The 288358-nt window shown below is 43.3% G+C and overlaps 4 protein-coding genes and 2 long non-coding RNA genes across 8 annotated transcripts; 4 read left to right on the forward strand and 2 right to left on the reverse strand.

Moving 5' to 3' along the window:
- The first annotated feature begins 13123 nt into the window (after positions 1–13123).
- GRHL3 (grainyhead like transcription factor 3) lies at positions 13124–80809 on the forward strand. The gene is made up of 16 exons (XM_060784253.2): positions 13124–13316; positions 39445–39631; positions 41492–41553; positions 44653–44989; positions 46378–46457; positions 47881–48034; positions 48155–48266; positions 49509–49603; positions 50890–51048; positions 52255–52333; positions 56642–56775; positions 58158–58195; positions 59356–59444; positions 60976–61061; positions 63783–63847; positions 79557–80809. The coding sequence occupies exons 1-16, from the start codon at positions 13300–13302 to the stop codon at positions 79669–79671; spliced, it is 1809 nt and encodes a 602-aa protein (XP_060640236.2). The 5' UTR covers positions 13124–13299; the 3' UTR covers positions 79672–80809.
- A 5513-nt stretch (positions 80810–86322) lies between these two features.
- Positions 86323–145573, reverse strand: STPG1 (sperm tail PG-rich repeat containing 1). Its single transcript, XM_067460581.1, has 9 exons — positions 145498–145573; positions 138841–139015; positions 136351–136454; positions 121338–121439; positions 117977–118150; positions 109658–109769; positions 107693–107864; positions 98749–98939; positions 86323–87331 (listed from the first exon to the last, which is right to left on the reverse strand). Exons 2-9 carry the CDS (start codon positions 138926–138928, stop codon positions 87255–87257), a joined length of 1020 nt encoding a protein of 339 aa, XP_067316682.1. The 5' UTR covers positions 138929–139015; positions 145498–145573; the 3' UTR covers positions 86323–87254.
- LOC137094800 (uncharacterized) lies at positions 145512–149280 on the forward strand. The gene is made up of 2 exons (XR_010908712.1): positions 145512–146199; positions 146759–149280. It is a non-coding gene; the product is annotated as an uncharacterized lncRNA (long non-coding RNA).
- A 1669-nt stretch (positions 149281–150949) lies between these two features.
- LOC132780490 (protein argonaute-4) lies at positions 150950–191108 on the reverse strand. Of its 2 annotated transcripts, none has more exons than XM_060784206.2 (18): positions 190716–191108; positions 178361–178526; positions 177786–177906; positions 176618–176799; positions 175602–175738; positions 175338–175472; positions 174662–174749; positions 169537–169684; positions 169334–169453; positions 169067–169195; positions 168164–168297; positions 166629–166813; positions 166271–166430; positions 163515–163830; positions 161230–161364; positions 159228–159329; positions 157387–157586; positions 150950–155746 (listed from the first exon to the last, which is right to left on the reverse strand). In XM_060784206.2, the coding sequence occupies exons 1-18, from the start codon at positions 190732–190734 to the stop codon at positions 155638–155640; spliced, it is 2586 nt and encodes an 861-aa protein (XP_060640189.1). In that variant the 5' UTR covers positions 190735–191108; the 3' UTR covers positions 150950–155637. The 2 variants fall into 2 exon arrangements, with proteins under 2 accessions (XP_060640189.1, XP_060640188.1); XM_060784205.2 differs by having other exon boundaries at positions 190692–191108.
- A 2200-nt stretch (positions 191109–193308) lies between these two features.
- LOC137097980 (uncharacterized) lies at positions 193309–198214 on the forward strand. Its single transcript, XR_010910526.1, has 2 exons — positions 193309–193388; positions 198072–198214. It is a non-coding gene; the product is annotated as an uncharacterized lncRNA (long non-coding RNA).
- A 7276-nt stretch (positions 198215–205490) lies between these two features.
- Positions 205491–255524, forward strand: CLSPN (claspin). Of its 2 annotated transcripts, none has more exons than XM_067460583.1 (25): positions 205491–205605; positions 212163–212292; positions 213940–214280; positions 217368–217547; positions 217937–218011; positions 218703–218775; positions 221419–221527; positions 221925–222475; positions 223974–224177; positions 226727–226911; positions 228607–228800; positions 230850–230914; positions 231485–231690; positions 232908–233068; positions 235110–235333; positions 236988–237099; positions 237553–237622; positions 240048–240202; positions 242604–242768; positions 242871–242992; positions 247512–247642; positions 250418–250511; positions 250652–250734; positions 253914–254075; positions 254444–255524. In XM_067460583.1, exons 1-25 carry the CDS (start codon positions 205570–205572, stop codon positions 254552–254554), a joined length of 3939 nt encoding a protein of 1312 aa, XP_067316684.1. In that variant the 5' UTR covers positions 205491–205569; the 3' UTR covers positions 254555–255524. The 2 variants fall into 2 exon arrangements, with proteins under 2 accessions (XP_067316684.1, XP_067316685.1); XM_067460584.1 differs by having other exon boundaries at positions 205493–205605; positions 213937–214280.
- The last annotated feature ends 32834 nt before the right edge of the window (positions 255525–288358 follow it).

The following is a 288358-nucleotide window of genomic DNA, read 5'->3' on the forward strand; positions in this document are numbered from 1 at the left end:
TGGTTAGTTGTCATAAAGCTTGAGATGGGTTTCCCAACAGAGTTACTTTTTCCAATCTTTGTCCAAATCTGTGTTTGCCATTGTTGGAGCGAGCCACCTTTGCAGGCTGAACTCACCAGTAGGTATAACTGATAGGAGTTTCCAGAAGTATGTTGATGGCTCTCTTCCCTTTTATTTGTTTGTTTGTTGACACCCATACTTCTTTGGTTCCCTGAGGCTGCCTGGGATATCTAATCCACCCTTTTTGTCTCTCTGAGCCTTTGTCATTGAGCACATGGGGAGCAAGGGTCCCTAGACAAGACTATTCCATCTTTTGGGATACTGTATAGGAGTCAATATTTCTTCCTCCTTATATTAAGAAGCTGAACCTTAAGTACAAACTGTAAGTAAAGATCATTTTCTAATTTTGACCTAACTTTGGATCTTTTGTGAAGTAGACTGTGTTGGGGAGGTGGCTGGTCTTTCTGTTCTGGCTTTTGCTTTAGCATTCCATAAGCTTTGCTATCAAGGAGATCCCCCAAATTTGAAACCCAACAGTCCTTGCTTTCCTTTGAGGCTAAGAGAGTGTGACTTCCCCAAGGTAGGTTGGTCATTACTTAAAAGAGTAATTTCCATCCCATGGTAACCCTAGAACAGTGGTTCTCAACCTTCCTAATGATGAGACCCCTTAACACAGGTCCTCATGTTGTGGTGACCCCCAACCATGACATTATTTTCGGTGCTACTTCATATGCAGGATGTATTTTCATTCACTGGACCAAATTTGCCACAAATGCTCAATATGCCCAAATTTGAATACTGGGGTTGGGGGGGGGGGGGATTGATTTTGTCTTTTGGGAGTTGTAGTTGCTGGGATTTATAGTTCACCAACAATCAAAGAGCATTCAGAACTCCACCATCGATGGAATTGAACCAAGCTTGGCACACAGAACTCCCACGACCAACAGAAAATACTGGAAGGGTTTGGTGGGCATTGACCTTGACTTCGGGAGTTGTAGTTCACCTACATCCAGAGACCACTGTGGACTCAAACTATGACAGATCCATACCAAACTTGGCATGAATATCCAATATACCCAAATGTGAACACTGGTGGACTTTGGGGACAACAGACCTTGACATTTGGAAGTAGTCGTTGCTGGGATTTATGGTTCACCTACAATCAAAGAGCATTCTGAAAGCCACCAACGATAGAATTGGGCCAAACTTCCCACATAGAACCTGCATGACCAACAGAAAATGCTGTGTTTTCTGGTGGTATTTGGTGACCCCTCTGACACCCCCTTGCGACCCTTCCAGGGCTTCCGACTCCCAGGTTGAGAAACACTGTCCTAAAGTGTGTTATTGTAGGTTTTTCAGGTCGTAGGGACATATTCTAGAAGCATTCTCTCCTGATGTTTTGCCTGCATCTGTAACAGGCATCCTCAGAGATTGTGACCTCACAACCTCTGAGGATGCCTGCCACAGATGCAGGTGTAAAGTCAGGAGAGAATGCTTCTAGAACATGGTCATACATCCTAAAAAACCTACAACAACCCTGTGATTCTGGCCATGAAAGCCTTCGACAAAACACTGCCCTAAAGTAACTCCATCTTGGGTTTTTTATTTTTTGCAAGATTTGCCATTGCCTTCCTCTGAGGCCGAGAGAGTGTGACTTGCACATGGTGCCCTAAGTGGGTTTGGTCATAGGTCAGAAATGGCTTGAAGGCACACAACAAGGAGTTGTTTATGACGACGGTGACCCCAAACCAACCCTAATACAGGGTTTTCTTGGCATGTTTTGGCCAGAGGTTGCTTTCCATTGGCTTCCTCTGAAGCCCCTCTAAACAAATCTTGCAAGGAAAACCCTTTGATAGGTTTGCCTTAGGGTCAAAAAAGGTCCGATGTGACTTCTCGTTGTGTGCCTTCAGATGATTTCTGTCCTACAGTGAAATCCATTGGGGAAACCACACTTCCTCAGCTACAGAAGAAGGCCATGGTCAATAGCTTCCTGAACAAATCTTGCCAAGAAAACCCTATGACACACTTACTTTAGGGCCATGATAGGATGGAAACAAACCATTCAAGTCACCTCTGACCTACGGCAAAACAGACCGAATGACCTTGGGGAAGCCATACTCTTTCAGTCGCAGAGGAAGGCCAATGGGATTTTAGCCTGCATCAATAGGAGCATAGTGTCTAGATCTAGGGAAGTAATGCTACCCCTCTATTCTGCTTTGGTTAGACCACACCTGGAATATTGTGTCCAATTCTGGGCACCACAATTCAAGAGAGATATTGACAAGCTGGAATGTGTCCAGAGGAAAGCGACTAAAATGATAAAAGGTCTGGAGAACAAGCCCTATGAGGAGCGGCTTAAGGAGCTGGGCATGTTTAGCCTGAAGAAGAGAAGGCTGAGAGGGGATATGATAGCCATGTATAAATATGTGAGAGGAAGCCACAGAGAGGAGGGAGCAAGCTTGTTTTCTGCTTCCTTGGAGACTAGGACGCGGAACAATGGCTTCAAACTACAAGAGAGGAGATTCCATCTGAACATGAGGAAGAACTTCCTGACTGTGAGAGCCATTCAGCAGTGGAACTCTCTGCCCCGGAGTGTGGTGGAGGCTTCTTCTTTGGAAGCTTTTAAACAGAGGCTGGATGGCCATCTGTCAGGGGTGATTTGAATGCAATATTCCTGCTTCTTGGCAGGGGGTTGGACTGGATGGCCCATGAGGTCTCTTCCAACTCTTTGATTCTATGATTCTATGATTCTAAGGCAGTAGCAAACCCATTCAGGACAAATCTTGCCAAGAAAACCCTGTAAGGGTCATGGTAGGAGGCAAATGAATCCTTCAAGTCATGTCCAACCTATGGCAAAACATCACTGGGCAACCTTGGAGTAGTCACACTCTCTCAGCCTCAGAGGAAGGCAATGGTGAACACCTTCTGGATATCTCTTGCCAAGCAAAGATTGCAACAGAGTTACTTTATGGCCACCATAGGATGGAAACTAATCCTTCAAGCCATTTCTGAGCGACGAAGGAATGCATTGGGGGGAACCTTAGGCCACACTCTCTCAGCCTCAGAAGAAGGCTGTGACAGAGTTACTTTAGGCCATACTCCCTCAGCCATAGAGGAAGGCAATAGCAAACCCATTTGGGACGATTCTCATCAAGAGAACCTTGTGACGCACTTTCTTTAGGATCATGATAGGAGGAAAACGAATCCTTCAAGTCATGTCCCACCTATGGCAAAACACCACTGGGAGACCTTGGAGTAGTCACAGTCTCAGCCTCTGAGAATGGTAATGGTGAGCACCTTCTGGATATCTCTTGCCAAGAAAAGGTTGCAACTGAGGTGACCTTGGAGGAGTCACACTCTCTCAGCCTCAGTGGAAGGCAATGGTGTGTACCCTCTGGATATTTCTTGCCAAGAAAAGGTTGCAACAGAAGTGACCTTGTGGGAGTCATACTCTCTCGGCCTCAAAGGAAGGCAATGTGAGCACCCTCTGGATATCTCTTGTCAAGAAAAGGTTGTAATAGAGGTGACCTTTGGGGAGTCACACTCTCTCAGCCTCAGAGGAACGCAATGGTGAGCACCTTCTTGATATCTCTTGCCAAGAAAAGGTTGTCACAGAGGTGACCTTGGGGGAGTCACACTTTCTCAGCTTCAGAGGAAGGGAATGACAAGCTCCCTCTGGGGCTAAATTGCCTCTCCAAAATTAGGGTGCACATTACATTCGTGCCATACAATAGTCATAGTGCTGAGCCAAATCAAAAGGGAAAGGTGCTTCAAGAGCAGTTGGAGCTCCTGTCATCTCTCTTTTAATGGCCATGGCTCAATGCTATGCCATCCTAGGATTTGTAGTTTGATGAGGCATCCGCTTTCTTTGGCAGAGAAGGTTCAAGACCTTGACAAACCAAAGACACTACAGTCCCAGAGTGCTACAGCATTGAACCAAGACAATTAAAGTGGATTCATTCTACAGCAGAGATACACCCAAATTATTCTTTTCCTCGCTGGAAGCTTTGATGCTCTAAATTGCGAAGAGTGCACTTTTTGCCTCTGCGCATTGCATTCAGGTTATGAAAATTGAGGTGCGCATTAGATTCGATGGCGCATTAAACTCAAGTCAATACGGTACCGTGCTAAGGGTTGGCAAAGGGTTGGCTCTGTTGGTTAAAGCTCCTTGTGGAGGGAGGAGGTGAGTTGAAGCCGAAGAAAGCCCAGGAGGAAGAGGAGGAGGAGGCACCTTCCCTGCCTTCTGCTGGGCTTCGTGTCCTGACATGTCTCCCCTCCGATCCCCGGCTGGCATCCCTGCCCACGGCCCAGTGACTCACGGCCCTGCCCTCCTCGGCTTTGCCTGCTCTCGTTCGGGGCGATGTGTGGGTGACACAGAAACTCTCCAGGAGGCTGGGAAGTGCTGGAAGACTCCCTGAGTTTTGTTTCAGTTGCATCAATCTGACTCCACAATCGCAGCCTTTGCCAAGACAGGGCCTCGCTGCTCCGAAGGGGAACCCACACAAGGCGAAGGGGGACCCACCTTCGGAGAGCAGGGCTTGCGATGGGAGCGACGAAGATGCAATCGCGCCAGTCATCACGAAAAGAGTTGTAAACAAAATAAGGTTGGACAACATGCAAAATAATAGGACCGTCAAAATATGGGTCTTTATGGGATTTATAGACAGGCAGTTCCCGAGTTATAAACATTTGCTTTGACTCATTGTTAAGAGGAGCCCCAGTGGTGCAGTGGGCTAAACCATTGTGCTGCTGAACTTGATCAATGGTTCAAATCCGGAAAGCACGGGGAGCTCCCACTGTTAGCCCCAGCTTCCACCCAGCTAGCAGTTCAAAAACAGGTAAATATGAGTAGATCAATAGGTACCGCTTCAGCAGGTGCTCCATGCAGTCATGCTGGCCACATGACCTTGGAGGCGTCTATGGACAACAGAGATGAGCACCAACCCCCAGAGCCTGACATGACTAGACTTAATGTCAAGGGAAAATCTTTAACTTTACCTTTACATAGTTAAGAACGAGGGTGAGACAATAGGAATAAAGCTCTCTATGGTTCTGGCCCAGCTTACTTGTCCGAACGCATCTGCCTCTATGTCCCACCTCATAACTTAAGATCATCCGGGGAGGCTCTGCTCTCGATCCCACCATTATCACAAATGCGGCTGTGGCCGAGGACGAGAGACAGGGCCTTCTCGGCTGTGGCCCCCCGCTTGTGGAATGCACTTCCAAATGAAATACGATTGACCCCATCCCTCCTGGCATTCAAGAAGAAATTGAAATCGTGGTTCTGGGACCAGGCTTTCGGACAATAAACATAAAGCAGCACTTTGATTGGGAATCGATTGGCAAGGTGATATATTTGAGGATACGGTTTTACTGTTCAATTGATGGTTTACGTACTGTTTTTAATTAATGGCTTATGTATTTTATGTATTTTAATGGTTGAATGGTTTTTGTACGTAACGGTTACTGTATTTCATTGTTTACATGTAACGGCATCGAATTGCTGCCAATGTAAGCCGTCCTGAGTCCCCCTTCGGGGGTAGAGAAGAGACAGGATAGAAATACCGTAAATAATAAATAAATAAATACTCCTTGGAAGTGAAATCCACTCCTGGAAAAGTTATTATCAAGGGGGACAGGGTGTCTAATAAAGCTCTATCACAAATCCTTCTTTCCACCATTTTTCAAAGTCCAGTCATTACAGGGACGGAAAGTGAGGTGAGATCTTCTGAACAGGGTCACAGTCAGCAAAGGAAACATCACAGGGTGTTAAACCTTCCCTCTGCTATCCAAAGCTTCTATCTATCTATCTATCTATCTATCTATCTATCTATCTATCTATCTATCTATCTATCTATCTGAAGTTACACTTAAAAATGTACTTAATAACAAACCTACAGAACTTCTCTTGTTTATAAGTCTGGGACTGTATGTACAGTATATCCACAATTATCCATATCACTGGAAATACTTTCTCTCTAAGTGTTTTCATAGTCGGCCATTGAAACGTTACAGTATTCGGAGGCATTTCACTTAAATTATTATTATTATCCATGGTTTCTTTTATCTATATCCAATAGATTAGTGTTTCTCGACCTTCCTAATGCCATGACCCCTTAATACAGTTCTTCATGTTGTGCTGACCCCCAAACATAAAATTATTTTCGTTGCTACTTCATAACTGCAATTTTTGCTACTGTTATGAATCGTAATGTAAATATCTTATATGAAGAATGTATTTTCATTCAATGGACCACATTGGCACAAATACCAATATGCCCAAATTTGAATACTGGGAGGGAGGGGGGTTGGGGCGATTGATTTTCTCATTTGGGAATTGTTGACCTATAAATCCCTAAACGACTCCGGCCCAGTTTACCTGTCCGAACGGATTCTCCCCTATGAACCATCAAGGTTGTTAAGATCTTCTGGAGGGGCCCTGCTCTCGGTCCCACCATCCTCGCAAGTGCGTCTGGTGGGGACGAGGACAGGGCCTTCTCAGTGGTGGCCCCTCGGCTCTGGAACTCTCTCCCACTGGAGATTAGAACTGCTCCTTCTCTCCTGACTTTTAGAAAATTGGTGAAAACCTGGCTCTGGAGTTTAGCATTTAGCATTTAGCATGAGTGAGTCAAGAACTTCTGACCACACGGACGGATGGTAATGAATTGTGATTTCTTTTTGGACGAGTTGGCTTTATGTAACTATAAGATTGCTTTTAATGTATTTTATGTATTAGTGTGTTATATGATGTGATGTTTTTAAACTACTGTTTATGAATCTTGTTGTAAACTGGCCTGAGTCCCTCTCTGGAGGTCAAGAAGACCGGTATATAAAAGTTCTAAATAAACAAACAAACAAATAAATAAATTGTAGCTGCTGGGATTTATAGTTTACCTACTAAAAGCATTCCGAACCCCACCAATGATGGAATTGAACCCATCTTGGCACACAGAACTCCCATGACCAACAGAAAATACTGGAAGGGTTTGGTGGATACTGACCTTGAGTTTGGGAGTTGTAGTTCACCTACATCCAGAGAACAGTGTGGACTCAAACAATGATGGATCTGTACAAAACTTGGCACGAATACTCAATATGCCCAAATGTGAACACTGGTGGAGTTTGAGGAAAATAGACCTTGACGTTTGGGAGTTGTAGTTGCTGGGATTTGTAGTGCACCTACAAATTTTCAACGGTAAGCAAACAGTATTTTGGCGCCCCCCCCCCCCAAACTAATCACTGATATATATATTCTGTTCGTCGTGGGAGTTCTGTGTGCCATATCTGGTTCAATTCCATCATTGGTGGAGTTCAGAATGCTCTTTGATTGTAGGTGAACTATACATCCCAGTAACTACAACTCGCATATGTCAAGGTCTGTTTTCCCCCAAGAGTGCCTCAAGAGCGCCCCTGGGCAAAATCAACTATACTGCAAATGCTTATTTTGCGTAATGGGTTGAGCCACCCCTGCCTCCAGGTGTTTTGGACTTCAACTCCTACAATTCCTAACAGCCTCAAGCCCCTTTCTTTTCCTTTTCTTCTTAAGCGGCTGAGGGGGGGAAGGAAAGGGCCTGAGACTGTTAGGAATTGTGGGACTTGGTCCAAAACACCTGGAGGGCCCAAGTTTGCCCATGCTTGGTGTAGATGCACCCTTCGAATCGGATGAGGCTCTCTTGCTATTCTTCCCAATGCCAAACCCAATCTTTTGGGTTCGATTACTCAACCTGGATAAGCCACTAAAACTGCAAGCCTGAGCTCACTTATTTGGACATAAATCCCAATGAACTTTGGTGGGATTTACTGCCCCTGAGTCAATATGTTTGGGGATTGCGCTGCCCAGATTGCAGCCTTCTTTTATGAGTCTTTAAAATCAAACATTTGAACTATTTAAACTATTTTCACCCAGCCTTAGCACCGAGCCTTTAAGCCCAGCGACAGGACTGGAAGAGAGCCACAAAGTAAGACACACACGGCGGCCGAGAAGCCAAACACTGGGCAAGGACAAGGCACCGATTCAGGGAGGTGCAACTACATTGTATAATGAATGCAGTTTGATACTGCTTGGACTACCATGGTTCAATGCCTTGGATCCTGGGAGTTGTAGCACTCTTGGGCAGAGAAGCCAAAGGCCTTGCAAAACGACAACTCCCGGGATCTCATGGCATGGAGCCCTGCCAATTAAAGCGGTGTCAAACTGCCCGTTCATTCATTCTGCCTTCTAGATGCACCCAAAGTGATTGCAGCCACTCCTTTGAGATGTTAATATGACCCACCTTTTAATGGGAGGCATTGGAAGGCACCTTCGGGCTGAGTCACTCTAATGGCCCACATTGCAAAACCGCATTATCATACAGTTACCTGATTTGGCATTCAAATCACCAGCTGATCCTCAGTTCTGCATATATTATACTTTTCAATTGTCACGATGAATCAGGGACAATCGCGATTAATTCTCTTATCACACTTTTTCAGCTGCTTATAAAACGCCCCAGTTTCCCTCTCCTCCCACTTTCCCTCTTTTGGCTACAAAAAGTTGTCTGCATCCCATTAACTCATCAGGACAAAAGGAAAAACCCCATTGATCCTCTGCCATCCCACTTCTCAGCTGACTTTACAATGTCCTGGTTTCTCTCTGCTCCTCCCACCCTTCTTTTCTGCTCTGCTTGCTTCAATTGAGTTCAAGGGCACATCAACACTGTAGAATAGATGCAGTCTGATGCCACTTTAACTGCCAAGGCTCAAGGTTATGCAGTCTTGGGATCTGTAGTCAGAGGCGGCCCTAGGTAATTTTCAATGGTAAGCAAACAGTATTTTGGCGACCCCCCCCCCCCAAACCAATCATTGATATATATTTTCTGTTTGTCTTGGGAGTTCTGTGTGCCATATTTGGTTCAATTCCATCATTGGTGGAGTTCAGAATGCTCTTTGATTGTAGGTGAACTATATATCCCAGTAACTACAACTCACATATGTCAAGGTCTATTTTCCCCCAAGAGCGCCTCCAGAGCGCCCCTGGGCAAAATCAACTATACTGCAAATGTTTACTTTGCGTAATGGTTGAGCCGCCCCTGTCTGTAGTTCAGTGAGGCATCAAAAGTCTTTCGGCAGAGAAAGCTAATGGCCCTGTAGAACTACAACTTCCCATAGAACTACAGCTCCCAGGACTGCATATCCTTGAGCCAGGGCAGTTCAAGTGGGGCCAAACTGCGTTCATTCTGCAGCATAGATGCACACTAGGACAACACACAGACGTGAAAAGCTTCCCATCTTAAAATTACCAGAATCAACATTTGACACAAGAGATCTTACCAGAAGACAACTAGGTGCAACTTTTTTTATGGGGACATCCACATGAACAAACAAAAATATGAATATCAAGTTATTACACGATGTTTTCAGCAGCAAGCAGTCCCGTAGCCAGGATTTTGTTTCGGGGGGGGGGGGGGGGGATGAGTTTGGTTCGGGGGGGGCGGGCGGGCTGAGTCTGAGTGAAAGAGGGTCTACCATAGCAAACCTTTTGTATCGTTGCTCCAATACCCCCATGCATATGGGATATATTGAGCATGGTGATCAGATCATGATATGAATAAACATAACAGTTTAAATAATGTACCAGTAAGGCCTTCTCACGGACCACCATGAGAATTTTGGGGGGGCGGGCTGAAGCCCCCCAAGCCTCCACCCCCCCCCCCCCCCGGCTACATGCCTGGCAGCAAGAATGCTTTATGTGCAAAAATGGTACGTACAATCACAAAGGGCAGTTGAACCCACCGATCTGTTATCTTGCCCTGAATTTGCCCATGGCTCACTCTATCTATCTACATATCTATTTATCTGTCCATGGCTCACTCTATCTATCTACATATCTATTTATCTGTCACCTATCTGATGATGGTGATAATAATAGCCATAATAGTAATAATAGTAGTAGCAGTAGTAGGAAAAAAAACCTGAGTACAATCACAAATGGCAGCTGAATCCAGAAAGCTGTTGTCTTGCTCTGAATTTCCCATGGCTCTATCTATAATAGCAACAACAACAACAACAACCTGCGTACAATCACAAAGGGCAGTTGAATCCAGAGAGCTCTTGTCTTCCTCTGAATTTTCCCATGGATCTGTCTATCTATCTATCTATCTATCTATCTATCTATCTATCTATCTATCTATCTATCTTAATAATAATAATAATAATAATAATAATAATAATAATAATAATAATTGTCAAAGGCTTTCATGACCGGAATCACTGGGTTGTTGTAGGTTTTCTTGGGCTATATGGCCATGTTCTAGAGGCATTCTCTCCTGACGTTTCACCTGCATCTATGGCAAGCATCCTGAGAGGTAGTGAGGCCTCTTCGGATGTTTGCCATAGATGTAGGCGAAATGTCAGGAGAGAATGCCTCTAGAACATGGCCATATAGCCCGAAAATACCTACAACAACCCAATAATAATAATAATAATAATAATAATAATAATAATAATAATAATCTGTAGTTGCAAGATGCCACCCTATTTGGATCTGCACACATTATTCGGATACATCACACAGTCCTAGACACTTGGGAAGTATCCGAGGTGTGATCAAATACAAAAGCCAGCATGGTGATTATGTTCGCTGGGTACTAATCTTGTTAGGTATAATATGATGATGGTGATGATGATGATGATGATGACGACGACGACGATGACTGTACAACCCTTTTGGGGACTGTACAACCAAAAGTGGCAGTTGAATCCAGAGATCTGTTGTCTTTCCCTGAATTTCCCATGGCTCTGTCTATAATAGTAACAATAATAACAGCAACAACAACAACAACCTGGGTAAAACCACAAAGGACAGTTGAATCCAAAGAGCTGTTGTCTTGCCCTGAATTTCCCATGGCTCTATCTATAATAGTAACAAACAGTAACAACCTGGGTACAACCACAAAGGACAGCTGAATCCAGACAGCTGCTGTCTTGCCCTGAATTTGTGCATGGACTCAATTTCATCCATCTATACAGATGATATCCTAAATGAGGCAATGAAATACCAAAAAATACCAGACTCCTGGAATGAAGCAGAAATCACAGTAATGCATAAGGAAGGAACACTGGACACGGACATTAAGAATTATAGACCGATCTCTTTGTTAAATACGGATTATAAAATATTTGAAAACATTATGGCCACAAGACTAAAAGAGTTTTTAAAGGACTGGATTGGAGAGGAACAAACGGGGTTCCTCCCGAATAAACATATGAAAGAAAATATTCGCACGGTTTTGGATCTTCTGGAATATTATGAGATTAACCACCAAAAAGAATTTGCCATCTTATCAGTTGATGCTGAGAAAGCGTTTGATAATCTGAATTGGGATTTTTTCAAGACATTAATACAAGAATTGGATATGGGAGAAAAATTCAACAATGCAGTAAATGCAATCTATAACCAGCAAAAGGCCAAAGTTAAGATAAATGGCCACATGACACAAGAATTTGATATTTCGAAGGGCACGAGACAAGGGTGTCCCCTATCCCCATTGATATTCATAATGGCTGTGGAGGTCTTGATGAAAAAAAATAGAGAAGATGGAAATATTAAAGGAGCTAAAATTGGGAAATTTGAATATAAAATCAGAGCATTCGCAGATGATCTGTTAGGAATAATTGAAGACCCAGATAAAAACTTACAGAATTGGTTTACCAAAATAGAAGAATTTGGAAAAGTGGCCGGATTCAAGATGAATATGAAAAAAATGAAATTACTATTTTAAAATGTAGAGAAAGAAAAACAAGAGAGGATTCAAAAACAATTTGGGGTAGAAAGTGTAAAGAAAATAAAATATTTAGGAATCTGGCTTTCAGCGAGAAATGCTCAGCTTTTAAAAAAATAATTATGAAATGATATGGAAGAAGATTTCAAAAAGACCTTCAAAAATGGAACCATCTCAATTTATCCCTACTAGGACGAATATCTTTAATTAAAATGAATTTCAAAATATCCCTGTAATAAGAAATCAAATCTTTTTATTATTATTATAATTTTTATTGTGTACATTTTCTTGTTACATAGACAAAGATCAATGAGACCATACAGCTATCCCAAAGCTCCGTGAAACGTGAAACACAGAAAAGAAGAAAGAGAAAGGACAAAACACAGAGATAGATAAAATCAAACGGATAAACAAACTAACAAATAACACGTATCCCCCCCCCCACCAACACCCCCCTTCCCCGTGCTGCGACTTCCCATCATCTTCAAAGAGTTCAGTATTGTAGTTGGTGACATCTATCGTTCTGTAGTTACCGGCGTTGCTTTGATATTTGGGATTCCTTCAAATGCTGGATATGTCTATCATAAGTGTCATCTTCTTTTTGGCTGTTATAAAGTCTTTGAAACCCTCCCAATTTGTCGTCTTTGACGAGTTGTTCAGGCATTGTGATAAACTGTCCATCTGTATTATATCAAATATTTTTAGGATCCAATCCTCAATTGTTGGAGTGTCTCTTTGTTTCCATATTTTAGCTATAGTTATCCTAGCAGCTGTACTTACTAGAAAAAATATCCTATCTTGATTCACAGTAAATTTTGGATAGGAAATGCCCAGAAGATACATTTCAGGTGATGATGGAAAGTTGATTTTTAGGATTTTTTGTGTTGCTAAACGTATTTCTCTCCAATATTTCTTAATTTTTTTACAAGTCCACCATTGGTGGAAGTATGTCCCTGTCTCATTTTGACATTTCCAGCATTTGTTTGAAAAGGATCTGTTAAATTTGGAGATTTTTTCTGGGTAGTAGTGCCATAAGAAATCAAATCTTGTTCCAAAAATGGGCAACTTGTTTTCTGATGCATCTTCCAATGAGGCAGGTGCCCCGAAAAGTCCTGCAAAGAAGCACGGAAATCTTCCCTTCACAAGGCCACCCTTTATTTCCTCCTCCTCTCCTTCCACCCTGAAGGAATTTTCCTTTGCGTCTCCTTCTACCTGCTTGGAAATGCCTGGATCCCGTTGGCTTTTTGGGGGGTTTGCAAAGGGTTAAGGGCTGCACCTGCTGGAGTGTACCTGTCTCCTGGCACCTGTCCCTTTCAGCCAATCAGAAGCCAGAGCTGGAGATTAACTACCTGTCAGAAGAAATGCCTGCACAACATAAACCTCTAACCTGATTCCAGCCTCTTCACTTTACAGGTGATGTCTCTCTTTGGAAGGCACTAGGCGAGGTTCGGGAAGCCCAGTCTCGGAAGATACAGCTCTATCGAGATCTATATTTATTTATTTTTTTCCTGGCAAAGCACTGGAAGATCTTTGGAGGAACATGTCGAACGAGATTGAGTAAGTGGATGGCTTTTTAAAGAATTACTTCCCAAAGTATGTAAAGGATTTGGTGGAAAGTTTTGGATTCCGTTGTGAAATGATCAAAGGATCATACCGTGCTTTTTCATTGTGGTTTGGCCAATCTTTGTAATCATAGCAGAAAGCTTTTACGGTGCGTATCGCCTTTAATACTTTATTATTTTGCACTAAGTAAACCCGTGGTGATTCTGGGGGAGATCCAGGAAGCTTTTGGCAACATTTTCACTGATTAAAAAACAATCCCTTTTCTCCTTTCACTCGGAAGCCAATTGCTTTAATTTGAGCAGGATCATAAATTGAGAATGACAGCAGTTGAAAATGATGTTAGTTTCCATTCTCTGGAAGAGAATGGAACAGTTCTTATGTGATTCTTGTGGGTTTTTTCGGGCTATAGGGCCATGTTCTAGAGGCATTTCTCCTGACGTTTCGCCTGCATCTATGGCAAGCATCCTCAGAGGTAGTGAGGTCTGTTGGAATTAGGACAATGGGTTTATATATCTGTGGAATGGCTGGGGTGGGGCAAAGAGCTCTTCTCTGCTGGAGCTAGAAATAGTTGGAAATAGTTGGAAATAGTTGAAATGAAGGACTCTGGGTCTGGGAATATCATACAGTTGCTTTGGAGGACCTAGAAAATGCCTAGAAAGGACATATTTTGCGGGACGTGGATAAAGGAAACTGTGGATATCGATTCCACAGATTCGGGGGTTGCACTATAAATACCCTTTGAAGGTCGATTGCATTGAAAGTGTGCTGTGTTTGGGAAACTCCCTCTGGTTTTATTTCCCAAAATATTGTGAAAGAGGTTGACTCGAAGAGTTTAAACATTTTGCTGCCGCAGAACATCTTCCATGCATCTCTTTTGCAAAATATCTAAAGCAGGGTTTCTCAACCTTCCTAATGCCGCGACCCCTTAATCCAGTTCTTCATGTTGTGGTGACCCTCAACTATAAAATAATTTTGTTGCTACTTCATAACTGTAATTTTGCTACTGTTATGAATAGTAATGTAAATATCTGATATGCAGAATGTATTTTCATTCACTGGACCAAATTTGGCACAAATACCCAATATGTCCAAATTTGAATACTGGTGGGATTGGGGGGGATTGATTTTGTCATTTGGGAGTTGTAGTTGCTGGGATTTATAGTTCACGTACAATCTAAGAGCACTCTAAGCTCCACCAATGATGAAATTGAACCAAACTTGGCACACAGAACTCCCATGACTCGAAGGATTTGGTGGTCATTGACCTTGGGTTTGGGAGTTGCAGTTCACCTACATCCAGAGAGCACTGTGGACTTAAATAATGATGGATCTGGACCAAACTTGGCACTAATACTCAATATTCCCAAATGTGAACACTGGTAGAGTTTGGGGAAAATAGACCTTGGCATTTGGGAGTTGTAGTTGCTGGGATTTGTAGTTCACCTACAATCGAAGAGCATCCTGAACCCCAACAATGATAAAATTGGGCCAAACTTCCCACACAGATCCTCGATGACCAACAGAAAATACTGTGTTTATTTATGGTCTTTGTCGACCCCTTTGATACCCCCTTGTGACCCCCCCCCCCAGGGGTCTGGACCACCAGGGTCTTATTTTAATAAATGACATTGATTATGGATTGTGATTTGGAGCAGAGTGTGTCCTTGCTTAGAAATAAACCCTATGGGTGTCAATGAGATGTCACTGAGAGGTCTGCATAGGAATAGGCACAGGATTTCATCCTTGCATTTTGGTGTTGGGACTCCTATATGGTCCTACTTTAATATATGGCATTTTATGGATTGTGAATTGAAGCAGAGAAAGCAACCCCATGGATGTCAATGGGATTTAGCACAGTTTTCGTCCTTCCATTCTGGAGTAGGAAACACAACTTTAAAAGGCATGTAGTTTCGGGGGAAGAAACACGCATCAGTTGTGACATGTGTGTTTGTTGGCACGGGTTCGGGTTCTGTTTTATCATGCAGAATATGGAAGTCTTCCAAAAGGGAGGTCCAACCTCTTAGTTGTGTTGACTCAGGGAATAATAGCATCATTCGAAGGCAAAGGGGTGAAGTGACTCACCCCAAAACACTTCCTCAGCAGAACTTCAGTTCAGGGGCATAAACATATTCTTCGTCCACAAACCACTTCCAGTGAAGCGTGTCCATCTGAAAAGATGTTTGTTGTCGTTGCGATGTGCCTTCGGGTTGACCCCAATGTGCGGTAATAGAGATTTACTCAAGAGCGTTTGCCATGGCTTTACGTCGAGGTTGCCAGCGTGTGACGCAGCCCCCATCCTCACTGCCATATAATCCAGTTTCTGAATCCAGATTAATCGCATTGAACTGGACTGTATGGCAGTGTAGACTGATATCATCTAGTTCATAGCAGATAATCTGGATTCAAAAACTGGATTATATAGCAGTATAGATCCAGCCCCAGTGGAGTTAACTCAGTGAGTTTCCATGGCTTAGTGGGGAGTTGAACTCGGGTCTCATAGGCCAACATTCAAGCCACTAAACCAGGGGTCCTCAAAGTTTTTAAACAGAGGGCCAGAACACAGTCCCTCAAACTGTTGGAGGGCTGGATTATAATTTGAAAAAAAAAGTATGAATGAATTCCTATGCATACTGCACATATCTTATTTATAGTGCAAAAACCACTTTAAAACAATTCAATAATTAAAATGAAGAACAATTTTTACAAATATGAACTTATTAGTATTTCAATGGGAAGTGTGGGCCTGCTTTTGGCTGATGAGATAGGATTGTTGTGTGCTTTCAAGTAATTTCAGACTTAGGTTGACCCTGAGCAAGGGCCAGGTAAATGACCTTGGAGGGCCGTATCCAGCCCTCGGGCCTTAGTTTGAGGACCCCTGCACTAAACCATGCTGGCATTGGGTTGCTGTGAATTTTCCGGGCTGTAGGTCCATGTTCCAGAAGCATTCTCTCCCAACGTTTTGCCCACACATCCTCAGAGCTTGTGAGGTCTATTGGAAACTAGGCAAGTGCCTCACAACCTCTGAGGATGCCTGCCATAGATGTGGTCAAAATCATAGAATCATAGAATCAAAGAGTTGGAAGAGACCTCATTGGCCATCCAGTCCAACCCCCTGCCAAGAAGCAGGAATATTGCATTCAAATCACCCCTGACAGATGGCCATCTATCTGTCAGGAGAGAATGCTTCTGGAACATATAGTCATAGAGTCCAGAAAACTCACAGCAACCCAGTGATTCCGGCCATGAAAGTCTTCGACAACATATGTTGTTGTTGTGGTGGATTTCTGTTTTGATGGTGAATTCCTGCCTTATATGTATATACATGTATTCAATATCAGGTTATTGCGGACCTGAATGGTCCAACGGCAGAAGAATGTGTGTCTCTTTCCCTTCTAAATGTTGGTAACCTTCCTGATTCCTTAGTGCTTCCAAGGCTTCTAGAATTATAGGAGGAAAAGATGGAGAGTCTTGTCAAGTCTGAAAACAATGCAACTACGGACCTTATCACATTGGGATATTAGTATACATCCTGTATATTTTTAGGACTGGGTGCATCCTCTGTTGAGACAGGATGCATACCCACCTCATCACACCTGTATCCTGTGATTCTTATGTTTAGAAAATACTACACTTTGAGTCATCAAACCACAGAAGGCTGGCTTCTCCCAATCCATTCAAATGCCTCTGTACATCTCTCTATCTCTCAGATATAGATATATAATATTGCACTGATGTAGCCTGGAAGTCTTAAGTTCCCGTTCTCGTGAGATTTTGCTGTTGGACTGCATTCTCATTTTCCAATCACATATCGAAACAGCAGCTCAGCAACATATACAACCATACTTAATAAAAAACCGCAATTACAATCCTCTTTCTGCAACAGATTACTGATGGAATGGGGCAAACATCATGGGATAGGACCCATCTGGAATTGTGTTCAAAGAGTCTTAGAAATTGAGCATATCTCAATGTGATGAGGTCCTACTATCCCCATTTACACTAGGGTTGAGAAAGTCCTTGTTCGTTGTGTGCCTTCCAGTCGTGTCTGACCTATGGAGACCTCAAGGTGACCCTATCATGGAGTCGCCTTTCTCTCTGAGGCTGAGAGAGTGTGACTTGCCCACGGATGAATGAGTGGGGCTTCGACTCTCCAGAGCCATAATCTGAGACTCACTATCCTTCCCATCAAGTGGAATTCCTGATTCATTGTGATAAAAAAGGGGTGTCTGGACACCCCAGCTTTGCATAAGCCACCGTTGAATCTGACAGAGAAAAGCTCCGCCTGTCGCACGCAATATCTTAAATATGCAAGCCAAGGCTTTGCTGGGCTGGATGGCATGCAAGCCATTTATGCAAATCCTGATTGATTACTGATCAGAAATGCTTCGGGTGAAACATTCAGGGATTTTTCGAGTGCGCAATTCGAACCCGTTTGCCTTGCAAATTGCAAAGGATACCTACAGTTACCGCCAGAGGGAGAGAGACAATGGCAAAGGCATGCTCTCCCTTTGAGCCACCCTCTTTGCCCTGTTGCATATTTAGACTCACAGCTCACTTCTAAATGCAAACACTGAAAAACCCAAAAATAGGCAGCACAGATGACTTTAAAGTAAATGATTTTTGTGTGTGTCAGGACCGACTTGAGAAACTACAAGATGCTTCTGTCTGTCTGCAAGGACGTTGCCCAGAGGACCCCTGGATGTTTTGATGTTTTACCATCCTTGTGGGCAGGGGCGGCTCAACCCATTACGCAAAGTAAGCATTTGCAGTATAGTTGATTTTGCCCAGGGGTGCTCTTGAGGCGCTCTTGACAATATGTGAGTTGTAGTTGACTGGGATGTATAGTTCACCTACAATCAAAGAGCATTCTGAACTCCACCAATGATGGAATTGAACCAAATATGGCACACAGAACTCCCACGACAAACAGAAAATATATTTCAGTGATTAGTTTGGGGGGGGGGGGGGTCGCCAAAATACTGTTCGCTTACTGTTGAAAATTACCTAGGGCCGCCTCTGCTTGTGGGAGGCTTCTCTCATGTCCCCCATGGGGAGCTGGAGCTGACAGAGAGAACTCATCCGTGCTCTCCCTGGATTCAAATTTCTGACCTGCCGACACAAGGGTTTAACCCACTGCACCACCAGGGGCTCCAATAATGATGATGATGATGATGCCCAGGGGACCCCTGGCTGTTTTGATTTTTTTACCATCCTTGTGGGAGGCTTCTCTCATGTCCCCACATGGGGAGCTGGAGCTGAGAGAGAGAACTCATCCGCGCCCTCCCTGGATTCAAATCTCTGACCTGTCAGTCATCAGTCCTGCCAACATGAGGGTTTAGCCCACTGCGCCACCATGGGCTCCAATAATAATGATAATAATAATAATAATGATAATAATAATAATAATGATGATAATAATAATAATAATAATAATAATAATAATAATAATAATGCCCAGGGGGCCCTTGCTGTTTTGAAGTTTTACCATCCTTGTGGGAGGCTTCTTTTATGTCCCCACATGAGGAGCTGGGGCTGACAGAGGGAGCTCATCCATGCTCTCCCTGGATTCGAACCTCTGACCTGTTGGTCTCCAGTTCTGCTGGCACAAGGGTTTAACCCATTGCACCACTGAGGGATCCTAAAGTAAAAGGTGAAGGCATTAGAACCATTAAAAGAGTTTATGTGCCTTGGCTCGGTCATTACTCTGGGTGGAGGCTGAAGTCAAGGAATCTGAAGCAAAGGGATGCATCCGAACTATAGAATGAATGCAGTTCGACACACTTTAATTGCTGCGGCTACATGCTATGGAGTTCTGGGACTCGTAGTTCCCATGATGTACTAGCCATATTTGGCAGAGATGGTTGAAAACCCTGTACAACTACAACTCCCAGAATCCCACAGCATGGAGCCAAAGCGGGAAAAGCAACATCAAACTGCATTAATTCAACAGCGTAGATTAAGCATGGGCAAACTTCAGCCCTCCAGGTGCTTTGGACTTCAACTCCCACCATTCCTAACCACTTAACCACTTAAGCAGCTGAGGGAGAAAAGGAAAGGGCCTGAGGCTGTTAGGAATGGTGGGAGTTGAAATCCAAAACACCTGGAGGGCCGAAGTTTGCCCATGCCTGCTCTAGACTTTTGGTGGCCAGCTATTCCTACCAGCCTTGCTCCTGTACCTTTAAAAGCAACCCATGAGAGCAATTGAGCTTTTTCTTGGATTGTGATGAAGTCATGGGAATGTTTTTGCTCATTTAGTGTTTTTGGATCCAGCTGCTGCTCCTTATGGCATAGGATTGGGGCCAAGATCCAAGTTGGCAGCCCGCTTTCAGGAGCTGAGATCTAGATCTTCCTCTATGTTCTGTTTTTTAAAAAGCCGGGTGACTTTTTCTCCCTGCGAAATGAGAAATAGGGATGCCTCTTCCTGTGAAGAACGAAAGTTGTAATTCTCATAATGACAACTTAAATTTGTATGCAGCCTTTCTTTCTTTTTTTTTACCTATGCAGTCTTGGCGCTCTTACAAGGGCACTGGGAGCCTCCACCTTGTTTGAGCAGCAAGTAGCAGATGGTGGCTTCTGTGCCAATGGGATGGTGAATCCGCTCCTGATTTTAGTCCAAACTATCCATTGGGTAAGCAAAGTGCTGAAGATTCCTGCCTTCAGATACAGCAGGTATGGGCCAACTTGGACCCTCCAGGAGTTTTGGACTTCAACTCCCACAGTTCCTAGCAGCCACTGTTAGGAATTGTGGGAGTTGAAGTCCAAAACTCCTGGAGGGCCCAAGTTTGCCCATGTCTGAGATACAGTAACTCTACTCAAGTATGGATGAAAAATGGGAGCAGATCCAGCACTGTTTTGGGTTTTGGATTTAGAATATAGCAAATCCTCTTTCTGTAATAGAAATGTCCTTGCACAAGTCACACTCTCTCGACCTTTGTTGTTGTATGATCACGGATTTCTCAGCAAAATTTGTTTGGAGATACTTTTGCTTTTCTCCATTGACCAATTTCCATGTCGTTGTGTGCTTTCAAGCCATTTCTGACTTATTGGGAGCCTTGGAAAACAATGACTCTCATGATTCCATATCATTGAGCCACAACTGTTAAAGTGGTGTGAAAATTGCATTAATTTGGACACGTAGATGCACCCCGGAGCCTCTGGTGGTACAGTGGATTAAAGCATTGAGCTGTTGAACTTGCTGATTGAAAGCTCAGTGATTCGAATCCGGGGAGCTGGGTGAGCTCCCGCTGTTAGCCCCAGCTCTTGCCAACCTAGCAGTTCAAAAACATGCAAAAGTAAGTAGAACAATAGGTACCACTTTTGCGGGAAGGTAACTGTGCTCCATGCAGTCATGCTGGCCACATGACCTTGGAGGTGCCTATGGACAACACTGGCTCTTTGACTTAGAAATGGAGATGAGCACCATTTCCCAGAGTCAGCTACATGTAATGTGAAGGGGAAACCTTTACCTTTACTTTAAAACAAACTTGTTACTGTTTTAATTCGTAAGATTTGTCTGAAAGGGTTTTTGCCATTGCTTTCTTCCAAGGCTGAGAGAGTGTGACTTGTCCAACAAGTTGATTCATGGTCTCCAGGGCCATAATCTAACTTTCTCAGCAATAGAGAAATGCAATCGTCACAAACCTTCTCTGAAGAACTGGGTTGCTGTGAGTTTTCCGGGTTGTATGGCCACATTCTAGAAGCATTCTCTCCTGATGTTTCACCCACATTTATGTCAGACATCCTCAGAGGTTGTGAGGTCTGTTGGAAATGAGGCAAGTGAGGTGTATCAATATCTGAAATGTCCAAGGTGGGAGAAAGAACTCATCTGTTTGAGGCAAATGTTGCTATTTGCCATAGGTAAGAGCTCTTTCTCCCACCCTGGTCATTCCACAGATATATTAACCTCAGTTGCCTAGTTTCCAACAGACGTCACAACCTCTGAGGATGCCTGACATAGATGTGGGTGAAACGTCAGGAGAGAATGCTTCTGAGACATAGCCAAACAGTCCGGAAAACCCACAGCAACCCAGTGATTTCTGCCATGAAAACCTTTGACAACACATCTTCCCTGAAGAAACTTGACCAAGAAAGCCTTCAGAGAAAGTTACCAAAATTTAGGAAAACCGACAAAATTCCCTTTAGGGCTTTCTCTTTGGTCTGGCTTTCTTCCTCACTGCCTTGAGGTCTCCAAATAAACAAATCCAGGCCCATATTGCTTTCTGGGATGGCCAGTTTTGACCATAGGACACAAAGGGAGAACTGCCCTGAGATTTTCCATAAATCCCGGAGGAAACATCTGTAAGGATGAAGGATGCTCTGGCAACATTACGCATGATTTGCCTTCAAGGGAAAAGGAAGAGCTGTCTAACGTATGATCCGAAGGCAGCATGATTCAATAACCTGTGCCAGAATTGACTTTGCTCAATGGATACAACAGGAAAAACCCGAGTTTCAGCAAATGCCGAATGATTGACTTATCATAGCGTCAGTACAATATGATCCCCATATCTGCGGGGAATGTATTTCTAGACTTTGCATGGATAGGCGGAACCATGGATAACACTGAACCCTATTGAAAGGAAGGGCAAGAAAAGTCAAATAAATTGGTCCTAATTTATTTATTACTAGCTGTCCCCTGCCACGCATTGCTGTGGCCCAGTCTGGTGATCGGGAAATAAAGTGATGAGAAAGTGTTGGTTTCTAATATATGTAATTTCTTTATGCTTGTGGGTAAACAGTATTTCTTGCTGTTTCTTTGTCAGTGTTGGATGTGGAGACTGTCTGGTTTGCCTACTTTGGAACATGCAACATATAATTGTCCTTCTTTAGGGGTCCCTTTCAAATCTATGATACTATATCTCTCTGTATGTGAATCATATATATCTATGGCTGGATGGGTCTTTGTTAGGAGTGCTTTGATTACATTTTCTTGCCCTGGTGAAGGGAGTTGGACTGGATGGCCTTAAGTATGGGGGTTCTGTGTGGGAAGTTTGCCCTAGTTCTGTTGTTGGTGGGGTTCAGCATGCTCTTTGATTGTAGGTGAACTATAAATCCCAGTAACTACAACTCCCAAATGTCAAGATCTATTTCCCCCCAAACTCCATCTGTATTCATATTTGGACATATGGAAAAATCATGCCAAGTTTGGTCCAGATCCATCATTGTTTGAGTCCACAGTGATCTCTGGATGTAGCTGAACTACGACTCCAAAACCAAAGGACACTGCCCACCAAACCCTTCCAGTATTTTCTGTTGGTCATGGGAGTTCTGTGTGCCAAGTTTGGTTCAATTCCATCGCTGGTGGGGTTCATAATGCTCTTTGATTGTAGGTGAACTGTAAATCCCAGCAACTACAACTCCCTAATGACAAAATCAATTTTTTGAGCGAAGGACATACATTGAGTTGTTAGGTGTCTTGTGTCCAAATTTGGTGTCAATTTGTCCAGTGGTTTTTGAGTTCTGTTAATCCCACAAACGAACATTACATTTTTATTTATATATAGATGGCAGAGGCCTTTTTATCAAAAATACATTTGGGTTGCTTTAAGTCTTTCAGGCTGTACGGCCATGTTCCAGAAGCATTCTCTCCTGACATTTCGCCTGCATCTATGGCAGGCATCCTCAGAGGTTGTGAGGTCAGGAGACAATGCATCTGGAACGTGGCCATACAACTCGAAAGACTTACAGCAACCCAGTGATTCTGGCCATGAATAACAATACAAAAATACATTTCTTATATTAATTCATTTATAGGTAAAGGTAAAGGTAGTCCCCTGACCTTAAGTCCAGTCATGTCTGACTCTGGGGTGTGGTGCTCATCTCCATTTCTAAGCCGAAGAGCCAGCGTTGTCCGTAGACACCTCCAAGGTCATGTGGCCGGCATGACTGCATGGAGCGCTGTTACCTTCCCGCCGGAGCAGTACCTATTGATCTACTCACATTTGCATGTTTTCGAACTGCTAGGTTGGCAGAAGCTAGGGCTGACAGCGGAAGCTCACGCCGCTCCCTGGAATCGAGCCTGCCAGCTTTCGATCAACAAGCTCAGCAGCTCAGTGCTTTAACCCACTGCGCCACCGGGGGCTCAGAATAAATGAATATAAATGAATGAATAATATGAATATAAAATAAATAATATGAATATATAATAAATAAAAATAATAAAAATAATAAATATAATAAATAATAAATATAAATAATATGAATATATAATAAAATGAATATAAATGAATGAATATAAATGAATATAAATATAATATAAATTCATTTATATTATATCCCAATTTCCTTTCTTAAATGAGATTTATTGACAGACAGAAGTTTACATTGCATAATGTAGGCAAACAAGTGAAGAATCTGGGTTGGCCTGAACAGCAAATCAAGGCAGAGACTCCATTTAATGTTCTTCATCCGCAGGAGAAAAACAGGGAAACCAGTGCCGTCTCTTTTGCAGGTCCCTAAAATAGAGACTTTGAAAACTTTTTATTTTTGTGGCGGGCAGTGATGTCTGTCCCCGAAAGAGTTAACGTCAGAGCTGCTCCCTGCTGTGGTTTTGTGGTCGAAACCATGATTGCCAGGAGCAAATTTTTGTCATGCAGCAAGGCGTGCTATTAAAAACGTTTGAGTTATGCTTTTGGTGAATGAAAAGGTTAAAGCCCTTTTATTAACGCACACAAGGGTTTGTCCTGCCGACAGAAAGCTCTTGTTAGTCCTCCCTTCTCCCTCCTCTCCCCACACACCTCTTTTTCTCTTTCTGTACGAAAAGAAAGCGATGCGCTGTTGTAATAGTTTGCAAAAGGACCTTTGCACAAAAAAAAGCATAGGTGCAGGCCTTACATTTTTTCCTCCCTTTTAAAAAGATTCTGGGTTTAACTAGATTAAAGGATAGTGTTGTTTAGAGCAGGGGTCCTCACACTTTTTAAACAGAGGGCCAGATCACAATCCCTCAAACTGTTGGAGGGCCGGATTATAATTTGAAAAAAACTGAATTAATTCCTTAATTCTTATTTGCACATATCTTATTTGTAGTGCAAAAAAAAAAAAGCAATAAAATAATTAAAATTAAGAACAATTTTAACAAATATAAACTTATTAGTATTTCAGTGGGAAGTATGAGCCTGCTTTTGGCTGATGAGATAGGATTGTTGTTGTTGTTGTTGATGTTGATGTTGTTGTTGTTGTTGTGTGCTTTCAGGTCATTTCAGACTTAGGTTGACCCTGAGTGAGGGCCGGATAAATAACCTTGTAGGGCCGTATCCGGCCCCCGGGCCTTAGTTTGAGGACCCCTGTTTCAGAGTATTGTTTTCCCTTAAGGTAGTGTTTCTCAACCTTCCTAATGTCACGATCCTTTAATACAATTCCTCATGTTGTGGTGACCCTCAACCATAAAATTATTTTTGTTGCTACTTCATAACTGTCATTTTGCTGCTGTTATGAATCGTAATGTAAATATTTGATTTGCAGGATGTATTTTCATTCACAAGACCAAATTTGGCACAAATACCCAATACACCCAAATTTGAATACTAGTTTGGTTGGGCCCAAGCATGTAGCGGGGGGGGGGGGGGGCTTGAGGGGCTTCAGCCCCCCGAAATTCTCATAGTGGTCCACGAGAAGGCCTTACTGGTACAGGATTTCAACGGTTATGTTTATTCATATCATGATCTGATAACCATGTTCAATATATCCCATATGCATGGGGGTATTGGGGTAATGATATAAAAGGTTTGCTAGGGTAGACCCTCTTTTACTCAGACTCACCCCCCCCCCCCCCCCGAATCAAAATCCTAGCTACAGTCCTGGGCCAAATGGGAGTTGTAGTTGCTGGGATTTATAGTTCACCTACAATCAAAGAGCATTCTGAACCCAACCAATGGTGAGATTGAGCCAAACTCGGCACACAGAACTCCCATGACCAACAGAAAATACTGGAAGGGTTTGGTGAGCACTGACCTTGAGTTTGGGAGTTGTAGTTCACCTACATCCAGAGAGCACTGTGGACTCAAACAGTGATCGATCTGGATCAAATTTGGTATGAATACTCAATATGCCCAAATGCAAACACCGGTGGAGTTTGGGGAAAATAGATCTTGATATTTGGGAGTTGTAGTTGCTACAATCAAAGAGCACTCTGAACCCCACCAATGATAGAATTGGGCCAACAGTGTAACTCCCATGACCAACAGAAAATACTGTATTTTCTGATGTTCTTTGGTAACCCCTCTGACACCCCCTCGTGACCCCCCAGGGGTCCCAACCCCCAGGCAGGCCCGTAGCCAGGATTTTGATGTGGGCGGGCTGAGTTTGATTCCAGGAGGGGGGGGGGGAGTCTGAATGAAAGAGTGTCTACCCTAGCAAACCTTTTGTATCGTTACCCCAATACCCCCATGCATATGGAATATATTGAGCATGGTGATCAGATCATGATATGAAAAAACATAACAGTTTAAATAATGTACCAGTAAGGCCTACTCGCGGACCACCATGAGAATTTCGGGGGGGGGGGGGCTGAAGCCCCCCAAGCCCTCCCCCCCCCCGGCTACATGCCTGCCCCCAGGTGAAGAAACTTGATCTTTAGAGACATAGTCCTAGTCCTACACTCAAACCCCATACTATCTTCGGCCGTTTTCCTTTTCGCCCATTATAGGATTCTATCAAAATGTTGCAGCCCTCATCCAGTTTTGACCCAAGTCTCAGCATGCTCGCTTCTTCCATTCTTACGTATTTATTTCATGTCTGTATTAGCTTTCTCCCAAAGCAGCTCACAAAACAAAATGGCTAAAACAATTCATCATTGTAAAGCATTGGGGCAGAATGGGGTTGGAGTGGATGGCCTTTGTGGTCCCTTCCAACTCAAGAAGGCAGTTGAAACAATAATTGAAAGATAAGCAAAAGGAAGTATCCAAGCATTCCTTTACTCTCTGTAAACATCCATGATGTCCATCGATATCCTTATTTCTTATTGCAATTCTATTGTGAATAATATATTTTGAAGCTGTGGATGGTGGAATCCGTGGATATGGAGGGCTTGCAGTTGACTTTCTCCTGTTACTTTCCTTCATTTTTTCTTTACCTAAGGAGAGTGCATCTACTATACCTGGCATGGGCAAATTTGGGCACTCCAAGTGTATTGGACTTCAACTCCCACCATTCCTAACAGCATAGTGGCTGAGGGGGAAGAGGAAAGGGCCTGAGGCTGTTAGGAATGGTGGGAGTTGAAGTCCAAAACACCTGAAGGGCCAAAGTTTGCCCATGCCTGTATTGTAAAGGTAAAGATTTCCCCTGACATTAAGTCTAATTGTGTCCGACTCTGGTGGTGCTCATCTCCATTTCTAAGCCGAAGAGTCGGCGTTGATCTTAGACACCTCCAAGGTCATGTGACTGCATGGAGCACCTGTACTATAGTGAAGAATTCATGTGGTTTGGCCCTACTTGAACCGTTATGGTGCAATGCAATGGGATTTTAAGAGCTGTAGGAGGGTTGAATGAAAAGTAATGCCACCACCTTCGTAACTCCTCAACAAATGGCACTACTGGTATGCGACAGGTACTGGCTTGTTCAGTACACTCTCCTCTACAGTTCCATTTTAGCGGGAAGCCATAGCATTGAACGGTTGTGTTATTAAAGTGCAAAGTATGGGACCCTGCACAGATGGTCGGTCAATGCAACTTAAGCAGTCATCGAATTCTTGACAGCAGAAGGTGTCACCCCAAAGAAGATTCATCAGAGAATGGAAGCTGTTTATGGTGATTGTGTTGATGTGAATACTGTGCGTCGTTGGGCGAGAAAGTTTAAAGATGTTAAGGTGACACCTTCTGCTGTCAAGAATTCAATGACTGCGTGTTGCTTAAGTCGCATTGACCGATCGTCTGCTCAGGGTTCCATACTTCGCACTTTAACAACATAACCGTTCAATGCTAAGGCTTTCCGCCAGAATGGAACTGTAGAGGAGAGTCGACTGAACAAGCCAGTATCTGCATACCAGCACTGCCATCTGTTGAGGAGTTACTAAGCTGGAGGCATTACTTTTCATTCAACCCTCGTATTTTTACAGTGCCTTTTGCCTTCTCTGCCAAAGAAGGGTGGTGCCTCACAAACCCCATGATTCCATCGCAATGAGTTGTGACAGTTGAAGTGGTATCAAACTGCATTAACTCTATGGTGCAGATGCACCCCTTAGTCTTTTCCAAGTACAATAAAATGTATATTATACCAACCCGATACTATGAAGCACCTTGCGTGCCCCTTCAGAGCTTAATTTGGGCAACCAAAACCAGAGCTAATAAAAAAAGGCCTTTCGATGTCTTAAAAGGATCAAGGCTTCAGCGGAGACAGTTGCGTTGCCTCTGGATGTTTTCTCTCTTCTAGCGTCAGAGTCTGGGATTATTATTCCTTTTTTCCCTAAATGCTTAGAGGGCTCCCATGTCTTTTCATAGCTGCATCTAGACAGAAATTCAGCCAAAGAGGCTTGCTTATTGGGTTCAAGGATTAGTACTAAGAAAGGCAGGGGTTATTAGAAAGGACTGAAATGAACGTCTACATAGGTTTTAAAAGTCTGGCAGGAAGGCAGTATTTTGGAGTTCAATTGACCTGTTGAATTTCCAAATACCAAATACATAATAATAATAATAATAATAATAATAACAACAACAACAACAATAATTTGTTATATATTACATTATTATTGTTGTTGTTGTTGTTGTTGTTGTTGTTATTATTATTATTATTATGTGAATGTATGTATATGTGTGCTTGTATGAATATAAAAAGATAAAGGTTTCTCTTGACATTAAGTCTAGTTGAGTCCAACTCTGGAGGTTTGTGCTCATCTCCATTTCTAAACCGAAGAGCTGGTGTTGTCCGTAGATACTGCCTAGGTCATGTGGCCAGCATGACTGCATGGAACCCCATTACCGTCCCACAGAAGTGGTATCTTTTACTCTACTCACTTTTGTATGTTTTCGAACTGCTAGGTTGGCAGAAGCTGGGGCTAACAGCGGGAGCTCACCCTGTCCCGCGGATTCAAACTGCCAACCTTCCAGTCAGCAAGTTTTGCAGCCTACTTTAACCCACTTCACCACCATAGCCTCTTGTCTGAGAATATATATTGATATGTGTGTGAATATATATACATGTGTGTGTGTGTTATTACCTTGGCTTTCATCTCTAAAAGGAGAGCCAAAATTGTCTCGCAACATTTAAAACAATGCAATTTAACACCTGCTATTTCCAAATGTCGTGTGCAATACTAAGAGAAACTTTCAACAGACTTAAATCCCAACGTTTTTCAAAACCAATCAACTGTTTGTCGTCTTCAAAAAAAAAAACAAATCTTCCAAATCCAAGTGCATTTGAACGTCTGCAACATGCCCATCCATGAAATAATTTCCATGAGAATTTCCCTCTCCAAAATTTGAATCAACTGGAAGGACTGCCTTTTGTGCAGTCTTAGACAGGACTCGGGTTCTAGCCTGCAGTCGGCCCTCCATATCCACGGATTCCACTATCCACAGCTTGGAAAAAAAAATTATGTAAAGCCAACTGCATTATTATAATGGGGTGATAATGTCGACTCTACATTATTATGAGCTTCAGAAAGTAAATTAGCACAGAGTTTATGCCTTATAGGTTTATTGTTATAGTAAGGATGGGCAAAATTGTGCGCTCCAGGTGTTTTGGACTTCAACTCCCACAATTCCTAACAGCCTCAAGCCCTTTCCTTTTCCCCCTCAGCCACACAAGTTTGCCCATACCTGATGTAGATGCACCCTTAGAACTACATTTCAAATCTAATGAGACTCTCTTTCTATTCTTCCCAATGCCAAACCCAATATTTTGGGTTTGTGGCGCAGCTGGCTGAGTGTGAGCTGCATTAAGATCACTCTGACCAAAAAGGTCATGAGTTCGAAGCCAGCCTGGCTTGGAGTGGGTTTCCAACCAATTGTGTGTAGCCTGTTGTCGACCTTTGCAACCTGAGAGACAGTTGCATCTGTCAAGTAGGAAAATAAGGTACCACCTTAAAGTGTGGGGAGGCTAAATTAACTGATTTATGAGGCCATAAAGAAGACTCCAGCAAAGCATTCCAGCGGGGAAGCATGCGGGGAATGCGGAAGTGCTTCATCAGCGTCGCAGATGGACGATGAAAGCGACAGCTCCCCTGGTGGCCAGAAAAAGTTAAATAGCCTCTGTGTATGTCTGTATATGTTTGTATGTCAAAAATTGGCATTGAATGTTTGCCATATATGTGCACACTGTAATCCGCCCTGAGAAGGGCGGAATATAAAAGCTGTAAATAAATAAATAAAATAATAAATATTGGATTGCTCAACCTGGATAATTCACTAAAACTGCAAACCCAAACTCACTTATTTGGACATAAAGGGTCGCCATAGAAATGGCAGCTTTGGGCACATCATAATCTCTTATCATACTTCATTGTTGTGGGCCTTCAAATATTTTCCAAACCGTGGCAAGAGTTTTTTTTTAGATTGGTTCATCAAGGGTTTGCCATGCCCTTCCTGTGAAGCTGAAAGAGCAGGATTGCTCAAAGTCAGCACCATGGAAAACACGGTGGAGCCTCCTTCTCTGTGGTTTTTTTTAAAAGAAGAGTCTGGATGGCCATCTGTCGGGGGTGTTTTGATTGTGTGGTTCTGATTGGCAAAATGGGGTTGGACTAGATGGCCCTTGAGGTCTCTTCCAGCTCTAGTTCACATGTGTCAAACTCAAAACCTGCAATCCGAATCTGGCCCACCATGTCATTTTATGTGACTCTGCTCCAGATGCTGGACTACAACTCCTGTATTCCTCATCAATAGACATCATGACGAGAGCTGATGGCAGTTGGGATACAGGAACATCTGGAAAGCTATAGTTTGCTTTGTTGAGTCAGAAGAATGGGGTTTGAATTTAGACACAATGCCCTTTAACATTTCTCTAATTTCAGAGCCACAAAAGTGTTGTTTGGTTGCAATTCACATCATCCTCAGTCCGAAGGGTGATGAGAGTTGTCGCTTAACCTGGGGACCATAAAACTAAAGAGCACCGACCACTATGTTAAAAAAGTATATTTGGTATAGGAATCAGTGGATAGTCTACCCACTGACTGCTTGGATTCCATGGCCCTTTGAAGGTGTTGTTGTGGCACTTCTGTTCTAGTGGGTTGTGTGGCTGAGTAGGGATTTGAGCATCAGAGTGGAAACCCAGACCTTGCCAGCTCCCTTAATGCTCCGTGCTTTGTCAATTCAACAAGACTTCATAGGGCAGTGTTTCTCAACCTGGGGGTCGGGACCCCCATGGGGGTCGCGAGGGGGTGTCAGAGGGGTCGCGAGGGGGTGTCAGAGGGGTCGCCAAAGACCATAAGAAAACATAGTATTTTCTGTTGATCATGGGGGTTCTGTGTGGAAAGTTTGGTCCAATTCTATCGGTGGGGTTCAGAATCCTATTTTATTGTGGGTGAACTATACATCCCAACAATTACAACTCCCAAATGGCAAGGTCTACTTTCTCCAAACTCTACCAGTGTTCACATTTGGGCATATTGAGTATTTGTGCCAAGTTTGATCCAGATCCATCATTGCTTGAGTACACAGTGTTCTCTGGATGCAGGTGAACTACAACTCCAAAAAACTCAAGGTCAATGTCCACCAGACCTTCCCAGTATTTTCTCTTGGTCATGGGAATTCTGTGTGCCCAGTTTGATTCAGTTCCATCATTGGTGGAGTTCAGAAGGCTCTTTGATTTTAGGTGAACTATAAATCCCAGCAACTCCAGCATTAAAAAATGACAAAATCAATCACCCCGAACCTCATCAGTATTTAAATTTGGAAGTATTGAGTATTTGTGCCAAATTTGGTCCAGTGACTGAAAATACATCCTGCATATCAGATATTTAGATTACCATTCATAACAGTAGCAAAATTACAGTTGTGAAGTAGCAACGAAAATAATATTATGGTTGGGGGTCACCACAACATGAGGACCTGTACTAAGGGGTCGTGGCATTAGGAAGGTTGAGAACCACTGTCATAGGGCATAAGAGTCCTGTGTTTAGGAGCAAAGGCCTGAGCTCAGGGCCAGATGCTTTCCTGCCTCCTTTACTTCTGTGCATCTCTTTTTGGAGGCAGTCGGTCTGTTGGTTCTTGCCCGGACAGGATCAGACAGCAGAGTGGCGAAACCTGAGTCATCCCAACCTGTGTGCGCCTCCTCCTTCTCAGAGACAAGGCGCCTGGAAGGGAAGGGGAGGGAGCCCTGGCTGCGTGAGAAAAGCCAAGAAAGACAACGAAACTCCTGCCTGCCGCTTAAGGGGGAGAAGCAGGCAGCGGGGAAGGAAACCCACCACTGGAGAGCGAAACTGTGTCTGGCAGGAGTCTGGGAGAGACAGAGGCGAGGGGACCAGGCCTCCCTTGTGTGCCAAGGAGCCTCTGCAAAGCCTGGGGTGTTGGGAACATTGCCCTGCAGTTTGGCTTTGGCCTCTTCTTTCAAACTACTTTAGAGTTTTGCGTATCCAACATAAACAGGCCGCCAGAACGTTGGATAAGCGAAAATGTTGGATAATAAGGAGGGATTAAGGAAAAGCCTATTCAATGTCAAATTACGTTATGATTTAACAAATTAGGCACCAAAACATCATGTTTTACAACAAATCGACAGAAGGAGCAGTTCAATACACGGTAACAATTCAAGAGGCTGGATGGCCATCTGTCAGGGGTGATTTGAATGCAATATTCCTGCTTCTTGGCAGGGGGTTGTACTGGATGGCCCATGAGGTCTCTTCCAACTCTTTGATTCTGTGATTCTAAGAGAGATATTGACAAGCTGGAATGTGTCCAGAGGAGGGCGACTAAAATGATCAAGGGTCTGGAGAACAAGCCCTATGAGGAGCGGCTTAAGGAGCTGGGCATGTTTAGCCTGAAGAAGAGAAGGCTGAGAGGAGACATGATAGCCATGTATAAATATGTGAGAGGAAGCCACAGGGAGGAGGGAGCAAGCTTGTTTTCTGCTTCCTTGGAGACTAGGACGCGGAACAATGGCTCCAAACTACAAGAGAGGAGATTCCATCTGAACCTGAGGAAGAACTTCCTGACTGTGAGAGCCGTTCAGCAGTGGAACTCTCTGACTCGGAGTGTGGTGGAGGCTCCTTCTTTGGAAGCTTTTAAACAGGGGCTGGATGGCCATCTGTCAGGGGTGATTTGAATGCAATATTCCTGCTTCTTGGCAGGGCGTTGGACTGGATGGCCCATGAGGTCTCTTCCAACTCTTTGATTCTATGATTCTATGATTAACGTTATGTAGTAAATACTATATGTACAAATTTAGCACCAAAACATCGCAATGTATTGAAACAGCTGTGGATCCAGGCAGGAGGCAGACTGTGTTGGATAATACAGAACGTTGGATAAGTGAAGGTCGGATAAGCGAGACTCTACTGTAAAAGGACCTTCTCACATTCGTAAATACTCCATTTTAATCAGTATGCATCTCATCCTTTTTAGGCAGGTAAAGGTAAAGGTAAAGGTAAAGGTTTTCCCCTGACATTAAGTCCAGTCGTGTCCTATTCTGGAGAGTGGTGCTCATCTCCATTTCTAAGCCGAAGAGCCGCCGTTGTCCATAGACACCTCCAAGGTCATGTGGCCAGCATGACTGCACGGAGCGCTGTTACCTTCCCGCAGAAGCGGTACCTATTGATCTACTCACATTTGCCTGTTTTCGAACTGCTAGGTTGGCAGAAGCTGGGGCTAACAGCAGAAGCTAACGCCGCTTCCAAATTCGAACCTGCAACCTTTTCATCAGCAAGTTCAGCAGCCCAGCAGTCCTTTTTAGGGCTGGATGCATATTGTATTCAGTTAGGATGCCTAATGACCCCATCACATCTGGTTACAGTTTGTCCTAGAGTTACAAACATCCAACTTACAAATGACTCCTAGTTAAGAACAGGGTTGAGACAACAGGAAGTGAGAGAAGTCTATCCCTTAGAAGGGAAATTACCTCCTGGAAAACTATTATCATGGGGAAAAGGTTCTTAGCGCCAATCCTTGTTTTCACAGCAAGCCACATTTTTTGAAATCTCATTATCACAGGGACAGAAAGTGAGGGGAAATCTTCTGAACAGGGGCACAGAGAGCAAAATAAACACCACAGGGGTGTTTCCTGATGCTATCCTTGGCTGGAGTTACTCTTAAAACATGTACCTGTTCTGACTTACATACAAATTCAACTTAAGAACAAACCTGCAACTTAAGAACAAACTGATCTTGTTTGTAACTTGTACTGCAATTCTTACATTTTGAAAATGCTGCCCCATGGGAGGTTGGCTTCTCCCAATCCATTTGAAAGCCTCCCTACATCACCACTAAAATAAAATAAAATAAAACCCTAATATTGCGCAGTGATGTTGCCTGGAAGTCACGAATTCCCGTACTTGCGAGATTGTAGCTGACAGGATGCACACTGATTTTCCAGTCACACGTAAAAATGGTGCTTCAAGCAATGAAGCAAATCCAAAAGCATGAATAGATTCCCATGTGCAATGACTTTGTTTCTGCGACAGATTTCTGTGATAGGAATCATTTTCAAAGGGTCGCTGAAATGGAGTGCTTCACAGTGTGATAAGGTCTTAATATCAATCAAAATAGTTTATTGTACAGGCCCAAGGCCATGACAAAAAACACCACATGCGCACAATAGTACCCTCGGAGTAACAGGCACCAAAGATATTAGAGGGAAAGATGAAGTACTGTGGCCACATAATGAGAAAACAGGAAAGCTTGGAGAAGATAATGATGTTGGGGGAAATAGAAGGAAAAAGGAAGAGGGGCCGACCAAGGGCAAGATGGATGAATGGTATCCTTGAAGTGACTGGCTTGACTTTGAAGTTGCTGGGAGTGGCCATGGCCTCAAAGAGTCGGAAGCAACTGAACGAATAAACAACAACAATGTTGGCTGGATTCTTGCAGTGGCTGAAGATGGATGATATTTCAGTGATTTCTATCAGAAAGTAGGTTCTGCTGTGGGCAGCAGCAGGATCCCATTGCTAGCTGCCTTTTCCGGTTTTTCATGGAGTCTTGGATGAATTACTGAACATTATTAGATTTGCGTCTGCACTGTAGAATGAACGCAGTTTGATTCCACATGAATTGCAATGGCTCAATGCTATGGAATCAAGGGAGTCATTTGGTGAGGCACTAGCCGTCTTTGACAGAGAAGGATAAGGACCTTGCAAAACTACAATTCCCATAACTTCATTCCATTGAGCCTTGGCAGTTAAAGTGGTCTCAAACTGTATTAATTCTACACTATAGATCAGGGCTTCCAGGTATTTTGGACTTCAACTCCCACCATTCCTAACAGCCTCAGGCCCTTTCCTTTTCTCCCTCATCTGAGGGGGAAAAGGAAAGGGCCTGAGGCTGTTAGGATGTTAGGAATAGTGGGAGTTGAAGTCCAAAACACCTGGAAGGCCCAAATTTGCCATTGCCTATGTTATAAGGTACGGATATCGATAGCAAAATGGCAGGGTGATGGATTCTTCACAGTGTGGTATTCATTGTTTTCTATCCAATGGACCTCTGGACACTAACTAAGAAGGGTCAAATTGTAATAAAGAGCATCCGACATGCATCCGAAGAGCCCAATGTGCACCGGAGCACTTTTGATGCTGGATTCTGGGCAAAGGGTTATGTCTGGCTTGGCTTCCATAGAGCAGATGTGGAGAGCAGATGTGGAGCTGACATCACAAGGTCTCCATGTGTAACGTTATTGGGTTTTATTAACAATTGTAAGGTTGCCAGACCTTTTAAATGGCCTCGGTGTCTGTATTTTTCATAACAGCTTCATTTGCAGATGTCAGTTGTTGATGATCTTGTTTATTACCAAATTGCAGTTAGTGCCATTTCAGCAGATGTCTGCACAGCAAGGAATCACGTGAAGTTCTCTTACTTTTCCTAGTAGTTGGCAAGGCTTAGAATTTCTTAATAAACATGGGATTCCTCAACCTGTAATGAGTGGCTGAGTAAGGGTGCATCTACACCAGCATTTCTCAACCAGGGGGTCGGGAGGGGGTTGCCAAAGACCATCAGCCAACACAATATTATCTATTGGTCATGGGGGTTCTGTGTGGGAAGTTTGGCCCCATTATATCATTGGTGGGATTCAGAATGCTCTTTGATTGTAGGTGAACTATAAATCGCAGCAACTACAACTCCCAAATGTCAAGGTCTGTTTTCTTCAAACTCCACCAGTGTTTACATTTGGGCATATTGAGCATTCGTGCCAAGTTTGGTCCAGGTCTATAATTGAGTCCATAGTCCTTCTGGATGTAGGTGAACTACAACTCCAAAACTCAAAGTCAATGCCCACCAAACTTTCCAGTATTTTCTGTTGGTCATGGGAGTTTTGTGTGCCAAGTTTGGTTCAATTCCATCGTTGGTGGAGTTCAAAATGCTCTTTGATTGTAGGTGAACTATAAATTCTAGCAACTACAACTCCTAAATGACAAAATCACATCCACCAGTATTCAAATTTGGACATATTGGGTATTTGTGCCAAATTTGGTCCAATGAATAAAAATAAATCCTGCATATCAGATATTTACATTGCAATTCATAACAGAAACAAAACTACATTTATGAAGTAGTAATGAAAATAATGTTATGGTTGGGGGTCAACATAACATAAACTGTATTAAGGAGTCGCGGCATTGGGAAGGTTGAGAAACACTGATCTACACTGGAGAATGAAAGCGGTTTGAACACCACATTAATGCCCTGGCTCAATGCTTTTGGAATCCTGAGAGTTGTAGTTTGGTGGGGCACCAGCCCTCTTGAGCAGACAAAGCCAAGCTAGAGCTCTTTTCTAGATCTCTGCCAAGTAAAGGAGGAGACTTCCCTGCAATGGAAAGCTAGGCATTTATTTCAATTCTGGAAAGTAACCTCTTGGTTCCCAGGCTAGGTCTACACTGCCATCCAATCCAGTTTCTGAATCCAGATTATCTGCTTTGAACCGAATTATATGAGTCTACACTGCTTTATAATGCAGTTCAATGCAAATAATCTGGATTTAGAAACTGGATTATATGGAAATTTAGATGGGGCCTCAGACTCCATGGAGTGTTTTGAATTTTTGACCGTGACCATGTTGTTTACACATCAGAAGAAATCATAGTATCACTTGCTGAAATCTTGTTGTGATGCATAGTCCTACCTTTGCCAACAACAAACCACAAACTGAAATTATGTTTTGTCTTTAGCTTGCAAATCCACAAATTGTTTCTATCTTGGCGTGTTGTGTCTTCTGATGCATTGCTTCCATAACCGAAACTGGCAACAACAAGGAACAGAAACACCAGGGAAAAACACAGACAGGGGAAGGAGGAATCGTGATTGGTTGGGTTATCTACCATGCAATTCATGGATAACACAAATCATGGCTTATTATGCTATATGAATGCACTAGTTTGGTTAAAAGCTCTGACCAGAATAAACAGTCACCTTCACAAAACACATCTTTGGTGAAGGCTACAATTTATAATATGCAAATACATTGAAATGAAAGAGGAAGAATTAGTTTCCTTGTTGTGGAAGATACTAGTTTGTGTTGGTTTGACTTGCCTTTGCAGTCACAAACCTCAATTTGTACAATTACGATCCTCAAACCATGGTTTAGTACTAGCTATTGATTCCTATGGCCTTGTGGCAGTGAATCTGCTTTGGGTTGTAGTCTGAACTATACAAGAACTACCCAATGCTCAGTTTCTACAAATAATATCCTCAAGTCATGGCCCAGTACTAGCTGTTGGAACCTACGGTATTAGGCGGGTGTATCCACTTTGGGTTTTAGTCTAAGCCAGGGGTCCTCAAACTTTTAAAACAGAGGGCCAGGTCACAGTCCCTTAAAGTGTTGGAGGACCGGATTATAATTTGAAAAAAAGAAGAAGAATAAATTCCTATGCACACTGCACATATCTTATTTGTAGTTCAAAAAACACTTAGAAACAATACAATAAGTAAAATGAACAATTTTAACATATATAAACTTATTAGTATTTCAATGGGAAGTGTGGGCCTGCTTTTGGCTGATGAGAAAGAATTGTTGTTGTTGTTTGCTTTCAAGTCATTTCAGACTTAGGTTGACCCTGAGCGAGGGCCGGGTAAATGACCTTGGAGGGCCGTATCCGGCCCCCAGGCCATAGTTTGAGGACCCCTGGTCTAAGCTATAAAAGAACTACCTAGTGCTCACCTTGTAGACTATTTTCAAGCCACGGTCTAGTGCTCACTCCGAGTCTTACACCGAACTATAAAAGAACTACTCAAGTTTCGGTTTGTAGGCATACTAGCCTGAAGCCATGGCCTAATATTTGCTGTTGGTTCCTATGGCATTGGGCCAGTGAATCCACTTTGGGTTATAGTCTGAACTTTAAAAGAACTACCTATGTTGCTGGACCTGATTTGGGGCCAGAGTTAACTGACCAGGTCTATAAAAATTCACGGCCATTTTCCATCTCCCCCAAGATATGGAGGCCCATAATTCCCCATAGATCTCCCCAAATGCTGACTTTCTGGGGTTTTGAGAAGACCCGGCTCACAAGCCATCAGGCGAGACTTGTTAAAATCCCTGCCCTCAAGTTCATGGCTGTTATTAGCTAATAATAACAGCTGCCTTTTGATTCCGGGACGGTGGAGTCGACCGCGATCTGAGAACAAACTCTTGGCCCTGAGGCCATGGAGGAGCCGCTCCAAGACGGCACCCAGGCACCCAAGGTGGGGCCGCAAAGGGATTTCCATTTGGTTACGTCCCCTCCGGCAGCAGAGATCTCCATGTACTCTGCAACCTGCCCTCTTTCCCACCGGCTGGAAAGGAGGAAAGCTCCGGGGAGTCTCTTCCTATGTCTTTGATTTGCTCTCCTCATGGTCCTGGTGGGATGGTGGGAAGGTTTTACAATTTTGAATACATACCCCAAAGCCCTCCAAGCCAAAGAAAACTGGGAGATCTTTATACTGCGTAATAAAATATTAGGTCTCTTCTATACACACTTTGTTACTATAGGTGAGGCAATTCATGACTACCAATATTTCACATCCCTTTGCATAAACCATGCTGCCCATTTGAACATGAGAAAAGGTTTTCATTTTGCAGAGTCTAAACGAGATGCCAAAATAACCCTATATTTGGGGGTCTGAGCTCTTCAAGAAGGCAGCTATGAATATGGAAGTTATGGCTATGGTATATGGGTTGCTGTGAGCTTTCCGAGCTATATGGCCATGTTCCAGAAGCATTCTCTCCTGATGTTTCATCCATATCTGTGACAGGCATCCTCGGAGGATGTCTGCCATAGATGTGGCGAAACGTCAGGAGAGAATGCTTCTGGAACATTGCCATACAGCCCAGAAAACTCACAGCAACCCAGTGGTTCTGGCCATGAAAGGCTTCCACAACATGATATGGTATATGTTGGGGTTTGGTTCCAGGATACCCAACTCCAAGGATGCTCAAACCCAATTATGTGCAATGTTAGCGATCCTACAATAGGATTAAAAAAATAAAACAGACATTAAGGGCCAGTGAAACAGCACTGGGATTGGGAGCAAATTGGAAGCCAATGTACTTCTTGCAAGAACAGCGTTATCTGTTCTCCAAAATATCTCTCTCACGCTGGTCTAATTGCTGCCTTTTGCACGAGCTGCAAACAATTTCCAAGGGCAGCCCTACATTGAATAAATTACAGTAGTCAAACCCCAGCTACTCCATAACCAGTGGTATGTTTAACAAACACAAAGCAAGAAAGAAGCAAGGCCAGGTGTTTCAGGTGACTGGGTTCTTGCACATCTCCCACTTCTCTATCATTTCATAATATTTCTGAAGAACTTTTCCAGGGTTTTGCTCATGTTGAAGATTAGTAACTAAATGCTGAGACTGTCTCACTGTGTACTCACAAGTGGGATGCAAATGTGTGTATGCAAATACATCTCTCTGTGTGAGAGAGAAAAGAAAGAAAGAAAGAGAGAAAGAAAGAAAGAGTCATAGTTAGCAATAGAGTGGGAGCCAGAAACCAGGGGTGCCTCTCCAAGCTGAGAACGATTACTTTCTTGGATTCTCATACCCTAACCAACTTGATCTTTTTCATGTTCCCACTAGTTTCAGGTCGGTGCGCCTTCTGAAGAATGATGGGATGGGCTTCCAAAAGTTCTCCTGCATGAATGAAGATGAGGCTTGGAAAACTTACCTGGAGAACCCTCTGACAGCAGCCACCAAAGCCATGATGAGGGTCAATGGAGACGACGAAAGCGTGGCCGCCCTGAGTCTCCTCTGTGACTATTACATGGTATGGGAAGCCACTCCTGGCATCAAAAAAGCCCTGCTGTAGCTTGACATTAGTTGCCATGCTTTGATGTTCTCTTATCCCAGTTTCAATCCTCATCACACTGTCCAACCGTAAGCAGAAATGTTCGATCTGTGGTTATCGGAAATTAGCTTTATCTGATTTGGACGCAGGGTCCATATCTCCATCACAAAAGCTTTTGTATTGGGAGAGCTTGTCCTCGGATAAGGGTTGCCAAGTGGATTACAGGAAATGGCTCCTGTAAGGGTTTACAATGTGGTGCGTCAGCAGGTGTTTTGAAAATGATTGATAGATGGATGGATGGAAAGATAGATGGATAGATAAATATTTAGATAGATAGATACTATGTATCATACCCTTCAACATTTTACAGATGACATGTATGGCCAAATGCATCGCCAAGTGCACCAACATCTCAAACGTTACCAATGGGGAGAGCTAGGAAAGACTGCAGTGTTTGCTTTTGCCTGAGACAACTGGGAAGGGCCGAATGTTTCCTCTGGTTCTCCTGCCTCAGATTAAAGGCCCTTGAATTTCCCCAAACAGAGTCTTTAGATTGCTTAAAGGTTCAACAATGTTCTTTATTAAGGAAAACAAACAGGTACTTTAAAGCTTTCTTAACAGTCTATAGGCTCTTTCAATCTTGTCCACAGGGAACAGGCACTATCTTCTTAACTGTAACTAATGGGGAAATCCTTAACTTCTAATCTGGGCAGTCTGTCTTTGCCTCTGTTGGCGTGGAGCCCCTGCACCCGGTACCAACTGCATCTGGCTTCCGCGAGTGACCCTTACCAAGCAGAGCTTTGTAGACTTCCAAGGGAAAAGGAGTTCAGGTTTCAGTGATGGCTGGCTGAAGTCCCTCAGCAAAGGAGCTGTAAGGCTGTATGATCCTCGGCCAAGCTGTGGGCTGTATATCTCCCCAGCCAAGCCGTAGAAGACGAAGCTTTCTACAGGAGCTCTTGGTATTATGTCCTGCATGAAAGCTTCTCTGTGTGGACTGAACCCAAACTGGCTCCTATTCCCTCCAAAACCCAAAAAAGGGGGCAGGACCAGGGAACCTAACTATAATTGACGGGTGGCTTGCCCTATGATTGCAGCCAAAAGAAGCCACCTATCTGCAGAGTCCCGGAAACTTAGGACTACAACAAACATTCAATGCAAAGCAAACAAAATTGGAGCTCCTGGTACAGCTGTACCTGCACAGGATGACAAAGGGTTAACTGGGATTATTCCTGCCAAATTGGGACAGTTGGCGGACGTGCTGTACTGGGCCTTTAAATCAAGTTCGATTGACAATCTCTTCCAAGGCAACAAATGGGTTGCCAATAACATAACCTTTTGTAGAATTTGAGTCACCTTTCACCATCACAGCGTCCCCATGTCCTAACTTGCCTCTGGCAAGATTTACCGGAAATATTCATCTTGCAGAGAAATATTGCTTCCGCCTTTTCAGAGAACTTAAAATTCCCAAGAATTTTGGAGTAGACGGTTTTGTTTAACTAGTTTAGGTCTCTTATTGATCAAACGTCTCAAGTAGTTGCCTTCCTCAAGTAAAGAATGATTTCCCTTGAACGTGTATGCATCCACCAATAGGCAGCCACTGGTCTTAACAAAGAGACTTCCTCATAAGAATCTTTAGCAATATGTTGGCAGTGTGGTTGTGCTTATTATTCATGGAGAGAAGTTGTTTTTTCTGGCATGGGGGTGGATGGTGCAGGGATTGACATTAAAATGAAAGCGGGAACGACAACAGGATCTCTTTGAATAAATGGAGTAGTGTCCATTGGCAGCTGGAAGTCTGACACTCCGCAAAACAGTATTTCTTTCTTTCCACTTTTGCAGATTCCAAAGGAGAAACGGTATGTCCCATCCGGAAACACAGGGCGCAATGACATTGGAAAAAGGTGAGAAAACATTTTTTTGTGCCATATTTCTCAAAGCTTTGCAAAGGATCAGCTTGGGGCAGAGGAGACTAGCTGGCTTCCTTATGTGACATCTTCATTTGCAAAGGATCCTGATGTCCATGAAATAAAAGATATGCAGACTCTTCTTTCCACGTATGAGGGCTGCATTTATCTTTTCGTAACAATCATGCTTAGGGTTGCCCGCTCTTTGCCGCTTTGAGTCTCTGTTAAGAGATAAAAAGTAGCATATAAATACATATAATTATAATGAGCCAACAGTCATGCAGCAGATTAAAAAGCCAATGGGATTTTGGCCTGTATAAATAGGAGTTTAGTGTCTAGATCCAGGGAAGTCATTCTACCCCTCTATTCTGCCTTGGTCAGACCACACCTGGAATCACACTGTGTCCAATTCTGAGCACCACAATTGAAGGGAGATGTTGACAAGCTGGAGTGGTGTCCAGAGGAGGGCAACTAAAATGATCAAGGGTCTGGAGAACAAGCCCTATGAGGAGTGGCTTAAAGAGCTGGACATGTTTAGCCTGCAGAAGAGAAGGTTGAGAGGAGACATGATGAGGGCCATGCGTAAATATGTGTGGGTTAGTCATAGGGAGTAGGGAGCAAGCTTGTTTTTTCCTGCTATGGAAACTTGGACACAGAACAATGGCTTCAAACTACAGGAAAGGAGATTCCACCTGAACATTAGGAAGAACTTCCTGACTGTGAGAGCTGTTCAGCAGTGGAACTCTCTGCCCCAGAGTGTGGTGGAGGCTCCTCCTTTGGAGCCTTATAAACAGAGGCTGGATGGCCATCTGTTGGGAGTGCTTTTCCTGTTTCTTGGCAGGGGGTTGGACTAGAAGTCCCACAAGGTCTCTTCCAACTCCATGATTCTATCACCATGATCTCAGGGTTTGGCTCCAAGTCTCCAGTGTCCATGGATGATCTCCAGGTAAAAGGGTCCACATTTCTCCATGTTTGGAGCGTTCAGCTCAAGAGGAAAGGACTCTGTACAAATGTCCAGCTCAGATATTAAAGTAATATGAATGGCAACAGTTTGCAAGGCTTTGCTAATGTGTTCTTACAATTTGCAAAGTTTCTCCAGAGGATCTATAAATGTAGTTAACTCCCAAACTTCCTTTTCATCCGTATTAGTGCCAAGACTCACTGTTGGCTCTGTTTTCCATTTAACTGGATAATATGGTAGTGTAGACTCATTCATGCAGTTCAATCTGTATTATATAAGTCGACACTGACCAATCTAATGCAGTTCAAACTGCATTATATGGCAGTATAGATGGGGCCTTAGAGGGAATAGTCCTCCCATTTCACATGGCTTTTTTTAGCTTGTTTGTGTTTGGATGACAAATGGTGACGACTGTAGCCAGCAAGGACTACACAAAGTTTAATGACAACATCAGAGTCCATTGTGGCTGTGGCTGATGGGAGTTGTAGTCTAACCCATCATCGCCGAAGAGCACTAAATTGGAGAAAACAGGCATAAAGGATTACTAACATCAATTGCTCAAGCAGTCAAATTGCAGGATAATATTAGAAGCACCTCCTTTCTTCATCCCTGTTTGCAAGCAAGCAAAGGAGTCAGTCCTTTCCTGGCTTAGAAGGTGAAGCATCAAGCAGCCTTTTATGAACACACTGCAGCGAGTTAGAAATAGCTCTGTGAGGCACATAGCAGAAGAGTACACACAGTCCAGGGATTGGGACAGAACTGAAAGGTGCCGATGGGCCATTTATTTTGGGAGGGTGATCTCAATGGTCTGGAAACCAAGGAGGATGAAAGGGAGAACACGGCTTGTGCTGGAAGCAGTTGAAACAACAAGACTATGCTTATCACACCGAGTCCAAAAAGACCACACCCTGCTAGTTCTCTCTGTCCTTCATTAATACCAAAGAGGGCCTCTTTCTTTCGGGATTGCAATCCACTTGTCTCCCAAGAGAATTCTTCTTTCCAATTCTTATTATAGAAAGTGGGGTGGAGGCGGTTAAACGAGCTCAGCCGAGGCCGATCCTTGCGGAGCAGCCCGCTCCCCTTTTGGCAAGATTCGGACCTTCTTGAGCTCCTTCCTTGAGGGAGGGGGCCTCTTGAGGTCTTCGAAATGCCTAGGGCATTTGCGGTAACCTTTGCCTTCGATCCGGTCGAAGGTGGGGAGCCAAAGCTCAACCTTGCCGCTACAATGCCGGTCCTCCCTGGGAGAGCTCTCTCTCAGCGAGGCATCCCCGTCGCCATTCCCACTGGTTTCTGATTGAATTCCTTCTCCATTCAATTATAACAGAGGGAATGAAGGATTTCTATTGGGCCTTATTCTGGACTCCTCGTGTTATTATTGTACCTTTAAGTCCAGTAACCAAATGATAGCAAACTCTAACATAGAGTTTCCATGGAAATACAGTTGAGTTTCGCTTATCCAATAGAAATGGGCCAGCAGAACATTGGATAAGCAGAAATGTTGGATAATGAGGGATTAAGGAAAATTACGTTATGATTTTACAAATTAAGCACCAAAACATCATGTTTTACAAGAAATTGTCATTAAAAGCAATTCAATAGACAGTAACATTTTGTAGTAATTACTGTATTTACAAATTTAGCACCAAAATATTGCAATGTGTTGAATCAGCTGTGGCTCTGGGAGGGAGGCAGACTGTGTTGGACAATACAGAACGTTGGATGAGCCAAAGTTAGATAAGCGAGACTCTACAGTAATTGTCTTAAATTGTTGTGCCCAAAATTAGAGACGGTACTCCAGGTGAGGTCTGACCAAAGCAAAATAGAATGGGACTCTTGCTTCCCTCGATATTGACCTCATGCGCCTAGAATCACATTCACCTTTTTAGCTGCTGCATCACATTGTCAACTCATGTTCAGCTCATGATCTCCTAAGTCTCCTAGAACTAGGTTCTTGTGGGTTTTTTCGGGCTATAGAGCCATGTTCTAGAGGCATTTCTCCTGACGTTTCGCCTGCATCTATGGCAAGCATCCTCAGAGGTAGAGGTCTCCTAGAACTGTTTTCAAGTCAGGTATCACCTGTCCTATATCTCTTTATTTTGCCTTGAATTGATGTTCGCTGTTCCTCCGCTTTGCAGGCACTGCCACGTGATGGATTACGAACCCGACATTTCCTCCTTCGAAAATTCAGCTCAGCTCATGAAGCTCTTGGCGGAGAATGTCTCCGTGAGCCAGGAATACTCCGACTTGCCCAAGAAGAATGGCTTGGTGCTGGATGGTCTCCCCGCTCCCCACAAGCCCCCCGCTTTGCCCCCGGGTCCCAGCAAGATGGAAGCCAATCCGGAGAGCTACATGATCCCCTCCAGCGACGTCTACGACAACGGCTCACTCCATTCCCTCTTTGATGCCATCCATGTGGCTCCTCCGCAGCAAAGATGGCAGCCGGACAGCACCTTCAAGGAGGACCCGCAGGAGGTTAGCTTCGAGTTCAAATTTAGAGGCTCAATTTGAGAGTTTAGTCGGTTTGGACTTTCAGTGGCTCTTTTGGAAGGGTTTTGAGGTCTTTGCCCTCCATAGAACCCCAAACACTACAGTCACCCCTCCAGATCTGGAGTGTTGTCTTTTACGGATTTGATTATTTATGGATTTTATTTAAAACCTTCTCTCTAGGAATCTTTAGGTCCTCCAATGCAATTCTAGGGTCAGCTTCCATTGGAAGTTGAACATGGAGTCCGATTGGAAGACCCAGATATTCCTAGAGAAGACAAACAAACACACAATTCTTTCACTCTTACAGTGGTCTTGTGCCTCCACCTTTGCAAATGTGGAGGGCTAACTATATATCTTTTTCTTTCAAAAGTTGGTGAGAATTTCTACTTATTTATTTGATTCATAGTCAAGTTTCTTTCTCTCTGGCACAACGTCAATTACAAAACATTCTGAAAATGACATACTAGCATTAAATAAGGGAGCTACAAAAAGGATATTTAAGAATAGTGCAGTGCTTTGGGTGCTGGGCTAGGGGTGCATCTACACCAGGCATGGGCACACTTGGGGCCTCCAGGCGTTTTGGACTTCAACTCCCACAATTCCTAACAGTCTCAGGCCCTTTCCTTTTCCCCTTCAGCTGGTAGAGGGAAGGTTGAGCCATCCCTTCAGCACTGAGAGATGCAATCTTTCTCTATGACAGCGAACATGGCTTGGGAGGGTCACATGCAATTAATGCAATTGGTGCTGCTCCCATGTTCCGCCACACAAGCCACATCCTACACAGAGATGAGCAGAGCCACCACGTTTCCCTAAATGAATAGCTTTGGCAAGCCTTGGTTTCAGAGCCTGATTCTGGTGAGCTTGGTTTCCAGAATTTACTGGGATATCTCCATGATGGGCCCCCATTGAGTCATTATTTGGATACACCACCTGCAACTCAAATCCCCCACAAAACGGAGGGTGTGTTGCATAGCCCCCTATGTAATGCCATTCACGTAGGTGTCATCTATACTGCCGAATGAATGCAGCTTGACCCCACTTTAAGTGCCATGGCTCAATGCTAAAGTCCTGGGATGTGTCGTTCAGTCAGTCCTCTTTGGAAGAAAAGGCTAAAGACCTTGCCAAACTACAACAGCATTGAGCTATAGCAGTGCAAGTGCTATGAAACTGCATTGATGCTACAGTGTAGATAAGGCATGGGCAAACTTCGGCCCTCCAGGTGAGAGGGAAAAGGAAGTAGCTTGAAGCTGTCTTTCTTCAGTAGATTCTCATTTTTTGTCTTCAAATAAGTAGTACTCCCTCCCTAAGTGGACTCCCCCCTCTATTAATTCATTTATTCAATTAACACTTTTTCTGGTTTTGTGCTTTGACAGTCCCTGATCTTCAATGACATTCTAAAGACCCAGCCAGAAGTGCCTTGCTCAGAAGGTTATTCCCTCAATGATGCTAAAAGGTAACTATATATGTCTTCTGTATCACAGGCCAAGTCTTCATTGTCTCCCATCCAAGCGCTAACCAGAGCTGGCCCTGCTTAGCATCTGCAATCCAGTGGGATTTAGGATATTTAGACCTCATTCTATGTAGAAATATAATTTACTCACTTGTGGTCCATTCAAAGGGCAGCATTGTGGCAGATAAATCCTGTGGCTTCATCCTATAGTTACCTTGGATTTGCTGTTTAGTGAAGCACTAGGTCTCTCTGGATGAGGAACCAAAATGCCCTCTTTTAAACTCCGAATCCCAGGACTCCATGGATTACAAAGTAGAACCATGACACTATCCTTGCATAGTCTGAATCAAACTTGATAGGTCCCAGAGAAATACAATTGGAGCAAATGTATGCATTGCCCTCATATCTAATCGGTTATGATACTGTTAGGCAATCCCTCATAGCCCGAGGATGATGGTCCTCCAAGTATAGTGTCTTGGCGGTGGGGTCACAGGTGACTGTGGATCCCTGTTCTTGATCTACATGTTCTCCCACAGTGAGGACATCAATTTCCAAGTGGAAGGCGGTCCTGGTCAGGATTGACTTAACGCGCCTTCTTCTTGGCACATTTTGCCCTCCATTAGTGCCTCTTCAAATTCCGCAGCACTGCTGGCCACAGCTGACCTCCAGTTAGGGCTTTCAAGACCAGGGCTTCCCGGTTCTTGGTGTCTATGCCACAGTTTTTAAGGTTGGCTTTAAACCCATCTTTAAATCTCTTTTCCTGTCCACCAACATTACGTTTCCCATTCTTGTGTTCGGAATATAGTAACTGCTATGGGAGACGGTGAGCGGGCATTCAGACAATGTGGCCAGTCCAGTGGAGTTGATGACGCAGGAGCATCACTTCAATGCTGGTGGTCGTTGCTTCTTCCAGAATGCTGACATTTGTTCACCTAACTTCCCAAGAGATTTGCAGGATTTTCCCGAGGCAACGCTGCTGGAATCGTTCCAGGAGTTGAGTGTGATGTCTGTAGGCAGTCCACATTTTGCAGGCTTATAGTGGGGTTGGGAAGACAATAGCTTTATAAACAAGCACCTGGGTATCTCTATAGATGTCCCAGTCCTGAAACACTCTCTGCTTCATTCGGGAAAATGCTGCACTCGCAGAGCTCAGGCAGTGTTGTATTTCAGTGTCAATGTTGATTTTTGTGGAGAGGTGGCTGCTAAGATAGCAGAAATGGTCAACATTTTTAATGTTACACCATTAAGCTGTATTTGTGGCATTGCAGAGGGATTGGCTGGTGACTGCTGGAAGAGCACTTTGGTTTTCTCAATTAACAGTTAGATGTCCAATATCTAATCTAGATCCTTGATGATTATTTATATTCCTGAGCAAAACAGTTTTTTTTTTTAATCTGACTTCCCTGTTTTCCTTGTGTTTTTCTAGTGACTTTGAATACACGCTGGGATCTCCAAAAGCCATCCACATCAAGTCGGGGGAATCCCCCATGGCCTACCTCAATAAGGGACAGTTTTATCCAGTGACGCTGAAGACGATTGGCGATACCAAAGGTTTACATTTGTCCTCCAACAAAGTGAAGGTAAGTCAGTAAGCTTAATGGGTATTTCTTTTGGTTTTTGTTTGGGCAAATAAATTTGCAGATTAGCACAATGTTCAAGTTGATTGGAGTCTAATGTGGGCATCCCTGCTTTCTTCACAGAGTGTTGTGATGGTGGTTTTCGACAATGAAAAGATCCCCATGGAGCAGCTCAAGTTCTGGAAGCACTGGCACTCGCGGCAACCGACAGCCAAGCAGAGAGTCATCGATGTTGGTACGGAGTAGAGGCATTGCGTGGTGTCTTCTGTAGGAAGAAAAGTGAAAGCTGGCACAGCAAATTATAATAGAATATAATAATTATATATAAAATTATATAAGCATATAATAGAATCCTAAAGTTGGAGGAGACCCCCAAGGGCTATCCAATGAGACCCCATTCTGCCAAACAGGAAGATACAATCCAAGCCCTCCTAACATATGGCCACCCAGCCTCTGATTAAAGACCTCCAATGAAGGAGACTCCACCAGAGTCCTCGACAGCATTTTTCAATATCAGACAGCTCTTGCCACCAGGAAGTTCTTCCTAATGTTTCAATGGAACAAGTTTGTAACTGCAGAAATCCTGGGCTCAGAAGAAGAAACACTAATGGGAAAAATGAATTACTCTTTTTCTTGAAAGAACATGAAGTGATCTGTCTGGATTTTGACCTTAGCATCAGGGAAGGAGCAGTGCTTCTTAGAGCCATGTTAGTGGGGCAGTTCATTCACTCCAGGTTTTAACACAGATCTTCATTGAGTTTTCCACGGTGCTGAATCCTAACCTATTAATGTGTTCAGTACCTTGGACAGTCATCTAAATCCTGGCGTGAACCCGCTGCCCTGTTGACATGGGAGATGATACTTGGACCTAATCTGGAATACTTCTGTTCTGAGCACTATATTTTGAGAAATATAGAAAGAAGTTCAAGGAGGTTCAGAGAAGGAAGAGGCAGATGTTAAGAAGAGGTATGGAGAACAAAACAAATGAGGAGAGATTGGGGTCGGGAATGCTCAAGCCTGATGAAGAGAAGGTTGTAGGGTAATGGGATTGCCCTCTTCAAATGCCCCAGAAATGAGGGCCCAAGTCTCATGGATTGACGTAATAGGAGAGTAGATTTTGATGGAACAATTGAAGGAATGTCTTGATAGGAATCGCTGTTGGGCAATGAACCCAATTGCCTTGAGAGGTGATGGGTTCTCCTTCTCTGGAGATCTCCAGAAAGAGGCTGGGCTTCTCCAAAAGGATACTCTTTCTGGAGATTCTGCATTGAGCTAAGGGTTGGACTCTATAGCCCTTAAGGTCCTTTCTGACTCTAGGAGTTAAAGTGGTGCCGAACGGCATTCTCCATATAGATGCATCTTAGAAGGGATTCCCAGTTGGCTTAGTAGGGCGGGATCTTTTGAAGACAATAATACGCCCTTCATTCAAGTTGTAACTGAGTGCAAAAGAGTTAACTGAATGTTTCCTGTCTCCCAGCTGACTGCAAAGAGAATTTCAATACTGTCCAGCACATTGAGGAGGTAGCTTACAACGCCTTGTCCTTTGTCTGGAACATTGCAGAAGAAGCAAAGGTAGGTGGTGGGAAGGGAGCCATATCCATTTCTATTGCAAATCTGTATCTCTTATGCCATTCAAATTCTTACAGACTTCCCCCGAGAATGCTGGACATTGTAGTTGGCAAGGATGCTATCCAGTCTGTGAACGATCCTTAATTTCCTACAAGGAGCTACCATTCCTAAGTTCTTTAGGGGGAATGAGAAAGAATATTGATGCTTATGCATTGTTCTCAGTGTATGCTGGAGAACATTTGAGTCCAGTATCAGTTCTTCATCTATCTTCCAAATTTGTTGAAATAGCAAGAAAAATGCTTTGTCATTTTTGTACAGTTAGCTCTCTGCTTGAGTTTAGGGAAGCAGGACCCCCATGAAAATGAAAAAAAAAAATAGCATATACAAGAAACTCCTTTTTTGGTAATACCCAAGAGAAAACCTCTCAAGGAATCCCTAGGTTCTCCAGAACATATGTGTGGAGAATATGTATCAGACATTGAACATAGTATCATGCTGAAAGACCTACAAATAACTAGAGAACTTCACAAATCTCTGGGTCCTTCAGCATGGCTCTACGGTCAATGTCTGCTGGAAGTTGCCATAATATCATAATGGAGGGCCTACAAAATGCATAGAGAAGTGGCCCCTCTAGAAAGACCTCTAGAATCTGCCAGCATGATCCTTTGGTCAATGTCTGACACAGTATCATGCTGGTAGAACTACAAATGTCCAGAGAAGTATCCTTCTTAGAAGGACCTTTAGGACCTTCCAGCATGACCGTATGGACAACTGCCAAAAGTTGGCCATAGTATAATGCTAGATGACCTATAAAAGCCTAGAAAGGACATGTTCCTCCAGCAGAGCTCTACAGTCAACTTGTGCTGGACGCTGACCATAATATCATGTTCGAGGATCTACAAATGCCTAGAGAAGTATCCTCTCTCTCTAAGAAGACCTCTAGGATCTTCCAGGATGACTGTATGGTCAACTTCGACCAAAAGTTGGCCATAGAATCATGCTGAAGGACCTACAAATGCCCAGTTCCTTCTGACAAAAGGTGGCTATAGTATCATGCTGGAGGACCTACTAATGCCTAGAGAGTATGTTCTCTATGAAGACCTCTAAGTTTCTTCAGCATGACTCGATGGTCATCTTCTGCCAAAAGTTAACCATAGTATCATGATAGAGGTCCTCCTGGGCTTTTGTAAGGCCCTTCAGCATAATTCTATGGTCAACTTCTGCGAGACTTCAGTGTTGTGCAGAAGGAGAACCCACCAACAACGAGCTCCCCCATCTCTCTCCTGCAGGTCTTTGTTGGAGTGAACTGCTTGAGCACGGACTTCTCTTCCCAGAAGGGAGTCAAGGGTGTCCCTCTGAACCTTCAGGTTGATACCTATGACTTCGGCACGGGGACTAACTGCCTGGTCCATCGGGCCATCTGCCAGATCAAGATATTCTGCGATAAGGTAGAGTCACACTTTTTGGCACGGTTTCCATCCGACTAAAACCAATGGCTTGAGCCTGGGAAATGACTCTTTGAGAAGCTTTGCAAAGACTGATCTGCTGGAGGAAGAGCCGGGCCTTAATGCAGGCTAAATATGCTCAGGCTTTGATTGTGCTTTTCCTGCACGGCAGGGGTTGGACTAGATAGCCCATGTGATTTCCTCCAACTCTATTATTATGTGATTCTAGGCTGTGGGAAAAGTTCAGCTTAGAACCCAAAGGAGAGTCTCCACTCAAAGCCCCCTCGTACACTGCATATAATGAAGTTGAACTGCATTATGGGGCAATGTAGGCCTATATAATCCAGGTAAACTGCATTATATGGAAGTGCGGACGGGGCCAAAGGGACTACTAAATATACCTTTGGCCTTTAAGAGGACTTTAAGGTCAATTTTGTTTTGAACGGAACCCCTGGGAAAACAACTTTAGTCCCCTTTAATTTTATGTTTTCAAATGGGGTTAACCAGCAAACTTCGGGAATTGTGGGAACGGAAGTCCAAAACACCTGGAAGTCCGAAATTTGCCCATAGCTGTGATAAGTGCTAATAGTTCAATACTATTTTAATGTCTGAGGGTTTGCACATTTCCCACTTTTGGGGTAAGGGTGGCAAGGTAAAAATAATGATGGGAATGATGATGACACAAATATGAAATAGTTTGGTTTTTTTGTAGTTTATGCATTCAAATGTGTCTGTCTTTGCCTAAATTTAAAATTCTATTGTATGGTGCCACATCATTGTTAGCCACCTTGCAGGCCCGTAGCCAGGATTTCGATTCGGGGGGGGGGGGGGGGGGGAGGTTTTTTTCAGGGGAGGTTTCGGGGGGGGGGCTGAGTTTCAGGGGGGGGCTGAGTCTGAGTGTAAGAGGGTCTACCCTAGCAAACCTTTTGCATCATTACCCCAATACCCCCATGCATATGGGATATATCGAGTATGGTGATCAGATCATGATATGAATAAACATAACAGTTTAAATAATGCACCAATAAGGCCTTTTCGCGAACGACCCTGAGAATTTCGGGGGGGGGGGGGCTGAAGCCCCGCAAGCCCCCCCCCCCCCCCCGGCTACATGCCTGCCACCTTGAGTCCCTCTGGGGAGAAAGTCGGGATCAAAATAAAGTAGGTGGTGGGGATGATGATGGAGCTGAAGGCTTTTTCTCTCTCCTTTAGGGAGCAGAGAGGAAAATGCGGGATGACGAACGCAAACAGTTCAGGAGAAAAGGGAAGTGTCTGGATGCCAACAATAATGGTGAGTAGAAAAGATGGAAAGATATCGACAAGTTTGGGGGGAAGTGTGAAATAGGATAAGAAATGCCACAAGGAGCAAAAGGCATTGACATATCGTCCAGCTTTCCTGATTTGACAAGGACGAATTAGTTAATCGTGTGCTATTTTTCGAGCTGTTTTTCTGCATTCTTTGGCAGAGAAGGCAAAAAACCTTGTAAAACTACAACTCCCAGGACTGCATAGTAGTCATGTGCATTCAGGGTAAACCTTGATTTGTTTCGTGTCCTGGCTTTTGATGGGATTCCTGATCCGTTTCAACTGAGTCTCCCGAAATTGGGAGGTCAGATATTTGTTTTTGGTGCTGAAAGATCCGTTTTCTTTCAACCCATTATTTGGGAGGACTTCACCCATAGTCCCAAAGCGCCCAGGCCTAGGGGTGCAGGCTTTGGGCCTATGTGCCTGGTCCTTGCTTGGCACTGTGCGCTCGGCTTCAAGTTCTGTGAGGTCCGGGCGCGTAGACCCAAAGTGCTGGAGAGCGCTGAGAAAGGAGCGCTCCTTACTCAGTGCTTGGCTGCAGGTCCTGCCAGGCCCCAGTGCTTTGGACCTACACCTACATGTGCAGCAATTGATCCAAAAAAACAGGCTTGGATCCGATACCCACTCCCGCCTGACTTTCGTATTGAGTTTATTTTCGTTCCAGGAAGGGGCTTCCAGTTTTGTGCCATCCAAATGGACAGAGACAAATCTCAGACCCATGACTGCTCCATAGCCTTGAGCCGGTGCAGTTAAGGCATTGATTCTCCTGTTTAGATGTACCCTTAGAAATGGCTGTGGTCAGTTATTTTGAGCCACCAGTCAGTTTGCACCCGCTTCTTTCCATTCAAGAGCAATTGCAAGTCTGAACCAACCCAGCTCCAACCGGATCTAAAGTTCTCTTTCAAAAAGACACCTTCTTTACTCATACTTTTTTCCCCTCCTATTTATTTACCCGTCGGTTTTATATACCCTGACATATGCCCCGCAGGGTACTTACGAAACAAGTCCATATTCAAAACAGAGCAAGCGGCATGTTAAATAAAAACACCAATAAAAAAACACAGAGAAGGGGCAATGGGATGGGGAGATAAAAATAGCAGTTCAAACCAGTCTTGGGAAACTCAGTGGTACCATGAAAAGCCCAGATTTTGCCCCAGGTCTCAAAGATAGCCAGGCAAATGTGTCTAGAAGCAAGAACCAAGATCCAGCAGAGCCTCATTTAGGGTCTCCCAAAACTACAACTCCCAGGACACCATAGTGGGGTCGAACTATATTAATTCTATAGTATGGATATACTGTCGAAGAGAAAACAAACACCATATTCAGAGTGGAACTGCACTGGTCAGGATTTGTGTTAAAATGTTGGATATCTATTAGAGACATTAAGGTAATGTGTATTGTATTGTCGAAGGCTTTCATGGCTGGAATCACTGGGTTGTTGTGAGTTTTTCAGGCTGTATGGCCATGTTCCAGAAGCATTCTCTACTGACGTTTGTCCTAAAACTGCTAGGCCATTAAATGCTAATCAAAGTGGTCATTTGGAACATCCACACCTACCTCAAACAGACCAGAGTTTTTTCTCCCAGCCTGGATACGTAAACCCAATTTTCCTAGTTTCCAACAGACCTCACAACCTCTGAGGATGCCTGCCATAGATGCAGGTGAAATGTCAGGAGAGAATGCTTCTGGAACATGGCCATACAGTCTAAAATACTCATAACAACCCATGTTGTGTATAGCTGTTGTGTAGCATATGCAATATGGTAAAAGGGACGGGTAAAGAATGGTGGGAGCAGCTTGGGCATTGGCTAAGAACTTGAGTGGGAGCTGGATGATTGGTCAGTGGGAGATACGTAAGTTGGGCAGAGCTCAAAGTTGGTGTTAGTTCTAGTGGAATGAGATGAGATGATTGCATCTGCACTGTAGAATGATTGCACTTTAATGGCCATGGCTCAGTACTATGTAAACTTGGGATTTGTAGTTTGGTGAGGCAGCAATACTCTTTGGCCTGGAAGGTGATGGGCCTTGCAAAACTACAACTCCCAGGATTCCAGAGGATGCAAAACACCTCTCTGATCACGTCTATTCAACTCCCCCTAGGGTGTATTCACACTGTCCAATTAATGCAGTTTGGCACTATTTGAACTGCCATGGTTCAATAACATGGAGTTGTAACTTTATAAGGCCTTTAGCTTTGTCCGTCAATGAGTGCCTCATGAAACTACAACTCCCATAGCCTTAAGCCTTGGCTGCAAAACTGCATTACCTCTACAGTGTTGATGCATTCTTAGATTCAGCAAGATGAAGAGATGATCTTGAAGCAGAGACTGGATGGGTTGTTGTGTTTTCTGGGCTGCATGGCCATGTTCCAGAAGGATTCTCTCCTGAAGTTTCGCCTGCATCTATGGCAGACATCCATAGAGACTGGACGGCCATCTGTCGGGAGGTTTTTCATTGTGCTTTTCATGCATAGCAGAAGTAGGTTGGACTGGATGACCTTTGGGGGTCTCTATCATTCTAAGAGTTGATGTGATATGCCTGCGTCAAATAGATTTCCTAACTATTGATGCAGTCGGCCCTCTGTATCTACAGATTCCATATCCACGCATCCAACAGCTTGAAAATAAATGGGAAACAATCCAAAAAGCAAACCTTGATTTGGCCATTTTGTATAAAGGGCACCAGTTTACTCCACCATTGTATATAATGGGACTTGGGTATTAAGAGGTTTCCTGGTTCCAAACCCCAGTGGATACCGAGGGGCCCCCTGAACCCCATATTTTCTCCATTTCTAGACACATGGCAGCTTTACAATCATTAAAATTCCCAGCATAGAAGATGAGGCGCCTGAGGGCTCCCAATTATCGAAGGCGCCTAGAAGTTATTATTAATAGTAATGAGGAGAAGGAGAGGCACATGCTGTGCTTGCGGCGACTGGAAGAAGCATGGGACAGGAGGGGAGGCGGCAAGGAGGAAACGGGGAAACCTGAGGGCACATCCACACTGTAGAATTAATGCAGTTTGGCGCCACTTTGACTGCAGTGGCTCCAAAAGGCATTGTAAAGCTGCAACGTCCCATGATTCCATTGCATTGTGCCAGGACAGTTCAAGTGGTATCAAACTGCATTATGTCTACAATGTAGATATATATGCTTCTGATTTAGGAGACCTCTGGGTTGTTGTAGGTTTTTCGGGCTATATGGCAATGTTCTAGAAGCATTCTCTCCTGAAGTTTCGCCTGCATCTATGGCAAGCATCCTCAGAGGTTGTGAGGTCTCTGAGGTTGCTTGCCATATATGCAGGCAAAATGTCAGGAGAGAATGCTTCTAGAACATGGCCCTATGGTCCAAAAAACCTACAGCAACCCAGTGATTCCAGCCATGTAAGTCTTCGACAATACATCGAACCTAAAGTTGTCTAAAAACTGATTCGTAACCTTTTTGATACTAATGTTGGAGAGTGGTCCCTGGTCAAAGTGGTCCCTGGTCAATTGGTTCCTGTTCAAATGGTCCCTCATTAAAGTGGTCCCTGGTCAAAGTGGTCCTTGGTTGAAGTGGTCCCTGGTTGAAGTGGTCCCTGGTGGAAATGGTCCCTTGTCAAAGTGGTCCCTGATCAAGTGGTCCCTGGACAAAGTGGTCCCTGGTCAAAGTGGTCACTGATCAGTTGCTTCCTGTTCAAGTGGTCCCTCGTTAAAATGGTCCCTGATCAAGTGGTCCCTGGTCAAAGTGGTCCTTGGTCAAAGTGGTCCCTGATCAAATGGTCACTGATCAAGTTGTCCCTGGTCAAGTAGTCCCTGGTCAAAATGGACCCTGGACAAAGTGGTCCCTGGTCAAGTGGTCCCTGATCTAAGTGGTCCCTGATCTAAGTGGTCCCTGGTCAAAGTGGTCACTGATCAATTGCTTCCTGTTCAAGTGGTCCCTGGTTAAAGAGATCCCTGGTCAAAGTGTCCTTGGTCAAGTGGTCCCTGATCAAATGGTCCCTGGTCAAATGGTCCATGATCAAATGGTCCCTGGTCAAAGTCATCCCTGGTCAAAGTGGTCACTGGTCAATTGATTCCTGTTCAAGTGGTCCCTGGTCAAGTGGTCCCTGGCAAAGTGGTCTCTGGTCAAAAAAAGGTTGGGAACCACTGGTCTACACAGACCATAATGCAGTGTAGATCGGGCCTCAGCTGAAGTGGCAAGACATCATTGATCAACCCATGATATTAGATCAGAGCCACACTTTTGCTCAATCCATTGGCAAGAAAGCACAGTGGGGAACTTTCCCTCTAATTCATTTTTATTCTGGCTTCCAGGTCTGAAAAGCTGCTTAGTGTCGGGCTTCCGAGGCAATGAAATCACATACCTCAAGCCTCAGGCCGATTTGGAGACACAGCCCGTCTTGTTCATTCCCAACGTCCATTTCTCAAACCTCCAGAGATGTGGAACCGTAAGTCCTCTTTTACAAATGCAAATACAAGTTAAAGCAACAGATGGTGGTGTGTCTACACCAGACATGGGCAAACTTTCTAACTTGGGGGTCGCCTGCTAGCACTGCTAGGAGGATTGGCCCGGTGATGGAAGGAAGAAAGGAAAGAAAGAAGAAAAGAGAGACAGAAGGAAAAATAAAAGGATGGAATGGAAAGATGGAAGGAGAAAGAAAGAGAAAGGGAAGGAGAGACAAAAGAGGGAAGGAAGGACAGACAAAAGGGAAAGAAGAAAGAATAAAACGGTGGAAAGGAAGGATGGAAGGAAGGGAAGGAGGAAGGAAAAAGAGAAGGAAGGGATGAAGAGAAAGAAGGAAGGAATGAAGGAAAAGATAAAGGAAAGAGAGAAGAAAAGAAATACAAAAGGGAAGAATGGAAGGAAAGAAAAAGATGTAGAGAGAGAAGGAAGGGGGAAGTAAGGACGAAAGGGTGGAAGGGAAGGATGGAAGGAGAAAGAGAGAGGGGAAGGGAGGAAGGAGGAAGAAAAGAGAGAAGGAAGGACAAAAGGGTGGAAGGGAAGGAGAAAGAGGGAGGAAAGGAGGAAAGAAAGAGGGAAGAAAGAATGAAAGGATGGAATGGAAGGAAAAAGAAGGAGAGAGGAAAGGAGGGTCAAAAGAGGGAAGGAAAGACAAAAGGGAAGGAAGAAAGAATGAAACAGTGAAAGGGAAGGATGGAAGGAAGGGAAGGAGGAAGGATAAAGGAAGGAGAGAAGGAAAGAATGACAAAAGGGAAGAATGGAAGGAAGGATAAAGAGGGAGAGAGGGAAGGAAGAAGGAAAGAAGGACAAAAGGGTGGAAGGGAAGGATGGAAGGAGAAAGAGGGAAGGAAGGGTGGGAGATGAGCAGGAAGAAAAGAGAGAAGGAAGGAAGGACAAAAGGGTGGAAGGGGAGGAGAAAGAAGGAGGGAAGGAGGAAGGAAAGAGGGAAGGAAGGAATGATTGGATGGTGTGAGAGAAGAGGGCCCAAGAAAAGAGCCCAAGGGGCTGCATCCGGCCCTCGGGCCTGGGTTTGCCATACCTGATCTACACTGTACAATGAATGCAGTATGATACCACTTGAACTGCCATGACTCAATCCTATGGGATCAAAAGAGTTGTAGTTTTACAAGCTCTTTAGTTTTCCCTGCCAAAGGGTGCCTCACCATACTACATCTCCCAGGATCCCATAGCATTGAGCGACGGCAGTGAAAGAGGTATCAAACTGCATTAATTCTACAGTGTACCCCCACTTTTCATTGGTGAAATTATGAAAAGTAGTGCTAGGAACACCTTCTCCGTAAAACCCATAAGAGTCCCTTTGTTTACATCAATATAAAACCTGCCTTTTTCTGTATTGCTTTTTCACAGGCTTTACCTACGTCTGGAGCACCACATGACCCTAGCAGGTATGGAAACAAATGACATTTCTTTTCATATATTGAGATATTTCCAATATTCAGATTGCCTCCGTTGCTTCTAATCTGTAGACGTTATAGGTCTTGTGATGCTCTGATCTTTGCATGATCTGTTTTAACTATAGGAAAGCCACAGTGGGTGAATCTACACCAGGCATGGGCAAACCTTGGCCCTCTGGGTGTTTTGGACTCCAACTCCCACAATTCCTAACAGCCTCAGTCCCCTTCCTTTTCACTTAAGCCCCAGGCTGTTAGGAATTGTGGGAGTTGAAGTCCAAAACACCCAGAGAACTGAAGTATGCCCAGGCCTGATCAACACTGTTGAATTAATTCAATTTGGCACCACTTGACTGCCATGGCTCCATTGTTGTTGTTCATTTGTTCAGTCGTTTCCAACTCTTCGTGACCTCATGGACCAGCCCATGCTAGAGCTCCCTGTCGGCCGTCACCACCCCCAGCTCCTTCAAGGTCAATCTTGGCTCCATACTTTGGAATATTGGGAGCTGTAGATTAGTGAGGTCCCAGTGCTTCTATGTCCAGGACCATGTCCAACTACAACTCCCATGGATATAATAATATATACATCTTTAGTTGTCATGAATTAGGTCTCATCTCTCTCTTTGCTTTGTTGTGATTGCACTTCTGTGCCAGGGATGGAAACATTTCTCAGAACCATTTAGCATGGCAGAGAAGGACACCCTTTTCAAATTAGAAATATAAAGCATTTCTGATATCCTACTGACATCTATGACTTCCTCCTCCATAATCTTGGTTTCTAGTATGGAGAAGTACTTCGCATCTTCTAATTTACTCTTCTGAGCATGAGTACAGCATGGCGAACTCCAACCCCGTATCCACAGTCCTAGTCTTTGTGTGGATACACAGAAACACTGATAATAGCCAACCCTATTGAAATGAAAGAGCTCCGGCCCAAGGATACCCTGAGTTACACTGAAGGAGCTAGAAAACACATAGCGAGGACAATTGCGGATTCAGATGTCATACTGTATCTCATGAAACTACAAATCCCAGGAAGCCATAGGACGGAGCTGGTTAAAATGAAATCTAAGTGCCACACTGTAGAAAACTTTGTTTCTGGATAGTGGTGCTTGTAGTAGTCTCCTCTTATATTTCTGTTTTTCCCCCATCAGATTGCCTCTGAAGCGGAGCTGCTCTTCATTCACAGATGAGTTCAACCCCTTGGCTTCCAAAAAGGCAAAAAGCGAAGACCCGCAACGAGGTAGGATTTGATCCTTCCCTTCTTTCCCCGTCTTCATCGTAACCCGTTCTCACTTACCTTAAAGTCTGCAAGGTCGGTGCAGAGGAGGTTTGCCTTGGGCTTCCTCTGAGGCTGAGAGAGTGGGAACTGCCCAGCGTCTCCCAGGGGCTTTGAATGGGATTTGAACCCCAATCTTTCAGAATCCATAGGTGCCTCTACACTGTTGAATTAATATGGTTTGACACCACTTTGACTACCTTGAGCCACTGCTATGGAATCCTAGAAGTTGTAGTTTGGGGAGGAACCAACACTCCTTGGAAAACGTTGACTCTCATGATTCCATAGCATTGAGCAACAGCGGTTAAAGTGGGGTCAAAACCGAATTAATTCGGACATGTAGATGCACCGTGGAGCCCCCAGAGGTGCAGCTGGTTAAACCGCTGAACTGCTGAACTTTCTGACCAAAAGGTCAGTAGTTCTAATCCGGGGAGCGGGATGAGCTCCTGCTGTTAGTCCCAGCTTCTACCGACCAAGTAGTTTGAAAACATGTAAATGTGAGTAGATCAATAGGTACTGCTTCAGCAGGAAGTTAACGGTGCTCCATGCAGTCATGCTGGTCACATGACCTTGAAGGTGACTATGAACAACGCCGGCCCTTCAGCTTTGAAATGGAGATGAGCACCACCCCCAGAGTCGGACACAACTAGACTTAATGTCAGGAGGAAACCTTTACCTTTACTAGATGCATCCCTCGTCAAACATTGAAAACTCTATATCACACTGGGTTTTTTAGTGGTATTATTATTATTATTATTATTAATTACTATTTATTGCATTTGTATGCTGCCTTTCTCCCAGAATGAAACCAATAATAATAATAATAATAATAATAGCAGCTAGCCCCAGCAGACAAAAGTCCTTTGTCTCACTCTGGTCATTCCACAGATATATAAACCCATTTTTCCTACTTCCAACAGACCTCAGTACCTCTGAGGATGCTTGCCATAGATGCAGGCGAAATGTCAGGAGAAAAATTGCCTCCAGAACATGGCCATATAGCCCGGAAAAACCTACAACAACCCAATAATAATTGTATTTCCCGTCCCTCCTTGCGGCTCCCATTACTGTAGAATTAGTGCAATTTGACTGCACTTTAACTATGGTTGAAGACAATGGGATTGCACTATGATGATGATGTTTATAACACAACTGCCATGGCTCAATACCATGGGATCCTGGGAGTGGTAGTTTTACAAGGTCTTCCTCCTCTACGCTGTAGAATTAGTGCCGTTTCACCCTGCTTGAACTGCCATGGCTCAGTGCTACGGAGTCCTGGGAGTTATAGTTTGGCAAGTCCACCCAGCCTCTTTGGCAGAGAAGGCTAGAAGCCTTGAGAAACTACAACTCCTGGGATTCCATTCAACTGCGCCATGACAGCTGAACTGCATTACTTCTTTTGTGAGGGTTCCCCTTAACTCTCGTGCTTGGAAAAGTCCCCAGCTTAGACATCCCAGGCCCAACTTTGATATTTGCTATCTTTTGTATCTTCCAGTCCTGCTCTACGTGAGAAGGGAGTCGGAGGAGGTGTTTGATGCCCTCATGCTGAAGACGCCTGACCTCAAAGGCCTGAGGAATGCGGTAAGGTTTTCCCCGGAGTTCATTTTGGCTTCGTAAAAATTTACGGCACTGACTTGGGAGGCATCAGCAAACACTTTCAGGGCTGGGATGGGCCACTGGGAACTCTTTGGCTCTGACCCACTAGGTCTCCCACTCCACAGAGGCCATTTTACCTGATCTTGGGTGGCCCTGTACTTTCTTTCCTTCCTTCCTTCCTTCCTTCCTTCCTTCCTTCCTTCCTTCCTTCCTTCCTTCCTTCCTTCCTTCCTTCCTTCCTTCTTTCCTTCCTTCCTTCCTTCTGTCTGCCTATCTATCTCTATCTATCTATCTATCTATCTATCTATCTATCTATCTATCTATCTATCTACACACACACACATACATGAGACTCTCAGTTGACCAGAACCCAAACAACCAGAACAATAAAAACTAAAATTAAACAATTTTTAGTGCAATGCAGGTTTGTCTTGATTTGTCTATATTTTCTTTTACTGGCTGTGTTCCAATGTTAATATTAGATCAGTACAAAGTTTATGGTGTACGACGGGATATAATAATTCTCAAGCAACCGGAAACTACATTTATCCAGTATCTAGCAATCCCTATGGATGCCGATGAACCGAGAGTCCACTGTATCTGTAGATATTATCTCTCTGTGTATATCTATATTTATCTCTATCTATCAATTAATATATTGCTGAAGGCTTATCCCTCCCCAAAGCTGTTTTCAAGGAGCCCCCAGTGGCACAGTGAGTTAAAGCCTCGTGCCAGTAGGACTGCTGACTGAAAGGTCGACAGTTCGAATTCGAGGAGTGGGATGAGCTCCTGTCTGTCAGCTCCAGCTTCCCTTGTGGGGACATGAGAGAATCCCCCCACTGGACGGTAACACATCTGAGCATCCCCTGGTCAATGTCCTTGCAGACGGTCAATTCTCTCACACCAGAAGTGACTTGCAGTTTCTCAAGTTGCTCCTGACACACACAAAAAAGCTGTTTTCAAGGGGCCAGAACATGAGATTTCTATGCATTCATACTGTACAATATTCTACTTCCTCTCTCTCTTTTATGATGGACCCAAACTCCCAACAGGTCTCCAAATGTGCATGGAGAGCAATGCTTGAGTGTGCATGATCCATACTAGCAAATGTTATAGAGTCAACATTACAACAGGATTCAGGGTGCATCTACACAGGAGAGTTAGTGCAGTTTGGCACCACTTGAACTGCCGTGGCTCAATGCTATAGAACCCTGGCAGTTGTAGTTTGGTGAGGCACCAGCCCTCTTTGGCAGAGAAGGCAAAAAACTGGGTTGTTGGAGGTTTTTTCAGGCGATATGGCCATGTTCAGGGGCCCCCGGTGGCGCAGTGGGTTAAAGCACTGAGCTGTTGAGCTTGTTGACCAAAAGGTCGCAGGTTCGATTCCAGGGAACGGCGTGAGCTTCCGCTGTCAGCCCTAGCTTCTGCCAACCTAGCAGTTCGAAAACATGCAAATGTGAGTAGATCAATAGGTACCGCTCCGGCGGGTAGGTAACGGCGCTCCATGCAGTCATGCCGGCCACATGACCTTGGAGGTGTCTATGGACAATGCTGGCTCTTCGGCTTAGAAATGGAGATGAGCACCACACCCAAGAGTCAGACATGACTGGACTTAATGTCAGGGGACAACCTTTACCTTACCAACCTATGGCCATGTTCTAGAGGCATTCTCTCCTGACATTTCGCCTGCATCTATGGCAAGTATCCTCAGAGGTAGTGAGGTCTGACCTTGTAGAATTACAACTCCTTCAGCCGTGGCAGTTCAAGTGGTGCCAAACTGTCTTCGTTCGACAGTGTAGATGCACCCAAGGTTATTTTCTGGTGGTTCTACCCTCTTTCTGCCCACCTCATCTCCCTTTTCACCTTTCTCAATGTTTGGAGAGCACACAGTGCCGAAGCATGTTTCTCCGATGCCTATCAGCACTTTCTCTGATAACGGTTGGCTCTTCTTTGCTGAGAATCGAGCAAACAATCTCCTGGAATGATCTGGTCGCCTTTTTTTTTATGACTCCCTCGCTCTGTGTATTTTGTGTTAGTTTTGTACACTTTCAGGCTGGGAAAGAGCAAACAGCTCTTTGGAACTCCCCCCAAATTGATGGTTTCTAGATCCGCTTTCACCCCGTTCCGCTTGGCATTGTAAAGAAGGAGGACAAAAAGTGTCCAATGTAGGAATTAAACTTATTCCGGTCCTGGGAGCTGGCTAGGATCTTAAAATCTTGTGCCACTTGGCAAAGAGTGTGTCTACACTAGGTATGGGCAAACTTGGGCCTTCAAGGTGTTTTGTACTTCAACTCCCACAATTCCTAACAGCCTCAGGCCCTTTCTTTTCCCCCCTCAGCCGCTTAAGCGGAAGGGGCCTGAGGCTGTTAGGAATTGTGGGAGTTGAAGTACAAAACACTTGGAAGGCTCAAGTTTGCCCATGCCTAATCTACACTGTAGAATTAACACAGTTTGACACTGTTTCAACTGCCATGGCTCAATGCAATATGGAATTCTGGGAGTTGTAATTTGGGGAGGTACCTACCCTCTTTGACAGAGAAAACTAAAGAACCGTGTCAAACTAAAACTATATTGAACCCTGGTCGCCTGGCAAATTCAGTGCTCTGGCTTCCTTCGTCGAGTCACCTTAATGTGCTTCTGTTACTTTTGCACTATCTTTTCAGTAAAAGTGATACTGATTTAACTGACGGTTCTATTTTTCTCACCCAGATTTCGGAAAAATACGGTCTCCCTGAAGAAAGCATCTACAAAGTCTACAAGAAGTGCAAACGAGGGTAAGTGATGTCCTGCATATATAGATTCGTCTGGTTCTTTGCTGTCTGGCAAAACGTTGCTTCCTGAGATACGGTAGAGCAGGGGTCCTCAAACTGTTTAAACTTGAATGAATTCCTATACACACTGCACATATCTTATTTGTAGTGCAAAAAACACTTAAAACAATACAATAATTAAAATGAAGAACAATTTTAACAAATATAAACTTATTAATATTTCAGTGGGAAGTGTGGGCCTGCTTTTGGCTGATGAGATAGGATGGTTGTTGTTGTTGTTGTTGTTGTTGTTGTTGTTGTTGTTGTTGTTGTGTGCTTTCAAGTCATTTCAAACACTAAGGTTGACCCTGAGTGAGGGCCAGGTAAATGACCTTGGAGGGCCGTATACGGCCCCCGGCCCTTAGTTTGGGGACCCCTGCAGTAGAGACTCGCTTATCCGACATAAATGGGCCGGCAGAACGTCGGATAAACGCAAATGTCGAATAATACGGAGTCTCCTATTGTTACCCATCTGATGCAGTGCTAGACACAAGGGCGGCTCAAGCCATTACACAAAGTAAGCATTCGCGGTATAGTTGATTTTGCCCAGGGGCGCTCTTGAGGCACTCTTGGGGAAAATAGACCTTGACATATGCGAGTTGTAGTTACTGGGATGTATAGTTCACCTACAATCAAAGAGCATTGATGGAATCAATCAAAGAGCATGATGGAATTGAACCAAATATGGCACACAGAACTCCCACGACAAACAGAAAATATATATCAATGATTGGTTGGGGGGGGGGGGGCACCAAAATACTGTTTGCTTACCGTTGAAAATTACCTAGGGCCGCCTCTAGCTAGACACCTAGAATACTAACAACAGGGACTCAAAAGGTTAAGGCAAGGCAATGCCTCAAGGCTAGAGAGGCCCAGCAGGAAGTGCCCGGATGAGGAAGAGGAGCATGGAAATCACAGAGGGAAGGAGGGAGGACACTTCTGCTTCCGGTCCTGCCTTTTTCACCCCTTTCCTCCATCCTCCTCCTCCTTAGAATCATAGAGTTGGAAGAGACCTCATGGCCCATCCAGTCCAACCCTCTGCCAAGAAGCAGGATTATTGCATTCAAAGCACCCCTGACAGATGGCCATCCAGCCTCTGTTTAAAAGCTTCCAAAGAAGGAGCCTCCATCACACTCCGGGGCAGAGAGTTCCACTGCTGAACGGCTCTCACAATCAGGAAGTTCTTCCTCATGTTCAGATGGAATCTCCTTTCTTGTAGTTTGAAACCATTGCTTCGTGTCCTAGTCTCCAGGGAAGCAGAAAACAAGCTTGCTCCCTCCTCCCTGTGACTTCCTCTCATATATTTATACATGGCTATCATGTCTCCTCTCAGCCTTCTCTTCTTCGGGCTAAACATGCCCAGCTCCTTAAGCCGCTCCTCATAGGGCTTGTTCTCCAGACCCTTGATCATTTTAGTAGCCCTCCTCTGGACACATTCCAGATTGTCAATATCTCTCTTGAATTGTGGTGCCCAGAATTGGACACAAAAGTCCAGGTGTGGTCTAACCTTGTTTTTCCGTTTTCACTTATTGGGAACTAGCCATCCCCTGCCACGCGTTGCTGTGGCCCAGACTGTGTATATGTGTTTTGTGTGTATATATATTTGTGTATATGTGTTTTTATGTATATATGTGGTTATGCACATGCGTCGTAATGTATTTTTTGTTTTTTGGCTTTTGAAGTCACTTCCACTGTGTTTTTCAGTGTTTTTGTGAGTGGTGGTCACTCGTAGACTTTGTAGGTGTATTGTGTCCAAATTTAGTGTCAATTCGTCCAGTGGTTTTTGAGTTATGTTAATCCCACAGACATTACATTTTTATTTATATAGATGGAGAGAGAGTTGGGGAGCACTCCTTTAATTGAAGGGAAAATGCTGGAGGAAAGGGGGAATGCCAGATAAGAGTGTCAGATAAGACGGAATGTCGGATAAGCGAAGGTCGGATAAGCAAGACTCTACTGTAAATAAAAATATTTGTTTGCAATGTTCAATTTTGGAAAAGGCAGTCAAAGCTATGACTTCTTTTTGGGTGTAATGGTTTGAGCCTAGTACTCTGATTCTCAATGAAAGGGCTCGTATATTTGCTTGGCCATGGAAACCCTGAGGCCTGAGTCTCAAAGTCTCAAAGGAAGGCAAAGACAAATTCTCTGTGAACAGATCTTTCCACGAAAAACCTCGATTAGGATCTCCATTAGTAATAAATGACGGGGAACAACAGCCAAAACTAACAGGAAGATTGGCCCGAAGAGTCAGTTGTTGAGAGACCTTCCACATTTTGCATCAAAATATATACTGACCCAAATTCATGGCAGCCGGTTGTTTCCATGTAGCTAGGTTGGGGAATCCATTCTAGGTTTTAATTCAAGCTTTGTAGGAACTCTCCAAGGTTCTGAACCTTTTTCCTAAGTAGGGTTTGGAAAGCTCATTTAATGCTCGCCAAAACTTGGCATGGTTTCACTGCTCTATTGATACACTGGAGCTCTCTCATGTCCCCAAATGTTTGGAGACATACCTCTCCACACAGAAATCTGACAAAATACAGCACAAGGCACTACATATCCTATTGACTGTCCTCACTGTGCTGGAGCAAAAGGTAGCAGAGGAAAAGTGACCATCGATGGTGAGATGATGGGGAAAGGCAGGAAAAGCTGTCTCCTAAATTGCTCAGGAGCCAGCAAAATAGCTCTCTTCGGGACAAATTGTGCTGCCTTCCTTTGGCCATTCCCATCCACCCCATTGAGCTTGCCCATTTGTAACCATGGGAGTTGTAGTCCAACATTTGGGGTTCCATGATGGAGAAGCCTGGCTTGATGCAGTATTTAGGAAAAGCTAAGCAGAGCCAGGTCTGCTCTCAAAATACAGAACCACCCTGCAAAAAAAGGGACAGTTGTGGTCATTTGACAGTCCTTTGGTTCCCTCTAAGGCGTTCACCTGAGGTTGCAACAGATTCCGCTTATCTTCTCCATCGGGACCTCAGTGTTTATTTCTCAAAGACAGCAGAATAACCTTTGGGTCAGTGGGCAGATGACACTGGAACAATGCAGTCCGGGGCAGAAGACATAGGTTGGATCCCACCAGAGTCACAGATTTAGAGAGAAAGACAGTGTTTGGGAGGTTTTGATGGTATCATCCAAATTGCGGCGTCACCTCCTTGCCTTTAGTTGACTTTGCCGAAAGCCAGGGCAGTTCGCCTTATGAGATCTGACTGGGGGACATTTATCTATGTACTTATTTTCATGGAGCATAGAACCCAAATAACCAGGGTTTCTGTTGTTCTTGTTGCATTGATACCTTCATAGCAGGCTTCCTGGCAGCCTTTTCCTTTGTCGACTCCAATACGGACTATGGAAATTATGGTCAAACTGTCGACCATGTCTGCAACCTCTTGACAGTATTTGCCAAAGTTGGTATGGGGCGATATTTTAAAAGTTGAACTCAAGCCTTGCTCAGCCATGGAAGTCCACCAAGTGACCTTGGGCAAGTCACTTTCTCTCAGCCTCATAGGAAGTTATGGGCAAACACCTTATCCATAAACCTTGCCAGGAGAAGGCTGCCATTAGTGAGAGTAAACTTGAAGGCATTACATGACAAGGGTAATCTTGTTCCAAGCCAAGATAAAGGAAGGATATGAAAAAAGGATGGATGTATAGAAAGGGAAGGAGGGATGATCGATACAACGATGGAAGAAAGGAAGGATGGATGGATAGATGGATAAATTGATGGAAGGATGGAACGAAGGTTAGAGGGAAGGCTAGAAGGATGGATTGAAGGAGGGATCAAAGGAAGGAAGGCTAGAAGGAAAGCTACAAGGAAGGATAAAAGGATGGATAGAAGATGGACAGAAGAATAGAAGGAAGGAAAGATGGAAAGAAGGAAGGATCTGAGGAAGTATGGATAGGAACACAGAGGAAGGATGGTTGGAAGGAAGAAAGGAAGGAGGGAAGGAAGGAGGGAAGGATCGAAGGAAGATAAGAAGGAAGACTAGAAGGAAAGCTAGATGGATGGGTTGAAGGAAGGATTGAAGGAAGGAAGGCTAGAAGGAAAACTAGAAGGAAGGATAGATGGACAGAAGAATAGAAGGAAAGAAAGATAGATGGATGGAAGGAAGGAAAGAAGGATCTGAGGAAGGATGGATAGAAGCATGGAGGAAGAATGGATGGAAGGAAGGATTGAAGGAAAGAAGGATAGATGGACAGAAGAATAGAAGGAAGGAAAGATGGATGGGAGGAAGGAAAGAAGGATCTGAGGAAGGATTGATAGAAGCATGGAGGAAGGATGGATGGAAGGAAGGATTGAAGGAAGGAAGGATAGAAGGAAGGATGGAAGAAAGGAGAAGGTGCAAATTAAAAATGTGAAAATAAAAGTTTTTAATGTTACCTCATGTTTGTTAAGCTGCCTAGTTTCCAAAGTTATGTCAAACATACATGATTATCAGTCTCCAGTAACAGAGGGTTGGGCAAATGGGAATGCATGCCATTTTCTGTAGAAACCCTTTCCTAACCTTCTTGCCCACATTTTTGCCCCAAGGCTAATAACTGAGCAGCTTCCCTGCTGGTACATAAGGGGCTTTTGCATTCCTCCTGGCTATTTGAGTCTGAGGACACACAAAAGGAATGGATCAGGGGGCGGACGCTGGACTGCTGCTAATCTCTTCTCTCTTCCAGCCGGCATTTTAGACAAATGGCATATTTGGCCTGTAACTACTCTTCTCTCCCCTTTCCCCTAATCTTGTTGTGTCTGGAAGCCTACATTTCTTTCTCCCATTGTAGAGACTGCAAGGTTTTGTATTTTTTTAAATTAATTACCTGTAAGTATATCGTTCCTCTCAATCCCTCCTAGGGCTTTGTAAGGAAAACAAAATACAAAATCGCTTTCTGGCCAGAGAAGGGTTGGAGGTGGTTTGGAGCCGTATTGAATTATTCCTGGCGTCACCAGATCCCCAATTTCCAAAAGTGGGATTGTGTTTATCTGTTGCAGTGGAGAAAAAAAATACAAAGGCGTCTCGGAGCACTTTAGAGATTAGCCCATTTCTGAGGTCAAGTTTGTGTCTGTTTGTTCATTATGGCAGAGGTTTGCTGCTTCTTTTGTGCAGGATGCAAGGGGGCATTTCAATGATCAGTGGCAGAAATGGAATATATATATTTGACTGGAAAATAGAAAGTAGAGGAACAAGGGATGGATTTTGTGGTTGGCATTATTAGATCTGGCAAGAACGAGGTGCATCTACACTGGAGAATTAATTCAGCTTGACGCCACTTTCACTGACGTGGGCCAAAACTATGGAATCCCAAGAACTGTAGTGGTACAAGGCTTTCGCTGCCCAAAGAATGCAGTGCCTCACCAAACTATAACTCCCAGGTTTCCATAACATTGTGCTACGGCAGTTAATGTAATGTCAAACTGCATTAATATGGCAGTTTAGATGCGCTCATTGTTGCCATGAGTTAATATGAGGGTTGATTTAAGCATCTGCAAAGGCTAGACATAGACCAGTTGGATTTTGAACTTCTGGGTTGCCTTTGGATGGCAAGTGATGCCAAGTAGAGAGTCTTTGCCCTTCAGAATAGTGGGCATCTTCGCCCACTTTCCTGCATATCTTGGAAGGCAAGCAACAGTGACTCTAGCCATGTGGGATCTCTATCAAGAGTTCTCCTGAGATGGCTATTACCACTCATTCATGAACAGCAATGCTCCTTCTTTCAAGGGGAGAAATTGCAAGCTTTGGAGGATTCCTTCATGTGAATCTCCCTTGGAAATGAAAACTTAGCACATCATAGAATCATAGAGTTGGAAGAGACCTCATGGGCCATCCAGTCCAACCCCCTGCCAAGAAGCAGGAAAACTGCATTCAAAGCACCCCCGATAGATGGCCATCCAGCCTCTGTTTAAAAGCTCCCAAAGAAGGAGCTTCTATCACACTCTGGGGCAGAGAGTTCCATTGTTGAACAGCTCTCACAGTCAGGAAGTTCTTCCTAATGTTCAGATGGAATCTCCTTTCTTGTCGTTTGAAGCCATTGTTCTGCGTCCTAGTCTCAAGGGCAGCAGAAAACAAGCTTGCTCTCTCCTCCCTATGACTTCCTCTCACATACTTATACATGGCTATCATGTCTCAGTCTTCTCTTCTTCAGGCTAAACATGGCCAGCTCTTTAAGCCGCTCCTCATAGGACTTGTTCTCCAGACCCTTGATCATTTTAGTCGCCTTCAGTGAGAAGAGTGGGCCAGAAGTCCACTTTGAATGACACCAAGTTGGGAGAAAGAGTGAATATTTCAGAGAATAGGATCAGGATCCAAAATAACCTGACCACATGACCTTGGAGGTGTCTACGGACAACGCTGGCTCTTTGGCTTAGAAATGGAGATGAGCACCACAACCCAGAGTCTGACACGACTGGACTTAATGTCAGGGGAAAACCTTTACCATACACACACACACACACATATATACACACACATACACACACACACGTTGTGTGTATTTGTGTGTGTGTGGCTTAGGAGCTTGGTATGTTGAATTTGGACAAGAGAAAGTTGAGAAGAGACAAAGCTGCCATCTTGAACTATTTGAAAAGATGTCACATTGAGGAAAGGAAAAGCTTGTTTTCTGCTGCTCTAGAGACACAGAGCAATGGATTCAAACTACAAGGAGTTTTCCTTCCATGGAAGTTTTTAAGCAGAGGCTCAGTAGTCATCTGTCGGGAGTGTTTTGATGGTGTATTCCTATATAGCAGAAGGGAGGATCTCCTCCAACTCTATGATTACCGTGTATGATAAAGTAGTTCTGGGGATGGTTGAATGTCACTTTGGTCAACTAGTCCTTGCCAGTTAGAAGAACTATGTATGCTATGGGGAGCGGTTCCATACCAGAATCCACAGCTAAAAGGACTTTGAGCCTTAAAAGATTAATGTTGTCCCTCTCCACCTTCACCAGGGAAGTATTCAGTGCTCTGTTGATTCACAAACCTGCCCATGGGCACATATTAGTCAACAGGCAAAGACATGCTGACTATGCACCTGTTTGCCTCTTACCTGAGGTTTCAACCTTAAGAGTCCAAGGCAAAGCCAGATGCTGAAATGATAAAAAGTGTTTCATTTGTAAACAAGTTTCTTATTTCAGTTGTTGTTTTGTTAACTCTATGAATACAAAAGGAAAACGGCCCTGATCCAGCCAGCTGAGGACTGGAATGGAAAAGTCCAAATATTGTGATGGGTTCTGCAACAGTGGCTCCCAACTTGTGGTCCGTGAACCACCAGTGGTCCACAAGAACTAAAATAAGGTTCACAGCCTCACCATTACAACCCTCTTATAATGCCGGGGCTTATTAAACATGGGTGAGCAGATAGAATCATAGAATCATAGAGTTGGGAGAGACCTCATGGGCCATCCAGTCCAACCCCCTGCTAAGAAGCAGGAAAATGGCATTCAAAGCACCCTCGACAGATGGCCATCCAGCCTCTGTTTAAAAGCCTCCAATGAAGGTGCCTCCACCATACTCCGAGGCAGAGAGTTCCACTGCTGAACAGCTCTCAGTCAGGAAGTTCTTCCTAATGTTCAGGTGGAATCTCCTTTCCTGTAGTTTGAAGCCATTGTTCCGCGTCCTAGTCTCTAGGGCAGCAGAAAACAAGCTTGCTCTCTCCTCCCTATGACTTCCTCTCACATACTTATACATGGCTATCATGTCTCCTCTCAGCCTTATCTTCTTCAAGCTAAACATGCCCAGCTCTTTAAGCCGCTCCTCATAGGGCTTATTCTCCATACCCTTGATCATTTTAGTCGCTCTCCTCTGGACACATTCCGGCTTGTCAATATCTCTCTTCACTTCACTTCACTTTATTTCTTAATTAGTCGCTCTCCACCAAGGTGCTCCAAGCGACTTACAATCTAAAATAGCATTTACACAATATAAAAACATTCAACATAAAAACATTCAACAGTGACTATTTGGCAAATTAGATCTGATTACTTAAATGCACAACTAAACAGCCAAGTCTTGAGTGCTTTTACAAAAGGTTGCAACTCCGACATTGCTCTAATATATGGAGGCAATGAGTTCCACAGAATTGGAGCATAGGTCAAAAAAGCTCTACGCCTTGTCGCTTCCAGGTGTATCTCCCTAGGGCCCAGTATGTAGAGGAGATTTTCCTGGGTGGATCGAGGTGACCACTGATAGAGAAAAGGAACTGTGGTGCCCAGAATTGGACATAATATTCCAGGTGTGGTCTAACCAAGGCAGAATAGAAGGGTAGCATGACTTCCCTGGATCTAGACACTAGATTCCTATTGATGCAGGCCAAAATCCCATTGGCTTTTTTTTGCCGCCGTATCACATTGTTGGCTCATGTTTAACTTGTTGTCTTTTTCACACATACTACTCTCGAGCCAGGCGTCCCCAATTCTGTAGCTTTGTATTTCATTTTTTCCTGCCAAAGTGGAGTGTCTTGCATTTGTCACTGTTGAACTTCATTTTGTTAGTTTTGGCCCATCTCTCTAATCTCTCAAGATCGTTTTGAATTCTGCTCCTGTCTTCTGGAGTATTGGTTATCCCTCCCAATTTGGTATCGTCTGCAAACTTGATGGTCATGCCTTCTAAGCCTTCACCTAAGTCATTAATAATTAATAGATGGTGACTACTGGATGGCCTATATTCTAAATCAGAAAGTAAAGCTGATGTGGTCTATCCAATGTAATTTTCTGAATCAGCACCCCAAATAATCAAAACAAATCTAAAGAATTCCGAGACCTACTTAAAAAAAAACCAACAACACACAATTTGGAATAATGAAAAGCTTCCCTCATTCCATGTGAACCCAATCAATTGAGAGTGAATGTATTTCACTCTCAATTGATTGGGTTCACATGGAATGAGGTGCCAAGAGTGGGTCTGCTTGGCATCGGACCTATCGGACAGTGTCTGTTACATCGCCAATTGGAAGGGGCTACAATATTAGCAATATTGAGCTTATAAACTATTCTTCTGAATTGCATCTTGTCCAAAAATGCACTTCTATTGCCTGCGTCTGCATTCAAAAGAATGAAAGCAATTGCTATAACTTTTTCGTTTAAAGCAGTGGTTCTCAACCTTCCTAATACTGTGACCCCTTAATACACTTTCTCATGTTATGGTGACCCCCCAACCATAACATTATTTTCATTGCTACTCCATAACTGTAATTTTGCTACTGTTATAAATCGTAATATAAATATCTGATATGCAGGATGTATTTTCATTCACTGGACCAAATTTGGCACAAATATCCAATATGCCCAAATTTGAATACTGGTGGGGTTGGGGGGGGGGATTGATTTTGTTATTTGGGAGTTGTAGTTGCTGGGATTTATAGTTAACCTACAATCAAAGAGCATGCTGAACTCCACTAGTGATGGAAATGAACTAAACTTGGCACACAGAACTCCCATGATCAAGAGTAAATACTGAAAGAGTTTGCTGGGCATTGACCTTGAATTTTGGAGTTGTAGTTCACCTACATCCAGAGAGCACTGTGGACTCAAACAATGATGCATCTGGACCAAACTTGGCACAAATACTCAGTATGCCCAACATATGTGAACACTGGTGGGATTTGGAGGAAAATAGACCTTCACATTTGGGAGTTGTAGTTGCTGGGATTTATAGTTTACCTACAATCAAAGAACATTCTGAACCCCATCAATGACAGAATTGGGCCAAACTTCCCACACAGATTCCCCATTATCAACAGAATATACTGTGTTTTCAGATGGTCTTTGGCGACCCCTCTGACAGTCTCTCACAACCCCCAGAGGCCTGACCCCCAGGTTGAGAAATGCTGGTTTAAAGAATAAAAGGGCCCCTTGGCCTCCGTGTTGTAAGTATAGGAAGACACGTTTAAAAGGCAGGCACGGCACGTCCCCCCCCCCCCCCCCGGCCCCTCCAATATGTATTCTAATCAGTCAGCCTGGCAAATTATCAAAGAACTCTTCTTAGCTGATGAGCTTTCAGCCTTTTAATGTAATCAATGCAAATGAGTTTATGTATTTCTCAGGCATCCATATAGTGTAGATGCCTTTCCCTAGCATGATAAATGTTAAGTGAACATGCATAATTAGAAAAGAAATGCCACCCTTAATCTTTTACTCTGTTACTCCCCATTCTCCATATATTTCATTATAAACTTCATCACTTTCACATTGGTGATCTTAGACCAATAAGTACATGCCACATTCATGGTAACTAGCTCACTTTTGGTTTACAGCAACCTTGTGAGGTAGATAACACCAAAACTGATAGCTAACCTGTACTTACCAAGTAAATACATTATAAGCATGTTACTAATTGTATTGGTTGTGTATTTTGGGTGTGTGATCCAGCATGGTTTGAGTATTGGACTGCAATTCTGAAGATCAGGGTTTGGCCATGGAAACCCATTGGGTGACACTCTCTCGGCCACTGAGGACAGGAAGGGCAGACTTCTTCCAAATAAATATTGACAAGAAAACATTTTAGGTTCTCCTTGAAGTCTCCATAAGCTGGAAATGACTTGGAGACACCTAGCAGGATGCTCTCTGGTCCATGATTGATTGATTCATTCATTGATTTGATATGATCTTCCAATAACTTGCCCCTTTACATTTTCCTAGTTTGGTATTTATATGTAACAGCAATCCAGAATTCTTGAGGATCTGGATTTATGTTTCATTGTGTTTCCAGAACATTTCTTCTCTGCTGACTCAAGTATCCAGAAGCTAAAAGCAGGAGACAAAAACTTAGCATTATATCCATATGGCTCCATGAACAAGCCAGACTCATAAGCCAGTGCTTTCATGGTTGACTTCAAATCCATGGCTTGTTGGGGAGCCATAAGACAGGAATTCTTGGTTTAGATATAATGCCAAATGCTAATCTTTTGCTCCTGGCTAGTTTATGGTTACTTTACTTGCTTCTGATCTTGAGAGGAACCAAGTGGGAACGATGAGAAGGTCTACTCAAAAACAAAAACAAATCTGCCCCAAATTCTTTGGCCGTGTGCTTAGAAGTCATTCAATATTGTGGACCTAGTTTCTGGAGTTTCTGCACTGTCCCATCAACATGGTGCTCTAGATCATTGGTCGGATCCAGGTCAAACATGGTGCCATAGCTCCTGAAAATGAACATCAGTAGATGTTTGTGGTATGCCTTCAAGTTGTTTCCAGGTTATAGCAACCCTATATGGGGTTTCTTAGAGTGTGTGGCTTGTCCAATGTAACCCAGTGGGTTTCCATAGCCAAGCAAATAACTGAACCCTGGTCTCCAGAGATGTGACCCAATGTTCAAACCAGTCCTCTTTGCAGAAAAAATGCAAAGATACAGAATGGGGGACGCCTGGCTTGAGAGCAGTACGTGTGAAAAAGATCTTGGAGTCCTCGTGGACAACAAGTTAAAGATGAGCCAACAATGTGATGTGGCGGCAAAAAAAGCCAATGGGATTTTGGCCTGCATCAATAGGAGCATAGTGTCTAGATCTAGGGAAGTAATGCTACCCCTCTATTCTGCTTTGGTTAGACCACACCTGGAATATTGTGTCCAATTCTGGGCACCACAATTCAAGAGAGATATTGACAAGCTGGAATGTGTCCAGAGGAGGGCGACTAAAATGATCAAGGGTCTGGAGAACAAGCCCTATGAGGAGCGGTTTAAGGAGCTGGGCATGTTTAGCCTGAAGAGGAGAAGGCTGAGAGGAGATATAATGTATAAATATGTGAGGGGAAGCCACAGGGAGGAGGGAGCAAGCTTGTTTTCTGCTTCCTTGGAGACTAGGACGCGGAACAATGGCTTCAAACTACAAGAGAGGAGATTCCACCTGAACATGAAGAACTTCCTGACTTTGAGAGCCATTCATCAGTGGAACTCTCTGCCCCGGAGTGTGGTGGAGGCTCCTTCTTTGGAAGCTTTTAAACAGAGGCTGGATGGCCATCTGTCAGGAGTGATTTGAATGCAATATTCCTGCTTCTTGGCTGGGGGTTGGACTGGATGGCCCATGAGGTCTCTTCCAACTCTTTGATTCTATGATTCTATGATCTTCTGCTGCTTCGGTGATGTGGCCTGGTTTCTTCCGCAGAAGAGGCGAGACGCCCTCTACTTTTGGAGGAGCATGTTTAGATCCCTGGGAATGAACTTGCTGAGGTTTTCCAGAGCAGCCTCTGAAAGCAACAGCTGTGCCTCTCAAGTGCCTCAGGTTATGCACCAAACCGCAGCCTTCTCCCCTTCACTGGCAGGTGGGGAGCATCTCCCCCGTTGCCAAGCCTTTGCTACTTGTCTTGAAAAAGTCCTCCTTGGGAAGCGCATTGATAGCATCGTTGGGTGCATCACCTTTGTGAGTCTCCCCCGCACCACCCTCCCCATCGATGCTTGGCAAGTGAGCTCATTGTTGTCCTTGGCCCCGGTCCAAGGCTCCGGCTTCAAAATACAAGCTGAGCTGCCAGAGGGTGCGCCCTATGCAGCAAGGAACCACTGCGCATGGCTTGAGACATTAATGCAAACAGAGAGTGTGGACACCATGCTGGTCATCCCACAGGAGAATAGGCCACACCGTAGCCATACCTGGCAAGTGCCCTATTTATGAGGTTTCCGCAAAGGAGCAAAAACACAAGTTCGCAATCTTTGGCTAGCACAGTGGTTCTCAACCTTCCTAATGCCACGACCCCTTAGTACAGGTCCTCATGTTGTGGTGACCCCCAACCATAATATTATTTTCGTTGCTACTTCACAACTGTAATTTTGCTACTGTTATGAATGGTAATCTAAATATCTGATATGCAGGATGTATTTTCAGTCACTGGACCAAATTTGGCACAAATACCCAGTACTTCCAAATTTAAATACTGGTGAGGTTGGGGGTGATTGATTTTGTCATTTTTTAATGCTGGAGTTGCTGGGATTTATAGTTCACCTAAAATCAAAGAGCCTTCTGAACTCCACCAATGATGGAACTGAATCAAACTGGGCACACAGAATTCCCATGACCAAGAGAAAATACTGGGAAGGTCTGGTGGACATTGACCTTGAGTTTTTTGGAGTTGTAGTTCACCTGCATCCAGAGAACACTGTGGACTCAAGCAATGATGGATCTGGATCAAACTTGGCACAAATACTCAATATGCCCAAATGTGAACACTGGTAGAGTTTGGAGAAAATAGACCTTGCCATTTGGGAGTTGTAATTGTTGGGATTTATAGTTCACCCGCAATAAAATAGCATTCTGAACCCCACCAATAGAATTGGACCAAACTTTCCACACAGAACCCCCATGACCAACAGAAAATACTATGTTTTCTTATGGTCTTTGGCGACCCCTCTGACACCCCCTCGTGACCCCCATGGGGGTCCCAACCCCCAGGTTGAGAAACACTGGGCTAGCAAGACTTGAGGTTCGAATTTGTATAGGCCTGGGAAAGAAGAGCACTTGTTTTCTTTTTTTAAAATGATTTTTAATTAAATTTTCCCAACTAATTAAAAAGAAAAGGAGCACACAAACACTAAAATAAGAAACAAAACAGAAGGATCTGAGACAAAAATAACAGTACTCCTCCCCTATCACTTCCTCCAGTCCTGCCAACCAACAATAACAATTAAACTCTATCTTCTCCCCACCTTTTTTTTTAAATAAAAAAGATGAAATTATAAAATTAAAAACTGCCTTGAGGCATCAAATACCTAACAAATGCAGCCTGGTTGTTGCAGGGAAGTACATCCAAAAGGTTGATTCAGATTGATCCAGAAAGTAGCTCAAAGAACAAGTCCTAGGGATGTCCAATTGGCAACATTTCAGGCCCTGAAGCCATAGGATGCCATTCAAGTAAAAAAGCACCACATCTTACTTATGGGGAAAAAATGCACAAGCTGAACATTATGAAGCACAGATTTTTTTTCATGTCAGGAGCAACTTGAGAAACTGCAAGTTGCTTCTGGTGTGAGGGAATTGGCTGTCTGCAAGGATGTTGCCCAAGGGACGCGCAGGTGTTTTGATGTTTTACCATCCTTGTGGAAGGTTTCTCTCATGTCCCAGCATGGGGAGCTGGAGCTGACAGAGGGAGCTCATCTGCGCTCTCCCCAGATTTAAACCACCAACCTGTTGGTCTTCAGTCCTGCCAGCACAAGGGTTTAACCCATTGCGCCACGAAGGCAGATGACATTTGTCTTTGAGATCAGGGTCATTTTTAAAGCACCACAGAACGAAGAGGGTCTTCTTCAAAGCAAACAAACTGGGGCCATGCCACCAAATTCCTGTAATTCTTCAGATAACTACACAGCCATATAAAACTCTTTTCTGCAGACTAAAGAGAAAGGAATAATGGGTCAATACGATGACAGACTGGAGAATTGCAAAATATGGCAGTAACTCGCCCAGTTCCTGGCTTCATTGGGCTGGGATTTTCCCTTTTCTATGTGAGGCTGGCTAACATTCCTTGAATTCTCACATGAATCATGACTTCTTTTAGACGTGGTCTAATGTGGAGCATTATGTGTGTGTTATGTTGTTTCCTACTTATCTGTCAGTTAATCGCAGTCTAAATTGGTGTCCAAACACCATATTTGAGAAAACGTAGAATGCAGAAAAGAGTCTTCCCCCACCCCCCACCAAGACTATGAATATATGTCAACATTAAGGATAACTGAAACCAATGTAATTTATAGCTAGATTATTCATATTACATGGAAAGTTGGGATCAGCACATATTTGCACCTTTCTTGGGGTCTTAACCATTTCTTAGGGTTTTGCTGGCAAGATTTCTATGAGTATTTTGGAGATGTTTGCCCTTGCCTTCCTCTAAGGCTGAGAGAGTGGGGCTTGTCCAAATCCAGCCGTTGGTCATCCATTGAACTTTCCAGAGCAGTGGAACTCTCTGCCTTGGAGTGTGGTGGAGGCTCCTTCTTTGGAGGCTTTGAAACAGAGGCTGGTTGGCCATCTGTCAGGGGGGAGGAGGCACTATAATGGGATTTTCCTGCTTCTTGACAAGGGGTTGGACTGGATGGCCCACAAGGTCTCTTCCAACTCTATGATTCTATGATTAATTGCCAAGCAGGGATTCGAACCCTAGCCTCTGGATTGCTAATGTTTTGAGTTATACGCTTCGCCATGTCCTTCCTCTGAGGCTGAGAAAATGTTACATGCTCAAAGCCGCACAATGGGTTTCCCTGGCAGACTTGAACCGTGACATCCCAGAACATTTCAGCCCCAAAAATTGCCCAGAAAGAGAAACAACATACCGTAATTCCTGGATCCAAAGAAAATCATTTTAATCTTGTATGACCTCTTTGTCCCCGGAATCAATCTCACTTATCCATGGTTTCACTTCTTTGCTCAGAGCCTCTAGTACAGAGACAAAGGACTCTTGTCTGCTGGAGCTAGGTGTGAATGTTTCAACTGACCACCTAGCTCCAGCAGACAAGAGTCCTTTGTCTCACCCTGGTCATTCCACAGATATATAAACCCTTTTTCCTAGTTCCAACAGACCTCACTACCTCTGAGGATGCTTGCCATAGATGCAGGCGAAACGTCAGGAGAGAATGCCTCTAGACCATGGCCATATAGCCCGAAAAAAACCTACAACAACCCAGTGACTCAAAGCTTCTCTGCAGGGAGTGTCTGATGCCAAACTATGGATGGATGAAGCTCTGTAATGTAACACCATTAACCTCTCTGCCATCCTTCCCTTGCAGAATCCTTGTCAACATGGACAACAACATCATCCAGCACTATAGCAACCACATGGCCTTCCTGCTGGACGTGGTTGAGGCAGAGGAGAAGTTCCAGGTGACCCTCAAGGAGCTCTGAAGCCCCTGATGGCTGCACGTCTGCCAGAGCCACGGACTTCAAGCTCCTCCTTCCCAGACACTGCCATCGGCCAGGAAGGCGAGACTCGAACTCGGTCCCATTTGTGGGAAGAGATTGAGAGACAGAGATGGAAAAATGGCACGGCTCAATGTGTGAAGAGTGCCTGGAAGATCTATTCGCAATGTGAACGTGGAACTTCTGCCTAGTGTGTTCTTTGTGGTTGTTATTATTATTTTATACTTTATTATTATTATTTTTATTGTTACGATCCTCTGCCAGGCAAGGGATTTGGAGCCATTGTACCCTTTCCCACTCAGGGAAAGCACTGAGTTCTGGCAGGCGGCAGAATCGGCAGGAGAACAACTCTAGCTCTTTTGGGGATCTTGGTCCTGAACCAATGATTAAGCAAGAATTGTCGGACTATTTGAAAGAAATTACAACTGCTTCGAGATGGGGGGCTCCTATCACTACAGATTAAAAGGGATTGTGTCTCATGGAGAAAAAAAAACAACAGGAAAATATCAAAGGGAAAATATGGAAGTCCCTCTGTATCCATGGATTCAATGAAAATCCCCCAAAAGCAAACTCTGATATTGCCATTTTGTGTAGGAGAGGCCATGTTACTATGCCATTGTATATAATGGGACTTGGGCATCCATGGATTTTGGTATCCACAGGGGTCCTAGGACCATACTGCAATGGATATCGAGGGTCCCTTGTACTGCATTTTGGATCACCCTTTACATGGACATAGTAAAAGCCTAAAAGCCATATCTGGAAGCACACCCTAATCGCTGTGCCAGCCTTACTTAGTTTGCCATCACTGCCTTACTTCTTGCCCTCAGAATCCTCAATGTAAATACCCCCAAAAATGCATACCTGGCGAGAGGGACTGTTTTATACATTTCCAATTCCCCCCCCCCTTTTTTTTTTGGTTTGGTTATTTGATAAATACCTAAATGTATTTGTGTAACTAGCTCTTGTTTTGTATTGAACATGACATGGAGGAAGGTAGAGCATTTCAAAACCAGGCTGCTTCACATTTTCTCAAGGTTAGCATTGTGTATTTTCCTCCTGCTTTGTTCATTTTTTTTTGTAACTTTTTTTGAATGTTATACAGTAATAAAGATTGAAAGATGGAAAGCAAGTGTGGTGTAGCATCAATTAGTGTTATACTTTTGTGAGGCATAAATACTCCAAAGATACAAATCACTTTGTTTTTGGATAATTCTATTCACAACTAATGAGTACTGGGGAGACCACCAAGAAATACCACTGCTGTAGGCTTACTTACTTATTTACTTACTTACTTAGGCGATTCCTTGTTGTCCGAGTAGGATAGTCTTCCAAAATCAGTGTACTGGTGGGTCCATAGGTGACTGTGGAGCCCTATTCTTGACCTGCGTCTTCTCCCGCAGTGAGGGCATTGGTTTCCAGGTGGAAGGCGGTTTCGGTCGGGGTTGGCTTGATGTGCCTTCCTCTTGTCACGTTTCTCTCTTTTGCCCTTCATTCATGCCTCTTCTAATTCTACAGCACTCCTGGTCACAGCTGACCTCCAGCTGGAGTGCTCCAGGGCCAGGGCTTCCCAGCTCTCAGTGTCTATGCCAGAGTTTTTAAGGTTGGATTTGAGCCCATCTTTAAATCTCTTTTCCTGTCCTCCAACATTCCGTTTTCCGTTCTTGGGTTCGGAGTAGAGCAACTGCTTTGGGAGACGGTGGTCGGGCATCCGGACAACGTGGCCAGTCCAGCGGAGTTGGTGGCGGAGGACCATTGCTTCAGTGCTGGTGGTCTTTGCTTCTTCCAGCACCCTGACATTTGCCCGCTTGTCTTCCCCAAGAGATTTGCAGGATTTTCCGGAGGCAGCGCTGATGGAATCGTTCCAGGAGTTGCATGTGACATCTGTAGACAGTCCATGTCTCGCAGGCATAGAGCAGGGTTGGGAGGACAATAGCTTTATAAACAAGCACCATGGTATCCCTGCAGATGTCCCGGTCCTTAAATACTCTCTGCTTCATTGGGGGAAAAAAGCTGCACTCGCAGAGCTCAGGCGGTGTTGTATTTCAGTGTCAATGTTGACCTTTGTGGAGAGGTGGCTGCCAAGGTAGCAGAAATGGTCAACATTTTCTAACTAGCCATCCCCTGCCATGCATTGCTGTGGCCCACATGGGAGTTCTGTGTGGGAGGTTTGGCCCAATTCTATCATTGGTGAGGTTCAGAATGCTCTTTGATTGTAGGTGAACTATAAATTCCAGCAACTGCAACTCCCAAATGACAAAATCAATTTTTTTTTGAGTGAAGGACACACATTGGGTTGTTAGATGTCTTGTGTCCAAATTTGGTGTCAATTCCCCCAGTGGTTTTTGAGTTCTGTTAATATCACAAATGAACATTACATTTTTATTTTTATATATGTTACACCATTAATCAGGCACATCAATTCACTCCCAACAAGAGATTCCCCCCAGGCACTTCCAGGCCATTGAATGCAAATCAAGGTGATCAGCTGAAACATTACCCTGGTCATTCCACAGATATATAAACCCATTTTTCCTACTTCCAACAGACCTCACTACCTCTGAGGATGCTTGCCATAGATGCAGGCGAAACGTCAGGAGAAAAATTGCCTCCAGAACATGGCCATATAGCCCGGAAAAACCTACAACAACCCAGTTACACCATTAAGTTGTATTTCTGGCATTGGAGAGGGATTGGCTGGTGACTGCTGTTCAATGTTCAATGACAGGCCAAGCTTCTCGTGACCCCAAAGGCCACCCAGTCTGACATAATTCTGCCATGGAGGAATCCACAGCGAAAGCACTCCTTTTGTGGGGAGGTGTCAGCTTGAGAAACTGCAAGTCATTTCTGGTGTGAGAGAATTGGCCATCTGCAAGGACGTTGCCTAGGTGACGCCTGTATGTTTTGATGTTTAACCATCCTTGTGGGAGGTTTCTCTCATGTCCCCGCATGGGGAGCTGGAGCTGACAGAGGGAGCTCATTTGCACTCTCCCCGGATTCGAACCTCTGACCTGTCGGTTTTCAGTCCTGCCGGCACAAAGCTTTAACCCATTGCGCCACCAAGGGCTCCCAAGCACCCCTAACAGATGGCCATACATCTTTTGCTTTAAAACTTCCAGAAAAGGAGACTCCACTGGATTCCTAGACATCATATTCCACAGTTGAAAAGCTTTTACCATCAGGAAGTTCTTCCTGATGTTTAGATAGACTCTCTTTTCTTGTAGCTTCAATCTATGGCTCCATTGTGTCCTAGTCTCTGGAGTAGCAGACAATAAGACATCCTTTCCAATATTTAAACATACCTGTTTTGTCCACTCTTAAACTTTCATCTCCAGAATAACATGCCCATCTCCCTATGCTATTCCTAAAAGGAATTAATGGCTTCCAGACCTTTAATCGTTTTGGTTGTCCTTCTCTGGACACTGTCCAGCTTCTCCATCTCCTTCTTGGCTTGCCTTGCCCAGAACTGGACACAGCATCATTCCAGGGGATGTCTGACCAAGAGAGAATACAATGGGAGCATGACTTCCCTCTATCTAGACCAGCGGTTCTCAACCTGGGGGTTGCGCCCCCCAGGGGGGTCGTTTGGCCAATTCGGAGGGGTCTGGCCTTGTGCGAAGCCTCCCTCTCCTTGCTTGCTGGCCAGCGCAGTTGTGAGGAAGATGAGGAAGGCTTCGCCCGAGGTCAGGCCTCAAGTTGAGCCACCCTCACCTGCCTTACAACCCCGCCGGCCGGCGAGGGCAAAATTCAGGGACAGGAGGCTCCTCTCGAGGCCTGGCCTCATGCAAAGCCTCCCTGTCCTCGCTTGCCATCCAGCGGGGTTGCGAGGAAGGTGAGGAAGGGTTCGCCCGAGGCCAGACCTCGAGCGGAGCCACCCTCACCTGCCTCGCAACCCCCACGGCTGGTGAGGGCAAGAGCCAGGGAAAGGAGGCTCCGCTCGAGACCTGGCCTCATGCAAAGCCTCCCTCTCCTCACTTGCCAGCCAGCGGGGTTGCGAGGAAGGCGAGGGAGGCTTCATCTCCCCTAAACCATTGTCAATTCCTCCCAACCCTCTCCAGTATTTTCTGTTTGACATGGGAGTTCTGTGTGCCAGGTTTGGTCCAGGTCTGTAATTTGTGAAGGTCTCTGTGGTCTGTGGAAGTGAGAGCTTAATTGGTTGAAGGTACTGCAAATCCCTGGAAGAAACATTAACAACCTCAGATATGCAGATGACACCACTCTGATGGCCGAAAGCGAGGAGGAGCTGAGGAGCCTTCTAATCAAGGTGAAAGATGAAAGCGCAAAAGCTGGGTTGCAACTAAACATCAAAAAAACCAAGATCATGGCAACAATAATGATTGACAACTGGAAAATAGAGGGAGAAAATGTGGAGGCCGCGACAGACTTTGTATTTCTGGGTGCAAAGATTACTACAGATGCAGACTGTGGCCAGGAAATCAGAAGACACTTACTTCTTGGGAGGAGAGCAATGTCCAATCTCGATAAAATAGTAAAGAGTAGAGACATCAGACTGGCAACAAAGATCCGCCTACTCAAAGCCATAGTATTCCCTGTAGTAACCTACGGATGTGAGAGCTGGACCTTAGGGAAGGCTGAGCGAAGGAAGATCGATGCTTTTGAGCTGTGGTGTTGGAGGAAAGTTCTGAGAGTGCCTTGGACTGCGAGAAGATCCAACCAGTCCATCCTCCAGGAAATAAAGCCCGACTGCTCACTGGAGGGAAGGATACTAGAGACAAAGTTGAAGTACTTTGGCCACATCATGAGGAGACAGCAAAGCCTAGAGAAGACAATGATGCTGGGGAAAGTGGAAGGCAAAAGGAAGAGGGGCCGACCAAGGGCAAGATGGATGGATGGCATCCTTGAAGTGACTGGACTGACTCTGAAGGAGCTGGGGGTGGTGACGGCCGACAGGGAGCTCTGGCGTGGAGTCGGAGACGACTGAACGAATGAACAACAAAACTGCAAATCCCATCATCTGTTTTCCGTATTCCCCCAAACATATTTTTTTCTGATTAATCATGATGCTTTAATTATGTTGAATTTGTAACAATGAAAACACATCCTGCATATCAGATATTTACATTACGATTCGTAACAGTAGCAAAATTACAGTTATGAAGGAGCAACAAAAATAATTTTATGGTTGGGGGTCACCACCACAACACGAGGAACCATATTTAGGGGTCATGGCATTAGAAAGGTTGAGAACTACTGGTGTAGACACTATGCTTATTGATGCAGGTGGGATTGCATTGGCTTTTTTCTCTGCTGCATCACACTCTTGATTCATGTTCAGTTTGTGGTCTGCTAAGGCTTCTAGATCCCTTTAATATGAACTGTTTCCAAGCTAGATCTCACCCATCCTGTATCTCTGCAAAGAGGTATAGACTGGCACACAACAACAATATGGCACACAACAACAATACAGACCGGAAAACTCACAGCAACCCAATATGTTCCTATTTTAAGAAAAAAGTATCTCCTGTCCTGGAGTGATTGCAGGTGTATGTGTCGTGGCACCAGGCCTGTAGCCAGGATTTCGTTGGGGGGGGGGGGCTGAATTTTTTTCAGGGGGGGTTTCGAGGGGGGCTGAGTTTCGGGGGGGGGGGGCTGAGTCTGAGTGAAAGAGGGTCTAGCCTAGCAAACCTTTTGTATCATTACCCCAATACCCCCATGCATATGGGATATATTGAGTATGGTAATCAGATCATGATATGAATAAACATAACAGTTTAAATAATGCACCAGTAAGGCCTTTTCGCGAACCACCATGAGAATTTGGGGGGGGGGGCTGAAAGCCCCCTGAGCCCCCCCCCCCCCCCGGCTACATGCCTGCGTGGCACTAAAGTTGCCAACCAGCTGTACCTCTATCTATTTTAATTTTTTTTAATCCCATGACATCTCTGGTATCTTCTGGATTGAGAGAATCAGCCGTCTGCGAAGACGTTGCCCAGGGGACGCCGGATATCTTGCAATCCTGCGAGGAGGCTTCTCTCATGTCCCCCCTGGACCGACCATTCACTCTGGACCGTGCTCTGACCTACAAGAAGCACTGCCTGAACATCAAGCAAAAAGTGGGCGCTAGAAACAATATCATACGAAAGCTGACTGGCACAACCTGGGGATCACAACCAGATACAGTGAAGACATCTGCCCTTGCGTTATGCTACTCTGCTGCTGAGTATGCATGCCCAGTGTGGAACACATCTCACCACACTAAAGCAGTGGATGTGGCTCTTAATGAGACATGGCGCATTATCACGGGGTGCCTGCGCCCTACACCACTGGAAAAATTACACTGTCTAGCCGGTATTGCACCACCTGACATCCGCCGGGAAGTAGCAGCCAATAGTGAAAGGACCAAGGCAGAGACATCTCCAGCTCATCCCCTGTTTGGGTACCAGCCAGCACGTCAACGACTTAAATCTAGAAATAGTTTTCTAAGATCTACAGAGACATTCGCTGGAACACCTCAGCAAGCAAGAGTCCAAAAGTGGCAGGCTCAAACCCAGAACCTCAACCAATGGCTGATACCAAACGAGAGACTCCCTCCTGGGCACACAGAGGACTGGGCGACCTGGAAGGCACTGAACAGACTGCGCTCTGGCACCACGAGATGCAGAGCCAACCTTCAGAAATGGGGCTACAAAGTGGAATCCTCGACATGCGAGTGTGGAGAAGAGCAAACCACTGACCACCTGCTGCAATGCACCCTGAGCCCTGCCACATGCACAAGGGAGGACCTTCTTGCAGCAACACCAGAAGCACTCCAAGTGGCCAGATACTGGTCAAAGGACATTTAATCAACTCTCGTACTCACAAATTTTGTAATCTGCTTGTTTGCTTTGTTCTGTTAGAAATGTAATATAATTTGACTGGTTGTTCTGACACGACAAATAAATCCCATGACATGGAGATGCATATTGCACAAGGGATGTGTGCATTCTTGACTCTTCACCTAGAGGCCACTGATCTCTCTCTCTTGGCATGGAAGATGGGGACATAGCTCTGGACCATAAAACTCCTGCAAGCCAGCTCAGACCCACAGCCATGCCACAGGGCTTGTGACCTCTAGAGAAGCATTAAGGAAGCAGGGAGCACAAGAAATGGCTAGTTTGGCCTGCCTTCCCAATTGCTTCTTAGCAAAATGATCTCCAAACCCACTTTCAACAGTCTTAACTTGCTTTTCCTTCATATTTGTTCTGCTGTAACCACCTACCAGCCACAAATGTTATTCTCCAAACATATGGATGGTGAAAAATTAGGCTTGGTCACATCATTCATTTTTATAAATAAATATAGGCATGAGCAATCCATCGCCAGCCTAACGCTGATCATGACATTATAATTTGATATATAGATGAGCAAAATAATGTGAATGAGATCCATTGACGCAATTGGAGGAAATGCAGGTATTTCTTTCTTTCTTCTTCTTCTTCCCAGATTACTGCATTCAGTTTTCATTTTCTTAAAGGAGTAAATGAAGATTTCAGTGTTTGCTTCTAACAGCGTCATGCAAAATAACAATAAAAATGTTCAGCCAAACCAATATTGCCGGATCCAGTGCTTTACGCTACAGGCAACCATTTATTGCTGAGATTGTAGATGAAGGATTGCTTCCGTGGAATGGGAAGGTCGTACGTCCCTGGAACCAGAAAGAGAAAGGTAAGTCTTCACTTAGAGGTTCAAGGAAGCAAGATATTATATTTTGTTTAGCAATGGCTGCAACCTCTACATTTCCTCTCTGTCATTTTTTTTGGCTTTCAGCACAAACCGCACAATTGAGTGACTTTTGCAAAGAGGGGAAAAAAATACTTCACTAGGGTGATATGCTAAGGTTTTCCTCTGACATTAAGTCCAGTCGTGTCTGACTCTGGGTGTTAGCGCTCATCTCCATTTCTAAGTTGAAGAGCCGGCTGGCATGACTGCATGGAGTGCCGTTATCTTCCCACCGGAGTGGTACCTATTGATCTACTCACATTTGCATGTTTTCGAACTGCTAGGTTGGCAGAAGCTGGGGCTAACAGTGGGAGCTCATGCCGCTCCTTGGATTCAAACCTGCGACCTTTCGTTCTGCAAATCCAGCAGCTCAGCGCTTTATTTATAATTTTATTATTATTTATTTAAAACATGTATATTCTGTCCTTCTCACCCCGCAGAGGACTCAGGGCGAAGCACAGCATATGTACGGCAAACATTAAATGCTGGGACATAAAACCATAAATATATACAAACTTATATCCACATTAAAAGTTGCTTAAAGCTGAAAGGAATAACTAGCAAATTGTATAAGATAATAATTGATATTAAGGGGGGGGGGAATAAAGGACGTAACATTAAGAGAGATATGGGAGGAAGACCTAGGAATTAGAATAAAAGAAGCGGATTGGATACAATTATGGGATCAAAGATATTTAAAGAACTTATCAATACGTGTCAAAGAAAATTATTACAAATTGGTTTGGAAATGGTACTTAACACCAGTAAAGATTGCAAATATTAATAGGAATTCCACAAAAAATTGTTGGAGAGGTTGCCAGGAGGTGGGTACATATATACATATGTGGTGGCAATGTAAATGAATTTTGGGGGAAGGTATTTGGAGAGACAGAAGCTATAATGGATATGAAGATAGGGAAAAGTGCAAGTATTGCACTGGTGTCACTATATAATGTTAAGGAATTGAAAAAACAGAGAAAGATGCAATAGATAACATGTTAACTGCAGCAAGATTACTGATAGCAAAGAATTGGAAAGGTAAAACAAACATATCAATTGAAGAATGGTATAAAGAACTACGGAAAATAGCAATAAATGATAAATTGACATGTAGGTTAAGAGTCAGGAAAGGGGTATGGAAGGAAAATGATTTTGATAAATTTTGGGGAAACTTTATTGAGAATGGCTTAAAAGAAGTAGACGGGAAATTACCTCCACAAGAAGAAATGGTATTTTGGAAAGAGAATGCAAATTGAAGTGGTTCGGAAGCGGGGGCACAGAGGTGGGGAGAAAAAAGTATAGAAGGTATATATACACTTTGGTTGATGTAATGAATCAAGGATGGAATATAAGATTATTGAAGGTATTGATGTATTGATGTATTCTGAGAAAACCAATAAAACATATTTGAAAAAAAAGTTGCTTAAAAACCATCTCAGAACACCATTTTGCCCACTGCACCACCGGGGGCTCCTAATTTCTTACAAGAAGTGCGGAGGAAAGAATTCAGCTTGGGTTGCCAACTATTTCTCCTCTGTATTGTCAAAGGCTTTCATGGCCGGAATCACTGGGTTGCTGTAGGTTTTTTCGGGCTATATGGCCATGTTCTAGGGGCATTCTCTCCTGACGTTTCGCCTGCATCTATGGCAAGCACCCTCACTACCTCTGAGGATGCTTGCCATAGATGCAGGCGAAACGTCAGGAGAGAATGCCTCTAGAACATGGCCATATAGCCCGAAAAACCGACAACAACCCAATATTTCCTCTCTCTTTGCCAGTGCTCCTGTGCCTTGAACCAGAGGGGAGACAAACAGAAATTAAGCTGGCAAAACAATGCCTTCATGTCAGGAGGAACTTGTGGGCAAAATTCCTGCCGAGAAAGGCATGGGAGCCCTGCCAACTGGCAATGCCGCATGCAAGCACATGTGAGGCATGTGGCTGATTGTTTCTTTATAAATTGAAAGCATTTTTTTTTTGTTTTAAAAGCCTCTTGTTTAGCTGACAAAGCTCCTAGAGCCACTTCCGTACAGCCAGGAAAACCTGGCAGTCCCTGCCTGTTCATTTATTTATTTCTTTACAGTATTTATCTACTGCTTTTCTCACCCCTGGGGGGACTCAAAGTGGTTTACAAAAATAATAGCAAAATTCAATGCCTTGCATACATAAACTAAATCATAAATCAACAACATATAACTAAGCATAAATTCAATAAGACAATTCAATGAGATAAGAGGATATTTAAACATGAAATATAAAATTAAAAACACCTAGTAAAAACCTTATGATTTACAGTCGTAAGAGGAAAAAGAACAGGGAAGGAAGAGGAAAGATACAGACAAAGGCCAATATCAAACAGCAATGATGACAGAGCACAACTTTTTCCAATGTCCTCGTCTTTTGTGGGGAGATGCAACTCCATTCATGTCTTTATTTTTATCTGTGAAGTGTTGAAAGTCCATATCTTTCAACACTTCATAGATAAAAATAAAGACATGAATGGCCATGGAAGATCACCGTGTGGTCAGAATGGTAATGGACACACCAGTTAAGGCAGTACAGGCAGTCCCCAAATTACAAACAAGATCTGTTCTGTAGGTCTGTTTTTAAGTTGAATTTATACGTAAGTTGGAAGAGGTATATTTTTAAGTGTAACTCTACACACACACACAGGCTTTGGATAGCATAAGGAAGGATAAACACCCCTGTGGTGTTTGTTTTGCTATCTGTGCCTCTCTGTTCAGAGGATTCACATCACTTTCTGTCCCCGTGATATTGGATTTTGAAAAAAAATGGCTTGTTGTGGAAACAAGGGTTGGAGATAAACTTAAGTGGAGACATCTTTTATTTTATTATTTACTAGCTTGGGGACCCGGCGGTGCCCAGGTTGTTTGAGAAATGCATTGTGTGCCAAGGTTGGTCTTTATCAGTTATTTATGTTGCTCGCAGTGCTCTCAGGGAGTTAGTGAAGGTACTGCGAGTCCCATGGTCCATGGTCCATCCTCTTCCAAACAGCACCAGGATGTAGAGTGGGTGATGGGGGCTCTGTGTGCCAAGTTTGGTCTTGATCAGCCATTGGATGAGGGTTGCAGCAGTCTCGGAAAGTGTGTGAAGGTAGTTCAAGTTCCATCATCCATGGTCCGTCCTCCTCGAAACAGTACCAGGATGTAGAATGGGTCATGGGAGCTCTGTGTGCCAAGTTTGGTCTTGATCAGTCATTGGATGAGGGTCGCAGAGCTCTCGGGAAGTAAGTGAAGGTACTTCAAGTCCTATCATCTGTGGTCCACCCTCCTCCAAACTGCACCAGGTTGTAGAGTGGGTCATGGGGGCTATGTGTGCCAAGTTTGGTCTTGATCAGTCATTGGATGAGGGTCGCAGAGGTCTCGGGAAGTGAGTGAAGGTACTTCAAGTCCCATCATCTGTGGTCCACCCTCCTCCAAACTGCACCAGGTTGTAGAGTGGGTCATGGGGCTATGTGTGCCAAGTTTGGTCTTGATCAGTCATTGGATGAGGGTCGCAGCAGTCTCGGAAAGCGAGTGGAGGTACTTCAAGTCCCATCATCCATGGTCTGCCCTCCTCCAAACAGCAGTAGGATGTAAAGTGGGTAATGGAGGCTCGGTGTATCAAGTTTGGTCTTTATCGGTCTTTGTTGGGGGCCACAGTGGTCCCTGGGAACCAAACCGTTCGAAAGTACTACAAATCCCATAATCTGTGGCCCATCTCCCCCCAAACTGCACCAGGACGTAAAGGGGTTCATGGGGGTTATGTGTGCCAAGTTTGGTCCAGGTGCGTCACCCGTGTTGGTCACAGTGGCCTGTGAAAGTGGCAGCCAATCAGAAAGCTGCCACATACACCTCCCACCGCATACATACATACCCACATACATACAAACACTCTCTTTTATTATATATATAGATTTATGGAACCGCTTGATAATGCAATAGAATAACGATTTGACATGGAGACGCTCACAATAATGTTTTAAAGCTTTGTACGGTTTTTATATATTTTTTATATTATATGCTACTGTTTTTAACAGAATTTCTTGACTGTTTTTACTTGTTATAATTGTTGAGGCATCGAATTGTTGCCAATTTGTGAACCGCTCCGAATTGTCTCTGGGCTGAGAGGGGCAGTATTTAAATATAGTAAATAAATAATATATAATTTGTTTTGTTTACTGCATTTATATACTGCTTTTCTCACCCCTGGGGGGGGGGGGGAACGACTCAAAGTGATGTACAACAAGTAATGGCAAAATTCAATGTCAACATATATACAAACCAAAGAATAATAACTAAAATGATAACATGTAACTATAAATTAAACCTTAAAATCATATTAAACATAGAACATAAATAGACGTCCTCGTGATTCACTCTTTCAGGAGTGAATTTCCCTTCTTAGGGGTAGATTTGTTTTCATTTCTGGTTGTCTCACTCATGTTTTTCACGATGAGTCGTTTGTAGGTCAGACATTGTCACTCGGAGACTGCCTGTAATTTGCTTTTGCCTGAACCTATGGAGAAGGGCACGGTTTTGCCTCCTTCACTCCTTGGAAATCGTCCTTTGAAGCGTTGTCAGAAAAAGGAACTTTTCCAAACTCTCTCCATAGAGAGCTGTCTTAAAATTGCAAAGTGTCTCTTTGTTGCCAAGGAAGAGCACTGGGTGGGGAAGAAACTGGGTGGCCAAGCCAGGCCAATGCCAGATTTTGTGGTTTCTATAATGATGGGAAATTACTCTGCCCCTGTCAACAGCTGACAATCCATTTGCATGGCGTTCCAATTAGTTTTCTGGGATGGGAAAGAAACCTGTCGTATTTGGCAACACACACACATCTGTCTATTCAAATGCTCTGGGGGATTGTCAGGGAAAGACTTTTTGTCCCAGCCCCAGAGCATGCTAGGGGTCACACTAAGCTCCGCAAGTGAAAGAGAATCCAAAAAGGCATTTATTTTGAAAAAATCAATTACCATATACACTCATATATCAGTCAACCTCGTGTATTAAATTGAGGGAGGGCTTGGGGGGGGTCAAAATTATGGATTCTGATGATACCTGTGGATAAGTTGCGGGCCATTCTGCAGAGACGAGAAGCCCGAAAGATGATTCCAAGAGTTAGAGGGGTTTGGTGCTTCTTTTAGGTTCTCCAAGGGTCCCGAGGGGGTGTCAGAGAGGTCGCCAAAGACAATCAGAAAACACAGTATTTTCTGTTGGTCATGGGGGTTCTGTGTGGGAGGTTTGGCCCAATTCTATCATTGGTGGGTTCAGAATGCTCTTTGATTGTTGGTGAACTATAAATCCCAGCAACTACAACTCCGAAATGTCAAGGTCTATTTTCCCCAAACTCTACCAGTGTTGTTCATATTTGGGCATATTGAGTATTCATGCCAAGTTTGGTCCAGTTCCATCATTGTTTGAATCCACAGTGCTCTCTGGACGTAGGTGAACCACAACTCCAAAACTCAAGGTCAATGCCCACCAAACACTTCCAGTATTTTCTGTTCATCATGGGGGTTCTGTGTGGGAAGTTGGGCCCAATTCTATCATTGGTGGAGTTCAGAATACTCTTTGATTGTAAATCCTGCAACTACAACTCCCAAATGACAAAATCAACACCCTGCAACCCCACCAGTATTCAAATTTGGGTGCATCGGATATTTGTGCCAAATTTGGTCCAGTGCATGAAAATACACCCTGCATATCAGATATTTACATGACGATTCATAACAGGAGCAAAATTCCAGTTATGAAGTAATAACGAAAATAATGTTATGGTTGGGGGTCACCACAACATGAAGGGCCTTATTAAGGGGTCGCAGCATTAGGAAGGTTGAGAACCACTGCCGTAGACCATGGTATCCTTCTGGGTCGCCTTGCAAGGATGGAGTTTGGGGGTACTGTTCTGCAGTGGCTCCAGTCCTTCCTTGAGGATCGCACCAAGAAGGTGTTGTTGGGGACTCCTGCTCAGTCCCACAGCCATTGTCCTGTGGTGTCCCACAGAGCTCAGTATTGTCTCCCATGTTGTTTAACATCTACATGAAGCTGTTGGGTGAGATTATCCGAAGTTTTGGAGTTCGATGCTATCTGTATGCAGATGACATCCAACTCTATTGCTCCTTTCCACCAGATGCTAAGGAGGCTGTCCAGGTCATTAACTGGTGTCTGGCTGCTGTGACGGTTTGAATGATATTGATATTGACAAGCTGGAATGTGTCCAGAGGAGAGCGACTAAAATGATAAAAGGTCTGGAGAACAAGCCCTATGAGGAGTGGCTTAAGGAGCTGGGCATGTTTAGCCTGAAGAAGAGAAGGCTGCGAGGAGATATGATAGCCATGTATAAATATGTGAGAGGAAGCCACAGGGAGGAGGGAGCAAGCTTGTTTTCTGCTTCCGTGGAGACTAGGACGCGGAACAATGGCTTCAAACTACAAGAGAGGAGATTCCATCTGAACATGAGGAAGAACTTCCTGACTGTGAGAGCCATTCAGCAGTGGAACTCTCTGCCCCGGAGTGTGGTGGAGGCTCCTTCTTTGGAAGCTTTTAAACAGAGGCTGGATGGCCATCTGTCAGGGGTGATTTGAATGCAATATTCCTGCTTCTTGGCAGGGGGTTGGACTGGATGGTCCATGAGGTCTCTTCCAACTCTTTGATTCTATGATTCTATGATTCTATGAGGGCGATCAAACTGAAGTTGAATCCTGACAAGATAGAGGTCTTCCTGGTCAGTCACAAGGCAGAACAGAGTATAGGGTTACAGCCTGTGCTAGATGGGGTTACACTCTCCTTGAACTATATGGGCATCTACACTATAGAATCAATGCAATTTGACTCCACTTTGGCTCAATGCAATGGAATTCTGGAACTTGTAGTTTGGGGAGGCACCTGTACTCTTTGGCAGAGGAGGTGGAAAACCATGTGAAACTACAACTCCAAACTACCACTGAACGAATCCTGTGTGGGCGTTGACTTGAAGGCGCACACATTAATAATGGCTCTACTCTAATCAGGAGCAGCTCTTATGTCAAAGTTTGCTGGCGCTGTGTTTTTAAAAGCCTCAATCCTCAGTTTCTGTGGACAGGGCAGGTCCAAAATCTAAAACTAACAAACAAAAGTGCTGAAAAAGCCCCATGTGAATATAGCCTCAGCTGTGGCTGATGATAAGCAAAGCTAGCTATTAAAGCCACTTCCCAGTTGGGCAAGTCAGCGATGACTCGGTTTCGTGAATCAGGGCCTGTCATCTTCCTTCCCCTCTTAAAAGGCCATCCACCCTTTTCTTGCACACCCCAAAAACAATTGGAAAAAGATGATGTTGATTTGGAAACCAGCAAGCAAACAGGGCAATAAAGCAAAGGAGTCAAGTGATGCTTTTCAGAGTATGATTTGTAATACGATTACTATAACCTGTTTGTGTCACATTTCATGACGCACAGAGAGAACTGACCCAGTGTGCCTCTACACTGTAGATATGCAGTTTGGTACCACTTGAACAGACTTGGCTAAATGCTATGGAATCCTGGGAGTTGTAGTTTCACAAGGTCTTTAGCCTTCTCTGCCAAAGAGTGTTGAGGCCTCACCAAATTCTAACTCCCAGGATTTCATAGCACTAATGCAGGGTAGTCCAAGTATGTAGATCAGTGTTTCTCAACCTGGGGGTCGGGACCCCTGAGGGGGTCGCGAGGGGGTGTCAGAGGGGTCACCAAAGACCATAAGAAAACACAGTATTTTCTGATGGTCATGGGAATTCCATGTTTTGAGCCAATTCTATCGTTGGTGGAGTTCAAAATGTTCTCTGATTGTAATGAACTATAAATCCCAGCAACTACAACTCCCAAATGTCAAGATCTATTTTCTCCAGACTCCACCAGTCTTTACATTTGGGCATATTGAGTATCCATGCCAAGTTTGGTCCAGATCCACCAATGCATGAGTCCATAGTGCTCTCTGGATATAGGTGAACTACAACTGCCAAACTCAAGGTCAATGGCCATCAAACCCTTCCAGTATTTTCCATTGGTCATGGGAGCCAAGTTTGGTTCAAATCCATCGCTGGTGGAGTTCAGAATGCTCTTTGATTATAAGTGAACTATAAATCCCAGCAACTGCAACTCCCAAATTACAAAATCAATCCTCTCCCAACCCCACTAGCATTCACATTTGGGTGTATTGAGTATTTGTGCCCAGTTTGGTCCAGTGAATGAAAATGCATCCTGCATAACAGATATTTACATTATGATGTATAACAGTAGTAAAATGACTGTTATGAAGCAGCAACGAAAACAATATTATGGTTGGGGGTCACCACAACATGAGAGACTGTATTAAGGGGTCACGGCATTAGGAAGGCTGTGAAGCCCTGATGTAGATGCACCTGCTGACAGAGAAGCCCAAAGTCATTGTGAAACTACAACTCCCAGGATTTCATAGCATAGAGCTGTAGCAGTTGTCTTATTTGTCCTAGTGTGAATCCATTTGCTTGGGGAACAATAGAAGTCATGGGGAGGAGGGAGCAAGCTTGTTTTCTGCTGTCCTAGAGACTAGGACGTGGAACAATGGCTTCAAACTACAAGAAAGGAAATTCCATTTGAACATTAGGAAGAACTTCCTGCCTGTGAGAGCCGTTCAGCAGTGGAACTCTCTGCCTTGGAGTGTGGTGGAGGCTCCTACTTTGGAAGCTTTTAAGCAGAGGCTGGATGGCCATCTGTTGGGGGTGCTTTGAATGCAATTTTCCTGCTTCTTGGCAGGGGGTTGGACTGGATGGCCCATGAGATCTCTTCCAACTCTATGATTCTATGAAATCCCATTGTGTTCCAGCTCCAAATAAGAGCATTTTGGGTTCTAGCCTTGCGAAACCATAAAGAAAACGAATTACCTTGGAAGTATGAGAGAACCCGAATAATAACAGCACTGGCTAACAAATGTAAGCACTGTTTTGGGTATATTTGACACGCTGATTGCAAAAATGAAACCAATTTTCCCTTATCAGCTCTAGTTTTTGACATACAGAACATGTGCCATTCAGTCACCACCTGCTGGCTCATAGAAAACAATGATAATTGTATCTAAGAAACAAGAGCTGATGCGGTCTTTTCAATGCAATTTTCTGACCCAGTGCCTCAAATAACTCCAGGAATAGGCCTAAAAACCAAGACACCAAAATATTGTTTTGTTGACTTCTGTCATTGTCACAAAAATGTAATGTGCAGATTTGATAAATGTGAATTTAATGAATAAGTTGAATGGAAGGATGTATGGACGGAGTTAATAATTTTGGAGACACCAGTATAATATTAAGGCCTGCAATGACTAACTACCTGCTTGCTGGACTGTGATTAAAACCTGCTAATAAGAACTGAAAAATAAACTGTGATAAGAACTGTGACAATGATTATTTCAAGTTACAGAAATGTTTGCAGCATTTCTTATGTTAAGAAGGAAGGCAACACAAGCCTTGTGTTTGTCAACACCAATCAAGAAGAGTCAACATTTGGCCAGGAAACTGAGATGGAGCCAGGATAGAAGACGTCTCTCATTAATTTACAACTTTGGGACCACATCAGCAGAATATTCCTATAAAAGACTCGGTCTAATAATGTTCAAATTGTGACAGACCTGAGGAGTCTGGTCCACCCGCCATGCTCTGCTCCATGGGAAGGAGAGAGATGGTGTATTCGGAGAGTGGCAGATTTGCAAGGGAGCAGTCTGGTCACTTTGGGGCTTCTTTCTCAAGGGAAGAGGAAGAAGTATGCTTTTGTAGTCTTAGAGTTTGTGCATGGAGATCTGATCCTTGGCATTGTTCTTAGGGAAAGATGTTTTGGCATTTCAACGATTTGAAGTTACGGAACTATACATTGGCAATCTCCAGGAAAGCAGGATCTAGCCTAACAGGCGCTTCTCCAAGGAGGGAGAAAATAATATGGTAATATTTGAATGCCTAAGGATAAATGCGTGTATATGTGGTGTAAACGTTGAGTGAAAATGTAATTCCTCTTTGTTTGTTTGTTTGTTAGCCATGTAATTGTAAATCCAATGTAGTTGCATAGAATCTGTATGTCTGTACGCACTTACTTAGGCGATTCCTTGTTTTCTGAGGAGGATTGTCTTCCAGTATTCTTGTGGGTCCGTATGTGGCTGTGGAGCCCTATTCTTGCTCTGCATCTTCTTCCGCAGAGAGGGCATCGGTTTCCAGGTGGAAGGCAGTTTAGGTCGGGGTTGGCTTGACGCGTCTTCCTCTTGGCATGCTTCTCCCTTTCGCCCTCCATTTGTGCCTCTTCAAATTCTGCAGCACTACTAGTCACAGCTGACCTCCAGCTGGAGCGGTCAAGGGCCAGGGCTTCCCAGTTCACAGTGTCTATGCCAGAGTTTTTAAGGTTGGCTTTGAGCCCATCTTTACATTTCTTTTCCTGTCCACCAACATTCCATTTTCTGTTCTTGAGTTCGGAGTAGAGCAACTGCTTTGGGAGACGGTGGTCGGGCATCCGGACTACGTGGCCAGTCCAGCGGAGTTGATGGCGGAGGACCATCGCTTCAATGCTGGTGGTCTTTGCTTCTTCCAGCACACTGACGTTTGTCCGCCTGTCTTCCCAAGAGACTTGCAGGATTTTCCAGAGGCAGCGCTGATGGAATTGTTCCAGGAGTTGCATGTGACATCTGTAGATAGTCCACGTCTCACAGGCATATAGCAGGGTTGGGAGGACACTAGCTCTATAAACAAGCACCTTGGTATCCCTACGGATGTCCCGGTCCTCAAACACTCTCTGCTTCATTCGGAAAAATGCTGTGCTCGCAGAGCTCAGGCGGTGTTGTATTTTGGTGTCAATGTTGACTTTGGTGGAGAGGTGGCTGCCAAGGTCCAACATCGAGACATCGAGATCCAACAGCTAATTGACAAGAAAAGGAAAGCCTTCCAAACATGGCAGAGAGACATCAACTGTGCTGCTAAGAAAAAGATCTACGCCTGCACAAAAGCTGAGGTCCAAAGAAGGACAAGAGAACTCAAGAGCATTTGGTGGACAACGAAGGCTGAAGAAATCCAACACCGGGCAGATACCCATGATGCTCAGGGATTTTTCAAAGCCACAAAGGTCATCTATGGACCAAGAAACCATGGCATACAGCCTCTATGTTCATCAGATGGAACCAAACTCATGAAGGACCAAAAATCAATTGCACTACGTTGTATGTCTGTATGTCCAATTCTTTGTCTAAATGTTTTTCTATAATCTGATGTACCCTCTCACACTGGAAATTGCAATGAAAAGAACCTATGCTTCAAAGTTATTGAAAAGTCATTCATGACATAACAATAGTAACAACAGCAGCAGCAACAACAATAATGCAATTTTACCTGGGCCTGGTACTTCTTGGTGGAAATTCTCTCCTGACCAGCGGCCTGTGTTAGAGACAAATACAGCACTGGAGATGTAATGCTTAGCTGGTCCATTGAAGTCAACTATTTCGTACTGTCCAGGTCCAGGAGAAGGGGGAGTTTTAGGACGAGGAAGTGGTGGGGCTGAGAAATTCAAGCCATATTTCCGCCTGAGGGGAAACAAAAAGAGATATTGTGAAAATGCACTTTGACTTGGGATTAAACTTGGTTTACGAAACAGTACAGAGTTAGATCAATTTAGGTCCACTGAGAACCCCATCTGATTGTGGACAATGAATTGTATTAGAGGACCTTGGGTGCATCCACTTGACCTGTCATTGCTCCATGCAATGGAATCCTGGGATTTGTAGCTCGGTGGGGCGCCAGCCCTCAGTGGCACAGTGGGTTAAACCGCTGAGCTGCTGAACTTGCTGAACTTGCTGAACTTGCTGACCAAAAGGTTTGGCAGTTCAAATTCAGGGGGCAGGGTGAGCTCTTGCTGTTAGCCCCAGCTTCTGCCAAACTAGCAGTTCGAAAACATGAATAGATGAATAGGTACCACTTTTGCAGGAAGGTAAGTGATCCATGCAGTCATGCTGGCCACATGACCTTGGAGGCGTCTATGGACAACACCAGTTCTTCAGCTTAGAAATGGAGATGAGCACCACCGCCATAGTCAGACACAACCAGAGGCGGCCCTAGGTAATTTTCAATGGTAAGCAAACAGTATTTTGCCCCCCCCCCCCAAAAAAAAAACCAAAACAAAACAACCACATATATTTTCTGTTCGTCATGGAAGTTCTATGTGCCATATTTGGTTCAATTCCATCATTGGTGGAGTTCAGAATGCTCTTTGATTTTAGGTGAACTATACATTCCAATAACTACAACTCGCATATGTGAAGGTCTATTTTCCCCCAAGAGCACCTCAAGAGCGCCCCTGGGCAAAATCAACTATACTGCAAATGCTTACTTTGCATAATGGTTGGCTGCCCCTGGACACAACTAGACTTAATGTCACGACTAGACTTAATGTTACCTCAGGGTACCAGCACTCTTTGGCAGAGAAGGCTAAAGACCTTGTAAAACTACAACCCCCAGGTTGCTGTAGAATGCAAAATGCATCCTTGATCATTCTCTCTTTTTAATGTTTGCAGTCTCTGGCTTTAGAATCACTTGTAAACCACAGGGAGGACACTTTTCTACCATGACGACAAGGCTGGGATTATATTAGTACTAACTCAAATGCCAAGGCTTAGGTAAGGAAAATACCATTGTCATCGGAGGATTCTTCTGAGTTTTATGCTTCTTCTTCCCTTTGCAGGTGGAGACAATTTGGTGACAGGAAAGTCCTCCAAACTTTCAACAGCTGCCATTATGATAAGTCCCTTTGGGTGGTTCGAAATCTTAACCATTTTAATTAGCTGTAAGTTTGCATTTCTTATAGTTTGACTGCTAATGCTGCTGATGGTTAATGCAAACAGATGTCTGTTTGCAGAATGCTATAGAAACGGGAAGGATAAATATGTAAATATGGTTTTAAATAGATGCGAAGTCTAAATAGAGCATTGCTTGGATAGTAACCTGCAATTGTTGCGCTGCATTTGTGTGGTTGACTATGGTGGATTTGATTTAAATTTCTTTAGGAGTCTGCAGGATTCATTGTCCTACTGAAGTTTCATCTCTACTGCCATATAATGCTGTTTAACTGCATTGAACTGCACTATATGAGTCTATCCTCTCATGTAATTCAATATGAAACTGCATTATATGGTAGTACAGATGGGAGCTGACATTAAAATCCTCTACTTAGGTGGACAGTGAGGCCGAACTCCAATATGCCATATTTCCTTGGAAATAAGTCTAGGTCTTATATTTTTATTTCCAAAAATGTATTAGGGCTTATTTTCAGGGGATGTCTTATTTTTTTTTTCATGTATCACAATCTACATTTATTCAAATACAATTGCATCGTCTTCTTCTGGGATGTCATCATAATATTAAAGTAAAGGTAAAGGTTTCCCCTTGACATTAAGTCTAGTTGGGGGGTGGTGCTCATCTCCATTTCTAGGCCAAGGAGCAGGCGTTGTTCGTAGACACCTCCAAGGTCATGTGGATGGCATGACTGCATGGAGTGATGTTACCTTCCCGCAGAAGCGGTACCTATTGATCTACTCATATTTGCATGTTTTTGAACTGCTAGGTTGGCAGAAGCTGGGGCTAACAGTGGGAGCTCACCCTGCTCCCCAGATTCTAACCGTCAACAAATTCAGCAGCTCAGCAATTTAACCTGCTGCACCACCAGAGGGCCCCGTCATAATATTACGTCAATAATATTATTATGTCATCATAACATTACCGTATATACTCGAGTATAAGCCGACCCGAATATAAGCCGAGACACCTAATTTTACTACAAAAATTGGAGAAACGTATTGCCTCGAGTATAAGCCGAGGGTGGGAAAGGCAGCTGCTATGTGTAAATTTGAAAATAAAAATAGATACCAATAACATTACTTTAATTGAGGCATCAGTAGGTGAAATGTTTTTGAATATTTACATAAAATTGTAATTTTATGTAAACTCTGATTGAACCACTATTCTAACCTTCTTCAATGCAAATGTGCTGACGCATCCTTCCAATAATAATAAAAAGGGTGAAATAATAAATGTAATAATAATAGAGTAAAATAATGAAAATGTAATAACAGTAATAATAGAGCAGGCATGGGCAAACTTGGGCCCTCCAGGTGTTTTGGACCCCAACTCCCACAATTCCTAACAGCCTACCGATTATTAGGAAGTGTGGGAGTTGGAGTCCAAAACACCTGGAGGGAGGGCCCAAGTTGGCCCATGCCTGTAAGAGAGTAACATAATAAATGCAATAATAATAAAGTAAATTAATAAATGTAATAATAATAAATAGAGTAAAATAATCTATATAAATAAAAATGTAATTTTCGTTTGTGGGATTAATAGAACTCAAAAATCCCTGGACGAATTGACACCAAATTTGGACACAAGACACCTAACAACCCAATGTATGTCCTTCACTCAAAAAAATAGATTTTGTCATTTGGGAGTTGTAGTTTCTGGGATTTATAGTTCACCTACAATCAAAGAGCATTCTGAACCCCACCAACGACGGAATTGAACCAAACTTGGCACACAGTTCTCCCATGACCAACAGAAAATACTGGAAGGGTTTGGTGGGCAGTGTCCTTTGGTTTTGGAGTTGTAGTTCAACTACATCCAGAAAGCACTGTGGACTCAAACAATGATGGATCTGGACCAAGCTCTACACGAATACTCAATACGCCCAAATGTGAATGCTGGTGGAGTTTGGGGAAAATAGAATCTTGACATTAGGGAGTGGTAGTTGTTGGGATTTATAGTTCACCTACAGTCAAAGAGCATTCTGAACCCCACCAATGATAGAATTGGGCCAAACCTCCCACACAGAACCCCCATGACCACCAGAGTGGGCCACAGCAACGCGTGGCAGGGGACAGCTAGTACATGCAATAAAAATAATAATGACAACAGAGTAAAATAACAAATAACCTTGACTTGAGTATAAGCCGAGGGGGACTTTTTCAGCCTAAAAAGGAGGCTGAAAAACTAGGCTTATACTCAAGTATATACAGTACATCAATTTATATTTAATTACGTATCAATATTTTTATTGTATCATTCAATACCTCCGTTGTGTATTGCAACGGATGTACTACCACCAATGTGTCTGTCTGATGATCTTAACTTAGGCTTATTTTGGAGGTAGAGCTTATATGAAAAATAAAACCATGCTAGAGCTTATTTCCTGGCTTATTTTCAGAAAAACAGGGTCACATCCAGAGGCGGCCCTAGGTAATTTTCAATGGTAAGCAAGCAGTATTTTGCCCCCCCCCCCCCAACCAATTATTGATATATATTTTCTGTTTGTCGTGGGAGTTCTGTGTGCCATATTTGGTTCAATTCCATCATTGGTGGAGTTCAGAATGCTCTTTGATTGTAGGTGAACTATACATCCCAGTAACTACACTTGCCGCACTTGCTCCCTTGCCTGGCCCGCTTTGGGTCCGGAGGCCTCTTCTCCTGACTTTCTCCTCAGCTGTTGGGACCAAGAGAGAGACAGAGACAGAGGTGGAGATGCCCACCTTTCCTGAAGGTAGGCGCAAAAACAAAGGAGGGAGCGGAGATGGGAGATACCTCCAGCCGGAGGGGCTCTCTCTCTCTCTCTCTGTCGCTCTCTCTCTCTCTTGGTCCCAATGGCTGAAGAGAAAGTCAGGAGAAGAGGCGACTTTTGGTGCGCACGCTGGGGTCTTCAGACACGCCTCTGGACCCGGTGGGCCAGGCGCGGCGGCTCCGGCCCCTGGCCCACCCGTGGATTGGGGAGAGGAGAGGAGGCGGGTGGAGTGCCAGGGGATTGGGAAAGGGAGCCGGTCATGGGGAAGGGATTGAACGCGGAGAACAATTGAGCACCGGCTCTGCTCGCACACCCGATGGCCAGGTGGAGCAGGAACAAGAGGGGCTAGGCGAGGCTCAAAGGCCCGGCCCCTTTGGGAAGAGGATCTCCCGGCAGCGAGGCAAGAGAGCCGAGGCTCCCCCCAGACTGCTAGGGCTGTTGTGAGCTGAGGGGGCGCTCCTCAAGTGGCGGTCGAGGGCCATTTACAGAGGCGCCTCTGCGCCCCTGGCAAAAAAAAAGTGTTCTGCGACTGCTTACTTCTTGTAATGAACGAGCCGCCCCTGGTCACATCACAGCATGTTTGCTAGTAACCTAGTTCCTTGGAGAACCTGGTTTATTGTTATGGATCTTTTGCCAAAGGATAATAATAAATAATAATATAATAATACTTTATTTATAGGCCCCCTATCTCCCTGGGGGGGACTCAGAGCGGCTTTCAGGCACTGTGGGAATCTTCCAAAATGTTATTTCCATTGGGTGCCACTCTGTTTCAGCGCTGGCCTTCCAAAGGCCTTTGGGGTGCGGCATCGAGAATAAAATAGAAAGAACCGCAGTGAAATATTAGAGACGGATGCTGATCTGGAACAAACTGGTGCGGAAAGTGGGTGGCATTGCATGGTCCGTCTGGCCTCAGGCCATTCATCACCTTGACATAAATGGGATCTGGATGGCTTTCTTTCCCACTTTTTCTCTCAGTGAAAGGGCTGATCGTTCTGGTATGATCTGCCAGTCCAGATGGATGTTCTTGGTGCGTCAGGTTTGATTTACATCTTCCCTCATTGTGCCTCGGTTTATTGGGCACAACCCAGCACCGGCTCACCCTCCTGCCCTCTTTGCCTACAAAGCTTGCATTAAAAGAGCAAGAGATGTAGTAAAGATACCCCCAAACGATGTGCAGGGTTTTTCAGCCAGAGCTGAAGCAATGAGAAAGAATGTAGAGGAGGAGATCTTATCTCGAGCCAACTTGACTCTGCTGTTTAACGTAGGCTAATCCCCATAAAATTGACTGGACTGATTGATCGATTTATTAGGCCATGAGACAGGTAGGGGGTAAAGTGGAGAGTTCCTATAGATTACCTCTATAGACATCGGTTAAGGCAGCAATGTATTTTCAACCTTATTTTGTGTCCCTTTTTTCTGAAAATAAGACCTAACCAGAAAATAAGCCCTAGCATGATTTTTTATGATTTATTTTATTTATTTTATTTCTCGTGTCAGGGCAGCCAGTCAATTATATTACATTTCTAACAGAACAAAGCAAACAAACAGACATATTACAAAATTTGTGAGTTTGGTAGTTGATTAAATGTCCTTTGACAAGTATCTGGCCACTTGGAGTGCTTCTGGTGTTGCTGCAAGAAGGTCCTCCATTGTGCATGTGGCTGGGCTCAGGTTGCATTGCAGCAGGTGGTCAGTGGTTTGCTCCTCTCCGCACTCGCTTGTCGAGGATTCCACTTTGTAGCCCCATTTCTGAAGGTTGGCTCTGCATCTCGTGGTGCCAGTCTGTTCAGCGCCTTCTAAGTCGCCCAGTCCTCTATGTGCTCAGGGGGGAGTCTCTCATTTGGTATCAGCCATTGATTGAGGTTCTGGGTTTGAGCCTGCCACTTTTGGACTCTCGCTTGCTGAAGTGTTCCAGCGAGTGTCTCTGTAGATCTTAGAAAACTATGTCTAGATTTAAGTCGTTGACGTGCTGGCTGATACCCAAACAGGGGATGAGCTGGAGATGTCTCTGCCTCTTGGTCCTTTCACTATTGGCTGCTACTTCCCGGCGGATGTCAGGTGGTGCAATACCGGCTAAGCAGTGTAATTTCTCCAGTGGTGTAGGGTGCAGACACCCCATGATAATGCGGCATGTCTCATTAAGAGCCACATCCACTGTTTTAGTGTGGTGAGATGTGTTCCACACTGGGCATGCACACTCAGCAGCAGAGTAGCACAGCACAAGGGCAGATGTCTTCACTGTGTCTGGTTGTGATCCCCAGGTTGTGCCAGTCAGCTTTCGTATGATATTGTTTCCAGCACCCACCTTTTGCTGGATGTTCAGGCAATGCTTCTTGTAGGTAAGAGCACGGTCCAGAGTGACTCCCAGGTATTTGGGTGCGCTGCAATGCTCCAGTGGGATTCCTTCCCAGGTGATCTGATTTTTTATGATGCTCCTAATATAAGCCCTAACCCCCCCCCCCCCCACCCTTGCAAAAACGTCCCACTTAAGATCATTAGCAAAACACAGCAGACATATTGAATGGCAGGGGCTTGGACTAGATCAGGCATGGGCAAACTTTCTAACTTGGGGGCCGCATGATAGCACTACTTGCTAGGGAAGGGGGAAGGAAAGAGAGAAGAAAGGAAGGATGAATGGGAGGAAGGGAAGAATGGAAGGAGAAAGAGGGAGAGGAGGGAGGAAAGAGGGATAGGCTCCCAGTCGAAGGTAAGGAGGCTTTTATGGCAAAGAGAGGTGGCTCTGGCACTGACTGAATCTTTGGCTGATCAGGGAATAAGGGGGCTTGCTCATGAGGAGACCTCAAAGCCGGGACTCATGATTTGCGAGATTGGGGGGATATAAAGGCATATGTTATTATTATTTATTATTATTTGATGCACTTATTAACCGCCATTCTCAGCCCATAAGGGCGACTCATGGCGGTGTACAGTACACATAAAAGACAATTACAAAAAAGCCAGTTTCAACAACATATAAACTATACAACAATTACAGACTACACTAAAAATCCGCTTCGTCTCTTAGTGGAATCATAGCCAGTCTCATATTCCTTGTTCCATTCCAGTTCTCATTACCGTATTGTTTAGCACTTAATTAAATGCCCTCTCGAACAGCCATGTCTTAAGGCTTTTTCGAAAGGACATGAGGGAAGGCGCCTGTCTGATGTGTGCAGGGAGAGTGGCCCTCCCCAAGACAGAGTAGGCACCAAGCATGCCCATCTGTTTTTGGTAGCTTCTTCCCACAAGCCCAGCACTTCAAAGGAGGTTGTAGAGGACATACTAGTTTGGTACAAGGGAAAAATCCATGAAGAAAAAAAAGTCAAGAGAATATTCTAGTCTGAAGAGCATGAGATTCCTAGCTGCTGCTAAAGCGGCGGACAAAAGGAACTGAGGCGGTAGCCCCTCCCACTGGCTATATACCTCCATGGGAAGTGTGGACGGGGTTTCCGCCAAAATGTATCTTAAGAGTTCTAGAAGATTCCGAACTGACTGTGCAGGCACAGGAGATACCATATATGTGATTTCACAGAGAGCACGATGGAGAAAGAAGGAAAGACAAAAAAGAAAGAAGGAAAGAAGGAAAGATGGAAGGAAGGAAGGAAGGACAAAAGGGTGGAAGAAATGGATGGAAGGAGAAAGAGTAAAGGAAGGGAGGTAAGGAGGAAGAATGCGAGAAAGAAAGAAAGACAAAAGGGAGGGAAGAATAAAAGGAACGAAGGAGGAAAGGGTGGAAGGGAAGGAGAATGAGGGAGGGAAGGAGGAAGGAAAGAGAAGGAAGAATAGGATGGTAAGAGAGAGAAGGGCCTAAGAAAAGAGCCCAAAGGGCCGCATTCAGCCCCCGGGTCTGGGTTACTCCATGTGGTCTCTTCCAGCTCTATTATTCTATGATTCTATAAAAACATATTAGTACAATTAAATATAAATAAATAATATTATTGGCCTTAATACTTACAATAAATGATCACATAGGGTTGTTGTAGGTTTTTCGGGCTATATGGCCATGTTCTAGAAGCATTCTCTCCTCAAGTTTTGCCTGCATCTATGGCAAGCATCCTCAGAGGTTGTGAGGACCTCACAACCTCTGAGGATGCTTGCCATAGATGCAGGCAAAACGTGAGGAGAGAATGCTTCTAGAACATGGCCATATAGCCCGAAAAACCTACAACAACCCAGTGATTCCAGCCATGAAAGTTTTCAACAATACAATGATAACATTAAATTATGATGAAGTATTAGTAAACATCCAAGCTGGCACCTTTCGACGAGAGATGTATACACATGAATAAAAGAATAACTGTGTAGATTTTTGTATATCAACAAATGAATACATGTATTGTTGTACCTGAAAAAAATAAGACATCCCCTAAAAATAAGTCCTAATGTGTCTTTTGAAGCAAAGACTGATATAAGATCTGTTCTTTTTTTCAGGGAAATACGGTAGTCCTAAAATATGTCAAGTGCAACCCCCATATCTGGATAATACATTTCCAGGCTTTCCTTGGGTAAAAGCGAAGCTATTGTAACGAAGGGTTTCTGGTGCCCAAAATACCATTTTTTAAAAGGACATTTTTGGACTACAAGACCTGGCCATGCTGACAGGACAATGCAAACACTGTAGCCTAGAGGTTAACTTTGTGAAGCATCGCAAGTTTGTGTGTTTCTTTGTTGTTCCTAAGCAGGTGGGTTCATCTCCTGCTTAAGTGGATTTCCTTTTACAAAAGCAATTTGGAGACTCACAATCCAGGGAACTTTTGGTACACTGCCCTTGGGGTTTCGGCCGGCCACTGGTAGGCTGCAGGTCCGGGGCCCAGAGTCTCCGGTTTGGTTTCACGCGTCGTTTTGGACTTGAAGCAGGACACCAACATCGTTGGTGCCTGGCGAATTAAGGAGTCCTTAATTTCGTAATGACCTACATCAATACAAAAAACACACAGTTGAAATACAGAACCCCATCTAATCCAATTTTATATTTTAGCAAACAGGGAAAGAAATAATGCGAGACCTTGGGTGCATGTACATTGTAGAATTGATTCAGTTTGATGCCACTTTAACTCGCATGGCTCAATATGAAATTCCAGAAGTTGTAGTTTTCTCAGAGAAGGCCAACAACTTTGCAAAACTTACAATCCCCAGGAGTCCATAGCATTGAGCCATGGGAGTTGTCTTAGTTTATCCTACTGCAGTGTTTCTCAAGCTTCCCAATGCTGCGACCCCTTACAGTTCCTCATGTTGTGGTGACCCCCAACCATACCATTATTTTGCTTCTTCATAACTGTAATTTTGCTCCTGTTATGAATGGTAATACAATTATCTGATAAGCAGGATGTATTTTCACTGGATAGAATTTGGCACAAATACCCGATCTGTGCCCAAATTTGAATAGTGGTGGGATTGGGAGGAGGGGAGATTGATTGATTGATTTTGTCATTTTGGGATTTGGAGTTGTTGGGATTTATAGTTCACCTACAATCTGAACTCCCCCAATGATGAAATTGAACCAAACTTGGCACACAAAACTCCCATGGCCAACAGAAAACACTGGAAGGGTTTGATGGGCATTGACCTTGAGTTTGGGAGTTGTAGTTCACCTACATCCAGAGAGCACTGTAGACTCAAACAATAATGGATCTGGACCAAACTTGGCACAAATTTTCCATATGCCCAAATGTGAACACTGGTGGAGTTTGGGAAAATAGACCTTGACATTTGGGAGTTGTAGTTGCTGGGATTTATAGTTCACCTACAATCAAAGAGTATTCTGAACTCCACCAACGACAGAATTGGGCCAAACTTGTTACACAGAACCCCCATGTCCAACAGAAAATACTGTGTTTCCTGATGGTCTTTGGAGACCCCTCTCACACCACCTGGCGACCCCCTCAGGGGTCCTGACCCCCAGGTTGAGAACCACTGTCCTACTGGAAGCCCATTTATCCAGAAATGAATTCCATCAAGTTCAATCCCCAGTTAAGGCAATCAGTGCAGTTTAACACCAAATCAAATGCCAGGGCTCAATAGGATAGAATCCTGGGATTTGTAATTTGATAAGGCCCCGTACTCTTTGGCAAGATGCCATATCCTTGAGCCACAGCAATTCAAGTGGTGTGAAAGTGCATTCATTCTACAATGTAGATGCACCTTTTGAAATGCCTGTCCTCAGCCTGTTGGACAGAGTTATAAATCCCATCATCCTAATCACCAAGAGAATATTCTCTGAGGATGATGGGACTCATAACCAATGCGAGATCATTCTAAGGTTGGCAAAGGCTGATTTGCAATAAGCAGGAAGAAAGGAACGATACAACCAATTTGACTCCAGAACAATAAAAACTACCAAGTTTCAGTGAGAAGAGGTCATCTCTCCTCTGAAGGATGTGAAGTTTATAAATAGCCAGATAGTAACTTGTGCAGAATTCAGAATTGCCTCCAGGCCATGGGTAGGGAAACATTTGCAAAATTGAAATTATTGGGGGGGGGGGGGGTATTCTCCATCCTTTACTCTTGTAGGTCACAGGTATGTCCCAAATGACGTCTAGGCAGCTGTGAGCAAGGAAGTCATGATGTTCTGATCTGGTGGGGAAGCCCGGTTTCTAGGAGGGGAAGGGGTGAACTAGCCTCCCTCTGTTGTGCAATAGAGCACATGTATGAGTTGCAAAATACAATAATTTTTGACAGAGATAAAAAAAAATAGGACCCACTTACAGGGTGAAGGCACTCGCTCTTTCCCAGTGAGTGACAGCGACCGTTGAGTTTTGGAGGAGAACACCGATTTGACTCCTGTGTGGCTCTTCTGCTTGCAGAAGTCCAAAGAGACCTATGTGCGAAAATGCAGAGCTTTGGGACAAACTGACTTTTCTAGCAGTTTTTTTTCCATGTCAGGAGCAACTTAGGAAACTTAGTGAGAGAATTGACCATCTGCAAGGACGTTGCCCAGGGGATGCCCGGATGTTTTTTTATTCTTTACCATGTTTGACAGAGGGAGCTCATCTCCGCTCTCCCTGGATTCGAACCTCCAACCTGTCGGTCATCAGTCCTGCCGGCACAAGGGTTTAACCCATTGCGCCATTGGATGCCCCACTTCCAGCAGAGTGAAACAAACAAACAAATAGGAATATTTGATCCTAGGTACTGCTGAGAGTCTCAAGTACCATATGTCCCCGAAAATAAGACTGGGTCTTATAATAATTATTGCTCCAAAAATCTCTTATTTTTACGAGATGTCATCTCCAACAATCAACCTTGATTCATGTATTAGTCCCTTTAAATCTAGCATTAAATCAAGGCTCAATTGAAGACATACAAGACAGGAGAAGCAGCAAAAATGATGACAGTTAAGAAGGATGGTCCACACAAAAGCGTCGGAAAATTGCAGGCACCAACATTCAGAAAATATTTCTTTATTTCAAATGAGTGTATTAAGTGCATCCATTACAACATATAATGTACTGAATGATGAAGATCCCTATTAGACACAACCATGTCCGTCCGTTATCCAGCGGCACATTATTCATGCATTGTGTCTGTACTTCAGTTGGGCCTTTGGCAATAACTCTCAAGTTCATCTGTTTACACTGAGAACTATTTGCCTCTCGCCCCCAGGTGCCCACTTGGGCATTTACAAATACTGAATTATAATTTATATTATAATTTACTTTAAGAAGTAATGTCAATAATATTATTTATTTATATTTAACCATGTATTAAAATAATTATTTTATCACTCAGTACATCCATCATGTGTTGCAATGGACTTACTGTATATACTCAAGTATAAGCCTAGTTTTCCAGTCCTTTTTTTTAGACTGAAAAAGTCCCCCTCAGCTTATACTCGAGTCAAGGTTATGTATTATTTTACTCTGTTATCAATACATAATAAATGCATTATTATTATTACATTTATTATTTTACTTTATTGTTGTTGTTATTGCATTTATTATTTTACTCTATTTATTATTATTGTTAATATTACATTTACATTATATTACTCTATTATTATTATTATTTCTTTTATTATTTTAATCTATTTATTTTTATTGGAAGGATACACAAGCACATTTACATTGAAGAAGGTCAGAATGATTTAAACAGAGTTGGGCAGTCTTCTCTTAAATATTCAAAAATATTTAACCTCTTGATGCCTCAATTAATGTAATTTTATTTGTATCTATTTTTATTTTGAAATTTACCAATAGCTGCTGCATTTCCCACCTTCGGCTTATACTCGAGTCAATCAATTTTCCCAGCTTTTTGTGGTAAAATTAGGTGCCTCAGCTTATATTCGGGTCGGCTTATACTCGAGTATATACGGTACTACTCGTAAATGCATCTGTCTGGGTGATGATCTCAACTGGGGCTTATTTTTGAGGTAGGTCTTATATTATGAGCATCCTGAAGAACCTTCGTGCTAGGGCTTATTTTCTGGTTAGCTGTTATTTTTTTGAAGAAATAAGGTAGGAGTAGAATGCACTGTAGAATTAATGCAGTTTCAATGCTATGGAATAGTGGGAATTATATAAGGTCTTTTGCCCTTGAAGACTGTTCGGAAACTTCAACTTGTCCAGCGAGCAGCAGCCAAACTGCTCACCGGAGCGACATACAGGGAGCACACCATCCCCCTGTTGTGCCAGCTCCACTGGCTGCCGGTTCAGTTCCGAGTACAATTCAAGGTGCTGGTTTTGACCTACAAAACCCTGTACAGTTCTGGTCCAGCGTATCTGTCCGAACGTATCTCCCTCTACGTCCCACCCCGGAGTTTGAGATCAGCTGGGGAGGCCCTGCTCTCGGCCCCACCACTGTCACAAATGAGGCTGGTGGGGACGAGGAGCAGGGCTTTCTCAGTGGTGGCCCCTCACCTGTGGAACTCACTCCCGGGGGAAATCAGGGCATCATCATCCCTCCTCTCCTTCAGGAGGAGGGTGAAGATGTGGTTATGGGACCAGGCCTTTGGGCAATCTGGCAATTAAATAAGACAATCAGACGAGTAAGACCAGCAGGATTGATGAAGTGGAATTGAAAATGAGAACTATGAGTTAGCGAACGCTGACCGTGTAGGAGGAGGAATTGGGTTTGTATTGGTTTTTATTGATTTTATTGGTATAATGCATGAATTGTGGTTAACTGTGAGTCTGATATAATCTTGTGTTTTGACTGTTCTGTGTTGCAGGCATCAAATTGTGCCTTGCTTTTGTAAGCTGCCCTGAGTCCCCTTCGGGGTGAGAAGGGCGGGGTATAAGAACCCGAAATAAATAAATAAATTTGCCTTCTCTGCCAAAGGGTGTCTTCTCTCTTTTGCCTTCTCTTTGCCAAACTACAACTCCCAGCATTCCAAAGCAGACAGTGTCAAACTGCATTAAGTCTACTGTGTAAATGGGGTCTCAGAGTCAACGTAAGTCAGAAATGAACAATTTCACAAATAGGACGTACACAGCCCAAGGCTCCAATCCACACACTTCCGTGTCTTATTTAGAGCAAGCAGGGGATGTTTTCAAGATGCCTTCTGCTCCAGAAAGTGGCTTGCACACATTCACTAAGAAATACTGGATTCACGTACAACCTAAGTACGGTTTAGGGCAGGGGTCCTCAAACGTCTTAAACAGAGGGCCAGGTCATAGTCCATCAAACTGTTGGAGGGCCGGATTATAACTGGAAAAAAGCATGAATGAATTCCTATGCAAACTGCACATATCTTATTTGTAGTGCAAAAAAATAAATAAAAACAATACAGTAATTAAAATGAAGAACAATTTTAACAAATATAAACTTGTCGAAAGCTTTCATGGCTGGAATCACTGGGTTGTTGTAGATTTTTTTTCGGGCTATATGGCCATGTTCTAGAGGCATTCTCTCCTGACGTTTCGCCTGCATCTATGGCAAGCATCCTCAGAGGTAGTGAGGTCTGTTGGAACTAGTTCCAACAGACCTCACTACCTCTGAGGATGCTTGCCATAGATGCATGCGAAAATCAGGAGAGAATGCCTCTAGAACATGGCCATATAGCCCGAAAAAAATCTACAACAACCCAGTGATTCCAGCCATGAAAGTCATTTCAGACTTATGTTGACCTTGAGTGAGGGCAAGGTAAATGATCTTGGAGGGCCATATCCAGCCCCTGGGCCTTACTTTGAGGACCCCTGATTTAGGGTCTCAGCTGACAAGGAGATTCTAAAGACTGAAGAGGCCTCCGTTTCAAGATGAGGAAAAATAATAGGCATTTTGGGGATAATGCCACGAGGCCTTTCAAGCTGGAAATAGCTCAGGGCCTCGGCGTGTTCTCAATCTGGCCCTACCCCAAGGGAGAGGTGAAACTGCTGGTTTCACTCCATAATAAATTCTTTTTTTAACATGAAAAAGAAAAAAAAGAATGATGATTTCTAATCCATAAAGGAGCCAGGCACCAATTAGCTGTCAAAATGAATCATGCACAGGTCCTGGCTCATAAATGACATCACTGGGGCATCACTGAAAGAGCAAAACGTGATGAAGAATTTGGGATGGATTTGTCTACCGTCCTAAAACAGATTGTAGGAAAGGTATCAGAGATACTTTCCAAGGGCGCATCTACAATGTTGAACCAATGCATTTGACATCACTTTAACTGCTATGGTGCAACGCTAGGGAATCCTGAGAGTTGTCGTTTTCCAAGGTCTTCGGCCTTCTTTGCCAGAGTGTGCTGGTGTCTCACCAAACTGGGAGAAAGGAGACATACAAATGCAATGACAACAATAATAGATATTATATGGGTCAAATTCTGGGAGAAAGGTGGTATACACCTGCAATACATTTATTATTATTATTATTATTATTATTATTATTATTATTATTGAAACACCACAAGATGAGTCCACAGCAGATACTCTGCTGGCTGTCGTATTGGATCACACGTCGGACACTTCCCAAGTGTCTAGGACAGTGTGATGTATCGGCGAATAATGTGTGCAGATCCTAGTAAGGTGGCCTTCTGCAGCTGGTAGATGGTAATTTTGTCAGCGCCGATTGTGTTTAAGTGCAGGCCAAGGTCTTTAGGCACTGCACCCAGTGTGCCGATCACCACTGGGACCACCTTTACTGGTTTGTGCCAGAGTCTTTGCAGTTCGATCTTTAAATCCTCATATCATGTCATCTTTTCCAGTTGTTTCTCTTCAATCCTGCTGTCACCTGGGATTGCAACATCGACAATCCATACTTTGTTTTTTAACACGATCATGAGGTCAAGAGTATTGAGCTCCAAAACTCTGCCTGTCTGAATCCGGAAGTCCCAGAGTAGCTTGACGTGCTCATTTTCTGTAACTTTTTCTGGCTTGTGATCCCACCAGTTCTTTTTCACAGGCAGATGGTATTTGTGGCATATTATTATTATTATTATTATTATTATTATTATTATTGGAGCCCCTAGTGGCACAGTTGGTTAAACCCATGTGCCAGCAGGGCTGATAACCCACAGGTCAGAGGTTCGAATCCAAGAGCGTGGATGAGCTCCCTCTGTCAGCTCTAGCTCCTCATGCGGGGACATGAAAGAAACCTCCCACAAAGATGGTAAAACATCAAAATATCCGGGCGTCCCCTGGGCAACGTCCTTGCAGAGGGCCAATTCTCTTACCTCAGAAGCGACTTGCAGTTTCTCAAGTCGCTCCTGACACGAAAATACTACTACTACTACTACTACTACTACTAATAATAATAATAATAATAGGGTCCCACTGGGGGAAAGAAGACATACAGTAAACATACAATAAATAAAAGCAACAATTTAATAAATAATCAATATTATATGGTGCTCATTCTGGGTGAAAGGCAGGATACAAATGCAACAAATGGCTATTATTATTATTACCATCATCACCATCATTATTATTACCATTGAGCCTGATTATAAACCGCAAACCTAAGACCTTAATTCCTTTCCAAATTCTGCTTGCATCTGTCTATGACCCCCAGTTACTGCTTCTGTCTGCTCTTCCAAATGGATCATTTCCTGCTTGGCTTCCCCAACTTTTATGCATCATCTCAAAGCGTAAATCACACGTTTGTGATTAACTGGAGAAGCTTCTTCCCAGGAGAAAGCCTATTTATATTCTTCAACAGAAGCTAGTATTTTTGTCAGGGTGTGGATGACAGGCAGTAATAATGCCCTGCACAGCACAGCATGACTTTGGGACAAAGGCAATGTCAACACTGTCCTAAAAAGAGACAAGGACACAAGTCTGGACTTTTTGTTCCTTTTTGTACAGATTTTGGAGGCTGGGGCGGGGGGACAACTCTATTTAAAACCATAGCAAATGATATTCTCATTTCAGAAAACAATATTCACATTTCTGGTTTGGGCAAATCTCGGGCCTGTTTCACACTGCATAACTGAAGTACTTTGATACCATAGTGACTCTCATGATTAATTTCTATGGCATGTTGGGATTTGTAGTGCAGCAAAGAGCTAGAGCACTCTGGCAGGGCAATCTAAATACTGTCACAAAACTACAAATCCTAGGATTACAGTAGATGAAGCCACTGAAGTACTTTGATACCATAGTGACTCATGATTAATTTCTATGGCATGTTGGGATTTGTAGTGCAGCAAAGAGCTAGAGCACTCTGGCAGGGCAATCTAAATACTGTCACAAAACTACAAATCCTAGGATTACAGTAGATGAAGCCACTGAAGTACTTTGATACCATAGTGACTCATGATTAATTTCTATGGCATGTTGGGATTTGTAGTGCAGCAAAGAGCTAGAGCACTCTGGCAGGGCAATCTAAATACTGTCACAAAACTACAAATCCTAGGATTACAGTAGATGAAGCCACACGCATTAAGATGGACTGAAAGTACTATAATTTAGCAGCGTGAAATGCCACCAGACATTTGACGATTCCTCTGAATCAGAACTGTAAGAAAGTTTGGATGTCCCAACTTTATATTATTCTCTGGATGATAATGCCATCTCATCTTCTGAGGCCAACAGATACATCCTTTCCAATGGATGATGTGTGCCTTCAGGTTGTTTCCAACTTATGCTGAGCTTTAGGGGACAATATCATAGGATTTTCAGGGGCTGAGAGAGTGTAACTTGCTCAAGATCAACCAATCAGTCTCCAAGGCCAAGCAAGGATTCAAATCATGGTCTCCAGAGTTGTAATTCCAGCAATCAAACCACTAACCATGGCAGCTCTGATCACATTGGCTTTCCAAAGTGGCTCTATTTCATTCTTCCATGAAAGGACAGATAAGATTTCTTCTTGCATTGGGAGAAAACAAATATTTCCATCAGTATTCTCCCCATTTCTGGATGTCCCAAGGAGTTAGGCAGAAGTTGCTTTATAGACCAAAAAAACAAACAAACAATTTCTTCATGCTGAAAAACTTTTTTCTGCACAGGAAATGATTCTTGGCATTATTTTGGTTAGTCCCATCTAAAGTAGGGCCATTCAGTCAATTGCTAAATGATAAATCAATACATATGTTCATTTACAGATTTCAATGGGTTGTTCACAAAATGTATTTTTTTTCATATAAAAATGTCCAAGAAGAAATTGGATATCAAGTAGTACTAGAGGATGCAGAGATTCATAGAAAGAATGTTGTTTATTCATTCATTTGCTTCCAACTCTTTGTGACCTCATGGACCAGCCCATACCAGAGCTCCTTCTCGACTGTCGCCACATCACCTTCTTCAAGGTCAAGCCAGTTAATTCAAGGATAATATCCATCCACATTGGCCTTGGTCGGCCCCTTTTCCTTTTCCTTCCCTTTTCCCCAGCATTATGACCTTCTTTGACCTTCTCTTGTCTTCTCATTATGTGGCCAAAGTGCTTCATCTTTGCCTCTAATATCCTTCCTTCCAGTGAGCAGTCAGGCTTTCTTTCCTGGTGGATGGACTGGTTGGATCTTCTTGCGGTCCAAGGCACTCTGAATTTTCCTCCAATACCACACTTCCAAAGCGTCTAGCTTCTTTCGCTCAGCTTTCTCTATGGTCCAGCTCTCACATCCATAGGTTGCTACCACAAATGCCACTGCTTTAACTATGTGGATCTTCGTTGCCAATGTGATGTCTCTACTCTTCACTATTTTATCGAGATTGGTCATTGCTCTCCTCCCAAGAAGTAAACATCTTCTGATTTCCTGGTTGAAGTCCGCATCTGCAGTCATCTTCATTTCTAGAAAAACAAAGTCTGTCACTGCCTCCACCTTTTCTCCCTCTATTTGCCAGTTGTCAATTTGTCTGGTCACCATCATCATGATTTTTGTGATGTTTAACTGCAACACAGTTTTTGCACTTTCTTCTTTCACCTTGGCTAGACAGTTCCTCAGCTCCTCCAAGTTTCAGCCATCAAAGTGGTATCATCTGCATATCTAAGTTTGTTAATGCTTCTTCCAGTAATTTTAACTCCAGTCTTGGATTAGTCAAGCCCCGCACATCGCATGATGTGTTCTGCATACGAGTTGAATAGGTTGGGTGAAGGTATACAGCCCTGCCGTAGTCCTTTCCCAATCTTGAACCAGCCTGTTGTTCTGTGGTCTGTTCTTACTGTTGTACTTGGTCGTTGTATATGTTCCTCAGGGGACAAAGTGAATTGGTATCCTCATATATTGAATCAAATCTGTGAATAATCAAATCTGCAAAAGCAAAACCTGCAAATGCAGATAGTTGACTATGAATACCCTTTAATAACTCTTTCCGCAGTGCAGTGGGAATTCTGGCATTGCTGATTTAGAGTAGCCCACTTTGGGCCAGTAATCATATTTTTAAAGGAATTTTAATTTTTTTTAAAGGGGAGTGGATACAGGAGAGGGGAGAAATGATGGAGAAGAAGTATTAGGGGATTATTTTAGTATGGATTTTGTTTTATTTTGGTACTTTTCTTTTTTCTTTTTTTCTTTTTTTCAATTAATTGGATTAGAGTCTTTGGAAATCTAATACAAATTAAGTTAAAAAGATAATTCCTCCCTCCACCATCTTCCTCCCTGTTCGCTTTTTGAATTTGCCACTCCCTCTGTGGCGCTCTCTCCCCTTCTCCAAACTGCCTTACATTGTATTGGTTGGGCGCAGGGGTGGGTCTTTTGGATATTTTCCTAGCAATTGGTTGTTGAAACATGCTGGAATATCCCAGGCTGAAGTCTTGCTTGGACTGCAATGTAGGAGGGAGGTCATAGGCATTGGCAGCAGGGTAGCTGGGGATCCTCTGGCGGGCAATGCGAGTATCCTGCAAGGAAGACAACATTGGTTGGCATACATCCCAAAACCTGGGCTCTCCAAAGCAAAGGAGCCCTTTTCTGATCTGCTACACCCAAAAAGGGTTCTCTAGACCAATTATTCTCAACTCCCAGAATTCCTGACCATTGGTCATGATGCTTGGGATGCCTGAATTCCAAATCATTGGAGGGTCAGAGGTTGAGAAATGCTGTCCTGGATTGTAGAGGCAACCTGAAAATGTGAAAACCATACTTGAATAATCCAAATCTCAAATACTTTCTAGACATTGCTAGGCTTGTTACCAGCCTCAAAATTATTTTGGCACCACATGAACCGTTCTGAGAAGAACTGGCTAGAGAGCAATCACAAAATATGCTAAATATCGGGGTAGACGGGACACTTAAGGAGCTACTTTCCATCTTGGAAATGATGACGGATGTCTTGGAAATTATGGTGGACACCACAAAGTTGCCAACATTCTTGGGAATATAGTTTTCCAGCGTGATGCATTTTGTTTCAGTACACAAGTTTGAAAAGCACCTCTAATGTTTCACATATTTGGAAAGCTCATCTGAACTGGAACCAATTCTAGATCCATCAGGGTTTTTTGTAATGGCAACTTATTTATCTGTTAAAAGAAGTCTGTTTAACCTGAACTAGACATCCCACGGATTGATAACCTAGGAGGCTGGCATTCAAATTATTTTCTGCCATGTTAAACTGAGTCTGGTGTCTCTCAAGGCGATGCATCTTCTCCAAAGTTTAACTCCAAATGTTGAGGGAAGTATCAAAGGGGCTGAAACCTATTTGGAACAGATAGCTGTCAGCACCTTGGATAGCTCCTTTAAGAGTTGGAATAAAAGAGCAGATTTACTAACCCAACTAAAAGGAAGCCACCAGTTGCTGTCATCATCTCCTCCAACACCATATTCTCCTGTGCTTTCCTTCCTATTACATAAGGCTGCGAGAAAGGAAGGGGGCGATCTAAACTGACTGCTTGGTAACAACTACTTTCTGGATTGGTTCTTCAGCTGCTTCCAGCTCCCCAAGGAAAAACAGGCTTTGCTTGACCCAATCGCATTCATTACCTGATTATCATCTTCATAAAGAATTTGCCACCCAGTTAGGACTGACTTGTATGCATTTATTTGAGGTAGCAAAAGCTACCCACTGGTCCGCCTCCTCCTTTTAGTGACTTTGCTATGAATGTGGCACATGGGGTGATATCAGCTAGCTACTATATTGGTTTGATAATCCCACTTCTTCTAGAACAATTTATGATGGACCAGAAGGGCTCCAAGGTGGACTCCATAATGCAGTGTTTCTCAACCTGGGGGTCGGGACCCCTATGGAGGTCACAAGGGGGTGTCAGAGGGGTCGCCGAAGACCATCAGAAAATACAGTATTTTCTGTTGAGCATGGGGGTTCTGTGTGGGAAGTTTGGCTCAATTCTATCATTGGTGTGGTTCAGAATGCTCTTTGATTGTAGGTGAACTATAAATCCCAGCTACTACAACTACCAACATGTCAAAGTCTATTTTCCCCAAACTCCACCAGTGTTCACATTTGGGCATATTGAGTATTCATGCTAAGTTTGTTCCAGATCCGTCATTGTTTTAGTCCACAGTGCTCTCTAGATGTAGGTGAACTACAACTCCCAAACTTAAGGACAATGCCCACCAAACCCTTTCAGTAATTTCTGTTGGTCATGGAAGTTCTGCGTGCCAAGTACGGTTCAGTTCCATCATTGGTGGAGTTCAGAATGTTATTTGATTATAAATCCCAGCAACTACAACTCCCAAATGATGAAATCAACCCCTCCCCAAAACCCCACCAGTATTCCAGTTTGGGCGTATTGGGTATTTGTGCCGAATTTGGTCTAGTGAATGAAAATACATCCTGGATATCTGATATTTACATTACAATTAATAACGGTAGCAAAATTACAGTTATGAAGTAACAGCAAAAATAATTTTATGTCTGGGGGTCGCCACAACATGAGGAACTGTATCAAGGGGTCGCGGCATTAGGAAGGTTGAGAACCACTGCCATAATGAATTGGGAGAATTTCACAACTGTCCTAAGAAAATCTGCCTTCTTTCCTCATACCATGATGGTGAAAACACCATAATATATTAGACTGAGCTTTAACACATGCAATGTAGACTCAGAGTCCATCTACACTGTAGAGTTAATAATGCATTATGATACTACTTAACTGCTTTGGCTCAATGGTATGGAATCATAGCTGTTGAAGTTTTACAAGGCCTGTAGCCTTCTTTGCCAAAGAGTGCTGTGGTCTCATCAAACTACACATCCCAGGATTCCATAGCATGGAGCTATGGCAATGAAACTAACGTCAAACTGCATTCATTCTGTATAGATGCACCCATAGACACAAAACTTTTCTGGCAATGCAGTTTGCACATAGCTATACGTCTCTACAGTCTGTAAACCTGAAGCACAAACATATGTAATTTCCTGTTTTGCCAGGATTGATTTCCATATAGGTAAAAGGTAAAGGTTGTCTCCTGACATTAAGTCCACTCTGGGATGTGGTGCTCATCTCCATTTCTAAGCCGAAGAGCTAGCGTTGTCCGTAGACACCTCCAAAGTCATGTGGCCGGCATGAACCGCCGTTACCTTCCCGCCGGAGCGGTACCTATTGATCTGCTCACATTTGCGTGTTTTCGAACTGCTAGGTTGGCAGAAGCTGGGGCTGACAGCAGATGCTTACACCGCTCCCCAAATTCAAACCTGCGACCTTTCAATCAACAAGCTTAGCAGCTCAGTGGTTTAACCCACTCCGCCACTGGGGGCTCCCTGAATTCCATATAGCTTTACTTTTTCTTCCAGCTAATCCACTGCTTGCATTATAAAACAAAAAACAAATATCCCCACAAGTATTTCTTTAAACTTGCCAATGTTATCTGTGCTTCTGTCTCATGTAAAAATGGTTGAAAAGGTCCCCATGCTTCCAAAAATGTATCAAAATGACACATCCTTTACAAAGCTGTTCATTCATCCATTTCTATTAGCTCCACAATAGTCATCATCCAATTGTATAACACCAAAATCTCTGCATTTTTTTCACATTTGAGTATGTAGCAGTCCAGCCGCTATGAGCACAAACTGCAATAGCATCTCATGTTGCCAAAATGCCACCTTAATCCATATACACGAACCCTTTCACTTACCAACGAAGGGAAAAAGCAAGTTCCTTTTACGGACTGGGAGACATTGTTTTGAACTGGCAATACTTGGGAGATATTATAGCATCCCGGACCTGGATTTTCATTCTGGGAAGAGAAGAGCACAAAAACATATAATCACAAAAGGAATAAGTCACCTTAATCCAGCTGGCGCACAATTAAAACTTGTGCGCCAGCTGCGCCCGTACCTTGGGAAGTCTGATCTGGCCACGGTGGTCCACGCTCTCGTCACACCCCGGTTGGATTACTGCAACGCACTCTACGTGGGGTTGCCTTTGAAGACTGCTCGGAAACTCCAACTAGTCCAGCGAGAAGCAGCCAGATTGCTCACCGGAGCAGCGTACAGGGAGCATACCACCCCCCTGTTGCGTCAGCTCCACTGGCTGCTGATCCAATTCCAAGCACAATTCAAAGTGCTGGTTTTGACCTACAAAACCCTATACGGTTCCGGCCCAGTGTATTTGTCCGAACGGATCTCCCTCTACATCCCACCTCGTAGCTTAAGATCTTCTGGGGAGGCCCTGCTCTCGACCCCGCCACTGTCACAAGTGAGGCTGGCGGGGACGAGGAGCAGGGCCTTCTCGGTGGTGGCCCCCCACCTGTGGAACTCACTCCCCGGGGAGATTAGATCGGCAACTTCCCTCCTAGCGTTTAGGAAAAAACTGAAGACCTGGTTGTGGGACCAAGCTTTTGGTTCATTCTGACAACTAACTTAAGGACCTGACAATAGACGAGAACAAATGGAATGGAATGGATATACGGACTCTGTTATATGGACTCTGACATGAGATTGTTTTATTACTTTATTATGTTATTATGTATTGATGTTTTAATTTGACTGTTGAATTGTTGTATTTGTATTGTTCATTGTGTGATTTAGGCATCTAATTGTGCCTTCCCTGTAAGCCGCCCTGAGTCCCCCTCGGGGTGAGAAGGGCGGGGTATAAGTAAGCGAAATAAATAAATAAATAAATAAATAAATAAATAAGTCTTCTACTGAGACCAGAGAAATGGCTGGCAACAAACAAAAGCATTCAGCTGTTGCAACAGTAAACATTCCCAAAGTAAACTCATTTAGAATTTTCTCAAGAGTAAAGTATTGGCGCAGGGTTCAGAGTATGACAATATTCTGTAGGAGTATGCTTTGATATACAAGGTCTCACAAAAAAAAATAAACAAGATTTTAAGGCTGGCATCATAATGGTGTCTTAAAGCTCCTACAAGACTTTCTACACCAACGTTTCTCAACGTGGGGGTCATGACCCCTGAGGGGGTTGTGAGGAGGTGTCAGAGGGGTTGCCAAAGACCATTAGAAAACACAGTAGTTTCTGTTGGTCATGGGGGTTCTGTGTGGGAAATTTGGCTCAATTATGTCATTGGTGTGGTTCAGAATGCTCTTTGATTGTAGGTTAATTATAAATCCCAGCAACTAAAACTCTCAAATGTCAAGGTCTATTTTCCCCAAACTCCACCAGTGTTCACATTTGGGCATATTGAGTATTCATGCCAAGTTAAGTCCAGATCCATCCTTGCTTGTGTTCACAGTGCTCTCTGGATGTAGTGAACTACAACTCCAAAATTGAAGGTCAATGCCCATCAAACCCTTCCAGTATTTTCTGTTGGTCATGGGCGTGGGTTCAATTCCATCATTGGTGGAGTTCAGAATGCTGTTTGATTGTAGGTTAACTATAAATCCCAGCAACTACAACTCCTGAATGACAAAATCAACCCCTCCCCAACCCCACCAGTACTCAAATGTGGGCATATCGGGTATTTGTACCAAATTTGGTCCAGTGAATGAAAATACATCCTGCATATCAGATATTTACGTTACAATTCATAACAGTAGCAAAATGACAGTTATGAAGTAGCAACTAAAATAATGTTATGGTTGGGGGTCACCACAACATGAGCAACTATATTAAGGGGTCACAGTATTAGGAAGATTGAGAACCACTTCTACACTGAAGAATTATAGTAATTTGACACCACTTTTACTGCCATGGCTCTATCCTATGGAATCTAGGGATTTGTGACTTCAGATCTCTTGGACAGAGAAGGGTTAATATCTCACCCAACTACAAATCCCATAATTCCATAGCATGGAGCCACGGCTGTTAATGTAGTGTCAAACTGTTACAATTCTGTGGTGTGGATACAGCCTAAGTGCCTTTTACCTGCTGGATGAGAGGGGTTTGGTCAATGTGTTACATCCTTATTCACTTAATACTCATGAAAGTAGAGTTATGCAAATGTGCACATCATTGCATGTCATTGTTCATTAGGCATTGATTACATAGTTGCACATGGCGACGGGAGCATCTACATGTGACATGACACCTCTTTCACCGCCATGGTTCAATGTTATGGAACCCTGGGAGTTATAATTTGGAAAGGCACCATCGCTCTTTAGCAGAAAAGAGTAAGGACCTTGGGAAACTACAACTCCCAGGATGCCATACCATTGAGCCATTGCCATTCACGCTGTGTCATACTGCATTAATTTTACAGTACAGATGCACCCGGTGTGCTGCACATCAATGCATAATATGCTTTTGGTCGTACAACTTGCAGTTATACAAAAAAGTGGCGATTATGGTCTAACGTTACACTACAGTTCTTTGGTGCAGGATCTTGGCTGAAAACCCATTCTTTCCATTGGCCAAGATTTCTCTTATCTTGTTCACAGGATCACTGCGCACTTCATGTCAACATGAAGACAACACGTTTTCCTCCATCCAACACTGATGGATAGGGATGACATGAATATGACCTCGTGGGTGGAGAGCAACACAATGGCTTCACAACTTACCCTCCCATTCCTTAAGCCTCTGAATGTTTGGCTGGTTTCTGTCAATTGTCACTGTATGCCAAGCGGCCTCTTTGCTTGTTTCAAAATCGAAATAATCTCATTTTAATGGGGCGTCTCAAGTTGCAGGGCAAAATAAAAGGGGGGGGGGGAGAAAAGGGAAGATTAGGTTCCTCTGGTGTCTGCGTAGCAGCACAACAAGAGCGATGTGGTGGGATGAAACCCATTGCATGGCTAATCCCACCTGTATATCGGATTTGGCCTGAACCATTTCAGCGTGTGGGCAGAGTGTATTATTTCAAGGTGCCGCACCCCTCCCTGACTCAACCCACCTTCCAGAGCAATGTGCGTGTGTGTCTGTTTAAATTCCAGAACTAGTTCTGGGTAAGTTTTCTATCTAAAAAGAAAAAAACCAATGGGGCATAAGGTTGTTGTAGGTTTTTTTGGGCTGTATGGCCATGTTCTAGAAGCATTCTCTGCTGACGTTTTGCCTAAATCTATGGCAGGCATCCTCAGAGGTTGTGAGGTCCTCAGAGGTTGTGAGGACCTCACAACCTCTGAGGATGCCTGCCATAAATGCAGGCAAAACGTCAGGAGAGAATGTTTCTAGAACATGGCCATACAGCCCAAAAAACCTACAACAACCCAGTGATTCCAGCCATGAAAGCCTTCGACAATACAATTGGGCACAACTTTAAATTCTCGCTGGATGTGGTTGCTCTCAGGTCCAAGACCAACCAACAACCCAGTGATTCCGGCCATGAAAGCCTTCGACAATACAATTGGACATAATTTTAAATTCTCGCTGGATGTGGTTGCTCTCAGGTCCAAGAGGTAAGAGGTCAAGACCATGGGCCAAAACCTTGCCCAACTGTGGCAAACCAGCCTCATACATCACCCAAATCCCTACATATATGTTGTGCCAAAAATTGCCAAAATGATGTCCAAAAATGGCATTGAACAATGTCTAGAGCTAAATACAGATCTCCTTTAGGAACAGGATAGGGTGAGATTGGCCTTGGAAGAGTGGAGGTGTGTGAAACTTGATCTTCGTCCACTATGTAGTTCATCATCACTGGTTTTGGGCTACGAAGAGAGTAGTAGTGGGCATAAAGTGGAGTATTCCTATCTCAAGTCCCTTTTATCGGAAAAATGAAGTCCAAGTTGGCATCTTTCTGGGAATTGAAAAGTACCTTACTTCCAAATGGTTCAATCTATCACTTGATATTTTTGTGGATATTTTTGTGGTCTCATTATGGCCACATTCTGCTTTCACACAGAAGAAAGCAAATCGGCTCATGGGTTTCGTAGTTCAGGTCAGCAGTTCAGCTGGCACAAGGGTTTAACCTTTGCAGCTCTCAGTGCTCTAAATGCTTCCATAGTAGCAAATCTCACTATATTCAGTGAGGCTTACTTCTATTCACCCTGGATGGCCGACCACAGGGATTTTCAAGTGGAGTATTCCACACGCAAGTAATTGCCATGTCGCAAATATTCTTTGTTTTCCAGTTAACTGATTTTCCACAGGAAGAAAAAAATGAAAGGCACATTGGAAAAGCAAAGGAAGGTTGCAAGTGGACGACAATGAAGTCCAAAGCCCCTGGAGAGGACAGAGAATGGAGCATTGTGATGGCATGATAAATCAGGATTTACCCTAAAGAAAAACCTGGGACTTTCAGTTTGGTGAGGTACTAGAGCTCTCTGGCTGTGAAGACTAAGCATCTGCTGAAAACTACCAATTGCAGGATTCCAAAGGATGGAGCCCAGGAATTTAATATAATATCTAAGGGTGCATCTGTGCTGTCTAGTGAACACACTTGGACACCACTTGACCTGCCAAGGGTCAATGCTAAGGAATCATGGGTGTGGTAATTTCACAAGGTCATTATCTGAGCCTTTGTGCCTCATGAAACTACAACTCTCAGGATCTCACTTTAGCATTGAGCTAAAGTGAGATCAAACTGCATTCATCCTACAGTGTGGATGTGTTCTTAGTGCTATAATTATTCATCCTACAGTGTGGATGTGTTCTTAGTGCTATAAGGAGACCTAACAGGTTTGGGGATAACATGAACGTTCTTGCTAAAAACAACAGGCTTGTGAGTTTTCACACTATGATCCCCCTCCCAGTCCATCCCATCCCTGTTTGCCCCTTTATATATAATTCTAGCTGTCCCCTGCCACACATTGCTGTGGCCCAGTCTGGTGATCTGGAAAATAAAGTAATGAGAAAGTGTTGGTTTCTAATATACATAATTTCTTTCTGCTTGTGGGTAAACAGTATTTCTTGTTGTTTCTTTCTCAGTGTTGATGTAGAGATTGTCTGGTTTTCCTACTCTGGAACATCCAACATATAATTGTCCTTCTTTAGGGGTCCCTTTCAAATCTATGGTACTATATCTGTCATATACATATATATGTGTGTGTGTGAATCATATATATCTATCTATATCTATGGCTAGATCGCTCTTTGTCAGGAGGGCTTTGGTTATGTTTTCTTGCCCTGGTGAAAGAAGTTGGACTGGATGGCTTTAAGGCAACATTTCTCAACCTGGGAGTTGGGACTTCATGAGGGGGTGTCAGAAGGCTCACCAAAAGCCACCAGAAAACTCAGTATTTTCTGTTGGTCATTGGAGTTCTGTGTGGGAAATGTACAGAACCCAATTCTATTGCTGGCGGGGTTCAGAATGCTCTTCGATTGTATGTGAACTATAAATCCCAGCAACTTCAACTCCCAAATGTCAAGGTCTATTTCCTCAAACTCCATCTGTGTTCATATTTGGGCCAAGTTTAGTCTAGATCCTTTATTGTTTGAGTCCACAGAGCCAGAGGCAGCCCTAGGTAATTTTCAACGGTAAGCAAACAGTATTTTGCCCCCCCCCGCCCCCCCCCAACCAATCATTGATATATATTTTCTGTTCGTCATGGGAGTTCTGTGTGCCATATTTGGTTCAATTCCATCATTGGTGGAGTTCAGAATGCTCTTTGATTGTAGGTGAACTATACATCCCAGTAACTACAACTTGCATGTGTCAAGGTCTATTTTCCCCTAAGAGCGCCTCAAGAGCGCCCCTGGGCAAAATCAACTATACTGCAAATGCTTACTTTGCGTAATGGGTTGAGCCGCCCCTGCACAGTGCTCTCTGGATGTAGGTGAACTACAACTCCGAAACTCAAGGTCAATGCCTACCAAACCCTTCTAGTGTTTTCTCTTGTTCATGGGAGTCCTGTATGCCAAGTTTAGTTGAATTCCATCACTGGTGGAGCTCAGAATGCTCTTTGATTGTAGGCTAACTATAAATCCCAACAACTACAATTCCCAAATGACAAAATCAAATTTTTGTAGTGATGGTCACACCTTGGGTTAATAGGTGTCTTTGTGGACAAATTTGGTGACAATTAGTCCAGCGATTTTTAAGTTATGGCGTCACTCAAAACAAACAAAGCATTTATACACACACACATATATTCAATCTCACTGATAAACACATGGCATAAAACTTCTCAGGGACAGTGTTGTTTTTTGTCATGGACCATGGCACCCTTTTACATTTTTTGGTGATAATTTCTAATTCATTCTTTGCAAAGTCCCTAGATGGGGGTCAGATGCAATGCTCCCTCCCTTTGCCCTTAGAGTTTGGGGAAAAGCAGGTGTTCTCTAGGGATAATCCAGAAGTTGGCCAAACCTTCTTCTCCCTTGTGGCTTGGCTCAGGGCCTGCTGGAATCATGAAGCAGGAAACTTTTTTGGGAGAGACACAAGGAGCCCATTGTAGGGAAGACAGCAGGCTTCCCTCAAATATTGTCTCTTCTGGCTTTGCCTTTGAGAACTCAGGAACAGAGCCGCGGTGCCAGTTGTGCGGAGGAGACGCCTGTCCTGTGGAGACGTTTGGATCCATTCCCAGGGATTTGGCTGGAAAACCCAACAACCAGCCAATGGAAGGGAGGGGGAGTCGCTAAATATCCTATTCACAGAGGCGGCCCTAGGTAATTTTCAACGGTAAGCAAACAGTATTTTGCCCCCCCTCCCCAACCAATCACTGATATATATTTTCTGTTCGTCATTGGAGTTCTCTGTGCCATATTTGGTTCAATTCTATCATTGGTGGAGTTCAGAATGCTCTTTGATTGTAGGTGAACTATACATCCCAGTTCTTGTGGGTTTTTTCGGGCTATAAGGCCATGTTCTAGAGGCATTTCTCCTGACGTTTCGCCTGCATCTATGGCAAGCATCCTCAGAGGTAGTGAGGTCTGTTGTAATTAGGACAATGGGTTTATATATCTGTGGAATGGCTGGGGTGGGGCAATGAGCTCTTCTCTGCTGGAGCTAGGTGTGAATGTTTCAACTGACCACCTTCATTGGCATTTGAAGGCCTGGCTGAGCCTGGGAAAATCTTTTGTTGAGAGGTGTTAAGATGTGCCTGGTTGTTTCCTCTCTGCTGTTTTGCTGTTGTAATTTTAGAGGTTTTTTTAATACTGGTAGCCAGATTTTGTTCATTTTCATGGTCTCTTCCTTTCTGTTGAAATTGTCTCAACAAAAGATTTTCCCAGGCTCAGCCAGGCCTTCAAATGCTATTGAAGGTGGTCAGTTGAAACATTCACACCTAGCTCCAGCAGAGAAGAGCTCTTTGCCCCACCCCAGCCATTCCACAGATATATAAACCGATTGTCCTAATTCCAACAGACCTCACTACCTCTGAGGATGCTTGCCATAGATGCAGGCGAAACGTCAGGAGAAATGCCTCTAGAACATGGCCCTATAGCCTGAAAAAACCCACAAGAACCTAGTGATTCCAGCCATGAAAGCCTTCGACAATACATTATACATCCCAGTAACTACAACTCGCATATGCCAAGGTCTATTTTCCCCCAAGAGCGCCTCAAGAGCGCCCCTGGGCAAAATCAACTATACTGCAAATGCTTACTTTGCGTAATGGGTTGAGCCACCCCTGCCTATTCACCTGAGTCTATGCTCACCCTTTTGGCTAAATTAGGTAAAGGTAAAGGTTTTCCCCTGACATTAAGTCCCTTGACATTAAGTCCAGCCGTGTCCAATTCTGGGGTGTGGTGCTCATCTCCATTTCTAAGCCGAAGAGCCGGCGTTGTCCATAGACACCTCTAAGGTCATGTGGCTGGCATGACTGCATGGAGCACCGCTACCTTCCCACCAGAGTGGTATCTATTGATCTACTCACATTTGCATGTTTTCAAACTGCTAAGTTGGCAGAAGCTGGGGCTGACAGCGGAAGCTCACGCCACTCCCCCGGATTAGAACCTGCGACCTTTTGGTCAACAAGCTCAGCAGCACAGGGGTTTAACACACTGCACCACTGGGGGCTCCCTAAATTGGCTAAATTACCTTGCCAGAATTAAGGTGCACATTAAATTTGTGTAATACGGTGATCTTAGTGCTGAGCCAAAGTAAAAGGGAAAGCTGCTTCAGGAGCTCCTCTTTGAGGGATGTCACCTCAAATTGAATCGCCATGTCTTAAAGTGGTATGCAATCCTGGGATTTGTAATTTGGTGAGATCATCAGCCTTCTTTGGCAGAATGTGTCCAGAGGAGGGCGAATAAAATGATCAAGGCTTTGGCGAACAAGCCCTATGAGGAGCGGCTTAAAGAGCTGGGCATGTTTAGCCTGAAGAAGAGAAAGCTGAGAGGAGACATGATGGCCATGTATAAATACGTGAAGGGAAGTCATAGGGAGGAGGGAGGGAGCTTGTATTCTGCTGCCCTGGAGACTAGGACGCAGAGCAATGGCTTCAAACTACAAGAAAGGAGATTCCACCTAAACATTAGGAAGAATTTCCTGACTGTGAGAGCTGTTCAGCAGTGGAACTCTCTGCCCCAGCGTGTGGCGGAGGTTCCTTCTTTGGAGCCTTTTAAACAGAGGCTGGATGGCCATCTGTCAGAGTTCATTTCCTGCTTCTTGGCAGGGGGTTGGACTAGATGGCCCACAAGGTCTCTTCCAACTCCATGATTCTATGGTCATCACCATGATCTCAGGGTTTGGCTCCAAGTCTTCTTCTTTGGAGGCCTTTAAGCAGAGGCTGGATGGCCATCTGTCAGGGGTGCTTTGAATGTGATTTTCCTGCTTCTTGGCAGGGGGTTGGACTGGATGGTCCACGAGGTCGCTTCCAACTATGATTCTAAGGCTCAAGACCTTATAGAACTACAGCCCCCATGATTCTGTAGCATCGAACCAAGCCAGTTCAAGTAGATTCATTCTGCAGTATAGATGCACCTTAGAGTTTTCTTTTCCGTTGCTGGAAGCTTTGGTGTTGTAACACTTTTGTTTTGAAAGAAGGAATCCTAAATAGGCAGCGGCTGTAATGCACACTTTTTTGTGTGGCCAAATTACAAAGAGTGCACTTTTTGCCACTGCATATTACATTGGGCAATAAATATATTTTTTTCGGTTCAGGCTTCAGAAAATTGAAGTGTGCATTAGATTCAATGGCGCATTCGACTCAAGTAATAGCTGAAGTGAGAACAAGCCCTTGTGGCCTCTGCATGTTTCCAGGGGCACATCTATAGGCCTCTTACTAAATTGGCCCTCAGACAGAGGGTCAGTGAAGATCTATCTCAGGTTAGTCAGGAGCTGAATCCACTTTGGATTTTAGTCTGAGCTTTAAAGCACTCAGTTAAGTTCAATGCCTTGAACACTGTCTTCACAATCTGAACTCAAAGCTGGAATGACAGTGTTGCCTCCTGACGTGGAGCCATCCATCAGCATTGAAAGGAGGCAGCACAGAAGTGGCAAAGGACGGTGGATCAATACTTAGGGAGGAATGGAGAGGTGGAAGGGTCTGTTTCCAAGACCATGTGAAACCATATCAAGGTCCATATTTCATGCTGTGGAGAAGTACTATTGTCTCAAGTGCAATTGGTGGGGATGAGAGAGAGAGCCTTCTCTGTGGTGGCCCCTCAACTCTGGAACTCTCTTCCTAGGAAGATCAGACAGGCCCCTACTCTCTCCATTTTCTGCAAGGAATTAAAAACTTGGTTGTTCCGTTGTGCCTTTGACTAGGCGGTTCACTTGAGAATTATCCCAACCTTATCTAAGCTCCTGCACTTAAGTTGGCCCCTTTCCTGTACTTATGACACTTTAATGGCCACCAGCCCTCTGACTATTGCACTTTCCCTCGGCTCTCCCAAGAAATCATTGCACTTACTCTCAGCCCGAACCAGTTTCAAATTGGCCAGCCAGGGTATTGTTTTTATGATGTTAATTGATTTTAAAGATTTTTTAATTATTTGTTGTTATTTATTGTTTTTACTGTGTCTGCTTTATTTGTAATCCTTGGGTTTATCCCTCTGTAAGCCACCCCGAGTCCCTTCGGGGAGATTGAGGCAGGGTATAAAAATAAAGTTGTTGTTATTATTATTATTATTATTATTATTATTATTATTATTATTATTATATGGAAAGCCACAACTCTCTCTATACACTGATGTGGAGCCATGACAAATGGTTACGTTTCCCCTATAAGACGTTATTGGGTCTAGAAAGGATATTTTGGATACTTACTTACTTACTTAGGCGATCCCTCGTTGTCCGAGGATGATGGTCCTCCAAGAGTGGTAACCTGGGGGTGGATCCGTAGGTGGCTGTGGAGCCCTATTCTTGATCTGCATCTTCTCCCACAGTGAGGGCATCGGTTTCCAGGTGGAAGGCGGTCCCGGTCGGGGTTGGCTTGACGTGCCTTCCTCTTGGCACATTTCTCTCTTTCGCCCTCCATTTGTGCCGCTTCAAATTCTGCAACACTGCTGGTCACAGCTGACCTCCAACTGGAGTGCTCAAGGGCCAGGGCTTCACAGTTCTCAGTGCCTATGCCAGTTTGTAAGGTTGGCTTTGAGCCCATCTTTAAATCTCTTTTCCTGTCCTCCAACATTCCGTTTTCCATTCTTGAGTTCGGAGTAGAGCAACTGCTTTTGGAGACAGTGGTCGGGCATCCGGACAAAATGGCCAGTCCAGTGGAGTTGATGGCGGAGGACCATTACTTCAATGCTGGTGGTCTTTGCTTCTTCCAACATGCTGACATTTGTCCGCCTGTCTTCCCAGGAGATTTGCAGAATATCCAATATTTGCAAATATCCAATATTTTGGATATTGCACAAAGAACAGGGAGAATAGAAAAACACAACCTTTTGAACCCAAGGAACACCCCTTTAGAGCATTCAACGGGTCTTCTCTCACTGGAACTAAAAGCGGACTTCAGCCACATTTTTTGCACAGGGCCTCCAGTTTCGGCACAGAAAACATCCCTTTTGCACACAGAAATCCAGGAAGAAGTGGACGATGGAGCCACATTAGAAAACCTAGAGATCCCTAAAGAGACCATATTTACCAAGTCCATAAAGTTTAAACCTGCAAATGTGGAGGGTCGATTATATTTGTATTGTATTGTGTATACCAACACTAACTATACACACACACACAAAATATAATAATACCCAGAGTAAAGCACACTTTTTTTAAAAAAATGAAGAAATAGTTGTCACTTTGAGTCTTGTCTTTGGGAAGAACATCTAAATGGCAATAGAATCGCAATGGAGTCTGCTTTTAGTTTCTGAAGTTTTCCAAAACGACTAACTGGCATATTCTGTTCACCTGCTTGGCCTGGAGGAAAGCAGTGATCTGCTCTCCCTTCTTGATTTCTTCCCAGCAGCTTGGAAGGATGACCACATTCTCTCATCTCTGAAGTAATACCTCCATCTACTGGTCAAAATGGGGGAAATCCTATACAGGCAGTCCTTGAGTTACAAACATCCGACATCCAACAACTCACAGTTAAGAATGGGCTGAAACAATAGGAAGAGAGAGAAATCTCCCCCTCGGAAGGAAGGGAAATCCACTCCTGAAAGAGCTATTATCACGGGGGGAAAGGGTCTCCACTGAAGTTTTATCTCCAATCCCTGTTTCCACATCAAGTCACATTTTCCAAAATCCAATGATCACAGAGACAGAAAGAGAGGTGACATCTTCCAGACAGGGGCACAGAAAACAAAACACACACCGCAGAGGTGCTAACCCTTCCCTATGCAATCATCGTTAGTGTCTTTAGACCCGCCCCTTTTCCCAGGGTTTTGGAGGCAAAGGAGGACTTTTGCTCAGTCTCACTGTTTGGAGCCTAGCAGCAGGCTGTGTGGGTTACTCTATCGCACCTGCACAAAGGCTTCACTACTCACAGCTCTGCTGGGGGAGTAAAGAGATAGTTCCACAGCTTTGCTGAGGGAATAAAGCCAGCCTTTGCTGGGGCAACAGGACAGTTCTTACAGCCTTCGTGGAGTAGATCTAAAGGACACCTTTCAGCTTGGCAGATCTACAGGAACCATGTCTGGTAAGGGACGACTTGGGCTATCCATAAAGTAGCTTGGAGCTGGGAGTAGGGGCCTCACACCAGCAAGGTAAAGAAAGATTGCCCAAGGAGGGGTCAGAAGATTTCCCTAAGGAAGAAAGGAACAGTTTACCACCAGTTGCCTGCTCCTTGATGGCAGACTGAGGAAGCTATCGGTTTTCCAAGGTTATAAAGTGTTTAATTCATTTGTTTGAAGATTTAAGCCCAAATAAAAAACTTTGTTGAACTTATTTTGAGCCTCAATAGAACTTTGTGTTGGAAAATCTAAGGGGTCCTTCAGTTGAGGCGCCCCGGTGTCCCGTTGGGCATACAGAAGGCACGTCCTGTAAACAGACATTATTTCAGGCCCAGCGTGTGACAGCACACCTAATATGCCCAAATTTAAATACTGGTGGGGTTGGGGGGAGGTTGATTTTGTCATTTGGGAGTTGTAGTTGCTGGGATTGATAGCTCACCTACAATCAAAGAGCATTTTGAACTCCACCAACGATGGAATTGAACAAAACTTTAAATCAGAACTCCCATGACCAACAGAAAATACTGGAAGGGTCTGGTGGGCATTGAGTTTGAGTTTGGAAGCTGTAGTTCACCTTCATCCAGAGAGCACTGTGGACTCAAACAATGGTGGACCAAACTTGGCACGAATACTCAATATGCCCAAACGTGAACACTGGTGGAGTTTGGGGAAAATAGACCTTGACATTTGAGAGCTGTCGTTGCTGGGATTTATAGTTCACCTACAATGAAGTATTCTGAACCCCATCAATGACAGAATGGGGCCAAACTTCCCACACAGAACCCCCATGGCCAAAAGAAAATACTGTGTTTTCTGATGGGCTTTGGCAACACCTCTGAGACCCCCCCCCCCCCCATGATCCCCCAGGGGTCCCAACCCCCAGGTTGAGAAACACTGGGCTGGAGTAACACTTTAAAAGCCTATCTGTTCTGACTTACATACAAAACATATCTTGTTCGTAACTTGAGAACTACCTGTACCAATAAAGCCCTGTTTTGTTGTGAGAAGGCGTCCCTAAATAAGGCCAATGAATGCCTTGGTTATGTATTGTTTGTTCTTCTAGTTCTAAGGCTTTCCTTTGAAAAACAAAATATCCATATGACCAAAGATCTCAGCTAAAGATTTCCTGATTTAAACAGGTCTTCAGCCATTGACCTTGTTGCATTTGGAAGTGATTGATTATATATATATATATATATACACACACACACACACACACACACACTAGCAGTCCACTGCCACGCGTTGCTGTGGCCCAGTCTGGTGATCTGGAAAATAAAGTAATGTGAAAGCGTTGGTTTCTAATATATGTAATTCCTTTATGCTTGTGAGTAAATAGTATTTCTTGTTGTTTCTTTGTCAATGTTGATGTGGAGAGTGTCTGGTTTGCCTACTCTGGGATATGCAACATATCATTGTCTTTCTTTAAGGGTCTCTTTCAAATCTGTGATACTATATCTGTGTGTGTGTGTGTGTGTGAATCATATCTATCTATCTATATTTATGACTGGATGGCTCTTTGTCAGGAGGGCTCTGATTACACTTTCTTGCCCTGGTGAAGAGAGTTGGACTGGATGGTCTTAAGTATTTTCTGTTGGTCATGGGGGTTCTGTGTGGGAAGTTTGCACCATTTCTGTCGTTTGTGGGTTTCAGAATGCTCTTTAATTGTAGTGAACTATAAATCCCAGTAACTACAAATCCCAAATGTCAAGGTCTATTTTCTCCAAGCTCCATCTGTGTTCATATTTAGGTATATGGAATATTTGTGTCAAGTTTGGTCCAGATCCGTCATTGTTTGAGTCCACAGTGCTCTCTGGATGTAGGTGAACTACAACTCCCAAACTCAAGGACAATGCCCACAAAACCGTTCCAGTGTGTTCTGTTGGTCATGGAAGTCCTGTATGCCATGTTTGGTTCAATTCCATCATTGGTGGAGTTCAGAATGTTCTTTGATTGTAGGTGAACTATAAATCCCAGCAACTACAACTCCCAAATGTCACGGTCTATTTCCCTTAAACTCCATCTGTGTTCATATTTGGGCATATGGAATATTCGTGCCAAGTTTGGTCCAGATCCGTCATTGTTTGAGTCCACAGTGCTCTCTGGATGTAGGTGAACTACAACTCCCAAACTCAAGGTCAATGGCCACCAAACCATTCCAGTGTGTTCTGTTGGTCATGGAAGTCCTGTATGCCATGTTTGGTTGAATTCCATCATTGGTGGAGTTCAGAATGCTCTTTGATTGTAGGTAAACTATAAATCCCAGCAACGACAACTCCCAAATGACAAAATCAATTTTTTTGAGTGGTGGACATAAATCGGACTGTTAGGTGTCTTGTGTCCAAATTTGGTGTCAATTCCCCCAGTGGTTTTTGAGTTCTGATGGTAGCACAAACGAACATTACATTTTTATTTATATAGATATATAGATATATATATGAACATTTTAATTCTTTGAAACTTTTGCACTGCATATGGATTTAGCTATTTTGCTTTATACTACACTCTATGCCTCTTTGGTTCCCATATTGAGAGAAAAGCAGGCTATAACTCAAATAAAGAAATGCTTTGATTGTTATTTTCAGGCATGTCCAGCATTTTGTCTCAACCTCAAATGTGTTCTTTCATGATTCCAAGATGCACCAAAAGTTTCTTTCTCTTTCATTCAAACAAACATCACAACAAACAAACTAGAATTATAGCACTATAGCACTTTTATGACCCTAAAAATATATTCGGCTTTAGAGAGGAGAACAAATGTCCTTCAAACGACAAGAACATCTCAGGACAAGGTTTAGGGAGAGCTTTCTTACTTCGAGAACCTGAAATCTCTTCGTCTGAGAACTGAAACCTTTCTTTTCGGTATTGGCGATCACTTTGGTCAGGAACTTTACAGGAATGGAAGAATAGAGGTGTCCTAGTAATGAAAACAATTGGAAGTCATGAACATGTCCATATACAGATTTCTATTTCACCATAAAAACTCTGATTTCACTTCACAGCTATCTGAGGCAGCATTCCCAAGGTATCTCTCTGTGTTGGTTTCCATTCTTCTAAATCTAGCATTTTACCATGTTGCTCAGGAACCAAAAAGTAAAGACGTACTGCAATATTTTTGCTCTTTTGGTTTTTTTAAATAGTATATTTGCATTCATTAACCAGTGCATACCTTGAGATCATCTGGGGAGGCACTGCTCTCTCTCTCTCTCCCCGCCATCTCAAGCGTGATTGGTGGGGATGAGGGAGAGAGCCTTCTCAGTGGTGGCCCCTCAGCTCTGGAACTCTCTCCCTAGGGAGATCAGACAGGCTTCCACTTTGTCCTCCTTCCAGAGTCAACTAAAAACCTGGATGTTCCGGTGTGCTTTCGATTAAGCAACTCACCCTGTCCCTATTGAGTGCTGTTCTTTACACCGGTCCTCATATGGTCTACCTCAACATGTTTTATGACAGTATTTCCTGCCCAGTCTACTGGTTTGTTGCACTTTTCTTGTGCTCCTGTAAAATGTATTGCTCTTATTGAATCTGTACCTCAGCTATGTTCTTTTTTGCTCAGCCATATTGTTCTTATGTTGTTTATAATTGTGTTGTATTGTTTTTATCAGATGTTTTTAATTGGTTAAATATTTTACTTGTGTGTTTTAATTGTAATTTTTGGGCTTGTCCCTTGTAAACCGCCCGAGTTCCCGGGATTGTGGCGCAGCTGGCTGAGTGTCAGCTGCATTAAGATCACTCTGACCAAAAGGTCATGAGTTCAAAACCAGCCCGGGTTGGAGTGGGTTTCCAACCAATTGTGTAGCCTGTTGTCGACCTTTGCAACCCAAAAGACAGTTGCATCTGTCAAGTAGGAAAATAAAGTACCACCTTAAAGTGTGGAGAGGCTAAATTAACTAATTTATGAGGCCATAAAAAAAGACTCCAGCAAAAGCATGCGGGGAATGCGGAAATACTTCATCAGTGTCGCAGATGGATGATGAAAGCGACAGCTCCCCTGGCGGCCAGAAAAAGTTAAATAGCCTCTGTCTATGTCTGTATATGTTGTATGTCAAAAATTGGCATTGAATGTTTGCCATATATGTGTACACTGTAATCCGCCCTGAGTCCACTGCGGGGTGAGAAGGGCGGAATATAAAAGCTGTAAATAAATAAATAAATAAATAAATAAATAGGGGAGATGGCTGGCAGGATATAAAAATAAAGTTATTATTATTATTATTATTATTATTATTATTATTATTATTGGGTTATTGTAGGTTTTTCCGGGCTATATGGCCATGTTCTGGAGGCAATTTTTCTCCTGACGTTTCGCCTGCATCTATGGCAAGCATCCTCAGAGGTAATGAGGTCTGTTGGAAGTAGGAAAAATGGGTTTCTATATCTGTGGAATGACCAGGGTGAGACAAAGGACTTTTGTCTGCTGGGGCTAGGTGTGAATGTTTCAGCTGATCACCTTGATTAGCATTCAATGGCTTGGAAGTGCCTGGGGGGAATCTTTTATTGAGAGTGATTTTATGTGCCTGTTTGTTTCCCCTCTGTTGTTTGGCTGTTGTAATTTTTGAGTTTTTTAATACTGGTAGCCAGATTTTGTTCATTTTCATGGTTTCTTCTTCGACAATACATTATTATTATTATTATTATTATTATTATTATTATTATTAAGCTAAGTATTGCAGACTTGGCCTAGATATTTGAGGAATGTCATCTCTAATATAATGGTCACAGCTCAAAGCTATGCATTCTTGGAAAGTGTAATTTGGTGGGCAACGTCCTTGCAGACGGCCAATTCTCTCACACCAGAAGCGACTTGCAGTTTCTCAAGTCGCTCCTGACATGACAAAAAAAAATTGGTGAGGCATCCTTTAGCAGAGAAGGCGCAAGACCTTATTTATTTATTTACTTACTTGCAGTTTTTATATTCTACCCTTCTCACCCTGACAGGGACTCAGGGCGGATCACAGAACACATATACGGCAAACATTGAATGCTGATTATACAATGACAAGACAGATAGAGGTATATGTAGGCTTTCCCATCTTTTAGCATCTTTGGGGACTATGCTCAGTTCCAGCCATAGGGGGGTGCTGTTGCTCTATCTCCCTGCTTTATTTGTAAGCTTCCTCCTTTTTCTGATTGATTTTTTTGGTTTCAGGGCTTTGAAAAAGCGCATTAGACTAGAATAAATGTGGCAGTTTGTGGTTTCATCCAATGTGTCTCAATCCAGTCCCTTTGGCCTGGCCTTTGGACCAGTGCCTCCCACCTCTTCCAGGTTCACCATTGCCCTCCTGACTCCTCAGAATGGGACCCACCTGATTTGTTTAGGTGCCCTTTGGGGCTTTTCGTCGCCTCTTCAGCGCTTGGGTTAGGAGTGCCCTTCCTTCTGGCTTTTCTCTCCATACAAAAGGCCTTCAAAAGAGTCTCTCACGCAGTCAGTGCAAAGTGGGCAACGGATCCCCACGTCTCAATGCAACCATCTTGTCTTCTCTACAAAAAGCCAGCGCATATTTAAATCAGAGTTGGGCCATGGAAGTGCATATGAAGGGCAAAGGAGAATATAGATCTGAATAAAAGGGTTGTGCACATCTACGTATCATTTCGAGAATGAAACACTGGGGTCCAGTACAAGCCCCATATCTATGGGGGACACCATGGGAAAGTGAAAATATAGATATTTATTTGTTATTTATTTATTTACTTTGCTTATATACCGCAGTTCTCAGCCCAGGGGCGACTCACTGCGGTGTACAACATAGAAAAACAAGGTGCAAAATACAAGACTCAGCATAAAATAATCCACAATTCATCATTATCAAAAAACATCTTCATCAAAAACATCATCATTACTACAAAAGCCATTCCGTGTCGTCTCATCGTCAAAAACCACAATCCAGTATCATTTTCCGTTGTTCCAATCCTATGGTCAGTTACCAATCATTGCACTTCTTGTTCAAACTCCTTAAACAGCCAGGTCTTTAATTTCCTGTGGAACATCAACAGGGAGGGAGCTAGTCTGATGTCCACGGGAAGAGTGTTCCACAGCCGAGGAGCCACCACCGAGAAGGCCCTATCTCTCGTCCCCGCCAGCCGTGCCTGTGAAGCAGGCGGGATCGAGAGCAGAGCCTCCCCGGAAGATCTCAAAGTCCTCGTGGGCTCATAGGTCGAGAAGCGGTCAGTTAGGTATCTTGGGCCGGAACCGTTTAGGGCTTTATAGGCCAACGCCAGCACCTTGAATTGGGCCTGGTAGCAGATCGGCAGCCAGTGGAGCTGGTACAGCAGGGGGGTTGTATGCTCCCTGCGTCCCGCTCCCGTTAGTATCATAGTATCAGCAAATAAATAAATAAATAAATACAGCAAATAAATACAGCAAATAAATAAATATTATACAGGTATAAATAAATATTATACAAATAATAGCAAATCCTATTAAATGAATGACTCCTGGTGGAAGTATGCCACAAAATCATGCGGGAGGACCTGGACAAATCCTAAAGAGAACACCTGTATAATATTTATTTATTTGCTGTATTTATTTATTTATTTATTTGCTATATTTGTATACTGCCTTTCTCAGCCCATAGGCGACTCCGGCCCTGTTTACCTCTCCGAACGTATTCTCCCGTATGAACCATCAAGATTATTAAGATCGTCTGGAGAGGCCCTGCTCTCGGTCCCACCGGCTTCACAAGCGCACCTGGTGGGGACGAGGGACAGGGCCTTCTCGGTGGTGGCCCCGCGACTCTGGAACTCTCTCCCACCAGAGGTCAGAACCGCCCTGTCTATCCTGGCATTCAGGAAACAGGTGAAGACGTGGTTATGGAGACAGGCTTTCGATGAATGAGATAACGTCCTAAGATTTGGATGGAAGATGATGTATATTCGATTTTAGTATGACGACTGACCACCGTAGTTTTAAATATATTTGTTATTTTAATGTGTTACTGTAATTGTGAATTATGATATTTTTACTGATTGTATGTGTTTTTATGTTGGAAATCGGGCTGAGTCCCTCAAAGAGGTGAGAAGGTCGGTATAGAAAACTTTGAAATAAATAAATAATAAATACATTTCCAGATTCTCCATCAGGACTCTTTTATCAATTTCCAGGAGAATAATACAATCCAATTGCACTGAAGGACCAAAAATAATGTTTCTCAGATAGGACTCAGTGAAATTATGGGGTGGTCCAACATCTCAGGGAGGAATATATTTGAGGGCAGATTCCTGGTGGGGATGTCAATCTTTTTTTCCTATGGGACTGTCAGTTTCCCCCAGGCTCTTCTGCTTCCAGCTTCATGCAAAGGGATCTAATTTATTTATTTATTTATTTATTTGCTTTATTTCTATACCACATTTTTCAGCCCAATCAGGCGACTTAATGCGGTTTACACACTACAAGTTATCACAACAATGTCATAAGCAATTAAAAACACATCACACACAACAAACAAATCCAAGCAATTATTATCATATCATAACGCCTCAATGAAAATCAGAATCTGTTCACATAATCCTTGTGCCATTCCTATGTTCGATTTTGCCGTCTTCCTGTGTTCAGTTGCACTGTTTAGCCAAACGCTTGTTCATAGATCCAAGTCTTAACCTTCCTCCGAAATGCCAACAGCGAAGGGGCCTGTCTGATGTCTACAGGTAAGGCATTCCATAGCCGAGGGGCCACCACCGAGAAGGCCCTGTCCCTCGTTCCCGCCAAACGCGCCTGTGATGCAGGCGGGACCGAGAGCAGGGCCTCAACCAGACGATCTTAATGTCCTAGTCGGTTCATAGGTGGAGATGCGTTCGGAGAGGTAAGTAGGGCCGGAACCGTTTAGGGCTTTATAGGCTAACGCCAGCACCTTGAATTGTGCCCGGTAGCAAATTGGCAGCCAGTGGAGCTGGCTCAACAGAGGAGTGGTATGCTCCCTGAGTGCCACTCCCGTTAGCAACCTGGCTGCCGAACGCTGGACCATCTGAAGCTTCCGGGCAGTCTTCAGGGGCAACCCCATGTAGAGCGTGTTGCAGTAATCTATACGGGAGGTAACCAGAGCGTGGACTACTGTGGCCAAGTCTAAGGGGGGAGGGCAGCAAATTCTGGGTCCCATCATCCATGGAAGGGAGTTCCCTAAACACTGATGTACAAGTCTAGGTATTTTAGCCCAAAATTCAACTCTCAAAACTGGATCCATTCACAAGTCTTCTTATTCATGGTCCTGGAAGGTCATCCCTCCCTAATCCTGCTAAACAAATGCTTGGAGAACCCTTTAACTCCTATTTGTGTTACTTTCAAATCAGATGCAATACATTTTCCATCAGGACAAAACAGGCTGGGAAGGAATAACCGTACGTCAAGACAAGGGCATTTCAGCTTCTTTGAAAGGAACCATAATCCAAAATAGACAGCAGCAACCCCTTCCAAAACAGCCCAATGCCTTGAGTGTTTTCCTTCTTTTGCAAAAGGCGGCTCCACCCACCCGGCCTGACTGCCTTTACCTGGTTCTCAGGAGGGAACTGGGACAGAGGCGGGGAAAGTTGACATCCAGTTGCCCTGGCAACCAAAGAACCTGGCTGGCTCCTCCTCCATCCATTTGTCCTCCAAAACCAAACAGAATAATGTAGAGATTCTCTTTCTCTCTATTCCAATTAAGGAGGGAAGGCAGAGGGGTTGGTTTAGGGTGCATCTCAACTTTAGACTTAATGCAGTTTGACGCCACTTGAAATCCCATGGCTCAATGCTATGGAACCCAGAGAGTTGCCCTTCGGAACTCCTTGGCAGGGAAGGCGAAATGCCCTGTGAAACTACAATGCCCAAAACGCCATAGCATTGAGCCATGGAAGTTCAAGTGATATCAAACTGCAGTCATTCATTCTCTTGCTAGTTGGTCATTATACAGATTCCTCAGGAGACAGACAAGGTGACTTGGCATCCCCATACCACCAAGAACTTGCCACAATTTATTATGATCCATGCAATCAAAGGCTATAGAATAGTCAATAAAACAGAAATAGATGTTTTTTTTCTGAAACTGCTTGCCTTTTTCCATAGAAGAGCAGTCTATGGAACATTTTTAAAACACAGTTGCTCTTCCTATGGCATTGACATCACTGGATGTCTGAGGAATGGGGTTGTGGTCTCTTCCAACTCTATGGTTTCACGATCCTATACCCTTTGAACCCTTTTTGGACCGTCTTCCCTTAGTAGGCTTCCATTATCTTCTCTATGTCGTGTCCTCCAGATCAGACTCAGACTACAAGCCTTGTTCTTTCGTGGCTCAGGGGGGTGGGGAGGGTGCATGGGGCCAGGAGGCTTGGGGCACCCCCTTCTCTCCACCCCCCCCCCCCTAAATGATATGCAGTTTTGGTGCTGGAGACTGACAACACACATCATTGCTATAACATAAGGTTTATTGGTGGAATATGATGTACCACATGAAACACATACCAGCCCATACAGACAAAGGTAACACCCCCCCCCCCCAAACATCTACCTTCAGCTGTCAATCACATATCTTGTGAGGAATGTATAGGGGACCTGGTTCAAGCTGCATTCCTCCCACCAGACGCCAATGGAAAATGGGCTCCCAAAGATATATAGCACAGAGCAAATACAGAAATGAATAAATGTTCATCTCCCCTCTCTGCTCCTACAGTTATGAGAAATGTCCAAGATAGAGCAGCAGAGAAACATCCACTTCCCTGTCCCTTCTCAGCCTTCACATCTCTTCCCAGCCTCAAACAGTACAGTAAGTGCAAAAGGGGTCAAGAAAGTCCCCTAATACAAATGAAGTCTTTCTCGTCACCTGGAAGCTGCTAATCATTGGCTATAAAGTGAAGAAGGACTACAAAACCCATTTGCATAGCAGCAGTAGCCCAGCTGAGTACAGCCCACAATCTTACATGGACAACATTTACAGCAGCTACAAGTCATGCCAGACTAATCTGATCTCTTTTTTCGATAGAGTTACAAGCTGGGTAGATGCGGGGAATGCCGTGGATGTAGCGTACCTGGATTTCAGTAAGGCCTTCCCCCATGACCTTCTGGCAAGGAAACTAGTTCAATGTGGGCTAAGCAAAACTACGGTGAGGTGGATCTGTAATTGGCTAAATGGACGAACCCAGAGGGTGCTCACCAATGCTTCCTCTTCATCCTGGAAAGAAGTGACGAGTGGAGTGCCGCAGGGTTCCATCCTGGGCCCGGTCCTGTTCAACAGCTTTATTAATGACTTAGATGAAGGGTTAGACGGCATGATCATCAAGTTTGCAGACGATATCAAATTGGGAGGGATAGCCAATACTCCAGAGGACAGGAGCAGGATTCAAAACGATCTTGACAAATTAGAGAGATGGGCCAAAACTAACAAAATGAAGTTCAACGGTGACAAATGCAAGATACTCCATTTTGGCAGAAAAAACGAAATGCAAAGATACAGAATGGGGGACAATGCCTGGCTTGAGAGCAGTACGTGTGAAAAAGATCTTGGAGTCCTCGTGGACAACAAGTTAAACAATGTGATGTGGCGGCAAAAAAAGCCAATGGGATTTTGACCTGCATCAATAGGAGCATAGTGTCTAGGTCCAGGGAAGTCATGCTACCCCTCTATTCTGCTTTGGTTAGACCACACCTGGAATATTGTGTCCAATTCTGGGCACCACAATTCAAGAGAGATATTGACAAGCTGGAATGTGTCCAAAGGAGGGCGACTAAAATGATCAAGGGTCTGGAGAACAAGCCCAATGAGGAGCGGCTTAAGGAGCTGGGCATGTTTAGCCTGAAGAAGAGAAGGCTGAGATGAGATATGATAGCCATGTATAAATATGTGAGAGGAAGCCACAGGGAGGAGAGAGCAAGCTTGTTTTCTGCTTCCTTGGAGACTAGGACGCGGAACAATGGCTTCAAACTACAAGAGAGGAGATTCCATCTGAACATAAGGAAGAACTTCCTGACTGTGAGAGCCATTCAGCAGTGGAACTCTCTGCCCCGGAGTGTGGTGGAGGCTCCTTCTTTGGAAGCTTTTAAACAGAGGCTGGATAGCCATCTGTCAGGGGTGATTTGAATGCAATATTCTTGCTTCTTGGCAGGAGGTTGGACTGGATGGCCCATAAAGACACTTCCAACTCTTTGATTCTATGATTCTATGATTCTATACTGATGCTTCCTTACTGACCTATCTGTTACAAAACCTTAAGCAACCGTATCTCATGTAAAGTAAAGGCAGCATAGAATATACAGTGTGAAAACATTGCTCTAAATCAAAAGGAAGCACATGGCATAGCATAACCAGCAGGGTTCTGTTCTAAGTGTACTTATAGAGAGGTTTGCTAGAGTAGTAAGAGACATACAGCGTTTTCTGGGAGGTGGTTGGTGTCCTGCAGTGGCTAGTGCCCAACACAATGGGATTTAGAACTGCAATGTCTCAAGGCTATAGAATCCTTGGAGCTGTGGTTTCACAAGGTCCTCGTCCTTCTCTGCATAAGAGCATTGGAGCCTAGGCAAACTACAGTTCCCAGGATTCTATAGCATTATGACATGGCAGTTAAAGTGGGGTCAAAACTGCCGTACAGTGCATTGAGTCTACATAAATTGTTAAGAAAAATAAAACTCATAAAAATAAACATGGAATGGGATTTATGATGCTGTGCCCTGATGGGGTTGGACTAGATTATCCACAGGGCTTCCTTTCTGCTGTTCGGCTTCCCATTCCTTCTCATTTGTCCCCATGCTCCTATTTCACTATTCTGCTAAATTCTCTTTTGTGGGACCCCAAAGAGGTGACACTGGAAGACATTCACAGTATGGAGGACAAGGTGTGGGACCTTCTCCCCAGTTCCAGCAGATACTTTTTCTCTGCCAGAAGGGATGATTTTTATCCCTTTCCTTGTCCTAAAGCAGGGGTCGGGAACCTTCGGCCCTCCAGGTGTGGTGGACTTCAACTCCCACAATTCCTTGAGTCTCGGCATTCGCCCCAAAGGCTTACCTTGGCACAACGAGGTTTGTTTGGCTCTTTTTCATGGAGGACGGGCAGCAAAGGGGGAGAGACGAGCGTAACGTAGCTGTGCAGATGGCGAGGAAGGATGCGGAGCCCACAGACTGGCCTCGGAGGGAGAGAGCGGGCGGAAACCCCTGCGGGCAACGCGCCTCCTCGCCGCTTCGGCCCTTAGCAACCGCCCCGCATGGACCCCCTCCCTAGCTATAGCCACTTTGAACTGCAGGTCACATGTTACTAGCAAGGCTATTTCTAGTGCCACAGAACTTTCTTGTGCCCCTCTCCCCCAAAATGCATGGCAGGACACTACAGGGCCTGGCCATGCCCCTCTGTATAAGTGTGACATCCCCCCCCCCATTTTGTCCAAGAGGACAACAACATTCCCTGTCTCTGTAAACAGCGCAGAGCCCTTTCCCTCCAGCCTTCGCCTTCCCTTTTCCCCAACAAGCTCTGCACGACGTCACTCAGCCGGCGTCGTTGCTAGGGAGGGGGTCCATGCGGGGCGGTTGCTAAGGGCCGAAGCGGCGAGGAGGCGCGTTGCCCGCAGGGGTTTCTGCCCGCTCTCTCCCTCCGAGGCCAGTCTGTGGGCTCCGCATCCTTCCTCGCCATCTGCACAGCTACGTTACGCTCGTCTCTCCCCCTTTGCTGCCCGTCCTCCATGAAAAAGAGCCAAACAAACCTCGTTGGGCCAAGGTAAGCCTTTGGGGCGAATGCCGAGCCTCAAGGAATTGTGGGAGTTGAAGTCCACCACACCTGGAGGGCCGAAGGTTCCCCATGCCTGTCCTAAAGGAACCCTTGGCCTCAGTTCCCGCCCTGCCAGGCCTCACCTCCTTGTGTCTCTTTTCCATCTCCCTGGGCCAAGAGGAAGCGGAAACCAGGCTCTGAAACCCTGGAGGTGGTTTTCCCTGGCCCCTGAGCAGGAAAGGCCCAGAATTCCTCCTGGTGAGGCCTGGGACCACCAATGAGGAGGCATGGCCCAACGCCTTCATCAGGATGCAGAGAGGGGCCTCCTGCAGAGACCTTCCAGGTGGCAGATTTATCCCAAAGAATTCTGGCCTTTGAGTAGGTTGCTGTTCCATCACCTGGTGGTCTGTTTGGCCACAAGAAAGGTAAGTTGGGACCCCAATGCCCAGTTCCTTCCAGCAGGCATCCCACCCACCTTCACCTGCCACTGCTCTCCCTCCACTTTTGCCCCCAGAAGCCTTTCTGTGGCTGCTGGGTGCCATTGTTTCCCTCCTTTCTTTCCTTACAGGCAAAAGAACACCTGCATCATCTTTGCCAGCTGCTCTGCCATCTCTCCTCTACAGAGGATAAGCGGGCAGTGGACTACATTGCCCTCAAACATTGGAAGATGGCCATGGAGCACTTTCTGGAGTCTGATGGGAGATGAGAGAGCTGGGCCTGGGGGTGCCATTCCCCCGTCCTCAAAATGTTCCTGACCAAGGTGAAGGAGGGTCTTTGGCTGGCCCAGGAGGGCAAGGAACAGGACAGCCCCACTTTGGATACAGCCATGGCAAGGACATCCCCAGTTTCACTTTGTCTTTGGGGGAACTGGGGTAGGAGAGTGGGACCCCCTCTTTCCTGGCCTTCAACAAGAGACCTCCTTTGCATTGAGGCCCAGACCTCCTCTTTTCTCTTCACTGGCAAGAGTGACACGAACCATTGGAGGGGTCGTCGGCCACATCAGGGCCAGCACTCGCCTGGAGGTGTGGTTCCTGGAGCTTCTGCTAGCCTTGCTGACCAACTTCATCGAGGTCACAAGGGTTGAAAGCACCCAGCAGGAACTGGAGAAGCAGCTACGTTAATCCAGAGAAAGGAGAGGGTGAGAGGAAGGGGTCGGCGGGACTCCCAGCCCTTTTGGAGAGGCCAGAGGTTCTCAAACCTTCCTCTGAGAAGTAAGCCTTTTTCTTTCATGTTTCTGAAGAGAACTGGCAAAGATTATGCTGATGCTGGTGAAGAGGGCGGCCTGCTTCAACCAAACCTCCGAGAAGATGCTAGAAGATCCCACAATATGCCCTGAGGGAATGGCCCTCAAGTTGTTGTAAGGAGCCAAGGACCAGAGGAGGTTCAGGGACAAGGTCCAGCTTGGTCTCTCTGGCTGGGTTCCCTCACACGACTCCAGGGATGGAGGCAGCCTCGGTTGCGGAAGCAGGGAGCACTCTGACCCCTCTTGGCAAGGAGGGAGGTGGAGGGGCCGCTGCCTGCCTTGCCCCTGCCCATCCTGTAGGCCCCTCCTCGCCAGGATGCCCTCTTCATCAGGGACCCCGAGGGCTGCTTCCTGTCTGCCATCCGCCTGAGGACACAGTGACACCCCCTCGCCGCTCCTGGCCCACTCTGGACCCCACCCAGGAGTCCTGTCTGGCCTTCCCGGCACTTCAGGCTCCCAATGCAAACCATGCAAGTAGCTGAGGACGCCCGCATCCATTTATAAGATGAGCTACCTTTTGTGAAGAGTGCTGCCTTTGTTTCCGAGAGTCCTGCCTACAACACGGTCCCCCTACTTTTGTGGCCGACTCCCCTGTTCCAGAAAGGACTCCGTCGTGGGACTTGTTATCAAGGAGCGTCTCCAAGGAGGCTTTGGCGCCTGGAGCACTGTCCCAGGCCTGCCTAGGGGCTGCATCTTTGGGCCTTATGAGGGTGAAGTGGTCCAGGTACACAGCAACTGCACCCATTATTCCTGGGTGGTGTGAGGCACTGGCTTTTATTTCTTTATTGATGCATCGGATGATTCCAGATCCAGGTGGGGCCCCTGCTGTGGTAGGAAAGTTAGGGCCCTACAAAGGCCCTCTTCCATGATGCAAGCCTTAGCTTCCAATGTCCCTCTCTCTAGGGATCAGGCTTGGCTTTCTCTCTTCTCTCAGCCTGGAGGTGGCAGCAGCAGGGGCCTTACCCATAGGAACTGGAAGGGTCAGGAGGAGGAGAATTCCCTGGGTCTCAACATGGCAGCCCCATCTGTCTATCCTGTTTCTAGCCTTCACCGAGAGAGAGGTTCGGATGCTGGGTGAAAAGGGAAGAGCAGCAAAGCACCAACTGAGAGTGAAGTTCAGGAAACTTCCATCCTTCTCCGACCGGAGCCTACAAGGACCAAGAAAAGATTTAAAAAGACAATGAATTTAATGAATAATTGTAGTATTTGCATGTATTTGGTTCCCATGTTAGAGTTTCATGCTCTAGTGCATAATGTTTCGTTCTAGGTACCTTTCTTGTACAGTCTCCACTCTAATTTCATGCAACCCAGCGTGCTTCCGGATTGTACTTCTGACAATCCGGAAGCACGCTGGGTCAGATCCGGACAGGCCTTTATCCCAGAAGCATCTGCATTAAAAAGAACACCATGTTTTGAGGGGCCTGCCCACACCCACCCCAGAAAGCGCACGCTTTTCTTGTAGTCTCCATAAGTGACACTAATGAATGAGAATGTCTGGAGGCCCTACCCCTTCTCCCCCCAAGCCTCCAGACCCCTTATAAAAGTAATAAAAACTTACCCATTCTCAATTACAAGCCTTGGACGGCTCTCCCAGCGCATAGAAATGACGTGCCAGGAAAGGGGGAGGGGGAGCAATTTGTTGTTATTATTATTATTATTAGATGGAGCCATAATTAGTCTCTATTGTATAGGCTTTTTAACCAGGGTTGTCATGTCGGGCAACACTGATGTAAATTGTGATTTAACATTGCCCATTGTAGTCTTGTAGTTTTGTAACCAAGTCTATAATATCTGCTCTACTGTTTTAAACATCTGTGTTTAGAATAAATGCACCCCTTTCTTTTTAATTTGGCGCTTTCCTTGCATTCCTTTGGGTAGGGAAACCCAAACCGCCCAACTCAGGCCCCATCCACACTGGCCCTTTCATGCAGGTTGGACTGCATTGTATGGTGAGTGTAGGCTCATTGATATTTCCCTGCACTGACCTTATAATCCAGTTCAAACTGCATGAAATGGACAGTGTATATATAGACATAATCCTTATTTGCACTGCCATATAATCCAGTTCCAGAATTCGGATTGACTGTAGTTCTAAATGGATTCTGTGGCAGTGTTGACGGGGCCTAAGAGGAAGAAGTGAGAGATGACAATGCTGCCATGTAGACTAGATCTACATTGCCCTCCATTCCAGGGTCTAATGCAGATTATCTGCTTTAAACTGGATTATAAGCGTCTCCACTACCAGATAATCTGAGATAAGAAGATAATCTGGGGTCATATCCTGGGATAAGGTGCGGAACTTCCCTAACAAGGGTACCATATATTCTGGCATATAAGACTACTTTTTAACCCAAGAAAATCTTCTCAAAAGTCAGGGGTCGTCTTATACACTGGCGTCGTCTTATACGCTGGAGTAGCCTTATGCATGGGAGTCATCTTATATGTGGGAATAGTCTTATATGCCCGGAGTCGTCTTATAGAGCGGGTGCTGAAACGTATAGAATCTGTGGTTGCTGCATATTGTGGGGGGAGTTCAAAAATGGCAGTGGCTGCGTCGCTGCTGTATGCAGCGACTGTATGAAAGCATTAAGGACGACGCTGTACAAGTATCATTCATCAGGATTCGTGGACTTAATGCGGTCTCGATGGTGAGGTGAAGGGGCGCCTCACCGGGAAGGTGTAAGTGAAGGGCGGATCAAGCTGCAGGCGTCTGGGGCACCTGGGGTATGGAAAGAAGAGATAGAGTGGCTCTGGGCCCAGAAAAACACACCTCTTTTACCTGTCTGGCCTGCCCTTGTATCCTATTTTGAATAACCGACAGCTATATCAAACCTCATGTCTCTGTATTTCATGTATGCTTGTACATTTTTGGCATCAGCCATATTTGCATAAGTTCTGGCCAGATTGCTAATATGCCTCTGTGGCTGTTTTTACCTGGAGTGGTCTTCTATCGTGAACTTCGGACTTTAGCGTAAATGCTTGCTGGGCACAGACCTTCAGTATCCGCAGTCCTAAATTCGACCTCACTTTGATAGTTAGAATGAGGGAAGTCCTACCTAATTCAGACATTCCCTTCCTACTAATTCAGTTCTATCTGTGTAATTAGCAAATGGTTGTTTATTAGGCTTGGGTAACAACGGAAAAATTTGGTTCTAAACTCGTTTCGTTTTTAGGGGTGCCATTGCGTTTCGTTTTTTTAAAGAATTCCGAAATTTTCCTTTTAAAAAGTTTTCCTTTAAAAACATCACTTGACTGCTCCTTTTGTACCTTCCACTGGCTCCTGCACTCATCTTGCTTATGACCCTTATGGTTAGACCTTCAAATTCCCACAAATCCTTAAATGTCTGGTAGAAAACTCTACATAAGCGCATCTTCCAGGATTCAAATATTATATCAATCATTTCCCTTTGTGAGACCCAGAATATTTGAAGGAGAAGATACTCTTCTTGCATGCAAAGAAACTCAATGGCAGGCTAGGTTGCGTTTTATTATTATCCACCAAGAAAGAAAAGAACATTTGGCACAGAAAGGCCTTTATTTTTTGGACACATAAACACAAAATCCCTGCAGGCTAAAAAAAAAAAGGAAAACAAATCAAAATACACTGCAGTTAATACACAGCCAGCATTTCGTAACAGAGGGGCTGCTAGACCCCTCTTTCCCCCAAAAAGGGGTTTCATTTCCTTAAAAGAAAAAGTACCTCGTATTGCTATAGACATACATCCAAGTCCCATTTTCATAAAATACAGTTTTTAAAACGTTACAAGTCTAACAATATAGAGAGCAAAAATAATAATAATAAAATAGTACATCCGAAGTCAAAAAAATGAACAAACGCAAACAAGTTTTACATACAAGTTTTCCGGCTCTAGACATAGAAATATCACCAAAAAATGTGTCCATAGCAAGGTAGAAAGAAAATTCTGGAGTGATATTCACAGACGATCCTTTTTCTTCTTCTTCTTGCTCAAACTGCTTTAAGGGGGGGAAACCCTCGCAGTCGGAATAAGTCTTGATACAAATGCCCTCTGAGCCCCGCTTTCCGAAAATGAAAGCCAGGTAGCAATGGAGCAAAAGGGGAAGGGGATCTCTCCTTGGGGGGGACTTTGGGGGCCCCTTCGCCTCTCGCTGGGACTTGGTCTCTGTCCATCTGTCCGAGAGAGGCTTGGGATGTCGATCGGAGGAGAGGCCCAGGAAGGCTGATTTTCACTTCCCTTGGATCCCTCTTTGGGAGCCAGGCTTAAAAGGCCTTCTCTTTTGGGCATATAATGGTTGGCAAAGCCTTGGCTGATGGAGAGCCACCCATCGCTCCAACTTGCCCTCCTCTCTTGGCCGTTATCCCAAGGACCCCCATTGGCTACATTTGAAAACCTTCCACAACATGCAGCTAAAGAAAGGGGAAGGGAAAGCATCCAAAGAAACAAACCCAAACACACTCTTAAACCTACAGCTACCGAATGCACGTCTTCCCATTGATTGACACATGCGCCTGTTGATCACTGGGGCCAAACTTCCAAGGAGCGCAGTCGATACATGAATCAGGGCCAGATCCTAACAAATAGGGTTTTCGGAGGTCATTTCATCTGCTGCTCCGGTCACCAAAATGCCGCCCTCTCCTTCCATCGACCTTCGGCTTTGGAAAGTCTGCCCCAAAGACATCATCATCGCTCTCCAGCGACTGAACAATATTATTCTGATTTTTGCACAGCAGACAATGTCCGACAAGGGCAAATAAGAGGGGAAAGCCATGAAATAAATCCCAAGAAAGTGCAAAAAGTTGGCAAAGAACATATTTTGAGGGGTCAAAAGGGGAGGAAAAACCATAAACTGCATCGAAAATAATATACTGCAGCCATATTTTCTTTTTTCATCACAAAGACGACTTTGAAAGATAACTGTGGCTTGTGAGACAGAAGGGAAAATATATATACATACACGTAAGGATTGTGTTTTCCTCTGATAAAAAAGGCAAAAGTTGATCGAAGTCATTTCTCCTTGGCTTTGTTTTACCAAATGGGCCAGAAAAGCCATTTCAGAGCTTTGTTAAAATTCCTATCTGCAGAGTTTGGGGCCAAAGCTAGTTATCTCCATCTCCATCATCATCATCATCATCATCATCACTACTATTGCATTGTTGAAAGCTTTCATGGCTGGAATCACTGGGTTGTTGTGAATTTTCCAGGCTGTATGGCCATGTTCCAGAAGCATTCTCTCCTGACGTTTGGCCTGCATCTTTGGCAGGCATCCTCAGAGAGGATGTGAGGAGAGAATGTTCGGAAACATGGCCATACAGCCTGGAAAACTCACAACAACCCATCATTACTATTATTGCAAATGCAGCCAAACTGGGGAGGAAGGGGGTGAATATAGGTTTGATGCAAATACCTCCTTCAGTGGCAAGTTTCAGTGGTGTTTTGAGGAGGAAACTTTGGGGAAAGAGGCCAAAGCTCCCTTCTTCCTAGACCAGGATTCAAATCTGGGAGCAACTTCCGCCTTTCCTCAACAAAAGAAGCCAAGTAAAAGCATGTCTCCCTCATATTCATATTAATTATATATATATATATATATATATATATATATATATATATATATATATATATATATATATGCTTTGTCATATCATTCCACTGATATTCGGTAGACTCAAGGCTCAATTGGGAAACAAGGGCATGTTTCTGTCCTTGGACGCCATCTACTTCTGGACAGAACAACATGCACTTATTCCCATTCTCTGCACATCCGGCTCGCATATCTCAAGCCATGTCCTTCCCTAGTGCAATAAAGGAAAAAATTAAAAATGCTACATACTAAAACAGGGGCTTTCAACCCTCTTCAAGGTGCCTCAGGTCTCTCCTTGGGTTTGGGGCAGCAAGAGTTTCATGAAGTCTTGCTGCTATTTTCTCCCTGAACAAGCATTCTTTAAAAAGGAAAAGGAAATGAGAAATAAAGGAAAGCAACAGACGAACAAAAGCAGCGGTCACCCTCTCTTTCTCTTGGTATTTGTTACACGGGTGAGGTATCTTAAGGGGGAGGGGAGATAAGAGTCCAATACACTCAGTCTCTAAGCCTGTCTACAGTGCTTCCCTACTGTCTAATAAAGAAAAGAAGAATCAGTTTGCCAACCTCCAATGAAATTGGAAGAAGCAGCTTACATCAATGTACCCTTGTGAAGCCAAAACAACAGGGTTCGGAAGTCAAACATCCCAAGTAATAGTAGCAGTAGTAAAAATAATAATAGTTGCCTCCAAGTTTTGCCTCAAAAGCCCGGTGGTGCATTGGGTTAAACCCTTGTGCCGTCAGGACTGAAGTTCGAATCCGGGGAGAACACAGATGACTCCCTCTGTCAGCTCCAGCTCTTCATGCAGGACATGAGAGAAGCCTCCCCACAAGGATAGTAAAAACATCAAAACATCCAGGCATCCCCTAAGCAACGTTCTTGCAGACGGTCAATTCTCTCACACCAGAAGCAACTTGCAGTTTCTCAAGTCGCTCCTGACATGCACAAAAAAACAACAAAACCTCCAAATGAAGCAGAACCTATTGCTAGCCTTGAGGTCTCCAGTGCGAAGGTGCACAAGTTGAGAGTCAACTGTTGGCAGTGGTGCCATGGTATCCCGTTTCCACGCATCATGTGCCAACATTCATTCGCACAGCACGGGGCTCTATGATATTCTGAGGGGGCCCTCATCTTCCCTACGGCCTCAGCCTTCCTTTTGCATTGCACACTTCAGTGGAAAGGAAAGAGCCCCCAATTCATAGAAGCAAGAAAAAGAGACATTACATTTTTGTACACTTCACACATGCTACTGAGTGCTATCGGTACATGCGGGCGACCTAAATTTCTCATAGAAACAAACAGTTTTTTTAAAATGCTGGTTCAAAAGTCTTTTTGATTGCTACCATCGACACTATACACAGCTGTACATATTGGCAACCGAGCCTTTCTCCTATTCGGAACATGAGCTTTATAAAAAAAGGGGGCTGGACAGACCAACGGTGGATACAAAACGGTTAAAAATAATCATCCATAAAAAGCATGAAGGGAGCCTCGACCAATCTTCTTTTCTCATTGAGAACTAGTTTCTTTCTTTTTGAGTCAATCTATACAAGAAGGCCAGCTGTAACTCATGTAAAGTATATTTGACTAGAAAAGTTACGGCCGGAGCATATATTATTTTTTTTAAAAAAAGAAAAGAAGAAGTTATTGCCAAAGTTAAAACCTTCTATGAAAAAGAGTATTAAAAATGACATCATCAAACACAGCAGCATAAAATGGGCACTTTTGTCATGTCTGAAAAATACCTAGAACTAATAGTTTAGGACTCTGTCGCATGGTTTAAAAGAGGGGAAAGATGCTTGGCATTCAGAGCCATCCAGTGGCAGTTGTAACTCTCTCATTCATATATATATATATATATATATATATATATATATATATATATGGATTTTTGTTTTAGACCTGCCAAAGGGCCTCGCTGTCCACTTACGTCACACATTCACAGAACCAGAACCACCGAGTCGAATGCGCCGTTATAGTGCAATTGCTGTGCAGCCCACGACTGACTGACTGCAGAGAGATTTACAAAAAGAGAACGATAGTAAAACCAAGCGGAACAAAACAAAACAAACTCCCCAAGTGATACCTCTGAAAGTTAATGCTTTCTTAAAAGGCATTTACAGTAAAAGTTCTGTGTGATTAAAGTCTATGTATATATATATATATATATGGCCCCCGCAAGAGAAAGAGAGTGGAACACGATGTTTCGCCGCATCCAGAGGCTTCATGAAGCAGGGACGAAGAGGAATCTGGCATCTCGGCGAGCTTAAGGGGAACAAAGAGGTAACTTAAAACAGATTAGCAAAATATTTCAATAAAAACCTTTTTTTTAAAACAACGTGCCCGGTCCTTTAAAAATTCTCCTTTTAGGAAGAATCAGCCTCTTGCACTTTTGAGGTAAAAATTCAGTCCGATGCAAAGACTGTCTATGAAATTTCCGTTTGCTGAAAATCACAAAATAAAAATGGCTCAATTGCATCTGCTTCCCAAGGGGCCGCCAGCGCCGTCGGTTCAGTGCAATTGTCCAAGCTGCTGCTGCTGCTGCTGGTGGGCCGCCAGGGATCCAACCAGGCCCCCAGAGCCGGCCGGTCAGTCGTTCAGTCGGCGGAGGCCGCATCCCAGTTCCCTCGCCTCCCCAGGGTCCCCATCAGGCGAAATACATGGTGTGCTGGGTGTCGTGGTGGATCTGCACTGCCTTGGCCAGCGCCTGCGGGTCACGGCCGTTGCTCTGTCCCGAAACATGGCTCCCTTCAGCACTGAAAGGAAACAGACGTAGAGTTTGCAAGGTGACCCCACAGCAACTGGTCTCAGGGATGATGTCCCCTTGAGGCAGGAAAACAGCATCCTGTGGCATGACTGTTCTGGCCAAGCTGTTTTCCTGTTTCTTGGCAGGGGGTTGGACTGGATGGCCCATGAGGTCTCTTCCAACTCTATGATTCTATGACTCTATTTACACACGCTGGGGCTTCTTCCACAAAGAATCCTGGTTGGAAGAGAGCCCAAGGCTCATCCAGGCCATCCCTGTTCTTCCATGAAGGGAGACGTCATCCAAGCTCTCCTGACAGAGTGCCATCCAGCCTGTGCTTAGAAACCTCCAGAGAATGAGACTCCACCATACTCCACACAAGCGCCATTCAGTCCAACCCCTTTTGCCATTCAGGAAAACACAATCAAAGCACCCCCAATAATGGCCACCTATCCTGCAAAGAAGGAGACTCCATGGCAACAGCCTATTCCACTATCCAACAGCTCTGCCAGTCAGAAGTTCTTCCTAACATTTAGGTGGGATCTTTTTCCTTGAAATTTGAACCCATGATTCAATTGGGTCCAGAACAGCAAAAAAAACAACAACAAACAAACAAACAAAAAAACGTGCGCCCCTTCCTCCTCAATAAGACCTCCTTTAAGATATTTAAACACAGCTATTATGCTCCCTTCTCTCAGCCTTGTCTTTTCCAAGCTAAACAGACCCAGCTCCCTGCACTGCTCCTGATATATTTGATGCATGCATCTGACCACTGATCTGCAGCTTCTTCAGAAGCATTTCAGGTACTTCCCTTAGTGAACATACAAAGAACTACTAAAACTAAGATGCCCTTACAATGCAACCTAGGGATCTGTGGACTTTGGCGGATTTCTCGGAGACCAGTTAGTTTGGAATTTGTTTTGTCATTATAAAATAGCTATTACTCTCTACATTTCCTACATGTTGAGTGCGTCTTAACCTCACTATTCACAATGCCCACATTCCCAAGTGCATTCTCTGTGTAGCCCCCACACACCTCCCTTCCAACTGAACATAACATTTCATTATGTACCCAACTAAGTGGAATGAGGTCGATGTTAGTCATTCCTGACCAATAGCAAACCTAAGGTGAATGTATCACGGGGTTTTCTTGGGAAGATGTGTTCACAGGAGGATTTGCCCTTGTTTTTTGGAGAGTGAGTGACTTGTTCAAGCTGAGGATTCAAAAACTGTGATCTCCAGCATTACCATCCAAGGCACAAACCACTGCACAACCTTATGCCAAATTTCAAAAAGGAATGTAATCCTAATTGTCTAAATACAGCACTATGAACTGAGTGTGCCAAGTGGCAAATGGTCAAACAGCCTGGCTACTGCAAGTGTTGTTCTTCAAGGCAAGAATGACAGAAACTATGAAGAACCTCTACCCAGATTTCTTACCAAACAAATCCAGGCTGGGGAGTGAGTAAAAATGGAGAATTTAACCTCTGAGACCAATTTCAAATGGATGATTTAGCTGTTCCATGTGCCTCACAAAGCCAGCTAAGGATGGCCAACAGAGAAGGGACATCCCTGAGAACCTACAGAACCTGATGCTGGGTTTCACCCAAGAGGGAGGCGCATACCCTGAAGGAAGCCCAATTGACTCACCTGTCGTGGTCTTTGTCCACAAGATGGTACCGGGCCCGAAACGCTACCAGCCGGGCATAGTACGCGGGAGCTGGGATGGAGACAGAGCGTGTGCAGCGGACGTATGTGTGGCAGAGCTGGTAGGTCAGCAGCTGCAATTCATCTGCGGTGAAACAGTTGTCGTCCCACAGGACTTGATAGTGGGAAGGGCGGCTGGTTCCCTGGAAGAAGGAAAACCGGCCACTTGTAAGGGCGGATCCTTAAGCAGGGAAGGACTCATCAACCGAAGGGGCTGCTCCACTGACAGCCAAGTAGTGCATTTGCATCTAGTCATGAGGTTGCCCACCAGACACATTTCAAGGGGCTCAACACCACTGCTTTAGGACAGTGTCAATGGGCACAAATCTGCACAGGAATGTATTTTAATTTTTTTCTGAAAACATTTTTTCTTTTTTTCTACTTTTTTTTACATTTTTTTTTCTATTTTTTATTTTTGAAAAGTTTATTTAAAATAAAGTAATACAATTTATTCGCTTTATACAAATTTACAACTTTGTCAGACTTCTAGTTATTCTAATTTCATCTATTACATATTATACTCAAAGATAAGCTGAATTTTTCAGCCCTTTTTCTGAGCTGAAGAAGTCTCCCTTGTCTTATTATGGGGTCAAGCCAGGCAGCGGAGCCTGGAGGCTATTGCTTGCAATATATGATATATTTCTCTCTCCTCTTCACCTCCCTTGACAGTGTGTTTTCTTTTCCAGTCAAAAGGGAGGGAAGGAGGGAAAGGAGATGTATTTCATGCCCTCCTTGTTTGTATGGCTCTCTTTCAAACCCACCCAATTTCCTGGCTTTTTTTCTGTGTAAGTGTATTAACCTTATATGTGCATTTTGTTCCCTTGGAAGTTTTCCCCTCATATGTTTGCAGGTCTTTGCAAATCCTATATACATAGTGTATAGATATCTAGAGATTTCAATGTAGCTGTATATCTGTATCTATATGTATGTTATTTTTATATATGAATTTTCCCCTCACGTGTTAGCAAGTCTCTGCAAATCTTATACAGGTATAGATTATCAATAAATATATAGAGATAACTAGATATCTGTAAATCCGTGTTTGTGTGTGTATATAATTTTATATATGAATTTTCCCCTCACATGTTGCAAGTCTTTGCAAACCCTACTGTATATAATGTATATAGAGATGTCTAGATTGATATATATGAATATAGATATATAGGGCTTGCAAATATCGAAGGAGGGAAATGCACACACACACACACACACACACACACATATATATAGAGAGAGAGAGGAGTTTCAAATGTTTTGGGAAAATGCCTATGTGAAATTCCCATATATAATTATAGATCTATATCTAGTTTTGTTTGTATTGAATGTTTGCCTGTTACTATGTTCGAAGCCGGCCTGAGTCCCTATGGGGAGATAGGGAGGGACACAAATGTATTATTAAGTTATTGTTGATACCATATTGTTTTTGTTGACCCTACCTTTCCACTTCCAGAGCTAGTTTACTGATTTTCTTTGATAAATATTTTTTAAAAAAAGCTAACCTACTGATGCCTCAAATAATGTAATTTTATTGGCATCTACTTCAATTTTGAAATTTACCAGTAGCTGCTGCATTTCCCACCCTCGGCTTAAACTTGAGTCAATAAGTTTTCCCAGTTTTTTTGTGGTAAAATTAGGTGCCTTGGCTTATATTCAGGCCGGCTTATACTTGAGTATATACAGCATTTAAGATTTTTATTTACCCTTATTCTTACTTTCAGCTACAGTAACGAACCCACAAATACCAAGCCATCCTCAGCAATGCTGCAACCAAAGTTGCTCTTTACCTGAATCCCCGCGTGGCTACAGAGGTAAAAGTCGAATTCGGAGGGATGCGTGATGGTGCTGTCCACAGTGGTGCCTGCTGGGACATTGCCACTCTTCCCCACCTGATGGAAGGACAAAAGCCACAAACATGTTTATCCGAGACCACAGTTTCAACGTCAACCATATAACTTACCCTGGCCACAAATATGCCTCAAAACTAGCCTAAAAGAGTATGCTAGGAACACGGCTGCAACTAACACCTGGAAGGAACGTTGAAATTATCCTGTTATATTAACTACTATATTAACGTGGTCCTTGTACACCTAACTTTTGGTTTTCTTTTTCACATCAGCTTTTCAAAGCTCTAGGCTTTGAGTATTTCAGGAAAATCTGCTCCCTGCCTTCAAGCCTCCTGAAGCTTTCCCATATTGCTATACAACAGGCATGGGCAAACTTTGGCCCTCCAGGTGTTTTGGACTTCAACTCCCACAATTCCTAATAGCCTACTGGCTGTTAGGAATTGGTAGAGTTGAAGTCCAAAACACTTGGAGGGTCAAAGTTTGCCCATGATTGCTATACAGTATTTCAGTGCTGAGATCAGACTTGAAATATACACAGGAGTAGCATTTTCTGCATCTACGCTCAGCTCCCAAGCATTTCAACTTTTTGTTAAAGACATTCAATGCCATAAAACACATGTGTTGAACTCAAGGCCCATGGGCTGAATCCAGCCTGCCATGTTCTTTTGTGGGGCCCTTCAGATGCTAGACTACAACTCCCATATTTCTCAGCATTTGACATCATGATTAGAGCAGATGGGAATTGAGATACAGTCACATCTGGAGGGCTGCAGTTTGTTCTGTTTGGTCAGGAGAGTGGGTTTTGGATTGAGATACAAGGCTTACAGACATGATGCCTGAAGTTAAAATGCCCATAAACCCTTCCCCAACCTCAGAGCCACAAGTGCTATTGGGCTGCAATTCTCATCATCTCCAATATGGATGGCAGACAATGAGAAGTGAAAGATCTTGGAGTCCTCGTGGGGAACAAGTTAAACATGAGCCAACAATGTCTTGCAGCTACTAAAAAAGCCAATGAGATTTTGGCCTGCATCAATAGGAGTCTAATATCTAGATCCAAGGAAGTTAGGATACCCCTTTATTCTGCCTTGGTCAGACCACACCTGGAATCACACTGTGTCCAGTTCTGGGCACCACAATTGAAGGGAGATGTTGATTCTAAGCTGGAAAGTGTCCAGAGGAGGGTGACTCGAATGATCAAGAATCTGGAGAACAAGCCCTCTGAGGAGCGGCTTAAAGAGTTGGGAATGTTTAGCCTGCAGAAGAGAAGACTGAGAGGAGACATGATGGCCATGTATCAATATGTGAGGGGAAGTCATAGGGAGCAGACTTGTTTTCTGATGCCCTGGAAACTGGCTTCAAACTACAAGAAAGGAGATTCCGCCTGAACATTAGGAAGAACTTCCTGACTGTGATAGCTGTTCAGCAGTTAAATGTTCTGTCTCAGAGTGTGGTGGAAGATCCTTCTTCGAAGGCTTTGAAACAGAGGCTGGATGGCCATCTGTCAGGGGGCTTTAATGCTATTTTCCTGCTTCTTGACAGGTTGGACTAGATGACCCACAAGGTCTCTTCCAACTCTATGATTTCATGAGTTTTCATTCAATAACATCTAGGGACTCAAACTGGGCAAAATCGAAAGAGCATCGACCACTATGTAAAAAACCTCTAGCTGGCCTTCTGTCTCCACGGATTCTGCGTCCATGGATTCAAGGGCCCTCTGAAGGTAACTCTCAGGCTGATGTGGCCCTCAATGGAAACGGGTTTGACATCCCTCCATAAGATGTTAAAAGGAATATCCCAGAGTCAACATACTTTGTGAAAATGCAACCTGATGAAATGTGATGAGAAACCCCATCCTCCATCTCTAGCAATAATCCTTCCCTAGGAGTAGTCCAATTTAACAAGGTGGCTCCTTCCCTCCCATCAGCCCAGCTTTACCTACCCTTTCTGTTTTGTCAGCGCAGAAGAGCCTTGTGTGGTGCCTTTTCTGAACAACGATGTAGGTGATCCCAGGCCGATAGTCTTCTTCTAAACTGATGCAGGCCTTTCGGATGGCTATGAGCTCTGGCCAGGCAACCTAGAAAAGGGTGAAAGCTTGACATCAATTGCTTGCCTGGTCTCTTTGAGACAATGGATTATACGCAGACCTGGAGAGGAGGCCTAGCAGAATAGTGGGATTTAAGGCAGTCATGGTTATGTTGAGGAGGCTTTCATTCAATGTGATATGAAATGTATTCATTTGTTTAAAAGGTTGCTGTGAGTTTTCTAGCCTGTATGGCCATGTTCCAGAAGCATTCCTTCCTGACGTTTCGCCCACATCTATGGCAGGCATCCTCAGAGGTTGTGAGGTTTGTTGGAAACAAGGCAAGTGGGGTTTATATATCTGTGGAATGTCCAGGGTGGGAGAATGAACTCTTATCTGTTTGAAGCAGGTGTGAATGTTGCAACTGACTAGCTTGATCCCTCTTGTCCTTTGCTGAACATAGCATTTATTGGATTTTCTTAGCTGGTTCTGCAGGTAGTTTGTATGTTATGTTTCTTCATCAGCTTCCCTCTCCGGTCAGTGGTTCTTTTTATATATGGTAAGAACACCGATGAAGAAACACAGCATGCAACTGTGGACTAGTCTAAATAGGGACCACTAAACGCAGCATTCCCCAAACACAAATCAAGGAACATGAAAGGCACTGCAGACTAATTCAACCTGAGAAGTCAGCCAGAGCAGAGCACCTGATGAACTAACCTCGACACAGAATATTATTTGAGAACACGGAAATGCTGGACCACTCTAACAACCACAATATCAGACTACACAGAGAAGCCACTGAAATCCACAAGCATGTGAACAATTTCAATAGAAAGGAGGAAACCATAAAAATGAACAAAATCTGGCTATCAGTATTTTAAAAAGCTCAAAAATCTGGACAGTAAAGAAAGAACAACACTCAAAAACAGGAGAATTCCAGACTAGAAACAATCAGGGACAACTAATCACCTTCCAACAAAGGATTCTCCCAGACGGGAGTAGCCAAAGCCTTGAAGCTGCAAGGCTATTCAATGCTAATCAAGGTGATCAATTACAGCATGAATACTTGTCTCAAACAGACAAAGAGTTCTTTCTCCCACTCTGGACATTCCACAGATATATAAACCCCACTTGCCTAGTTTCCAACAAACCTCACAACCTCTGAGTATGTCTGCCATGGATGTGGACAAAACGTCAGGAGAGATTGCTTCAGGAACATGGCCATACAGCCCGGAAAACTCACAACCACCAAGTGAAAGCCTTTGACAACACATTTGTTTAAAGTTTTTGCTTTTAACAGAAATATTTATTTTTGCATAATACGTTTTTAAGTATACAGCCAGCTCTTAGTATTCATAAGAGGTTTTAGTTTCTGGCCCCTTTGTGGATATTAAACTCCAAGGATGCTCTAGCCCTAGTATTTACAAAAGATGCCACTCTTTTGTGGATTACATTGCCGAAAAATTCAAATCAAATTAGAGCCTGTATTATTTTATTGGGCATGCAAATCAACAAAAAAGACTAAACAACAAACTGCTGTAGTACATGATCATTGTACTGCAATGATCATTGTACATGGCATGGTTGTGATATGCACAATGTTGGAATAAGCCAGACCTTCTGACAAGAGAAGAATGGATTGGAAAAAATTTTCTAACAGTGCAAATGGATAAATTGGCAATGATGAACAAAGGAAAAACTGCAAAAAAAAAAAAAGACTTTATCAAAGACTGGGAACCATTTCTAAATTTTGTAAAAATAAAGAAAGAGGAGAAAGTTTTTCCAGAAAACTTCAGAATTTAAACTGTTAGAATTTTTCGTATGGAATTTTCAAATAATAACTATCATGCTAGAAGAAAGAATGGGAAAATATTGTGATAGGAAGTAAGAACCACTCTACATGATAGAAAGCAACTAAAACAGGATGCAAGGGAGGAGGTAAGAGCATAGTCAATACAATCAAGGCACTGGTGTATTCACTATGCAGCAGATTAAGTTGTATATTCTTCCCAGAAAGAAAATAGGACAGTTTGACAATTGGGTCCCAGTTGGTTGTTCTGTATATGTATTGTTGTTCTTTTTGATAAACATGCAAATTTAAAAACAATCTTAGATATAAACATGAAGGCTTCTCTTGGGCTGAAAACCACTCAGAGGTGCCCCAATGCTTCCATGCATCTGGGGGCCATCTGGGGGCCTACCTGTTTCATCTGGCCTTCAGAGACCCCTCCCCTGTAATATATGATGCGCGTGGGCTTGAAGCGCGTGGACTTATAGAATTGGATCAGCAGCTCGCGCACCATGTTGGTCAGGTCCTGGATCACTTCCTGGCTGTAGAGCAGCTCCTGGGAGGTCTCCTGGCGGGATGTTTGCACTCGCACTGTGGCGCAGTAGCGGCTGGGGTGGCCGTCCATGCTGCCCACAACAGCAGCGATGGAGGGCTTCTTCCCATCCCCGGCTGGCGGGTGAGTGACGTCCGCCCCCAGGAAGATCACTGGCTGCTGGAAGACGGAGGGCCTGTCAAAGAGAACGAACGGGGAGAGGTTTCAACAGGGAACCAAGGAAAGGCACCACCATCACCAATCCTTGTTGACAGAAAAAATGAAATGCAAAGACACAAGATGGGTGACACCTGACTCAACAACAGCACATGTGAAAAATATCTTGGAAACGGGTAAAAAATGTGATGCTGCAGCTAAAAAAGTCAATAGGATTTTGGCCTGCATCAGAAGGAATATATTGTCTAGATCGAGGGAAGTCATGGTAGCCCTCTATTTCACTTTGGTTAGACCTCACCTGGAATAATAATTAGTCGTCCAGAGGAGAGCAACTAAAGAGCTGGGTATGTTTAGCCTGCAGAAGAGAAGGTTGAGAGGAGACATGGTGAGGACCATGTTTAAATACCTGAAAAGATGTCATATGGAAGAGGAATCAAGCTTGTTTTCTGCTATCCTGGACACTAGGACTCAATGGAGCTATGGGTTCCAATTACAGGAAAGGAGATTCAACCTTAGGAAGAACTTCTTGACTGTAACAAGAGCTGTCCAACAGTGGAACTCACTACCTCAAAGGGGGGTAGAGGCTCCTTCTATGGAGGCCTTTAAACAGAGGCTGGATGGTCATCTGTCGGGGGTGCTTTTCCTGCATGGCATCATGGGGTTGGACTGGATGGCCCATATGGTCACTTCCAACTCTATTATTCTATTATTAGTGAGTTTATGAAATGCATACATTGATAAACCTGGCAAAGCATTCAACACTTTTGGGAAAATGGTTGAGCTGAGGGCTGCATAATTCCCATGTGCTACAGTCAAAAGTTGAGATTCAAAGTGGTGTTTCCTGAACCCTCTGATGCTGAGGAATGAGAACTTTGTCCCTCATAGTGTGGTAAGGAAGGGGAGCATATCTGTGCCTATTTGTTATAATGGTTCCTTTCTTTCCCAAAAAGTCTCCAGGGATGGACAGCTGATGGATTATGGGTTGCCATCAGACCATGGACTACCAGTTTGAATAGCACTAGTATAATGGACAGAGAGATGGTTCAGGATGTGCTCACTAAATTACTCTGTACAAACACATCCTGACAAATACTGGCTTGGGTTTGGCTCAGGGCATCCATCGGCCAGTCCATAACTGATTGTGTACATCTGAACCAAATGGTTCAACCAGTTGTGTCATTCAGACCACAGATTTCAAATAGCAATAAGAAAGACTACAGGTTATATAACAGAATTCGCACATTTCCACATGTTTCACTATTACGGTTCTGACCTTGTTGTGTGCCTTCAAGATTCCTAAATTTCATAGTTCCTGTAAAAGCAGGTTTTGCCATTTCCCCCCTCCGAGATATAGTCAGCAGCACAAAATTTAGCCTCTGTTATAGTGATCCATGATTCACTACTCTCTCTGAGATATTTTAAATAGTATTCACTTCCGCCAGGGATCTTCTGCACAATGGGAGTAATAAAAGCAGCTCAAATGTTTCTGTAAAAGTGGCAATGTAACCGGATATGTCTGGTACTTTCCATGTCATCCAGACCACATGCATATAAGAACATTAAAAAGAATCTATATGGGATAATATAATCCTAACAGAAAAGAAACTTATAACAAAAATCTATAAGACCCTATTAAAGTAGTCAACAGAAACTGAGTGAGTAAAAGACTGTATGATTAAATGGGCAGCCAACTTTGGGCATTAAATCAAGCTGGAGGAATGGGAAAGAATATGGAATAACAAATTAAAATACACATATGCATATGACCTGAAAGAAAATTGGTATAAAATGATGTATATAACTCCCCAAAAGTTGGCACAATGATATAAAATCACACAAGATAAATGCTGGAAATGCGAAACACATGTGGGGACTTTCTACCACATGTGGTGGTCTTGTAAAGTAGCAAATAACTATTGGAAGAATGTACAGGAAAGAATTCAGAAAATATTGGAAATAAGAATTGAAACCGGAATATTTCCTAGTAGGTAGGGTAGATATGGAGTTAGATAAAAATAAGGATAAATTGTTCAATTATTTTGTCACGGCTGCCAGAATAACGTATGCAAGAAACTGGAGATTGGATGTCAACCAAATCCCCCTTCCTTTCCCTGCCTCCCTTTTCCACCCCATACCGTACCTTATATTCCCAGGAAATAATCACCTTCCCTCGGGTAAAAGTTGCCTATAAGTTTCTTCCTCATTCTGATTATCCCCATTTTATATTATTGTATTAAATATTTCTATCATTAAAAACTATTCACATAAAAAGAACATTAAATCTAGTCAGGCTGAAGGCTTTCCTGAATTTAGGAACATCTAGCTTGGATAAGCATGTAACTCGCTGGAGTGAACACCGTATGTGATTTTTAATTTCTGGGTACCTGCTCATTTCTTCCAAATGCCCTTGCAACTCCACATCTCCATTAAAGCCTGAATGTTATTGCCTTTAATCTGACCTTTGATGTGGTACCAGCACATTGTTTATCCCGCCGAGCTTCGCATTGATCTTCAGGCAGAGGTTGGACAGAGTCTGCGGTGAGGTTTTCACGACATTTTTCACCTGGACACATTGGGTGGCCATGCCGAGAAGGGTGTCCCCAACACGCTTGACTTCAGCTGTAAGGGAAAGATGGAGGTGGGGGGAATAGATTTGCTTCAGATTGCCTTTTTGTTAAGGCTTCACGACTGGGACTGCTCGCACAGATAATACCAGGTTGCATAACAACACTGTGGGAGAAAATGAGATGCCAAGTACCCCAAAACACAACAGAAGGTGCACCAGCTGTGGGGATTGTGCCAAATGCTCTCTCTTACCATAGACAGGCGTCTTTCCAGGGAGAATCACTACGATGAGCTGCAACCCAACATAAGTCAGTTTCAAGTGTTTGAACATGGGCTCCACACTGTCAGCCCCCTGGGCGTATTTGCAGAAGCACGGCTGGCCCTGGATGGGCATCCCGGCATCCTTGGAGATCTTGCGTAGCTGGTCGGTGAAGCTCCTGCAGAAAAACATTGAGCTCTTGAAGGCAACGGCACAGGAAACCCGACAGTTTGAAATCCCTTCCATTTAAGCACTAAGCACAATGGGATTCACAGGGATGAGACACAATGGCCACCATCTGAAGTGACATTGAGAGAAGATCAAATGCAGGAAAGGAATGCGAGTTGAGGGAACTGGCAGCTCAAAGAAGCCTCTGGATGAGAACTGCAATGCCCAGTAGGGCTTTGGCCAGTTAAGCTTCTGGGACCTGCAGTGAGTCCAACAATATACTGAAGACCATGTGATTACCGCAGCTACTATACAATTAAACAAGAAGGAACAAATTGGAGTGTCACATCCCATGCCTTGCTTACCATAGCAACAGAATACAAGGCTAAATGAACTTTGGCAAGATCCATCAAGACAGTTCTGTGGTCACAGTAAAGCAAGGGGGTCTAGCTCATTTCCATTGAGGGTCACATCAGCCTTATGATTGCCTTCAAAGGGCCCTTGAATCAATGGACAGAGAATCCGTGGATATAGAGGACCAACTATATATTTTTCACTTAGCATTCAGTACTCTTTAGTTTTTTCACCCAATTTGGATTCCTATGTGCTATTGAACAACAAGTCCCGTCATTTTTTATTATCTGCCATACAGACTGAGGATGATGGGAATTGTAATCCAACAGCCCTTGTGGCTCTGAGGCTGGGGAAAGATTCAAGGATGTTTTAAATCCAGATCATACCCATGAACTTTGTATCTCAACCCAAACCCTACTATCCTGACTCAGCAGAACAAACTACAGCCTCACAGATGTTCCTGGATCCCAACTCCCATCAGCTTTAGTCATGATGTCTAATGATGAGGAATAGAGTGGTTGTGTTTCAGCATTTGGAGGGCCACATAAAAGGACAGGAAGGGATGAATTTGTCCTGCAGGCCTTGAGTTAGACACATGTGCAAGAAAGGAACTGAATTGACAATCTGTACCTAGAAACTGGGAAATATCTTAAACTCCCAAATAGCTAAGAGCCAGCAAGGGCTAATGGTGGGTCTTGGGAGATCTAGGCCTTGCTGAGCCATTTATTTCACTAAATAACCCTACTGCTAATAAACAGAATTCCAAGGAAGATGAAATGGGGAGGAGGTTGCCCCGAGTTCCTAGGAGGCAAAACAGAATATCAATGTATCTAATAGAACAAAAATAAAGCCAGCATTCTCCATATACATATTTTTGTGCCTTCCTGTTCAGTCAGTTTACCAATTTACAGAAACAAATTCCTAAAGAAAAGGCTACTGCATGCCATTAAGTGATGCTAAGCAAAACAAAACGAACTCCACACACCATGAAACCAAAGCGACTTACTTCAAGAGGTCTTCCCGGCATTGTTTCTGAGGCGCAAAGCAGGCCACGGCCCAAACTTTAATTTCAATGCCAGCATAGAATTGCTTTCCTCTCATATCCCAGACACCCTGATTTGGTGTAGCCACAGTCTTGTTCTGAAGAAGATCCAGAAATGAAACACAGTTCTTTTAAATAATTATTTTATGAATTGCCAGTGGAAATGCTGTGCAGTCTTTTGGTGACTGGTGGTATTTTAGCTGCAGTTTTAGTATATCTTTATTTTAAGAACAATAACAATAATCATCATCATTTTTATTTCTTACCCACCTCTCCTCATGGCTCAAGGCAGGGCCCAACATAGTTAAAACACATCATATAAACATTCAGTAATATCAGGTAAAGATAAAGGTTTCCCCTGACATTAAGTCTCGTCATGTTCAACTCTGGAAGGTGGTGCTCATCTCCATTTCTAAGCCGAAGAGCCAGCCGCATAACTGCATGGAGCGCCATTACCTTCCTGCCAGATCAGCACCTATTGCTCTACTAACATTTGCATGTTTTAGAACTGCTAGGTTGGCAGAAGCTGGGCCTAACAGCAGGAGCTCACCCTGCTCCCCGGATCTGAACTGCTGACCTTTCCATCAGCAAGTTCAGCAGCTCAGTGGTTTAACATGCTGCACCGCCTTTCAGTAAATACATATATTAAAATATAGTTCTGTAAAATACATCTATTTATAACGTATTTCTGGAAATTACACATTAAAATATGCAGAGCAATTTAAAACTCATAGTGAAAAATTAACTGGGTAGGCCTGCCCGAAGAAAATTCGTATTAAAATAGCTGCAAGCCTCAAGTCTAACACAGCTGTGCATGTTTAGAATTTCAAGTCTGATCTCTGTAATGTTTATTGTTTTTCTACTTACCCGGCCTCCGTATTGCAACATTGGTGCAGGCAACACCCTGCCTGTCAGCTCCGTCATCTCATTATGGACAACGATCCCAAACTCCTTCAGATATGGATCAGGCCCACCGACCATGCTGTTACTCTTGACCTGGCCACAGAGATAGAAACAACACGGCAACTCATAGAATCATAAAGATCATAAGGCTCATCCAGTCAAACCTGCTTGTTTTGCCAGGGTCCTCTTTGACCCTTCCCATTTCTAAAAGATCAAGTCTGAGCTACTCACCAATCTACTAATCTCTTCCTGCCTGTCTGGTGCAGAGCGAGCTGTGGCCTTGATCATTGTGGACGTCTGATTGTCTGTCAGCTTCTTGATACAGCGCTGGCCAGCTACGATATTACACACCTAGGATCAGAAACACAACATTGTAAACAAGTCACAAAGCAACACAGTCGAAAGTAAGAAGGAGAACTGCCACAGTGTTTTACCTCTAGAGGCAAATATGTGTGTTTCTGCTCCTGTCCCACTTGGAGGCATGGAAGATGAGGGTATTTCAACTGCAGGCTATACTTCTGCTTAAAATACTGTGCAACGGTGCACTCCATGGCCTGACCGTTTTCCAGCTGCAGAGGGAATCTGTGGGAGGAAACAAGTACTGGATTAGAGAGTCAGCCTTGTGTAACAGATAAAGCCAGACTGGAGGGACCTTGGTTCAAATCCTCACGCAGCAAGACATTCAATGACAAAACCTTGTTGCTCCCTACATATTATCCTGAGCTGCATCATAGGGCAGTTGTGGAAAGGGAGGGGGGCAATCACCTATACTGTGACTGAACTCCCGTGAGGAAAAATGAGATACAAATATAATTGAATCTTCACCAAACAAAAATGTCTCTATACAAGCAGTCCACAAAGTTACAAACAAGAGAGGTTAAGTTGAATTTGTTTGTAAGCCGGAACAGGCACATTTTAAAAAGTGTAACTCCACACACACACACTTTAGATCTCATAGAGATGGGTTTGTTCTTTAGTTGAACTTGTATGTCAGTCGGAACAGGTACATTTTTTAAGTGTAACTCAAGCCAAATATCAAATCATAGAATCATAGGGTTGGAAGAGACCTCCAGTCCAACCTCCTGCCAAGAAGTAGGGAAATTGCCCCCAAAGCAGGAGCCTCGACCACACTCCAGGGCAAAGGTTCCACTGCTGAACAGCTCTCTCTCACAGTTCGGAATTTCTTCTTAATGTTTGGGTAGAATCTCCTTTCCTGTAGTGTGAAGCCATTGTTCTCCAGGGTAGCAGAAAACAAGCTTGTTCCCTCCTCCCTATGACTTCCCATCACATCTTGAAACATGGCCCTCATCATGTCTCCTCTCAGCCTTCTCTTCTGCAGGCTAAATATGCCCAACTTTTTAAGTCACTCCTCATGGGGCTTGTTCTCCAGACCCTCCGGCTTATATGTAAATAAGCTTTAGATCTCATAGATAAAAGTTAACACCTATATCATGTTTGTTTTATTGCCTGTGCCCCTGTTCAGTATATTTCACCTCACTAACTTGGGGACCCCTACAGGCGCAGCGGGTTAAACCACTGAGCTGCTGAACTTGCTAACTAAAAGGTTGGTGGTTCGAATCTGGGGAGCGGGAATCTGGGGAGCTGTTAGGTCCAGCTTTTACAAACCTAGCAGTTCGAAAACATGCAAGTGTGAGTAGATCAACAGGTACCGCTTCTGTGGGAAGGTAATGGCGCTCCATACAGTCATGCTGGCCACATGATCTTGGAGGTGTCTACGGACAACACAGTCTCTTTGGCTTAGAAAGAGATGAGCACCACACCCCGGAGTTGGACACAACTAGGCTTAATGTCAGGGGAAACCTTTACCTTTGCCTTTTAAATTGGGGACTGCCTATACTGATTTCTGTATTGCCTCGAACATCACTGACTTACAGATGACCACTGCAGATATTTAAGAAATGGGTCTGATGTAGTTTGTTTCTTGTATTTCTCCTATTTCTTCCCCAACCTGTGATGATGCCATCACAAAGCTTTCTTGGCAAGACTTGTTCAAAGGGGCTATGCCACTGCCTTGGTCTGAGAGCATGTGACTTGCTCAGTGAGTTTTCATAACTGAGCAAGGATTCAAACCATGGCCTCCCAAAGTCCTTGTCCAACACCCAAATTGCGGGTTCTCTCATGTGATCCTGGATGACAAATGCTTATGGATACTTCAGTCATTCAAAAGCCATAGCTCACAGGCACCAAAAGGAGTGATACAGAAGACCATCACAAAGATGAGGGACCATTGACACCAACTTGGGCATTACTGGCTCTGAGAGCCGAACTTGCTTCGTTTTCCGCTTCCATGGGCCATGCCTCCCACTTTCTTATGAAATCAGAAACTGTCAGGATTTCATTTCTATTAAAAATGTTAATCAGAGCCTAGATGAGGTGCATGTGGGTGGTAGAAGCATCTAAATGAAGAATCATGCCACCCAATAACTCTGGAGATGATTCTCAATTTCTGATTTTTTTCCCCCAGAAAGCCACACAACAAGGGGGCTTGTGCAAGCCACACTATTCCCCTGCCTATTCCCATACATACCCGCTTGCCAGCCAATCCCCCAGGTGCTCAAATTGGCAACAGATGGAGGATGGCTGTTGAAAAGAAGACAATGGCGCATATCCATTCAAGCAGCTCTGTCACTTTCTCAGTTATCATGAGTCATTCTGTTCACTCTGGTTATGGACAGTTAATCCAATTGATCATGAAATATGTTTTCTCTCAACTGTTGATCTTTGTTTACTTTACTATACATTGCTAACTGATACTATGGCAAGTTGAGCTTTTGGCGGGAGGTGCTGTCAACTGTACCTAATGGGGGGCAGCTGACTGCAATTTCATACATTGATAGGTTTCTCTTTGATTTTTGAAAAATGTGTTCAGTTAAGCTACATTTTGACATTATTCAATTTTGGGAATGACTTTAAAAGAATAATCAAATCATTTGGACCCAAATCTAGTATCTCCCTACAGAATGCTCTCCTTTCCATACTGCCCAAAACCTCGGCCTTCCGGAGCCAGTTTTAGGGCTACATAAAGCGGGATGGAGTTCACTGCTCCCATTTCCACTGGATTTCACTGCTCTAAAGGTAGAATTATAGTATGTGATGTCACATCTTGAGGTTGAAGCTGGTTTCAAAATGATCATATTTTCAGCAGCTCACACTTTAAGGTCACAGAACAAGATCTGTATACTTGGGCCCATGCATCATCAACATCACCATCATTATCATCATTTTTATTTATACAGTTTAATTTGTTCCATGACCAAGCTCGTATTTCAAAATGAATTTTCCCACTGAAATGCTATTAATCAGTTCCGCCCCTGAAGCCCCCCTCCCAAATTTTTTGTTATATTTTAAAAATAAATATAAATAACATATAATGTATAAACACATGGAGGAACAATAAAAAGGAACAATTAAAAAGTTCAACTTTAAAATAGTAGAAGTACAAAATTATGGCAAGGAAGCATAAAGTTAAAAGGCAGAAGCCTCATTTTCTTCAAACTGTACTCATTCTAGCCTCCCTCCCTCTCTTGATCTTTCTCCCTCCATCTCTTAATGAAGCCAAACATACCAGGAATAAAAACCACATAAAATCAACTAACTCAAAGTTCCTCAAAGCGGACAAGAACAAAGTGAATAGCAATCTCCCGAAGCGGACAAGACATGGAGGCTGCTCCCTTGAAGCCCTGCTTCCCTGTACTCTCGCGCTAGCACTGCCTCTGGCCCTAGCTCTTAACTCAAAATGCTGCTCTTATGTCAAAGTGAAAGCCAGGCCAAGCGATGGGTCTTAACTCTAAATGCTCTTAGGTTGGTATGCTCTTAAGTAGAGGTTCCACTGTACTCTGCTTTTTCTTTCTGAAAAAAGACTCAAAGCGACTAAAAGTAAAACCAACACAATACAATTTAAAACCTAAAGTATGCAAATATTTGAAAGGAATAAAAATACAGGGTGCAACAGCATAACTTCTTTTTTTAAAATGCGCGCCATTCAGTCAGTTGAAGACGTAGTGGAGCGCTAGTGGTCTTGTTCGAGAGGCGGGAGTATAAAGTTTTGTCCTGACACAGTTCAGTCACCATCATGTGTTGGAACAGTGAGGAGCATACTTTTGCCATTGAGGCCTACTTTTCGAGTGGATTTGGAGTGGCCAGCCCGCTCTCCGGATTTGGCCCCTTGTGATTTTTTTATGGGTTTTTTTTTAAATCCCGTGTTTATGTGAACCGTCCAAGAACCCTACAAGATTTGAAGACCAACATCCAGGAAGAAATTGCCAACATAACGCCTGCTATGCTGGCAAGAGTCATGACAAATGCCAGAAATCGGTTTCCTCAGTGCACTGAGAATGGAGAATGGGGGACGTCACCTACCTAATTTGATCTTCAAAACTATGTAAAACAAAACTTTAGGTATACGCCTACATTATATTAAAAAAATTCTGATTCATACAATGGGTTTTATTAAGTTTTGAAAAAAGGAAGTTTTGCTGCCTCACCTTGTATTAATGGCATTAAAACTCTTAAAACTGATTCATAACTATTATGTTGGCCTAGATTGGAGTGGCAATAAGAAAAAGGCCATGGTCATAGCAGCAATTAATTGGTTAACCCCCAGTGGCACAAGGAGTCAAACAATCCTTGTGCCAGCAGGACCAGTTCGAATCTGGGAAGAGCGGGTTGAGCTCCCTGTCAGCTCCAGCTCCCCATGCGGGGATATGGGAGAAACCTCCCACAAGGATGGCAAAACATCAAACAACCAGGCGTCCCGTGGGCAACGTTCCTGCAGATGGCCAACTCTCTCAGACCAGAGGCAACTTGCAGTTTCTCAAGTCACTCCTGACAAGAAAAAAAAGAATCCTTTTTAAAGATTTTAATTACTTATTCCTAATAACATTAATATTTAATTCTATTTCAATGTTTGTATCTTCTGGGGCTCCTGCAAAGGATCACTGACTTGTCGCGGTGCTGGAGTTTGAGCACTTCAATGATGCCACGAGCGAAATCATGAAGTGACAACCAAGACAGGAAGGTCATGGTAGTGAGGTCAGACTAAATACGATCCCTGGGGAAGGTAATGGCTTGACCTTGAAGGAGCTGGAGGTGGCGACAGCCGACAGGGAGATCTGGCGTGGTCCATGAGGTCACAAAGAGTTGGAAGAGACTGAATGAATAAACAACCAAAAATCTTCTGGGATTTTAAACTGTATTGAATTACTTGTATTGTAAGCCACTGAGTTTCGTTTGTAGAGAGAAAAAGTGGGGTATAAATAAACATAATAATGATGACGAAGAAATGAATTCCAAACCACTTACCCAAGTGCCTCGCCTCTAAGTATTCCTCAGAAAGCCAAGCAGAGAACGATTGTGTTCCTTGGAGCGAGCAACTGCCTCAAAGACTGTCTAATTTACTTCGCAGTCACTGTATGTATATATGGCCAGCATAAAAGTTCCATAATTAAAGCAGTACACTGTTATGCACAAGGTTATGCTAACGCACTAACAGGAGATATTCTAGATACATTCTTAAAAGCAAAGAACAGGCATACTTACGTCTGATGACTGGCTGGTCGCCTTGTGACATTGCAAACTCGATATTTTCTCTTCATTTGCCCACAGTGAGTAACCTCTACTTTTAAACCTGGAAATCCAGCAGAAAAAAACCACAAAGACAGAGGTAAGTAGAGGTCAGCATGACACAGTGGGGAGAGGTTCTTTATTCAGGTGGTTTTTGCTCTCTGCACTTCAGTTGTTTTCCTACTGTATCTAGTCCATCATCTCAACAGCTCAGATTATATTGTGATTTTAAAATCCCAGACTGAAATTATGGCACATCTATTGACATAAATTACTTGATTTTCTCCAAAAGGAGTCCAAGCTAAAAGATGCTTTCTTTAACTCCAATAAATTCTGCTAATCAAGAAATTAGTTCCAATATAAAAGACAAGGAAAAAAATCCTAATATTGGACAGGACCCAAATTTAAATACATACTATATGGATCTAATGAAATAAGTGAGCATTAGCAATTATTAACAGAAACCCTGTGATTTCAGTGGGTTTGCAGTAAATAGGACTAAACCAAAATCTAGAAAAAATGCCCCCCTCAACTGTAATAATGGTCAAGGCAATGGATGCACTCCTTTAAAGAGGAGAATTCAGGAATCAAGCGTTCTGTATTATCACAGTTCAGTTGACATAAAATGATTGCATTCGCTCCAAAGATTCACCTCTGATTTCTTTGGTAAACTTAACACGCTGGGAATCCGTAAGGGGCTTTGTTTGTTCATTGATGTTCTGGATGTCCAAGACTTCACACATGAACTCAATAATTGGCTGGGCTCGGTAAAATGCAGTCGCCGATACTGAAATGGGAATAGGAAGAAAGGCTGAGAAAAGACTGGCAGGATCAGTTTATTTTGTATGCTGCCTTTATCCCAGAGTGGGAATCGAGGCGAGTGACAGCCATTGAAGCCAACAGAGGCCTTATGTACCATCAATGTTGAGCATCATATTCCACATAGCAGGTCTGACCGACTGATGGAATCCAAACCAGACCTCCCGACCTCCTCCCAGCGGGTGATAATATCCTTCAGGGGGAGAGAAGAAGGAACGGCCCACTGGGGTGTACCTGAGAAGAACAAGGACAAGTCAAACTATTATTATTATTATTATTATTATTATTATTATTATTATTATTATTAGATACGCAATAAGGTTAGTGCACAGCAAACAAGATCACTATACTGGCTTTTGCATTTCATCACACATTAGACATTTCCCAAGTGTTTAGGACTGTGTGATATATCAGCGAATAATGCATGCTGATCCAAGTAGGGTGACCTTTTGCAGCTGACAGATGGTAATTTTGTCAGTGCCAATTGTTTTCAAGGGCAGGCCAAGGTTTTAGGCACTGAACCCAGTGTGCTGATCACCACTAGGACCACCTTTACTAGCTTATGCCAAAGTCTTTGCAGTTTTATCTTTAAATCCTGTTGTTGTTGTTGTTGTTATTATTATTATTATTATTTTCTTTCTCATAGAGAAACCATATGGGTGAATGTGCTATAACATTAGTATCATTAATTATTAAAAAGTGGGATGTACAATAAGCTTGTGAAAACAATCAGTGTTTCCACAAGCCAATCATATCCCTCTTTTGTAATATACTATCCCCTCTTTTCATTTTTCCTGGTACACACACCTTGAGGCAGCATGTTGTTCTTACCAAGCCCATATAGTCTTATCTGGATTATTTCCCTCACCTTCCTTTAAAAAAAAAAGAAAAAAAGCTGTACTTCTGCAAGCCAGCCGATACCACTCCCAATCTTTTGAATGGGTGCTACCATTCCCACTACAACATAAAGGCATGAATCTGCAATTTGCACACATAGCTCTAGTCTGCTAAAAAGTGTAGATATTTGGCCTGTTCACTTTGTATTCCTACACAGTGTAAGGTGTAGATACACATAACCAAAAGGTTGTTTAAGAGTATATGGGAGGAGCTCACCTCATAGAGGGAAGGTGCCGTGTAATGACATCTAGAGCCTGCACAGAGTCTTCTGGGACCTCATTCAGATGCCCAGCCAGAGCTTCCAGGAGCAGCTGAAGGCTAACCACAGACACCCACTGAACTGACACTTTAAAGGTCTGGTCCTTCCCTTCACCTGGGAGTGTGACCTCCATATCCACCTGAAATGGCGACAATGAAAGTTAGGCAAGCAACTGATGATAAGGAAGGTTTCTCCAACACCAATAGGTCACCCTCATTAAAGCTGAAATTCCCTCATTCTATCAATTTGGGACTATTTGGCTACAAGCAGATACTTCTACAGCAAAAATACCTCCAAAAGAATAAAGATATGGGGCAGAGGTCAGCACTGTATAAGCAAACATTCAGTGTGTTTCTTTGTTGTGTGTTTAAAGAGTCCTAAAGACTAAACGGCTTTATTTAGCATGGCTTTGTCAATAAAACACAATCTACTTTTAAGGTGCAACAAACTAGCACATGCAACAAGACTAACTCCTTTTCTTCCTATGATTGGCACCTGAAGAACATTTATAGGAAAGCCACATTTATGGAAAAAGCCACAGAATCCCATGTCCAAAGTCACAAGGACTACAAATACCATCATGCTGTTATGTGACAACTTACACAAAACTTTTCCAACAGTTACTGAAAGGAACCTGAGTGGGTGTGATTTGTCTAGCGTCACTCAATGTCGGAATTGAAATCTTGGTCTTCCACAATCCCTAGTCCAACACTCCGCTCCAGCAACTAAGCTGTCTAAGACTAACTTACAAGCAAAACAGTAGATCATTACTTGATAGAAACACTATAGACTAAGATCAAGTAGAGATTTAATGGCCTTCAGACTGCACTTACAGGCTTTATTTAGCATAAAAATGGTACAACTCAAACAAGTGAAGTGCCCTCTTTAGAGAACAACACACATGCTAATGAGTTCTTGCCTCCTGACAATGCCAGTGAATGCCAGCTTCAATATCACTTAAAGCTCCCACAGAATAGTCCATTTAGACCGCTCTAAACCCTAAAATTACCCAGTGTTTTGATACTCCATGTTCCTGTAATGTTAATGGCCAGTCTAAGCATGATACCCTTAAAAAGCAGGCACTGGGCTGTTGATTTCAGCACAGCATCTTCTGAAGGCACTCACCCTGTCCCTGCCAATCGGCAGAGGATGCGCAGTGTACATGTTCCTTTTGCCATCATAGCCAGGTTGCCGATCCCCAAATATCTGCATCTTGAAATGTCTTACCATCGTATCCACTACCTCCCTTTAAAGAGTAGAAAGTTAAGGTTAGGCTAATAAAGACACCCGACAGGGAGCTCTGGTGTGGGCTGGTCCATGAGGTCACGAAGAGTTGGAAACGACTGAACGAATGAACAACAACAAATAAGGACACAGCAAAGTTAGTGACACTTGAGTTAGTGATACAATTTTTATCTAGTTTACATGTACTGTTTTTGTATACAGCAAAATCAGGCAGTAGAGTCAAAGAACAGTTACCCAGTGTTGGACTAAGAAACACAATCTTAGTCCAAGAACAAATGTGCCAACAGTATCCAATTGTCATTGTAGAGTATGGTGCTCAATGATACATCTAATTTTCGTACTGCAAAGCTCCAAGTATATTATAGCCCTTTAACAAAATAGTCCATTTAACATTACAACTGATAGCAGTTCGGTTACTGAGGATAACAGGCACGGGGCTGTCAAAGAGGCCTTACCTGTTCACCCTCCGGGGACGCTTTTCTGGTTTGATATCCACGTCATAATGATAAACATCAATTTTCGGGATCTGCACTTGGAAATGATTGGCTAGGAGACGGATCGGTTTCCCCACTGTTCCCAGTCCAGGACGGCGGGGCGGCTGAAAGAGGCTGGTGGGCGGCCCTGGGGAAACGGAGCAAGTGGGGAGATATCTCACTTACAACTGGATGCACTCTGTCCATCAATTCCAATTCACATTTAGGCTATACCTCACGTGAAAAAAGTAACGTGAAATCATTTGTTCTAGAGATAAGGTTTGCCACAACAACTTCAAAAACTTGACAGATCCACCTAATATTCACTTGCAAAGTACAAACACATGAAGGAAGAACACCAACGAGATTTCAGTGATTATATGACATCTCACTCTGCATTCCCACCTATAGAATCAAGGGTATTAGAACAGATTGATTTTGGCTTAGTTTCTTCCCACATCATTGTATCAGTAACAAGACTATTGAAGAATTTTATATTTCACCTCTATTTTAATCACTTTAAAACAATCATATAGACTTTCACGAACTTCCAACCTGAAAATTGATTTACTTGGAACTGAGAAATTAGAAAGAGATATTAGAGGAAGTGGCAAAACCACATATCCGAGGATTTCTTGCTTTAAAAAAACCCCATTAAATGCATGGCATCACCATATGTCAACAGGTGATTGAAGACACAAATGTACACATATACACTTTATTCCAACACTGATGACTGAAAGAATATCCTGGCCACACAAGCAACTAATCCAGACAATTGTCAAATATTCACATTGTCAACATAACATGAAAACATTCAGAAATAATAAAAAATAATAATTTTGTCACAGCTTTATTTTTTCCAGAATCATAATATTACATCTGTGTAGTTTGAAAGGGTCTCAAGGGGCTTGTTACTAAATGAGCCTAATATTGCTGCTTCCCAGGTGAAACTCACCAAAGACCACCACTCCACACCTTTCTTCACTAGATCCACAGGCACTACTTTTGTTCTACATATCCAGATATAACAAACATACCAACTAGAAAACAAAGAAAGGAGCTGGGAAGAGGAAAGGAAACATGAAGATAAAACAAACCAAGAGAAAATTACCAGGAAAATCCTGACTTGTCCTCACCAACTGTACTCTGTTACTATGTGGAATGAAGACTGTCCCTTCCAAAGGTCTGCTTCCCAAAAATTAATTAAGCATCCATTCCCATGGCTCTGCTAGAACTCGAAATTTAAAAAATAGGCCTGGCATTTTTTTCCCAAGCAAAGTGATTCCAAGATAAAAATTTCAATGCCTAATAGTTGACCAAAAAAAAAGTTACCCTTTTTAACCATGAGTAATGAATTGAGCATGAGCAATGAATTGCACCAATAAGGGGCAGAGGTTAGTACCTCATATATCTACAAAATCCCAAACTAGAACATAAGGGTAATGATATGCAACAGCCATTGGGCCAAACAATTTACACCAAGCTACCAAGTGAGGCTTGAGTGCAGGTATGTTGGTGTACTCTACTTTCCATCATTCCAAGTCAGGACAGCAAAGGACCAGAAATAATGGGAACAGTGGTATGCTGGTTGCCCACTCATGACAGAAGAGAGGGCTGTCATCCATGAAGTAGCCATTCTGATTGCCAATACACCAGGGCTCCTTAAAGAACTCTCTGGATTGCAGTCACAGGTTCCCCCATATTCCCATCAGTTCAATTTGCCAGGTGCTTTGCTGCTGCCATCAATCCAAGACTTGGGACTTATTCCCTTCAAAGACTGGCTGTCTTCCTCCTTTCTCAGGAAATGTCCAATAACACAGATGAACCCGCAATCTGCCTGAAAGCTAATTGCAACCATGAAGAGCGCTCAAGGTGGCTAGGTTCTCATTCCCTCACTGCGTGGATCATTCTAAAACATAGACATGTTTTATTTTTATGTACTGTGGGCCCATCATGACTTGAAAAGTAGGATAAAAATGGAAGATAGGAAACACATGTGACTCATCTAGCAACAGCAAGTAACAGCATTTAGCCTTCACACATTTCAGATGCATCTTGGAGAACAGTTATAAGTTTAGCAACTGAAAGATGTTGCAGTTATATTCAATTTAAGGTGCAGGTGCTTACCTACAAAGCCCTGAACGGTTTGGGACCACCCTACCTGCGTGACCGCATCACAGTCTACGAACCCACACGTTCACTCCGGTCATCAGGAGAGGCCCTGCTTGTGATCCCACCCGCGTCACAGGCGCGTTTGGTGGGGACGCGGGACAGGACCTTCTCTGTGGTGGCCCCCCGCCTCTGGAATGCCCTCCCGAAAGATCTCAGACAGGCCCCTACTTTGGCGGTTTTCAGAAAGAACCTGAAAACCTGGCTGTTCCAACGTGCCTTCTCAGATTAGGAACCCCACTACTAAAGCCCAGAAGCACTTTAGTAGAGTCAAGATCACCCTCACCGCACACTGCACTTATATTTAATCCCATAGCCCTACGACACTTCAGCACTTTTTAATCCTGTACCCTACTCCGGCCGGCTCAGTTTTTAATAATGTCCTGTTGTCCTGTTGTATTGCTATTGTTTTCTGCTTTAACTGTTTTATTTGCTATGTATTGTATTGTTGTATTGTGTTGGGCTCCGGCCTGTTGTAAGCCGCATCGAATCCCTTGGGAGATGCTAGTGGGGTACAAATAAAGTTATAATAATAATAATAATAATAATAATAATAATAACCAGGTAAAGATGGCAAGCTTCTAATCCAGGATTTAAACCATTATGCAAATAAGAATTTTGGTCCATCCAAGCCCGTTTTGGCAATATTTAAATATTAATCAATGCCTAAAACCACCAGGTATTGAAGATAGCACATGTGTTGAGGCAGCGGGAGGGAGCGTTTGGATTCTTTTGTTGGTTTGAACAGGCATTCGACTAAGAAGTGTGATTGATTGACTGACTATCGGAACACGGAATATCGGATAACGAGTTTGGATTCTGATTTCATTGATGAGACCTGATGGATTTGTTATATTGATGTAGTGATGATATTGATGTTTAATGATTTGTGATGCTATTGCTTTTAAATGCTTAATGATTTTGTATTGTGTATACCTAAATTGTTGTAAACCGCTCTGAGTCGCCTAAGGGCTGAGAAGAGCGGTATACAAATAAAGTAAATAAATAAATAAATAAATAATGTGAAAAAAGGTCCCAGGACTGTTAGTCAATTCAGGGGGAGGGAGGGCAGGGGGCAAGAAACCAAACTCAGAATAAATAAGAGCTAAAAAAGACCAAACAATGGGACTAAGACTCACATGACCAAAATCCTGAATATTTAAGGGCAGAGAACTGAAGGAACTGAGAGAAATGTATTAAAACCCTAAGGAAAATACCTAACAGGAGGCAAGAATACCTTCCTCATCCTAAAATTGAGAACCCATGACTAACTTTGGTGCCAACTTAATGAAAATAGCTTTTCTAACATTTTTTTTTTGCTCGCCCTACCAAGAACACAGTTCAACTTAAACATCCCTCCTAAAAATTAAGCATGGCAGCATAGGCCAGAAATAACATGGAGGCATGCAACAACAACTGATTTCACACCAGGGTGCGTTCACAGCCAAATCTGCAAGAGCATCTTTGCACCACACATTGCTAAACTCAAGATGCCTTAAAATATCATGTGCTCCAGATTTGCATACATTGGCTTATCATACAGGGACAACTCCTTACTAACCCCAGCTATAGGGACTGCAGATGAGGCTGAGCTAAATAAGAAAATAAATGCCCCCCCCCCCCCCCAACCCAGCACAAAGCAAAGATACCCTTAAGTAAACACACACGTTCTTCTTCTGCCAGGATTTCTCCTATATCAGGGGTAGGACCACATCACATATGAACAGACTGAGTCAAGGAAGCCATGACCCTGAATCTGGGTGACTTGGGGCCCTCTACACTGCCATATAATTCAGATTATCAAAGCAGATAATCCACATTATCTGCTTTGACCTGGATTATATGTATCTACACAGTAGTATAATCCAGTTCACTGCAGATAATCTGGATTGAGGAGACTCTGGTGGCGCAGTGGGTTAAAGCCCTGTGCAGGTCGCAGGTTCGAATCCGGGGAGAGGCAGATGAGCTCCCTCTATCAGCTTCAGCTCCTCATGCGGGGACATGAGAGAAGTCTCCCACAAGGATGATAAAACATCAAAATCATCCGGGCGTCCCCTGGGCAACGTCCTTGCAGACGGCCAATTCTCTCACAACACGATGCTCCTGACACAACAACAACAAAAAATATCTGGATTTTATATGGCAGTGTAGAAGGGGCCTTGGAGCTCTCTCATTCATAGGGCTGCCATAAATCCAAGTCAGCTTGATGGCAATGAACAACAAAGGAGGACCTAGGAGGAGAAGGCCAACATAGCATAATATGTAATTTCAGTTTTGGCTGACTCTAGAGACCAGTATCTAAAGCCCTGCTCAGTCATGGAAACCTACCGCCCCTAGGAATGTCACTCTCTCAGCCTCAAAAGAAGGGAAAAGCAATCCCCCCTGTGAACAAATATTGCCAAGAAAACTCTGTGACAAGTTCTCCTTACAGTCAATGTAAGTGAAAAATGACTTAAAAGCACACAACAACAACAACAACAACAACAATAACAACAACAACAACGGAATTACGTCACTCTCGTGATGTTGTCTGATTGTATCTCCCATCATTCCACACTATTAGCTATCCTGGTCAAGGTTACTGGGAGATTCAATTCAACCAAAAACAGCTGTATGATTCCTACTCCTATCCCAAAATAGCTCACATTAGATTCACAGTTTAGCCTTTAAAAAACAACAACCAAAATCACTTTTGCAGAGTCCTACCCTACCCAAACATTAACATTTCTCCTCCCAGTATCAATGGAAAACCGCAGTTCTGCCTTCTGCACACTTTTCCTTGTCATGAAGAAATAGGCATGGCAACATCTTTACCTGCAGAAGGGATCTAAAGGTTTTCAAAGCCTGCCCTGATCTATACACCATGTGGGGGGAACATTGGTCCATTCATAAAAGTTAGTATCACAACAGAGATCTAGATATATCACTCCTCGCTGCCCAAGCAACAGTGGCTGTGGGCTGGAAAGAACATAGAAAGTGGGAAGTCAAAAAATGCTTCGAATAGTTAGCTGATTTCATGCTCAAGGATTGCATCATTGAAAGGAGAACCAAATACACATCAGGCCAAATCAAGAAGAACTGGGTTCTGAAATGGGGAAGACTGGTAGATAGAGTAAAAGGAAAATACAAAGAACTGAACCATACTTTCTCCACAATTGATCACCTAAAGTAATATTTGAATGAAGGGAAGTACTGTTCCCTGAGGGTGGGAGGAGAAGGAGGAGGGAAGGGAGAAATATTGATAGACATAGGTGAGAGATAAATGTGGAAATAGCAATGTTAAGAAAATAAAGATAATATTCTATTTGTATTATGAAATGGTTACTGAATTTGATATTATTCTACCTGTGTTTACAATAAAAGAAATAAAAAATAAGATATATCACTCTATGGTATACAACAGCATGGCATCCAAAATTCAAAATGATCCAAACATTTGCAGTTGAGGACATAACCCATTCTTTGAGAAGCCTTCCTTCTAGAACCCAAGCTACCATTTATTCCAAGGACAAAGTAAGTCATGGAGGAAATCATTATAACATTTGTCCGTCACTATATATGTATTTAATCAACAAAATAAATATAGGGTGCATACATTTTTGGAGAACACCCTCTATGTGTGTATCTATATGCATGTAAACACAGGTTTAGCATTCCGGAATTCTGAAACACTCCAAAATCTGAAATTGTCCACATGGGTGGCTGAAATAGTGACCCTTTTGCATCCTGATAATTCGCCAACACACAACTTCATATACACCTTATACACATAGTGCGGAGGTATAGAAGATGTATATGAAACATAAATACATTTTGTGTTTAGACTTGGGTCCCATTTCCAAGGTGTCTTATTATGTGTGTATAATGCAAATACAAGTATTCCAAAATCTGTTGGTGGGTGGGGAGATCAAAAACACTTCTCGTCCCAAGCATTTCAGATAAAGAAGGTACAGCTTGTACCCCTTGCAAAATTCAATGCCAACATATATACAAACCAAAGAATAATAACTAAAATGATAACATGTAACTATAAATTAAACTATAAATTAAACCTTAAACTTTAAAATCATATTAAATATAGAACATGAACAGACATTTAAAATTAAAACATAGAATTAAAAAATCTTAATGTAGCATTAAAATCATAACTACACGTGTATATACATGTGTAGGTATGTGTGGATATATCTTTGTAAATAATACAGACTTCTCTCACTGTCTCCTCGTGTGTGTGTATATATATAGAGGGGGGGAGGGAGAATAAAACCTCTCCCCATTCTGTCTCCCCTTCTGTCTGCATGCACATAGCCAGATATAGTATACATTTATGTATGTATGCATTTATATATAGATATATTTATAGATAATGACCTCTTTTACTGTCTCCCCTTAAATGTGTGTATATATATTTATAAATACATACATTTTTTTCTCATTATATACACACACAAACACATAGTAAATGCATATGTATACATGCACATATTTCATTATAAACAGATATTGATGGGCTCCATCACTCTCTCTTTTAATGTTCGGGTGACCATATATTTGTAAGTATGTTGATATGTATATACAGTACATTTATAAATATATAAAATACATAAAAACTTTCCATATATATCATATATAGATCTGTATATGAATATATCTCTTTGCAAATAGAGATATATCTAAGAAATAGATTAGAAGGCTTCCTTCACACTATCTTCCCTTAATGTGTATGTGACAGTATATGTCTATGCATGTAGGTATGTATATACATTTGCAAATACATTAAAACTTCCCTCATTCCCTCTCTCCTTGTGTGTGTGTAAAGGCAGTTCCCAATTTATGAACAAGATGGGTTCTCTAGGCTTGCTATTAAGTTGAATATGTATGTAAGCAGGAACAAGTACATTAAAAAGTGTAACACACACACACACACTCTGCATTATGTATATATGCATGTGATAGTTTTGGGTATCTCTCTCTCTCTCTATATATATATATATTAGCGTTGATGTGGCCCACAAGGGGGTTCTATGTTGGAGGTTTGGCCCAATTCTATTGTTGGTGGGGTTCAGAATGCTCTGTGATTGAAGGTGAACTATAAATCCCAGCTACTACAACTCTGAAATGTCAAGATTCTATTTTCCCCAAACTCCACCAGTGTTCACATTTGGGCATATTAAGTATTCGTGTAGAGTTTGGTCCAGATCTATCATTGTTTGAGTGCACAGTGATCTCTGGATGTAGGTGAACTACAACTCCAAAACCAAAGGACACTGCCCACCAAACCCTTCCAGTATTTTCTGTTGGTCATGGGAGAACTCTGTACCAAGTTTGGTTCAATTCCATCCTTGGTGGGGTTCAGAATGCTCTTTGATTGTAGGTGAACTATAAATCCCAGCAACTACAACTCCCAAATGACAAAATCAATTTTTTGAGTGAAGGACATACATTGGGTTGTTAGGTGTATGCTGTCCAAATTTGGAGTCAATTCGTCCAGTGGTTTTTGAGTTCTGTTAATCCCACAAACAAACATTACATTACATTTATTTATTTGTGTGTGTGTGTGTGTGTGTGCGCGCGCGCACATGATGAAGAGCTATCATGTATGTATTATGCAGATATCTATATACATTTATACATACATAAAAACTTGCCATATATATCTATATCTATCATATAGGTCTCTATGCATGCACATATCTCTTTATAAACAGATAATAAAGACCTGCCTCACTCTGTCTCCTTTAACATCCATGTGACAGTACAGACATTTATGTACATTTATAAACACAATGCATTTATAAATACATAAAAACTTCACATATGATCAACATGATCAACAGAAAATACTGTGTTGTTGTAGGTTTTTTTCAGGCTATGTGGCCATGTTCTATAGGCATTCTCATGACATTTCGCCTGCATCTATGGCAAGCATCCTCAGAGGTAGTAAGGTCACTACCTCTGTGTGCCAAATTTGGTTCAATTCCATCGTTGGTGGAATTCGGAATGCTCTTTGATTGTAGGTGAAGTAGAAATCCCAGCAACTACAACTCCCAAACTCCAAAATCAATCTCCCCAACTCACACACATATATAATATTACATATATATGTGTGGGAATTTTTGATGTATTTTATGTATTTATCAATGTATATACATATCTACATCCATACACATATACTATCTCTCACACATTAAGTGAGACAGAGCAAGAGGTCTTTATTCGTTTTTGAAGAGATATATCCATTAATGCAGACTATATATATGTGTGTGTGTATGTGTGTGTGTGTATGAAGTTTTTATGTATTTGTCAATGTATATAAATATCTATATCCATACACATATGTTGTTTTAGGCACATTAAGGGAGACACAGTGAGAGAGGTCTTCATTTTCTGTTTTTGAAGAGCAATATCCATACATGCAGACATATGTGTGGGAAGATTTTATGCATTTATGAATACATATACATATCTACATACATACACATATACTGTCTCACACACATTAAAGAAAGAGCGAGGGAGTTTTGAAGAGATAGATGCATACATACATATGTTCTATATAATGTGTATATATGTGAAGTTTTTATGTATTTATAAATGCATTGGGTTTATAAATGTACATAAATGTCTGTACTGTCACATGCATGTTAAAGGAGACAGAGTGAGGCAGGTCTTTATTATCTGTTTATAAAGAGATATGTGCATGCATAGAGACCTATATGATATAGATATATATGGCAAGTTTTTATGTATGTAGAAATGTATATACATAGCTGCATAATGCACACATGCACATTAAGGAAGATGGAGGGAGGGGTTTATTATCTATTTATAAAAAGATGCATACATACATGATAGCTCTTCATCACGCGTACACACACACGCATATATATAAATAAATGTAATGTTTGTTTGTGGGATTAACAGAACTCAAAAACCACTGGACAAATTGACACCAAATTTGGACAGCATACACCTAACAACCCAATGTATGTCCTTCACTCAAAAAAAAAAATGATTTTGTCATTTGGGAGTTGTACTTGCTGGGATTTATAGTTCACCTACAATCAAAGAGCATTCTGAACCCAACCGAGGATGGAATTGAACCAACCTTATTACAGAGTTCTCCCATGACCAACAGAAAATACTGGAAGGGTTTGGTGGGCAGTGTCCTTTGGTTTTGGAGTTGTAGTTCACCTACATCCAGAGACCACTGTACACTCAAACAATGATAGATCTGGACCAAACTCTACACAAATACTCAATATGCCCCAATGTGAACACTGGTGGAGTTCGGGGAAAATAGAATCTTGACATTTGAGAGTTGTAGTAGCTGGGATTTATAGTTCACCTTCAATCACAGAGCATTCTGAAACCCACCAACAACAGAATTGGGCCAAACATAGAACCCCCATGTGGGTCACAGCAACGCTAATATATATATATATATATAGAGAGAGAGAGAGAGAGAGAGAGATACCCAATGCTATCACATACATATATACATAATGTAGAGAGAGTGTGTTACACTTTTTAAAGTACTTGTTCCTGCTTACATACACATTCAACTTAATAGCAAGCCTAGAGAACCCATCTCGTTCATAAATTGGGAACTGCCTTTACACACACACAAGGAGAGAGGGAATGAGGGAAGTTTTAATGTATTTATAAATATATATAGATACCTACAGGGTTTGATGGGCAGTGTCCTTTGGTTTTGGAGTCTTCAAATTTGGGCAGATCGGGTATTTGTGCCAACTTTGGTCCAGTGAATGAAAATACATCCTGCATATCAGGTATTTACATTATGATTCATAACAGTAGCAAAACTACAGCTATGAAGACGCAATGAAAATAATGTTATGGTTGGGGGTCTTCACAACATGAGGAACTGTATTAAAGGGTCGCGGCATTAGGAAGGTTGAGAAACACAGATCTAGGCACTAGACTCCTATTTATGCAGGCCAAAATCTCATTGGCTTTTTTACCCGCCGCATGACATTGTTGGCTCATGTTTAACTTGTTGTCTCCGAACGTATTCTCCCCTATGAACCATCAAGATTATTAAGATCGTCTGGAGAGGCCCTGCTCTCGGTCTCACCGGCCGCGCAAGCGCGTCTGGTGGGGACGAGGGACAGGGCCTTCTCGGTGGTGGCCCCTTGACTCTGGAACTCTCTTCCACTGGAGATCAGAACCGTCCCGTCTATCCTGACATTTAGGAAACAGGTGAAGACTTGGTTATGGAGACAGGCATTCGACGAGTGAGCCAGATATGGATGGAGGATGATGAACAACGAGTTAGTGTGACGACTGACCACTGTAGTTATTGAATGTAATTGCTGTTTTAATGTTTTAGTGTAAAATGAATTATTATGTTTTTATTAACTGTATGTGATATTATGGTTGGAAACCGGTCTGAGTCCCTCAAGAGAGGTGAGAAGGCCGGTATAGAAAACATTTTAAGTAAATAAATCTATCTATCTATACATATAATAAAAGTGAAAATCTATATGTGGCACAGGTGTCTGCTCACACAGATAGCCTCCAGCCTCCACAGATAGGCTATTGTTTCCAGTATTGAGAAGACAGCAAGTCACTCTCTCAAAGGACATTGCAGGTTATAGCAAGCACATCCCAGTATTCCTTTCTCTCTTCATTTGCATGTCCCCACCGACTGCTTCTCCCTTATCCCATTCCAACCCTTTCCTATGGCACACAGCAGCGGAATTGATCAGCAACTGAACATACTGGAGAGGTTTGGAGAGAATTCACAATAATTTATAGGAGTTGTAGGGACTGGGATGCATAGTTCACCTGCAATCTAAGAGCACTCTGAACTACACCATTGATGGACCTGGAACTCACTTGGCACACAGACCCACCATGGGCAATTGTCTATACTTGCAGAGTTTAGGGGTTATTACCCTGAGAGTTGTAGTTCACCCTTATCCAGAGAACACTGATCTCAGCAAACGATGGATCGGGACCCAACTTGGCACACAGAACAAACATGGCCAATTGTGCATACTGGCTGAGCTTGGGGGTGATTGCCCTGGGAATCTGGGAGTTGTAGTTCACCCCTACCTAGATATCACCGAACTTGTTGGATCAGGCCCAAACTTGGCACACAGATCCAACATGGCCAACTTTAAGTAATGGCAGTTTGGGAATGACTGACCCTCAATTCTGGAAATTGTAGTTCACCCACATCCTTATGCATTTTCTAATGGGGGCATTAATTAAAAAACAGAAAGAAAGAAAGCTTCCCCCCCCCCCCTAATAAACAGTATTACACATTAGGTTCTTGTGGGTTTTTTCGGGCTATAGGGCCATGTTCTAGAGACATTTCTCCTGACGTTTCGCCTGCATCTATGGCAAGCATCCTCAGAGGTGAGGTCTGTTGGAAATAGGACAATGGGTTTATATATCTGTGGAATGGCTGGGGTGGGGCAAAGAGCTCTTCCTTGCTAGAGATAGGTGTGAATGTTTCAACCTTCATTAGCATTTGAAGACCTGCCTGAGCCTGGGAAAAATCTCCTGCTGAGAGGTGTTAAGCTGTGCCTGGTTGTTTCATATAATATAAACCCATTGTCCTATTTCCAACAGACCTCACTACCTCTGAGGATGCTTGCCATAGATGCAGGCGAAACGTCAGGAGAAATGCCTCTAGAACATGGCCCTAGAGCCCGAAAAAACCCACAAGAACCTAGTAATTCCAGCCATGAAAGCCTTCGACAATAGTATTACACATTACCAAACTTCACAAAACAAACAATGCCTTCTCAAATAACCCGGGCACCGCCGGGTCCCCAAGCTAGTAAATAAATAAATGTCCAGGAGGAGTCCATGTGTATTGCATATATGTCTACTTCAGGCAAGGGTAATTTGGGCCCTCCTTCCCTCCAGATGCTTTGGACTTCAACTCCCACCATTCCTAACAGCCTCAGGCCCTTTCCTGTTCCCGAGGCTGTTAGGAATGGTGGGAGTTGAAGTCCAAAACACCTGGAGGGAGGGAAGGCCCAAATTGGCCCGTGCCTGGTGTATATAAAGCGAGAAGAAAAGCCTCCCCTTGAGGCGACAAGGTTTTGTTGTGCCTGGAAGCAGCACGGGCATGAATAGGGCACGAAGGCCCGCTCCGCCTCACCTGCAGGCCCCTCCTGGCGCTCACCTGGTCCCAGGGCCTCCATGGCGGCGGCGGAGGCGTTGGCGGCGTTGGAGGCCTCGCTGCGGTCTCCTCCCCCGGCTCCTCCTCCTCCGGGCCCCGCCGCCGCCGCCCCGGGCCCCGCCGCCCCCGCCGCCGCGTAGCGCTTGATTTCGGGAATATTGGCTTCGGGGTGAGGGCCGACCCCTCGCGCCCTCCTCTCTTCCTCTTCCTCCTCCTCGGGCTCCACCGACGGAGCCCCGGGTTCTGCCCGCTTCGCCTCGCTTTCCACCCTTCTTCCTTTCCCTCAGGCACGCACACCCGCCTCGGCGCGCCCCCGCGACGAAGGAAGGGACACAAACGCCTCAGCCGTTCCCTTCAGGGTCCTCCGCTGCGTCGCCGTGCGTCAGGGCGCGCTCTGCGTACGTGCGTGCGTGCGCGCTCCCGCCAACCCCACCACAGCCGCCGTCCTCCTCTCCTCTCCTTTCCTCCACAACTGTCAATACATTCCTAAGCCCCGCCCCCTTTTGGCTGAGGCGTCCATTCAGGTGACAGGTTCCCTGGCCTCACAGCAGAGCCGTCGCCAGAAAAAAATTTCGGGAGGGGTTGAAATTTTCGGGGGGGGGGGTTTGAAAATTTCACAGGGAAGGGGTTGGGGTTGAAACCTGCCTCCTAGCTCACGCTGAAGCAAAGAGCACAGCAGGGGGCAGAGCAGCCTTCAATAGCCTGCAGCTCCGCCCTTGTCAACCACCTAGAATCATAGAATCATAGAATCAAAGAGTTGGAAGAGACCTCATGGGCCATCCAGTCCAACCCCCTGCCAAGAAGCAGGAATATTGCATTCAAATCACCCCTGACAGATGGCCATCCAGCCTCTGTTTAAAAGCTTCCAAAGAAGGAGCCTCCACCACACTCCGGGGCAGAGAGTTCCACTGCTGAACGGCTCTCACAGTCAGGAAGTTCTTCCTCATGTTCAGATGGAATCTCCTCTCTTGTAGTTTGAAGCCATTGTTCCGCGTCCTAGTCTCCAAGGAAGCAGAAAACAAGCTTGCTCACTCCTCCCTGTGGCTTCCTCTCACATATTTATACATGGCTATCATATCTCCTCTCAGCCTTCTCTTCTTCAGGCTAAACATGACCAGTTCCCTAAGCCGCTCCTCGTAGGGCTTGTTCTCCAGACCCTTGATCATTTTAGTCGCCCTCCTCTGGACACATTCCAGCTTGTCAATATCTCTCTTGAATTGTGGTGCCCAGAATTGGACACAATATTCCAGGTGTGGTCTAACCAAGGCGGAATAGAGGGGTAGCATTACTTCCTTAGATCTAGACACTATGCTCCTATTGATGCAGGCCAAAATCCCATTGGCTTTTTTTGCCACCACATCACATTGTTGGCTCATGTTTAACTTGTTGTCCACGAGGACTCCGAGATCTTTTTCACACGTACTGCTCTCGAACCAGGCATTGTCCCCCATTCTGTATCTTTGCATTTCATTTTTTCTGCCAAAGTGGAGTATCTTGCATTTGTCACTGTTGAACTTCATTTTGTTAGTTTTGGCCCATCTCTCTAATCTGTCAAGATCGTTTTGAATTCTGCTCCTGTCCTCTGGAGTATTGGCTATCCCTCCCAATTTGGTGTCATCTGCAAACTTGATGATCATGCCTTCTAGCCCTTCATCTAAGTTATTAATAAAGATGTTGAACAGGACCGGGCCCAGGACGGAACCCTGCGGCACTCCGCTCATCACTTCTTTCCAAGATGAAGAGGAAGCATTAGTGAGCACTCTCTGTGTTCGTCCACTTAATCAATTACAGATCCACCTCACCGTAGTTTCGCCTAGCCCACATTGAACTAGTTTCCTTGCCAGAAGGTCATGGGGGACCTTGTCGAAGGCCTTACTGAAATCCAGGTACGCTACATCCACGGCATTCCCCGCATCTACCCAGCTTGTAACTCTATCGAAAAAAGAGATCAGATTAGTCTGGCATGACTTGTTTTTGATAAATCCATGTTGACTATTAGCGATGACTTCCACCAAGTCTGGTCTCCTTAATGAGAGCATTCAACTTACTTACTTACTTACTTACTTCGGCGATCCCTCGTTGGACGAGTAAAATGGTCTTCCATCATGGGTTTCCCTGTGGGTCCGCATGTGGCTGTGGAGCCCTATTCTTGATCTGCATGTTCTTCCGCAGTGAGGGCATTGGTTTCCAGGTGGAAGGCAGTCTCGGTCGGGGTTGGCTTGACACGACTTCCTCTTGGCACGCTTCTCCCTTTCACCCTCCATTCGTGCCTCCTCAAATTCTGCAGCAGTGCTGGTCACAGCTGACCTCCAGCTGGAGCGCTCAAGGGCCAGGGCTTCCCAGTTCTCAGTGTCTATGCCAGAGTTTTTAAGGTTGGCTTTGAGCCCATCTTTAAATCTCTTTTCCTGTTCACCAACGTTCCGTTTTCCGTTCTTAAGTTCAGAGTAGAGCAACTGCTTTGGGAGACGTTGGTCAGGCATCCGGACAACGTGGCCGGCCCAGCAGAGTTGATGGCAGAGGACCATCGCTTCAATGCTGGTGGTCTTTGCTTCTTCCAGCACACTGACATTTGTCTGCTTCTCTTCCCAGAAGATTTGCAGGATTTTCTGGAGGCAGCGCTGATGGAATCGTTCCAGGAGTTGCATGTGGCGTCTGTAGACAGTCCACGTCTCACAGGTATATAGCAAGGTTGGAATAGGAGCATAGTGCCTAAATCTAGGGAAGTAATGCTACCCCTCTATTCTGCTTTAGTTAGACCTCATCTGGAATATTGTGTCCAATTCTGGGCACCACAATTCAAGAGAGATATTGACAAGCTGGAATGTGTCCAGAGGAGGGCGACTAAAATGATCAAGGGTCTGGAGAACAAGCCCTATGAGGAGCGGCTTAAGGAGCTGGGCATGTTTAGTCTGAAGAAGAGAAGGCTGAGAGGAGATATGATAGCCATGTATAACTATGTGAGAGGAAGCCACAGGGAGGAGGGAGCAAGCTTGTTTTCTGCTTCCCTGGAGTCTAGGACACGAAACAATGGCTTCAAACTATAAGAAAGGAGATTCCATCTGAACATGAGGAAGAACTTCCTGAATGTGAGAGCCATTCAGCAGTGGTACTCTCTGTGGTGGAGGCTCCTTCTTTGGAAGTTTTTTAACAGAGGCTGGATGGCCATCTTGACAGGGGTGATCTGAATGCAATATTCCTGCTTCTTGGCGGGGGGTTGGACTGGATGGCCCATGAGGTCTCTTCCAACTCTGTGATTCTATGATTCTATACTCCTAACAGCTAGTAAACTGGCTAGGATTTCTGGAAGTTGTAGGCCAAAACACCTGGGGACCCACAGGTTGAGAACTGCTAAAACTTCATCCCACTGAACATATCAAGTTCTCCTGCCCTGGACATCCTACAGATTACTGCAACACACTCTACGTATGGTTGCCGCTGAAGACTGCCCAGAAGCTCCAACTAGTCCAACACTCAGCGGCTAGGTTGCTTACGGGAGCGGGGTACAGGGAGCGCATAATAATAATAATAATAATAAATAACTGCCTTACATGGGAACTTCCTTGAGAAGACTGAAGGAAAAGTTGACAAGGAGAAGACCTGGTTATGGCTCATGAATGGAACCCTGAAGAAGGAGACAGAAGGCCTGATTCTTACAGCCCAGGAACAAGCCATCAGAACCAACGCCATTAAGGCCAGGATTGAAAAACCAGTGGATGACCCAAAATGCAGACTGCGCAAGGAAGCGGATGAAAGCATGGAGCATATCCTCAGCTGTTGTAAGAAAATCGCACAGACGGACTACAAACAAAGACACAACTCTGTGGCCCAGATGATTCACTGGAACTTATGTCACAAGTACCACCTGCCACCAGCAAAAAATTGGTGGGATCATAAACCCGCAGAGGTCGTGGAAAATGAACATGCAAAAATACTGTGGGACTTTCGAATCCAGACTGACAAAGGTTTGGAACACAATACAACAGACATCATGATTGTGGAAAAGAAAAAAGTCTGGATTATTGATGTCGCCATACCGGGAGACAGTCGCATTGAGGAAAAACAACAGGAAAAACTCAGCCGTTATCAAGACCTCAAAATCGAACTGCAAAGGCTCTGGCATAAACCAGTACAGGTGGTCCCAGTGGTCATTGGCACACTGGGCGCCGTGCAAAAAGATCTCAGCCGGCATTTGGAAATAATAAACATTGACGACATCACGATCTGTCAACTGCAAAAGGCCTTACTTGGATCTGCGCGCATCATCCAAAAATACATCACACAGTCCTAGACGCTTGGGAAGTGTTCAACTTGTGATTTTGTGATACAAAATACAGCATAGACATCTCGTTTGCTGTGACATACTGTGCTTTTGTGTCAATAATAATAATATAATTAATAACAATAAGAATAAGAAACATGCTCTGGCAGATTATGTGAAAGGCAGTCAAGAACCAACATTGAGGGAAGTAAATAGTAGTAAACTGCTTAAAGTGCAAAAGACAAAGAGGGAATACCGTAAAAACACAATCCAGAGCTGAAGAGAAAACTGGCCAAAGAAGACTCTCCATGGACAGTTTCTAGGAAAAATTGAGAGCCAAATTGACAAATGGAACTCTGAAAAAGGAGACGAAGGACCTGGTTCTGGCAGCCCAAGAACAAGCCATTTGAACCAATGCCATCAAAGCCAGAATTGAAAAGTCGATGGCAGATCCCAAATGTAGACTCTGCAAGGAAGCAGATGAAACAATAGTTCACACCCTCAGCTGCTGCAAGAAGATTGCGCAGACAGACTACAAGCAGAGGCATAACACTGCTCAGATGATTCACTGGAACTTGTGCCACAAATACCATCTGCCTGTGACAACTAACTGGTGAGATCACAAGCCAGAAGAAGTTACAGAAAATGAGCACGTCAAACTCCTCTGGGACTTCCGAAGTCAGACTGATAGAGTTTTGGAGCACAATACTCCTGACCTCATGATTGTGTTAAAAAACAAAGTATGGATTGTTGATGTTGCAATCCCAGGTGACAGCAGGATTGAAGAGAAGCAACTGGAAAAGCTGACACGATATGAGGATTTAAAGATCGAACTGCAAAGACTGTGGCACAAGCCAGTCAAGGTGGTCCCAGTGGTGATCGGCACACTGGGTGCAGTGCCTAAAGACCTTGGTCTGCACTTGAACACAATCTGCACTGACAAAATTACCATCTGCCAGCTGCAAAAGGACACCTTACTGGGATCTGCACGCATTATTCGCCGATACATCACACAGTCCTAGACACTTGGGAAGTGTCCGACGTGTGATCTAATTCAACAACCAGCAGAGAGATCTTGTCTGCTGTGGACTCATCTTGTTCTGTTTCAAATAATAATAATAAACTTTATTTATAACCCGCCACCATTTCCCAAAAGGGGACTCGGGGCGGCTAATATGAGGCCAAGCCCAAAAATAATACAACACAATAAGACACAAAACAGCAAAAAATACATCACAAAAATATATGAAATAATAAATAAAATAAACAGTATAAAATAGCATACTAAAATCAAACACAAAGGGCGGGCCAGATTTATGAGATAAAATGTTAAAAGGTTAAAACCCTGGGTGAGATAGGAATAAAAAGTTTATTTGTAAGATAAGAGCCCAAGAAGGAGGAGCAGTGGGTTTAGCCTTTTTAAAGGACAGGGGAAGCTGTTTTATCATGAGGGCAATTGTAGGTGGGAACAAACAAATGGGTTGAGCGGTCACTCTCCGAATGTACATCGGAAGAGCCAAGTATTTAGCTCTTTCTTGAAGGCTGGTAGGGTAGAGGCTTGCCTGATCTCCGCAGGTAGCAAGTTCCAAAAGCGGGGGGGGGGGGGGGGGGGGGGGGGGGGCACAGCGGAGAAGAGATCGTGCAGGTTTGTGGTAGGAGAGGCAGTCAGAAAGGTAGGTGGGTCCCAAACTGTTTAGGGCTTCATAGGTGATGACCTGCACCTTGAATTGGGACTGGAAGATGAACATTACAACTCCCTGTTACACCAGCTCCACTGGCTTCCGATTAGCTTCCGAGCACAATTCAAAGTGCTAGTTTTAACCTATAAAACTCTACACGGTTCCAGCCCATTTTACCTGTCCAAACGTATCTTCCCCTATAAACCATCAAGGACTTTAAGATCTTCCGGAGAGGCCCTGCTCTCGGTCCCACCATCTTTGCAGTCGCGCTTGGTGGGGACAAGAGACAGGGCCTTCTTTGTGGTGGCCCCCTGGCTATGGAACTCTCTCCCCAATGAGGTTAGGTCTGCCCCCTCTCTCCTGACCTTCAGGAAAAAAACACAGAAATCCTGGCTTTGGAATCAGGTATTCGCAGATTGATGGATTGAATTGGTAAAGACTAAGAGTTATTGGACCACAATGTTTGGATTGAGTTGGATGATGTTTTTAACTCGGCGAACTATCTTTTATATGTATTTTATAATTTATTTATTATGTACTAGCCACCCCCTGCCACGCGTTGCTGTGTCCCAGTTTGTGTATATGTGTTTTCTGTGTGTATATATGTGTATAGGTATGTGTATATATTTGTGTATCTGTGTGTTTGCATATATATGTGGTTTTGTGCATACGATGTAATGTATTTTTTATTTTTCGGCTTTTTAAATGTCTTCCGCTGTGTTTTTCAGTGTTTTTATGAGTTCACTTGTTGGCCTGATATGTGTATTGTGTCTAAATTTGGTGTCAATTCATCCAGTGGTTTTTGAGTTATGTTAATCCCACAAACTAACATTACATTTTTACTTATATAGATGTTGTTTTTAAAATGTTATTTATTGTGTAGCATTTAATTTTTGCTGTTGTTAGCCGTTCTGAGTCCCTCCACAGAGGTGGAAAAGAATGGGATATAAAAGTTCAAAATAAATACAGATATATAAACAACTAGCTGTACCCACCACACGTTGCTATGGCCAACCTTCCCCTCCCTCTTCCTCTCCTCCTTTCTTTCTCTCCATCCTTCCCTTCTTTTACTCTTTCCTTCTCTCCTTCCTTCCTTCTCTTTCTCTTCCCCTTCCTTCCCCCCATTTTTCTTCCCTTCCTCTTTCTCTCCTTTTTTCCTTCTCTACCTCTTTGTGGACTGCAACTCCCAGTAGTCCTCCTGATTGATTTATTTACCTACCTATATAGCTCTATCTCATCTATCTATCTTATCTTGCTCGGAGTTGCAGTCCAAGAATAGGAAACTGGAAATATGCAGATGAAGTCGATAGGCAATTTAAAAGAGTCTATTCAAAGAGGAGAGACCCTGCGGCCCTACCAAAGAGGGATCGCTACGTTGGTGAGCAAAGAGAAGCCTAATTTTAAGTAATTTATTTTCCCTAGGTTCCCAAAAAGAATCTCACCAAAGTTGAAGAAAGTGCCGCCGAGATGATTTATTAGCGATTCAGCTGAAAAGCATGCAAAGCAGCAATCATTTGCCAAGCTGAGCATAACATGTACACAAATAAATGCCATTTTTATAGAAATACAGAGTTGTGTGGTTCAAATCTCCCGCTCCCAACCCCTCGCCCGACTCGAAGGTGATTGGCTGGCGCACAAACAGCTGGGAGGAGGCTTGGCCGTCCCCCGCGCGTCTGGGCCAATCACAGGGCTTCCGCAGTGTGCCAGAGCCAATCAGAAGACTCCTGCTGCTTCTGCGCTCCAGCGAATCAGGAGGGAGGGAGACGGGACAAGGGAATACAATGCATTCTTGAATGGATTATGAAGACACAGGAAATGTCCAGGGGCCCAGCGAGTCCTAAATGGCCTTCAAGCTAAGCTAGTCTATTGTCTGGTGATTGATTGAAATAAACATTGATGTTGGCAATACCAACTTAATCCAGGTTTTCCTCTTACGATAAGACAGGGGACCAATGGGGGAAACTTTAGGTGGATGTCTTCAATGAGAGAGTTTGAATGGAAACAGGGCAGGAGGGGGGAAAATTTCTGAAGGTTTCCCCTTGTCCTATTGTAAAATGATTAAAATTCTGCCAAGCGATCATTTCCATGGTGGCCAAATCCTCCAAGGCCAGGGGCATGATTCTTTGTTATCCTTCATGCAAGTTATGTTCTTTGATAAGGGTTTCTGCAATGGCTAATTGCTTCCTTTCCAGGGTCAGGGCGACTTTCTTATATTTTTATACATTTTTTCCAAAGAGAGGGGAATGGGGCAAAAGGGTCAGAAAAAGGTCAGATACACAGGGAAAATGTAGAAATAAAGAAAACAAGTTATAGAAATCATATCCCTCCATCCCTCCCCCCAGTGTCCCCTAAGGAAATTGACAGAAGCTTTGATCATGGTCCAATATTAATTCATAGTTCATTTCAAGAAGATCCAAGGGTGAGAGTAAGTCCATGATGGGAAAAGAAGTCCATAGAGGGTGGCAAAAGGTCCAAAAGTCAAAAAAGTAAAACATAATAAGATAACTAAACCATAATAAAACATATTACAGATTAAAATACAATTAGCACTTTAGGTATAGAAAACTAAATAAACATAAACTGAAGCCATGATCTATCCCATTGTCACTTGTCCATAAGCTATTGCACAGAAAAGTTCAGCCCCAGATGTTACTCTCTTAGAGGAAAGTTGGGTGCATGTCCAGTTCGCCTTTCTGTCTCATGTGCATGCACAATTTCATCCTTCTTTTACAGCAGAGTTTTCCAAACTCTTGTGTCATGACAACATGTGTGTGACGTCTGCAATTGTGTAGGTGTGTTGCAAGAAAGTGACAAGAAAAATAATGACCAAACTCTTTGAAATTTATGTTTTATAAAACATATATATTTAAAATGTAAATGAAAGGTGTTCATGAGATACCTTTAGTTATTATAACTTACCTTTGTGTCTGAATCTCTTATAAGGGTCGCAAAGTGAGGGTAAATTTATTTTTATTATTATATATGATACTAGCTGTGCCCTGCCACGCGTTGCTGTGGCCTATAGTAAAACTTATCAAAGTTGAGGTAGATATCTGGACTATTATGAAAGAGAGGTCCCTACCTATTCCTTCCCCCTTTACCTCCCCCTTTCTCTCCTTTCTTCCTTCTCTACCTCTTTCTTTCTTTCCTTCTTTCACTACTTGGTTTCATCCTTCTCTCTTTCCTTCATTCCCTCCCCCTTTCTTCCTTTGCCTTTCTTCCCTCCCTGTTTGCTTCCTTCTTTCGCTTTTTATTTCCTTTTATTTCACCACCATCATAACAATAACAATAATGCAATGCATTGCCTCTGGGACCTGACACCTCTCCCATTCCCCCTAAAAGGGTCTCATAGGAACAATAGCATCATCATAATAATAATAGAAATAACAACCTTTACCCGCCACGTGTTGCTGTGGCCAATCTTCCCTCTTTCTCTCCTTCTTTCCCTCCCTCCCTCCCCCCCTCCTTCCTTCCTTCCTTCCCATCTTTCCTTCTCCTCTTCTTTCTCTATCTCTTTCCTTCCTTCCCCCTTTTTCTTTCTCTTCTGCTGTCTCTCCTTTCCTTCCATCTTTCCTTTTCTTTCCTTTTCTTCTTCCTCTAACTTTCCTTCCTTCCCCCTTTTTCTTTACCTCCCTTTCTCTTTCTTCCTTCTTTCCTTCTTTCCTGTCTTTCCTAGATTTTGACAGGGCGGGGAGGGGTTTGGAGGTGGCCTGAAGTAAAAGGAGGTAAGATTGGGGCAGGGGAGTGATGGAGCGTGGGGTTGCGTGTGTGTGTGCGGCGGTGGGGGAGTGGGGTTGCGTGTGTGTGTGCGGCGGCGGGGGGAGTGGGGTTGCGTGTGTGTGCGGCGGTGGGGGGAGTGATGGAGCATGGGGTTGCGTGTGTGTGTGCGGCGGCGGGGGGAGTGATGGAGCGTGGGGTTGCGTGTGTGTGTGCAGCAGGGGGTGTGTGTGTGCGGGAAGCGGTGCGGCGGGGCTTGGAGTGGGCATGGTTTCCGCAGAGGGAACATTGGCTGGAAGGCCATGTGCGCGCGCGATGGAACTTGCGGCTGGGCGCCAATGCGCATGCTCAGTTGTTTTGCCGTTTTGTGAGTGTGTTGTGTTGTTTTTCATTTTGAGTAGATATGTTTGTACCTTATGGGTTGTGTTATGGGCATGGGAATTTTGGTTAAGTTTCGTTGGGGTTTTTTTGAGTTTTGTTCTTTTGCCGTTTTGTGAGTGTGTTGCTGTGTTGTTTTTCATTTTGAGTAGATCTGTTTGTACTTTGTGGGTTGTGTTATGGGCACGGGGATTTTAGTTAAGTTTCGTTGGGGGATTTTTGAGTTTTGTTGTTTTGCCGTTTTGTGAGTGTGTTGTTGTGTTGTTTTTCATTTTGAGTAGATATGTTTGTACCTTGTGGGTTGTGTTATGGGCACGGGGATTTTAGTTAAGTTTCGTTGGGGGATTTTTGAATTTTGTTGTTTTGCCGTTTTGTGAGTGTGTTGTTGTGTTGTTTTTCATTTTGAGTAGGTATGTTTGTACCTTGTGGGTTGTGTTAGGGGCACGGGGATTTTGGTTAAGTTTCGTTGGGGGATTTTTGAGTTTTGTTGTTTTGCCGTTTTGTGAGTGTTGTTGTGTTGTTTTTCATTTTGAGTAGATATGTTTGTACCTTGTGGGTTGTGTTATGGGCACGGGGATTTTAGTTAAGTTTCGTTGGGGGATTTTTGAGTTTTGTTGTTTTGCCGTTTTGTGAGTGTGTTGTTGTGTTGTTTTTCATTTTGAGTAGATATGTTTGTACCTTGTGGGTTGTGTTATGGGCACGGGGATTTTAGTTAAGTTTCGTTGGGGGATTTTTGAATTTTGTTGTTTTGCCGTTTTGTGAGTGTGTTGTTGTGTTGTTTTTCATTTTGAGTAGGTATATTTGTACCTTGTGGGTTGTGTTAGGGGCACGGGGATTTTGGTTAAGTTTCGTTGGGGGATTTTTGAGTTTTGTTGTTTTGCCGTTTTGTGAGTGTTGTTGTGTTGTTTTTCATTTTGAGTAGATATGTTTGTACCTTGTGGGTTGTGTTATGGGCACGGGGATTTTAGTTAAGTTTCGTTGGGGGATTTTTGAGTTTTGTTGTTTTGCCGTTTTGTGAGTGTGTTGTTGTGTTGTTTTTCAATTTGAGTAGGTATGTTTGTACCTTGTGGGTTGTGTTATGGGCACGGGGATTTTGGTTAAGTTTCGTTGGGAGATTTTTGAGTTTTGTTGTTTTGCCGTTTTGTGAGTGTTGTTGTGTTGTTTTTCATTTTGAGTAGATATGTTTGTACCTTGTGGGTTGTGTTATGGGCACGGGGAATTTAGTTAAGTTTCGTTGGGGGATTTTTGAGTTTTGTTGTTTTGCCGTTTTGTGAGTGTGTTGTTGTGTTGTTTTTCATTTTGAGTAGGTATGTTTGTTTCTTGTGGGTTATGTTATGGGCACGGGGATTTTAGTTAAGTTTCGTTGGGGGATTTTTGAGTTTTGTTGTTTTGCCGTTTTGTGTGTGTGTTGTTGTGTTGTTTTTCAATTTGAGTAGGTATGTTTGTACCTTGTGGGTTGTGTTATGGGCACGGGGATTTTGGTTAAGTTTCGTTGGGAGATTTTTGAGTTTTGTTGTTTTGCCGTTTTGTGAGTGTTGTTGTGTTGTTTTTCATTTTGAGTAGATATGTTTGTACCTTGTGGGTTGTGTTATGGGCACTGGGATTTTAGTTAAGTTTCGTTGGGGGATTTTTGAGTTTTGTTGTTTTGCCGTTTTGTGAGTGTGTTGTTGTGTTGTTTTTCATTTTGAGTAGGTATGTTTGTTTCTTGTGGGTTATGTTATGGGCACGGGGATTTTAGTTAAGTTTCGTTGGGGGATTTTTGAGTTTTGTTGTTTTGCCGTTTTGTGTGTGTGTTGTTGTGTTGTTTTTCAATTTGAGTAGGTATGTTTGTACCTTGTGGGTTGTGTTATGGGCACGGGGATTTTGGTTAAGTTTCGTTGGGAGATTTTTGAGTTTTGTTGTTTTGCCGTTTTGTGAGTGTGTTGTTGTGTTGTTTTTCATGTTGAGTAGATATGTTTGTACCTTGTGGGTTGTGTTATGGGCATGGGAATTTTGGTTAAGTTTCGTTGGGGGGGTTTTGAGTTTTGTTTCCTCGTTGGATGCCCCTAACAAATTTATATATATAAGATTATGGTACTGTTCCATTAGAACAGTACCATTATTTATTTATTTACCATATTTATATCCCGCCTTTCTCACCCTGGAGAGGACGCAAGGCGGCCTTACAACAGGCAGCAATTTTATGCCATACACACATATATCAAATAAACAATTACAATTAAAACCAAATAATTAAAACATGAATTATTAAAACATCAATTAAAAACATGCCATGCAAGACATAAACCAGAGTCGTTCCATTTGTTAATCACATTGATTCGTAGTCACATACTACACTGCTCCAATTACTTGTCAAAAGCATGGTCTCAAAACCATGTCTTAAGTTTTCCTGAAGGTCAGGAGAGAAAGGGCTGATGTGATCTCCCCGGGGAGGGAGTTCCATAGTCGAGAAGGCCCTGACTCTCATCTCCAGCAATTGCACCAGCGAAGGCCCTCTCCAGATGATCTTAATCTCCAAGATGGTTCACAAAGAGAGATATGTTTGAACAGGTAAGCTGGGCTGAAACCGTTTAGGGCTTTATAGGCTAAAGCCATCCCTTTGAATTGTGCTGAATAGTGGACTAGCAGCCAGTGGAGCTGGTGTAACAGGGGGGTTGTGCACTCCCTGCACCCTGCTTTGGTGAGCAATCTGAACAGTCTTCAATGACAACTGCACATAGAACGCATTGCAGTAGTCTATCCGGGATGTAACCAGAGCGTGGCCAAGTGGTCAAGTCTGACTTCCCAAGATATAGGTGCAACTGGTGCACACGTTTGAATTGTGCAAAAGCTCCCCTGGCCACTACAGGCTAAGCGATATATCCAGGAGAACTCCCAAGCTGCAAACCCGTGTCTTCAGGGGGAGTGTAACCCCGTCCAGTACAGCCTGTAACTCTATACTCTGTTCGACCTTTAATTATGTGTATAGATTTATTTACTATTATAATATTATTATTGACACAAAAACATGGTATGACACAGCAAACGAGATATGTATGCTGGATTTCGTATCAGAAAATCATAAGTCGAACACTTCCCAAGCGTCTAGGACTGTGTGATGTATTTTCGAATGATGCGCGCAGATCCAAGTCAGGTGGCCTTTTGCAGTTGACAGATCATGATTTTGTCGATGTTTATTGTTTCCAAATGCCGAATGAGATCTTTTGGCATGGCACCCAGTGCGCCAATGACCACTGGGACCACCTGTACTGGTTTATGCCAGAGCCTTTACAGTTCGACTTTGGGTTTTGATAGCGGCTGAGTTTTTCCTGTTGTTTTTCCTCAATGCGGCTGTCACCTGGTATGGCGACATCAATAATCCAGACTTTTTTCTTTTCCACAATCGTGATGTCTGTGATCCAAAACTTTATCAGTCTGGATTCGAAAGTCCCACAGTATTTTTGCATGTTCATTTTCCATGACCTTTGCGGGTTTATGATCCTACCAGTTCTTTACTGCTGACAGGTGGTACTTGTGACATAAGTTCCAGTAAATCATCTGAGCCACAGAGTTGTGTCTTTGTTTGTAGTCCATCTGTGTGATTTTCTTTCAACAGCTGAGGATATGAGCCATGGTTTCATCCGCTTCCTTGCACAGTCTGCATTTTGGGTCATCAGCTGATTTTTCAATCCTGGCCTTAATGGCATTGGTTCTGATGGCTTGCTCCTGGGCTGCAAGAATAAGGCCTTCTTTCTCCTTCTTCGGGGTTCAGTGGATGATGATGATGATTATTATTATTATTATTTGAAACACAACAAGATGAGTCCACAGCAGACACTCTACTGGCTGTTGTATTGGATCACACGTCAGACAATTCCCAAGTGTCTAGGACTGTGTGAGGTATCGGTGAATAATGTGTGCAGATCCCAGTAAGGTGGCCTTTTGCAGCCAGCAGATGGTAATTTTGTCAGCATCGATTGTGTTTAAGTGCAGGCCAAGGTCTTCAGGCACTGCACCCAGTTTACCGATCACCACTGGGACCATCTTGACTGGCTTGTGTCAGAGTCTTTGCAGTTCCAACCTTAAATCCTCATATGGTGTAAGCAGGCCCGTAGCCAGGATTTCGATTCGGGGGGGGGGGGGGGGGGGCTGTATCTGAGTGAAAGAGGGTCTAGCCTAGCAAACCTTTTGTATTGTTACCCCAATACCCCCATGCATATGGGATATATTGAGTATGGTGATCAGATCATGATATGAATAAACATAACAATTTAAATAATGCACCAGTAAGGCCTTTTCGTGAACCACCATGAGAATTTGGGGGGGGGGTCTGAAGCCCCCCAAGCCCGCCCTGGTTACATGCCTGGGTGTAAGGCAGTTGTTTCTCTTCAATCCTTCTGTCACCTGGGATTGCAACATCGACAATCCATACTTTGTTTTTAACAAATATTATTATAACAACAACAACTCCCAGGATTTCCTAGCAAGTGGCCTCCAACTGCATTGATTCTACAGTTTCTTGATAAAAAAGAAAAGCAAACGCGGAAGTTCCGGCCTCTGAGGGCTTCGAAGTCACTCTCTATATTCCCCCATAATATATCTCTACGAATTCTGGAGAGGGCGAGGCTCAGGGCTGGGAGGCGGTGCCTCCGCCGAAACTTTCGTTCCCCATTGGTGCATCGAACGTTCGTGTCAGAATGGGGCCAATGGGTGAGCGGTACTTGATGAGCGGCAGAGGGAAGGTGAGCTCTGATTGGTCAGGGCGGTGTCACACTCCGAGCGAAGGCGCGAAGTCTCGAATTGGGTCAGAGCTCTTCATTCGGGAGTTTGTTGGCGAAGCGGCATTATGGCGGCTGCTGTGGAGGAAGAGGAGGCCATGGAGGTGAGTTCGACCCCGTTGGAAGGGGTTTCTATAGTGGAATGTTATACAGGATCCAGGAAATTGTAGTTTGGCAAAGAAGACCTCTTCAAACTGCAACTCCCAAGCCCATAGCATTGAGTTCAAGTGGCATCACACTGTCCACTGGGGAAAAGCTGGATAAATGAATAAATATCCTAAACAAGAATAATTGAAGGCCAGGCCTTGGTGGTTTTCTCCCCACCTTTTGCCCCATTTATTAATCTGTATACATATGCATCTCTCTCTATATATGCATATATGCATATATGCATGTGTGTGTGTGTGTGTATATATATATATATATATATATATATATATATATTATTTAAACTTATATGCCGCCACTCCCCTGGGGCTCGGAGTGGCTTACAAGAATGGCTAAAATCTAACAAAATTTAAAAGCAATTTAAAACAATTTAAAAACGACAATATCAAACATTAAAAGCCTGTCGAAACAGGTATGTCTTACAAGCCCTGCGGAAAGCTGGTAAGTCCCGCAAGGCATGGACTTCAAGTGGCAGAGTACTCCAGAGTGATGGTGCCACTGCTGTGAAGGCTCTGCGTCTGGTTGCTGTTAGACGCAAGGTCTTGACACTGGGGACTTCCAATAGATCTTGGTCCTCAGAACGGAGGGATCTCTGGGGTTGGTAGGGGGTGAGGCGGTCCCTCAGGTACATCGGCCCCAAACCATGCATGGCCTTAAAGGTAAGTACCATCACTTTGAAAGTGATCCGGTGCTCAATTGGTAACCAATGCAGCTGCAGTAAGATTGGTGTTATGTGGCATCTCATCGGAATTCCTGCAAGAAGCCGAGCAGCTGCATTTTGTACCAACTTGAGCTTCCAGATCACCGACAGAGGAAGTCCAATGTAGAGGGTGTTACAGTAGTCCAGTCTTGAGATGACCATAGCCTGGATCACCGTAGCTAGGTCGTCCCTGGACAGGTAGGGGGCCAGCCGTCTAGCCTGCTGCAGGCGAAAGAAGACGGTTCTGCTCACGGCGGAGACCTGGGCCTCCATCGTCAGCAGAGGGTCCAAAAGGACTCCCAGACTCTTTACCAATGGTGACGGGCGTAACGCCTCGCCATCCAGGGTGGGCAGCTGGATGTCCCCAGCCATAGGATCTCCGTCTTTGCTGGATTCATCCTCAACCTGCTGGCACGCAGCCATCCAGTAATGGCCTCGAGGCACTGATGGAAACAATCGGGTACAGGGTCCGGTCGGCCTTCCATCTTCAGCACCAGCTGAGTGTCATCGGCATACTGATAACACTCAAGCCCAAAACCTCGAACCAGCTGAGAAAGTGGTCGCATATAGATGTTAAACAACACAGTATATTTATATATAAAGGGAAATGCTAAAGAATGCTCAAACTTTCATACAGTGGCCCTTATTTCTCATGCCAGTAAGGTAATGCTCAAGATCCTGCAAGGAAGACTCCAGCAATACATGGAGAGAGAGGTGCCAGATGTTCAAGCTGGGTTTAGAAAAGGTAGAGGAACAACACACCAAATTGCCAATATCTGCTGGATAATGGAGAAAGGCAGGGAGTTTCAGAAAAACATCTATGTCTCTTTTATTGACTATTCTAAGGCCTTTGACCAGTGTTTCTCAACCTGGGGGTCGGAACCCCTGTGTGGGTCGTGAGGGGGTATCAGAGGGGTCACCAAAGACCATCAGAAAACATAGTATTTTCTCTTTGTCATGGGTGTTCTGTGTGGGAAGTTTGGTCCAATTCTATCATTGGTGGGGTTCAGAATGCTATTTCATTGTGGGTGAACTATGAATCCCAACAACTACAACTCCCAAATGGCAAGGTCTATTTTCTTCAAACTCTACCAGTGTTCACATTTGGGCATATTGATTATCTGTGCCAAGTTTGATCCAGATCCATCACTGTTTGAGTCCACAGTGTTTGTTTGTTTGTTTATTTATTTATTTACTTTGCTTTTATACCGCTGTTCTCAGCCCGGGGGCGACTCACAGCGGTGTACAACATAGAAGAACAAGATTCAAAAGTCAAGACACAATCTAAAAATCAATCTGGCAATAACCAAAGACATCATCATCAAAAACATCAACAATATCAATAGTACAAAAAGCCATTCACGTCGTCTCATTGTTTAAACCACAATCCAGTATCATTTTCCATTGTTCCATTCCTGTCGTCATTACCAATTATTGCACTTCTTGTTGGAACGCCTTCTTGAACAGCCAAGTCTTAAGTTTCCTGCGGAATATCATCAGGGAAGGAGCCAGTCTGATGTCCACGGGAAGGGTGTTCCACAGCCGAGGAGCCACCACCGAGAAGGCCCTGTCTCTCGTCCCCGCCAGGCGTGCCTGTGAGGCAGGCGGGATCGAGAGCAGGGCCTCCCCGGACGATCTCAAAGTCCTGGTGGGCTCGTAGGCCAAGATGCGGTCAGATAGGTATCTTGGGCCGGAACCGTTTAGGGCTTCAAAGGCCTTTTAATGTTCTCTGGATGTAGGTGAACTGCAACTCCAAAAACTCAAGGTCCGTGTCTACCAGACCTTCCCAGTATTTTCTCTTGGCCATGGGAATTCTGTGTGCCAAGTTTGATTCAATTCCATTATTGGTGGAGTTCAAAAGGCTCTCTGATTTTAGGTGAACTATAAATCCCAGCAACTCCAACATTCCCAAATGACAGAATCAATCCCCTCCAAAGTATTCAAATTTGGGCGTATCGGGTATTTGTGCCAAATTTGGTCCAGTGAATGAAAATACATCCTGCATATCAGATATTTATATTACGATTCATAACAGTAGAAGAATTAAAGAAGTAGCAACGAAAATAACATTATGGTTGGGGGTCACCACAACGTGAGGACCTGTACTAAGGGGTCGCGGCATTAGGAAGGTTGAGAACCACTGCCTTTGACTGTGTGGATTATAATAAATTGTGGCAAGTTCTTGGTAGTATGGGGATCCGAAGTCACCTTGTCTCTCTCCTGAGGAATCTGTGTAAGGACCAAGTAGCAACAGTAAGAACAGACCACAGAACAACAGACTGGTTCAAGATTGGGAAAGGCGTACGGCAGGGCTGTATACTCTCACCCAACCTATTCAACTTGTATGCAGAACACATGCGACGTGCGGAGCTTGACGAATCTATGGCTGGAGTTAAAATTACTGGAAGAAGCATTAACATTAGATATGCAGATGATGCCTGAAAGTGAGAAGATGAGGAGGAGCCTTCTTACCAAGGTGAAAGGAGAAAGTGCAAAAGCTGGGTAGCAGTTAAAAACCAAGATTATGGCAACAAGACTGATTGATAACTGGCAAATAGAGGAAGAAAATGTGGAGGCAGTGATAGACTTTGTATTTCTAGATGCGAAGATGACTGCAGATGCAGACTGTAGTCAGGAAATCAGAAGACGTTAACCTCTTGGGAGGACAGCAATGATCACTCTCGATAAAATAATGAAGAGTAGAGTCACTGGCAACGAAGATCCCATATTTAAAGAAATTTATTCCCCATAGTAACCTATGGATGCAAGAGCTGGACCATAAGGAAGGCTGAGCAAAGGAAGAGAGACATTTTCGAACTGTGATGATGGAGGAAAATTCTGAGAGTGCCTTGGACCGCAAGAAGATCAAACCAGTCCATACTCCAGGAAAGAAAGGCCTTCCTTCTCACTGGAGGGAAGGATATTAGAGGCAAAGATGAAGTACTTTGGTCACATAATGAGAAGACAAGAAAGCTTAGAGAAGAGAATGATGCTGGGGAAAATGGAAGGAAAAAGGAAGAGGGGCAGACTAAGGGCAAGATGGATGGTATCCTTGAAGTGACTGGCTTGAGTTTGAAGGAGCTGTGGGTGGCCATGGCCGACAGGGAGTTCTGGCGTGGAGTGGTCCTTGAGCTCACGAATAGTCGTAATCTCTATCTATCTATCTATCTATCTATCTATCTATATTTCCTCGGAATTGAATTGTTGCATCCTAGACTTAGAAGTGACCCCAAGGGCCATCCAGTTGGACCCCATTCTGCCATTCAGGAAGGTACCATCAAAGTCCCCCAGACAGATGATCATCCAGCCTCTGCTTAAAAAGAGAGACATAATAATAATAACTTTATTTGTATTCAGTGGCCTCCAAAGCAGCATATTCTACTGTTAAACCGCTCTTATGATCAGGACATTTTTCCTAATGTTTAGGTGGAATCTCTTTTTCTGCAGTTGTACTCAATTGCTCATTTACACCCATGACAATAATAATAATAATAATAATAATAATAATGTGCAAAAGACAAAGAGGGAATACCGTAAAAACACAATCCAAAGCAGAAGAGAAAACTGGCAAAAGAAGGCCCTCCATGGACAGTTTCTGGGAAAAATTGCCAAATTGACAAAGAAAAAACATGGCTGTGGCTCACAAATGGAACTCTGAAAAAGGAGATGGAGGGCCTGATTCTGGCAGCCCAAGAACAAGCCATTCGAACCAATGCCATCAAAGCCGGAATTGAAAAGTCGACAACAGATCCCGAATGTAGACTCTGCAAGGAAGCAGATGAAACAATAGATCACATCCTGAGCTGCTGCAAGAAGATCGCGCAGACAGACTACAAGCAGAGGCACAACACCGTTGCTCAGATGATTCACTGGAACTTGTGCCACAAATACCATCTGCCTGCGACAAAGAACTGGTGGGATCACAAGCCGGAAAAAGTTACAGAGAATGAACACGCCAAACTCCTCTGGGACTTCTGGATTCAGACAGACAGAGTTCTGGAGCATAATACTCCTGACCTCACAATCGTGTTAAAAAACAAAGTATGGATTGTCGATGTCTCAATCCCAGGTGACAGCAGGATTGCAGAGAAACAACTGGAAAAGCTGGCACAATACGAGGATTTAAAAATCGAACTGCAAAGACTCTGGCACAAACCAGTCAAGGTGGTCCCAGTGGTGATCGGCACACTGGGTACAGTGCCTAAAGACCTTGGCCTGCACTTAAACACAATTGGCGCTGACAAAATTACCACCTGCCAGCTGCAGAAGGCCACCTTCTTCTACTTCTTAATATTTTTATCCCGCTTTTCTCCCAGTGGTGGGATTCAAAGCGGCATAGTGTTAAAAGCAACAGAAGTAGCAAACATAAACTTCAACAAAAAAAGCATCATAACTAAACAAACAGATTGCACATTTCATAACCCATATAAACAAATTAACAATTAATAAACTATAACATATACTATCAAAAGTTCCCTGAACCTCAGGCTACTAAGGATATCCATACAACAGTTTTGCTAAGATCCTGAAATTCCATTGTTTTTAGACCGTGTAAAAACATTGTTCAGTCCTTTTTGACTTTTCTAACATTAGCATTATTTAGGCTGTTTACAAAACATTGCTCAGTCAGAAATAACCTTCAGAGAAGTACATCACATATCTGTCTCGGCCTTCGTTTCTCCAAGCTAAATACACGCTGCTCCCTGAGCTGGTTCTCATGGGAATTAATGGTTTACAGGCCATTAATTGAAGGACAGAAGGGATTGGCTTCCAGATCTCTGATTATATTCATTGTCCTTCTATGAACATATTCCAATTTGTCAACAGCCTTCTTGGATTGCTTTGCCCAGAACCGGACACAGGGTTATTCTAGGTGAAGAAGTCTGACAAAAGCAAAATAAAGTGGGACTAGAACTTCCTTCCATCTCATCACTCTGCTTCTATTGATGCAGCCTAGAACCAGATGGGCTTTTAAGCTGCTCCATCACACTCTTGACTCATGTTCAGTTTGCGGTCTATTAAGGCTCCTAAGTCCATTTCACATGGACTGTTATCAAGTGAGGGGTCACCCATCCTGTATCTGTGCATTTCATCTTTATTGCCAAAGTCTAGTATTGTACACTTTTCCCTGTTGAAATCCCATTTTGTCAGTCTTGGCCCAGGTCAGTTTGGAGCCTGATCCTCCCTTCTGGGTATCCACTCTCCCTCTGATTTGATCACATTTGCAAAACCTGACACTGAATGATGCACGTGATAGTAATGAAGAGATTCTATGGGAAGATCCGACCTTACTGTTTTTTTTGTACAGACAGGCAACCTCCAAGATAGGTTCTGTAGAGTTGTTCTTAAGATTAATTTGTTTGTAGGTCAGAACAGGTACATTGTTTAAGTGTAACTCCAGCCACATGTAGATATATTTTAGCTTTGGGTCACATAGGGAAATGTTAACAACCCTGTGGTGTTTGTTGAGTTGTCTGTGCCTCTGTTCAGAAGCTCTCCCATCACCTTTTGTCCCTGTGATCATTGGATTTTGGAAAATGTGGCTTGTTGTAGAAACAAGGGGATAAAGTTTCAGTGGAGACCCCTTTTCCCCATGATAATAACACTTCCAGGAGTAAATTTCCCTTCCAAAGAGTAGATTTCTCTCACTTCCTGTTGTCCCAGCCCCAGTCTTAACTAGGAGTTGTTTGTAAGTCGGATGTTTGTAACATGGGGACTGCCTTTATTTTAAAAAAATGAATTGCCATGTCTTGATCTCTCTTCTCAAGCTTACAAATGTTGTTTTGATTATAGTGTTGTTCAGATGCCCAGGATCCGAACTTGCAAGACGCCTTTGCCAATGATTCGGACAGCGGACAGGGCAGCTGCGAAATGAGCTCCCCGGCACACATCCAAAAGGGAAGAGCACCTCCTGAAGATAGAGGTCTGTATTTGGGTGGGAAATTTATTTATTATTTACAGTATTTCTGTACTGCTTTTCTCACCCCGAGGGGGACTCAAAGCTCTATGGGGAATCCTGACAAGCATATAGAAAACATGGAGCTTCAGTTGAAAGATCTTATACCTTTTGTTTGAGAATCTCACAGCAGGAAGTAGACTCCTTCTAGCTTGTGTATGCCAGCATATGTACAGTCTTATTTAATCTGTTTGTTCCTTACAAAATATATAGCTATAGCAATAAGATAATAAAGAATAGTGAACGGACCAATGGAACGACTATGGACCCAATTTTGGATGGCATAATTTTAATAACTGTTTTTAAATTGTGTTTATCGGTGGGTTTTAATATAAATGTTATGTCAGCGATGTTTAATTTTTGATACTTTATGTCTAAATGTTATTTTATGCTTATGTTTTAATTTGTTTAGGTTAATTTATAGTTATATGTTATTGTCTTCCTATTATCTTTTGGTTTTCACATGTATGTACGGCATTGAGTTTTTCCTTTATAAAGTTGGAAACCGCTTCAAATTCCTTTAGGGGAGGAAAAGAGGTAAATAAATAAACAAATAAATAAATAAATAATATAGTGCTACACTGTTGTGGGCATAGCTTTAGTAATCTTTTTGGACAACAGGGCTAAGAATCTCATTTTGGCTAGGGGTCTAACAAAGTAACTTTTCTAGGCTCTGGTTATAATGTTTATGTTCTTGTGGATTATACGCAATAAAACAGCATTGTGCCTAAAGATGCATCTATACTGTAGAATTAATGCAGCTTGTCACCATGTTAATTGCCATAGTTCAATGCTATGGAATCCTGGGATCTGTAGTTTGTTGTGACACTAGTTAAGTGGCTAAAAACCTTGTAGAGGCCGTGGTGGCACAATGGGTTAAACAATTGAACTGTTGAATCTGCTGACTTAAAGATTGGCGATTCAAAGCTGCAGGTTGGGGTGAGGTCCCACTGTTAGTCCTAGCTCCTACCAAGCTAACAGTTTGGAAACATGTAAATGTGAGTAGATCAATAGGTACCGCTTTGGCTGGAAGGTAATAAAGGCATCCATGCAGCCATGCTGGTAACACAACCATTAGGTGTCTACCGACAGCAGGCTCCTTGGCTTGGAAATGGAACAAGAGCGCCTCTCTGTGGCCAGAATTGAGCACTACCACCGAAAAGTCGGAGATGAAAGGGGAAGCCTTTCATCTCCGGCTTTTGTTCTGTGTATTTGTATGTCATTGTCATTCCACTGTATTAAAAGCATAGAATGTTTTGCCCATCTGTGTATGTTGTAATTCATTCTTGAGTCTCCTTGGGGAGATAAAGCAGAATATAAATAAAATATTATTATGTTAATATTATTGTAAAACTACAGCTCCCATGATCCCACAGCATTGAGGGATGGTAGTTAAAATGGGTTCAAGCTGCATTTATTCTACAATGTAGATCAACCCTAAGAGAGTTAAATTATCCAGTAGTTCAATGAAGTGATACTGAATTTAGCACTGGTCCTCTTATATAACTACTTTTATAGTCCCCAGTAACAAAAAGAGAGTAATGAATGAGATATAATTTATTTTATGAGAAAAGGCTATAAGCATAAGGATGTATAATCTTTATATTTTAGCAGATTCAGATGAAGAGATTTTTGTGGTCAAGAGAGTGAAAGGTAAGAAGGTGCTCCCAGAGAGTGACAGTGAAAGAGAAGACCTCATGCCGGAAAAATCAGAAGCTATAGATGTTGAAAATGTGAAGGACATCCATGACAGTGATGCAGAAAACTTATCACCGAAGTTGCTGTTGGAAAGCTCTGAGAAGGATCGGAAGAAGCACAAGCGCCACAAAACTTATGATGCGAAACAAACTGAAGGAAAGGAGAAAGGAAGTCCAAGGAGAAGGAGGATGAAGAAAGAGAAGAAAATGAAGGTCATTAGACAGGTCTTGAAGAAGGAAAAAACACAAGAACGAAAGGTATGTTGGAAAGGAGGAGGAGATGTTTAAAGAAATATATTTTCAGGTATTTACTTGAATCCCTCTGTGTGCACCATTTTAGCATTGCAGTAGTCCAGCTCATCGAGAGCCCCCGTGGCGTTGTGGGTTAAATCGCTGAGCTGCTGAACTTGTTGACCAAAAGGTTGCAGGTTTGTACTTGAGGAGCGATATGAGCTCCTGCTGTTCGCCACAGCTTCTGCCGACCTAGCAGTTCAAACACATGCAAATGGGGGTAGATCAATAGGTACTGCTCTGGCGGGAAGGTAATGACGCTCCATGCAATCATGCTGGCCACATGACCTTGGAGGTGTCTATGGACAACACCGGTTCTTTGGCTTAGAAATGGAGATGAGTACCACCCCCCAGAGTAGGACACGACTGGACTTAATGTCAGGCGAAACCCTTTACCTTTACTAGCCCAACTCATAGAGAAAATATGGGCCACTGTAGAGAAATAGTTCATCAATTTTTAATAGATATTTTTATTCAGAAAAACTAACACAAAATCTACAACTAGATATAAAGAGCAATAATACAAACCAAAATACAAAGACAAAAACAGTAGAAAGACATTTTACTAATATAAAAACCACGCCACTACTACAACCACTAAATATTGACTACAGATATAAAGTACCTAGTGCAAGGGCTTTTATTCTCTCAGTTTTCCACATTATTTTGTTTGTTTATTTGCCATATTTATATCTCGCTCTTCTCAACCCTGAAGGGGACTCAGAGCAACGCACATAGAGGCACAGTTCCATGCCATACATTACATACAATACACATTCAGCAAATAAAAAATATATACATTAAAAATACGCTAAAAACATCAATATTAAAAGTATTAAAATCACATAATTCAACATCCAGGCCGTTCCAGTTATCATTGCACCATTCCATGTTCACATATTGCACTAATCAATTATCCATATGTTTGGTCCCACATCCAAGATTTCAGTTTTTTCCTAAAGGTCAGGAGGTAGGGGGCTAATCTGATGTTACTAGGAAGGGAGCTCCACATCCATGGGGCAACCACTGAGAAGGCCCTGTCTCTCGTCCTCACCAACCACACCTGCAAAAGAGGTGGAACTGAGAGCAGGGCCTCCCCAGAAGATCTAAGCCTTCGAGATGGTTCATCGAGGGAGATATGCTTGGACAGGTAACCTGGGACGGAACCATTTAGGTTTTTATAGACTAAAGCCAGCACTTTGAATTGTGCTTGGAAGAAGACTGGCAGCCAATGGAGCTGACGTAACAGGGGAGTTGTGTGCTCTCTGTACGCCACTCCAGTGAGCAATCTGATTACCACCTGTTAGACGACTTGAAGCTTCCGAACAGTTTTCAAAGGCAATAGAGCACATTGTAGTAGTCTATTCGGATGTAACCAGAGTGCAGACTATTGTGGCCAAGTGTGACTTCCCAAAGTACGGGCGCAATTGGCACACAAGTTTTAATTGTGCAAAAGTTCCCCTAGCTACCACCAAGACCTGGAGTTCCAAGTTCAACGATGAATCCTAAGTTGTGAACCTGTGCCTTCAGGGGGAGTGTAACCCTGTCGAGACAGGCTGTAATCCTATACCCTGTTCCGCCTTTCGATTGACCAGGAGTGCCTCTGTCTTGTCTGGATTCAATTTCAATTTTGTTTGCCCTCATCCAGACCGTCACAGCTGCCAAACAATGGTTCAGGACCTGAACAGACCTCTTAACATGTTTATTTATACCCCACTTTCAAAAGAGACTTAAAGTGGCTTACAGTAAAACCTAATTCAATGCAATTTAAAACCTAAACATATACAAACATTAAAAAAGAATGAAATATTAATGGTTTTGAAAAGTCAACAGTTAAAATCCTTTGCCCGTTAAAAGAAGAAAATAATAATAATAATAATAATAATAATAATAATAATAAAAACTTTATTTATACCCCGCCCTTTTCCCAAGGGGACTTGGAGCGGCTTACATGAGGCCAAGCCCAACAACATATCAATAAAACAAAAAACACTAAGCAGAAAACAATACAATTAATATAACTCGCATATAAAACAGTAACACGCAAGGATTTTAAAAAAACCTATGGCTGGGCCAAATGTAATAGTTTAAAGTTTAAAAAATAAATGCTGGGCATGACCAGAGGTAGGATGTATCTAGTAGGAAGGTTTAAAAAGAAATGAAGGGAGAGCAACCCAACGAGTAGTTAAAGTGCTTCTGAGGACATTTTGCTAGAGCTTATTTCCTTATTCAGGGAAGCCACACTGGAACAGCCACGTTTTCAGACTCCTCCTAAAGACTGCCAACGTGGGCAGTAACCGCTGCCAATGTGGGAACACTGTAACCATGAATACAGTGTTCCCTTGCTACTTCACGGTTTGCATATTGCAGACTCGCTGTTTCGCAGATTTAAAAAAATATTAATTTAAAATATATATTATGGTATTTTCACTGTTTTGTGGGGTTTTGCCGCCGCTCTCCAAGGCACTTCTGTCCTCAGTCCTCCCTCTCTCCAGCCTTTAAGGGCATTTCCTTCCTTCCTTCCTTTCCTTCACTTTATTTTAAGTTTATAAAGACTTAAAATAGTGTATAACTACTAAAATAATGTACAAATATTAAAATAAATAGAGTGATTTTTCACTTATTGCGGGAGGTCCTGGAACCGAACCCCAGCAATAAGTGAGGGAACACTGTATACCCTTTCCCCATAATTTGACACTCTTCTAATTCAAAAAAACAAATAGTGAAGGTTTGAACCCATCTTTGCTGAAGAAACGTAATAAATAGGTTCCAGTCTTTTTTGGAACTGATTAGGGCTTTCTCCTCATCAACATTGTAAGTTTGTCCATTTCTGCTAGTTCACACATCTTATGAGACAGTCTTGTGTCGTGGGAGTTGGTTCGTTCCATCTTTGAAAAGTCGTGATTCTCACTGCTGTGGCCATATATTGCATTAGTCTTCAATTGTAGATGGGATTGGGTGATTAAATATCTCTAACTTGCTTGAGGAAAACCCCACCGCTGATACATTGAATGGGGAAAACAGTTCACAGAGCCTTGAGTTATGTTTCTCTAGGGCCGGGAAGATGGCGAGGAGCTTTCGTTCAATGACAGCGGATGCCTTCTGACTGACAAAGACCTCTTTGAGAACGGCTTGGAGGAAGAGGAGGAAAACGGTGGGGATCCTCGATCTGAAGACGAAGAGTCGCTTGAGTCCATCAAAGCAGCAGCAAAGGAGAAAATGAGGAAACAGAAGGTAAAGTCTGCCGAATCTCCCAAAAATATATGTGCCAAATGTTCGTCTCCTTTTGTTTTCTTAAACTGCCAGTTAGTAACTTACATATTTGAGGGGAGGTGGGATGAGCATCGAGATGGAGCCTATTTGATGCAGGGTGGTCAGTCTATTCAGTGGAGGGTCTATGTGCATTTGGGCTCTTGCAAAGATGGAGAGCACTTTCAATGCGTGGTAGACCAATGTATTCAGCCAAAGCCAGCTATGATGGGTCACAAATACTATAGAAATCTTAAAAGATCTTTGGAATCAAGGAAATGAACCTTGTGCAAGGTAAATCTGTAAGCAATGTTCGCTGTTTTATGAGAGATGAGAATTTACTGAATCCCCTCCTTCCATGTTGGTCCAAATAGCTATTTTCTGAAACTGAAGATTACCAGCATGCGATAGATGACAATGTGGAACCACTGCTAAAGGAGCCTAGAAAGGTAATTTTTCTCTATTTCATTCTGATTTTTGAATTTGGAGGGGATTACTTGTTATGATTTACATGGTAGTTAAAGAGTGTAATTGTCTTTCATCTTCAGTATGCCTTTTTTAAAATTACCCTGTATACTCGAGTATAAGCCAAGTTTTTCAGCCCTTTCATTAGGCTGAAAAAGCCCCCCTTGGCTTATACTCAAGTCAGAGTTATTTATTATTTTACTGAATTAATATATTATTTATTATTTTACTTTATTTATAATTATTAAATCTGCATTACTGTATTATTTATTACATTTATTATTTTACCTTATTATTATTACATTTATTATTTAACTCTATTGTTATTGGAAGGATATGTAAGCTCATTTACACTGAAGAAGGTTAGAATAATGGTTTAATCAGAGTTGGACAGTCTTACCTTAATGTAAATATTTAAAACATTTTGATATAATTTTATTGGTATCTATTTTTATTTTGAAATTCATCAGTAGCTGCTGCATTTCCCACCCTCAGCTTATACTCCAGTCAATACAATTTCCCAGTTTTTTGTGGTAAAATTAGGTGCCTCGGCTTATATTTGGGTCAGCTTATACTCGAGTATATATATGGTATCTTTAAATATCAAGCTGGCTTCCTATTTTTAAAAGCTGCTTGACATTTGTGAGAGTGTTTATCCTTTGTTATTTATTTTAGGAGCGGAAATCAGCCAAATTAAGCAAAGAAGCAATGAAGAAGTTGCACAGTGAGAGCCAGAGACTTCTTAGAGGTAAGACTTACATTTAATTTGGAAAAGAACCAGAAGTTGGTGACAAAGAATCTTCACGTGAATCCAGAAGTTCTTGAGGTACTCAATCCCCAGAACTTAAATAAGAGAAAGAACGTTATTTTGAGATTTTGAGGATAACTGCAGTTCAGATCAGTAGTCTGACATATATAAAGTGACATAATGTGTTCATTTTAAGATTCTTGAGGATTTTTAATGACTAGTTTGATACCTGCCGTTACTCAGATTTCCATTTGTACTGGTATTTATTCATAAAAATAATTGCTTTATGAATGTAGGGATGGTTCTCCTGCCAGACTGAACCAAAGAGCAGGACTTTCTCTGTCCCTCAGGCATTGAGCACATCTTACTGACCTAGGTCTCTATGGCAACACTCTAAGGGCCTCTTGGGGTAAAGCTGGCTCTTTCCCATCACCCTCCAATGGCATCTTGCAACATCTGGCTCTTTACTGCAAATGTCTAAGTTGTCCATCATATTGCTCAGATGTCTTCCATGTGTTCCATAACTGTACTGTGTTTGCTTTTGGAGTGACTTGTCCCATTGTTTTTTAAAGGGTGTTCCTTAGTCACCTGACTTGATTAAATAAGCAAACTTATTTACTGGAATGACTCTGTCCCTCAAGAATTTACCACATGCTGGGGAAAGAGCTCTACATGGCAACCCTCTAGTGGCTCTACTGCCCTCTTGCATTGGGTTCTGGGCAACTTAAACTCCCATCAGACCCAGGCTCGGGGCTGTCCTAACTGGTCAAGTGGCTCAGTCTTTTTGGACTGCAACTCCAACATCCCCAGCCTGCCTAGCAAAGGGGTAAGGATGTTGGAAGATACATTGTGGGAAGTAGGCTGAGCCATCTGACTGGTTTGGAGGAGAGCTGTACCCTCGATTGTGGATGGGAATTACATGGCTCTGGATGTGGATGGACTACACATGGAGAAAAGGAGTGGGGGGGGGGGGGGGAGATAGGCGACCTCCAGTTTATCCCAATCTAGTCTTCAAAACTCAGAATTGGCATTGTTGATGGGATTTGCTTAGATGTTCGGATGTAAGTGGACTACAGCCCTATCATCCGTTGTCAATTCTCTCCTAAACAGTGGGTTAAACCCCTGTGCCGGCAGGACTGAAGACCGACAGGTCACAGGTTCAAATCCGGGGAGAGGTGGATGAGCTCCCTCTATCAGCTCCAGCTCCTCATGCGGGGACATGAGAGAAGCCTGATAAAACATCAAAAGGATGATAAAAACATCAAAAATCATCTGATTGTTCCCTGGGCAACATCCTTGCAGACGGCCAATTCTCTCATACCAGAAACGACTTGCAGTTTCTCAAGTCGCTCCTGACATGACCAAAAAAAAAAAAAAAAGTTGATCTTGGTGGGTATTGTGCCATACATACACACAAACATATTTTCACTTTGAACAGAATAAAATACAGACAGTCCCCAAGTTAAAATAATAATAATAATAATAATAATAATAATAATACTTTATTTATACCCCGCTACCATCTCCCCAAGGGACTCGGTGCGGCTTACATGAGGCCAAGCCCACAGTACATCAGTAAACAAAGGCAATAACAAAAAGAATCAATACAAAACAATTAATATAAATCACATAAACAAAAAATAAACAATAACAGTAACACACAAGCATTTAAAAACCTATGGCCGGGCCAAATGTAATAATTTAAAATTTAAAAATAATGCTGGGCATGAACAAGGTAGGATATAACTGGGATAGGGTTTTTCAAAGAGAGATGAGGGAATGCAGTCAATCCTAAATCATTGGTAGAGTGCATTTTGAGGGCATATTGCTGAGAGTTTTCCTTATTCTGGGGAGGCACACCGGAATAACCACATTTTCAGGCTCCTCCTAAAGACTGCCAGAGTTGGGGCATGCCTGATGTCCTTGGGAAGTGAGTTCCAGAGTCAGGGGGCCACCACCGAGAAGGCCCTCTCCCTTGTCCCCACCAGTCGCACCTGCGAAGAAGGTGGGAGCGCGAGCAGGGCCTCTCCAGATGATCAAAGAGATCGTGTGGGTTTGTACACAGAAATGCGGTCACGCAGGTAGGCGGGTCCCAAACCATTCAGGGCAAACATCTACCTTATAAATGACTCATAGTTAAGAACGGAGGTAAGACAACAAGAAGTGAGAGAAATCTACCCTTCAGAAGGGAAATTAACTCCTGGAAGAGTTACTATCATGGGGAAAAGGGGTCTTTTTTGAAGCTTATCTCCAATCCTTGTTTTCACAACAAACCAAAAAATTCAAATTCCATTTCTCACTGGGACAGAAAGTGTGGTGAAATGTTCTGAACAGAGGCACAGACAGCAAAGGAAACACCACAGGGGTCTTAATCCTTCCTTGTGCTCTCCAAAAGTGAGAAATATATATATTTGGCTCGAGTTACACTTTAAAAATGTATCTATTCTGACTGACACACAAGTTCAACTGAAAAACAAACCTACAAAACCTCTTTTGTTTGTAACTTGGGCCTGCCTGTAGAGATATAGGTAGATAGATATAGATTACCTCTTAACATAGGTAGCCATATCAGTAAGATGATATGCTCCTTCTTTTTTTGCACTCCACAAATATCCACATTTTTCCTGTTTTCCCTTCTGATAGAAGCTGCTGTGTCGCTCCCCTATCACCTTCCAGAAGCCAAAAGCGTCCATGAATTCTTCAGACGCAAACCTCGTCCCGCCTTCCAGGGAAGTGCAATGACTTTGCTGAAGTAAGTTAAGCCTGTCTTCAAATGGACTAATAGTAAATAGAAGTTGATTAGGAAATACTGTGTAACTTTCTTTTTCCGTCCCAAACCCAACATTAATTTACTCATTGCTTTGTCTGGATACTTTGAAATTGGATATTTTCTTACTCTTTTTCAAGTATATAATGAGTTGGGGTGTTGTAGGTTTTTCAGGCTGTATGGCCACGTTCTAGAAGCATTCTCTCCTGACGTTTCGCCTGCATCTGTGGCAGGCATTCTCAAAGATTGTGAGGTCAGTATTTCCTCATGAAAGCCTTCGACAATACATTATAATAAGTTTTTTAGTGTCATTTTCTAACATGTTCAAGTGACAGTATTCACAGCGGAGGGAGTTGATGAGAGTGTCTGTTTTTCTTGATAGATCAAGTAAATATCAGCCCAGTCTTGATGAAGAAAGTGTGGTTCCAAAGAACTCTGATGGGAAAGAGCAACTTGACAAATCAGAAATGCAGCAACAGGTGCAGAGAGTTGATCCGGAAGATTCAACTCCTCTTAACCTTGCATTTCCAGAAAGAGGTGGATCTTCCGCTGAGAAAGTGGAAAAATCAGCAGGAGAATGCCTTGAGCAAAATGGACAGGACAGCGATTCTAAAACCGAGTGCCTCAGAGAGGAGTGGAGATCCGACAATCAAGAAAAGCATGACCAGATCCCCACTGAATGCCCCGAATCACTGGGGAATGAAGGGGAAGAAAATGCCCTTCAACAGAGAGAGGAGCCACTAAAAGAATCTTGCATAGAGGTCAAAGAAGGCCTTCAGCCACCAAAGACTGCAGTGGTGCCTCCTGCTGAAAAGGCAAAGAAGTCTAAACTGGATCGGCTCCGGGAGCTGGGAGTGGACCTCACCGTCAAGCCAAGGCTGTGCTCTGAGGATGTGTCCTTTATTGATCTTGATGAACCTAAACTGAACAGAGGTATGTATGGTACCAGAATTTAGTCCAGGCATGGGTAAACTTCAGCCCTCCTGGTGTTTGGGACTTGAAATCTCATCATTACTAACAGCCAGATGGGTCAACACTGCACTGGCAGATCTGCTATATCCTCTTGACTTAAACGACTTCTGTTAAAAAAGGATTGTGACAGTGGTGGTTGTGGTTTTACTGTAAAATCTGCTACTTCTTTGTATGCATATTAAGGTAAATGTAAAGGTTTTCCCTAACGATAAGTGCAGTTGCATCCATCTCTGAGGGAGGTGGTCATCTCTATTTCTAAGCCAAAGAACCGGTGTTGTCCGTAGAAACCTCCAAGGTCATGTGGCCAGCATGATTGCATGGAGCGCCGTTACCTTCCCGTAGAAGCGATACCTGTTGATCTACTCAATAGCATGTTTTCGAACTGATAGGTTGGCAGAAGTTGGGCCTAACAGCAGGAGCTCACCATGCTCTCCAGATTCGAACCGCCAATCTTTTGGTTAGCAAGTTCAGCAGCTCAGCGCTTTAACCCGATGCCCTATATGCATATTAGTAGTATTTTAATCCTCATACTACCCCAATAGGAATTCAAGGAAATCTAAGCACAGGTTGTCATATTTATTTCATTTATATACTGCTTTTCTCTACCCCAAGAGGGACTCAAAGTGGTTCACAACAAAGTAAATGGCAAAATTCAGTGCCTCAAAAAGTATAAAACACAACACATAGATAAAATAGCATATAATAATAGATTAAAATCAGTGAACTATAAAACATCAAACATAAACAACATAACATAAAACATTGGAAATTGTTCCAATCCCTAAGTTATTTTGGCTGTTTCATCTCACTCCAAATGCTTGCTTAAATAGCGACATTTTGTGTAATTTCCTGAATGTCTGGAGGGAGGGGACTGATCTGAACTCGCCGGGGAGGGAGTTCCACAGCTGAGGGGCCACCACCGAGAAGTCTCGTCCCCACCAATTGCACCTGTAAAGGCAGTGGGACCGAAAGCAGGGCCTCCTCAGCCAATCTTCATGCTCTAACTGACTCAGAGAGGGAGAAAAGTTTGGATAGGTAAGCTGGACCAGAACCGTTTAAGCTAAGGCCAGCACTTGGAATTGTGCTCGGTAATATTTTCACCAAAATAATGGTCAAAATATTAACAGGAAAGGTTCCTGCTCATTCCCTTAACTGGTTTTGCTAACTTATTGATCTAATTAGCTTTACTTAAAATGAAAGATGCAGAAATTTAAAACAAATAATTCTAATACAGTCCTCTGTATCCACAAATTCTGCATCCCTAGATTCAAAGAACTAAAATCTGAAAATGCACACACACACAAATCTCAAAAGGAAACCTCCCTTTTTCCGTTTTGTATTTTCCTATGCCACTGTAATGGGATTTGGGAATCCACAGATTTTTGTCTCATGGAACCAAACCCCAGCAGGTGCTCAGGGCCCACTCTCCCATTTTGCCTCTTTTTGTTTTTAAATAAAGGGAGAAAACCAGAGCTTGAAGCCCTGAAAGAACGATTTGTGAAGCACACTTTTCATGCAGCCAAACCAAAGATGGAGCGGACGGTGAACTTGAACATTATCCGCAAAGAGACGACTAATGAAGGCAAAGAGGAGCTGAAAGCTGATGTTGTGCCTGTGATCCTGGCTGCAGAGTCTGGAGAAGATGCCATCCCCACAAAGCCAGGTGTGTTCAAGGGAGCAGGGGTGTGAGTGATATTATTATTATTATTTAACTGTATTTCTGTCCTGCTTTTCTCCCCATAGGGACTCAAGGCACCTGTCTGTCTGTCTGTCTATATCTATGGCTGGATGGCTCTTTGTCAGGAAGACTTTGATTACGTTTTCTTGCCCTGATGAAGGGAGTTGGACTGGATGGCCTTAAGTATTTTCTGTTGGTCATGGGGGTTCTGTGTGGGAAGTTTGCCTCGATTCCGTTGTTCGTGGGGTTCAGAATGCTATTTGATTGTAGGTGAACTGTGAATCCCAGTGACTACAACTCACAAATGTCAAGGTCTATTTTCCCCAAACTCCATCTGTGTTCATATTTGGGCGTATTGAGTGCTTGTGCCAAGTTTGGTCCAGATCCATCATTGTTTGAATCCACAGTGCTCTCTGGATGTAGGAACTACAACTCTCAAACTCAAGGTCAATGCCCACCAAACCCTTCCAGTATTTTCTGTTGGTCATGGGAGGCCTGTGTGCCAAGTTTGGTTCAATTCCAATGTTGATGGAGTTCAGAATGCTCTTTAATTGTAGGTGAAATATAAATCCCAGCAACTACAACTCCTAAATGACAAAATCATAATTTTTGAGTGATGGTCACTCCTTGTGTTGTGAGACGTTTTGTTGCCAAATTTGGTGTGATTTCGTTCATTGGTTCTTTTGTTTTTAAGGCACTCATTCTGCACAGAGCATTTATATATATATAAATAACATTTCTTCATGGCAAAGAACTGGGTCTGAGCTACTCTAACACCCATCTCTTCTAAGGTTTCAAAGAGAGGGAAAAACACCAATCACTCAATCTTTCCAGATACACAAGTAGAGAGAGATCTCAAAGCACACAGCACATACCAAGATGTAAGAAACAGACATCATATTCAGAAAGCTAATAATAATAAAATATAATAATTTTATATTATATATTACATGTAAAGGTTGTCCCCTGACATTAAGTCCAGTCATACCCATGCCAGAGCTCCCTCTCGGCTGTGGCCACCCCCAGTACCTTCAGAGTCAAGCCAGTCACTTCAAGGATACTATTCATTCATCTTTCCCTTGGTTAGCCCCTCTTCCTTTTTCCTGTAAACAGTCAAAAACTACTTACCTACCTACCTGCATCATTTATCTGTAGTTGTCTGGGTTTTTATATTGTAATCTATGTATATATAAATGCTCCGTGCATGATGAGTTCCTTAAAAACAAAAGAACCAATGAACGGAATCACACCAAATTTGGCAACAAAACGTCTCACAACACAAGGAGTGACCATCACTCAAAAAATTATGATTTTGTCATTTGGGAGTTGTAGTTGCTGGGATTTATAGTTCACCTATAATCAAAGAACATTCTGAACTCCACCAACAATGGAATTGAACCAAACTTGGCACACAGGCCTCCCATGACCAACAGAAAATACTAGCAGAATTTAGTCTTGAGTTTGGGAGTTGTAGTTCAACTACATCCAGAGAGCACTGTGGACTCTAACAATGATGGATCTGGATCAAACTTGGCACGAATATTCCATATGCCCAAATATGAACACAGATGGAGTTTGGGGGAAATAGACCTTGGCATTTGAGAGTTGTAGTTACTGGGATTTATAGTTCACCTACAATCAAAGACCATTCTGAATGAACCCCACAAATGACAGAACTGGGGCAACCTTCCCACACAGAACCCCCATGACCAACAAAAAATACTTAAGGCCATCCAGTCCAACTCCCTTCACCTGGGCAAGAAAACGTAATCAAAGCCCTCCTGACAGAGAGCCATCAAGCCATAGATATAGATATATATGATTCACACACACAGAGATAAAATATTGTAGATTTGAAAGGGACTCCTAAAGATGGACAATTACATGTTGCATGTTCCAGAGTAGGCAAACCAGACAATCTCTATGTTAACACTGTCAAAGAAATACCAAGAAATACTGTTTACCCACAAGCATAAAGACATTACATATATTAGAAACCAACACTTTCTAATTACTTTATTTTCCATATCACCAGACTGGGCCACAGCAACGCGTGGCAGGGGACTGCTAGTTATTTCTAATGAGCTAAATATAAGATAGGAGTTTAATTAATCTTCTAAGGCGAGGATGAGCAAAATAGGGGCTGCTTGTGGCTATTCTCTTGGGCTCTAGAATCCGGAATGACAGGAGGACATTTCCACCTATTTTTACCAATTTATACTCCAGGGAAGGGGCCTGTTTTGGAAACAGGTATTAACAGGAACTAGGCAAGCTTAAGCATTGGCTCATTTTCATTTATCTGCTTCTAATAAGCTTATTTTCCCTTCATCCAAGATATGACTCTTTCCGTCAGCACTTCATGCAACTTTTGTCCCTGTTTCAAAAACATATTGCCCTCCATTTTTAAACTTAACTGTGAGCAGCTTCATTAAAATGTGTGCCTTGAGCAGTACAATCAGTATGTACAGCTTTACGCATATATATGTGTGTATATGAAATGTGCATGTAATATTTATGCCTTCCTGGCTGCTCAGGTGAGAAGTTATGTCTGCTGAAGGCTCATCTACAGGAGGCCATGAAGCTCCGCCGGATGGAGGGACGCCAGAAGCGAGAGGCATTGTATAAACTGGATAATGAGGAGATGATGGAGGAGGAAGAGGAGGAGGAAGAAGAGGAGATGACAGATGAATCTGAGGAGGAAGAGGAAGGCAACCAGGAGGTCTTTTCTTTTTTCTATTTGCTTGTTTCAGCAGGTTTTTGTGATTGCTGATTTCTCACAAATTATCCCGGAACAGAGCTTTGGGGATTTGTGCCATGTTTCATATTGGCCCTTTGCCAATATGGGGGGCCGGGGGAGAACTACTTTGAAGTCCAACAGAGCATTATATTTTAATATCCTAAAGGCACCAGCTGCCCAGAGAAAGCCACAAAGTGCTGATTTTCCTTTTCTTTATCCAACTGCTTGGGCAATGTTTCTGGCTGTTTTGCAGACAGCAATGTGTGTATGTGTGTGTGTACTCCCCTTTGCCATGGTTAGCTAATCAGGAAGTCATTCCCTTCCAGGGAAAAGGGGGTTAGTGCAGAAATCCAAGCTTACTTAGGCGATCCAAGCTTACTTACTTGTTGTCCAAGTAGGATTGTCATCCAAGATCGGTGTACTGGCGGTGGGTCCGTAGGTTACTGTGGAGCCCTATTGATCTGCATCTTCTCCCACAGTGAGGGCGTTGGTTTCTAGGTGGAAGGCGGTCCCGGTCGGGGTTGGCTTGATGCGCCTTCCTCTTGGCACGTTTCTCTCTTTTCCCCTCCATTTGTGACTCTTCAAATTCTACAGCACTGCTGGTCACAGCTGACCTTCAGCTGGAGCGCTCAAGGGCCAGGGCTTCCCAGTTCTCAGTGTCTATGCCAGAGTTTTTAAGGTTGGCTTTGAGCCCATCTTTAAATCCAAGCATCCAGCTATTGATCCCTGAGCCCTAACTTTATGCTTCACTTCCCTCCATCCCTTGCAACAGCCGTGCTGTTGAGGTTCCACATAAAGAAGGCTACAAATTAGGGTGCGTTTACATTGTAGAATTCATGCAGTTTTGCTTCACTTGAACTTCCATGGCTCAGTGATATGGAATGATAGGAGTTTTAGTTTGGGAAGGCAACAATGCTTTTTGGCAGAAAATAATAATAATAATAATAATAATAATAATAATAATAATACCAGGTGACAGTCGCATTGAGGAAAAACAACAGGAAAAACTCAGCCGCTATGAAGACCTCAAAATTGAACTGCAAAGGCTCTGGCGTAAACCAATACAGGTGGTCCCAGTGGTCATTGGCGCACTGGGTGCCATGCCAAAAGATCTCAGATGGCATTTGGAAACAATAAACATTGACAAAATCACTATCTGTCAACTGCAGAAGGCCAACTGCAAAGGATTGTGTGATGTATCGGCAAAGAATGCTTGCAGATCTCAGAAGGGTGCCATTTTGCAGCTGTCAGGTGGTGATTTTTTTCAGCCAATTGTTTTTAGGTGTAGGCCAAGGTCTATGGGCACTGCACCCAGAGTGCCAATCACCACTGGGACCACTTTGACTGGCTTGTGCCAGAGTCTTTGCAGTTCGATCTTTAAATCTCATATTGTGTAAGCTTTTCCAATGATTTTTGTTATTATTATTATTACTATTGCTGCTTAACATCTTGTTAAACCGCAATCCTGTGTCCCTTTATCTTGAAATAAGCCCTGAGATGTAATTTTGGATTGATGTGTCTAGGATTGCATGTTCAAGAACGTATCCTTTGGGAAGTGGCACAAAATAATGATCAAATGCCTAGATGATAGAAATGACAACTGAGCACAGATCTTGTTTTGTCCATAAGCAGGACTCACTTTTTATTTTGCATTGTGTGGGCTTTTTATTTTGTCAGGGTATTGAGTATCTCCTTGGTGAAGCCGAGGAGGAAAATGAGGAGGAGGAAGAACAAGATGGGGACAAAGAAACAGACAAAGAGTCGATTGACGGGGAAGCAGTGGTCAAACCTGTCCAATGCAGGGCTGTTCCAAAGCCTCCTTCCACCGAGTCAACATTGTTGCTGTTCAAGGACAACTCCTCAAAAACAGGGTTGGTTGGATCACACACATACATCTGTTAGGTGTACACCTAAAACACAGATTTCCAGAAGATGCCTGTTGCCTTAGTACCAACAGCATCTTAACAATAGTCAAGTTCAGTTCCGTTCATTCATATTAATTCCTTTGCATACCAGTTGCAGTCAGCCCTCCTCCATATTTGTGGGTTTAACCTATGGATTTGATTAATGTAGTTTCTTAGGAATTTCTAGATTCTCCAGTGCAAATCTGCAGGAAGTTGGTTACAGAGTCATACTGGAGGAGATAGAGGTTCCGAAACAGGTGTTGTCTAAAAATAGTGGGTATTTTTATTTGTGGTTTTCCACTTTCACAGGAAATGTGGATATAGAGGTTTTGGCAAAATGGCATTCATAAGATTTTTGAAAAGGAAAAAAAATCTACCATAGCCTTTTGGCAAATGTGAATCTCCATGAACATCTAGAGACCACTTTTTGAAAACAACTAGTCAAGAAAAGGCATGTCTGAGTTCCTCTACGGAGGTGAGAAGATCAGGATATAAAAGTTTTAAATAAATAATAATAAATCTTGTTAGAAGTCAACTCTTTGAAAAAGTGATGTTCACAAGCATTCGTGTAATGGCACATTTGTAACTCAGCTGTTAACCTGATAAACCATGTCTTTGAACTGCCAGGGACAAAGACATGCCACTGCACAAAAAACACATACTTAGCTAGTAGAGTTTTGAAAATGTTTCTTTGAAGTTGAAATTGCAGTTGCAGTTGCCCAAAACATATACTCTCCCTTGAAACCTCTTAGTTTAAAAATATGCGCTCAGAGACAAAAAGTTTTCTTTAAAAAGGTAACATATCATGTTTACTCATAAACATCTTATATTAATTCACCATACAGGCACATTTATTATCAAAGTTCAGTTATAAATAGGATGTAGTTCCTTTCTGTTGAGAACACAGGGCATCATTCTTAATAGTCCATAGTCCAAAGTCTTTAAGTATACATCTTATGAAAGTCCAAACTGTATAACTATACTCACTACTTCTCAAAACAAACATATTGTAAACTGTTCCTGCATAAGTCCAAATGCAAACTGCCTCCATTGAAGTTCAAAAACATACTGCATCCACCTCCACTGAGGTCTAAAACGAATTGTTAACATTGAAGTCCAAAAACATACTGATAGCAAAATGGGAGTATTGAGTGAATGTGCTCAATACAATTACATGTCTTTAGCCCCCCCCCCCCCCCCCCCCCCACACACACACACCAAAGAGGTCAGTCAAACTGGCAAATCAATACATACATACAATACAGGTTAGCAAATATCTTCATTAACAAACAAATAGTGAAGTCTGGAAAGGTTGCTATTTCTAACATGGAGGACCAACTTGATTACTGTATATATTCAAGTATAAGCCTAGTTTTTCAGCCCCTTTCTAGGCTGAAAGAGCTCCCCTCTGCTTATATTCAAGTTAAAGTTATTTATTATTTTACTGTTATTAGTATTACTTTTATTACATTTATTATTTTACTCTATTCTTGGTATTATTACATTTCCATTATTTTACTCTATAATTTTATTACATTTATTTTACTCTATTATGGTTACATGTATTATTTTACTCTATTATTGTTGTTATTATTACATGTATTATTTTACTCTTATTATTACTGTTATTACATCTCCATTATTTTACTCTATTATTATTTTTAATACATTTATTATTTTACTCTATTATTATTGGAAGGATAAGTAAGCGCATTTACATTGAAGAAAGTTAGACTAATGATTTAATCAGAGTTGGACAATCTTATCTTAAATTACAATTTTATGTAAACATTGAAAAACATTTGACCTCCTGTTGCCTCTTTTAATGTAATATTAATATCTATTTTTATTTTGAAATGTATCAATAGCTGCTGCATTTTCCACCCTTGGCTTATACTCGAGTCAATAAGTTTTCCCAGTTTTTTGTGGTAAAATTAGTACCTTGGCTTATATTTGGGTTGGCTTATACTTGAGTATATATGGTATCTTATATTTGCTTTTAATTGCTTCTTACAGATGTTCTCTTCCGGGTGAAAAGACTGAGATGGAAGAAGCTGTGGGCAAACGAACAGAGAAACTGGGTAAAACACTTACCGTCTTCTGCATCTGCTTTGAGTAGTTGCACTTTTTTGTTAAAAAAAACTGTAGAAATATTTTGCACAACTCCTTTGTTGTGTTACCAAAACCTGAGAGACATAGTATAGTCACTAGCAGAACTTTTGGATTTGTCAGGGAGGAAATCTCAGTATAAAGTCCCTACAAGTCAAACTGCTTTTGTCAGGTTCTTGTTTCACTGCTTAAACATCCTTACTTGTGAACCTTAGAAACTCTTCTTTTGGGCTTGAAATTAATATGAAAGTAATGCTTTGAGTCTCTTTAAGAAAGAAAAATATAATAAAGGAATAATAATAATAATAATAATAATAATAATAATAATAGGTAATTTGTATGGCATTAGAGTGCTCAGAATAGAGTTTTTTGGTGAGCTAAGTGAGTGCAGTTTAGGTATTTTCTGGGAACGGTCTCGACATGTTGAAACCACCCAAGCTTTTAAAATATCGGTCTTGGAAGCCACTGCAATCTTATTTATTATGCGTTACATTCATATGCTTCATCTAAAATCAGTTTATTCAATGCTCCCCTTCCCTTAGAAGATGAAGATTCGTTTTTGATGCCCAATTTGACAAAGGAGAACAGCCACAACAGCAGCTTTGAGCTCATTGGTTCCATGATCCCCTCCTACCAACCGTGGAATAAGCAAGTGGCGCGTGGTGGCAACTTCCTGCCTGCCATCGGAGCCGTGCGCTCGCCTTCGCCTGGTTTTTTCAAGACAAGCTTCGTCAGCACTGCCTCCAAGGTACTCCCTGTTGGAATTCAGCCCCACATTGCCCAAGTCTCAAGTCCTCAATGAAGAACAGTTTAGTTAGCTTAGTATAGACTAAGGATTTCCCTTCAATTTCTCCTGAATGACAGTTGGGAATGTATCTATTTCTTCTCTCCTCTCTGTTTCTGCTCTCATTCTGATTGGTTGTTTAAAATGGATGCTTTTCTACTTCAAGACTTCTTGAATCTGACTTCTGCCTTCTTACACTTTAGTTCGGAGCGTATGTGCTGTGTGTTTTGAGATCTCTCTCTGTTTGTGTGTCTGGAGAGATTGGAGTTTTTCCTTCTCTTTGAAACTTTAGAGGAGATGGGTGTTAGAGTAACTCAGACCCAGTTCTTGATTATTAAGAAATGCCGTTATTTCTTATTATTGTAAATAAACCTTTTGTGATTTTTAAGATTGGACTCTCCATGTTTGCCCCTTAAGCTCTGAATTGTTCACAGCCACATCACACAGCACTTCACACTCTGCTCGCTAATGAGCTGATGCTCGACTTTTGTATCCTGATTTTTTTTAATGCTTTGCTTTATTATTTTGGGTAGTTTTCCCTAACACTCCCTCAGGTCCGTGGCAACTCAGCCCAAACACTCTTCTCAGCCCTCCCCCAAACCCATTACCAAATTTTTCCCATGAGAAATATTTCCAGCGATCCAAGTGTTGTTTCTGCCACCGGTGCCTCTTTCTGAACTCGAACTATCCATGGAGGATTTATTGTGTTTTCCCGGACATCAGAAACCTGATCCTGACACAGAGGCTGAATGGTCATCTGTTGAGAGGGCTCGGATAGTGTATTCCCTAGAAACTGATCATTATTGCAGTGTCATTGGTTGTTGGTTTGATGGTTGCTTTTATAGGTGTTATAATGTTATTTTTATTTTGTTCTATACTGTTGTTTGTGTATTTTAATGTGTTATATTTTTAATTAAGTTGTTTGGGCCTGGTCCCCATGTAAACGGCCTCAAGTCCCTTCAGGGAGATGGAGGCGGGGAATAAAAATAAAGTTATTATATTATTATTATTCCTGTGTAGCAGAAGGGGATTGAACTGGATGGCCCTTGTAGTCTCTTCCAACTCTATGGTTCTATAATGTTCTGCTCTGCTCTGCTCTTCCTCCTAATCTAAATTCTGCTCTTTCTTTGGTAAGCCTTTTTTGAGGAACTAACTGTCTCCTTTTTGGGATATCTCTGTAGAGTTCAGGGAAAGCATCTGAGCCCTCCCTCCCAATAGAGGACTCGCAGGATCTCTACAACGGTACACCGGAAGAGAAAAGCCCAGTTCCAGCAGCTGGGAGGTTCCAGTTCCAGTTCTCCCTAGAAGATGACACTCAGAGCCAGCTGCTCGATGCGGATGGGTAAGTTGATGGGGAAAAACTGGCTTTCTTAGGTAGCAGTTTCAAAAGGTAATTAAGGTGGCTGTTGCACTCCAGGACAGGAAAAGCCCTCTGACTTTAAACACCACACCGCTGGATAGTGAAACAATCCTTTTACTGAAGATAATTAAAAAGCAGGAAAGTAAAAAGCACCTTAAAGAAATAGGTAAATCCAATTAGGTAGGAAGATAAGCAGGAACAAATTAGTCCAGGGTAATAGTCCAGCAAAGTCCATAAAAACAAAGACAAAACTTCCCAAACAAAATGCAAGAAATCAGGAAACATGAATCCAAGGTATGAATATAAAAGCATAAATTCCAAAAATCAAAACCATGAAACAAAGGCACTTAAAACATGAATTTTCCAGCAAAGCTTCCATGAAACAAGGAGATCTTGACTTGATTCCAAACAATGCTTCTTCTGACTACATATCCTGTACTTGGGACTTTTATCTCTTTGTTAGCTATGTCTCTAGGGCTCAGAAATTGATTTCGTTTTAGCTGAGACTGTCTTATCTTTTTCTCTCGGAGCCTGGCAGAACGCCGAAACCACTGTTTAGCTTTCCCGTTTTGAATTATCTCTTCCTGTCTATCTATTTGCTCATTAATTTCTGCATCTGGGCCAGGTGCCGAGCTGTTTTCATGTTCCCTATCTTAAGAACACTCTGGTAACAACTCAGAGAGCACACCATCATCCCCACACCCCTCAGGGACATTCTCATGGGAAACTACACTTTGAACAGGGATCTCTTGGTCATTCTCTGCATCAATATCATTGACCAAACCATTGCCATCTTGAAACTCATCTTGAAACTCATTGACATCACTCCACACATCCAAAGCACCCTGATCCTGAAACACAATCACAGGCTGAGCTCCAACAGTGGCAATCATGAGTGTCCCAGGATACATAGGGATCTTGCTGTACCTTTGAGACTAACTGAAGCAAAGGCAAGAATCAATTAAGGCCAGCTAACACCTCCCAAGAAAGGTCTCCCCGGGCAGCAGTCAACCAAGCTTTGAAGTTGCAAGGCCATTAAATGCCAATCAAGGTGGCCAGTTACAACATTACACTTGCATTAAGCAGACATTCCACAGATATATATAGGTCACTTGTCCTAGTTTCCAACAGACCTCACAACCTCTGAGGATGCCTGCCACAGGTGTCAGGAGAGAATACTTCTGGAACATGCCCAGGATAAACCCACTCTGAAGAAATCTTGCCAATCAAGCTGAATATGATAGGTCCATCTTAGAGTTGCCATAAGTTGGTACAAAACGCGCACACACACACAATATTACACTAAACACAAATGGGGACTTATACTGAGTCAATGTGCCTAGAATGTGCATTTGGATAGTAGGTTGATAAATGATGACATTGCTATGGTAAATGGAGTATGGACAGGCTTTGGACCAAGTTGTCGATTGTAGAATTCAGATTTAGATTTGGCCAACTAATTGAATTTGCACTATTTTAAATGGTTTTAATTTATATTAATGGTTTATCTATTTTGTAATTGCTGTTTTATTTGTGTGTATATGGGAGGCATCTAATTGTCGCCGGCTGTAAGCTGCCCTGAGTCCCCTTTCGGGGATAGAGAAGGACGGGGTACAAATATTCAAAATAAATTATTATTATTATTATTATTATTATTATTAATAATAATAATAATAATAATAGAATTGTCTTGTATGCACCTTTAACTCTGTAGAACACATAAAGAGAGCAATAAAATGCACATGCTGCTCTGTGATTGGCTTCTTGCTATCAAAAAGGGAAGCTGGCGATTCACTGTTGCAAAATATTAGGGAAAGTGCTGCTATCAACTTACAGTTAATGCTGGATCTGAGAATACAGAAGTATTTTCTGAAAGAGGATTGGTGGGGCATTTGTCCTGTATCTGAGGACTGTCATCAAACAAATGCATTCCAGAGATTTCTGTCTTACGCCACTAAGCCATTTGAGACTTCTTTGATATCAGTGCCATCTTATAAAAACCCCATATGGATTTTGCTGTCAGGTTTTTGAATGTCGGCCATCAACGGAACAAATACCAGTTGCCCAAGAACCCTCTTCCTTTGGCCAGCATGGACGAGAATGCAATGGACACCAATATGGATGAACTACTGGATCTCTGCTCTGGACAGTTTGGATCCCAGGACAAGCCCCAAAGCACTTACAGCAGCAAGAAGCCAAACATGGAGGAACTGCTTAACCTTTGCTCTGGGAAATTTGCAACTCAAGGTGAGTTCAGAGTGCCAGTCCTCAGTACAGGGGAGCCTTGGTGTTCCATAGGTTCAGCCCACAGAATATAAAATTCAAACAAAGAATAATAATAGCAAATGAGGGGCATAGGTTACATTTTGCCTAGTCCTGGATTATTTAGAGACTAATATTTATTAATGTCATTTTACCTATTCTTTTAATCTATGTTATGGGTGGTTAAAGTGAGGGGCATAGGCAATTGTGTGTATAATTCTTGATCATATAATGGCTACTATTGATTAATGTCATGTTACATATTTTTTTCATTTCCATATTTACTCACGTATAAGCTGACCTTAATATAAGCTGAGGCACTTAATTTTACCACACAATGTATTGACTTAAGTATAAACCGAGTGGGAAATGCAGCAGCTACTGGTAAATTTCAAAATAAAAATAGATACCAGTAAATTGATATTAACTGAGGCATCAGTAGGTTAAATGTTTTTGAACATTTGTATAAAACTGTAATTTAAGATAAGACTGTCCAACTCTGATTTAACCCTTATTCTAACCTTCAATGTATTTGTGCTTACGTATTCTTCCAATAATAATAGAGAGTAAAATTATAAATGTAACAATAATAGAGTAAAAGAATGAAAATGTAATAATAACAGTAATAGTAAAGTAAAATAATAAATGTAATAAAAATAATAGAGTAAAATAATAAATGTAATAATTACAATAATAGAGTAAAATAATAAATGTAATAATTACAATAATAGAGTAAAATAATAAATATAATAATAAATAGAGTAAAATAATAAATAACTTTGATTCGAGTATTAGCCGAGGGGTGCTTTTCAGCCTTAAAAAGGGCTGAAAAACTCGGCTTACACTCGAGTATATAACGTATATTATAGGTGGTTAAAGTGGGGAATATATACAGCTACCAAGAATGTTTTATGACTCAGCTGTCCCTTCTTGGAACTCTAAAATCTGAAGTAGACTTCTGGCCACTTCCATTTTGATTTTGTGGGGTAATTGTTTCATTTTTGTAGCTGGGGAGCCCTGTGCCTGGTTCTGGGGTTGGATAATTGCCCCAAGGCCTGCCAACTTTGAACATTCCTGGTTTATCCAGTGTCCAAGACAGCTGGCAACATAATGAACACAGTCCCATATGCATAAGTTGCCCAACAGAAGTGGTTCAACGTTGGGATTTTTTGGACGCTTTTCTTTGATATGGAATATCCACATTCAGTTTAGGTTGCTGGAGTGGGGTTGCAATTTGCATATAAAACACATCAGTGAGCATTGTGGGCTGTTAAGAATTGTGAGAGTTGAAGTCCAAAACACCTAAATGGCCCAAATTTGCCCATACCTGAAATATACTGTTCAGCTCACACCATTAAGTAGTCTACAAGAAGACCAGTGATATTTAAATACCGTAATAAATCTTCATATGGCTTCTAAAATCCTAGTATAGAGAAAAGAACAAAAATTAAGGTTGAACATGGAGGAGGCATCTAAATGGAGGATGTTGCTGTTGTTTAAAAGCTTCTTCTGAGACCTTTCCACCATAGTTAAGTATGTATTTGTCGGTCCCCACATTTTTAATCTGGGGCAAATTACAGGCCGTTCGTGGCCCTTCCGGCCCCCTTGCCTAACCTCTCAATTCTGATTGCTTTCCCAGATTCTCCCGTTCGAGCCTCTTCCAGGCCTTCACCCCTGGAAAAAGAGGGCCGCACCGAGGACCCCATGGCTGAGGCTGTAGCCCTTTGCTCTGGGTCATTTTCAACAGAGAGGTGAGGTTTTGGAGGCTGGAGATGGGCAGCATTTCACATCCTCTGACAGTTTATATGTACTGGTTGCTTACCAGTAATCGTGTTGCTTTGAGTGGTATTCTGTGAAATTTGCATGTATGATATTTGCTGTGCCTACACGGTCAGTTCCTTTTGTCCGAAACTGACTGCGCAGGCAATGCCATATGTGCGATTTCACATACACGATGAAGAAGTAATTCATTCCTCTTCCCTCAAGATTATCCATTCTTTGTTTGAATGCTGTGGCATCTTGGATACTTTCCATGAAAAGGAGACTCCCTTTCATTGTATTTTTGCATTCTTACCCTTTTCTGTCATGTTTCAATAGATGATGCAGGTTAAATAGAAGCTTCAACTGGAATATTTGACCGCTGTTACATTCCAGATGTCCAAAAGCATCCTTTCCCCTCTTTTAACCTCCTACTCTATTTGCAGGGAAGTGGAAGAGGAAGAAGAGGATGAATTTAAAGACTTCCAGCTTGTAACTGCTTTTGACAGTGAAGAAGTGAGTATTGTAACCCTCCTCGGTTATTAAAGGGAAGCTTTACATGTTGGTTGTATCAAACACTTTGGTTAATGTGGTTTTAATAAGTGTTTTTAAGATTTTGATATGTTTTTAATGTGTATTTTAACATAATCGTTTATTTGTTTTTATGAATGTATGTTAACCCTGCATTGAATTGCTGTCATATATGTGCGAACATTATCTGAACATTAGGAAGAACTTCCTGACTATGATCCATGCCTTCAACAGTGGAACTCTCTGCCCCGGAGTGTGGTGGGGGCTCCTTCTTTGGAGGCTTTTAAACAGAGGCTGGATGGCCATCTGTTGGGGGTGCTTTCACAGGTCCGCAGTTTGGGGGCCCTCCTGGACTCAGCGCTGACACTTGATGTGCAGGTGCCGGCAGTGGCCGGGAGGACCTCTGCACAATTAAAACTCATGCGCCAACTGCGACCTTACTTCGTGAAGTCTGACTTGACCACGGTGATCCATGCCTTAGTTACCTCTAGACTGGACTACTGCAATGCACTCTACGTGGGGCTACCCTTGAAGATGGCCCGGAAACTACAACTTGTCCAACGTTCGGCAGCCAGATTAATAACGGGCTGTTTAAGGAGCTCCACTGGCTGCCGTTTATTTTCCAATCCCAATTCAAGGTGCAGGTTATCACCTATAAAGCCCTAAACGGGTTGGGACCTGCCTACCTTTGTAACCATATCTCCCTCCATGAACCAGCCTGGGCCCTCCAATCTTCTGGGGAGGCCCTTCTTTTGCCCCTGCCAGTTTCACAAGCTTGCCTGGTGAGCACAAGGGAGAGAACTTTCTCCTCTGTGGCCCACCGACTCTGGAACTCATTACCTGGAGAGATTAGGAAAGCCCCTGCCCTAGAAACCTTTAAAAAGAACCTTAAAACCTGGCTCTTCCACAGAGCCTTTGGTGAATAGGTATACAACCTCATACTATTGCTCAGCCTCAACGTTTTTGTCATTGGAGTATACGTCCCCCCCCCCCCCGTGGGAAAGCTCGATTTCACAATCCTTGTTTTAATGAGCCCCCTTCCACAAATAACCTGCTTCTCCTTTTATAATAAATAATAATAATAAAACTTTATTTATACCCGGCCTCCATCTCCCCCAAGGGGACTCGCGGTGGCTTACATGAGGCCTTGCCCATCAGTACAATAAACACAATATTACACAAAAACATAACAAAACCAAAAAATAAAATACATAAAATGCAAAACCAATATAATAGACAACACAGCAATATACAATCAAACATTAAAACACAAAGGAATTACACTGGGCGGGGCCAAATTCAAAGATAATTTTTTTAAAACACTGGGAGATAGGGCAATGTAAAATTGTCAGGAAGACAATTTTATCTCACCGGTGTTTTTAATCAGTTTTTTAATCATTTTCTCACACATGTAGCCACCCATTGTCACTGTGACTGTGTTTATTGTAATCTTATATTGTTAATGTATTCATATGTTTTCTGTAATTATGATGTTGTTTGTTGCATGTGTTTTTGGTTTTATTTTGCTGTAATTTGTTGATTGGGCTTGGCCTCATGTAAGCCGCCCCAAGTCCCCGTTGGGGAGATGGTGGCGAGATATAAAAAAAGATTATTATTATTATTATTATTATTATTATTATTTGAATGTAATTTTCCCGCTTCTTGGCAAAGGGGTTGGACTGGATGGCCCATGAGGTCTCTTCCAGCTCTCTGATGCTGTGTGAGCTGTTTTGAGTCCCCTATGGTGTTGAGAAAGGCAGGGTGTAAATAGGGTAAATAATAAATAAATAAATAAATAAATAAATAAATAAAAGTCCGTTCACACAAGAATGGATTCCAGTTTTAGTGGCAGAGTGCAAGCTGTTCTCTTATTTTTAATAGTGTTACCTTTGCTAGTTCTGAAAATATCTAAGTTCCTGCCCCTAAACACTCAAAACATTAAGATTTCAGTAGATTAGATCTGTGCTCTTTCATGATTATTTTCACAAGCTTAAGATTTCCTCCTCTTGTCCCATTAACACTCAGTTCTGTGCTCAGTACCTGATTCTGTAGGTGCTTTCAAACATTGCAATCCTATTAATGCTCTTTAAATAAAAGAGTAATTGAAATAGTATGTATATATGCCTTCAAGTTCCCTTGTTGACTTGTAGCAACTCCATTTTATAAGGTTTTCTTACTCAAGGAAGAATCAGATGTGGTTTTATCAGTTCCTTCCTCTGAAGGCTGACCTGCCGCCTCTGGGATTTGTTAGTGGCCTACTATCCAAATATCAACCAAATCTGACCTTGCTTAGCTCTCAAAATCTGTTGCCTCCTCCATGATGTTGAAATGACAGAGAGTAATAAAGAACAATAAGGATGTCCTGGTATATTATTTGAACTTCTGAATGCAATATTTTCTGGATTGTCAGGATGAGAAGAGCAAATGGGGGGAAGACGAGGAGGAGGAAGGGAGTGAGGAGGAGGAGGAGGAAGAAGAAGAAGACGGTGAAGATGGTGAAGATGAATCAGAAGTTGATGACGAAGAGGAAGTGTTGAGACGAAGAGAAGGACTAAAGAAGAAATTGTAAGTAAATCCCTCTAGTTTTGATTCATTTTAAAGAAATGTAGAAGCTGAAGCTGAAGGAGACCAGCATAAAACTATACATTTGAATGATGTAAATGGTAGACACTTCCAGCATCTTGCCTGAGAAAGATTAACAAACTACGCTCTGGGAATTTGGGATTGCTTCTCCTAGTAGGGCTTCATAATGATTGTGTTATATGTCAGCCTGTGATAGTGTCTGATGATCATGTTGCTTTGGATCATGGGAATGACAATGATGTTCATGTTCAAGCTGGTTTCCCTGATGGAGATGGGGATGCTGTCCATTAAGATGTTCCTGAAGGGAATGGGGATGATGGTCTGTTTCTTGGGCCTGGTTTTGGAGATATGGGGCCTGAATGCAGTTTAGATAATGGGTTATAGAGGCCCGTATTGCTGCAAGAGGATTCTCAAGGTCTTGAGCTTGGGAAAGGTTCTGCGTCGCATTTCCCTGGTCAGTTATCTCCAGGTGGAGATTTTAATTAAGCTCCCTTCATAGCAGTGAAGCCTTGAACAGGAGAAGTGTTTTTAGCCAGCAAACAGGTCGGCAATTACGGCACTCAGCCAGATTACAGCAGAAGTTAGAAGTGAAACCAAAATTGAGAAAAAATCCTTTCCTAGTAGTTCGGGAAATAGGGCAGGGATATAAGTGCCAGGTACGGAATCTAGCTTCAGACGAAGCAACATTGGATCCATGTTAAGTTCTTCATGCCAAGTTCTTGGACTCGTGTCTTAGTTTGATTCATGGATGAAGTGCCTTTGCTGTTATTTGCCTTTGAAATCAAGTATCTAGTTCCATGGACTTGTTTTTGGACTATTTCTCTTTGGATTAATTGTTCCTGTTTTTTCCTACTCCATTGGATTACCTTTTACCGTGGATTATTTTTTATTGGTTTGGTTTATATTACCCTCAATAAACTGCTTGCTATTTTAACCTATCTGTGTGATGTTTAAAGTCAGAGGGGATCCTGCTCTGGAGTGCAACATATTGGTCCAGATAAAACTCTTTTAAAAACTAATACAGGATTGAGATGGCCCGCCAAATATTGCTGGACCGTGACTCCACACAGCTCTAGGTATCATAGACTACAATGAGACATGCTGGGAGTTTTAGTCTAGTATTATCTGACATACTATCTAGCTAATAATAATAATAATAATAAAACTTTATTTGTACCCCGCTACCATCTCCACAAGGGACTCGGTGCGGCTTACATGAGGCCAAGCCCACAATACATCAATACAAGCAATAACAACAATAATACAAAACACTAAATAACTCATAAGCAAAAATAAGCAATAAACATTAACAGTAACATGACGCGTTTAAAAACCTATGGCTGGGCCAAATGTAATAATTATTTTTTTTAAAAAAATAATGCTGGGCATGACAAGGTGACATGGAAGTGAGGTAGAAGTTTTGGAGAGGGATGAGTGTGCAGACAATCTTAGATCACTAATGAAGAGCGTTTAGGGACATATTGCTGGGAGTTTCCTTATTCTGGGAAGGCACACATTTTTAGGCTCCTCCTAAAGACTGCCAGAGTTGGGGCTTGCCTAATGTCCTTGGGGAGTGAGTTCCAGAGTTGACCAAATGTGAGTAGACCTCTTGTGAGAAACTTCAGTGAGAGAAGCTCCAGGTTTAATGCCTCATTTGTAAAGCTCCAGTATAAAGGCTGCTGTGTGTAAATAACTACTTTGTGAAGCTCCAGTATAAGCTCGTTGTGAGAGGAGGCGCTGTGAGAACGAAGCTAGAAGCTGTTAAACTGCATAAGAAAGAAGCCCAGAGTGGAAGCAATGAAGGAAGTATAAATAACTTTATTTGTGTTATAGAAACCTTGCTCTTGTAAATAGTACAGTGTTCCCTCACTACTTCTCAGTTTGCTTTTTGCGGACTTGCTGTTTTGTGGATTTTAAATAAATATTAATATTAATAATAATATTAATATTATTTTATATAAATATTTACTTGGTGGCGGACGGCGCCAACATATTATTTTACTATAATAATTTTACTACACCATATTATATTACTACAAAGAAAAACCTCCTATGGAAGAGATAACATTGGTTTGTGTGGTTTTATTCTTTTTATCACAGCTACTGGTGCTGTGTCACGCTGCTGCTAATAATCTGCTGTACCTTTATGGGGAGAGTCTTTTGTTAATACGCCCACTTGCCCAACAAATCCTTGCACCTGAAATCTTTTGTAGCACAGAAAAAGACCTTACTCTAGAGCTGAATTTTAAGCTCTTTGGCAGTTTTTATTGCTGGGACTTTGGAGCAAGATGGGTCCCTGGTCTGTCATGGCCAGCAATATTTTTAAAACTCAGTTAGAACTCACCTTGTTTTCCTCTTTCCATCTCCCCCTTGAACCAATCAGCATATTGCAGGACTTTATGGAAAACGAGGCTGAGTTATCAGGGAGCGAAGTGGGAAGCGAGGATGAATATGACGGTGAAGACCTCGACGAATATGAAGAAGATGTCCTTGATGAGGCCCTCCCCACAGATGTGGAACTGCAGGATCAAGTCAACAAGATACACATGTCAGTATCAGGGGTGGAGAGTCATCCACGTGTGGGAATACAATTTCTCTTCGAAATGCAAACCAATCTGAGCCTCCCTTTCTTGCATGGGTTTCCCTTTAGGAAGGTGATGCTGGACGATGACAAACGGCAGCTGCGTTTGTATCAGGAGCGGTACCTTGCCGACGGGGACCTGCACAGCGACGGTCCTGGAAGGATGAGAAAGTTCAGGTGGAAGAACATAGGTAAAGTATTGGCATCTGGGAAGATCCCTGATGGGTAGCCATTGAGCCAACAAATCAATGCAATCTGTCAGTCGCATATAACTTCTTATGCCAGCAGTAGAGCGAAATAGCTTCAGCAATTCAGAAGCAGAGTCAAACTTTCAAAGTTATGAAAGACTTTACTGGAAGAACTACAATCTATATATATAAATTTGTTAGGGGCATCCAACGAGGAAACAAAACTCAAAAACCCCCCAACGAAACTTAACCAAAATTCCCATGCCCATAACACAACCCACAAGGTACAAACATATCTACTCAAAATGAAAAACAACACAACAACACACTCACAAAACGGCAAAACAACAAAACTCAAAAATCCCCCAACGAAACAACCAAAATTCCCATGCCCATAACACAACCCACAAGGTACAAACATATCTACTCAAAATGAAAAACAACACAACAACACACTCACAAAATGGCAAAACAACAAAACTCAAAAATCCCCCAACGAAACTTAACCAAAATTCCCATGCCCATAACACAACCCACAAGGTACAAACATATCTACGCAAAATGAAAAACAACACAACAACACACTCACAAAATGGCAAAACAACAAAACTCAAAAATCCCCCAACGAAACTTAACCAAAATTCCCATGCCCATAACACAACCCACAAGGTACAAACATATCTACTCAAAATGAAAAACAACACAACAACACACTCACAAAACGGCAAAAGAATAAAACTCAAAAAAACCCCAATGAAACTTAACCAAAATTCCCATGCTCATAACACAACCCACAAGGTACAAACATATCTACTCAAAATGAAAAACAACACAACAACACACTCAAAATGGCAAAAAAACAAAACTCAAAAACTCCCCAACGAAACTTAACCAAAATTCCCATGCCCATAACACAACCCACAAGGTACAAACATATCTACTCAAAATGAAAAACAACACAACAACACACTCACAAAACGGCAAAACAACAAAACTCAAAAATCCCCCAACGAAACTTAACCAAAATTCCCATGCCCATAACACAACCCACAAGGTAGAAACATATCTACTCAAAATGAAAAACAACACAACAACACACTCACAAAATGGCAAAACATCTGAGCATGCGCATTGGCGCCCAGCCGCAAGTTCCCTGGCGCGCGCACATGCCCTTCCGGCCAATGTTCCCTCTGCGGAAACCATGCCCACTCCAAGCCCCGCCGCGCCGCTTCCCGCACACACACACCCCCCTGCCGCACACATACACACAACCCCACACTCCATCACTCCCCCCGCCGCCGCACACACACACGCAACCCCACTCCCCCTGCCGCCGCACACACACACGCAACCCCACACTCCATCACTTCCCCCGCTGCCGCACGCACACACGCAACCCCACTCCCCCCGCCGCCGCACACACACACGCAACCCCACGCTCCATCACTCCCCCCGCTGCCGCATGCACACACGCAACCCCACTCCCCCCGCCGCCGCACACACACACACAACCCCACGCTCCATCACTCCCCCCCCGCCGCCGCACACACACACACGCAACCCCACGCTCCATCACTCCCCCCGCCGCTGCACACACACACACAACCCCACGCTCCATCACTCCCCCACCCCAATCTTACCTCCTTTTACTTCACGCCCCCTCCAAACCCCACCCCGCCCCTTCCCGCCCTGTCAAAATCTAGGGAAGACAGGAAGGAAGAAAAGAAGGAAGAAAGAGAAAGGGAGGTAAAGAAAAAGGGGGAAGGAAGGAAAGTTAGAGAAAGAAGGAAGAAGAAAAGGAAAGAAAAGGAAAGATGGAAGGAAAGAAGAGAGAGACAGCAGAAAAGAAAGAAAAAGGGGGAAGGAAGGAAAGAGATAGAGAAAGAAGAGGAGAAGGAAAGATGGGAGGGAAGGAAGGAAGGAAGGAGGGAAAGAAGGAGAGAAAGAGGGAAGATTGGCCACAGCAACACGTGGCGGGTAAAGGTTGTTATTTCTATTATTATTATTATTATTATTATTATTATTATTATTATGCTATTGTTCCTATGAGACCCTTTTAGGGGGAATGGGAGAGGTGTCAGGTCCCAGAGGCAATGCATTGCATTATTGTTATTGTTATGATGGTGGTAAAATAAAAGGAAATAAAAAGTGAAAGAAGGAAGCAAACAGGGAGGGAAGAAAGGCAAAGGAAGAAAGGGGGAGGGAATGAAGGAAAGAGAGAAGGATGAAACCAAGTAGTGAAAGAAAGAAAGAGGTAGAGAAGGAAGAAAGGAGAGAAAGGGGGAGGAAAAGGGGGAAGGAATAGGTAGGTACCTCTCTTTCATAATAGTCCAGATATCTACCTCAACTTTGATAAGTTTTACTATAGGCCACAGCAACGCGTGGCAGGGCACAGCTAGTACTATATAGGAAAGTAAGGGCTTACCTATCTAGCTAGGTGACTATATCTCTGGAGATACCTTGCCTCTCTCCATGCTTAGGATAAGAATACACTGTAGAACTCAGGGGCTTCTCATGTGGCTAGATACTTTGAATAAAAAGTATCTAGCCACATGTATCAGTCTAACAACATAAATAAATAGGAGGGGAGCAGAAAAAATAAATCTGCTGCTTTTCTACTTTTACAGGAATCCTGTAAAATGTGATGAGCTAACTGTAGTTATAGTAAAGGTAGAGGTTTCCCCTGACATTAAGTCTAGTCGTGTCTGACTCTGGGGAGTGGTGCGCATTTCCATTTCTAAGCTAAAGAGCTGGCTTTGTCTGTAGACACCCCCAAGGTCATGTGGCCAGCATGATTGCATGGAACACCATTATCTTCCCTCAGAAGCGGTACATATTGATCTCACATTTGCATGTTTTCAAACTGCTAAGTTGCCAGAAGCTGGGGCTAACAGCGGGAACTTGCCCCGCTCTCTGGATTTGAATTGCCAACCTTTCGGTCAGCAAGTTCAGCAGCTCAGCAGTTTAACCCGCTGCACCACCATGGGGGCCTTTTTAACTGTAGTTATAAACAAGGAGAAAACCAAAACAAGATGTCTTAGACGTCTCCCAAACACATCTCTTTCTAAGCTTAGGGCTCTCCACCTTCCTTCCCACTGCAAATCTGCAGGGAAAGAGATATTTGGGGATAAAATGGTACAGATGTTACACAGATGAAATGCTGTGTTATTCTTATAATATAATATAATATAATATATTGTTTATACATATAATATTCATAATATTATAATATAATGCAGTATATATTATAATATTATATTATTTATTATGCAATATATAATAATAATATGATATTATAATTATATTTATTTATTTACTGTATTTGTATCCCGCCTTTCTCAGCCAATTGGTGACTCAAGGCGGTTTCCAACAAATCAGTATACATAAAACATAATATAGATAAAAAACATTAAACAGTATAAGACATCAAAAGCAATAAAAACAACATCATCAGCGTCTCATTATTCTCAAGCATTGTCCAGTTCCATTGTCAGGTCATTCGATTTCCTATATTAGCTACTCTGTATTTGTAAACGCTTGCTCGAATAGCCACGTTTTAACTTGTCTCCGAAATGTCAAGAAGGAGGGAGCAGATCTGATCTCCCTAGAGGGGGTGTTCCATAGCTGAGGGGCCACCACTGAGAAGGCCCTGTCTCTCATTCCCGCCAAATGTGCTTGTGACGAAGGCCGGACCGAGAGCAGGGCCTTCCCAGATGATCTTAAAGTTCTCAGTGGTTCGTAGGGGGAGATACGTTTGGACAGGTAAGTTGGGCCAGAACCGTTTAGGGCTTTGAATTGGGCCCGGTGGCAAACTGGCAGCCGGTGGAGCTGGCGCAACAAGGGGGTTGTATGCTCCCTGAGCGCCGCTCCTGTTAACAACCTGGCTGCTGTTTGTTGGACTAGTTGAAGCTTCCGGACTGTCTTCAAAGACAACCCCACGTAGAGAGCCTTGCAGTAGTCTATACGGGATGTAACCAGAGCGTGGACTACCGTGGCCAAGTCAGACTTCCCATGAAATATTACTAATAATATTATGATATAGTGGTATGGTGCAATATAGCAATGTTTAATGCTGATATTGTACTATGCTAATAATATAATATATTGTATGTAATATATACCTTGTAAGCCGCTCTGAGTCCCCTTCGGGGTAAGAAGGGCGGCATATAAATGTCGTAAATAAATAAATAAATATCCTCATTGCATATGATACTCAAGGGCCATGGGTTTGTCCTAATGCAGTAAGCCTTTGTTCCATCAACATCTTAGTCCTAACACATGTACTATAAAGGCAGTTTCTTGTGAGTCTGTGTTCTGCCATTTATACTGAGATTCCTTAATGCATCCCCCGAGTTTTACCTCCTTTTTCCTCGTTCTCCTATTGCCACTCTACTTCTGAGGTGCAGTTTGTACCCTGTTCCACGTGTTCTCCATCCTGCTGCAGTGTTTTCCTGTAGTTACAGGTTTGCTTTGGTGTTCAAACCGGAGCAGCTAGAACTGACTGTCTTTCTGTGTCCATTAGATGACTCCTCCCAGATGGATCTGTTCCACAGAGAAGGTGAGGAGGACCATGAGAACGAGGAGCAGCTGGATGAGACGGAGGCCAAATGGAGGAAGGAGCGCTTTGAGCGGGAGCAGTGGCTCCGGGAGCAGGTGCCCATTTACACCATAACCATTCATTCCCTTTTACCAGACTTTTATCTCAGCATAGTCAATTGCAGGATGAATTCAGAGTATCTTCCCCTTTTCAAAGGCTCTGCTTGTGGTCATGGCATCAATGATGGCCTTTAAGTGTTCTTTCACAAAGTTGTAATTTGCTTGGATAGCAGTATGCACCCTGGTAGTGCAGCGGGTTAAAGTGCTGAACTGCTGAACTTGCTGACCAAAAAGTTGGTGGTTCGAATTCAAGGAATGGAGTGAGCTCCCACTGTTAGGCCCAGCTTCTGCCAACCTATCAGTTCAAAAACATGTAAATGTGAGTCGATCAATAGGTACCACTTCTGCGGGAAGGTAATGACACTCCATGCAGTCATGCTGGCCACATGACCTTGGAGGCGTCTATGGAAAACGCTGGCTCTTCAGCTTAATAATGGAGATGTGCACACTCCCCAGAGTCGGACACAACTAGACTTGACGTCCAGGGAAGCCTTTACTTTTTATGCAAGTTTTATAAGATATGAAGAATCGCTCATCAGGCACTAAGAAGGCCATGCGTTCATACACTGTTTGACATCTGAGGAAGTAGACTTAGTCTACAAAAGCTTATGCTACTTTCCTCCTCTCAGCTAGTCTCTAAGGTGCTCCACGAGCCCTTACTCAAACGGTTATTCTGTGTAGCGACCAAGTGGATTTCAGAGGATTTTTTTAGGCAAGGAATAACCAGAAAAGATTTGTTCACTTCCTTCCTCTGAAATATCCTGCACAGCACCTGGCATTTGTTGCTGGTTCCCATCCAAGTACTGACTAGAGCTGACCATGCTTAGCTTCCAAGATCTGATAGCATCCAATCTCACAATAACTCGCAAAGTGAAAAATGCTGATATGTGGCAATTTAATATTTTTACCACTATAGTGCAATATTATTAGTAATATTACATGCAAAATATAATTGTTATATATTATTATACTGTATTATTAGTATTATATTGTATTACAATATTATGATCAATATCATATGTACATACAATTTAGTATATTATTAGCATAGCACAATGTTAGCATTATATATTACTATATTAATACTATACCACTAAACTGCAATATTATTAGTAATATTACATGTAATATAAAAGAAAAAGTAAAGGTTTCCCCTGATGATAAGTCTAGTTGTGTCCGACTCTAAGGGTTGGTGCTCATCCCCATTTCTAAGCCGGGGAGCCGGCGTTGTCCATAGACACCTCCAAGGTCATGTGGCCAGCATGACTGCATGGAGCGCCGTTACCTTCCCCCAGAAGCAATACTTATTGATCGACTCACATTTGCATGTTTTCAATCTGGGGCTAACAGTGGGAACTCATACCACTCCCCGGATTTGAACCACCAACCTTTCGGTCAGCAAGTTCAGCAGCTCAGTGATTTAACCCACTGTACCACCAGAGGACCCTACTTATAATATATAATATACAATTATTATATTGTATTATACATGTAATATATAATATACAATTATATATTATTATATTATATAAAATATACATGTAATATATAATATACAACATGGCTTTTTGAACAAGCCTTTGAGAACCTACTGCAATGGATAAGCACGGAGATATGTAAAATCGAATACTGGAGCGGCTTAGACAATGTTTTTGGACGATGAGGCTAATAGTGAAGTTAGTAGTTTTATATGTTCTAAAAGGCTTTGATGTATGTATTTCAAAATTCTGTTTTAAATGTTAACTGTAATTTTTACATTGTTTTATGGCATCGAATAGCTGTCTATGTTGTAAAGCCCCCTTGAGTCACCTTCAGGTTTGAGAAAGGCGGAGTAGAAATATCGTAAACAAATAAATAAATAAATAAATATTATTAGTATTATATTGTGTCACATTATAATACTATCAATATTATATGTATATACACAATATATTATATTATTAGCATAGCACAATATTAGTATTATATATTACTATATTTTTTGCTGGGGGGGGCTCCCAACAGATGACACAGGAGACATGGTGGAACTGTGTCTTCCTGGCTCCCCCTCTTCACTCTGGGCTCAGAACAGCAGTGTTTAATTCCATTTTAATAGTTGTATATTTTTAGATTTTAAACTGTACTGCATTGTTGTTACCGTAAGCTGCATTGAGTCTCTTTTGTAGAAGGAAAATGGGCCAATAATAATAATAATAATAATAATAATTATTATTATTATTATTATTTGACGAGCGGTATTTTGGGCTTATGTGGGTATTTATTTATTTATTTCAAATATTTATACCCCGCCCTTCTCAACTCAGGGCAACGATTCGATGCCCCTATATGCACATAATAAAACACAATAATTACATATAAATAAAACATTAAATCAATTCATTTAAAAACTGTTTAAAACATTATGGCCTGGTGGCCTAATCTAAGCAGAATTCTGTCACCAGAGACTCTATCAGAAGCTTGTCCAGAGTCCATTTTCATAGCGAATTGTCATCATTACCATTGTCATTGTCAACATGTTACCCAAAGGCCTGGTTTTTAACTTCTTTCTGGTGATCTTATTGTGGATTCACTGGTGATCTTATTGTAGATTCAGACCTGGCTGAGGTACTTCATGTAACCCATGAACCAGTTTCTACTACTCTGATCCTTGAGGCACTTTATGAAAAAGCCACCATAGAAATTATTTGTTTCATCTCTTGCATCTTCAGCATTTGCATTTACTTCTGCCTCTTTGTTTAAAACTACCAAATCTAATGATCTTCTTCTTTGCAGTCAGAGAAAGGGGAAGAGGAAGATATCGATGAGGAGAGCAGCCAGTTCATGAAACTCGCCAGGAAAGTCACCGCTAAGTCATTGCAAAATAAAGGTAGGCTTTTTTTTTCTTTTTGAGAGTTATGGGTGCCAAAATAGCTTGTGGGGTGGGACTCATGGATATATCTGACTGTCCTGCACAGCATTTCATCCTTTTCAACTCAAAGCTTTCTTTGTGTCTTCCTCCTCTCTCAGCCAAACCTCCAGCCACTGTTCAGGAGTCTAAGTCGCTTCCCCGAAATCCATTTGAAGCATTTCGTCCTGCCAGCAACCCTCAGGTTAGTAGCAGAGCCAGTGAACTACAATAGGATAAATCACTTTGCTCCCAAAGAGCTTTTTTTTTAATGGAGCCGCTGATAATGCATGTCAAATTGCATAGCAGTGTGATTGCCATACTTTTAATTACATCGGGGAGCATTGATTTTGTGGTGGAGCCACACGCTAGATGGGCAGAGGATGACCACTTCTGTCATAACATGTTCTGGAGTCTAAGAAGGACTGTATGGAGTATCGCAGCCAACCAGAATCAACACTGCTGGAAATACTGCACAGTACTGCATAGCCCAAGAAAGGATGAAAGCAAAAGGAAATGGTGATAAGGGGAGATATGCCCAATTAAATGCACAATTCCAGAGGTTAGCCAGAAGAGATAAAGAACTATTTTTAAACAAGCAATGCATGGAAGTGGAAGAAGACAACAGAATAGGAAGGACAAGAGACCTCTTCCAGAAAATTAGAAACATTGGAGGTAAATTTCAGGCAAAAATTGGCATGATAAGAAACAAAGATGGCAGGGACCTAAGAGAAGCTGAAGAGATCAAGAGAAGGTGGTGAGACTATACAGAAGATCTTTATAGGAAGGATAATAATATCAAGGATAGTTTTGACAGTGTGGTGAATGAATTAGAACCAGACATCCTGAGGAGTGAGGTTGAATGGGCCTTAAGAAGCATTGCTAACAACAAGGCAGCAGGAGACAACGGGATCCCAGATGAACTGTTTAAAATCTTGAAAGATGATGCTGTCAAGGTGATGCATGCCATATGCCAGCAAATATTGAAAACAAGAATGGCCATCAGACTGGAAAAAATCAACTTATATCCCCATACCAAAAAAGGGAAATGCGAAAGACTGCTCAAACTTCCGTACAGTGGCCCTTATTTCTCATGCCAGTAAGGTCATGCTCAAGATCCTGCAAGGAAGACTCCAGCAATACATGGAGGGAGAGTTACCAGATGCACAAGCTGGGTTTAGAAAAGGCAGAGGAACGAGACACCAGATTGCCAATATCTGCTGGATAATGGAGAATGGCAGGGAGTTTCAGAAAAACATCTATTTCTGTTTTATTGACTATTCTAAAGCCTTTGACTGTGTGGATCATAATAAATTGTGGCAAGTTCTTGGTGGGATGGGCATACCAAATCACCTTATCTCTCTCCTGAGGAATCTGTACAAGGACCAAGTAGCAACAGTCAGAACTGACCATGGAACAACAGACTGGTTCAAGATTTGGAAAGGCATACGGCAGGGTTGTATACTCTCACCCAACCTATTCAACTTGTATGCAGAACACATCATGCACTGTGCAGGGCTTGACGAATGCAAGGCTGGGGTGAAAATTGCTGGAAGAAACATTAACAACCTTAGATATGCAGATGATACCACTTTCATGACCGAAAGCGAGGAGGAGCTGAGGAGCCTTCTAATCAAAGTGAAAGAAGAAAGCGCAAAGGCTGGGCTGCAGCTAAACATAAAAAAACCCCAAGATTATGGCAACAAGAATGATTGACAACTGGAAAATAGAGGGAGAAAACGTGGAGGCAGTGACAGACTTTGTATTTCTAGGTGCAAAGATTACTGCAGACGCAGACTGCAGCCAGGAAATCAGGAGACACTTACTTCTTGGGAGGAGAGCAATGTCCAATCTCGATAAAAGAGTGAAGAGTAGAGACATCACATTGGAAACGAAGAGCTGCATAGTTAAAGCAATGGTATTCCCCATAGTCACCTACAGATGTGAGAGTTGGACCATAGGGAAGGCTGAGCGAAGGAAGATAGATGCTTTTGAACTGTGGTGTTGGAGGAAAGTTCTGAGAGTGCCTTGGACAGCGAGAAGATCCAACAAGTCCATACGTCAAGAAATAAAGCCCGAAAGCTCATTTGAGTGAAGAATAGTAGAGGCCGAGATGAAGTACTTTGGCCACATCATGAGAAGAAAGGAAAGCTTAGAGAAGAGTATGATGCTGGGGAAAATGGAAGCAAAAGGAAGAGGGGCCGACCAAGGGCAAGATGGATGGATGGCATCCTTGAAGTGACTGGACTGACCTTGAAGGAGCTGGGGGTGGTGATGACCGACAGGGAGCTCTGGCGTGGACTGGTCCATGAAGTCACGAAGAGTCGGAAACAACTGAACGAATGAACAACAACAACAAAACTGCATAGTAATAGAAATCTACACAACTTGCCATTGGAAAGAGAAAACGAGAACTTTTTTGCAAACACTTCTGGTAAAAATCAGACACTTGAAAAAGGAATTGCTCTGAAGACTTGTAACTAATTGGTTTCTGTTTGTTGATCACGTTAACCATAACAAAGGTACATTGAGGTTGTATCCTGCCTCGAGCTGCAGGGAGAGGTGGATAAGAAATTCATTGTTGTTGTTGTTGTTGTTGTTGTTGTTGTTGTTGTTGTTCAGGTGTCAGTATGACGCTTTTAAATGCTTTGGCTTGTTTTTGTTTCTTTTAAACTTTATTTCCAACATATTAGTAAATATCTACAGTTAAATATATTTCCTACCTCCACAAACTATTGTGGGGACAAAATAATCTACACCTTACATGCATCACTATATTAAACAACTCTGCATATGTCATTTCGCACAGAAACAATATCTGTTGTTCTTTTCTTTTTCTTACTCTATTAGTTACTTTAACAGTTTTTAGGTTTTCTCAATTATCTGTACCACAGATCTTCTACTGCTGGCAATCAATATAATTCACAAGTTAAAATGTTCCTTAATGTTATATTTCCATAGAATCTTAGAGTTGGAAGAGACCACATGGATCTCGTCCAACCCCATTCTACCATACAGGAAAAGCCAATCAAAGCACCCCTGATAGATGGCCATCCAGCCTCTGTTTCAAAGCCTCCAAAGAAAGAGCCTCCACCAGACTCTGAGGCAATGAGTTCCACTGTTGAACAGCAATTCTTACAGTCAGGAAATTCAGGAAGTTCAATTGGAATCTCCTTTCCTGTAATTTGACTCTATTGCTCCAAATCCAGGCCTGCTTCCTCTTCCTTATGACAGCCTTTCATGAGGCAGGGTGGTGGTGGTGGTGGTGGTAGTATTGTCTGTGGTTTGAGCAGTGGACTACATCTCTGGAGAAATTACTTTTGGTAAACTCAGTCCATGCCGCTTGAAACTTATGCCTCTGGATAACCTCCTTGCTTTTTACAGCTGAAGAACGGATCCCTGCTGAACCGGCCCAAAGAAGTCTTGCAGAAGCTGGCGGCCATGTCAGGCCTCAACCCAAACGCCCCGAGGAACTCGCGGAACTTTGTCTTCCAGACGCTCTCCCCGGTTAAGAGCAAGGAGGCAACAGAGAAGCCCAAGCCTCAGGTAGAAGTCCTGTTTATTTGAGTGGATGCTAGTTGCGTAGAATTATGTTTACATTATTATTTCCCGAATGGAGCATGTTTGGGTAAGGATGTGAACTTTTGTAATAAAAAATACCCAGTTAATTTTTAATATTTTTGACAGATTCCACTGTTGAACAGGATGCTTTTTCTAAGGTTTAAATGGAATCTTTTCACCTGTAATCTGAATCTGTTGCTCCATTGTGTCCTAGTCTCCAGAGTAGCAGAAAAACAAGCTTTCCTCACTCCTCAGTAGAACTTTGTTTCAGATATTTTAACATGACTCTCATGTCCCCTTCTCCCACCCTTCTCTTTTCCAAGCTAAGCTTCACTCGTCTTAATGTCTTCTAGGTCAAGAAGAGAGCTCCCATTCCCATTGCGGCACCTTCTCCCAAACGGCTGCGTCTCGACAGCACTTTAGCGCAAGAAACCCGGAGTATCTTCCAGTACTTGGAGAGATAAACATTGCAGTCTGTTGCTACCACATCCCGTCTGGTTCCATCCGCTTTCTGTATTGCCCAGGGATCCAAAAGCAAGACAGATCCAGGTGTAAATCCTTAATCTTGGGGGGAAACACCATGCTATATGGATATGATGGCATTTGTGGCACTGGATTTTCAGGCACGAAGAGGAGAGCAAGGGAAAACAGGGTATGATTTATGTAACTGGATTTATGCATCAAGTGCAGCATTAATGGTGAGCCTGCTTTTCTCCACCTTGGTCTCCTCTTGGTTTTAGTCTCCATCTGACTCCCAAGAAGTGGTTTATTTTGAGACTATGATTCCATGGTTTTTGACCACTACAGAAGCTGGTATATATTTTCTCCTGTGCTGTGGGAAGCATCTTGACTACAGAAATGGGACCGTTCCTTCTTTGTTTCCCTGCCAAATTAATTTCTGTGAAGACAACTGTGTACTGTAGAGCAGGATATAGAAGATCCTTTCCCTTTTTATTCCCTGCACCTCGTCCTCATGTACAATTAGTCTGATTTTTAATATTTTTTTCTTAACAAACCCTTGGATTTGTGTCAAGGAAGAAAGCGAAGAGTATCGTTCCATCGGTTGTGACTCCCTTTGAGCTGTCCACGAGTCCATATGGACACTTTAAACCTTTTAAAATGGAAAATAAAGCTCTGGAGCAAAAAGATGCTCTCTCCAGTTCTGGTCAGTTTTGAGGCAAGGTTTGAAATCTGGAAGATGAATGGAATCACACACCATTTTGAATGGGTTGCACTTAAATGTGAATAGAGCAACATTCTGCCTGGTGCTTAATGTCCTTTCTATTCATCTCTCCATTGGATTTAGGCCTCTGAGGAACGTGTTTCCAAAGGCTTAAGATTATTCCTACATTGTAAATTTATTGTGTTGGTTTGTTTATCTGAGTGCATATTGTATGTGAGCATATGTCTTTAAAAAATAATAAAATTGGTTGTCTGTGACTTGTGATATGCTAGAATAGTGGTTCTCAACCTGGAGGTCGGTACCCGGGGGGGGGGGGGGGGGTCGCGAGGGGGGTGTCAGGTGTTGCCAAAGACCATCAGAAAACACAGTATTTTCCATTGGCATAGGGGTTCTGTGTGGGAGGTTTGACCCAATTCCATCATTGGTGGAGTTCAGAGTACTTTTTAGTTGTAGGTGAACTATAAATCCCTGCAACTAAAATTCCTAAATGTCAGGGTCTATTTTCCCCAAGCTCCAACAGTGTTCACATTTTGGGCATCATGAGTATTCGTGCCAAATTTGGTCCATATCCATCATTGTTTGAGTCCAATGCATTTTCTAGGTGTTGGTGAACTCCAAAACTCAAGATCAATGCCCACCAAACCCTTCCAGTATTTTCTGTTGGTTGTGGGAGTTCTATGTACCAAGTTTGGTTCAATTCAATCATTGGTGAAGTTCAGAATGCTCTTTGATGGTAGATGAACTATAAATCCCAGCAACTACAACTCCCAAAGGACAAAAACAATCCCCCTCCCCTCCCCAGCCCTGCCAGTATTCAGATTTGGACATATTGGGTATTTGTACCAAATTTGGTCCAGTGAATGCAAATACATCCTGTGTACCAGATATTTACATTATGATTAGTAACAGTAGCAAAATTACAGTTGTGAAGTAGCAACAAAAATACTTTTATTGTTGGGGGTCACCACAACACGTGGAACTATATTGAGGGGTCGTGGCATTAGGAAGGTTGAGAACTAGTGTGCTAAAAGGTTGTGATATGCTAGAAAGGTGCTGTCTTAAAGGTGTCCCTTTTAATTTTTTGAGGTTGGAATGAATTATGCCCAAAATAAATATTTCATGGGAGAGTCTACTAATTTCTAGGATGAGTAAAGTAGGTTCTGTCCTGTAGAAGTGCCTCTGCATCAGTGTATACTGTCATCTATTTATTATATACTATCATAGGTTCCCAGTGATGTCTGGATTAGATCTTTTATAATGATAAATATTACAAGTAGTCATTGTTTGGTTTTGGATGCTATGAATTAGTCCCATTAGAAAATGCATAAGGATGTTGGTGAACTACAGCTCCCATCTTTGCCTGTTGTTACCACTAAACCGAACCATTAGTTAAACTTGGTCATGGTGTGTATGTGTGCCAGATCCATCATCTGTGGAGTTCATGATGGAGCCCCCGGTGGCGTAGGGGTTAAACCCGTGTCGGCAGGACTGAAGACCGACAGGTCGAGGTTCGAATCCGGGAGAGGCGGATGAGCTTCCTCTATCAGCTCCAGCTCTTTATGCGCGGACATGAGAGAAGCCTCCCACAAGGATGATAAAAACATCAAATCATCCAGGTGTCCCCTGGGCAACGTCCTTGCAGACAGCCAATTCTCTCACACCAGAAGCGACTTGCAGTTTCTCAAGTCGCTCCTGACACGACAAAAAAATAAATAAAATAAATTGATGCTTTCTGAATGTTGGTGAACTACGGTGCCCGTAATTCTGGGTTAATTCCCCCAAACCCTGCCAGCAATTAAAGTTGGTCATGACAGGTATGTGGGCCATGGGTGGTCCAGCTCCATCATTGGGGAGGGGTGGGGTTTTCACAGTGCAACTACAGTTCCCATCATCCTGAGTCAATCCTCCCAAACCCCACCAATAGTTAAAATTGGTCATGATGTGTATGTGGGCCATATTTAGTCCAGATCCATCGTCGGTGGGGTACAGGGGTTCACAGTGCAACTACAACTCCCATCATTCTGGGTCAATATTCCCTTAAGCCCCACAGTACTTAAAGTTGGTCACAGTGGGTCTGTGTGTCACATTTGGTCCAGATCCATTGAAGGTGGAGTTCACAAGGCTCTCTGGATGTGGGAGCCATTCTGAAAAAAAATACATAGATACTTTGACTTTTATTATATACATAGATTGAATATAGAATAGATAGATACAGATAGATAGAATTTATTGGACTGCTATTTAGACATAACCCCAGTTTGTATTGAATCAAATGTAGAAATAGGAGCATTAAAAACAAAAACAGTGATTGAAGTAGAATATATAATTATATCCAGACTCCAAAATACACATATTAGCGCAATCATATGTTAGCTTCCTCTCACAAAGATGGTATAGCGTTCATTATGGACATAGAAATGTGATGATGTTGAAGTTGCAGATTTGGAAACCCATATGTGTTCAAATGTTAAATAGCCATTAAAAAAATCAAATAGAGAAGCAACAGGAACAAAGGCTATAAAATTTCAGCTCTCCATTGCTGCCATGAAGCCTCTTCCTTTCAAATCAAGTCTGTTCTTGCCCTTGTGAAAGCAGAAGCTCCAAAGTTCGCAGATTTTGATTGTCTTTTTGGGAAAATCTAACTTTGTAAGGGCCGGGCTTTAGCACAGCTGGTTAAACACCAGCAGCAATACATCTTACTGATCAAAAGGTTGGCAGTTCAGAGCCTGGGTCGGGGTGAGCACCCGTCTATTAGCCCAGCTCACTGTCCACCTAAGCAATTCAAAAACAGCTGTGAGTAGAGAAAATATGCACCACTTAAGTGGGGAGGTATTTTACGACACCATAAAAAGGAAATATCAGAAAATTATCAGTGATCAAATGAAGGAGGATGTCTATGATCAAGCTTCTTTGTCAGAGGATGGAGCGACAGCAACCCCCTGTGGCCGGAATTGAGCACAACCTCCAGGGTGCTGAAGCCAACATAATACCTTTATCGGTTGTCTGCAGGGGCGGCTCAACCCATTACGCAAAGTAAGCATTTGCAGTACAGTTGATTTTGCCCAGGGGCGCTCTTGAGGCGCTCTTGGGGGAAAATAGACCTTGACATATGCGAGTTGTAGTTACTGGGATGTATAGTTCACCTACAATCAAAGAGCATTCTGAACTCCACCAATGATGGAATTGAACTAAATATGGCACACAGAACTCCCATGACGAACAGAAAATATCAGTGATTGGTTGGGGGGGGGGGCAAAATATTGTTTGCTTACTGTTGAAAATTACCTAGGGCCGCCTCTGGTTGTCTGTCCTGTCTGTTTAACAGCATTGAATGTTTGCCGTGTATGTCTTTAATCTGCTCTGAGTCTCCTTCGGGGTGAGAAGGGTAGAATATATAAATACTGTAAATAATCAATAAAATTAACTCTTAAATTTCTAGTTAGCTTTAATAAGTGAGTGGGCCAGTGGATCTGGTTTATATCCCTTTTTCTCCTTTTTGAGAATCAAGATTGCAAACAGTCCACTTTCTTCAAGTTCAAGTGTGTGTATATATCCCTGATTTGCAGGTGTATTAGATACCCACAAATAGTCTTGTGCATTTCTATGGAATCACTATCCATTTTGTTTTGTTTCATTTGTTTGGCCCTGTTTTCGTTCGTTGCTTCTGAAAACAAGGTGCCTATCTGAATGCGCTTTCATTCCGCATCTAAAAGGACTAAAAATTTTTTTTGACCATTGGCGGCAATGGGAGGACTTCCCAGGCTCTCCCTCCATCAGTTTTAGGGCTAGAGATGGTGCACAGAGAGTAGGGACTGGAATCGAAACAAAGAAATACAGAAAACCCAAAATAAACAAATGAGATGAATACCGGGTCCATGACTACCCTCAAGTCACAAAATAAAATGCAGAGGTACCATTAAACAGAAACTCAAAAATACACACTGAGCCAGAAAAGATTCTAGATTTCCCAAAGTTTTTTGCAGGCAAAAATAATGAAAGAAAAGTGGCATTAGGGCATGTTCTCGGATGTATTTGATTCTTAATTTTTCACCCATTTGCCATTTCGGCCACTGGAGGGAGGTGTTGGGAAACGAGTGATTCGAGTAGGTCCAAGGAAAGAGAATTAAACACAGTAAGGAAATTGCTTTTATTGAATGAGGGCTGATGGTGGAGAACACCAGCTGCTGAAGCTGCTCTTTCCCAAGCTCTGTGGGTCCAAAACATAGCCTTATATCACAAAATAAGAGGAAGAGCTCCAGCAAAGCCTTGTCGAAAATCCACTTCTGGATGGCAGTAATCTGGGGAAACTGGTGCTGCAGCCCATGGTTTTGTTCGCTCTCCAGCACTCCTCTGAGACAGAGATGAAGAGCATGCTTTATTTGGCAAAATAAAGGAGGTCTAAGCTTGCAAAATTCAAATTTCCATATTATTACTATTATTACTACCATTATTCTTTTATTTGGGTTGTTGTAGGTTTTTCGGGTTGTATGGCCATGTTCTAGAAGCATACTCTCCTGACGTTTCGCCTGCTTCAGAGGTTGTGAGGTCTTGTCTTCTGCTACGCTATGTAACATGATTGTTGTTCCTGCATTATAAATGTCATTTCCTAATTGGCTCTATCATAAAAGCATGGAAAATGTTTATTAAACTGCCAAAACTTTGGTTTTTGCGGGAGGGACATCCTGCAGCACATTTTGCTCGTAATTTTTCGCCCCTGGTGGCGCAGTGGGTTAAAGCACTCAGCTGCTGAACTTGCTGACTGAAAGGTCGGCGGTTTGAATCTGGGGAGCGGGGTGAGCTCTCACTTTTAGCCTCAGCTTCTGCCTACCTAGCAGTTTGAAAACATGCAAATGTTAGTAGATCAATAGGTATTGCTTCTGCGGCAAGGTAACAGCGCTCCATGCAGTCATGCCGGCCACATGACCTTGGAGGTGTCTACGGACAACGCCGGCTCTTCGGCTTAGAAATGGAGATAAGCACCAACCCCCAGAGTCGGACCCGACTGGACTTAATGTCAGGGGACAACCTTTACCTTTACCTTTTCAATGGCTATCTCCTTGAGTCTCGATCAATTCAACCTAGTTTGTGGCAGCCAAAAAACAAAGTTTCTGGAGTAGAACAACTACTTGCAAGGTAAGGGCAACACAATTGAACAGGTTACTGCCCAGTTTCGAATCTCTCGTACCTAGGCAAGGTGATTGAGAGGGCAGCAGCGGAGCAGTTGCAGCAATTCCTAGACAACAAGGACTAGATCCCTTCCAGTCCAGCTTCCGTGTGGGGCATGGGACAGAAACTGTGCTGGTCTCCATCACGGATCACCTTCAATGCCAGCTTGACCAGGGCGGGTCAGCGCTGATTGTGTTAGTGGATCTGACAGCAGCATTTGACACAGTCGACCACAATCTTTTGACCCACCGCCTTGCTGTTGCTGGAGTCAGGGGGACAGCTTTAAATTGGCTGTCCTCCTTTCTTCACAACCGTGGACAGCGAGTGGAGAGGGGAGGTCTGGTCTCCGAGAGGTCCCCTCTAACTTGTGGGGTTCCTCAGGGGGCCATTCTCTCCCCTCTGTTGTTTAACATCTATATGCGACCACTTGCTCAGCTGGTTCGAGGTTTTGGGCTTGAGTGTTATCAGTACGCCGATGACACTCAGCTGGTGCTGAAGATGGAAGGCCGACCGGACTCTGTACCCGATTGTTTCCATCAGTGGCTCGAGATTGTTACTGGATGGTTGCGTGCCAGCAGGTTGAGGGTGAATCCAGCAAAGACGGAGATCCTATGGCTGGGTCAACCGGGCAGTGGGGATATCCAGCTGCCTACCCAGGATGGCGAGGCACTACGCCCGTCATCATTGGTAAAGAGTCTGGGAGTCCTTTTGGACCCTCTGCTGATGATGGAGGCCCAGGTCTCCGCTGTTAGCAGAACTGCCTTTTTTCATCTGCGGCAGGCTAGACGGCTGGTCACCTACCTGTCCAGGGACGACCTAGCTACGGTGATCCAGGCCACGGTCATCTCAAGACTGGACTACTGTAACGCCCTCTACACTGGCCTTCCTCTGTCGGTGATCTGGAAGCTCAAGTTGGTACAAAATGCAGCTGCTCGGCTTCTTGCAGGAATTCTGATGAGATGCCACATAACATAACAGTTTTTATAGTGTCTCGATGTATTGTTTATTGTTGTTGTTCATTCTGATTAACTGTTTTTAATTTGCTTTGGTATTGTATTTGTTGTATTGTGTTTTGAGGCCTTGGCCTATGTAAACCACATCGAGTCCTTCGGGAGATGCTAGCGGGGTACAAATATAATAATAATAATAATAATAATAATAATAATAATAATAATAATAATAACACCAATCTTACTACAGCTGCATTGGTTACCAATTGAGCACCGGATCACTTTCAAAGTGATGGTACTTACCTTTAAGGCCTTGCGTGTTCTGGGGCCGATGTACCTGAGGGACCGCCTCACCCCCTATCAACCCCAGAGATCCCTCCGTTCTGAAGACCAAGATTTGTTGGAAATTCCCAGTGTCAAGACCTTGCATCTAACAGCAACCAGACGCAGAGCCTTTACAGCAGTGGCACCATCACTCTGGAATACTCTGGAATACTCTGCCACCTGAAGTCCATGCCTTGCGGGACTTATCAGCTTTCCGCAGGGCATGTAAGACATATCTGTTTCGACAGGCCTTTGATCTTTGATATTGCTGTTTTTAAACTGTTTTAAATTGTTTTTAAATTATGTTAGATTTTAGCCTGTTCTTGTAAGCCGCTCCGAGCCCCAGGGAAGTGGCAGCATATAAGTTTGAATAAAAAAAAATACATACAAAATAATACTTTCAAACCGGGAACAGACAAATTTTCAATTTTTGTTACATAATGTTATTGGAAGGTCTACAGCGGAGCAGGGCTGGGAAGCCTTTGACTGTTGTTGGGAAATAAGAGCCATAGATTGCTGGGAAAGTGTTACCTGCCCGGCCTTGTTAGCACCTCCAGATCACAGGAAAGGAAATGAAAAAGGGATTAAAAGGCTCAAGGGAAAGAGGCCAGGCACTGCTTATAACCTGTGTTAAAGGTTAACATTGCAAACACGTTCCCAATCATCACATTGACAGGCCTAGAAGAAGGCACTCCATTAGATTTCCTTGCTTTCTCTTCCTTTAGAGAGAGAGCGGGCCAGGATGGAAGCAAAGAAAGAGATGGGGAAGGAGGAGGGGAGGGAAGGGGGCAGAAAACCCTATTTGTTTGTCTTGTCTAATTTAATTTCTGTTATTTATCAAAGAGACAGGCTATTTGGGAAGCCAGATGGACCCAGGCGACGAATGATCGGTGTGTTCAAGGGGTGAAAAATGGCCTCGGAGTGGACCAGGTTGCGGTGAGCGGCCTCTCCTTCCGCTGGGATTTTCCATCACTTTCCATCAAACCCTTGGGGTTAAAGGACAGGATTTGTGCCCTGAAGGTAAGGCAAGGCAACCTATGTCTCTTTCAGGAAGGGAGAGGAAACCAACCCATTTCAATGTAAAGTATCTCATTACTTGAAATATTTCCGGTGAGGAATGACCACGATTTCTCCTGCAGCCATGAAATATGTATTTAAGTCCGTGGCACGCAGGTGAGGAGACCAACCTCTTCCCATTCTCCTTTCGGCTTCGTATTTTTTTCTTCATCATCAAAAACAAAGCCGGAAAACCACATCAACGGTTGCTGTGTACATATATAGCTTGCTTTGTTTTGCTTAGAGCCATAGAAGGCCTTAATGGACATACTAGTTCTTTCCGGTCGGAGAGTGTTTTCTGATATCTGTGATGGCTGAGAAAGTAATATATGACTGGGATCCGGAGGGCAGAGACGGATGAATTTGTCATCTTCAAGAATCAGAACTTTTCCGTTATTTAAAAAAGTTTCGGAGCCAGAAAATGTTGAACAACAAGGTAAAACAACAAGGAGGCTTTTCCAGTGTCTACTCCTCATTCCTCTAGGATTATTCTATCTTTTTCCTCATATTTTTACAAATGTGATCATGTCCAGAAATGGATCGAGGATTTGGAAACTATGATGTTTGTAGGACGCTTTTATTTTTGTAACAGAAGTGATTTTTAGTGAGCATACTAGGGGGATCCACCATCGAGCACCTCGTGGTGCAATGGTTTAAACACTTATTCTGGCAGGACTGCTGACCGAAAGTTCAGGGGTTCAAATCCAGGGAGTGGGGTGAGCTCCCATCTGTCAGCTCCAGCTTCCCGTGCAGGGACATGAGAGAAGCTTCCCTTAGGATGGTAAAACATCCAGGTGTCCCCTGGGCAACTTCCTTGCAGACAGCCAATGCTCTCACACCAGAAGCAACTTGCAGTTTCTCAATACCCGAAGGTTTAATGGGTCACAAATCTACTTTGTTGTGTTGTTTATTCGTTCAGTCGTCTCCGACTCTTCGTGACCTCATGGACCAGCCCACGCCAGAGCTCCCTGTCGGCCGTTACCACCCCCAGCTCCCTCAAGGTCAGTATGGAGTATTTGTGCCAAGTTTGGTCCAGATCCATCACTGTGTGAGTCCACAGTGCTCTCTGGATGTAGGTGAACTACAACTCCAAAAATTCAAGGTCAGTGTCCACCAGATACTCCCAGTATTTTCTCTTGGTCATGGGAGTTCTGTGTACCAAATTTGGTTCAATGTCATCATTGGTGGTGTTCAGAATGCTCTTTGATTGTAGGCGAACTATAAATCCCAGCCACTACAGCTCCCAAATGACAAAATCAATCCCCCTCACAACCCCACGAGTATTCAAATTTGGGCATATTGGGTATTTGGGATTTGAAAATACATCTTGCATATCAGATATTTACATTACGATTCATAACGGTAGCAAAATTACAGTTACGAAGTTGCAATGAAAATGTTATGGTTGGGGGTCACCACAACATGAGGAACTGTACTAAGGGGTCGCGGCATTAGGAAGGTTGAGAACCACTGCTCTAGACCATGGCCATACAGCCTGAACAAACCTACAACCCAGTGATTCTGGCCATGAAAGCCTTCGACAATACAATAAAATAAATAAATACTTGAAGAACACCACAGCAAGTGAGAGTCCAAAAGTGGCAGGCTAAAATCTCAGAAACTCAGGCTGATACCAGATGAGAGACTCCCTCCTGGGCACGCAGAAGACTGAGTGACTTGGAAGGCGCTGAACAGACTGCTTTCTGGCACCACGAGATGCAGATCCAGCCTTAAGAAATGGGGCTTTGAAGTGGAGTCCACGACATGTGAGTGTGGAGAAGGGCAAACCACAGACCACTTACTACAATGCAGTCAGCCCTGTGGCTGGAAGAAGGTCCAACAAGAGGATCTTCTTACAGCCACACTAGAGGCACTCCATGTGGCTAGCTTTTGGTCAAAAGACATTTAGTGTCATGCCAAGTTTTTAATGTTGTTTTTGTCTTTAAATACATTACAACTGTACCCTCGATTTGCTTCTGGCACGATAAATAAAATAAATAACCTTCTTGAATTGCTTTGCCCAGAACTGGACACAGGGTCATTCCAGGTGAAGAGAATGTGACTTCTCTTGATCTTCTAGACATTATGCTCTTATTGTTATAACCTAGAATCGTTTTTTTGAAGCTGTTTTGATGTTACAGGGATTTAAGTGAACTGAGAGCACTGCATTCCGGCCTTTTCATGGGCTGACTTGACTTTTTGTGTCTCTTCTTCCAATGACTACGAAATGTTTGGCCTCCCAGCGGTGTAAGGGCCATTTAGACTCTGGTATTAATCTGCGCCTGACACAGGGGACGGATGCACCATTCATCACTGCCCTGGATGGAGGGCGGGGGGCTTCATAAAGGTAACTCTGTGGAGGAAGAAAGGGGCTCTCGGTGAAATCTCGGACTCCCAATGTATGTCTGCACTTGTTAATAAATGGCCTGGAGTCCAACGGGGAAATTGAAATTCAATGGGCGAGTGTCTCGGCTTCTTTGCAATGGAGCAGCCAGGTTCAAATCAAAACATTTATTTCGGTCATTGACCAGCACAGGAAATAGAGTCACATTTCCATACAAACCTGGCATGTTTGGTACATTAAAAATATAAATATAACTACTAAAAACACAATATGGGTGAGGGAGCAGAAGGGGAAACAGGGTAAAAACATACAATGCCCAGATCCATCACCAAATTGTAGATTCAGGGAAGAAGATTACTGGACACACAGTTGACTTTTGGAACTAGTCATTCCCTGGCGGATTTTGTATGCTGCTGCACAGAACTTTGCGACATTGTAGGTTGTAGCTGAATTAGTATCTGCAAGTAGCATGGAGGTATAAAATTGTCCTGAATGGCCTGGGTGCTTGTCTATCAGAGGTAAGATAAGCCTGGCACGGATATCCCTGTAGAACGGGCACTGGAGGAGCACATGTTCTATTCAGTTCTTGTGGGTTTTTTCGGGCTATATGGCCATGTTCTAGAGGCATTTCTCCTGACGTTTTGCCTGCATCTATGGCAAGCTTCCTCAGAGGTGAGGTCTAGGAAGCTTGCCATAGATGCAGGCGAAACGTCAGGAGAAATGCCTCTAGAACATGGCCATATAGCCCGAAAAAACCCACAAGAACTGAGTGATTCCGGCCATGAAAGCCTTCGACAATACATGTTCTATTGTTTCTACATGACCCGAGTCACAGGGGCAGAGTCTCTCTGGGAAAGGGATCTTCCGGTAGCGGCCTTCGAGTACAGCTGATGGGAGAGCGTGGCATCGGGCCAGGGTGAAAGCCCTTCGATGAATAGGAACCTCTAAGTATGTTAAATATGCCATAGGGGAGGCCAGGTATCTGCTGTCTTCACTGATAAGGAAGGTTGGAGCCGAGGCCAGATCTAGTTGGCGCTCTGTGTCTGTGATACGTTGTTTAATAAGTGCTTTGGCTTGATTGTAATCCATAGCTAATAGTAGACCTGGAGAAAATCTCAACGAGGCAATTTTGGATGCTACCGCCTGCTTCCATGTGGATTGGAAGTCATCCTCCATGGTTAGTGGGGCAAGGCCAAGGGGTGCACGGGACAGTCTGAGCCAGAGGTTGAGTATGACCATCCACACCCTGGCCTCCACTCTCATAAAACCCGTCTCTAGTCGCAGGGTGGCATTAGAAACACATTTAGGTACCTGCAAGGCTGATCTCAGAAACTTGGACTGAACCACCTCTAATGGGGCATAACTGAGGAAGGGGCCCAGCTGAGCACCTTACAAGAGTTGGGCTAATGACTTGTCTTCAAACAGCTTGAGCGCTGCCGGTGTGAAGTGGCCCCTTCTTGTCTTAAGATATTTTAAAATGGCAATTGAGCTCCCCTGCGCGGTGTTGGCTACTTGATCCCCATGTATTTGGTATGCCTTTTGCATTGTACGTGTCATATTAAATATGCCACAGAAACATCTGAAGGGACCCCAAAGGCCATCTAGTCCACTCCCTTCTCAAGGAAGGATCTCCAGGTAAAATTTCCCAGCAGAGAGTTTCTGAGGCATAAAACCCCTCTACAAAAGTTTAGGATATATTTTGAGCTATAGAGATAATGATGGACTCTTCCAACACTTTTGGAATATTCCACAGATATATAAACCTCACTTGCCTAGTTTCCAACAGACTTCAGACCTCACGACCTCTGATGATGCTTGTCATAGATGAGGGCGAAATATCAGAATGCTTCTGGAACATGGCCATACAGCCCGGAAAACTCACAGTAACCCAGTGGTTTTGGCAAGGAAAGCCTTCAACAGCACAACAATAATATTTTTTTTTATCTGCTTCTCGTCACAGGCATGTGACAGCATACTACAGAGGTAAACACATCACCATAAAATACATATCTTTAAATACATACATTTTGGTTTGTTTCAGGAGCGACTTGAGAAATTGCAAGTCGCTTCTGGTGTGAGAGAATTGGCCATCTGCAAGGACATTGCCTAGCGGATGCCATCCTGTAGGGAGGCTTCTCTCATGTCCCCGCATGAGAAGCTGGAGCTGACAGATGGGAGCTCACCCAGCTCCCTGGATTCGAACCACCAACCTTTTGGTCAGCAGTCTTGCCAGCACAAGGGTTTAACCCATTGCGCCACAGGGGCTCCTAATACATACATTTGACCTGTGGGGTCCCACAAGGCTCTAGTCTATCTCCCATGCTTTTTAACATCTACATGAAACCGCTGGGAGAGGTCATCCAGAGTTTTGGAGTTGGGTGCCATCTCTACACAGATGACACACAACTCTACTACTCTTTTCCACCCAACTCCAAGTAAGCCCCTCAAGTGCTGGACGAGTGCTTGGCCGCTGTGGCTGTCTGGATGAGGAGGAACAAGCTGAAGATCAATCCCGACAAGACAGAGGTCCTCTTGGTCGATTGAAAACCGGATCGGGGTATAGGGTGGCAACCTGTGCTGGACGGGGTTACACTCCCCCTGAAGCCACAGGTCCGCAGTTTGGGTGTCCTCTTGGATTCATCACTTACGCTTGAGCCTCAGGCGTCGGCGGTGTCCGGGAGGGCTTTTGCACAATTGAGACTCGTGCGCCAACTGCGACCGTACCTCACAAAGACTGATCTGGCCAGGGTGGTCCATGCCTTTGTCACCTCTAGATTGGACTACTGTAATGCGCTCTACGTGGGGCTGCCCTTGAAAACGGCTCGGAAATTTCAGTTAGTCCAACGGGCGGCGGCCAGGATGTTAACTGGTGCTCCTTACAGAGAGAGGTCAAGTCTCCTGTTCAAGGAGCTCCACTGGCTGCCGTTTATTTTCCGGTCCCAATTCAAGGTGCAGGTGCTCACCTACAAAGCCCTAAACGGTTTGGGACCTGCCTACCTGCGTGACTGCATCTCCGTCTATGAACCCACGCATTCTCTTCGCTCATCTGGAGAGGCCCTGCTCACAATTCCACCTGCGTCGCAAGCGCGGTTGGTGGGGACGAGGGACAGGGCCTTCTCTGTGGTAGCCCCCCGACTCTGGAACACCCTCCCCAAGGACATCAGACAAGCCCCTACTTTGGCAGTCTTTAGGAAGAGCTTGAAGACCTGGCTATTCTGGTGTGCCTTTCCAGAATAGGAACTCCAGCAATACGTCCCAGAAGCAAGACTAAGATTGTCCGCACATTGCACTTATCCGAAAATCCTTATGTCTCACTCAGCATACTCAGCGCTTTTTAATCTGTACCCATTACATTTGGCCCGGCCTAGTTTTTTATTGTGTTACGGTGTACTGTTTTTACTGCTCACTGTTATTGCGTTACTGTTTTGATTTGCTTTTGGTTTATGTGTATTTGTTATATTGTTGTTCTATTGAGGCCTTGGCCTTTGTAAGCCGCATCGAGTCCTTCGGGAGATGCTAGCGGGGTACAAATAAAGTTAATAATAATAATAATACTTTGTGGGGAACATAATGTCAGCATTCATAGTTAATTGCCAATAGATGCCTACACCATTGGCCGCTAGAGAGCAGCATCATATTGCGACAGATGCAATATGCAAGCTTTGGAGGAGAAGGCTTGCACACATAAGGTAAATGGACTGGCAATAGCTTGCTCTGGATATCTCCATTTGGCGAAGGAAAACAGAACAGAAGTTTAACTGTTGCTGTAATATTTTTTTCATATTTATATAATGTTATACTTTTAACCCCGTTATAATATTTTACAGCCATGTAAAACAGTTTCAAATTCACATTTTCAACAGGAGGGTTTGCTTAGTGTTTTTCAAAAATATTATTTTCATTGGTTTGGAACTGTGTTTTGTTTTAATGCGCACAGAGAGCCACCTTGGGTCCTTTCCATATGGGGAGAAAAGCAGGATATGATTAAGATAAAGCAACCAATGAGTAATAAAGCTATGGTAATGGAAAAAGAGCATTTGGTCTTCTGTGGCTTAAAATCGGAGAACTACGGAGGATACCCTTGTGATGTCATAGAAAAAAACAGGTGATGTAAGAAGAGAGATGGTATGGGTAATGTCCACCACATCATAGGAGCCTCCAGGTGCTTGTCTATAAAGCTATTGTCCTCCCAACCCTGCTCTATGCCTGCGAAACATGGACTGTCTACAGACGTCACATGCAACTCCTAGAACGATTCCATCAGCGCTGCCTCCGGAAAATCCTGCAAATCTCTTGGGAAGACAAGCGGACAAACGTCAGCGTGCTGGAAGAAGCAAAGACCACCAGCATTGAAGCGATGGTCCTCTGCCATCAACTCTGCTGGGCCAGCCACGTTGTCCGGATGCCTGACCACCGTCTCCCAAAGCAGTTGCTCTACTCTGAACTTAAGAACGGAAAACGTTGGTGGACAGGAAAAGAGATTTAAAGATGGCCTCAAAGCCAACCTTAAAATCTCTGGCATAGACACTGAGAACTGGGAAGCCCTGGCCCTTGAGCGCTCCAGGTGGAGGTCAGCTGTGACCAGCAGTGCTGCAGAATTCGAGGAGGCACGAGTGGAGGGTGAAAGAGAGAAACGTGCCAGGAGGAAGGCGCGTCAAGCCAACCCCGACCGGGACCGCCTTCCACGTGGAAACCAATGCCTTCACTGTGGGAGAAGATGCGGGTCAAGAATAAGGCTCCACAGCCACCTACGAATCCACAAGGAAACCCATCATGGAAGAGCATCTTACTCGTCCAACGAGGGATTGCCTAAGAGAGAGAGAGAGAGAAGAGGAGCCTCCAGTGGCACAGCAGGTTAAAGTGCTGAGCTGCTGAACTTACTGAATGAAAAGTTGGCGATTCAGTTCCAGGGAGTGGGGTGAGCTCCTGATGTTAGCTCCAGCTTCTGCCAACCTAGCAGTTTGAAAACATGCAAATGTGAGTAAATCAATAGGTACTGCTTCGGCAGAAAAGTACCGGCGCTCCATGCAGTCATGCTGGCCAAATGATCTTGGAGGTGTCTATGGACAACGCCGGCTCTTTGGCTTAGAAATGGAGATGAGCACCAATTCCCAGAGTCAGACATGACTAGACGTAATGTCAAGGGGAAACCTTTAACTTTACCTATGGAGGATGCCCTTGTGATGTCATAGAAGATACCTGGTGATGTAAGAAGAGTGATACTATGGGTGATGTCCACCACATCATACAATTTTTTAAAAACCCACAAAGTCAAACAAATGAGGAAGGTAGATACGGCCACATGCCTTTTTGCAGTGGTATGTTCTGTCCAGCTGTGGTGGCATCCCATTTAATGACATCACCAAGAGCAACCAGCAAGACATCACCCTTCTTACATTGCCAGATATCTCCTATGACACCATCCAGTCCGCTTCTGCCCTAGGTGAAGTGGTCCTCTGTGATGTCATTGGGTGACGTGTATCAAGGGAAGGGAGAAAGGAAGGAAAGAGCCACAAAGAGAGCCATGTGGCCATGGAGACGTTATGAAGTAGGCCCTCTCAGAGCTGGAGAAGGGAGAAAGGGGAAGGGAAGGAATTTAAAAAAGGAAAGAAGGGAGGGACCTGAGATGGAAGGTAGAAGGGAGAGAGGGGAAAAGAAAGAGAAAAAGAAGGGGAAAAGGAAAAAGGGAAGGAGGGGGAAAGAAAGACTTAGAAAAAGAAGTGAAAGAAAGGAGCGGAAAAGGGAGTGATGGAGAGAGGGAAGGAAAGGAAAGGAAAAGGGGAAAAAAAGATAGGAACAGAGAAGGGAGAGAGGAAGAGGAAAAGGAAAAAAGACTTAGAAAAAGAAGAGAAAGAAAGGAAGGGAGAGGGAGGGGGAAGGGAAAGGAAATAAAGGAAGAAAGGAAGAGGAAGGGAAAGAAAGGAAGGGAGAAAAAAGAGGGGGGAAGGAAAGAAAAAAAAGAAAACGACAGGAAAGAGGTATGGAGAAGGGAGAGAGAGAAAACTTAGAAAAAGAAGGGAAAGAAAGGAGCAGAAAAGGGGGGAGGGAGGGAAAGGAAAGGAAAGGAAAAGGAAGAAAAAGAAAGGAACAGAAAAGGGAGAGAAGGAGGGGAAAGAAAGAAAGAAAAAGAAAGAATAGAAACGTGAGGGAGGGGGAAGAAAGAGAAAAAGAAGGGAAAGAAAGGAAGGGAGAAGGAAGGGAGACGGAGGGGGAAAGGAAATAAAGAAAGGAAGGAAGGAAGGAAGAAAGAAAAAAGAAAGGAAGGGAAAGAAAGGAAGGGAGAAGGAAGGGAGGGGGGAAGGAAGGCAAGAAAAAAGAGAAAAGGACAGGAAAGAGGCATGAAGAAGGGAGAGAGAGAAAACTTAGAAAAAGAAGGGAAAGAAAGAAAGAGAGAAGAAAGGGAGAGAGGGGGGAAGAAAGAAAGAAAAGGACAGGAAAGAGGAACGGAGAAGGGAGAAAGAGAAGACTTAGAAAAGGAAGGGAAAGAAAGGAGTGGAAAAGGGAGGGAGGGAGAGAGGAAGGGAAAGGAAAGGAAAAGGAAGAAAAAGAAAGGAACAGAAAAGGGAGAGAAGGGGGAAAGGAAAGAAAAAGAAAGAAAGAAGAATAGAAAAGGGAGGGAGAGGGAAGTAAGACTTAGAAAAAGAAGGGAAAGAAAGGAAGGGAGAAGGAAGGGACAAGAATGGAGGGGGGAAGGAAATAAAGAAAGAAAGGAAGGAAAGGGAAAGGAAAGGGGGAAAGGTATGAGTTGAGGGAAAGAAAAAGAAAGGATGAAAGCAGGTGGGTAGCTACCCTTCCGACACCCAAATTACACAAGGTATATATGCTAGTTAATAATACAGAAGATATCACATGCAGCAATTTGCTTTTCCCTGATCCTACTGGGAAAGGCAAGGATGAAAGCAGGTGGGTAGCTACCCTTCTGACACCCAAATTACACAAGGTATATATGCTAGTTAATAATACAGAAGATATCACATGCAGCAATTTGCTTTTCCCTGATCCTACTGGGAAAGGCAAGATTTTTTTCCACTCCTCTCTTCTCCTCCACCTGAAATCATTGAATACAAACTGCTTTTCCAATCTGGTCAGTTTTGCTGCAACTGACCTAAGCAAAGGGGGAGGAGGACAGAGAAACTGGGACGCCTTAAAAGGACCAAAATATGGGAAGGCAGAGGATCAATGAAGACTCTCCTTGCCAAAATGGCACAGTTGGGGGCATGGAGCAGCTTATACCTTTCCCTTCCATTACTCTGAACTTGCTAAGTGGCTGGATCCATGTGGGTAACTTATCTTGGACCTTTCTTAACAACTCAGTGCTCTTGGGGATGCTTTCCATTTTGGGATCACTCCAAAACTGGCAGTCTCGCCCACGTTTATTTTGTGTGTGAGGCTTCAGATCTGGATTTAAGTGGAGGCAATAGAGCATTGTTCGGCTTGCTGATGTGCCACAGCCGTGCTTCCATCATAAAGAGAATTGGCAGCGGTTCTGCAGAGCTGTAAGCCGCTTAAGTCCGTCTGCTGGCCAAAAACCCTTTCGTCCTGGATTCCTTGGTGTTAGTGACTCTTTTGCCCACAAGTGAAGGGAACTCTCTGGCCTGCAGTGCATTGGCAGCAGGGCTAAAGGGTTGCACATGATGTATATGTGGTTTCCTCGCTGGTGTGGCTCGTCGGCTTTCTTTGCAAAGCACCCACAAAGCTAATGCGGGTCTAGAGACACAATTGCCAGAGCGCTGCCATGCAGGTGTTATGTAGTATGCCTTCTCAGAGCTGGAGAAGGGAGAAAGCAGGCAGCAGCTTCTCCAATACCTGGGCAAGGACAGGTATCTGCACTAGTAGAATGTCCAGACAAAATACCATTCATTAAGTTGAGTCCTGTTTGTGATGAGCATCTCTTTTCATTCCAGAAAGGCAAAAAAGTGAAATTCAGAGTTTGCAAAGAAAGCCAAGAGAAGATATTCCGAATGGAAACAGAAAACCAGGACATGACCTTGGAGTAGAAAGGAAACATCACAGACCAGAGGGAAATTTGCAGAATAGACAAGGCTCGGGGAAAGAGGTCTCTATGCACTCCTTCCAAAGAATGCAAATCCTCCTTCTTTTGGGGGTTTGGTGGCCCACATCTTCCCAAATCTGCAAGGTTGGAAGCCACCTCTGGAAACTGCTCGGAATCTGTATCCGAGGTGGGCCTGCATTTGCTCTGAAATGGCCGGAGGGTCCATGGTTTTGACAGGGATGATTGGCAGGTCCCTTGATTTCGGAGGCATCCATCACGGCCTGATTGATAGCTGCCCCCCAGGGCCCCTTCGCAGCTCAGGAGGTGAAATGTTCAGATGAAGGATGGAAGCGTGTCCCTGGAGGGGCCGCCAGCGACCTCTGACCTCTCCCTTCTCCTTGCTCAACGCCTCCCTTGACATTCTCCTCCTCCTCTTCCTCCATGACCCCGCTCCCCGATCTTCTTAGACACACAAGGGAAGAGTGGCAAACAGCATTTATGTAAGGCAGAGGTGGGCAAATGGGCAAGTAGATCCAACCCAATGGGCCACCTCCGACACCAACACACACAGCAAAACTTCTGATTTCCTTGGAAATGAGAGTACGATGGGTTCTTGGGGTGCTGGCGGGGGGCTATTTTAATGTTTTTCTCATGCTTGAGTGTCATTGGGACCCAGAGGCGGCCCTAGGTAATTTTCAACAGTAAGCAAACAGTATTTTGCCCCCCCCCCCCCCCAACCAATCACTGATATATATTTTCTGTTCGCTGTGGGAGTTCTGTGTGCCATATTTGTTTCAATTCCATCATTGGTGGAGTTCAGAATGCTCTTTGATTGTAGGTGAACTATACATCCCAGTAACGACAACTCGCATATGTCAAGGTCTATTTTCCCCCAGGGGTGCCTCAAGAGCGCCCCTGGGCAAAATCAACTATACTGCAAATACTTACTTTGCGTAATGGGTTGAGCTGCCCCTGTTGGGACCACTGCCTGCCTACTTTCTCCCTTCTCCGTCTATAAAGGCAACATTCTGGCAGCTCTCTTTGTGGCCTTTTCCCCTCCCCCATTTCCCTCAAACATCTTCTCCCCACCCCCTTCTTTCTTCTTCCCTTGCTTTCCCACATATACCTCTCTTCTTCCCTTCCTTTCTTTTTCTTCCTTCCTTTCTTCCCTTGCTTTCCCTCATACGCCTTCCTCCTTTGTTTCCTTCCTTCCTCTTCCTTTCTTCCCTTCTCTTCTTTCCTTCCTTCCTTCCTTTCTTTTCCCTATTTTCTTTCCTCTCCATCCTTCTCTCCCTTCTTTTTCTCCCTTCCCCCTTCTTTTTTTACTTTTCTTTCATTTTCCCTTCTTTCTCTTTTGTTTCCTTTCCTCCCCTCATACCTTTTCCACTTTCCTTTTTCTTCTTTCCCTCCATTTTCTTTCATGTCAATCCCTTCCTCCTTCCTCCCACTTTTTCTCCTTCCTTCCTTCCTTCCTTCCTTCCTTCCTTCCCTTGCTTTTCCGCATACACCTTCCTCACCTCCCTCCCTTTCCCTCCCTGCCCTCTCTCTTTCCTTCCTTCCTTCCTTCCTTCCTTCCTTCCTTCCTTCCTTCCTTCCCTTCCCTTCCCTTCCCTTCCCTTCCCTTCCCTTCCCTTCCTTTCATTTTCCTACTTTCTTTCCTCCTCTCATACCTTTCCCTTCCATCCTTTCGTCCCTCCTTTTTCTCCGTCCCCCTCTCTTCTTTTTTACTTTCCCTTTCTTTTCCCTTCCTTTTGTTTTGTTTCCTTCCCTTCCCTCATACCTTTCCTTCTTTCCTTTCTCTTCCTTCCCACAATTTTCTTTCTTGCCAGTCCATTCCTCCTCCCTCTCTTCTTTTCCCTTTCCCTTTCTCCTTCCTTCCTTCGTTTGTTTCAACCCACAAATACACAGAGAGGAAGGGGCTTTCTGTCAAGTGACGGAATGTCAAGTGATTGATTGTTGGGGGGGGGGGGGGGGGGAAGAGAACAACATTATTTAATTCTGTATTTGATTTATATTCCACCTTTCTCCCCAGCCAGGAATACCAAGTAGCTTAGCATTATTTAATTTATTTTTTTTAATTCAAGTCAATGTACAATAGTTCAACCAAGGAAACACAGAGCTCTATTTAAAAAGAACACTGCTTAAAATTGAATGCCTCCAAAATTCATGCTGATTTCATTTTTTAAATGGTTGGGTTGGGAAGGATTTGGCAGGGGGAGGCTGGCTGGGGGCTTCGGGAGCCCTAAAAGCACAGCCCAAGGCTCCAATAAGCCCCCACCCAATGTGTGGGCATTAGCTAATAGCAATGCTCAACCCACCAAGGCTACAGGGTGATGCACAAAGAATAAAAACACCAGTCTCAAACATCCTCTGACCCCATAGACTTCACTTCCCAAGAAAGAAACAAAGACCAAAGGAAATAGCATAATCTAATGCATCTAATGCACTTCTATCACGGGCACTTCTTCAGAGGGGGGTTGTCCTTGCTTTCCTCTGAGGCTGAGAGGGTGTGAAGTCATCCAAAGTGTTTCCACGCCCAAGTGCTACACTACACCAACTCATGGAAAACCATACCAGGTTTGTATTTGCAGGGGACGAGGAATCGTTCCCCCCCTTTGCTCACCGGGGGGATATTGCGCCAGATGTTCTCGATAAGGGTTTGTGACTCCTTTTAATTAATCACAGCTGTTTCCCTCTGTGCTTGGCATTCAATCTGCTGCACGGTTCAAAGGGGTGGGAGGTATGGGGGAAAGAAATATGGAAAAATCCCCCCCCCCAAAAAAAACAGGTGACAGGCTTTTCCTGAGACAGTCAGGTGTGTGTCTTCTCCTTTAGACAAAATAAGTGCAAAAAGTTGGAAAGAGCTTCACGAAACACCAGCGGAGGATACCATTTTAGAACATGGCCATACAGACCGAAAAACCTACAACAACCCAGAGGATACCATTTCTGGACAAGGTACAAGGGGCGTTCATTAAAGATTTCCCCTGACCAACTTCTATTTATCACAGGACGTTAAAACTCTACATGTGTAATGATATCAGTCTCTATAGGTTACGTGCCAATTTACAAGTCAGAACTGATAACGATCTTGATTTTACAGGTGCTGAAGTGGAGTGAAGTTTGATAATGGACCCAATGAAATACAGAGCAGTCATCAAGTTCCTTTACTTGAAAGGCTGTACACCAAAGGAGACATTCGATGAGATGAAAGAGGTTTGTAGTGATGATTCCCAATCACGTAATGTAGTCAAGAACTGACATCGTCAATTCAAATGTGACCGGAGTTTGGTGCAAACAGCTCCAGTTCCAGGGTGACCCCACTTTGCTATTGATGAATGCACTATCCAGCAAGTGAAGGTCGTCATTTTGGAAAATTGCTGTTCACTACCTAGTCCAAAATGTCAAGAATAGTGTGAGGTCCATGGAAAAAATCATCCAAGACCATCTTCTCGTATCCACTCGTTGGGTCCCCCGGCTGCTCACATTTTTCCAGAAGCAGGAATGAGTTGAAAGTTCTCAGGCTGTATTTACAATGATGTGCCGTGGAATCTAGGAGAACCTTTTCAACAGACTGATCACCCAATATGAAAGCTGGGTCCATCACTATGATCCTGAGACTAAATTCCAGTTGATGCGATAGAAGCATCATGACTCACCACCTCCAAAAATGGCACATGCCCAACTCTCAGCAAGCAAGGTCATGTTCACAGTATTTTGGGACCAGCACAAAGTAGGATTGATGGATTTCCTAGCAAAGGGTACCATGCTCACCGGGGCAGACTATGCTTCACTGCTGTGGAAATTGGGGGAGGCCATCCAAACCAAGAGACAATGTGCCATGCTCACCAAAGGTATCTGCCTTCTGCAAGACAATGCACCAGTTCACAACTCACCTGTTGCCCAAATGGAAGCATGCTCCTGTGGCTTTGAAAGTCTACTGCATCTCCTTTATTCATCCAACCTCACACCATCGGACTTCCACCTCTTTCCAAAAATGAAGTTATTTTTGAAGGGCAAGCATTTTTTAGATGATGAGATTCTGATTTCTGAAGTCACAACGTGGCTTTTGGAGCAACCTGTTGACTTCTACATGCAAGGTCTGTCCCTAGGTGGCACCGATGGAGAGAAGGACTCAGAACTGTGCCAAGTTCCATTGCTCTCAGTCCACAGGAAGTGGGTCGGGGGAAATCTTTAATGAATGCCCCTCGTACCAAGCCCTCAAACACTAAAGTTGGCAGGGAAATGAATGTTTGTTATGATCGCCACTGCCTTTGTATGCACTAGAATAGCCATGGGCAAACTTGGGCTTTGCAGACATTTTGGACTTCAACTCCCACCATTCCTAACACCTACAAAGCCCAAGTTTGCCCATGCCTGGTGTAGATGCACCTTTCGTCTACAAAAGCATACACTGACAAGGCAAGAACAAAGACAATCATCTGAAAGTAACAATCGGTCGCAAGTTAATGAAAGCAAGGGAAGATTCATCCTGACATATGTTCTCCATTGGGCCTTGGAACGGCCCTCCGTGCATGCTGTTCTCTTGGGAGAAGGATATCAAAGCCTTATCTGGCCTTGTTATGATAGCCTCGGCTCTCTCATCTCGCTCCTTCTCCGCACACATGTTTCGGGGAAGCGCATTGCGCCAGCCGAGAAGTATGATAATACATCTGGGAAGAAGGGCTCCCTTTTTATTTTTACAGAGTTCAGCGGGGTGACGAAAAGCAAGTCCTATTTCCATGCTGCGCTGCATCAACTCAACGTGTTTCCTTGTGTTGCACATTACACGCATCAGTGCACTTGGATGAAACAACGGGACACCCAAGGTGGCCGGATTGGGAACGGAGGCATCCTCTTGTTTTGCCCCTAAAGAGTGATGTTTTCGAAAGCAGACATCATAACATTTTTGCAACTGATTCCTTTGGCGGAGGGAAGGCTTCACAGGGTCACAGTCAACCTAACGAAAGGAGATGCCCAAAAACGTTGCCAGGCAGAAAAACTCCATGTAGAGTCAAAAGTAGAATGCATGCAAGGGAATGATGCCAAAGGGCCTAAATTGCTCTCTTATGAGCTAGATTTCTCCATGCGTACCACTGTCCTTGGGTTCTGTGAAGCCAATTGTAACTGACTGCCACAATCATAGTTTAAACCAAGGGTCCTCAAACTTTTTAAACAGAGGGCCAGGTCACAGTCCCTCAAACTGTTGGAGGGCCAGATTATAATTTGGAAAAAAAGCATGAATGATTTCCTATGCACACTGCACATATCTTACATGTAGCGCAAAAAAACACTTAAAAACAATACAATAATTAAAATGAAGAACAATTTTAACATAAACTTATTAATATTTCAATGGGAAGTGTGGGCCTGCTTTTAGCTGATGAGATAGGATTGTTGTTGTGTTGGTGTGCTTTCAAGCCGTTTCAGACTTAGGTTGACCTTGAGAAAGGACCGGGTAAAAGACCTTGGAGGGCCGTATCCGGCCCCGGAGCCTTAGTTTGAGGACCCCTGGTTTAAACATTGGAAAGCAAACTTGGAAACTTAACAGTGACAATCCAACATGTTCCGCGCTGAAAGTGGCATCAATACAATCTCTCAAAGTCCAAGGCACATGCTACAAAGTACCAGTGTATGGTCTTCAGGCAGAAATGTTGCTGTTGTAATTTATTTATTTATTTATTTATTTGCTTTATTTCTATACCGCATTTTTCAGCCTAATTAGGCGACTCAATGCGGTTTACACAATACAAGTTATCACAACAATATCCTAAGCAATTAAAACACATCATACACAACAGACAAAATCAACAATCATTATCATATCATAACACCTCAATAACAAATCAGAATCCGTTCTCATAATCCTTGTACCATTCCTATGTTCAATTTTACCGTCTTCCTGTGTTCAGTTGCACTGTTTAGCCAAACGCTTGTTCATAGAGCCAAGTCTTAACCTTCCTCCGGAACGCCAACAGCGAAGGGGCCTGTCTGATGTCTACAGGTAAGGCATTCCATAGCCGAGGGGCCACCACCGAGAAGGCCCTGTCCCTCGTCCCCGCCAACCGTGCCTGTGACCACCTACCAACAGCCTTTGTAAGCCACTTCCAAACGTTTAAACAAAAATGCAAATGAGGTACAAAAAAAATGCCAAGTCCAGTCTTGGGAATTTAACCTTCTATTTTTTTCTGAATCCATACAGCTGGCCCTCGGTATCCACAGATATTGATTCCATGGTTTCAACCATCCACAGCTTGACAATTTTTTAAAAATCCAAAAAGCAAAACATGATTTTGTTGTTTTGTGTAATACTAGCGCATATACCTACCATTGCCCAGATGTCAGAGAATCGACTGAATGCCTGCTTTCATCCTTTCTTTCTCTTTCTTTCATTCCCTCCATATCTTTCCCCCTTTCCTTTCTCTTTTTTCCTTTCTTCCTTCTCTCCTTTTTCCTTCTCTTCTCCTCCCTTTCCCTTCCTTCTTCCCTTCCCTTCATACACATATCAAATTTCTTTCCCAGTGACTTCATAGAGGGCCACTCCACCTACCAACAGTCTTTGTGGTACAAATTGTTGGGGAATCCGAACTGTTAGGCTCAAAAATAACCCTCACTTGGGGTGATTCCACCATAAATGTAGCAGAGTACTAGAAGTAAACTTCATAGCCAGCAGAAACGTACGTGGGGTGAGGTAGGACAAGCTTCCATTCATCAGGATGGCACAGGATTGCAGAGTCAAAACTTTAGGTTCAAAAGTATTTACTAAAGTAAAAAATACATTCTTGATTTTAAAAAGAGGTTTTGGAACTAACTAGCTTTTTAATTTCATCTTCTAAGGAAGGTAAAAGGGTAAAAATACCCAAAAAAAATGTTCATGCAGCTACATTTTGCCTGAAGGAAGGCAAAATGCGTCCTCACTCGAAGAAAGGAAAGGCAGGGTGAAAAACAACGGAGGATGGCCACATTGCCAAACCCAGGGCAATAAAAATACATTTAAAGAGGAAGTTACCTCATCCCTCATGGAGATTCCATTGCTACATCTTCAAAGCGGGGAGGAGATAGTGGCAAGAAGAAAATGACAAAGCCCCTTCTGGGATAAACATGCATGAGAATGTGGGGGAAGGAATCCCTCACTCTAATCCTATATCTAAGTCTAGCTACTAGGCTTGGGTAACCACGGAAACATTTGGTTCTAAACTCGTTTTGTTTTTAGGGGGCCCTTGCGTTTCGTTTTTTTTTAATAATTTCGAAATTTTCCTTTTAAAAATTTCGAAATATACGAAATTTCGTATAATTACGAATCGATTCGTTAATGGCGGACGCGATTGCACAATATGCTAAAAAAAAATCTCCAAATGGGACAGGGGGAACTTCTGAAGCTTCCCTCTCCCTCTGTTGTTGACTGTTGGTGTGATAAAACAAACAACAACTATAAAACTTGCACCAGACATGCCAAAATAATTACGAAATAATTACAAAATAATTACGAAATAATTACAAAATAATTACAAAATAATTACGAAATAATTACAAAATAAATTGAAAAAATTGTTTTGAATCTAATTTACTCCTCACACTATTCCTGCATGGCTCAATATTGGATCGTAAGCTAATTTAAATACGAATTAATAATTAATTACGAAATTAACGAACAAAACCGCCAAAGCCTACTAGCTACTCATTGAGGACTGGAGACTTGTGCAGTGATGTGGCCAATGAATAAAGACAATGTCTGGGTATATTTTTGGCCTTGCTCACAACTGCAATACAATGTTCTATCCGACTGGGAAACAGACAAGAAGAATGTTCAGTGTTGCTGCCATGTGCTGCTGAGCATTTCCACCTGCTTTGGCCGCAGCGACAACCGCAATCTCTCCTATCACTTCCAAACGCCCCCGGAGTTTGGAGGAATTAAGATTCTCCGAGGAATTAGGATCAGCAGGAGCCAATGGCTGTTCTGCTTTCATCCCTCCAATTCTCCGATGGGCAAGATTTTAAAATCCAGGCCTCAAGTTTTCCTGCAGCTGGAAATGTTACATTTTGGGGCTGAGGTCAGAATATTCAGAAATGGTTGTTTGCAAGTTGAAAAATGACTATCAGGAAACCTCATTGGAAAGAAGGAGGAGACAATGGAGAAGGCAAAGAGGGTGAATAAGAGGGGAGAAGGAAAGAGGAAGAAAGAAGAGTAAGAAGGGGAAGGAAAAGAGGGAGGAGAAAAGGAGAAGAGGGAGGAGAAGGAGATTGAGAATAAGAAGGAGAGGAAAAAGAGAAGAGGGAGGAGAACAAGGAGAAGGAGACGTTTGGCCCAATTTCTTCTGTAATTTCTTCTGGAAAGTGTGCGGAATTGTTCTATGGAGAAGCACATGTGAAAATTGTATGTGTGCAAAATAACATGGGAACAAAATGGAGAGGCTAATGTCAGGAATTGTCTAGTTAGCCCTTTGTATCCACGGATTCTGTACCCACAGATTCAGCCATCTAGTACTTGATTATATATCTACATCTATAATTCCAAAAAGTGGAGTCCCCTGTAGCGAAATGGGTTAAATCCTTGTGCCGGCCGGACTGAGAACTGACAGGTTGCAGGTTCGAATGTGGGGAGAGCGCACATGAGCTCCCTCTGTCAGCTCCAGCTCCCCAGGCGGGACATGAGAGAAGCCTTCCACAAGGGTGGTAAAACATCAAAAAATCCAGGCGTCTCCTGGGCAGCATCCTTGCAGATGGCCAATTCTCACATGCCAGAACCAACTTGCAGTTTCTTAAGTCACTCCTGACATACACACACACAAATTCCAAAAAGCAACTTTGCCATGATAATAGAAGGGGTACAATTTGTATATCTTGTGGTCGTTTCTGGTGACCTACAAGAAGTACTGCTTGAATATCAAGCAAAAAGTGAGTGCTAGAAACAATATGATACGAAAGGTGACTGGCACAGCCTGGGAATCACAACCAGACACAGTGAAGACATCTGCCCTTGCACTTTGCTACTCTGCTGCTGAGTATGCATGCCCAGTGTGGAACACATCTTACCACATTATCACAGGATGTCTATATCCCACACCACTGGAGAAATTACACTGTTTAGCTGGGATCGCACCACCTGACATCCGCCAGGAAGTAGCAGCCAGCAATGAAAGGACCAAGGCATTGACATCTTGGGACCATCCTCTGTTCGGATATCAGCCAGCATGCCAACCCTAAAACCAAGAAACAGCTTCCTAAAATCTACAAAGATACTCTCAGGAACCACCCCAGCAAGCGAGAGGCCAAAAGTGGCAGACTAAAACCTGGAACCTCAAGCCACGGCTGAGAGTAGACGAGAAACTTCCTCCTGGGCACACAGAAGACTGGGCAACTTGGAAGGCACTAAACAGACTATGCTCTGGCACCATGAGATGCAGAGCCAACCTTAAGAAATGGGGCCACAAAGTGGAGTCCATGACATGCGAGTGTAGAGAAGAGCAAACCACCACCTACTACAATGCAACCTGAGCCCTGCCACATGCACAATGGAGGGCCATCTTATAGCAACACCAGGGGCACTCTAAGTGGCCAGCTTCTGTTCAAAGGACATTTAGTATAATGCCGAGTTTTAAAACTTTGTGTGTGTGTGTTTTAAAATACATTACAACTGTACTCTCAGTTCTCTTCTGATACGATAAATAAATAAATTCGTATATCGTTGGACTTGAGCATCCACAGATCAGAGTATCCATGGGAGGACATTCTGGATAACAGAAACATCATTTGAATATTTTAATATATTTTTTAAAGGCTGAGAAGTACAGCAACAAACTCTGCAACGCCCTCCCCCTACATTTGCCCTTAATAAACCTCGGTTTCTTCAGCTCACCCTGAGACCATCTTGCTCTGCTTAGTAAATCTCTATTAGGTCCCCTTCGTGTGGGGAACAATAGCTGGATCGCATTGCCACTCAGAATCCAAGGGACAAAAGGGAAAAGGGGGGAAAAGACGGGTGACCCCCAAAGGGGCGTTAAGCCTTGGGATCCCCAGAGGATGCTCTCCAAAGTGGTATGAATAAATCATTGTGCTGTTTTCACAAAAGGAAGCAGCTGCTTTTCTCCGAGGGGGAACACCCCGTCAATGTCCATTTTGGGAGCACATGCTTGGACTCCAAATCCCCCATTGACAAGCTGCGAGGCGTGGAAATTCATAGACCCGCAGTCCCCTAAATCCCATTCAGTTGGGCTTTCCCTGCACGAGGAGGCCTGAAAACAGCTAATTCAAGCCCCCTGTTTCCATCGCTGGGGTTAAGTGGTTAAGTGTGTGAATGCGTCTCGGGGAGAAGGCCTTTAAGTCCATGAAAAGCAATATTGACATTGTAATCACCGAAGAACGATTTAAGGGCTTGAATGGGCGGCCAAGGATAGTGGCATCGAGGACCCCTTTCCCCAGCAACGAAGACCCCCTTCCCAAAAAAAGACAGAAGAAGCGATTATGCCCCATTGAAGCAGCTGCCAGCCAAGGAAGGGGGTCAGGGGCCCGGCTTCAATTCCTTTCTTTAGGAAGCACTTCTGGGAACATGGCGGAAAGTGTGATGTCTCCAAAGTGGCACATACTGTCATGGAAAATGGAAGGCATCATGGGGTGTTTGATATACTTTTCAAATAGAGCAGCATTTCCACACTGGGTTGCCCCCTTTCTCTGACAGTTTCTTCATTCTATGAGGGTTGAATGAAAAGTAATGCCTCCACTTTCGTTACTTGGGTTTGGATGGGAATATTGTAATAAATCGAATGCAGAAATAATCCTTAGAATGTGCTCTTTAACTACCACTATTCACTTTACTGCATAATCACTAGACAACTGGATATATTTCTGCCAACAATGAACAAGTTTTCTGAAGCCGTCACAGAAGAAGTCAACACTCTGTTTCAGCAACCAGCGTCTCACAGTCCTCTCATCCTGGGTACCCATTGTGCATAGATCTTCCGATAGCCAAGCGAAACAATACTGTGACCCACACGTTGTTGTGAAATGCCTATTATGCTTGAAATTTCTCTCTGAGTGATACGCCGATCGTCCTGAATCAATCTGTCAACCTTTCACTTGTGAAACTTGGTGGTTGCGGTCACAGGACGTCCAACTCTTTGTTTGTCACGCAAGTCAGATGTTTCCACCTCAACATCTTTAAACTTACTAGTCCAATGAGGCACAGTACTGACATCAACACAATCACCATAAACAGCTTGCATTCTCTGATGAATCTCCTTTGGGGTGACACCTTCTGCTGCCAAGAATTCAATGATTGCACGTTCCTTAAGTCGCATTGACAGACATCTACGCAGGGTTCCATACTTCACATTTTAACAACACAACTGTTCGATGCTAAGGCTTCCCGCCAAAATGGAACTGTAGAGGAGAGTCTACAGAACAAGCCAGTACCTGCCACATACCAGTACTGCCATCTGTTAAGGAGTTACGAAGGTGGAGGCATTACTTTTCATTCAACCCTTGTGATTTTTATGACAGAACCAATTAGGAACTGCCATTTATAATGAAATTTTGAAAGTTTTGTGAGAGTTCTGAAATTTTCACCACCAGAACTTTAGTAACACTGTAGAAGCAAAGCACCAGCGCCCCCTAGTTTTCACCACCAGAACTTTAGTTTTGTAAGTACTTTAGAACCATTTAGAACCATGGATTGCCCATGCCTACAAGTCACATACTCTCAGCCCCATACAATTCCATTATAGGGTTGCCTTTGGGTCAACTTGAAGGTACGCAAGAACTTTCCATCTTTCCAAACCTTTCCATTTGTGGTTTTTGGATAGATGGCTTCCAGTTCACCTGTCGCTAGCTTCTCACCTCTAAACCTTTCCTCTCTTCATCTCTTGCCTGATGATTATGAAGAATAGTTAGAGCTGTTTGACAATGGAATATGCTGCTGTCTTGGAATCTGTTGTAGAGTTGTAGCTCTCCTTCTCTAGAGGTTTTGAAGCAGTGGCTGGATGGCTATCTATCAGGAGGGATTATATTGTGTCAAATTGTGATGATGAACTGAATAGTCTTTGGGATCTCTTCCAACTCTTGGATTCTATGATTCTATGAATATCATCATCCACTTCATCATCTTCATAATCTTCATCATCTTCTGCAGATAAGCACATGCAGAGGCATGAGTAAAAGCATATAGGAATTATTGGCATGAGTGTCTCTCTGCAGGAGAAAGTGGTAGCTGTTCCGCAATGGAACTCTCTGCCGCGGAGTATGGTGGAGGTTCCTTCTTTAGAGGCTTTTAAGCAGAGGCTGGATGGCCATCTGTCAGGGTTGCTTTGAATGCACTTTTCCTGCTTCTTTGTAGGGGGTTGGACTGGATGATCCACAAGGTCTCTTCCAACCCTATGATTCTAGAAGCAGCCCTAATATTTTTGCTGCCTGAGGCAAGAGAGGAGCTCCTCCATCCCATGCATGGAAACGGAAAGGATTGAACATTCCATATTTTATGTAGTTTCTTTTTATATAGTGTGATGTTTAATGTGAGATACTTTGAGTCTTCCTTCAAAGAGTAGGAGCAGGATTCAAATACATATATAACAATAATAGTAGCAATAATAATAATAATAATGCACAACTTCAGTACTGCCAAGTGGAGACATATTCCTCTTGCACATTAGAAGGCAGCAGAGCGGTTATGCAAGTGGAAGGCAGGCAGAACTGGGTGAAACCTAGATTTCTTATTTATTTATTTATTGACTACATTTATATACTGTCCCTCCCAACCTGCAGCCAACTCGGGGCGGTTTACAGTCGGAACCAAGACCATAAAATACAATTACAATACAATTAAAAACATTAAGATAATATAAAACCATAGCATCTATATAAATAAAAATGTAATGTTTGTTTGTGGGATTAACATAACTCAAAAACCACTGGGCGAATTGACACAAAATTTGGACACTACACCCCTAGCAGACCAACGAGTGACCATCACTCATAAAACCCCTCCAAAAAACAGCAGAAAGGACTTAAAACCTCAAAAAAGCTAAACAATGAAAAGCTAAATGACAATACAGGGGGAAAAGGGAAGGAAGCAGGAGGGGAGGAAGGGGGAAAGAAAGAAAGAAAGAAAGAAAGAAAGAAAGAAAGAAAGAAAGAAAGAGAGAGAGAGAGAAAGAAAGAGAACGAATAAGGGGAGGAAAGAGAGAAGGAAGAAAGGAAGGAAGGAAAAAGAAGGAAGAAATGATTGAAAGAATAAGGGGAGGAAAGAGAGAAGGAAGAAAGGAAGGAAGGAAAAAGAAGGAAGAAAGAAGAGAAAGAGAAGGAAAAGAAAAAGGGGGGAAGGAAGGAAAGAGGTAGAGAAGGAAGGAAGGCGAGAAGGAAAAAAACAAGGGAAGGAAGGAAAGAGGGAGCGAAAGAAGAGAAAGAGGAAGGGAAGTTAGGCTACAGCAACGTGTGGTGGGTACAGCTAGTAGTCAATAAAAGCATATATCATTAGGGTCTCCTTGTTAAACGATTGTCCAATCACATCGTCCAACCATTCCATTTTCGTATGTCTGTCACACTATGTTTGCAAACGCCTGCTCAAAAAGCAAGTCTTGACTCTTTTCTGGAATGTTAAAATGGAGGGGGCCAATCTGATATCCCTAGGGAGGGCATTCCATAACCAAGGGGCCACCACTGAGAAGGCCCTGTCTCCCATCCCCGCCAGCCGTACTTGTGACGAAGGCGGGATCGAGAGTAGAGCCTCCCCAGATGATCTGAAAGGCCTGGAAGGTTCATAAGGAGAGATGTGTTTGGACAGCTAAGTTGGGCCAGATCTATCCCCTAAAGGTGCGTCTGCACTATAGAACTAATGCAGTTTGGCACCACTAGAACTACCCTGGCTCCCTGCTATAGAATCCTAGGAGTTGTAGTTCTACAAGGTGCTCGGCAAACTACAGCTCCCAAGATTCACTAACTGAGACATGGCAGGTGAAGTGGGGTCAAACTGTCTTACTTTGATAGTGCAAATGGATGAGCTGGCTCTTGCCACCTGATGCTTCCCCTGCAGGGCACGGAATAAGGCAAAGTCCTCAGGAATCCCTGACGAAACGTAAATAACATCCTTTCTGCATATTTCAGATCTGCGCGGTTTTGTCTTGTTGGCTGCCAAGGAGCGAAATTAATGTATTTCCCCTAATGATCCATTATACACCCTGGCTTTGCTTGATGCTTAATGTGAGGTTTTGCGACAGAACAAATTTAAAAGCATCTTTGATTGCCACCCTCCAGCTGCATGGAAATTGTGATTTTAAGGCTCAACGGAGGGGGAGAGTGCGGGTTTTTCCCCGCCGAATGGGGCAAAATGCAAAGCCGCATGGATTCGGCTTATCTAGTGCTAGGAAAGACCATAGAAATGGCCAAACCAAGACGTTGGAAGTGCCGGTTGATTAAATGCAAGCCTTCTGAAGTATGAGTACAGGAGGGTCATCAAGGATGGGCATCTCTTTAAAATAATATTATGTAGCAATATCTTAGGTGAATCTACATTGGGAATGAATGCACTTTGTCACCAATTTAACTGCCATGGTACAATGCTATGGAACTATGGGAATTGTTTAATTACGTCTTTGTTGTATCCCAGAGCAGGATCACCTCTGTCCTTAAATACCACACCAGTATAGTAAAATCAGCAAGCAGTTTATTGAAGGATGTATGTAAGCAAAGCAATAAAAATTGATAGACACAGTATAGTCCAAAACAGTATTTTCCAAAGAGTACAGATAGTCCATGAACTTCAAGGTACGAAGGTAAAAACACAAGATTCAAAGATGCAAAACCCAAAGGAACAAGACAGCCTGGAGATCCAATGGCCAGAACAGGAACCTGGCAAAACTTGAAACGTGAAACTAGAAATTCACTTGGAAATAAGACTGTCAGGAAACACCAACACTTTTGAGACTGAGCTAGAATCCTTCCCTCACATGATATAAAGCATTTCCTTTTCCATGACTCGAAAGGAAAGCATTTCATTTGCCATTACAACCTTTTTTCTTTATTTTAAAAAACTATTTCTATTATTTTTACTTTTTATTATTTTTACTTTTTATTATTTTAAAGTTTATCAAACAAAATGTGTAAGTATACATTCTTCCCTCTTTTTACAAAAAGACAAGTATCACTTAAGTAAAATAAACATTAAATACCCCCAACCATAACATTATTTTCATTGCTACTTCAGAACTGTAATTTTGCTACTCTTATGAATGGTAACATAAATATCTGATATGCAGGATGTATTTT

Source organism: Anolis sagrei, chromosome X (assembly GCF_037176765.1).
Source record: "Anolis sagrei isolate rAnoSag1 chromosome X, rAnoSag1.mat, whole genome shotgun sequence".
Lineage (NCBI taxonomy): Eukaryota > Metazoa > Chordata > Lepidosauria > Squamata > Dactyloidae > Anolis > Anolis sagrei.

Coding starts and splice junctions, on each gene's coding strand:
- GRHL3 (XM_060784253.2), top strand. Junction 41,554..44,652: donor CGCAATGACATTGGAAAAAG/GTGAGAAAACAT, acceptor TCCGCTTTGCAG/GCACTGCCACGTGATGGATT. Junction 56,776..58,157: donor ACCTCCAGAGATGTGGAACC/GTAAGTCCTCTT, acceptor GCTTTTTCACAG/GCTTTACCTACGTCTGGAGC.
- STPG1 (XM_067460581.1), bottom strand. CDS start 138,928: ATGGAGAGAAAAGCCAGAAGGAAGGGCACTCCTAACCCAAGCGCTGAA. Junction 121,440..136,350: donor AGAGATTTCAGGTTCTCGAA/GTAAGAAAGCTC, acceptor TTCTCTTCCCAG/AATGAAAATCCAGGTCCGGG. Junction 87,332..98,748: donor CCAAGAAGTACCAGGCCCAG/GTAAAATTGCAT, acceptor TTCTGGTTCCAG/GGACGTACGACCTTCCCATT.
- LOC132780490 (XM_060784205.2), bottom strand. CDS start 190,734: ATGGAGGCCCTGGGACCAGGTGAGCGCCAGGAGGGGCCTGCAG. Junction 169,685..174,661: donor CGACCAGCCAGTCATCAGAC/GTAAGTATGCCT, acceptor TTCCTCCCACAG/ATTCCCTCTGCAGCTGGAAA. Junction 166,431..166,628: donor TGGAAAGACGCCTGTCTATG/GTAAGAGAGAGC, acceptor TTTCCCTTACAG/CTGAAGTCAAGCGTGTTGGG.
- CLSPN (XM_067460584.1), top strand. CDS start 205,570: ATGGCGGCTGCTGTGGAGGAAGAGGAGGCCATGGAG. Junction 214,281..217,367: donor AAAAAACACAAGAACGAAAG/GTATGTTGGAAA, acceptor ATGTTTCTCTAG/GGCCGGGAAGATGGCGAGGA. Junction 235,334..236,987: donor TGGGAAATTTGCAACTCAAG/GTGAGTTCAGAG, acceptor TTGCTTTCCCAG/ATTCTCCCGTTCGAGCCTCT.